This window comes from Scomber japonicus, chromosome 3 (genome assembly GCF_027409825.1).
Source record: "Scomber japonicus isolate fScoJap1 chromosome 3, fScoJap1.pri, whole genome shotgun sequence".
Taxonomy (NCBI): domain Eukaryota; kingdom Metazoa; phylum Chordata; class Actinopteri; order Scombriformes; family Scombridae; genus Scomber; species Scomber japonicus.
In genome coordinates this window covers 22,626,596-22,865,430 of record NC_070580.1, presented here as the reverse complement: position 1 = coordinate 22,865,430, position 238,835 = coordinate 22,626,596, and the positions used below count along the sequence as shown (strand labels likewise).

Sequence of the window (238,835 nt, the reverse complement as noted above, 5' to 3'; positions counted from 1 at the left end):
CTAGAGTCCCTGCAGACTCCAAAAATAAACTACTGTAAGAAATTAATTAGTTAGTTAATACAGATTGCAGCTTTGATCCCAAGTATAATCTCTCTACAAAGCCTTCAAAATAACTAACAGAGTGCCCTCTGATAATGTGTGATACTTGAAATTAGGACCCATGGGGAAAATTAACTCTAAATAGTTCCATCTATTAAAACTGCATAGATGCAATTGGTGCAATTGGGTACTTTTGACTTGGCTCCCCCAGGACCCCAGTACATTGATTTTTTTAAAGCATTAATTAAAACAGAAACATAAATCAATGATATGAAGTCATTTGGAACAAATTGACAAAGTCGTTAAAATTGGAATGGTATAATAAAACACCTGTCTGCAGGTGGGGTTGAGGTTAAGAACCATTCAAGTTTTTGTGATATACCATCCTGGGGTTAGGCAATCCTGTGTGTGGCCCTGGACCAAAAATTAGCTTTAGGTATCATTAGGCTCTTCCAGACACGTGTGGTTTCCCCCAACCCATTTTGCAGAGAGACTCAGCAACCAACAAGTATCTCTATACTGGATTTGCCAAAGATTTGCTGTAAATTAGTTTATTTGCCATATGTCAACATAAAATTACCTGAAATTTAAAAGTATTAAAACTAGATTTAGCCAAAAAACCCTTTTTAAGACCAAGCTTTAAGATAAAGTTTTGAATGTGTTTTTGTAAGAACTGTTGCCCAATCATCTTGTAATTAATCAAATTACTACAAAATAATTGCCACACAAACAACATTGTGTGGTCTGATGGTCAGGGGTCAGTTGTCAGTTGCCTGCTCTGCCTGGTTAGTATTTCAGCTTTGTACCAAAATTATAGACAACTAAAACTATTTGGTAATGGTTTTTGTTAACAGTTGTTTAGGGATCTCAGGCGTTCTTGGTTACAAGTCTGGATTACCAACTGGGCAACTTTGCCAACTGACTTCAGGACCCCAAAAGTATCAGGTTCCCTGTCTGTCAATTGGATTATAGGTAATTTATTTGGGAATTTGCACGAGAAATAGCACAATGGTCACATTTTTAAGACCTAATTTTAGTTCATGTATATGTTGTTACGGCATTTTAATATTTAATATTATTAACATGTGCAATATACTGTACATAAATGTTACTTTTTGATGTATGATTGTCAGTAGTCTGCTGTGTGTGTAAGGGCTGATGGGAACTTGGAGATGACAGGGAGACAATTACAGGGGGCAGTAGTCAAGGGTGGAGGGTCAGTATAAAGGCCCAAAAGCAGATTTCTGCCCTGGGATGGCTTTCAGACAGGTCAATACAACCATGCTTGGATGTATGTGTATCAGGACCCCAGATATAAACATAAACAGATGAAGACTAGCTTTGGTTGTTTCACAGAAAGACTCACTTGTTCAAGTTCTCACTAGATGATCTCTGATATGTCTGAGAGCCCCTGAGGTAATTAAGACAACATGCTGTAGTTGATGGTACCCTCGAAGGTTGCACGGACAGCAGTGACCCGGGACTCTTTTTGGGTCATGAACACACACATGCGTGTAATGAAAGCTTTGTTTAGAGAGCAGCAGTGGTCGGTCCTGGCGGCTGACCCTTTGACCGCACCATCAGCTGTTTGCCCTGTGCAGTGACCACTAAGCTGCTCCAGACCACTTCCTCCCTCCCCTGGCCCTGCCTCAACCCCCAAACATCCTATGTTGCTGTAAGTGGGAGATGGCCATACGTTTACTATGAGTGGTTTAGGCTACATCTGCGCTTAATTCCTATACCTCTGCGCGCGCCGTTTTCACGCACTAACAAACGCAACATTGGTCATGAATACTGGCATGTATATTACCACATCATACAAGGCATTAAGTCTCAAATTATTTTTTGCCTAAGAAGAACTTTGCTCGTAATTAATTCCTGACCTGAGGAAAACTTTTCAAATCTCTCAGTTTGTGAGTGCGGGCTGTAGGGTGCCTTTCGTGTGTGTGTGTGTTTTTTTTTCAGGGGCTACTGAAGCTCCGAATAATAGCACCGTGTGCGTGCCCCCCCCCCCCCCCCCCCTAAAAAAAAAAAAAATCCTGCCATCATTACCAAGTCAATGGAGGGAGGCAGAAGGCGCTCAGCCTCCACCAGTCTCTGCCCGTCAGTCCAACATCTGCAGTGAAGAAGTGTAGGTGAGCTGCAGTTTTAGTGTCAGTGTCACAAACACGCAGAGAGACATAACCCCGCTTGTAATGGCTCTGTCATTTTTGGAAAGTTTCGTTCATTTCCACGCGGAAGATCCCTCGCGCGCCTTTTAACTTTCTTTATCGCTCGGAGTTTTTTTAGTTGGTTTTATTAATAAGGTTGCACTTTTTGTTCCTGGGTAAACCGCTGACTTATACTGATGAACGAGTCTGCGGATTCACATTTTTTTAAACTGTAACCCGAGAAGCGGAAAATGGATTGTGTTATTTTATATTTTTTCCTAATATTTATTAAAGGGACTCATGCCTTCCGGTATAGCATCGCCAACAATCTTCAAGCATATATGTGAGTAATGCACTTCCCTGTGTTCTGTTGCTTATATTTGACTTACTTGGCACACATACTCATGAGGATGATGTTTACTCTTCATCCTTTCTAAAATGGTTTTACAGCTTCTTTGAACTTGGAGCTGCTCGATCACCTGCGCATGTATTATGTCAAAGATTCAACCAGAGGGAGGAAACAGAGGGTTGTGAGATATTTTTCCTCCTGTTTCAGAGTTTGTAAACAACAGCTGGATGACTAATCTATTTTATAGAAGCTGTTATGCTCTCATATGATGGTCTTTTCATTTTCATTCATAGTATAACTGTAGTTTACTTGATAAGCTACACTCTCCTTGTGGATGGTCCTGCCTGCATACCTAACTCTGTCAGATGCTGTTTGTTTTAAGCCCCTCAATGTGAAGAGCCAGTCATCACGACAGCTATTTTAAACCACCAAAATAATAAAAAATGAGCTTAAATTAGGTGAGAGAAGACTCTCTGCTATTACCGGCCACTAACAATAAAGGCTTTCATATGCAATGATGTGTACAGATAGATGGAGGTGATAGTGATTGCTATTGCTTACAAGATGAGCAGCTGGATGTTTTCTGAAGAATCCCACTGATCTCCATATGCCAAGCCTTCCTGTCTGTCCTTGGAGAGTTACCAAAGAAGTAAATGTTTCAAAGATCAGGTTGCACTTGTGCAGGGTATGGTGTCAAGACAGTCAGTGGCACCTCTCTCTGTTAACCCAGACAGGCTTTGTGACAAAGGAGAAAAAACATAATTGTTAAAGGCTTACATTATTTTACCTGGGGGTGAAAATGTTAACTGTCTCCTCTTACTGCTCATACAAGTTAAAACATATGTTCTACCATATCTCCAGTGAAAACACTATAAATTATTTGTGTGATTTCTCTGGAAAAGACAGGCATGTTTTTGTTTTGAAAATATTATGCAGTTAAGTGGTAACTGGTGACAGAGATTGTACATCATATGCTTTTGTTTCCCAGCAAACCTGACTTGGATCTAAAACACTTTGATCCTGTCTTCTTTTCCTTTTTACATTTGGAGTCAAATCAAATGAAGCAGATAATGTCTGCCACTTTCATGTCCACCCTACCCTCTAGATGACTTTTAGGGAACCCATTTCAGGTGAATATTAAGTTTAAGTTTAACTGCAGGTGGTATCTTGTGCTTTGCAACTCAGTACTCTGAGGTGAGGTATGAGGAATTCCCCCTAAGTCTTTAAAAATACCAATCCCAGACATCATAAGAAGCCTTGCACAGGTAATGCCCTCAGAGGCATTTTGTTGTTGACAACTAGAAAATGAGAGCATTGTCCATCTATCTTTGCTGCTGCATTTCTTACAGCGCTCATAAATTGCCCTGCTGCCATCTGTACATCTGTTAAACATTGCAGAGCATTTGGACACCTTAAGTATTTTCACCATTTTTTTTTTCTTCTAGGCCCAATGTGTGTATGGAGAGAGAGGTGACGCTCGTCGCCCAGAGGCAGCCGTGTGTGCAGGCCTTCACACGCATGGTTAAAGTGTGGAAGCAAGGCTGTGTGGGACAGTCATGGTGCATGGGATACGAGAGAAGGTGAGTAATACACCTCATTTGTTGTCTGTCGTCTCATGAGCCTTCCCCCTTCCCTTTATGTCAAAACCTCTGGCTCCCAGACAAAACCCCCGACTTCACCTGCAGGGGATGTAACATTTTGCTGATTAAGTTCTGGCTTGAGTAAGCCTTAATTAATGGTTTTGTGTAGTCTGCATGAGTCATGCAAAGTTTTATCAGATAGTCTGATCCTTCACTTAATTCCATCTCCAAACAGTGTCTTGAAGGACAAGATTTATCTCCCTGATCTTTCTCCCTCCCCTTACCTCTTCATCTCTCTTGCTCTTGTTCTGTAATCACAGCTTTGAGCCTCTCATACAGTTAAGTGCAAGGTGTAGCCCCACTTCACTGGGGTTACTAGCTATTTAACACACAGGCGTCTCAACAGCCAACATTCCTTTGAAGGAGAGTCCTAATGCTAACATCTTAGCATGTGACTGAGAGTCAGTTTCAGGAGTTTCTCACTGTGTCGCTTACACTCGCTTTCTCCACATTATTTATCGTGTTGCAGAGTCAAAGGATGCTTTGAAGGCATCCAAAGCCACAATTATTCGCCGTAAACAAAACATGTTTCCACAGTGCGTAATGACTGTGGTGGTGTGGCAATGAGAGGGGTCCTAAAGTACAGGGATAGGCACTGTTCTCTGAAGTAGAGTCTGCCAGTCTCACACCTTAAAATGATGCCTTAAAGCTCTGGGAAATGTTTGCTGAACAGTGTACTGCATGTTACATAAAGTGCTGGAAGTCACTGGATTAGATTGCCACACGTATTTGTTGGTTTTTTATTTATTTATCAGCATTCGAACACCTGAAGCATTAAAATATACAAGTGCCGGATATTGAATCAAATAATCTTACAACTGGGAACTGATAGAAGAACGTTTCTGTATGTTTTCAGTCCTTGTAATGCCCTATTAATCTTTCACAATCTTTTATTACTGTTATTGCAACAGGTTTCATTTAATGTTTTTAACTTTGTGTTTGGCATGTTGACAGGACAGCATACTACACAGCATACAGACAAGTGTACAGACAGGATTATCAGACTGTGTACAAGTGTTGCCCTGGATGGTCTCAACTTAATGGAGAGGCTGGTTGTCTCTATCGTAAGTATCTTTATTACTTTTATTTTTGTATTCTCTAACCTTTTTAAAACAGAAAAATCTACAAACATGTCTTTTGTGTAAAACAGATACACTATGTGGATAGGTATGTTTACTTACTGACTCAGCAGAAGAAAGGGTACTTTAAACATCACCTCACACTTGGAACAGACCTGAATGAAAGGTTTTAGACAAAGGTCAAAAGGGTCAAGAGGTGCTCTGCCCATCGAGACTCCTCAACAGATGTTATTAGTCAGTACAATGTCCACAGTACTTGTGTTGTCATAACAGTCCCTCAATGTTTAAATGTGCAAGGTGGGAAAAAAGTCAAGCGTTGAAAGAGTAAAGTGTTGACATCCACTCCAATCTCATCAGATTTGCACCATTGTTCCGTGCCCAGGGAAAAAAAACCTTTATGATCTCAGAGTTGTTTAAGTGCTCAGTGACATCATAGGTCCACAGTGCTCCTGTAGTTTAAGATAGATAGTCTGTCTGGCAGTTAGCGTTTTCTTGGCTGGGTAGCTACCTAACAGAATACAGTAGAGCTCCAAATGTCCACATTGCCTGCCCAGCTGTATTCCCATGTTTTATTCTTGGTTCTCATCAACAATGTCATGCCATAACTTCTCATTCAGAGGTATGACATGGCAGTGCAGATCAGAGGATTGCAAACAGACAAGTCTCTGTAGTGTTTACTCTAACCAATCACAGCTCAGACCCACAAAACAAACCCATCAACTCATAGTGGAGAGAGCAACTGCTGATGTGCAAAAAGAACAAAAAAACACAAATGTCAATCTCCCCACCGTAATTCAAATCCACAGGTCCATGTATGGAAAAGTTGTTCTGTTGGTCACACTGGGGGTGCCAACAGCTCATCTCCTTGTGAAGAAGCTTAGCTTCACACCGCTGAGACCAAGAAGCCCCCTTTGATGGGATTTTACAGCCAGTGATCAAGATCACATAGCCTGCATACCATAGACAGACCCTTGGCAAAGTCTTCCTGTAAGTAGTTTGTCCCCTGTCCAGTAGACTGACAAGAAAGTCCCCACTTTCCTATTCTCTGTAACCTGCTTGGAAACACCCTGTGTGCTTAATGCCCAGTACAGCATATTAGTCTTTAGGATAGCCCTCTGATGGGAAATGGAGAGATGGAGACGATCTGGATGTGACTGTCATCAGTGTCTTATTATGGCATCTATTGGAGCTTTTCCACTATACAGTTCTAGCACTACTCAGCTCGACTTGGTTCCAGGAACGACCTTTTCCATTACAAAAAAGTACCTACTCAACGGGGGCGGGGTTGTCATAGCACGGCTCGGGGAAACTGCCGTGACTTTGTTTTATACGCGACACAAACACATAAACAATGGAGGACATCAAGGCAGTGGTGTACTTGCTGCTGTATGTGGCTTTTGTCACACACAGAGCAAGAAAATTGAGCCATATAGCTGTAACGCTGTTGACGGTATTTAAAAATGACGGCTCATGACTCTTCCAGTGACGACTCTCTGACCAATCAGTGGCTGGCAGTCTGTTGACGTCACATTTAGTATCGGCTCGGCTCGCTTGGAACCTCACCAGAGCAGGTACTAACAAAGTACCAGGTACCAGGTACTATCCCTAATGGAAACGCAAAAAAACGAGTCGAGTCGAGTCGATTGCTAGAACTGTATAGTGGAAAAGCGCCATATGTTCTCTTCTGAGATCCTTGTTTCCAGGGACAAGGTTACAGTATTAAATTATACAAGGAAGCATTACACTGCCTGCTCTTCAATGAGTCTGGTTTGTTTTAAAACACTCATAAACAAATGTCTTAAAGAGACATTCCTCAGGACTGCCCAGTGTCTCCCCTCACTTAAGTCGACGGAGGTTTTGTTTCTTTTTTTCGCGTGACAATGGCTGCTCTTTTTGACGTGAGGTAGGGCTTTTATCTCTGTAACCAAAGACGTGGCAGCACTTTGAGATGGGACAAACTAATCACCCTTTTCTCTGTGCCATTGAACCAGGATAAAAGGAAGCTCACACCACAATCCTCCCTCTCCCTCTCCTGCGCACTTTGCTATGCACTATCTCTACTGTACCTCAGTCAGCACAATGTAATCTGTGGGGCTTTTTTCAACAGCACCTTCAACATCCAAAAGGAAAAATCTGTTTTGTAAAATGTACAGCTTTAGCAAATCCTCTAAAAACTCCCCAAAACAGAGAAATACGGGAATGCTTTGTGTTGAGATAGTGATTTAGTGTGTCTGGCACTTTTGAGGTTTTTTTCTGTTTGGTGTTGTCCCTCTCCTTCCCTCTTTCATTCTCCCTGTGTGTTCCCTAATAAAATGTCAGTGTTAGGTAATTAGTCTAATGACCTGTGGTTATTGTTAGGCAGTTGAGCGGAATTGAGGGTATAATCATGTTGTAGATACAGCACACAGTGACTTGGAAGTTGAAGAGTTTGTTGATTGAGCCCCCTGTCCCTTCATTAGTTCACCTGTGTTTCTTCTCTTCCTTTATTCCAATTATATTGTACTTGTCCAAATTTAGACTTTTTATCACATAATGGCAATTCACAGCCTCAATTATTGTGCTCTCCAGCATTCTTTGCTTTGCATAATGAGTCACATATTTGGAGAAAGAATATACCACAGCACAGCAAACGTCTGGTTATTTTCACATTTTATTCCACTATTTTCTACCCCCCACCCCCCTTCTTATTTTCCATATCTTTCTGTTTCAGGCTACTATTGTCTAATTATAAAGATTTATGAGTTTTCTATTGACACAGAAACATGAATTCAGAGAGAGAGGGTGCAAAGAATATTTGAGATTTTAAGTTTTTATTTTCCAAATTGTGATGTTTTCCAGTATTATAAAGAATGCTTCATGAGAAGAGTCAAACTGAATGTTGTTTTAAAGGCAGGTCTTTAGCCATTTGTTTTCTTTATTAATCAGTTAATTGTAGGTCTAATGCATATATTCTCTACTTAAAATCTTAGAGCCACATCTGTTCTAAGTTTTAACAGTTCATCTAATTCAGGTAATGTTAGAGGTGACTTTTGTGTGTTTTGAAAAGACTCCAATTGGCTCAACGACTATCTCCTGAAATTGAAGAGCTCTTGACTTTGTGGTGGCGACTTCCTCCACTTAAACGTTTGGAGGGCCACTCAGTCAATGAGTTAAACCTTTTTACCTCAGCGTGCAGCCACGGGCCAGGTCAGGATGGACGGGGTCAGTCGGGAGTGGAAGCAAGCAGTTATGTTGATTGACGGCGACAATAAGCTTTGTGACAGGGGCTGAGGAGCAAGGACAATGGCTCCTCCAGTTTGTCGTCCTCGTTAACTGCTGAATAGGAACTGGCCTCCTTTTGTGGTGGGACCAGGCTGGGGAAGGTAGCTACATGTGAAATAGGCCCAGTAGCCAGAAGAGAGGAAATTGTCTTCTGTCTATCCATGGGTGGTCTGTATATGTGTGTTTGTGTGTGTCATGGAACACAGCAACAACTATGTCAGCGGTCATGGGGACCACATCATGCATAGCTGAACACAAATACACACAGACCCAGACTCATACAGGGGAACAGAGAGAAATCATCAGCTTAGGCATAACATGCTGTGTTATACGCCTAAACAGTGGTGTAAATTAGATCATTTGGTCCATAAAATATGGTCTCAGAGTACTCTGAGTTATTCCTTTTGGTATAATGAGTAACATACAGATAAACGCTGTTGTAAGCAGTATTTTCTCAACAACTCAATGATGTTCTTGCTAGGTGGAGGAACTTGCATCTTTGTAGAATTATACTTATTCTGGTATCTCGGTCTGGCAAGCAGTCATGACTCAAGGATATTAGACAAGAAGTAGACACAGACCAAAAGCAATCTCGTGACATTGCTGGCCAGTTACAGATGTGGGTGTATTAAGAGACTGTGAATGTGGAGATGTGGAAATACGTCTGGCTGGCCAGTTTGTTCAAAGTACAAACTGATGCTTGTTGCTCAGGTTAATGTGTTTTCCATTGCAGTTGCTGTTGAATGCTCTGCATTCAATGCCAGTCTCTTCCTCTTCTCACCATTGCATCCTTGCCAGAGCTGAATGTCAAACTGCAGGCATGAACTGCCACTGCAGATACAACATGACCAGAATCAAATTTATACAGTTGTATACAGGACTTTCTAATTAAAAAACAATGTATAGACTCATACAAAAATAATCTATCTCAATCATCACTCTTGACCCACTATAAATGTGGCAGTGTGTGTATCTTCAGAGACCCTGCCCTCTGCCTGTATTTTCTTATTAGTTTGCTGTGTTTGGAAGGCTTCTGGATGTTAACTCTTGGGCCGTGGGTATATATACCCCCCCCCCCAATAACAGCACACAGAGTGTGAGGTCTGAACTTGTAGTGTAGCCACCAGGTTACATCACTGTTACCATCTCTCTCCTCTGGTCATGGATGTATAAAGATATCCGGTCTCTGTGTCTGTTTGAACGAGAACTGGTCTGAGATACGCACACTGTTGCTGCATCTGAAAAGTCCGATTTTCAAGTTAGGTGACAAAGGTAATCAAATACCCGAGACACAGCCCCAAAGCCTTTAATAAATCCTCAAATTGTATATATGTAAGGGTTCCCTGAGCTCCGCAGCAAGAGGAACCACTTGAACAGTTAAGACAAATGCTTTCATACTCCCCCAAACACAACTGTGAACACAAGCACTCTGTGTGCAGTCACACTTCTCTCTCTGGAGTAACCTGTTTCCTGCTAAATTATTAATCATAATTCCATATTTGTGTAATGCCTGTCTCTTACAGTGACCAGTTCTTGCATTTTGTTCCCCTTTTCCAACAATCACTTCTTTAGAAATGCGGTTACAGCATATAAAAGGTCATAGATAAGCATCATGTTCTTTTAAAAGCAAATTTGGGTTAGGGTTAGGGTTGAATACACTTATACTCAATTATCATTAGTGTTAATACAATAATATAATATATTTCGTATATTATTTTTCATCAACAACACACACACACATGTACACACATATACACATACAGAGCAGAGAGGCCCAGCAGACAGGATGAAGCCTGCACTTCGACTGTATTGACACCAAATTCAGCAATGTGGCAGCTTCCCACAGGCTTGTATGGATGCATGGGCGTGTTTATTTGTGCCTTAGGATGTAACTGCCATGAAACAATCAGAAAATAATGTTTTATTTATTATTTATTCACCCTTTATTAATTTACTGCTTTGGTCTCAGTAAAACCACTCCCTCTTTTTTAAGCAGGGCAAGTTTATTTGTATTGCACATTTCAACAACACCATTTAAAAGTACTTTACAGAGAATATACAAGGTATCAAGAGAGAGTGTAAAAGCAACACAAGGCAACACAGAAAGACATTTAAATACAATTAAAAAGTTATTTGATTGGAAATAAAACATAAGTTTAAATAGAATAAGACAGATAAAACAGGAGGATAAAAGTTACAGTGTGAGATATTAACCCTCTAATCTGGTTTAATAAAAGGCAGGGGCAAACAGAAAAGTCTTCAGCCTTGATTTAAAAGACACAAAACTTGCAGCAGACCTGCAGTTTTCTGGGAGTTTGTTCCAGATGTCGTGCATAAAAACTAAACAGTGTTTAGTTTTGACTCTGGGGAAAGCAGACTTGTGCCAGATGACCCGAGAGGTCTGGATGAGAGGTCTAGTTCACTTGACCACCGCAGCTCTCTCTCTTTCTCTCTTTTGCTCAAGCTTTCCACTCACTGTGGTGTCATTGGCCCTGTTTTCACCGGACATTACCAGTGGACAGCGCCAAAAACAAATGTAAATGACCTCTAAGACGTGTTGTGATTCGATCACTCAAACCACTTGCTGAGGTGGTCTGGGACACATTTGACTACATATTTTTTGTAGTGTAAATGCTAATCTGGCCTGATGCATAACCAGCAAGGATTTAACAGGAAAATATGTCATCAAGGCATGACTGTTTGGTAAACGGTTGAAATAATGGAGATGAACACAGATATAGGTGGCTGGAGTAATTTTCATGTGTTTTAGTCCTTGAAACATTTTTCTTTGCTCTTAGCTCTTTAGTCCTCACCATAACAAATCCGGCGCTTCTCTGACTGATGTAATAACTGTGAGTTGGGTCGTTTGACCTTCTTGTAGAAATGATGTAGGCAGCAACAAAATCTAGACACAAGTGGTCAACTCGAGGCGCATTATAGAGACGGGTGTGAATGGCAGTGTGCCTCGACTGTTCACTTGTGATTGGATAACCCGAGGCGTGTGTTAATGACAGGTGTAAACAGGGTCATTGAGTCATGGAGGAGGAGCCAACTTAACTGAGAAATCCTGCATTATATGCCTTTAAGGTGACAATGTTAAAGTACAGTACCTAAGTACAGTATGTGGTTAGTAATTGTAATTGGTATTTATGATAGGCACATGATTAAAATGTCTTTTATTCTGTCGCTGCACGCAATGAACAAGGCTGCATTTAAGTCACAGTATGTTTAAATGGCTTGTGCCCCATTTAGCTTTGCTTGCAATATAGTACCACTGTACATCTCCTAGGTGGTATGATTGACATGCATATCATCACCTTGTCTAATCGATATCTCTGAAACATTAGTGGGTAGGAGTTTTTTTTTTTTTTATGATGTTTTCTCTTTGTGATGTGACTCAATGTCAATAATCTCATATGTGATTATTCATTAATCCACATACTTGGAAGAAACGATGAGAGTGTATTTCACTCACAGGAATAGGTATAATATTAATGTAGACACACAGTGTGTGATTTGGGTGCTGCAAATGCTCCAGATATTGTAATTACAGGTCTTTCATGCAAAGAACATTTTTTGCTACGCGTTATTATGCCTACTTTGTCAAACTGACCTTGTGTCAAGCTCAATTGGTATTTAAAGTCTTTCAAAGAGACTTGTCAAAGATCATCTGATATAGCTGGCCCCAGTTTTCACAAGAACTCTTTGAAATGGCACATTCCTCTGTATAGCAAAATATGATTTGTTGCTTTAAAATACAGTGCTAGGCGCCGTGCGTACCAATTATGGCACCAAACAGAGCCCTGTGCATATGCCTTTGTGTCTGTGAATTGCCCTAAATGTGGTCTCCCTCTGGGTCGCACTCTAGGGGTTAAACAGATCGACGGAGCCTAAACAAACACAGGGCGGCCTCTGTGTTGAGGTGGTCATCCCCTTCAGAAGCTGTAAGTGTGACACCTGCTCGTTGGCTTTCAGTTTCTCGGTGTGAGTAGCTGACCCCTGCTCTGTCTGTCGCTTCTTTTTGTGGAAGCCGCTAATCCCCTCAGAGAAGGTGTCTTTGTAATAGAGTGCAGGCATTCACTACGACAGATGAGAGTGAGTTTTATGCTACGCTGCATGCCACATTAAGGAATTATTCCAGGGAAGATTAAGCAGCGTAAGGGGCTCAGGATGGGGGCGGCCCAAAAATGCCCTGGTTAGCTGCCAACAATCCTGTGTGTCTCACATCTCAGAAGGCGGAGTGTACATTCCCTGTGTTTGTCGCCTACTCGTGCTACCCTGAAATGACTCTGAGAGACATCTGACCTTTTGCTGTGTTGCTGGTCATTTAATTGATTTAAAGCTTGTTCACCACAATTCAGGAATGTTTCATTAATTTGATCTCTCACAGCTGGTGGTAATATCATTGTCCTGAAGAATTTGGATTTAGTTTAAACCGTGCAGTTAATACAGACCACTCAGTAAAAGGTTTTTTTTCCTGCTCATCTATCGTCTGTTGCTTTCAACACCCAAAAATTCCATTACATTAGATAATCATAGAGGTGGAGATAGTTATGTTACTATATGTCCAAGTACTACAGTGTATCACAGCTCCTGTAGCCACACTGTCTTGGGCAACTGGAAGTCATCATGGGAAGATTAGCAGTGGTGAGATGGTCTTCCTGTTGGAGTAGGATTTCACCGGCTTCACAAATTGAGCAAAATGTTGGATTATTATATACAAGCACAAGGACATGGATGTGTTTGACAATGTGCATCTGTTTAGCAAACCTCTGATGTTTGCTGCTGGGATATTTTATGTTATGTGTGGGAGACAGTAGAGAGATATTCTTGATGTTTGTTGTGGGTTGTGTGTTTGTGCAGTATTGTGTTTGTGTGTATGTGTGGGTTGTAGACTCCCTGGATGGTCCAACTGTTGAGCAGGTGTCTGAATATGGGGCCAAATGACAGGCGGATGTTTAGGCTAAGTACCGGTCTCCAAGGAGTCCTCTGAAGCTGCTGAGAGACATGGACGAAATTACTCTGGCTCCTCTTCATGCCCGTGTCCTTTGTTTGGAGATGTTATGTTATTCACCGTGGCTGATATGATACAATGGAAGCCTGATTGTAGAAACACATTAGCCAACTTATGTTTTCACACCCTTTCATTTTTTCATTCCTTTCATTCCTTTGCAGTTACACTATGCATGTCTACTTAAATCATCTGGAAATAAATAGCCTGGGTATAATTATGGAAGCTTAAAAAAATGTTTCTATTATCCAATAATCAATCAATTATTTATTTTGATTCATTGTGCTGTCCATGAAATGTCAGAACCAATAGTCAAACATTCAAAGATGTTCAGTTTACAGTGATATGAAACAGAGATAAACAGCAAATTGTCACATTTGAGAAGCTGGAGATGAATGTTTTGCATTATTTCTTGATAATTTACTTCAATATTTAGTCATGTTATATAATGATGTTTTGAACAATGTTTTGTCAAATGAGTAAATCATTGATCAACCAATTATTTCAGTACTAGATGAAACTAGAAGATACATATTTACAGCCTACCCATTCATTTCTGTGTATGAGGGCAAACAGAGGTCAGACTGATGTTGAGCAGTCCCGGGCACATTGATATCATTATTATGGCCAATTAAGGCCAATAAATGGCACCAGATTTGGGCGTGATGATTGGTCATGCCATCTCCAGTTGGATTAGATGGGCAGAAAAATGCATATCTGGCAAAAGATGATGTTAAACTGGCTTTCAAGTTGACTGACCTCTTCACATCATCCTAGGAAGGATTGGCTTTTAAATTCCTCTCGTGATTAGCTGGACCATGTTTTTTTCACTTGGTGTCCACATGTTGCCAGTCGAGAAGAGCAATGATAGACATCAATCCTCCGTACCTATCATCACTAAGAACTGTACTCTGCTCAGGACAGTGCAAACAACAGGCCTGCCTGGTTTAAACAGCTGTGTCTTACTCAACAACACATAAGATAAGAATATAGGCTGGCAGATTTCAGCACATCTGTGCTGTACCTGCACACACACACACACACACACACACACACACACACACACACACACATACACACACACACACATCTTTAGGTGAAGGCCCATCATGATTAATGTGAGGGTTGTGTGAGTGTATGGAATGTGATGGTACACCTCTGAGGTGGATTCACATCTTCCGGGCTACCTAGTGGCTCTCACTGTTAATACGTCCTGGATTCTTTGAATTTCACGTCTTAACGAGCGAGAGCAGTTTGACTCACAGGGATTTATGGACACAGGGCCGCTGGCTCCAAGAGATGAATGAGACACACTTGCCTCAACTATCTCTGATTTTTCCCATGACTCACTCAGGCACATCTGTATGATCACTGTTTGTAACAATGATATCAAAAGTTCGCTTAATCAATCAAGATCTTTCTCTGGTAACATTTTCAAACATAAAAGAGGCCACTTTCCCTTAAAAGTCATACAAGCTGCCACTCATGTTTTACAGTCATAATTCTGATTATGTGAAAATGAAGATTAGACATTTCTTTCCCTTGGCTGAAAGCCTGCTCCTCTACACAAAGAAAGCCTAGTGTTGGATTCCTCCTACATTGCTTCGTGTTAATGGAGGAGAATCAAGGTTCCTCTTTAGTCAGGAGGTAATAGGCCGATGATAAGGCTTCAATAGAAAGAGGTCAGTGTTTGAAACTGCAGATGTTAACATGACAACAGCCAGGTGTCTCTGCTGGGCTAACCTTTTTTTTGTCTTGTCTTACCACCTCATCTGTCCGCATGTACACACACAGCGGTATGTAGCTATGGTGTGTGCTTCAATGGGGGCCAGTGTCGAGAGGGATCCACCCAACTCTGTGACTGTCCTGCAGGGTTCAACGGGCCCAGCTGCCAGTATGGTGAGTAGAAACATATTTGCAATGTTTCAGTTTCATTATCTATTCTTTCTTCTCTTCTTTATATCTCTGTGTTAGTTTCTCCTTTAACATTCTGCTCAATTATTTAGTTTCCCCCTTTATTTGTCCTGTGTTTTTGTATCTGCCACTTGAGCCATTTTTCAGTATTAAAGTGTGAGAATGAAACTATCAAGCTTCTGTTTTTAATAAGGGAATGATGTGACTGCATTCAGCTTCTACAAATTAATGCCATGAGTTATATGAAGCTATTTTCTGCATTTTACCCATACAAGTCTCTGTGATTAGAAGTTAGGAATAGAAAATTGAAAAAATAAAAAGAATTAGCTACAGTAAAAGTAAGAATCATAAAAAGTCTTCCCATACAATTAACTGATTGAAACTGATAGCAGCTTGCCGTTCGATTAAAAACACCTTTTTGGCTCGTTGCTGTAGCCAACAATTCTGATCCATTTCAGTCAGCACTCCAAGCCTCCCCAATGAACTCGTATGCGAGTGATCATCTTTCTCTACATGTGAATGGGAATCTCCTCACATCAGCAGTTGACTTCTTTACGAGCAGGCCAAGTATTTTATCAGCGACTCCATTGTTGAATTTGAGCTGTTGAAGTAAAACAGCGGAGGATTCTGTTGTTTTTCCGATAACACCACACGACAGGAAATTCCTCTTAGTGTCAACTGTTTACCAGAATCATCCATGTCTTGCTGAAATTAGGCTGCCTTAGACACTGTAGACTGTGTTGCATAAGTCCAAAGTTCAAACCGTACAATTGGGCTCTTGGGCCAACATCCAGGATCTCCCAGTCTCTTTCTAACATACCTGATTCTTCTTCAACAAGATTGTCTCAAAAGTTGTCTGAGGTGGCAGATGTAGCTTCATGACACCTTTTAGCATACTATGCATTCACTTCATCTTTGGTTTATTATATGATCATGATCAAACCCTTCTATATGATCTCTGTGGTCACTGAGCTGAGCTGGTATACTTGTAATTACTTCATGGTTGAATGAAAGACTTAATCATTAGGACAGAGGAGCCACCAACACACATGCCCAGTGAGGTGCTGCTGAGCTCAGCTTAAGGCCATTGGGTGCCTTATTCTGGCTGATGGGTCTACTTTGAGAAGATTGAAGCTGTTTGTTGAGCATGATATTTGCTAATCACAGTTACATAGTGAGGGCCCATTATCTGATTGGCTGTTATGGCTGAATGACTGAATGATGTCATATACAGTATGTGTGTTGTGTACAGTATCAGCAAATACATGCCTGCCGTCCATGATCTCCACAGTAGCAGCTCATACTTCACTCTGATCAGATCTCTGACAATACAAAGCAGCCCTGTAGTGCAGTAGCATATTTGTCTGGCACATAATGATGTATCATGGTATGAAGGGGTGAAGCAGGGGCTAGTGCACACTTTGGGATATGATGCCTCTCCCTCTTAACTTTTCAAACAATATAAAGATATGACAATAATGAAAAATGAGACCGAAGTTCAACCTTAACCCTAAAATCCTGCATAAACCCTGCATACATTATTCTGAGCTCTTGACAAGAATAAATATTGAGTTTTATTGCATTTCGTACAAGAGATTTTTCTATTCTGAAGACAAAGGAATCCCTCCCCACATTTAGATGTAAAATATATTTGTAAAATAGAACAACATCTGTGATTCTCAGTCTGTTAAATGACACAAGACAGCCGGGGCACAAGCAAGGAAATGTCACAGGTGTTGATATGGATGCTCAGTTTATCAGGAAACTGTCAAATGATTTATAATTACAAAAAGGAATAGTAAAGAAATAAAAATGTGACGTAGGATTTTAATCCACAGTGTTCTTGTTGTGTAGAATTTCAGTTTCTGACTCCAAAAAGACACCGGAGCATTTACAAGTAAAACATCTCAAATGGAAGAATATACTTTAATCTGGTCCAAAATTAATAATCAGATCTGATCAAATGAAAACACTTCTCCTCTTTTCTCTTGTCTTCACATTTGGCTTTAAAAAGTATACAATGCTGTTAAATCTCTGAACAGTTGCCACATTTTGATACCAGTATTGATGTTCTCATTTTGAAATATCAAATAAAACATAAATATCAGATGATACACACTTTGTCTTGACACCTGAGAATTCTGTCATGTTTTCAGTACAAGAAGTTCAGCAGAGATCTGGCACAACTTCATTCAAAGTGCATGAAGAAGGGATGGGATCCAAACTCCACCACAGCATTTAGTATTGAGAGTACAGCTTTACTGTATAATGACACAAGATAGTTTGAAATCCAATAAGCAGACTTTTTAAAAAATCTTTCTTTTTCAATTGTCATTGCTCATTGTATGGTCAGTAACCGTAGTAGTTTTAGCCTACTAGCAACATGACTTTTCAATCATTTCAGGTAACTTAAAACAATATTCAGTTGCTGTAAAACTACTTTGAAAGCGATGGTGTGCCAGCTATGGCAAAGTAAGTCTTAACTTTTAGAAAAATCAACAACTTTAGTCAATATAATATCCAAGCATGGACTTTTCTTTCTCCGTGCCGCCAAATACATTAGGAATTTCAAAATGATTAAACCATATTTCTTTAAAATGAGTAGAATTCACCAGTTTACTTCATCTTAAAGATTGAGACAAATTGCTTAGAATTAAATCATTTATATATGTTGAATCCAACTTAAAATGTTTCAAACAACTTGAAGCCATTTTCATTTAGTTAATGTTACTTATCTAATTTGCATTCAACTATCTTTGTATCTCATCACAATATTGGTTCTCGGTTTTCAGTCTCATTTGGCTTCCAGCCAGCCTCTGAGCTACACCGTTTGATATCAGCACAGACATCAACTACCCCCTTTACCCTTCCACACATTGAGATCCGCCAGCATTGTTCTGCAGTGTGAATGATAGCTGTCATCAATGGGAACCTAGGGGCCCTAGCTTGTTGAGAGCTATGCAATGGACCCCCACACCCTGATCCTCCCTCTATTTGAGGCTATCAGTCCGTAAACACTGTGGCAGTTATATTGCTCTGTGATTGTCACTGAATGGGCTGCTGGACGATGGGTGTGGGGCTGCCAGTGACTCCGGTTGACCACTGGCGAGACTAGGAATGAGTTAGACACAGCTCAAAGCTCACAGCTCACAGCTGTCCTTTTTTTGAGGTCCCGCATGTGCCAAATACAGGTCACTTCAGTGTCAAGAGTCCTGAGGGCAGAGGGAATGGCTGCTGGCTAAAGTTGGCTCAAGAGCAGTAACATCACTCCTAATGAATGACTCTGTTCATGAAGTGACAGCTCTGAGATATTTTTCGGCCATTATGAAGAATACTATAGTGGTCAGGCACATACTGTTTTGTTGCCACATTCTTTAGGCCTGGATAAATAATCTTGGTGTTTGCGTGGATGAGCACACACTGCTCACACAAGTTGCTCTTATAATCCACTTACTGCTGCAGTCCACATGCTTCACACAACTGTCAGTCAGTGGTTGTTCTGTCTGGTCACGTTATGACTTGTTTACGCAAAAAGCCAAAGCCACAGCAGAGGAAGTGACCGCAGACGGATGCGTAGAGCCCCATTCCACTCAAAGATTCACTCATCATTTAATCACTTTAGACGCGTCTCAGCAGTGTAAGCATTCCTATGCAATCGCATGTGGTGATATCCCCTCAAAGTGCTTTTGATGTGGTTCGTCCTTGTTTGTATATGGCAGTTGGTGTGTGTGTGTGTGTTTATGTCGTTCAAAGGGGTCAATTAGTACCTTGCTCTCAATAGTTGCATGAAGGTGTCATCTGTTTTGCTTTTTTATAGCCTTTTTGTCTCACTAATGTGTCGGACAGTAATTACTATTATTTTGTATTTGTACCTTGACTTCATGATGAAGCGCAGACTGGTGCTCAGATGCTTTACTAGATAAAAAAATAAATCTCATTTATTTGAATGCCTCGCCTGCCTCAGCTTCATACCTTCCAAGCCATGATACTATCATGCTGTTAGCAGTTGCATAATTTGACGTGACTGATGGAGACTTGTGATTATATGTCAATTAAGTTTGTGTATATTACTGTCCTGATTGCAGCAGTTTTAATAAAGACAGTGAACATTTTGTCACAGGTGATGACATCACCTGTCATTCATCATTCAACTATATTTTAGGATATTCTGAGCCTCACCTTGATGAAAGAATGCATTTCTGCAGCATGAACTTCTTGTTTTAGTTACCATTTAATTACCCATGAATATATTGATCTTGTTACAGAACAGGCACTTTAATGAATTGAAATCCTTTTCTAATGCAGAATGCAGCTGTTTCTGTTCTGAAGTCCTTCTGAAGTTCTGAAGTCCTTCAAAACTCTGCTCTGTCTAAATCCAATGGGATTTAGTCACTTGATGCCTGATGTACTTTGTATCCAGCCTGTCATCAGTAGACAAGTGGTATCCTTTGGGATCAACAGTTTCCAAGGCTTTTAGACCTCTGGCAGGGCAGATGTCTTCATACCAGCTGACATCTGGGCTCAGTCACAGACAAACAGTCAGACAGACAGAAAGGAAGGAAGACACTGTAACATGAAACTTTATCATCTCGGTTTAAGAATCTTTGAATATCTTTTCATGTGACCTCATGTGACTTATTCTCAGGGGAAATTAAAGTTATCTAAAAAAAAACAAAAAAAAACGGAAAGTTAATGGGTTCTGTGAAGAGTTATTTGACACAAATATGAGGAGTCAGTGATACACTCTGTGGCTCCTTAATAGCAGAGGTAAAAAAAAAATCCAAATGGATATAACCTGATCAAATGCCACAAGTTTAACCCATCCACAACGCAATTATGTTACAAATACACACACACACAAAAAAAATGGAATGGTGGATTTCTACTCTAAATGCAAAAAAAAGATGAAATACTGTATTAATTGTTAATTTTTCTGTCCTTTCCAATGCATGGGGAATCAGAACGTGAGAAACCACTTAATAGTGGCATTTTATAGCCCTAAGAGACCTTTTTTTAACAAAAAACATAAATATATTTATTGTTCATGAATAGTTAGCTCATAAATAAATAAAGTGATGCTTTAAAAACACACTGCTTATATAATTTGTAGTATTTTAACAGAAGTTACAAATCTTTCATATGATATTTTTACGTTAAATAATAGAACATCTCACATTTACTTTAAATACAGTTTAAATACAAATTATGTACAATTTGATTAATAGAGTCAAATGCATCTTACACTGCCTCCTTGCCTGAGGCTGAAAAAGGGTGTGTGGCTCTATTGCATTCCACTTTAGATGATGTGGAACACTGTAATTAGCTTATTGACATCCAGTGTTTATGCATTAGGGTGGAGTGAGATGACAGTAATAATACATCTAGATATCCCAGAAAAGTTATGTCTGTCACCATAGCTGGGGGATATCAACAGTTTAACATGTGTTTCTTAGGCTTTTGTTTGTTGAAAATATCCACTGAAGAATCCCAATATGTGAAATGCTTCGCTGAAAGAGTTCTTTCTCTTTTACAGTAATTACATTTCTTTTTTGGCCTGTGCAACTGATATCTGAATTATAAGCTGTCTTGGCTGGGTTTGGGCTCTTTGCGATGCCAGGAGGACCAGCTTGTTCTACCCATCACTCAAGACAGACCCTCTACTGATGACTATCATTGTTATCGCCATTCTGTAATGTTTGCTTCAAAGCATGCTCCCAGGCGTGCTTTCTCATCCACGGTCATGTTATCTTTGAAGCTTTCAGCCAGTGAAAATGTTAGTATATCATTTCACATTACTTCGATTTACTCAGCCAGATTATGGTTGACTGAATAAATCCCCTTAGTCTGATTTATATATCCCTTCTGTACAGCAAATATCTCGTAAAATACGTGTTGCTGATATGTTACTGGAAATTGGATATTTTAATGGAAAGGTTGCATTCCTGGTGTAAGGAGGCCTTTCAACTTTGCCTTTGGAAACAGATATGAAGAAATTAAATTGCAAAATTGTTGTTTAATTTGTCATTTGTACATTTAAAAAAACATAATCAGAAACATGAAAAAGGGCAATTAGTCTCTCAGTTATTTAGGAGTATCCTATTAAAGTAGTGAATATAATCTCTTTAGTTTTAGTTAAGCTTATAAACATGAACTGAAGTTCTAAATAATGAGGTCAGTTTTTTCTGTGAAGCCTGTTGGTGCATGATGCGAGTCCTCCACAGTCTAGTGGCCGAGCTGCTGAGAAAAGACACACTGAGGTTTCACACCATCAGAAATGCTACTCTATGTCTGCAGAACATGTTTGAATTTATTTTACAGAACTTTTCTAAGGTTTTGGTTAATATTTTCTATGTGGTATTTTACTGTTACTACACTGAGTATAACGTGGTTCTATTTTGGAGCTGTGTGATGAAGTTGAATGCTTGTTAGCGTGGTTGCAAGGTCAGGACAACAACCCCGGGGCTATTGTGGGAATTGTTGTGTTAAATGACACTTGTTGAGTACACAGACTTGAACCGGGGTCATCTGGTCAAAGGAATGACTGTTGAAAATGTCTCAGGTATCTTTATGCAATGGGACATTAGAAAGAAAGAGCTGTAGAAAATAATCATCAAAGTGTCAGTGATCCTCATATGGTATATTTCACGGTACCATGTCTGTTTAGGGGGATGATGGAAGAACAATGAAGTTGAGACAATGAAACAGGTTTATTAACATTTTTTATGATGATAGCTTCTAGCTGAAACACATTAGTTATTGTCTACAATAAGTGTCAGTGTTCTGTTTGTTTTGCTTCTGTCAATTTCTCTAAATGTTTGTTCATTTAGTGAAGGTTTGATAAATGAAAGTGCAGACTTTACAGACATATTTTACAACAGGGATGAGTTTGCGTGTATAACCGTAGTCAGCAAAGTTCACTTCAGATGTTCCTTCTGTAGCGATCCTACTCTGCAATTACATAAAGTACAATAATGGTCTTTCCCCAGACTAAAAGTCCAGTAGCCTGTTGTAACCTGCCTTTTTGTCACCCCTTCTCTCACTTGACTCTGTGTAGACATAGTAACTTGTCTTAAAACAGGTCATCTGGTAGTTCTCTAACTGGTCCATGTTTGTTGAATTTTGATGAATGTGTAAACTCCGACTCCCAGGCATGTGATGTTTTTTTTTCCATTTCACATCTTTTTCTTGCATGCAAGGTTTATTCTTGCTTAGTCCTGGTAACCACTGTAGCACATTAAGACCAAATGTGACCAAAAATGTGCATGTTTTTATCCTCCCAGATGTCAAATCCCAGTTAACACATTAATAGAAACCTTTTCTGGATTTTACAGTTGCTGACAGTAAATTTATTTAGGCACAAAAAGGCAATTAAATGGTGTTTGCTCATCTTTCTTAGCCTTGAAAAGTGAAAGGTTAGCAGTCATTAGAGCATTATTAGTATAACCGTATGCTGAGTTAGGCCGATTTGTGGTAGATTGCTCTGTAGATTGCAGGGTAGCACAGAGGTCGAAGGCCAAGCCAGCATGTGGACCCAGTCTGTGTCTTTTAGAGCGGGCCGGAACTTACATAACTGGACTCACTGGTAATGAGCAGCAGGAATGCTTCACGGTATCTTATTGAAAATGTGAGGTAAATCATTACTGTTGCTCACCATTTAGGATGCTTTAACACCTGTAGTTAGTTCAAGGGCAAAAAATGATATGTTCTTTCCTTTTGGTCTTGTTCATGTTCATAAAGATTTTTATAAACAAAGAGGAGAAAGCACAAAGTCACATGGACTGATAAATTTATTGGGCAGTTTTGGCGACCAACATCCTGCATCATGTGGAAATCATATTCTGCTGACAAACAGCAGGTCATGCTGAAGTTAACTGCCTTATTTATCTTTTCTAGAGTCAAAGGTCCCACAAAAAAAGGACTGATTATGAGCATTATTAGTTTAGTCTGCAACTCACCCTCACTCTATGAATAGTGGTGATCAGGTACAAATAAGATGAACAGGTAGAAGATAGTTACTATGCTGTTGCTATGTTTCACTTACTTCTTTATGAAGAACTGCCAAAAAACATGGAGTAGATCACAAGAACTGACACCTCTGATTTAAAACCTTTTCATTTTCTCATCAAGTTGTAATTCCTGCACTTGTGCACATTGTGTTACAGTGTTATGAAAAAATGTACATAAAACGCTCATAAGACACTTAAAACATCACTTCCTCTGCAGTTCATGATCAGCAGATGGGTTTATTAGTAGTTTAGCTTTTGAATTCACTGTGAAATCTATTAGTTGGTTCCTTTTATGTTCATTCCACAAACAAACTGCACCAGAGTCCATTTGGAACTGGACTGAGATTTCCCTTTTATGTGGTACTGGTCTGATTGATTAGGTCAATTGACAGCTTTCATGTCAGCTTAAACAAATGGCACTAAATGGGCAAACATCAGTTCATTCATCATTTCATTTTGATTGAAAGAAATATGAGGTGTTAAAGCACCCTCGGAGGCTGACAGTGATGGGAGGCAGCAGCAGTGGCACAGATGGTATCTGTCATGTTCAGGGGATGAAGGTCCATGTGGGGTCATGTCGTAAAAGAGAAAATCCTAGCACCATATTGTGAAACTATTTCACACTTGCTGCTCACTCTGGCAAGGGTACAAATCTTACTTCACTGATCATTAGTAAGAAAAAACACTTCTCCTTCTCTCATGCTAAACATATAGCGTGTCTGCTCCTTTCATGTTCAGCACTGAGGAATGTAATGAGAGGGGTGCTTTTAGTATGCCGGCCTTGGGACCGTCCTCATTGTAAAAATAAATCCCTGAACTTTGAGTCCCATTGAAAGGTTTTTACTTGGGATCAAGAAAAACATTTGTAAAACCTCCATGCTGAGCTTGCAGAGCACTTCAGTGAGGAATCTGACGTCCTCCATAATGAAACCCACATGCATGCCTTGGTCCTCGTGGCTTGAGAGGACAGTTTCCTTGCATCATCACTGATTTATGATTTTATTCCATCGTAATTCCATTGTGATGATTAGCCAGATTAGCAAGACCCTCTTTGACCAAAGAAAAGTGAAAGTAGGTATAATTCTTTGCTTATTACAAGCCTGTTGGCGCTCGAGGAGGAGAAGGAGGTGGAATTGATCCAAACATGTATTTGTTCATGATATGATAAAGAGAATGTGAGATTTACAGTAATGTGCTACAGATTGACAAATGTAATATCATGATTTTGACCATTTGAAATGCATTAATAACAATTTGATTACAAAGTAGCTGTGACCAGACACCACTTTTGATGAAGTTTTGATTCCAGGAATATGGGAATATTATCATATTTTCTAAAACTACTGTACATCAGAATGGGGACTGAAGGCTTGGTTGAAAGACTTAAACACTTGCCCAAAATTCACATGAACATCTTTCATTTTGGTCAGCTATATGTGAGCATGCTAGACTGCAAAGCCAGGAGATTGTATAGCTGTGAGATGCCCAGCTGCAGCAGTTTGTCATTCATGATTAGTGTGTCCATCCTTCACTGAGGGGTCAATAGGTGCTGCGCATCAGAGCATTAAGTTATATAACGCTCATATAACAATTACAACATTTGTGTTATCTACTTAAAATCTGGCCTTTATTCTTTTAAAGTCAAATGTCTGATAATGGGATAGTAAATGTCTGGCAAGATCACAAGCCGTCTAAATCATTCTCTGGGTTTCCCTTTTCCTCTCTGATGGGTTTAACAGGCTACAGCTGAAATGGCTGTGAACAGGTTGAAGTCTGCTTTACTACTTGGAGAGAATTACGACATTTTAGGTTTTTACCTTAAAAAGACAAAACAGAAGGTGAAAAAAATGGCAATGAGAACTGTTTTAGGACCAGTGAACGCGGTCTGCTGGTGGCTTAATCTTGCTATTCACAAATACTGATGTTCTTGAGCTTTCTTTTAGTTACAACACAATTTCTCCCATCAGCTGTAAACTGGAGTTTAAATGGACCATTCCCAGAGTCACTGACATGTCCTCACCATTTGAAGGTTTAATCCTTCTTTGAGTATTGTTAGTAGCCACCATAGCGTGACTTGCAGAGCAGCTGAAATGAAGGAGGTTATGGAGATGTAGGCGCTGCCAGGAGAACCAGACACTCCTTTTGCTAATATTTTCTCACACATTCTTCATCTCTTTGTCCTGAACTCTTCTGATTCTTTGTCTCATTACCTCTTTACATCCTTCTCATTTCCCTTTTCTTATCCCAGAAACTAAATAATAGGAATCTATCTCATTGTAATTTAGTAAGTTTCTACAGTATCTAAGAATGCAACTATGGGCTTTTAAAGTTAATTAATCTATTTCTTTTTTATTATTGTTGGGTTTGTAAGATGTTGTAAAATAGTGATAAATCACAGTATCCCAGACCACAAGATAACTGCTCTAAATTTATTGTATTTGTTTCCATCCAGCAGTCCAAAACCCAGAGATGATACAATGATAATGATAAAAACAAACCAGAAAAGAATGAAGAATGGTTTTCATTGAAAAACCAAATTTGTTGTTGATTTTTTTTGTCAGTCGACTAATTGATGAATTGACTACTTGATAATTTGAGGACTAGTTCTGTCAAAAGTTTTCTAAAGATAAAGACAAATCTGACATTTTTGAAAACCAGAAAATGAATGAAATGAAACACATGAGAAAGCTGTAAATTACACTTTTCCTTCAAGATGAAAGCATGGATCCTTTACTTCATTTTTGCTTTCCCCATCCTGAAACATTTGGTCTTAACCACAGAAGAGAGCCGCCTTGTTCCTGTGAAGTAAAGACATCTGTAATGAGAGGGAGTGAAGTGCATCCTTACCCACCCTACCTGCCATTGCATCCTGCACAGCACCCTAATCTCCCACAATTGTGTTGAGTCTGGGCTCCCACCCTGTCTCATTAGGCACTTTACAGCATTCCTAATGAAAGGTCGCTCCTGGTCATGATGGAGGTGAGGGCACAGAGTTTGTGTAAATCAGGAGTGACAAGGGTTTGCAAAATACAATTAGAGGAATAACCAGCAAGGGCTGATCCCTTCATCTGCAGTGGTTGCTTTGATTCTCTGATTCTCTCCTACCTATTACGTCACATAAACATCCATATCTAATTTACAATCTGTGTTACTTTTGTTTTTCTCATTAGCTCATTGGTTATTCCACTGAGCCAAACACATCACTTTTAATCTCTGTTTTATCTCCATTTACAGCATTACCTCTGTTGTGTATTATCTCCATATGGAAGCCACTTCGCTTTGGTTAACATTCACCCGCGAGTCTCTCAATGAACAGCCAGCATCCTACTGATGTTTGGTGAGGTGTGAAAAGCAGATGCTAATCTGAAAGAAATGTAATGAGACAGGCCTGCTCCCCTCTCACATGTCTAGGATGTTTTTATGGAATTAGACTGAAAGTTGAATCTCATTACTGTCAGCTTGGCTTTGATTTACCCTAATCTTTGTCTCACTACAGACTACTTTACTGGCATTCTAGTTAAATGTTGAATTAGTAGTCAAATTAAACTTGTTTTCAGAGACACTTGCATCAAGGAATTATCCATTTATATTTTCAAACCCCCAAACCGAGACCCTTAAGTGTATTGCACATTCATGCTTAAGCCCCTGTTTGCGCTTATTCATGTATCACACATAGTTTTCTTCAGGGTGGGGGACAATTATTTCAGCACTTAGCACACCTAATAGTGCACCTTTGAACACCATGGACAGTACCTCAGCAGACAAACAATTTAGTTTTGTCTCCCAAAATCCATCAAGATATTTAAGCGCAGGTTGCTGGCTAAATGACTTACAGTGACACATTCTTTGCTACCAAGACTTTTAATTTTATTTTAAACAAAATGTACAAATCTGTTTGTGGCCTTTAAATAGCTCTATAGGCTATAATAGAAAAATAATTTTAATTTACATCTTCACAACGCTATGCCACGAGCTGGTCGCAAATTTACAAAGATTAAAATATCAAAACATTAAGTCACAATTGTACGTTGTTAATAACAAAAATAGCGAAAGAGCCATTGCAGAAAATAATCTGTAGTTGTCGCAAAATGCAGAGCCAAATGCAGAGATAGCAGGATGATAGGGACTGAAAAAAGGCAAAAAAAAACTGGCAGGGTAAACCACACAGAACAAACTGAACCAAAACAGAGGAGCCAACAGAGACTGAACAGTAAACCCAGATTTACATAAACAAGGGGTTATTACAAACAGGACACAGGTGAGTGAAACAAGGAGAAAAACATTTCAATATAAAACAGAAACTAAAACACAAACAGAAGGTTCAGTCAGGATGGGACATCAGCAATAGATTTGGTACAAAAGCCTCAGTTTTTTGAAAGAGTTCTCAAAGGATGAGAAATCTTCTGGGAGAATTAATCACACTTAATTAACACATAAATGAGTTGTCAGCTTGTAAAACAGTTTTATCTTTCTTATGTGTGAGAAGATGACACTGAGTTATGTTGAGTTACGTTGAGTATGTTTGAGAAATCTGTATTATTAACTTTCGGGGCATAGTGTTTGGAGGATGAGGACGTTACAGGAGGTAATGAATAAAGATACTCAGTTGCACAATGGGAATTGATTTTGAAGCTTGACCCATTTTAGGGACTAACATTTGCTGCAGACATTTATCACTTTATTTGATTTTTTACAAAATCTGTCACTACCAAGTCCCGCCGACTTCAAGGATGGTCAGTGTTAAATTGCTTGCTGAACGAAGTCTGTGTTTATGGTTTGTTGATCTAAGTGCATATTCTGCCTGGAGCTTGTTGAAAGCTGTATAATTACATTATTTAATAGTATTCTGTAGTTGCTGTGAATTTCTACCAAGTGTGTATAGTTTTGCTTTCTGGTGTGATTACCTCAGCTGAAAACAGGCCTTGTCTTTGGATATCTGGCTTTGCACTGCCCCTCTGCAGAGAATTCCCAACTTTGTGCCACTCTGGGCATCAAAAACACTAAAGACATGGGCAAAGCTTATTTCAAGGTCAGGAAAACATTATCATGTCATGTAATAGCACTGCCTGAGCTAGTCCTTTGCCTCTGAAAGAGACATACCGGGGGGGTTATACATTTGACTGCTGTTCCTTTCAATTCTGAACAATTGTAAACATGCTTAATGTCACACTTGAGCATGTGAAGCAATAATCAGACCTTCAATGTTTATTCCTCCTGTACACCTTGAGCATGACAGTCTGTCATGTATCTGCCATCTCTTGCCCTGTAGGTAAATGTCTCTGGGCAACATTCTGTGCCTTAAGGCCCTGCACATACCACTGCAGCATATCTCACACATGTGACCGAGGCAGGTTGGAAACCACAACAAGTAATTTTCAGATTCCTGCTGGCCTCCATGTGTTGTCACAGGCACTCCAAACTCCTGGGTCAGAGTTGAAAACAACAGGTCTTAACAGGTATAGTACAGATACAGCACACGCAAAGGGTCAGAGGACAATCCCCTGAGGTCAGAGAGGTATTTGTTCCTGCTGTTCGTCCGTGTAGATCATAAAATGTTATTCTGGAGACATGCATAGGTGCACGTAGTTGGCCTACTTTTTTCAGGGTTGCAGTCTTTAACTTTTACTGATAGTAAAAATGAGCAACAGAAGTCAGAAACCTTTGACTGTCTGCAGATTTTTGAGAGGTTATTTTTTAGAGCTTATTACTGTCAGACACACTCCATCATAAGGTGGTCAAAACACTGCCGCCAAAGAACTTTATGTTCAACTTCACAAGCAAAACTTTTTTTTGTAATTTGTGACCGACTTACTAAGGTGATTTGTGCTGCCTGTGTTGTAGTTACGATGGCCGCACTCAGCTGTACTGAGAAAGAGAGAGAAAAAATGAAAGCTTACAGGAGTAAGAGGCAGCTGTCTCCTTAAAAGGGGATATCCCATGGTACATAAACATTTGTGAGTACCTGCACGCTCAAACGTGTACACAGGTGCAATACACACACACACACACACACACACTTGCACGCTTACCTTGCAGTGCAGTGAAATGGATCATCAAAACTAGGATTAAGGGAGTATAGGACTAAGTGGAGCAGAATGTTCACTAAACAAACTCAAACACTGGATTTTAGTGTCTTTGATGTCGCACATAATTCCCTTGTGGTCAAACAGAAATAAATAATAAAATGTAAGGCTCAGTGGTCTGGCTAATATGCTGCACATAGCCTACTGAGTTGCTTGATTGATATTTTTACCCAAGAGTCAGACGGCTTCACTCATCATAACAGAGCACAGTCTGCTGCTTGTCTGTGGTTTCTTGTCAACACATGCCTTGGGAAGAAGAGTTATATCAAAAACAAAATCCAGTGGTTTAAATAAGCAGATAAGCAGAGAATTTAGATAGTGCTCATATGCATATTCACGTGAGAAAGATACAAATAAAGAGGAGCAACACACACCTGTCAAGAAAGGAAAAAGCTGTAATATTTCCTTCATGTAGCAATGATTCCCAGAACTTTAGACCTGCATACGAGCATAACCTTTTGTTGTGACTTAGTATTTGAAGTAAGAAGTTGACGTATTTTTGTTGTCTGCAGTACAGTTTGGGTTTATTTGGAGTAATTAGAGCATTCACCACTTCTGCTTTGGCCCTCACCATCGAGCTGTGTGGTTGCTTTTTAAAAAGAAAATAGGAACACTTTACAAAGCCTGTACTGTAGTACTCTTTGCTCTGTGGTAGGGCTCACAACTTAAGATAGATTGTTAACGACTTCATGGAAACATTAGAGGTTTCTGATCGGAGATAAAGACGTCTTAAACATCAGTGGATACACATCATAGAGGCCTGTGCATGGTTGGGCCTTTGTCATTAAGGGGACATTTTTTAACTTCTCTGGTTCCAGGAAAGCCACAGCAAGTCTGAATGATAGTGCTACTTAACAGCTCAGCGGCCACAGTAGCCATAATTACAGGGCTTCAGGATAAAAAAAATAGTCCCATAACCAGCACTAAGAATGCATCGAATAAGACTGGGGGTTGGAAATGATTGGATACTCAAATCGGCATGCATAGTTTTCTGGTGTAAGTCAGTACAGTGAACCAGAGTGACAGATGTGAAAGTGTGGTCTGGTTAAACTTGAACTGTTATATTGTTATTATATTGTGGCAGCTGTGTTTTAGTTCCATGATGAATGAGAGCAGAGTATTATCACATAGTGTCAATCCTTACTGAAGCATCCAGCAGCACATCTGTGCTATTTGTGATGCAGCAGCAGGGGGCAATGTTGAACTTGAGCTGATTTCTTAAGGAGCATAGAGAGGGAAAGAAATGCATGCTGTCTTCATGACATAAAAAACACAACCCATCAAATTATTGGCCTTATTCATTTCAGTCATCTCTCGTTATTACACAAACGTTTCTGAAATAATTTGCAAAAATGATAAAGAACAAAGTAAAGATTTGCAATAGAGATAAACATTTGTGTATATTTGATTTATTTACTTTTTAGCTGGAGCTGAGGAAGAATACCAAACATTAAAAATGATACTCTTGGTGTATAAAGTGTGCAGTCTTCTTGACCTCTGCTCTTGATTGCTTGTAGTCTGCTGTACCTGTAAATGTTATATAGCACATAGACAGCAGTCTGACGCATTAGAAGGAGGAAACCTTAGAACAAAAGTACTTAAACAATGTAGACAGACCGACCCGAACCGAGTTATGCTCAGATAAAACATTTTAAGTGTATCTTTGTATTCTCGTGATATTTGACTCCAGGAGCTGATGTGAAATCCATGAGGAGTTATGGAGTCAATGAAATAATTTTTTATGATAACTTTTGTGAGTTTGGGTGAGCATATTTCACAAGTTCATCTGTTTTATTTGAGCCTCTGCCAGGTACTTGTGGCGCTGGCTGTTGGTTGGGTAAAGGAAACATGTCCTCTACAATAAACATTTTAAGGCTCAGTTATATTGGAGGTCAAAGGTGAGGATGACTTTCCTGTGGAGGAGTGTCAAATGAATTATCAGTTCCAGTTCACGGACAGACGGTCAGACATGATGTTGTCATGATCCGTCCTGCTGCCACATGTACAGGTCAGTCACAGACAAATCCTCTCCCGAGTCATCATCTATGTTGAACCTCTGACTCAAATACGTCTTTTTGAGCTTCTAGCCAATTTCCCTCTTTATAGCACCTGGTAAATGAAAGCAGCTGTGAGCACTGCAGGGAATGCAACCAGGAATGAACACTAGCAAAGCACATTATTACACCAGCAGGCTTTTAGATCAGAACCCTGAAGGGAAACAGGTTAGGCGATCAACGACGTCCCCCCCTCCTGATCCTTGATGAATGCTGCAATTTTCCAGCTCATGACCCCCTGAGATAATATCAGAGGTCTGGTGGTTTTCGTTGGCCCAGTCTTACCCCCTTACAGTCTACTGAGACATTAGCATCAACCTCCTGGGAGCAGTGGCGGTCGTCCTTATCGCAGGAAGTCACACAATACAGCAGTGGAATGTAAATCCCGTGCTTTGCTGCAGCTGAACTGAAACACAATCAAAAGTTTTCATGAAACTTTTTTTATTTTTCATTCTTTTCCAGATTGCTTTGGAACAGAGTGTCTACAACAGGGGAATGCAGATTATTTTACCCATGTTACAAATGTGTTTGCTTTATGTTTCACTTACAAGAAGACATAACAGCACTGTGCAGTTTGGCTCATACTCATAATGATGTAGTTGAAATGTTGTTATCCTCCCAGAACAATGCACAGAAACCCCACCTTCATACAGATATGACCAGGACAGAGTATTAGAAACATTGTTTTAGCCAAGGTGGTAAAACATCCAAAACATGATGGCATCTGGTTTTATGATTCATTTGGCTAGTTATATTGCCTAAACAATAGTTGCACACACCATACTGTATGGTGTACTGTGTGAAATAGTGCGTCTGCTTGTTTCCCCTTAGTACTACTGTTTTGTTTCATTAAAAAGGTTTTTTAAATGTTAGCAGAGGTGGTTTTGGTTTCGGGTGAGATGCTGTAAGACACTTTTGCAATACAAAACTGATAACAGCATTCCCCAAAATGAGTGTTACGTTCAACAAAACTTCTCATTATAAACTTCTAGTGCAGAAACAAATCAAATCATTTGATTATTTAATAGATTAATTGATCGACAGAGCAATGAGATTACTCATTTATCAAGCACAGGGTACAATGATTTGAATTTTTTGTATTTCTCTTTTTCTTTGCCATTGTAAGTAAATATTTTTTGAGCTGCACAAGCAAATTGAAAAGTCTGAGAAACAGGCCTTTGTCAACATTTTCTGACATTTTATAGACTAAAATATTTCTTGATTAATATAAAATGTGATTGCCAGAATACAGTAATCATTAATGAAAATAATAGCTACTTACAGATCGGATGTAGTGTTGAATTACATCAGACTGCATAAGTTTTGGTAATAAATGGCTTGAAGGGATCTTTAGTTGGTTAACCACTCTCCAAGAGGACTCTTGTGCCACATATATTACATATCTGAACATCCACCACATGGTGAAACAGTCTAGTGCAATTCACTCTGCATGTGTTCGACCCTGAGCCTTGGCCTTTGGCCCTGACCAGGGGCATAAAGATGGACGCAGACACACTACTTTGTTTTAGGCATCTGATCTCTTTTTGAAAAACTTGCACACCGACCTCCCAGAGGCTCAGGTCAGGGAGAAGAAACCTTAGTGATCTGATGCTCATGGAAAAGGGGCTGATCTTTTAACATTCTTCTTTTTTAAAAGAGACTACAGCTCCTGTTTTGCTCCCTTAGATGTCTCTAGATGCATCTGTCTTTTGACAGATTGCCAATTAAATGTCTGGTGATAGATTGATGGATGATTGGTGAGGATGATGTAAAGTGAACAAAAAGAAAATATTTATCTCCATTGCCCCCTGGAGTCAAGTGAGGGTGTAGCCTCTGTCACAAACCCAAGACTCACCCACACCTTTAGAGGTCATTGAGTTTAACATTCAGAGAAAATGACTTCCATAGCTGGGAATATTTCTCTGATCAAACTTACGTTAGTGTAAACAGCAGTGTACCGTAGAGCTGGAATAAAGTAAGATTTCCATGTCGCAGCCACACATTAACAGTAATTTTGTCCTTTTTTTAGTTTTTTAGTTTTTGTTTGCAGACTTATGGAACTGTTTATTGATTTCCAATGTGGGCCTCATCGTAAAAGCAGACAAAAAATAAGACATTGCAATGGATTGGGTTATTCTGCCCTCTAAGAGTTTTGGAACTCATTTAACTCAATAACTGATGAAAAAATAAAAATAAATTCCTTGTAATAATAAAAACATGCTTCTTTATCGATCCAGACATCCAGTTTTTACCCCCGCTTTGCATTTTCTCCTGCTGAGCTACAGCAGTTCAACATTCCTGCTTGCTTATTGGGCAGAAAGAGAGTGATGAGCGTGACACTGACCCTGGGCAGACCCCTGCTCAAGCTGCCACACAGGTGTGTGGCCTCAGGGGGGAGAAGAGGGGAAGAGGGGGAGATAGACCTCCTCTCACACACAGTCAACACAAACAGACACAGGAGAGATCTTAGTGCAGGATCCCTCAGGGTGTTTAATCCTGCTGTGACTTCAGGGCACACTCTGCTCTGTAACCATCACTTGTCTGCTTTGGATCAGTCTGGATTTTCTTCAAACCTGCCTCTGTACTTATTTTTCCAAGCTAAGTGAACTATACTAAAACAGGCACTCCCTCTCACCCCAGGACCCAGACTGTTTAAATCGTGTGATGTAGTGCCCAGCTGAAAATATGACAGTCCCAAATTGGATCTTTAGCTGTAATCTATCAAGTCTTGCTATGAATGACTAGTGCAATAAACCGATTTGAAATTATGTTTCATAGTATAATAAAATGTTTTCTTGATGTTAAAGGTAACATGTCATTGCATATTGTCTGCTGTTTGTGCTTTTATGGCTATAGAAAGCATTTCTTAAACACATGGCAGTAGAAATAGTTCAGTGTTTTTGGTGTGAACATTTCCAGATGTTGTAAACTGAGAGGGAAATCATTTAATTGGCTGGTTAAACGCTGGCATCGCACTGTACCAAAATCTGCTAGCAGGGGGAAAATGTTCTATAAAGCAATTTTCTTTGCATTCATACTCTTCCTCTGTAACTCTCCGCTTTTATGGACATGGAGAGAGTTTACAAGCTGATTAGTGCCAAGTGAATGCTGCCTCCTAATTTTCTCCATGGCTTCCAGGTTTCAGGCCAAGATTCCTTCTCCTGGCATGTCAAATAAAACAGCCAATGTCATCAAGTCTAAAACTACTTTCTGAGCATGATCTCTCCTGACAAACTCCCATATGAACAAAATTTACTCTTAATGCAGCCAGTGTGCATCTGCCTCGTGAAACTGCAGCGTAAAAGTGAACAACCTGTAACACATTATTCCTTTCATTTTCAGTTTTAATATCTCCTCATTACTCAGAAGCTCTGCAGCTCAAATTATGGTATATGCTGAACTGTCAGCACCCGAATTTGACCTGAGTCATTATGTGTAGTTTGGGAAGTGGAGGGAAAGATTTTATCTGGTTTAGATGATGACAGCTTTGGCAGGATATTTAGCTGATGAAAATGAAATGGAAAAACTGTGACTTCTTGTGCAAGTGTTTTGGAAGCTCTGCTTGACTGACAAACGCTAGTCCTGGTTGATGTTGGAGAAGGTTAACACGTTACAGGGAGAACATGTTACGGCTGCATATTTCCTTTTCTCCACTCAATTTATCACATTATTTATTTTAGTTCTCTTTTGGATATTTATGTATTTTTCCTTTTTAATTTTCCTTTATGTTTGGACGAAGGAAAGAAGCATGGAAAAAGCAGTTTCCTGTAGTAGTTGTCATGAATTGTAGTTTTCCAGCATTATATCCAAATGTATTCACTGAAGACAGTTGAAACTTCATCAGACTGACATGAAAAGGAAGATACATTTTTTCTCAATCTCAATCAGATGTTCAAAAAAAAGAAGAAGACTGTTTTACAACAACTCTATCCATTCATACAGTCCAGCCATATACTATAAGTTTCAACCTCGTCTTGTTGGTTGTGGTTTTAATGACTGTAGGTTTCACTTTTTTCTTTGTTTCTCCCCATCAGATGTGAATGAATGTGAGGAGACCAACGGAGGCTGCGAGGCTCTATGCTGTAACACCATTGGAAGTTTCTACTGCAGGTGCCCTTCTGGACTAAAACTAAATGAAGATGGCAAAACCTGTCAAGGTAAGTCTTCTGATATATTCATTTCGTTATCAAAGTGGGTTTTATGTGACTATATTAATATCAATATGCTCATTTGATATCACAGATTGGAGTTCTGTTTATCATATGTTCAATGTAAATGTTGTCTGATACAGCCTTTGTCATCTAGTTGTGAAAATGTTAAATGTTTTCAGCGATGGTTGGTGAAATATCTCACTAACTACTATTACTACTAGCATGAAATTTGTACAGACATTCATGGTTTCCAGTCTATGCATCCTAATGACTTTAGTGATCCCCTGACCTTCTGTCTAGCGCCACCATGAGGTTTGCATTTGTGGTTTTGAGGGAAATGCCACAATAGCTACTGTGTCGTCATAGCTACAACTTTTTGTAATTCTTGCAAGATTTACTTTGGTTTAATACCAAATACCTAAAAATCTAAACTTGTCAGCATCTGCTGCACTTTATGTTTAATGCTCGTTAATAAATATTAAAGCCACCAATGCAGCTGCAGACACTTTTAAACATGTTCAGATGACACATCTAACAGTTTATTTTTAAGCATACTGAACTCTGAGAATTTGTGTCCTTACCCAACATCCAAAACACTGTTTTATGTTTTGGTCTTTTATTCTGTATTTATGTTGACATTCATTTATCTTGTGAGGCAGCTGGATTTGCAAGATCATGACATCATGAGATCACGTGAGAATCAAACTTGTCAGACTATGCGCTTGTGTCCAAACCATCAGTAGTTTGGACCAGTCAGTATTGTGGATCGCGCTGCCTCACAAGGTAAGACAGTGATAGACAGTGATGAACAGATGGTTCATCCAATCACCTGCCAAGTATTTATTGAAAGTGCCTGCCCTGTGCAAACTGTTTCCAAGGACGGCTTCTCAGATGTTTCTGTGTAACAAACCAACTGGCGCATCAGGTCAGACATTCATCAATCATCAGTCAAAATTTATGTGTATCGCACCTTTCATGTAGGTTTCATACCGGTTAGTTCAGACGTTATTTATAGTGTTTTGTTTTCATTTTTATTTGTGGCTCAGTTAATGTAGATTCTTCTCCTGGGGAACATCAAAACCAGATCAGATTTAACTCAAGTGAACAACAAGACTTGTTGTTTTATGATTCAAATTATCTTTGGAATAAATAGCAGCTACCAGTCTATCTAAAAAGCCCAGCGTGTCTGAACCACAATTCACCAGAATGGAGCTTATGCTCAACATTTTCCCATAATGCTTTTTTCACTCCATCATAGTTTGATGTTTCTGATTAAGGAATCTCTGCGAGTGGTTGGTTTAATCAGAATAAGGATTCCTCTGTGCATTAGCCAAGCCTAAAAGAGACACTGGAGTGCTCTGCAGTGTGGCTGCCTGCTGGACGAACCAGAGAGAGATCTGATCCAGGTTATGGATATTAGGAGAGTTGATGGGAACGTAGTCACAGCTGTCTTTCATAGCTGTCTGTTCTTTGCCACTGGTATATATTGGAGGAAAACAACTACCGGCAGCATTAATCTTCTAATTATCTGTAATTTCTACGAGTGCGTCCACAGTAAGTGATCAGCTTTCCTTCTGCACGTCAGCCTGTAGCTGGGAGTGTTCACAGAGCAAGGCCTGCGTGAGTCCAAATGAGTGACTGACAACATCCATTCAGTTAGCTGTGAAGAATAAATGATTCTGGGGAGTTGGACGATACACAACCGCATTACTACTTTGGGGAATCCTGTCCTTGGCAACATGCTATAATTTTTCAATGAAAGACATCTGCTGCGGGATGTTAATATGCCGATACCGCTGGCATCAACTAGAAAGGAACAAATACATCTTTTGTTCAGTGCAAAATACAAAAAAAAAACAACAAAATCATGGAATTACACAGTAATCCCTTGTGGAGAGTTCCCCAGATTTAAGCTGCAGGTTGAATTCCGTTTTCTTTATGTATGTATCTATTTATATTTAGTTTTAAATAAGCAGCACTGATACAAATGGCACTGATCAGGGAAGAAGAGTCCAACAGTAACTGCTGCCGTACGGAGTGCAGCGCAGCAGTGTCAACATTTAAGCCGTCATGCCAAATGAACTTTACAGCTCAGACCAATACAACCATGAAGGTGGGAAATATGGTCTGCCAGTGTTTGGCAGCTGAATTAATAGTGAGTTGTAGGCAGGAGATGTGTGTGAGCAAAATATTCAAAAAGCAACAGGTATTGGATGCTCGAGCAGGACAGTTCCCGTAAAGATTTTTCATGAAAAACATCTCTCTGTTGCCGGGTTCTCACCTGGATTATTTTAGTTTTTACTGTGGTTATCTGGCATTTTTTGTACAGTAATGGCTCTAAGCCTATCATCTGTCATCCGTGCTTGAGAGCTGCTTCTCCTCACCTGGCTACCATCACTGTCCACACGATTCAGTGCGCCATGTCTGCACAAATATGCATTTTATGTGCATGGAGTTGTGAAAATTTTGGCATGTCGTGACACAGAAAACGATCTGTATCAGTTTCTGCTGGTCTGTCTGAGCCTGAGCACTCAGATGCTTGCGGCCTGATGTAATAACTGTACAGGTGTATGTTACAGAGGCTTTAAGGTTGCATTAACAAGGAGAAAAGATTACAGTCATTGTATCCTGCAGCGGTCTCTATGGCAAGTTTCTGCTCAGATCCAGGAGTGATGCTGACCGTGACCATGCTTTGCTCTTTATAAGCTCTATAAAGTGCTGTCGTGGTCCTGTAGCTGTGTTTGTGCATATGTGTTGGCAACAGATGAGAGAGAGCACAATGCTTTGCTCCTGAACAGAAGATTTCACTGCAAGGCTCATTCCTTTCTCAGATGTTTGGATTATAAATACTGAATTTGACTTCTGGCACCTATCAAATCTGGCGTTCCTTTTCTTTAATTTAATCTTTTTTTTTTTTTTTGATACACGTCAGTATCGGAAGTATAAAAATAAAGACGGCACATCTGAGACCAGCACCTGAGTGAGATGCCCTAATGAATCTCACATTTTATCACATAATATTCTTTGGAGAGATGATAAATGTGTTGAGTGGTAAAATGTAATAAATCATTGTTGGAAAGAAAGCACTTACAGTTGGTATGAAGCAAAATTATTTGTAGTTTATGGAGTACTGGATGTACCTTTGTTTTAGGAGAGAGTTTAGGGTGGGGGTGAGGGGTAAAACTGGGGAGGGAAGAGGAGAGAGAGGAGGATCTTTAATGTGATGGACATTTAGCTTTGGTAAATGGGAGGGTGAAAGTGAGAGAGAGAGAGAGAGAAAAAAATCAGGAGGCAGAAGGAATAAAAAGTAGTTACCATGTTACACCAAACCAGGATTCTTTACTGTGGAACTGGTCATTCGTTATAATTTTTCATATTGAATGTGCCTAACAAAAAATAATATTTGGATCGTTGTTTTTTTATAGTAGATTTTTTTAACATTTTATAAGTAAAATTCTTTGAATATTTTTTTCCTCTGTGAGAGGTTACACTCCAACCATGGTTTTGTCATCAGGATTGTGGATTTTCCTCTTGGTGTTTATTGAGGCATCTCTGACATCTGCTGCAAACTATCCACAGAGTTACTACAGAAGAATTTGCTATAGGCCACATTGTTTCCATGGATACCAAGGCCACAACTTAGGTTACATGGCAGCAGGTAAGTGATGATTTTACAGCCAAAATGCAGATGAAGCGGTGGTAGCAGTATTTGTTTGTGCCTGTCTGCAGCCAGACTTTGGCTCTGCCAGACTAGTTAATCAGTCCTGCTGATATGTGTCCGCTTGGTCTGGCGCTGCAGATAACTTTGTCTCTGATCAGAGCAGGGGAGGCTTGCTTTTATCAACAGAGATTAGTGCACATGAAAACATGAAGCATGAATCATGAGAGACTCTTTGTAATGCTAATACAAGCACGGCTAGATACCAGATACACTCTCTCAACAGAGTATGTCAATATTATTATGACTGAATTTTTTCTTTTTTCCCTCTTTTTTTTCATTTTTGGCATGACTGTAGTGCTCCAGGATAAATGTAAGATGAAACATGTTTTACATTGACCATATTTCTGATAATCCTTCTCATCTACTGTGTAACTGAGATATTGTTGGAGAAATGTCAAGATGGTTAATAATAATAATTTATCATCTGCACACAATAAACAAATCACCTATCAGAAACTGACCAAAACAGTTTTCCATGAAGACGACACTGTGCTGTAGGTGGCTGCGGGCAGATAATTTATTTGCCTTCTGTAAAGCCAAAGGCTGTTGAGGCTTTGGCTCCGAGCTCGGAGGGGGATCATGTTCTGGACGTGGAAACCAGGCTGGAGGGGATTCTCTGACTGTGTGCTGCAGTCTACAGAGCTCCACAGCGCTGGAACCAGTTCATGAAAAACCAAACCAAAGGACGGCATGGAGCATGCCTGGAAAAACGAGAGGAGGGCTCCTGCCAGCTTATGAAGTGAAGCTGAAATTTGGCAACACAGAGACGAGGAAGAGGAAAGTTTAGAGGCTTGTTTCTGCCCCAAATACTATATTTGAAGATGTCATGGGATATTATTGGGAGTAGATGGGTTCAGCCCAAGGATATTTCTATAATTCAACTGTTTGGGGCAGGTTTTACTGGAAACATTAAGCAAGTAGATTTCAGTCCCTTTATGCTCTTACACTGCATTTTTGTTCTTATCCTAATCCTGTCTTTGTTTTTATTGTAAAGGGTGAATCAGTGTTTCAGGTGTCACAATGTAAAACACAGTGTTTCCTCCAGCATGCAGTGTAGCCTCAGGGAGAGGGGTTTTGGGTTTTGCAAAGACCTGATTTAGGGGTAAATTGTAGGTCACATACTGTTTGTGTGTACTTCTGTGTACTGTGGTAACATGAAGACAGTGATGCGGTGGCATTTAATGTGCCCAATGAGGCTCCGGCACTCTTGTTCAGCTGCCACAATGTCTCTTTGCCACACAGCGTGACTGTGCTGGCCAGTGATGTGGAGGCCAGATTCTTTCCCTCTGTTACAGAGACCAACGATTCATATTTATCACCAGTGCCTGAAAAATACCAGTTCATAGCTGCTATCATCAATATTTTATATTAAAAAAGGATCAAATAACTGCTTGTAATGTGACAGGGGTCACATTACAAGGGGTCACATTCAGTTTTTCAGGTTATTGTTTTGGTTTTGTGGTTCACAGTTTTATTATTTTGGTCCACTCTCACTGCTTACATCACCATGGTTTCCAGTCACAGCAGGCAGCTGCCTATCATCAAACGACAGACGAGCTGTTGAACAGAGAGGAGCATTTAGCAACTGAAAAGCCAGCATTACCTCTGACATTACCTACAAAAAACAGAGCTAACAGGAGAGTAATTATTAGACTTAAATTCACAAGGTCAACCTAAACACTCCAAATGAATGCTAATGTTGCTTCCTGCATGCTCTAAATAAGCAAATGTTTTCTGAGTGAGCCACTTTATAGGGTGATAATGTGTCAATGTTGTATTTACAGCTTGTTTCCACTGCCCCTGAGTGGCCAAAAAAATCACTTGCTGCTGGTTATTCTTCACAGGAACACTGTCTGTATCATATCACATCTATGGGGAATTTAGACTTTCCAGGTCACCTGACCTGCTTGTCTTTAGACGGTCGGAGAAAACTGGAGTGTGAGGCAAACAGGGCTTAATGTACTGCTTTTAATGTTTTTATGTGGACATTTTTATTACTATTTAGGGTGCAAGACTATTGTTTTGTATTGCACTGTATTAAATATTAAATAATTTATGAGATTTTATTTTTTTATCATGAACTGTTGCATGCATTGTTCCCGAAGTCAAAGTGTGTGGTCTGTGGTGTGACTGTCATGTTTTCAACTATTAGTACTGATTAAGTTAGAGAACATTTTTATATCAAAGTAATCACTCAGAAGTTTATAAAACTAGCTCTTTTCACAGAGATTCCTTTGAATTCTTGAAATAGTTTCTTTGCTTAAAATAGCTGCCTGGAGTGAGGTCTGTACAGAACAGCACATTTCTCAACCATGCACTTTAACTTGGCACTGACTAATACTCTTTTATAGTGTGTTAGCTGTTTTTACAGACATGAACCAGCCAAAAGCCATTTCCTTTTACCTTTTTAATGTGTCACATCACTCAGCAACATTTCCAGTAAGTCCACTGTGATGATTTTAGTAACATTAGTGCAAGAAGCAAAAGGTAACTTGTCACTGGCCTGGAGACGAGGTGGGTTTGACTTCATGTCCTAATTTTGCTGATGATGATCGTGGCAGACGGGCTGCTAGCAGTAGTCCAAACAGAGCAGGGCTTCATAAATCAGCTCAGATCTCACAGGGGGTCTGCTGTGGAACTCAGAAAACAATTTATTAGTCTATGACCCCTAAAATGAGAAGTGTTTAGGGACACTGCTTGTTTCAGTTGAAGTCTGGTCACACAGTGAGGCAGTCATGTTTCCCCACCACTACTTTCTCAGATGAAGAACCTCCTCCTTGTATTTGTTTATAATGTCCACGCTTGGCTTAGAGGAATGTGTATGTTTCGTATCCTCCAATTTAAGTTTCCATATGCACGCTGTACCCGAGGGACTTTGACAAGAAGCAAAGGAATTTCAATTTGGTTTTAAATGTTCAGTAGTTGTTACCACATGGGGGATTTGTTTGTTTAAGCTTCAATGTACTTGTAAAATACTTTCCCTTCTCATCCATCATCTCATTTCTACTTGGAGTACATCTTTATGCTAAAGCCTGTCTTAAAGTCCTCTTGGAAGCTCATCTGGGCTTTTTTCTTGTGACCAATTTTTTTCTCATAATGATAGGATTTAGTCAAATTGCACTCATTTCTCTCCTGTCTCTCTCCCCTTCTGCCTTTTTCTGTCCTTCTATCCCCCCCCCCCTTCCCTACAGATATTGATGAATGCCAGGTCCATAATGGAGGCTGCCAGCACAGATGTGTTAACACCAGGGGCTCCTACTACTGTGAATGCCATCAGGGCTCTCGCTTGCATGTGGACGGCCGCACCTGCCTCTGTAAGTAACTTTATGGCAGTGCTTACATTGTACAAGTGGGAAAAGTGGACATTAGTGTCTAGGCTGAAATAATACTGCTACTAGTATATTTGAATCCAATCATATCAGTGAAATCACAATTAGAAAAAGATGTCAAAACATGAAAGTGATGCACACTTTTTAAAAGTATAAAATCAAGTTATATAAATGATTAAAACACGTGGATAGGGATGATTAAAGGTCTCGTCCTTCATTGAATCTAATTATAAACAGTAGTATGAAGGCCTCTTATTAATGTGGTCTCATTGTTCATATGTCACATAAACAATGAAACACTGTTCTGGAGAAACTGGGCTACTGGAAGACATTTAAAGTCTTTAAAGTGCAAGTATTACTTTTGATGATCATTTCTTTGAACTTTACCCACATATTTTTTTACATGGGTATTAAATCATCTAAACCACAGTTTTTAATTTGTGGTTTTGGAGAAGATGACCCCTTCTATTTTGACAAAAAGTCCTGTTACAAGATGATTGAAATTAAATGAGTAAAGCCACATTAAGTGTAGCTGATGCATTGGTAACTCACATCAATAGATATCTTGTTGAAAGTGGTTTATGAGGTAGTTTTTATGTGTGAGAATTTGCTCCGGTGGTCATGTGCTGGAGAGCATTTGTACAATATATACTGCAGTATCTATCAACATCTTGACTGATCTTTTCCATCTATTATGATGTTATTAAGTTCTCTGTAGACCTCGCTGTCCGGGCTTAGACATTTCCTTTGGGTAATATGTTTGAATTTGTCCCAAGAGGCATTGGTTCCCTCTACTGTTTAATCTCTCTCCATAAATATAAACATACATGTAGATACTGTATCGAAATCTGTCAACGGATCGCATAGTTGCTGTAAATTATACCAGATTGCAGCTATAGGCTCTTAAAATCAGTATCTATGTGACTGTAACATTCAAGAAACAGACTGAAACCTTCATTCTCAACTTTTAAGGCAACATGGTCAAAAAATCCTTAGTGCTCAGAAAAATAAAGACCTTTTTGAGCATGAAATGGACTTTATGGTGAGAGTGTATTATCAATGCCTCTTTCCAAGATCAAGAATGAACTTTCAATCTATCCAAGAAATACACTTTTGGTTGAGTTGAAGCTCGTAATGAAGGTAGGGGTTTGCTCTGATTTTTGGCAAAGATTAATGAAGAATAATACATGATCTGAAATCTGTCCATTGTATGAGTAATTGCAATAAAACACAACTATTTGGGAGAAGATTGAAAACTGCGGTCTCTAGTTATAAATCCAGCCCTTTTCCTATATTAAATGCAGCTTGTGTGTCATTTCAAAGCTCACATAAGCTTCATTCCTTAAATCACTGTGTTAATTTCGTCACTCCTGACCTCTGCAGTACCTGTATGTTGTTTCTGAGATGCCAGATACATTAGCTTTTGGTTTTTTAGAAATAGCTGATAGAGAAAAAGAGTATAAACCTGGAACTGGTTTTTGCAGTCAGGAATGTATACAGAATGTCCTGTCTGACTTTTAGAGTGGAAATCATCATGTGTTTCTTGGCTTCATAAAGCGAGGTCGTTTCATTGTCTTCTAGAGCGGATACTGTAGCTGGGACCCAACTGTCCCTGAGAGACTCTTGTGTGACAGCTGCTGCATGAAAAAATGACTGATTGCACTAATAATCACGGTGCACATGACAAGACTCACTTTCAGGTGAAGCTTATCTGTGTGTGAGGCTGCAGGCAACTTAAAACTGACTGTGCAGATACCCTGCAGAAAAAGACAAATAAATTGAGCACATTATGTAGTGTATGTATGAGGGGACATGTGGCTGTGACATGATGACATGATGAATGAACATGATGACATGAGAATGAACTCATGAGGAGAAGAAAGAGAGCAGATGTCCTCAAATCAATTCAATATCAGCTCTTGATCTACCAGCAGAGGTCACATGTATCCCACACACTTAGTGTGTGCCTGCATAATATTTGAGCTGGAAAGCACTTTGTGGTTTGACATGTACTTGTGATGGATGGATTTTGACTTCAGCCTTTGAGAATGAAAAACCTCATCTTCAAGAACACCAGGCTGTCCTGCGCCTACCTGTTGTTTTCACTGAAGAGATTGAGTCCAGGCTGTCGACCGAGGTTACACATGTTGCTATTAGGAGGGGGAACACAGACAGGGAAGATGATTGAACTGGCTCTGCCGTCAACCTCATCAGCGTACGGGTGCTCTCCACCACAGAGGGTCTGCCATTCAAATCCCTCTGTGATTTTTGGCTTAGTGCATAGCAAAACTCTGAGGCATTCTCTGAATGTCTTATACGAATGTCAGTCCAGCAGTCATATTCTTGCTGAGAGAGATTCCTGAGGATGTGATGTTGCAGTCAAATCAAAATTCAGAAAGACTAATCTGAAACAGCAGTTTGGATTGATGGAAACTGATTTATTGCTACAAAGAAGCATGGTTTTCTCATTCTCTGTGACCGTATCTCTTCCTGTCCTAGTGTGTCTGTCCTTTTCGTCATGTCACTCAGGTTTTTTTTTCTTGTTTTTTTCCTTTTAGCTGTCCATTCCTGCGCCATCAGCAACGGGGGATGTGAACACTACTGTGTGCAGCAGTCTGCTGCTCATTTCCGCTGCCGCTGCAAGCCAAGTTATGAACTGGCAGAGGATGGCAAGCATTGTAAATGTGAGTGCCCAAGTTTCCAATTTTTGTAAGAAAACACTTAATGCACATCAACACTTGACACAAGACACAAAGGAGGGATAATTCATGTATATATAAAGAAGGAGTGCCAATAAATATGAGAATATTTGGAAGGTTATGAAGGTGTGATTCTGAAGATTTGATTGTAAAATCACATTAACTGCATCTACTGCCAATTGTAATTATCTGACAGGATGTCTGTGCTGGAACAGGATTAACTGTCATAGTCTGGGTTTGACATGAAATTGGAATGAATAAAAGCAGTTTTCTTAATAGTGTTTTTCTTCAAATTAGTGTTTTGATGTTCTTCATACTTTTAATCTCTCTGGTCTCTGAGGCCATGCAGTTCAGTTCTCTGGGAGTGTGAAATTATACATATACAGTATGTATTTTAAATTACTGTCTTTTAAATGTGTTTACTTTGTAATTGTTGGCTGTGAGCAGCTTCCTCTAATTTTTGCAGAGCTGGAGGTTCTCATTCCAGATGGCGGACAGGCTTAAACACAGTCAGAACTATGCAAAGAGAACAATAAAAAGATGAGGTGGAGGTTCAGGTTGGCAGTGCGGATTTAAAGCTTTTTACATGCTCTGCATAAAATGGAGAACAATTCGTTTTTACAGTCTTCTCCGCCGCTATGCCAGAGCGTTCCTCACTTGACTGACACCATGTAGAGTTACAGTATGTTTATGAGCGTGTGCTTTTTGTGTTACAGTGCAAAACCCCTGTGCAGATCAGAATGGAGGCTGCATGCACGAGTGTCACGCTGATGGCGGCAGGGCACACTGTGATTGTAGAGCTGGTTACATCCTGGCTGAAGACGGGAAAACCTGCAAAGGTAAAGTCACCATTCACAATAATATTGGAGAAAGTCAGCACAAAATCTGATTTTGTAGTTGCTTGGGAGCTTTTCATTATATCACATGATTCTCCAAAGCAGATGAAGATTACCCAGTTACCATTGAATTGTAGATTTTCAAATATGTTTGAGCACTCATCTCATATTCACTCAAAAGTCAAGTTGAGGTGTTAGTTCTTGGCCTTGAAAAGACTGGAAAATTTGAACATTGACATTTCCATGGCAACTGGGAAAACTAGAATTTAAAGTTCCAGAAAGGCTATGAAATGGTCACTGTGTTAAAATTGTTTCCCAAGAGAAATGTAGACAGAAATGCAAACACATTGCACCAAAACCTAGAAACAATCAAAAGTAATACAGTTTTTAAATGAAAAAAGCAATACAGAGTTAAAAGTGTGTGAAAGTTGCAATAAGGGATTTGATTTGTGAACAGCATATAAGGCACAGTAGTGGATGTAAATACAACGGTGCAAACCAGATGCATTTGTCTGTTTTATTCAGTGTTTTTTGTCATGTCATCATAGATATTGATGAGTGTGAGATAGAACAAGGCAACTGCTCTCATGGCTGCCACAACACTCTGGGCTCTTTCGTGTGTGTTTGTAACACAGCCTATGAGCTTGGATCTGATGGAAAACAGTGCTACAGTGAGTTTAAGCCAATTCAGTACTATCACATTGCATTGAGACCTTATATTTAGTTTAAGATATTTTAGTCCTTTCATTAATACATGGTCTGATCTCACTTTGAAAGGAATTGAGATGGAGATTGTGAACAGCTGTGAGAACAACAACGGTGGCTGTTCGCACCATTGCCAGCATTCAACCAGTGGCCCAGTTTGCTCCTGTAACCATGGTTACATACTGGATGACGACCTTAAAACTTGTGTTGGTAAGAGATTTTACTGCACTCACGCTGACCTATAAACATGCTTATGACAAGATATAAGGCAAACTGATGCATTACATCAGTGCTCATAATACTTCACAGAAACATCTTAACTGAAAGTGAATTATTATTGTTACTGGGTGTGTTTATGAGTTTTTATGACTAGTGGTGGGTTCCCATAGCTCGTTCATTTTTTTTATTTAGTTCTCAGTTGGTAAAATACGCAAATGTTCGTAAAGCTCAGAGTAACAATTTTTTAATCAAATCTTTTGTCCTCTTTCTCTTTATTAGTAAATGTCATTTAATCTGTTTATCAAAGCTAGTTTTAGATCTTTGAATGTCAATCTTTGAGTTTTTAATAGTGTTAAAGATAACATTGAGAGAAATGAGCTTCATAACTCCTTGTGATTCCCCTTATTATAAACTATGATTATAGATACATACATAATAGAAGATGTGTCATAGTAGTAGTGTTGAACTCTTCAGGAGTGAATATTTATTGATACAAGCCAAAGTTTGTAAAAAATCAGTCTGAGTCCAGTGCTACAATTCTTTATGTGTAACTTTGACCTTAATTGGCTGTTAAACCTGTACGTTTTACATTATGTCATAAAAAAGTCTCTCTGTGAGCAGGAAAGCATATCATTGGGTCATAATTTTTGTCATCTTGCTTGTTTTGTTTGGCAGACATCGATGAATGTGGAGAGCAGAGCTCCTGCTGTGAGCAGGACTGCACCAACTATCCCGGGGGTTATGAATGCTACTGCTCAGCGGGGTACAGACTCAACTCAGATGGATGTAGCTGCGATGGTATGTTTAACCCTCAGACAAAAAGTGGATACTACATTTTTATGGGACTGATATTTATTTATTTTGAACCTGTTCCAGTTTGAGTTTGAACATGTAAACACAAACATGAACACTGGTGTCTTTGTCTTAGTGTAAAGTGAGAGCAGCTCGGTTAAAAAAAAAACAAAAAAAACTTTTGGCTTTTCTCCTCACAGTTTGCGTGATGTAGTCTGTGTTGTGTCTGTTGTTTAGATGTAGATGAGTGTCTGGCAGCTAATGGCGGTTGTGATCACACATGCCAGAACAACGCGGGTTCCTTTCAGTGTTTCTGCCGACGGGGTTTCCGTCTGGATGAGGACCGGCTCTCCTGCATCCGTGAGTATCAGCAATCAGGCTAAAGAGTGTTAAAGAACCAAAAACATGCCAATGGAAAACCTGGCAAACAGTTTCCATCGTACTGCAATAAACATCCTGTCTTACAAAGTCACTTAGTGTTGGTTTTGGGGAAGTTTATGGAAAGCAAGAACTGTCTAAACTCGAGGTGGATTTTACAGTGACGGCTGAGGTGGTACTTTTACCAACTTATTGATGTCATTCTGAGCCAACCCAAGTTTGATGTCACAACTGTACAAACAAAGAGGGAGGATACACATGATATTATTGCCAGCCAATCACAGTGGCAGTAGGTTTTAAATAATAACAAATACCTTACCTTAACTTATCTTACCTTACCTTACCTTACCTAACCTAATCAGATGGATAGTGGTTCGTTTCCTGGCTCCTCCAGTCCACATATTGAAGTGTAATTGAGTGACTGAACCCCAAATTGTGAGTGTGTTTATATTTATAAGATTAGATCCTGATGGTCGGAAACTAGAAAGGTGCTATACAGTATTAATGCAATCCATATCACTGATATGATTAATCAATGAATCAATCAACTTTTATTTATATATGTATTTTATAGTAGTTGTACACATCTGTCATAAACACAAGTACATTTGTCATTCTGTCACACTTGTTCCAAGAAAATTCTCAAAATAGATGTAAAGTACACTTGTAATGTATTGTCATATGCATAAAAATGGCACTAGTGCGTTTCAATAAAATGAAAAACTTGCCCTGGGTGCACTCTACTAAACATGTACACAGCATACATTTGTGCTATTAAATGCAGTTTTCTGATTGAAGACAGTACGTTTGATTGTTTTGAAGATTAATTATGAGACACAGATATGGTCATCAGAAGATGTATATATTGTCAGTGTGTGTAACTTACTTTTTTCTCTCCCTTTGCAGCACTAGAAGAAACAGTTGAGGCCCTCTCCAGTGGAGGTGCCTTTGAGTTGCCTCTTATTCGTCCCCAGCTCACCTTACTGCAGGACTACAGCCAACCCCTGGAACGCTATGACGACTATGAGGACGATGAGGGGGAGCTGAGAGCCGAGAGTAACCTGGCAGAGAAATTCGGTGAGTTTGCCTCAAACCATTAACTACTCATTGTCATTAACAGGAGCCTGTATCTAATTACCTGAGTGTGACTCCGGGGAGGTGAAGCTGTCTGACAGCCTCATTTACTGCAGGCAGGAACAGACCACACGGTGAGGGTTAATTGCTGTGCTTCATGCTCCCAGACTGTTTGTACATACTGTAACACCACAGCTTCTTTGCCAGGAATGTTGAGGGTTATATATCCTGGCAGCTGGTCGAGGCCTGTCACAGGAAGTCCAACAGTCTGTTTTGTGTCGCCCGAACAGCAGTAGTTGGACATTAAATGTTGCTACACTGAATGTCAACATCAGCACATTCATAACTATCTGACATCTGATGACAATATACTGGGCCAGCAGAAGTACCTAAATCTTGTCTTTTTTGGGGCCGAATATCATTATTAGAGAGGAGAAATGATGACAAAGAAGGATTATTCTGTTGTTTCCAGTGTGTTTGGACGACACTTTTGGCAACGACTGCAGTTTGACGTGTGACGACTGTTCTAATGGAGGAAAATGTAATCCATGGAAAAATGGCTGTGATTGTCCTGACGGATGGACCGGCATCGTTTGCAACCAGAGTGAGGACAGGCTCAAAACACACAAACACTCCTGACACACACATATCTCCGATCATGGTCATTTTTGGGGACATTATATCAACTTACATTCATTTCCTGGAGACTTACCCTCACCTTAACTGTCATCACTACTTGCACAACCTTTACTCTAATCTTAACCACTGACCCAAGAATCAGCTTCTTCCCAATTGGGGACATGGCCAATCAATTGGTCCTGAGTATGAAATTTGTCCCCAAAAGTAGCCTATGACAGACCACATGCACAAACACAGACACTGTCACTATCAGATTGTTACCAGCCTCAAGAGTTTAGCAGTGATTGACTCTGTTATTTTTCAATTTCACAGCTTGTCCCGAGGGATATTTTGGTCAGAATTGTTCCTTCCCCTGTAAGTGTAAAAACGGTGCCAGCTGTGATCCTGTCTCTGGGAGTTGTCGCTGCCCGCCTGGAGTCAGTGGAGACTTGTGCCAGGATGGTTAGTTGTCTTCCATTGTCCCAGATGAAACACTATTTGTTCCTTAATTTTTCCCTAACTGCAATGTGATCTCACTCTCAATTGTTTTCAGGCTGTCCAAAGGGATTCTATGGGAAGCAGTGCAACAAGAAGTGTAACTGTGCGAATAACGGTCGCTGCCACCGGACCTACGGTGCATGTCTGTGTGATCCTGGTCTCTATGGGCGCTTCTGCCACCTGCGTAAGTCCCACAGTTCACACATCACAAGTTTTCCACCTCTCCCCCACAAATTCCAACATATCAAAACATCAAGATTATTTTCCTGCAAGAATCCACAGGCAGTAAAATGAGCTTCTAAACACTGTTATCGTGGCTACAATCTAAGTGTGGTATGATTATCTTATTCGTCTACCCGTGCATCATTCTTAATCGGTGTGAAATATAGTCTTGCTGCAGCTAATTTCTTTCAAATGTTCTCATTCAGCTTGTCCTAAGTGGACCTTCGGACCTGGCTGCTCTGAGGAGTGTCAGTGCCTCCAGCAGAACACTTTGGAGTGTCACCGTCGTCACGGCACCTGCGTCTGTAAACCCGGTTACCAGGGCAACACCTGCAAGGAAGGTGAGCATTTACCTTGTATTTATTGTAAGTTGTTTTCTACTCTGTCTTTACTCTGTTACACGTCAACATCTTGTTTTGTCCTGCTCCGTCTCCAGAATGCAACCCAGGTACTTTCGGAGCCGGCTGTGAGAAGAAGTGCACCTGCCCGCCAGGAGTGTCATGTGATCATGTGACTGGGGAGTGCCAGCGAAAGTGCCCACCTGGTCGTCATGGGGAGAACTGTGATCAAGGTACATGGTTGTATGGAGGAATTGCTTTGAATTTACTTCAGTTTTTGTCCACCGGTTTTGAGACAAGTCCCTCCTGTGTGTCCTGTGTCAGACTGTCCAGAGGGAAGGTTTGGAACAGGCTGTGTCCATCCTTGTAACTGCACTGGCGCCCCATGTAACAAAGTGACTGGACAATGCAAATGTCCGCCGGGGACATCAGGAGAGCACTGTGAGAACTGTGAGTGAAAACAGATTTTTCTACAGCTTAGCACCAAATGTTTGCATGATAAAATTCTCATCAATTATCAATCTTTTACAGTATGTCCGGAGGGCTTCTGGGGTCCCGGCTGCACTGAAACCTGCCCTGCTTGTGAGAATGGTGGTGTTTGTGATAAACACAACGGATCGTGCAACTGTCCTCCAGGGTTCATGGGCAGAATCTGTCAGAACTGTGAGTATCAGTAGTGATTTCAGCATCATACATTAAACAATGAACTAGCTGAGATGGATCATTGAAATCATACATGAAGGTCTTTTGGACAAGAAATAAAGGGGCATGTTAGAAGACAGGAGTTTCTCTCCAAGATCATTTGAATAGATACTTCCACAATTTGGAAAACCACCTTGGATGTGTTTTCAGTGGGAAGAAAAAATAACCACAGAGTCTTGGAAAAAGGCTAACTTGATGGCTGAATTACCAAAACTGTCATGGGAACTTGCTGCGCTTTCATGCAGTATGGTGGAGTTGGTTATGGTAGATTAGTCTTGATGCTTTAGATATTTTTTTCCCCCTGTGCAGCATGCCCGAGTGGACGTTTCGGTCAGGGGTGCCAAATGAAGTGTGTGTGTGAAAACAACGCTCGCTGCGACCCAGTGAGCGGGCGGTGTACCTGCGCTCCTGGCTGGACCGGACACAATTGCAGGAAAGGTAACAACACTGGAAAACCTTTATCACTCTGTCACTTTGTTATCACTTTGTCTTTGATGTGTCTGAACGTGATATTTGTGCTGCAGCGTGTGATGCAGGCCACTGGGGAGTGGACTGTGCAGAAAGCTGCGACTGCAGAAATGGAGATGGCAGCTGTGACGCCGTGACGGGCCAATGCAACTGTGAGGCGGGTTACACTGGAACACACTGCCATCAGAGTATGTTGCTTGTTTGTGCTAACTCAGTGTTAATTCCCTTTTGATTAAAATGTTTAGAACTTTTATGCAAGTTTTTGTTTGTTAAAAAAAGTGATTGCAATGTTCATGTATATCAGAATGTGTTTTAATTGTTTAAAGGGATACACATGATCAACAGTGTACATAATTTATGGCACATTCAAAGTTTGTAGAAAAATGATTAGCATTGTGTTGCTGTCATTCTTCAAAGCATTGTTCTTTATTCTACCACCAGTCACTCAGTTACAGTTTTGTCTCTGTAATATAATTTGTTGCCTATTTAACAATTGTGCTATTGTGACATTTTATAACCAACATTTATAAAATATGACACTGAGCATGATATGTCTGTAAATGATTTGCCTGTTAGAGTAAGATGTGTGTGTTTGTGATATTCCCTCAGAGTGCCCAGCAGGTTTGTTTGGTCTTGGTTGTCGCCATCGATGTCAGTGTGACAACAAGGCCTTGTGCGACCACGTGAGTGGAGCTTGTACCTGCCAGGTGGGCTGGACTGGAACCTTTTGCGAAAAGCGTAAGAGAAGATCTGTAATAACAAAGCCAAGTTCAACTACTTAATACTTATATAGGCTAATTTAAGGTTGTCTTTACGTGTATGTGTTACAGCATGTCCTCAAGGTTTCTATGGGCTGGACTGTCAGAAGAAGTGTGTGTGTCTTAACGGCGGGAGCTGTAACCACGTCAGTGGGGTTTGTTCCTGTCCTTCTGGCTGGATCGGTCCTCTCTGCAACATGAGTGAGTGACAGGTGCACCACACAAGTTATAAAGTTAAACAAATTACAGGTGCTGACATTACTCCAGTGTTATGAAAAAAAGATGGACAGAGGGAACATCCTTGTAATGCTGAATCACAGTGGAACAAAACCATGCTTGGTTTCAGAGTTATTTGGGAAAACCCAGCCCGGTCACGCATGAGAAAGTACCGACTTGACGTTCCCCATGCTATGGCCTGTAGAGTATCACTTACCAAACACTGGAATTTCCACGTTTGATCAGGAGAGTTCATCAGGAGGTAATGATATTGTTGTCCTTCCCCTGGCAGCATGCCCAACCCATTTCTATGGAGAAGGATGTAACCAAACCTGTAGCTGCCGTAACGGTGGCATCTGCCACCCGGCCAGCGGGCAGTGTGTCTGTACGCCAGGCTGGACCGGACCCAACTGCACAGAAGGTGAGTGTACACAACGCAGAGCAAACTCATCGTCTATACAACAGATAAATAAAAGGTCACAAGATGACTTTTTGTGTGTTTTTCCCTCCCAGAATGCCCTGCTGGATTTTATGGAGCAGACTGTAGGCAGCGCTGCTTGTGTCAGAATGGAGCCACCTGCAACAAAACCAACGGAAAATGCACATGTGCCAGTGGATGGATGGGCACAGCCTGTGAACTGGGTAAGGCTCAAAGATGCTGTGAGTAAGAGTTGCCACAAAATACATCTTCATTACCATCATTTAAATTCATATCCCCGTTTATTACAATTGATGGTTTTGAACACCATTTATAATAACATCGTATTCCAACCCAACCAACTGCTGAGATCTGGGAACATGTCAACATCACTATGGCGAAATCCAACAAGGAAAGAGACACAGGTTGATCATGACCTAAATTTACTCATATCTCACTCCAGTAAATGTCTACAAACTGACAATAGCTACAACAACTAAGAACATTTAACCAAATAATCAGCCAACCAATCTGCCAACAGGTGAACATTTAATTCATATATAGAGGATAATTTTTGCTACATTTATTATCAAAGTAAATCCCTACAAATTTGAATCCAATAATGCTGAATGCAGCTTCTTGTTTAAAACTATGCTGTAAAACCACCAGGACTTTTGATATTGCGAAGCCATAATGATTGTTTGGTTAGTCTGGACAGAATGTAGAACAATAACATCACCTGAACCCTGAAGTAAACATTAAAACAGTGGCCTGCGGTTGTTTTACTGTGCTCAGGAAATACATCAGTCTGACTTTAATTTGCTGCCTGAGCTCATTTGTTTTTGCCTGAAGTCTGGTTATTTGCTGGCAGAATGTGTTTCTCCACCACAGAAGAGACTACTCTGTAAAAGTCTCTGTCGACCCAGTGATGACATTCCAGCTTGTTCTCCCTCTGAGCTCCACATCACACACTATCCTCCCTCTGTGCCTGTTACAACCTTTCCCTGACAAACTGTGCCAGGCCCTTCTTGCTCAGGAAACCTCTAATCCTGTCACTGGAGTGTCTTTACGCTCTCAACTCTGTGGCTACTGCCCCTCATTGCCAACTCCATACTCTGTCCAACTATAAATTATTGGAAAAAACCTTTTGCAGCCCTCAGCAGAAATGTGACAGTACAGGTTATTGCAGACCCATTTGTTCTCTCATCATGAAGTCTCTGTTTTCTTTCCCCTGTCTTGTCCTGCATGTGCGTTTCTGCTTGTGCATGCTGCTTTATGTTTACTCAGAGTGTGTGGCGGGCCGATTTGGGGCGGAATGCCAGCAGCGGTGTGAATGTGAGAACGGCGGCCAGTGTGACAGACAAACTGGAAGGTGCAGCTGCAGCAGCGGCTGGATTGGAGAGCACTGTGAGAAAGGTGAGCCAGTGAGTCTCTACTGAAGCAGCGCTAATGAACCTACAGAAACTTTGACTTCATGGGAAATGCTGCACTATGGAAACTGTGAAATTTTTCTTAATTATAACCTTTAATTTGCAATTTACTCCACTCAGCCTGTGAACCGGGCCTGTTTGGCACCGACTGTAAGGAACGATGTCAGTGTGTGCACGGAACGTCCTGTCACCATGTCACTGGAGAGTGTCAGTGTCTACCAGGGTGGAGAGGAAAGCTCTGTGACAAAGGTACAAACCTGCAGTAAAAGAGACACTTGTGCTCCTGCAACTCCTTATTTAGTTTAAAGGACAAGTTCACCATATTTTATGCCCATCTAAAAACAATAGTCAAGTGCTTATAAACTCTAGTGATGGCAAGAATTATTGTAAAATCAAGTAAAGCCTGCAAAATCTGCAGGCAATTTTGAAAAATTACTCCGATAGTCCAGTAGCAGTAATAAAGACATTGAACTTAAAAGTAGGCAGGAAAGGTCGTTACGCACTGTGGAAGTCCTGAAGACTCTTACAGATAATCTATAAGAAAGCTTGAGTATACGACAGCGAGCACACATAATGGCTCTCCACTGAGATGACTGTGTGTGTGTAACGTGCCCTGAGCTGACATTTTGTCAGTGGTTATCTAAAACCTATGATTGTATGTATCAGCATCAGCACTGATGTTCTGTTTGTTGTCCAAAGTTGGCTGTGTGTCACAGCTGGTTGCAGCATCACACAGCAGCTGAAACAATAAGTGTGTCTCCAAGCTGAGAAAGAGGCTGTGCACACTCATGCAGCGGCACAGCAATGGTAGCTTCATTATACCGGATTAGTCAGAGTCTATAATGTTCTGTGTTCCTCTACAAATCTACACATGTTGCATGTTTATAATAAAGCAGCCCTTATGGATGAATCCTGAGGTGCTTAGGAATTTTTGAGAAAACCCACTGCAAAATCTAACATTTTTACTTGCAACAATCACAAAAAAACAGGCTCAGCAGTCTGAGATAGTCAAATAAAATAGATTTCTTCCATGATTACAGCCTTTAATAAAAATATTCCGCTTGTTTTGACAGACTGTGTTCTTCTGTTCAGCTGCAAAAGAAGAATAGTATTGAAAACAGAGAATTTGGCACTAAAAAGACAGTAACCTCAAAAAGTACTGACTTGATTTGACTGTATTGGACTTCTTAAGCTTATTATATTCATATTTTAGCTTTTAATACATTTTAAATACATTTTAGTACAGATGGAGTCTTGTGGATTTTGTCCATCATCAACTTACATTGTAAGTACATTATGAAGGATCTTCTAATGCTCAGTATGAACAGGATGAATTATCACAGAGAAAAAACATGTTTTAGTGTTCATTTAGGCACCTGACTGTTTTGGGGCGTACTTGAAAAATTGGGAACCTGCCCTTCAATAATGATCCTGTGACATTTTAAACGCATAGAAAACATTTAACTTTTTCCAGAAATTCTCTTGCACCTAATATTTTTAATATATGTTATGTTCTTTATTCACTAAATATTATCATTCCTTATCTTCATTTTGTAGTTCTACCACTGCTACCTACTGTGTAGATATCTATTGCATGTCTGTCTGTCCTGGGAGACTGATCTCTCCTCTGTTTTGCCTTTTTTTTCCTTATCAAGGACCTCAGGGTAGAGGGTGATGTATGTTGAGTGAATGTGTGTATTTAGGCTTCCTGGATGAACTTTAATTGAAAGGGAAAAGTATAACATTTGAGGAATAAACACCACCAAACAAAAAGTAAACAAAGTAAAAACAACAAATATAATTGCATTATATTACAACATAACATTTTTAGGAAAAATTGAGTGTTTTGATATATGCAAGCTTGATTGGAGACAGGAAGTGAAATAAAGTTAGCTCTTTTGAGGGATTTTTTTCTAGGTTAATTGTTAGGAACTATTGATCTGTGATGTGAGGCATAGATAGAGGAGATGTGCAGAGTGAAATATCCTTCTGACTTGTAGCTTCAAACATCTGATATTGTTTTATTCTTATTTCCTTTCAGCATGTTTGCCAGGTTCATACGGGATTGGTTGCATGCAGCGCTGCAGCTGCAGTCAGGGCACGTCTTGCCACCACGTCTCTGGAGAGTGTGGCTGTCCTCCTGGATTCACTGGAAACGGCTGTGAACAGAGTGAGCAACGTCTGCCTCTGTTGCTTCTCAAGCTCTTCTGAACATGTAGAAAATTAGCTGGTTTATTTATTGATAAAACACACTGAATGAAGAACATCTCAAACGCACTTTACATGTGAACCTCTCTCTGTTAGTTTGTCTTCCAGGAACATTTGGGCAGAACTGCAACCAGGTCTGTCAGTGTTCAGAGACAAACCAGCTCTGCCACCCGGTGTCTGGATCATGTTACTGCGCTCCAGGTTTCCAGGGCCCCAAATGTGACCAAAGTATGTACATTTAGGACATTTATACCTCTTAGACATATTATATTACACCAAGAACGTGAGTAGAAGTACTAACTCTCATCTGTTTGATTTAAATGTGTGTTTTTAGTCTGCGCAGAAGGTCATTATGGTCCAAACTGTGAACAAGAGTGCCAGTGTGAAAATGGAGGGAAGTGTGTCGCCTCCACTGGAGCCTGTGAATGTCCAGCAGGATTTATAGGAGCATGCTGCAACATCAGTGAGTTCATGTGAAACTAAGATGGCGACAGTGAATATATGCATGAGTAATAAATATGACAAGTGCCTGGTCTGTGTCTCTGTGATGACAGCTTGTCCTGCCGGGCGTTACGGAGTTGACTGTGCTCGGGTGGCACTCTGTGGAGACGGAGCCCAGAATGACCCGATCACCGGTCGGTGTGTGTGCATACCTGGACGGAGAGGAGAGGACTGTGGACACGGTGAGCTTTCAGGACTGTGTGGTTATAGTTTCTACATGTTTAATTATTGTTATTTGGAATTACTAAAGGAGAAAAACAGCTTTTTTGTCATCTTGTATTGTCTTTTTTTTTAATATTCTGATATTGAAGCTGTTTCTAAAATCTGTAGTGAAGCAGGATGTTTTCTGCCTTATAATTTAGAGCTTGATCAATAAATTGGTCAGCCCATATTGGCTCATCATAGAAATAATGGTATTGGTATATACAGTACTGTATATTGTCTGATATGTGCCAATATATATCTATTTATTTTTTTACATTATATAGGCAGCATTTTATGTATATTTGATTGTTTTTCTTTTTTAATTCAAATTACCTTTTTAAATTTGTTGTTATTTATAATTATTACATTTCCATTTAAGTTTACAGTGTCAGTGCACTGATGTCATTATAAATAGTGAAATGTATTGTTAAACTGTAAAATACAAAAGAAAAAGTGTTGTGTAAATTATCGGATATTATTGATATTAGAATAACCTAATATTGGTATTGGCATCAGCCTCAAAAATCCAGCCCTGGTTTAATTTGAGTGTGTGTGTGTGTGTGTGTGTATTTGGCGTCAGGCTGCCCTCCAGGCTGGTTTGGGGAGGACTGTGCTCAACGCTGCAGCTGCAATAATGGAGGAGTGTGTGACTCTGCAAGTGGTAACTGTACATGCAGTCTGGGCTGGAGCGGTGAACACTGCGACAAAGGTGACAGCACTTTGATTGTTTGTCTGCTGCCAAGCTTTTTTTTTTTTAAACATCTGCTTCTGCCTGTGATTACATATATGACATCTTGTAGCATGCTAAGTCTAAATGGAGTGACACATGTCAAGTTTTTTTTTTTTTGTCTGTGCCCCAGAATGTCCTGTGGGCAGATTCGGTGCCAACTGCCAGCTGAATTGTAAGTGTCAAAATAACGGCACTTGTGACAGAGTGACAGGGATGTGTCAGTGTGGTCCAGGATACTATGGACATTTGTGTGAACACGGTGAGAACTGCACACATAAACACACACAAAGAGAGATACGATAAAGGATGAATCTGGTTATTATACATATTTTCCTAATTCAACAAATTAAAGACTAAAACCAACAATGAATTTATCTTACCTATTTTGTCTGTGTGGCCAAAGCCTGATATAACCATTATTAACATAAACTGTAGTTTATTTTTAGTCAATCCCATATATAAAGTCCTAACTAGTTAATACCTGTCATATATATTTTATTGTAGTATTGATACAGTATTGGTTGTTACAGCTTTATGCTTCATTTTTCTATAATACACCAGAACACGATGAAGCCACAAGAACACAGATTGAAGAGTGTAAAATAAGGAAAAGCAAAAAAGCAACAACTCAGCCCTAGAACTAGATTTTGCTCGCACTGTCTTGATGAAGAATAACTGGACTTAATCTAGAAAAGCTATAAGGGGACAAAATTCTCCTCAGAAATCCTCAAGTTGTCCTTCAAAGCAAATCAGATTCATTAAAGGTGGAGGATACCTGACAAAACATTTCTGCAGCTGTAAATAATCTGTAAAGCATCAAATCAGTGGCTGAAAAGTCCTCAACAAAAACACAGTTTACTCCTGACTGAGGAAAGAAAGAACAGCTGTTTTAGTAAATTACTGAGCTTCTTTCTTTAAATGAGAGAATATCTTTGTGGCACATTTTTAAAGATTTATGTATTCAGTCGAAACAAATTTTCTAACAGCTGGGAACCAGAGACAGTGGAAAGTTTTAAGAGACACGTTGCTGGTTTTAGTGTTTTCTTGGGATTTGTTGACAAAAACAAAACAATTGAATATCACTTGAATTATTCTTTTAAAAAAATGAAATATTGCAGCTAAAAACTGAAAAAAAGATCTGTGTGACTGTACTGAAGTGAGGTGTCAGTTGAAATTAATACCAAAACAATACTTTTTTGGATTCCTTACTGTAAGAAATACAGTATAAATGTGTTTTTTCTACTCAAATCATTTTTTATTTAACAAAAGAAGCCTATGTCTTCATGTTAATACTTAAACATGTGCAGCCATACAATAACTTTGTCTTAAAAAAGTGGTTTAAATTAGAAACTTTCATTATTTGAGTCTGATTAGACACTCAGTACCATATTTCAGTTGGTACCAAAAACGTATTGAGGTTCAATGCCAAGCAAATGTCAAAAGTCCTCATCAAAGCAGCAGGAAAGCTCAGAAAACTGCACCATCCTGACATAATTAATCTTTTAAGTATTCTCTTCTGAGGTTTACACAAATTGAATAATTCAGTGAGAACATTTTAAAGCACGAAAGTCGACATTAAATCTGGTGGCATGAACTCGTCCTCAGCTTGTCCTCCTGGTCTCCACGGCCCGCTGTGCCAGCTGCAGTGTGACTGTATGAACGGAGTCTCCTGTCACCCTGCGTCCGGCCAGTGTATCTGTCCTCCGGGACGCCACGGAGCTCGCTGCCACAGAGGTCAGTCAAAACACAGCAAATCACTGATGAGATAATAGGATTACTGACATTTCTTTGAGGTCTAATTAATCCTCTTATTAAAAATGTTCTCCCCTCAGTGTGTGAGCAGGGCACCTACGGTCAGGGCTGTGCCGAGGTGTGTGACTGTGACGATGATAGTCCGTGTGATCCTGTGACGGGACGATGCCTCTGCTCGTCAGGGAAGACTGGACCCAGATGTGACATTGGTGAACTTCTATTCTTTCTCTAACTTTGAGAGTGCACACACAGCACGATTCAGACAAACACGTAGCACAGCTCTTCTCCTTTATTCCCCCGTTTTTAGCTAACTTGCCTTCACCAGAGAAGTACAAGGTTGTTTCCAGTGAAACGACTTTTTGTTGAATTTGCTGCTTTGTGTTGAAAGATTCCAATTTTTTACCCACTGATGGGTAAACATCAAAGGTTTTACATCCTAAAGAATATTTTGAAAAGTTGGTTTTAGTAGTATATGTTTTGTATTCACGTCTATATCTACTTTGAGTAAATACTGTAAAAACAACTATCATCTGTGGTGATCTGTACATCACATGATGATTAATGAACTGTGGAAAGATACTGGAATTGTCAGATGCCACCCTGATGAATCCTAATTAGCCAAAAACATTTGATGAATAAATCCTGGTGTACTGGAGAAGAGTGGAAGGACAAATCTTTAGCTTTTTTATTAGTGCATCAACCTGGGTGTCATCTAATTAAACTGTGTTCATTTGTGTTTTCATGTCAGAATGCAAAGTGAATCGTTACGGGCCAGACTGCACAGAGACCTGCGAGTGTGACAACGGGGCGCAGTGCGACCGTCGTAACGGCCGCTGCAGCTGCCTGCACAGCTGGATTGGACTCTACTGTCAGGAAGGTACAGTAATGACTAACCAGCACGGCCGACACATATGCACCCCTACTGTCGCTTCATTACTACATCCACGGGTGACAGCTCGGCTGACTTTTGAGTCAGAAGTGACATTTTAGCTGACTGGGTGAAATAAAAGTAAATAAGGAGCTGAAGTGCTGACAGCCTTAAGGTACTCGCAGTATTTGGAGCAGAACTGCAGAGGCTGCACTTTCTTTTTGCCGTCTATGTTCTGAATGAATATGAATGTTGAGTGTTTGCTCAGCGGGATTCAGCTCTTTGTGTTTCCTTAGGTGGACCTCTACGCCTCACCTCCGAAAGCAGCGGAGGAGACTCGCATCACAACAACTCATTATAGCACCAACACCAAGCTGGAAGAACAAACTGGGACAGATCAGCTGTTTTTTACTGAAGTGACTCAAGTGAGTGGAAGCGTGTGACAGGAAGTTGTAGCACGCAGCTGGAAGACCTTTACAGAAAAAGACTCTGATGAGAGCTGCAATTCCACATGTGGACCAGAGCTGAGACTTTTTGTGCGTGTGCCAAAAACTCCTTTGAACTGACTCATCACTGGTACACTGAGATTTTTTTGCAAAGTGGAACAACAAACACCTTTAGTCTTCAGGATCAGAATTGCTCCTCAAAAACTGTCTCACAGTGTCAGGAGATGATGGTTGTGTTTTTACAGCACTCTGTGTATTTTGTGTTGAATATTTTGTCCTTGAAATACCTTTTCGCAGGTACTGTATATAAAATAATCTCTAATTTTGTAAGGAAATGGGTGGTATTGCCAGATATGATGCAACCTCTTTTTGAAACTTATTTCATTGCTTTGTACTACTATGAAGTTTTTCTTCCATCTATACAATATGAAGTACTACCTGAAGTTCAATGGTGCTATGGTGCTTTACTGTACAGTGCAACAAAGGCTATAATGATCTTCATACGTTGTGCACAGTAAAGCACATTCCTGCCTTAATGGACAGCTGCAGTGTTACAGTTCATTATGACCCACTGAAGATTACACATCTACCATCCATGTGCACCTTCTCCAAGGTTGACTGCCTAGATATTTTCTTTAGAATTGAGTGTGTACAAATGACTTCATATTTATACAGTTGAATATAATGCAAGTTTAAAACTCTGACAGATCTACAGTCCAGTTACCAACCCTGAATGAGGTTTTGCACATGAACGCCAATAAAGACAGACACACACAGGTTTTGTGTTTATCATTCTTAATTTTACCATTATTTCATTTTTCATTGAAGATCGAAGCTGTACATCCTGTCTAAATTTCAGATTCAAGCACAGTGCAGATAGCAATGCCTGCAAAAGAAAATTAAAAAAGAAAAAGAGAAAAGGCAGAGGTGATCACAACCATAAATATATACAAAGGTCAACTATGTACAGGAAATCTCTACGTCTCTCACTATGTCGTTTACAGAGTGAATTCAGTCCGCCGTTGCATTCACTTCAGATCATTCCTCAACGCACACACAATACAAAGAAATTGCTTCTTTTGTCGGTCTTAAAGTTGATACAGTGCTGACAGAAAAAAAATGCAGCATGATGACAAAATAAAAAATAAAAAAAAACTTTTATCTCTACTGCACTAAAGGCTAAAACATAAAAAATATATTCTCTGTAGGACCTTCTGTTAAAAGCTCTATCCATCTGCAGGTCTGGTTTCATGTCTGAACTTGTTATTAATATTAGAACAGCAAAATGATGAAACTAGGACCTCTTAAAGCACAAATTCTCCTACACAGGTGAGGGCATCAGATATAATAACACTTCAAGCATTAAAACTTAAAGAATTATTTCATCAGTGTGCACAAACCCTTTAACAGCACATGATCTTTGTTGGGCACGCTTTGAAAAAACATTGATCGAAACAAAACACACAGCGATACAGTTTAAGTATCAAACTTTGTCTCCACTCCCTGCTGATGAAACATTTAGGACATGTGAACTTCACAGACTAATGAACTAAAATGTTTCTGAATTATTATTTTTTTCTTTTCCTGATAAAACGCCTGTTTTATTCACTCAGAAGTACTAGACACAGCAAATCAAATGAATACAGGGATCAACTAATACAACAGGCTAAAGCAAGGGATTAGTCTCCACCCTCCCCTACACACACACACACACACACACACACACACACACAGGTTAAACAGCTGAGACATTAAATCAGTTTGCTGTTGTTACAAATCACCTTAGAGACAAAGGAGACTGTAAACCTCATCCGCACAAATCCCTCATGCTGACGTTCATTTTGATTCTCCAACTATCTCCTCCTCTTTTAACACACATCTCACTCACATCATCATTCACACCTACATGACGGTTTTCTTAATCTTTATTTTTTTTTCTCTGCTCAGAATCAATAGTTTATCAGCTGTTAGTAAAGACTTTTTATCTACATGTGTTAGTAAGCTGAGTAATTGCTTGTCTGTAGGCTGGATGAAAAGGGTCCATGCTTTGAGAATGTGTCACATGCTATCCACTTGTGCTTTAATCACAGTAAGAGAGCACCCAGAGGAGACAGAATGATACAGGGTGGTGTCAAATTTTTTTGCAATAATACTTCTGACACGTCTCAGGTCATCTGCCGCCTGACACGAAACTTACTGCTCCTAAAGCATTTAGCTGTACTATGCATTCTGTATATGAAGGATGTTATTTGTTAACTAGTATAACAGCATGGTCAAGTAAAGATATATATGGAAGTAAAGTCCATACTACTGTATAGATAGATAAGCTGGACAGCACATGCGTCAAGATGATTTCTAGAATCTTGCAGGAAGTGAGAGTGAAACACTTGGGTGTGTTTGTCAAAAAAGAGATGAAGAAGATCTTTGGCTCAAGCCACACTAAAATGTCACTGGTCCTCCCCAGTGGCCACTCATGAAAGAAAGACAGACAAGTAAATACCACCTCCTGACCAATGTGCACACCGACACGCCACTGCAACAACCTACTCCATTCCCTGAGCTGCTGCCATGAACTGATTAATTACACATACGGCTCTTTGCTCCAGATAAGGGACAACAAACACCTCTTCCACCGTATATACTGGGGACATGAGCCAAGGGGCAGCTTTCTGGCTGCTTGTTTACACCAAAGCCCATAGCACAACTGTAAATAAGGCATAATACTTGAACAAAATTTGATCAAGGAGAAATTTCCATGAGATGTTAAGCCAGCACTGATATGACCACTTCCTGTACAGTAACAGCTTTAAAAACAGAGATTAGAGGCTGGGTAACACAGTGAAGTAGGACACTACATTTGATTAAACATGGTCTGCAGTTCCTACAATTAGGGATGAATAAATAGCTAATCTCTTCCGTGGCAGACGAGTTGTCCTGACACATCGGCCCACGCTCCTGACTTGTCATTGCAGATGGTTCACTGGGCAGGACAAGGAATGAGCCTCAGTCCTCTTACTCCTGGCGAATGCAGGACTTCACCGTTGCACTTTGACAGCGGGAGTGACGGAGCATCAGGCTGGACAAATGCACTGCCAGTGAAGACAGAGGGAGGATGCAAGGATGAGGAGAGGGAATTATCAGGAGGCGATGCGTTTCTATAGTGCAATGGCTGTGAGATGAGACTACTGTAATACCTATCCCCTCCCCTCCTTAAAACTACCCTCTAACACCTATACTGACAATACTAAAGTGCTGATTGTTAAAGCCTGCGAGAAGGCTTATACACTGATAATGTAGACAACACAAACAGTTTTTCTTTCAGAGAAACCTTGACGGACTTATACAGTACACAGGTGTTTGTAAACAGAACATCCAAGAAATGCATGGCTATGGTACATGTGCAACAGAGTAGTTCTTGTATATTCATACAATATGAACTTAATCTTCCTTTTAGTTGCATTCAGTTTTAGAAAAAAGCAAACCAAAAAAAAAAAAAGAAAAAGAAAAAAAATAAGAAATCTGGCTGCCAAGCAAGCGTGTGCTTTTTTTTTTTAAAAAGGTATTTTTCTCTAAGGTTTTAAAATACGTTCAGCTGAATTGAATGAATAACTGATTTAAGTATGAGCACATATCCCTAACCCCTCTTCCACTGTCTTTCTTTCTGAATCCCTTCATTTCCTGTGGAGGTGACTATTTTTTCCCCCTTCTCTTATCTTATCCCTGTAACTCTAAATGAGATGCCCTGGGTGGCCTTGGTGTGGCCAGACTCATGCGCCAGGGTCTCACTCAGTAAAAGCTCAAGCAAACAGAGGATCAGGCAAAGGTGGGGCGCTGCAGCTGCAGCCCAGGTGCAGCCCTGCCGGGCGGGGCCGTGCTGCACGTTAGGAGCGGTAGTCCTTTTTACTGTACGGCTTGTTCCCCAGGATGCTGTCCACCTCGTGTGTGATGGACGATGACAACTTTGGAAGAACCTGTGACACAGGAAAGACACAAACAATGAAAATGTTCTCCTCATTCACATACTGTGAAAGCTTGTGGTTTTTGTGTAACAGTCCAGAGAAAATGACGAAAAGCTGCAATTGCTTGCTACTGCCTTTAGGAAACACTTTTCTTTTTGTTGTGTATCTTGTGGATTCCAGCCTGCAACTTTGCAATCAAAACAGCAATCAATCATAACCAGGGAAAACTATTGAGTGTAACAGTAGGTAGTTTTATATTTATTGATATGCAGTGAATCAAATCTGTTTTGTTAGTGATTTATTACTAATTAGTGATTTATTTACAGTATAATGAATGGTAAATTAAATAGCGGTAGCCAAAGTATTCAAATGCTTTAACTTAACCAGAAAGTTAAAACATTACATTACAAGTAAAATTCAAATCAGAAGGTAATTCAATAATTGTATATATAGTTTTTACTTTTTAGTTAATATATACACTTATGTTATGTGAGGATAATTTATTTAAAATACATTTATTGAAACAAATAAAAGATCAAAAGAAATATGTAAATTCACATGTTCCGTATTAAAATTATAACCATGTTTATAAATGTCAAAGTAAAGTCTGGCTGACCTCCAGGATCCTTTACAAGCATCCAAGAAAGTACTTTTAATTAAATGGAACTATTCCCATGTAGGGAAGATAAAAGACTATTTGCTCTTATTGTAAGTTTTCTTTCCCCAAAATATAAACATTAAATTGAATAGTTTATGTGGACTTTCTTTCTAGATGAGGGTCTGCGTGTCTATTTTAGGCTACGTGATGGAAAATTTCCAGTTAAAGGAAAGTCACAGAGCCCTCAGGAAATGTGAGCATAGCATTTCAAAAGCGGAAATATCAAATGCTTTAAAGGAGACATATAGTGTGCACTCATGTAGTATACTAATGTGTGTACCGGGTACACTGTACCCATATACACACATATACACACATATACATACAGTAGCATAGACAAAGCATGTGAATAGAGGAGAGTGCTAGTCTTCACAGGCCAGTCATAATGTGAGAAGAGGACACAAACCCCCACCGGTCTGAAAACCCCATTAAATGAATGCATCTTATCAGGAGAGGAAGAAGTGACTGTAAGCTTGTCTCCAATCCCCCTGGCAACTAATACTCCGCTGACCTTATTAACTTGGTAAAGTAAAGCACCCAGGCGTGCAGCGGCAAACTGCCCGAGAGGCCAAGCTGTACCCAGGAGAGGGGGCTGCTGTTACGGACTGTAAGGCACGAATACGTGGACCTGATGAAACAGGTCAGGTCACATTTTCACAAGTGAAGCCACTGATTTGTTCTGTAGAACACACACACATACACACACACGCACACACACGTTTTGGCCTCACCTGTATCGCTCCGATGTTCTCCATCAGCTGGTCGGTGTTGGACGCCCCTAAAAGGACAGAGCTCACTCCCTCGTTCCGTAGGCACCACGCTGTAGGAGACCAGTACACAACAATGACACCCCCACTACCACTAAATACACACACACACACACACACACCACTACCTCTAATTCAAGCAAAAACACACACCACACATCATCCCTCCAGCCCTTCACAAACACATGTCAAATGACTAGAAATCGCTCTGCAACTCAAAACTCCTGATAAACTATGAAAGCTACTGAATATGGCACAATTATTGCTCCTTAAAACTCCTTAAAACAGTGACATAATGTCCTGCCAGTGGTGGAAGAAGTATCACAACACTATAACAAATACTCTACAACTAGTTAACAGGGTTTACCAAGTTATATTTAAGACTTCTTAAGATCTTTTTAAATACCACAAATAATACATTATTATTATTATCATTAAATTATTATCAAAATCATAACAGAATGGAAAACTAGAGCATGCAATATAACCTATCATTATTATTATTATGATTATTATACAATATTTTTGATTGTACTGCCCTGCAATATATAACAATAATACTTAATAATAAAATTAAATCAATAAACATGACCTAGACTCAGATAAATGGAAGAAAATTCATGGATGGACTAACCAAAGCAATTAAATAATTGATTTTTTTCTTAAAACCACATACAAAAAATGATGTTACTGAAGAAGAAATATTGAAGTGTGTAAATAAAAGTCCCTTTTTTCAATTTCAAATCTTATTAAGAATTTGAAACCTGCAGAAGTATAGAAATATTATCAGAAAAATATACTTTATCTATTTATTCTATAAAATGTACTTATTATTTTCATTATTATAATGGAACGGAATGGGACAAAATGGATATGAGTAAATGCACTTTATTACAGTATATACTGCAATCTACTAATAATACGCAGGAAACTCGTTTTTGTAATCTCTTTGAACAGACTAGCACAAAAAACCCAACTCTATTTGGTGTGGTATTATAATTGTGAGTGGTATTATGCAATGCAAATACTGTACATGCTTTTGCAATTGAGGAAAATACACTTGTAAGAAGGTTACGTTGTGAAGGGATGGAGAATTTGGCTGTAAAATAGTGGGATTATGATTCTACACCAATCTCCCACCAACAGGAGAATATGGCCAAAAATGACACCAGCTGAGGGTCTGACGCAAGAGTAGACCTCCCCTCAGGTCACTGAGATATCCGCAACATCTATTGGCTCGGTTCTCCCGCTCATGACCACAGTATATTTCCTGGATTTATCATTTGCTACAGGAGCACCTGGCCTCAAAATCAAGCCACAGGCAGGAGGGAGGACGTACGCTATGTCATTATATAGTTTTTATTCAATACTGGAGTGCCACAGTGATGTAGATGACTACATGGTAGACATAAATTGCCCGTGCTGCCATCCGGAGTGCTGGAAGGATTTATGGTAATTGGGAGAGATGAGGGTGTCCACTAATAGGCCGTGAAAACTAATCTATGACACTGCATTACTGTGAGAGTGAAAAATATAAGCAGAGATAGGAGATGGAGTCCCAGATTTACTTGGTGTGTCCCTCATGTTTGACGCTTTAATGGCCCTCACAGGAGAGCGTGTGTTTGCACATTCTCACTTTCCTTTCAATCGATATGGGTCACTCCTGGATTTATGTCCAGGATGCTATTTTAATGCTGACACTGGAAACTGTTAAATACATGTTAAGACCAAGGGAAACTGCAGGGCTGCATATATAAACACATACTGTGAACATGTTTGCATTCCATATATTTGTATTTACAACATTACTGTCTTAATGTATTCAGAGGACTGTGCCAGAGCCATGTCTAGAAGATACTGGATATCTTGTTAATGTTGCTGTTATTCCTACTGGTCCCTGACACACAAAGAGAAAAGTTGTAGATGAGTTTATATCCGTTTAACATGCATTATTTATCTTCCAGTTTCGTGTTTCCTATTCTTTCTTATTCTCAGTATTCTCTTTTTAGAAACCACAGTAGACAGACACACACGAGACAATACAACATAACACCAGTCAAACCAAACAGCTGCAAGAGCGATGTTGACCTCGGCCTGTCCGAGGCAGAGGGACGGACAGACAGACAGAAAGAGAGAGAGCGGCAGAATGTATCTGCGTACCGATGGCGAGTTGGGGCAGAGTGCAGCCCAGCCGCTCCGCGATTGCCTGCAGCTCTTTCAACTTCGCCTGCTGACGCCGGCCCTCCTCGCTCAAGATCTTGTCCTTCAACCACTGGTAACCCTGTCGAAAACACAGCACACCTGCTCAAAAACACAGCCCTGCTCACACCGCTGCGCTGCAGCTCCTGTGTCACCAGGGCCTGTTTTTAAACATGTGACTCTGTCTCCTGCTGTCTACACCACAGCCAGGGAAACATAGCTCAAGCTATGCTTTGTATGCTGATTACTTTGTTTTTTATTAGAATTACAAAGTTACAATTATTAGAGAAATATATATTCTATACTGAAATTATACTGTCTTTAGTCAAAACTGTAATCTTTATATTGTATCAAGGATCATGAATTACATCATAGGACTATGAGTAAGAAATAAGAACCAGTAACAGAGCCAAAAATACCACAAACATCCACAGGCAACAATGAACGAAGCAGGAAGCAGCACATTCCACACATGTTGTCAAAAAGTACTGCACAACACCAAAATGGAGAGCTAGATTCATGAACCAGGAGAGGTCTAATCGACAGTCACTGACACACGATCCACAGACACACAACATGCCACTCTATCACAAAAGGACAGATCATTGCATTAAGTAACGGCTTGACTTCTGTGAAATGTAGAGGTGGAGTTTTTGGTTTAATGACTGGATGAGAAATGTCAAAATCTTGTTTTCAGTAACACAAACATGATTTGACATGAAGGGTCATGTGTGGTTTCTGTGTTATAAATTCATATGTTGCTTCAAATTGAAATATTCCTCTGGGTTTCTGAATTCCCACTGAATCAACTTGCCTGCTCATTAATGTTGAAGATAATATGAACGATATGTTGCCTAATGCTTAGCAAAAAACAATACTGTTTCAAATGATTCCAAGGTACAAATGTGTTGCTAGAATAACATAAAATCACTTCAGTATTGTATTCAGTATTTTAATCTGGTTCCAAGTTGACAATGTATTTAAATAATTACATGCTGTCCTGTTATCATCCTGCGAGATGTATTTTTCTGCATATCTTGTGTGTATTCATGTGCATGTTGTAAATGTGTGAAGAAAATGAATTAAAGCTGACACCAGCTGGAAAACAGTGTCAAGCAGCGCTGCTTGTGACAAGGTACACAGTGCATGGCGTCAACATGGCACTGAAAACACAAACATATACAGTATGTGAGTTAAGGAACCTGAAAAACACAAACACACGATAAATAACAAACCAACAAAGTGTGACAACCAGTAACCAGTAGGGAAACAGACAACAGTTACACCAGCACAGATGATCAGAGCGAGGATTAAGATGGAAAACAGCGAGCGAGGTTTGTCTACCTTCAGAGAGGCCCGAGAGTAGGGAGGCACCCTGCCATCATATTTCCCTGAAATGATCCCGCAGGCTAGTGGTGACCACGTCATGGCCCCCACACCTGTAAACATAAACATGTGATGATCAAAATTGTCTCTGACAGACAGATGGCTCTTTCCCGCAAACAAAAACAAACAAAAACAGGAACTGAGCATTTAAAAAAACAAAAAAAAACCTTGATATTTTAACACAAAGTGAGTAAAATGATGGTCTGTTTAAGAACCCAACAACATAAAAAATCATCAAAGCTTTGTTCCCAAACGTAGCAGGTTTGTGTGGGTGTAATTACAGAAATCTTCCAAAGTCTGTTGGTCAGACTTTGCGTCCAAAACATCTCTAACATGACCATAAAGGAGACCTCCATCACTGCTCACCTATCTTATGGAAGAGCTCAGGTAGTTGTACCTCCACCTTCTCTCTCTGAAACATGTGGTACTCAGCCTGCTCACAGATAGGAGGAATCTGGTTGAACTGTCGTGCCACAGAATAGGCTTCCTACAGGGAAACATGGAATAAACAGGATTAGGCTGATATATAGTATGATATCATGTATTTAATAAGACGAACATTACTGAACATCAAGAACAGAAGCAGGTAGAATACAGCAGATCAAACATAAATGAATGGAAATAGAAAAAACTGCTCTCTCTTTTAGTGGCAATTCATATTTCCCAAAAAATGTTTGATGTATGATGTTTTTCATCTACACTGAATCTCACCATTATCTCCATTGGGCTCCAGCGGGATGTCCCCCAGTACATGGCCATGCCTTGATTTATCACATGGGTCATTGCTCGCACCGTTTCTGTGAATACAAATACACACAAAAAAAAAATTAAAGACACCTTCAGTTCAGACATGACCTTGTAGTATTTTCACAATTTCCACAACAATCTCACAATGTCTAGTCTATTGTACTGTATCTAAACCACTTAGTCTCATAAAAGGTGTATTTGTTAACATCCCCAATCTGAATGGACCGGACTACTCAGGACAAAGGTGGAAAAGCTGATTATGTTAATTAGGGTGGAAGAGTAATTCATTCTGATGACATCTATTCAAATCAAGGCAGATGACATTAATGTTAAAATCCACAAGCGTTGGCAAGATGCTACAAGAGAGCAGAGAAGAGCCCAGTGAATGAATTAAAGAGATGACACATGTTTGTATCAGCTCACATCTTTAATCATGGACTACTTATCTACAGAAACGGCACAACAGTGAAACAATGAAAGTAATAAAAATAGATTCAGCTATATAAAATGAAAAATATATCAAGGACGATGTTATTTTCCATTAATGGGGTGACTTCAGGTTGACTGTATGTGACACAGAGATTAGTGTTGTGTTATTCTGTACATTTCTGTATTTTATTTGGAGGCTTAAGATAGGCATTTCATTTTACAGCCCTATCTTATCTTGTGTGTGACGGCGAATGAAATCTCATATTACCCAGCTGTATTTTCTGTCACAGAGCACTGGCCTTAATATCAAACACGTTAGATAACAATCGGGGTCCAAGACAACATCAGGAGCACAGGAGCGCAATAAAACAATCCATCCATCCATCTATTCACCTTTCTGACATGCTCGTCTGGGACTACCAACTCAGGCGCTCTGTCGTCTAGTGGGTGCTTGGCTTAAAAGGGTTTCTCTGTAAACTGACAGAACAGCAGTTTACCTCCTTTTCAACCCGTAGACTGCACTTTGGCTACTGCCAGAATAAAATATACCAGATGGTCTAAACTACTGTAATTTTGAACACGTAGGCTCAAAGCCGTCCGTGCGAACCGAGTGCAAACATTACAGAACAGATGGGCAAAAGAATTGCCTCTACTTTTCCATCAAATTGCTCCGGCTTCTTCAGGCCAACGTGACATTAAGATTTTGTGAAAGGGCCAGGGCTAGTGAAGCATCAAACTGAAGGCAGGAAGATGACCTCTGACCGAACTCTACCCCAAACAGGAACTCTGACATGGGAGCAGATGGATACTGTGTGACCAGCTGCGCCCACACACAGTTAGCACTCTGCCATTTAAAGGTCTCCAGCATCAGTATCTATCCTCATTCTGACTGTGGAGGTGGAAGTGCCAAGACAACACGCAGCATTTAAAAATAGATATTTCAGTTACAAGAGGTTTGTACATATCTGAATCTCCACATTACAGTAGTCATAGAGACAGAAAATATATTTTTGAATGTGCACTGTAACAAAACATGAGAGTTTAAGAGTACGTGAGAGGGAGAAAGAGAAGTGATCACTTAAAAAGAAATAAAGGCTAAAGCAGATGCTATAGAAATATTACCTTCCATAGGTGTATTAGGGTCCGGTCTGTTCGCAAAAACCACATCAACGTAGTCTAACTGCAGTCTTTCTAGAGATGCTTTTAAACCTGGACATAAGAAATACAGATAACACACAGTTAGTCTACATTATCATGTTCTTCATAAATACCTCATCTAAAAATAACAACCCGTACAGAGAATTATCTTAACAGGTTAATACATTTCACCAAAAGTTTTCTTAGCAACTCCAATAACCCCAAGAGTACGTCAATTATTAAAATGCAGCCTTGATTCCCGTGAGCCAAAGAATCTAATTAGGAAGTATTTTGTTGTTGCAGTGGCAGTGTTTAATCCACTAATCTGCAGGCTGCTACTTACCTTCTATAATGTGTTTTCGGGATAAACCTCTTTCAGTTTCCGCTCTATGAGGAATAACAAAAACAGGAAAACAGTTAGAAAAATGACAAGAAATATGAATCGACCTGTCCCTCTGAGGTAATATAATATCATATATCCTCGATGAAATATGATCTAATGACTGGTTCCGTTTTATTGAAAATGCCTGACAACAGATCCGTTTGGATGACACATGATCCCATTACAGGGAGCATCATAAACAAGTCGAGAAAAATTATTATTGTTTCTCATTTGGACACACAGGCTGAATCAAAGAAGCATCCAGATGAAACTTACTTTCCGCCCCAGAAGATTTTCGTTGTTATCACCAGACTTGAACGTCTGAAAATGGAAAATGAAAGCACGTCTGTTAAAACATCTGCTAAATTATAGTCGGATGTATCTGAGCTGATGTTATCCAAAAGGTTCAGGCTACATGCTTGAACAGCTATGACGGAAAGCTTGGACACAAGCTCTGTGTAATCATACATCTCTACTTTATTGTTTCAATGTCATGCTCATCCATGTCCCATAATAGGTGTGACTGTGCCAGAACTCAGCCAGCGCCAATGTATTGACTGTTGTAGCTGTATAAACTGACAGGGCTATAGAAATGCCAATCCGGGCCAACAAAGTAAAAGACAAGGCACCAGAAGTTCATCTATTATTCAGCATCTTTGAGGAGGGACACAGGAGTGTGGGCATGGCACGGCTGCCAGCATTAATCTTTCATCTGCCTACCTTACCGTTCCAGTTAACAACACACAGCCTCCCAATATGTGCAAGGAAGGAGATGATACAAGATTACTGAGGACAGTGGGACGGAAATTAAAAAACACCAAACTCAATTAAAGTGTTCTCATACCTCCATCCTTTCTTCTTTATGATGTTCCCAAGCACCACCTCTGCCCTGTGAAGCAGATAAAGAGAAGGCATGATTAAATGAAGATTCTTAAAATGATACACCTCACTGAGATACGATTTCAAGCCTTAAATTAAAAAATGCAGCTCTGCACACATCATATACAATACACCTGTAAGTCTCTATTGGAAATGGCACCTGCTAAGGACTAGTAAGTGTGAAAGCTGCCAGGTCAGAGTCAGCGGTGCCTGAGCCCAGCTGAGCTGTGGAGCCACCACTCATTAACGGCCACAGGGGTGCTAATGAGTGACTTTACATACAACACAGGGCTCATTAAGGCTTGGCAAAAACCTGTCACTTGATATGTCTCCAGTGCTTTCACCAACCCGCAAATAATGAAACACTTCCTTGTAACAACATTTTTCTCAAAATGTACTTTAGTGGTTGTGACAGGTAAAAAAATCAAAACAGCATCTACGTTTTGGAGACATTTTGGGAGCACAGATGAAAAAAGTACCTCCTCTAATCAGTGCAGTTTTAAAATGAATGATTTTGTGTCCCTGTGTCAAAAGTGTGTTACTTAACAACAAAAACAAGTCTGTGTCAACACTGATTGGAGAGACAGTTTGACATGCAGATGTGGTAATCAGACGGAAGTTAATCAGTCATCTAAACTAGAAATACCACTAGCTTGTACCAGACTGAGACTTTAGGGTGTGTGCAAATGAAACACTGGAAGTAAACCCCTGAGGCTTTGGATGCATGAAGGAGAGGGAGTGGAGGGACCTGAAACTGTGGAGCCATCATCAACCACCTGCACTGGACTGCAGCTTCCACTCCTAAAGGAGATCGAGATTTAATGGAGGCTCAGTGGCAAAGCAAGGTGAACCATATTCAGGACATCCATGAACTCAACACACCTGCATTTCCCTGCTACACACATCCACCTCTGGAGAAAGAAGCATTAAACAAAGGAGGGGCCAAAACCAGGTACAAGATGCTGTGTACAATATGAGGCTAAAAATGATTAGAGGTCTAGTCTTCAGAGGTGCTGGTTGGTTTTTTATTTATACTGGTTCCAATGTGCTCCAAAAATAAAATAATGTGCTGAGGAAAGTTCTTAATTATCAATATACAACTTAGACTGTGCAATGAATAACTTTTATTATGATTTATTAAGACAGCAAAGTTATATTATTATGCCAGAGCTGGTATTGAAGTTCATCACTCACTGCAGTTCCATCATGTAAAAATAGTATTTGTCAATAAATCTTATAAAATATTTCTTTATGCAGGATTTATAGAAGCTATTAAACTGGAGAGCGTAGCTGCTAGAACAGCTTCAGTGAATGATGTTGGGCTGTTGTACGCACAGCATCAGAGTTTCTCACTAGAAGCGTTTCACTCCTCCATCCTCCACCTAGCACTAAAGCATGCTGGTCTCTCCTCTCTGAGGATGTACAGCAGGTTTGTGTGATCTTGTAAGAATTAGTGCCTCTAAACTTAATCCAAACTAATAAAGCAACCCTGCCCTCATTCATATACATAGGGTGAACAAAATATTAGAAACACCTCTCAGTATTCAATAGCACAACAAACTACAGTCTCCAAATAAAGCAGAACACTTTCAATAAAACTGAAAGTCATGGAAATAGGATTTCTTACAGGGCTGTTGGATGAGACAGAATTATCTTTGGCTAGGTGTAACTAATACTAAGTGTATTCATATATTCCTTTCTGACAACCTCCAAAATCCACAATTTAATGACAGTGTGATTGATTAGCCTCAGCACTCTGCACATCAAAGGAAAGTTTGCTATACAAGGTTCTGCAAAGGTCCATGGTTAGCTTTTTATTTGAATCAGTGCATGTATTACATATCATGTCACTGAATGTGATCTATGTGTTTTTATTTGATGGTGGGATTAAACATTGGTTTACATTTGCATTAAATAATGTGCTTTACTTTAATAGAAATATTACAACGCACTAATAGTTTTTATTTATGTAGGCTCGTTATTAATGTTAGTTTCTGATGCCTGCAGGTTGAGCCATTAATGCAGCATCTGTTTAATAATTATGAAGCTGCTCTTGACTGCCTCAAACATTTTAATACATCCAAACACTTTCCAAACACCGCATCTAACATCCTTGCTGAATTTCTGGATGATATATTATTTGTCTTAATCCTTGTTTGTTTTTGTGATAACTTCTATTCATTGTCATCCAAATTACCCCATTGAACCTCTTTGTAACTTTCTCTATAGTCCTGTTAAAAAAGTTAAATTAGAAACACATCTCTTTCTTTATCTGCCTCTCTTGTGTGGAGTTACATCAGACACTGTGACGTGTAATTGACTTAACAAGCTGATCTTTGTGCTTTAGTTTCTGTTGTGATTAAGTATCTTGCCAGCAGACAATCACCACTAATCCTGGTACTGCTTGACATGTGATAGCAAATGTTACAACATTGTGAGGTGAAATAACACCGCATTACGAGCCACTAGCAGCACATCTGCCTGGTTCCCCACTAGATCTAACATCCTAGCTGAATTTCTGGATGATATATTATTTGTCTTAATCCTTGTTTGTTTCTGATCATTTGGACATTTGGACTCCTTTGCATCAATATTATCATCATTATTATTTTGTGAGGTTGCATCATTTTCCACTCATTAGTTCATTGAGGTCGGCAACCTGCAAGTTGCTCTTTAAACAACGAACAGTCAAGCACTCCCCCGAGAGCAATAGTGTGTGTATGTTTGTGTGCATAATAGTGTGTGAATGTGTCTCTGGCAAGCATCCACGCAGTGCACTGTGTTGGCCTTCTGAAATGTGTGTAATTTGAGAGCCCAAACATAAGGTACAGTGTGCCTTGAGCAGGTTGACTTTCTTCATTCATCCATTAATTAGGTTTTTATTCCTGTGCCGAGTCTATGTTATGACTTACAGCAGCAGCCATGACATAACACTGCATTATTCATGGATTTATAATATTTTATGTCTTCCAGATTTCTCTGTAATTATGCAACCAATTTGTTACTGGTTTCACACAATACCATGCAATTACTATGCATCTAGAGCAAAATGTCTAAGCCTGAAATAAAATGAAGACGGAAATTCAGTTCTGCCAATTACTGGCATACTTTTGAACGCTGTGACGCCATATGTGTTGGCTGATAACAGCAGCTACATGAGATAAGCAGAACATGTTTATTTGTGCAATTACACATTTATTTATATTTCTCAGAAACAGTAGCCTGCGTATTGGGATGGATACGCTGGTTAAGAATCACAATCAATATTTAATTAAATATCTCTGTGTACTGAATGTTTGTTTCATGACTATTTCTGTGTTTTGTAGGGCTAAACCAGGACAAACATGCCAAACTAACAGTCAACAACTGTGAAAAGCTGAGAAGGGAGTGAGTGAGCGTGAGTGTGAGCACAGCTTACAAATCTCGTTTATCTGTCTGTGTTCTCAGCACAGAATCAACATTACAGCCGTCGACTGTACAACCACCAGCACCGCTTCACGTTCTCCGAGTCTGCCTGATGAAGGCATTGCAGCAAGCCTGAACCACACACTTCACTTGAAAGCTTTTTCCATTCTGATGTGATAAGTGTGTAGTTTGTTCTACTCCTGTGTGTGTGTGTGTGTGTGTGTGTAATATAAGCTCCTCTGTGCTGCTTTGCAATGGAAGCTGTCAGGATTAACACCTGTGCAAAACATACTAAGCTGTGTGACACACTGTCACAAACACATCCCTCACAGACTTGTCCTTTCTGTCAAACTGTAGTTTGTTTTATGGTAGCATAATGATCAAAGTTAACTGGTAATGACTCAAAGATCAACGTTGTGGCTGTTTCTCTGGCCCCCATCATAAAACAACAAGGCAAACAGATTGTTGAAAGCTCTCCAGAAACAATGAAATGTGTGGTGATGACGTTTAGCAGATAACAGCAGCTCATGAACTCGGGGAGAAATGAGGAAAACTACTAAGAGAATCTGCATGTTTCTTGTCTTTTAGCTTTCTTTTGATTTTCTTTTGTGAGAAGCTGACACTCTGAAGCTTCTCTCCAAATATAATAGCAAAGCTAGAATATTCTTGGGAGGATTTAAAAAAAAAAGGACTTGGTGCTGTTAATCAGAGATACTGTTTGCAAAGGATAATCCCTTAGATTATTTCAAAGCACCCAAGTTACTACAAAGCCAGATTAATCCACGCTAGAATTTAAACCATCACTACATACAGCGATATGGTAGTACAGGGCTGCGTTCTGGGGTTAAAAATATCCCCACTGCCTGACTTATAAATTTAGACCAAGACTATGTATATCTAAACCCTGATGAATGTTACTGCAACAATGACGGGGTGCTGATCAAAAAGACAATCCTAATTCCAGGTCTGTGTTTAAAACGAGACAATGGAACTATTCTCTGCCAAAAAATAGTCCCAGTGACAAGAGTTAACCGTGAGGTCAACGGATTACAAAGTCCATTAACTTTTTTTTCCTGGCAAGATACTTCACTGTTTATTTTTAGTAAAGTAATTTTTATTACTGGAGTGCATTGACCTTTAAAGCATCAGGGATTGTCTTGAGTAGAAATAATATGCAAGCAGCTTCACTTCTTTACAGCACAGGCCTGGGCGTAGCATTTTAGTACTTATATCCTTTCTAAAGCAGTGAACATGTGCTTGTGCACTCCCACTGAGGCAGCCTTAACTATAGTTTATGATCTTTACCCGGTGACTTTGTAATCAATCACATGTCAGCAGCTTGGTAATATTTGGTCTTGCTGCTCACTGATATATGACCTGCGGCACAGGATACACTCACTTTCCAGCAGCGTAGACCTCCGCTGTGTCAAACAGATTGATACCATTTTCATAGGCCAGAGTCATCAGCTGCTCTGCCATCTGTTGAGAGAGCAGGGGAGACAGAAACAGAGAGGGGTAAGGATGGGGTGAGAGATCACTGATGTGAGGTGTTAAGGTTTTTCCAATTATTAAACTTCCATCACAAGACAAAAGCAGCTTTGCTTTATATAGCAAATATTTACTCTGGCAGTATGTTTTCACCATAAGTTCAAATAGGATGTGACATACTGTATGGAGGGTTTCTATTCCCAAACTTTGAGGAAAGATGACAAAAACCATCTGCTCTCACCTCATCTGTTATCTGTCCACCGAACGTCACCCATGTTCCTACAGAGAGGGAGAGAGGGATCAGGGTATAAGTAAACTAACACACATGTGCTCGCAAATAAGCAAATGAGCAGTGATGCTATATATATTGCATAAGTGATACTCCACAAACTGTAGAAGATACATCACTGAAAGATGATATAAGCTATAACATTAGTTTCTCCCTATTTGAAGAGGAAGTACTGCAGGGTTATCAGTTCCCCTTATGCTTATATAAGTCTTTGGGATACAGCAAACTTCTCAGTGTGTTTCGTGATCCAAGAGACTCTTACCTAATCCGAGGCAGGACACCCGCAGGCCTGACTTCCCAAGGTTTCTGTCAAAACAGAGAGAATTACATTAACGTTAATGTAGCATTGAGGTGGCAGTGATTTGTTTTGCACCCTGGTGGTGGTTATGGCCATTAGAGTAGGACTTGAAGTCTCATTTTAACATTGACTGATTGAAAAATAAGCAATCCTTCGGCAATGTTAGCTTTAATTCTGTAAGAAGTAAAGTATGTTCATAGGGTTTTTTTTACTGCAGTGGAGGATTACAGTCATGGGCACTGAGAAGAACAGGGTTTCATATGGATTTGAAGCCAGCCTGCATCTATTGCAACACTGACACATGTAGATTGGATGTCTAAGGAGAGTCAGTTAACACGTGTGCCAACAATGAGAATGTGTGTGCAGAGAAATAGCAGGGCAAAGTCAGAGGGAAAGAGAGAGGCAGTGGGTCTTAAGCAGGCCCACCATGACATCCAGTGAAATTTCTTGCAGCACACCAGGATCCCTCAGCCGCCATATGACTCACATCCTCTACAACAACGAAGAAGCTTGACTACTCAGTACTTCCTCCTAAAGCTGGCATCTCTGAGCCTATCACAGTCCAGACAGACCTGCTCTGCTGACAATCACAGCTTTGGTTCTGTCTTTGATTCTTTTGTGCCAGCTATTAAACTTTTCTCTGGTTCCTAGTAAAAAGTCAACATCATAAGGAATTTATTTTAAATGCCGAAATAACTTTTCTGTTTCAATTTGTTGTTTTTTCTTTTTTTTTCCATGAGGGATTTAGAGTGTATAGTCAGACCGACAAACCTTGAAAGCTTAATAATTCTATTTCTTTGGATATCTCAGATCTAAGAAATGATTAAAACACATAAAATGAAGTGTGCTACTTCTGGCCAACCTCTTTCAAAAGATAAGCGGGCGATATGAAAAGATTAAAAAAAAAGGGGGCATCAGAGATGATGTAACATGTGCAGGAGTCAAAGTGAGTGTGTGGGAGGATATGTACTATATATTGTTTTTAATTTATATTTAGACTGCCTGTATGGACATACGGCTGAAATGAAAAGCAGTAGTGGGGAGGGGGCAGAGGATAGGTGTGCTGTGTGTGTCTGTGAGTGTTTGTGCCTGAATGTGTGAGCGGGATTGTGTGTGAGTGTGTGTGTGGGTGTTTTGTGAAGCCATGACAAGATTACTGAATTGCTGCAGTGACTAACAACACCTATTTTAATGTGGTCAGAACACCAAGTCCAAAAAACACTGAATAAAGCATTTAAAATAAATATGGAAATCTGTAATCAGTAACATATCCTCTTTAAGTGGGCTACATATGTGTTGTAATGCAAAAAACAAACAAAACAAAAAAACAAGCTCTTAAAATGCTTTAAGTTTCTTTTTGATGTATCTCCATATGCTTTCTATTTTGGAAGAGTTAATCCAGTTAAATGTTCACTATATCATCCAAGATCATTAGTTCCACCCCTACTGAACCACCCTGAATGCTAATGAAGTCTCTCAGTTTGTTTAGATGCTGATCTTTGCTTGTCTAAAGCAACAAAAAATTTCACAAAAGGTATTTCAGAGCGAAGAATCGACCGTGTTCTGACCCATAAGAGGTTCCACTGAGGTCAAGTGACATTAAAGAAACAACAACAGCAACAAAAAAACTCATTCTATTCTTGTTTTTGCTTTTAAAGCATTTGTGTCAAACCTTCTCCAAAGAGCCTCATTAAAAAGATCTGATTTGGTCAGTGAGGTCTGTAATCGTGTTACAGTCTGATGACGTCACGTATAGGAGCACATTAACTTACAAGTAAACACAGTCAGTCATCCCAGAGAAGCGAAAGAGATAAAGATAATCTAGAGGGACCACATGCCCTTATGGTGCACTGTGGTGACAAGGTTAACACAAGTCCCCTCTGGCAAACCACTGCAGCTAATCTACAATTAACTGCTTCTTAATTGTATGAGTAAAATACCCCCTCAGGGCGAGACTGCTGTTAAGCCTCACAAACAAAGATAACTGAAAACAAAGGCAGTTACTAACCAAAATTGTTAGTGGACCGTGTTTGCTGGAGTGTTTTTAATGATGAACATTGGTCCAGTGGTAGAGCAAAATTCCTTCAAGTTTCTGCTTGACTGTGTCCTACTTTAAATCGGTCATGAACACTGTAGAGTTTGTCTCTTAGCACTGTTGTGCACGAGATCACTATTTTACAATTCTACGTTTAGATAGACAGATAGATACTTTATTGTCCTCATGGGGGAAATTTGTCTTGGACTTTACAAAGCTAGACCCATCAACAGATATGGGCATAACACCAGCACACATAATACATTGAGTACACAAAGGCACAATACAAAATAATTTAGTGCAAATAGTGCAGGGTATAAGTCAGTTAAGATTTACACTAAGTCTTTAGTATCACCAAAACGGAAATGCCCAAACAGTGTTCCCTCATCTCATTCCATGAAGGTTATCAGATAAAACCTGTCATCATCAATTTAGACTACAGAAATGACAGAAATGTGTCACAGAACAAAAAACATCATGCCATGACTCTGCCTGGAAGGCAACAAACAACATTGTCCTGATGCTAACTGTTGCCGTAACCTCCACTTATTTAAGGCTATTATTTAATATTCCAGCTAATAAAAGGAACAAAGGAATTTTTTAAACGATGCAGCACACACCTCTGAGCTCTGTATCTACTGCCTGATGGTGACAGCTTATACTCTGAGTACAGAAAATGGAATGGATCGCAAAGGATACTCTTTACCTGTCTGAGTACGCACTAGTCAAAGAGAGATTGCATAAGTGTTGTATAAGTATGCTTTAAGTGTGAAAACTACACATACTGTACAGCACCAGTGCATTTAAGCACTTTACCAAAACCTAAAAATAAGTAACAAGGATATCAGAATACACAGCTATACCCTTGCCATTGTTCTCTGTGTAAGGATGTCCTTTTGTCAGCACATCGTTGCGTTCAATATTTTACTAGACTGGCCTTGAATACTGTGCGTTGCTGCAATAACCCGCTGCCAGGGCCTGGAAGCAGACTGGGGTCAGGTTCCTGCTGAGCCTCAGCAGACATGAACCACAACAGTAAAGTCACATCCTCCTCAATAATGAAGGAGAAGGTACAGTACAGGAGAGCAACACCACACCGAACATGGAGACAAAGCCAGATGGGACTCAGTGAACAGCGACCATGATTTCCACTACACTTGTTTACTTTGAATTACCAGGTAATCTTTCTCCGAGGTTTCCATTAACATCAGTGTTGTGATCCAATCAGCACAAAGACTGAATACAACAGGCGGGGGGGCGGGGTGTTGTTGTGTTCAGCTTGACACAAAGGATCCTGTCAATCATTCAGAAACCCTCAAAGGAATACAAACTGTGGAAAGCAGCTGAACTGCAATATGTTTTCTTTTAGTAAAGGTCAACAACAGTCAGGGAATATCAGAGGTCACCTCAGAGTTTCTTTCAGTCATTTATTTCTAATTATTGGATTATTGATTATTGGAATAATCTGGTGTACCACTGGTGGAATAGCGTGCAGTAACAGTGTTCAGCTACCACTGTGCCTGCAGACCTTACCTCTATAATGTTTCCTTTCGTTAATAACATTACAGCTCAGCTAATTGCATCTACTCACACAATTCCCCCAACCTTGAAATAACATGTGGAACAGGAGAAAAATGTATGTTTTATTAACCAAACAGATGTATCAATCTTTGATAACACTTACAGGTCACTGCAGCAGGAGAACTGAAGTATCAACACTGAATAGATAGCTACCCACCCAAAAGAAACTGTGTATATTGTTTGAATAAATACTCCCATGAACAGAGTTATTAAGATGGGGGGGGGGGGGGGGCTGCTTCCTGACATCCCTTTATCCATTCACTGACAATTTTGAAAATGCTGAACCAGAGCCATGACACCCATATCATGTTATAATCTTGGTCCAAAGTCAAAAATAACATAATCTGTTCCAAATTTGTCTGTACACTAATAGAAATGATGCCGTGATGATTATCCTAACAGTATACTTATTCTCATCCCCCACCACTATGAACACATAGTTGGATTTCATTGTTATGATGTTACTTAAAAGAGGTCAAATGTAAGTTAAACTACTACTCATTCATTTTAGTCAATATAATTAGATTAGAAAGGCAGGACATTCAAACATCCAAAACAACAATTCTTAACCAAGTTTCAGGATGTGAATTGGTGATGAACTCAGTCTATTAGGTATTACAGGTATTAGTAATATTTTATACTAGGCATCAAGTGAATGCCTATTGTGTAAAATTTGCTATAATTGCATGTTTTAAAACTATGCTTAAGAGGTTGACAGTGACTGATCTGTAACAATTGTTTGCCAATTATCAGTCATATACTACCATAAATCATATCTGTAAAGTTTAAATTATTAAGTAAAGTTATTGAATGAGGTATGAGTATAGAGTGAAAGGATACACTGAAGGCGTAGGCAGACTGGGAGGCAGAGAGGATTTAAAATCAGGTTGAAGTCAGCAGACAGGACAGGACAGGTGATGAATGAGGAAACAAGGTCACAGAGCTGTAAAGAGGAACGTGTTGAGAGATATGTTCACCGAGCAGAACTATTAATACAACCTCACCCGTGGCTTCCACAGAAAAATGCACACACCCTGAATGCCACCAGCTCGTGATGGCTGCAGGTGGCTTTTTCCTCCATTAAAGGTTCATGTAATGTCCGTTCCACTTAAAGGGGGGGACAGAGCGACAGTTGGGATATTGGATATTGGATAAAAGCTGTCTTAACTAGGAAGAAAGGAAGACAAAGGAATAAGGTGACCCAATTTGCCCCAAAAAGCTGCTTACACACATTAATGATGATAAAAAGAACTATTCATCCCAAAGTTACAATTTCATCATCATCATGTTAGCCCCTGTTATCCAATTACCTCCAGTATTCACCTCATCGGTTTAAAAGATGAATGGTTGTGCTCTTTGTTGTGAACATCCTACAGCATTTAGCCATGAGGCGTTCACTCGCTGCCAGCTGAATGACCTTATTTTCTAACTCAAAAAAAAAAAAAAAAAGAGACTTCATTCTTGTTTCAGATAAAACCCAATGTGGAATTGTGGGGGTGGCTTCAAACGGAAGGTGAGTGGATAAAGACAGATTTTGCTTCTTTTGGGAACTGAACTCTTTCCTTTGAAGATCCCATCTCAACACAGAGCTTTAACTTTACAGTAGGGAACACAGTACATGAAAATGGCTGGAGACCATTACAAAGATGTTCATCCTATCTTGGTTCAATAAAGGTACCATCTATATTATAAAGAGAGTCCCAAACACCCTCTGAAACCTGAGCTCTACCTCACACACGCAACATCTTTCAATATCTTTCGACAAGTCATTTGTGGTACATACACACTTATGCATTTGAAACAAAGTAATTAAAAATCTGAAATGGTTGGAAACATGGATTTGGCTAGCTAATGGTAAGAAATCTTTATGAACTTCACAGGAAAGATTATTTTTGTTATTGGGGAATATTCCTTTGAGTGTCATAAGAAGCAAATTTAGGGTAAGTGTGGGTCAGATCAAGACAGTAAAAGAAACTCAACTAATTGTATTATCACAGCCAAAATATTGTATATTAATTCAATGTTTCCTGTCAACAACAGAGCTGAAACAACTAAATTTGATAGCTGGCTTATGATTTTTTTTTTAAAGATTTTTTCCGGCATAGATGCCTGGGGGGGGGTTGACATGCAGCAAAGGTCCTCCAGCCGGGCATGCGCTTTAACCACTCGACCACCAGCGCGCCCCAATAGCTGGCTAATGATTTAAGCTATTTTTCCCAACAAAAGGGCCAAACATGTTTTAAAATCCAGCTTCTCTCCTCTTCATCTTATGTGATAATAAACTGAATGGCTTTTGGGTTTGGACTGTTGGCTGGATAATAACAATTTAAACACATCACACTGACTGTTAGAAAACTGTATTTTCTGACTTTTTATAGACCAAATAATTACTAAATCAATCAAGAAAATATTAAGCAGATTAATCAATAATTTAAATATTTGCTGTTGAATCCCTAGTCTATTATGTAACTCCTTATTTCAAGCAACCTTCTGGCCATTTCTATTCATGCCGTGACTCCCAAGATCCCGCTGTCCCTTGTGGAAGCCATTAAATGAACACACACACACGGTTTTGCACTGTATACTGTTATTTGCTTGCAGTGCAATATTTGACATTAGCCTGTAAACACGTCAAATGTTATTTGGAGTATGCAACAAACGTCATACACAAAGCAGTCAGAAACAAAGAGCCACTGGCATAGAAGGACTTCAAGACAGTTGTCAATCGTTGTTTATTTTGTTTCACATAAACAGATTGCCAGCTCGAAGGGTTTTCCTGAGGGTGCATTTTGCATTTTTCTTTTAACTCGGGCATTTTCAGAGGCTCTTGTCTGGGTTAAATCTGCCAGTACCCACAGGGATGGAAAAATCTTCTGCTATATTCTGAAGTGGAGAGAGGAGGGAAAACTTACTAGAACCTGTAGGGGATTTCAAGTCTTGGCAAATCTTCTTATGCTGCATCTTCAGTATCATACTAAGCTGTACATTAACTTCCTGACATGCTTGTAAATTGAGTGAAGTAGCCAAAGGAAACTGATATTTTATGCCAGGAGACTGAATATATTCTACAGTAAAAATGAGTAAAATCATTTAAAACTGTACTTGAAAAGAAAATGCCAAACAAAAAGATATTTAGTGAGGCAAAAATTGAAGTTACTGTTCTGTCTCCAAACAAAACAGCTCAAGTCTTCAAACAAGCATGGAGCATCTTACTGATAAAAAAAAAAGCTTTCATTGAGCACTGTATGGATTCTGAGCAAATTGGTGCCATCTGCCCAATTAAAAAAAATGTTGAGGTTAAATATTCATAATACACATGACTAAGCATGATGCTTTGGGGGAGATGGGATTTTTTCCCCCTGCTGGCTTCTTTTCTGCTATTTTCTAAGTCAGCTAAAGCTCTGGCCTCCTGCTACAGTTCAGCTTCACTCCTTTTTTGTGCTACAGTTTTTCTTCCATCGCTGTCTTCCACATTACGTAAGACATGGTTCAAATGCTTGTCAAGCAGAAATAAAGGCTACAAATTTCAATGTCAAAACAAGTCTGTTGATTCTCTGTTCATTTATAAATCGAATTATAAATGAATACAAGTCGAACTGTTTATCCAGCATTAGGCTCTTGTGTGGCAACTTTTAATATACAGAATATTTGAATAGGATAACACACAGCTGTGCTAAACTAAACTTTGGGCAAAATTTATGTTTTTGCGTGCTACAGTTAGCATATCAATCACGTGTAACCCTGAAGGAAAACAAACTGCAATTCAAACAGCCCAGCACACAAATGAAATAGAATAAAATGCTTGACTGACTACAAGAGAGATACTGAGTGAATAAAAAGACTTGCCTCTTCTTGGCAGTGTACAACAGAATTAATAAATCTAGGCTATTTCTAGAGTATTTAAGAAAATAACATGCAGAGAGAAATGAGTGGTGCTAAGACACACAAGCACGCACACACACAAGTGCATACACGCAGAGGCTCTAATTAAACTCTATCAGTGAGGCAAAGAAAGAACAGCTGTCTTCATCTTCTCCTTCAACATTACACAAGTGTGTCTCTCACATGCAGACATGCTTAAAGACGCATAGGCAAAATATTTCACAACCTGCCCGCCCCCCCCTTTTCTCACTCACTCCTCTATACACCAACATAGACAAAAATCTTAGTCCATACAGTGAAACACAAATGAACCATCCCACCATTTGGCAATTCCTCTCCACAGGACCAAAGCAAACAGATGGTGAATGTTCTGTACACATTTAGGATGGTACCTACTGTAAGTGGCTACTGTGGCCTGAAACGTGCTGCGGTTGAGTCTTAGTATTTACATCAGAGTGGCCAAAGTATGCTGCTGTATGTGTTCTGTTCAACTCCCATGGTCTATTTATGATTCATATTTCAAGGGGGAGTGCAGGCTGTGAAGAGCTGGCTCCCTGATGAAGAGAAATGCAGGAAAACGTCCCAGCGTGCACCCACACTCATGACGCCCCAAATCTCACACCCACAGCTTTTGTCACCCAAGCCGATGCATGCTGAATTTGTGTAACCAAATACTGGGAAAAAAAACTATGCTTAGTTTCATAGAAATTCCCTTACAAGGACAAAAACATTCCCATAGTGACAGCACCATTAATTCAGTTTTCATTTAGCAATTCCAGCTAATGTATACAGTAACATGCATGATTAACATGAACCTTTGACATATTCTTGCATTATTGTTTTTGCCCTTTTATTTCCACTATTAACATAACATAACTCGAGGACAGAGTATTATAAGCAAAGTCTTCTCCTCGTCATTGATAATGATACATTGTAACTTCACACAGTACAGTGGGGGGATTTAAATGCCATCCACTTACACAACACTGCCAGTGGCTATTTACTGTAGCTGACTGTGATTCACTGTCAGCTTTACAACCAAAAGTGGACCTCCAGAGATGCGAGGAATCTTACTGACAGTCTGGGCAAAAGCGAGTTACTTGTAGATTTACACCAGGGGAGAAGGTGAGTCAGCTCTGATTTACATGGTCACTGCAGTAAATGATACTGAGTGCAACACAGCAGAAGTGCTGTGCAGCTGATACGAACTGTAGGAAAGAACAATACCCTGCTTTGACAAAAAAAATGTCCTCCTAAAGCACAAACTCTATGCGCAGCAGTACATAGCGAACTCTAAGATGTCTGTGCAAAGCACAAAAATGGCAGTCCAACTGAAAAATGATACTAAAACTTATTCAACTCAGCATTACTTTGCAGCAGTTTATTTGCACCGCCTACTGAAATAAAACCTGTTCTTTTAAAAGTGAGTCATTCCCGCAAGACCTTTTCCAGGATTTGGTTGATTGAGAGAAGAGCTGATTCCAGACTATGAAAAGCAGAAGCCTTATGGGATTGACTCCCTACCTGCACTGCCTGCCCAATCTAACAGATATTCTTCCATTCTCTGAGCAAGACTACTTTACATAATCATAAGCCATTTTGTGTGCATCATTAATTCAGTCCTGACTGAGGCCATTTAATCATTCCTAGGAGGTGGTGCAGGCTCTCACAGCCAAGCTTGATGATTTTAACCAGTCATGTCATGCAGACCCAGTGTCACATTACAGACTGGCTCAGTTTGTGGTGAGGCAGCCCACTAAAGCTGCAATCACTCCATACCTTGAAAAGACATTGACTTTGATGGTTTCCTCGTCCTTGTGGGGGAGGTCACTTCAACCCTAACCTGCATCCTTGCCCGTAAATGTAGTCTGACGGTCTTGATTCAAACTCAAGGCTGTCATTCAAGGAAAGAAGAGAGGACCTTAATGCAAATTAGGCTGATCTGAATTTCACACTGCTATTCTGCAGTGTGGATATATGGTGGAAAGTTTTGTTGGTTGGATAAGAGAGCTTTACAGTAACTGTGTTCGTTAGTGGAACAGTTATAAAACCACTAACCTCTTCATCTGTCAATGCCAAAATGAAAAACTCAAACAGAATTTGACAGAGAAAAAAATCTTGTGCTCAAGGATAAAAGCACAAATGCAAGGCCATGATAAAGGGCTTGCAAGCTTCAACTCCGAGAGGCACGATACACACTGACATGAGCACAGATCACTCCATCCTACTGTACTTCCTCTTGGGCATAGTGCCTTCACTAGCATTAACCTTACCACTCTCCCTTTCTTTCTTTCACTCTCTCCTTCCTTCCCTTTCATCCCTGTCTCTTCAGAACCACAAACACAATGTTGTACCCTCAGTGAATACATCTCCAAGCCTCATTCTGTATTTAGGCCTGCATTACCTTCGGTTTACATCAGATACAACCCTGGTTCACAAACACAGAGCCCGTTATGCACTTTGGACTACACTGCGGAAGCGAAGAACACAAACAGCCGCTGGCCCCTGAGCTGAAAATGATTTTACTCATTCAATATCATTAGCCTCAATAATGACAGTGTACCAACATGGTGAAGATGCCGCTAGCAAATCAGATGCAAAGGATTGTGATGCGCCTTCAGACAACAGAACTCTAGATGGGTAATGTGTTTCCTCAAATCAACACCCATTGTTAATTTCTCAGTCATTGCACCACTCATTTTTCAACTAAAACATATTCTGCTTTAAGGGCACAACATCACCTTGCAGTCTTTCTTCTTTGGGTTTGAGAGTTTGAAAAACATTATTTTCATCATAATAGAGAAAAGAACACAGTATCCAGAGCAGAAGATAAAATTATTAAAAAGGAGAAAACAGCTTACACGCTTTTGATTGAGGCTCATAGATAACAGACACAGCTTGCTGCAGACCATACTGTACTGTACCTTACTATAATGAAAAGTACTGTGAACTAATTTTCTCACAGATGCTGCATGCAGATTTTTGTCCTCCACAACTCTTTAATTTGCCATTCACTACCCTCCACTACCCTTAGGTGCTTAAATATGCATTTAAAGATATTCCACAGTGATCATGCTTCACCTCCTTTTCAACCCTTGTGCAAAAGTTTAAATAATTCAAATAATTCAAATTGTTGTAAATGCTTGTTTGGAAGTCAACTTCAGCCTGAATGTTTTTGTGTACAGGGTATGGGGTGTTGTATGGGGTAATTGTGGGGAATAGTATATAAAAACAATCACTGGTCTTCATGATCTGCAGGGTTTCTACACACAAACAGGATAAATAATTTCCCTGAAATAAAGCTTGAAATCCTTGATCCAGCATGTCAGAAAAAAAAACAACAGAATTTTAAATTCTCCAATGGAGCAGTAATCAGTAATAAACAGAATGAACAGGGTGGGTAAAATTCATTCAGCATTATATCAAGATACAATGTTGTGGGTAAAAGCTATCATTATGTAAAGTGTCAATGTCGTTTTCCTGTATAAGATTTTTATCCAATTGATTTTAATATTTCTGCTTCAAGTTCAAATAATCTTCATAAACTCACATTGTAAGAAATGGAAGTGTTTATCATTGTAAGGTAAACAAACACTAATATATTTTAGAATATTCTTGTACTTAGGAAACTAATCTGAGAAAATACTAATTGGCTCTCCCTTTGAGGCTGAATAAATACAGCTTACTGTACATTGTTTGTCGTGATGGTTTGTCACTCCTGCACAGGACAGATTAGACATCAATGGCCACTAAATTAAAACTGTATGCCAACCACTTAATTATAACACTTCAGTACAAAATAAGATCAGATATAATTCCTTTTCAAATCCTTCCTTCCAAAATCTTGCTGTCTTTGTGGTCACACTCGATAACTTAATTAGTTGTTGTTATTATGCAGCATGCTTGTCATCCTGGAGACAGTAATCAATCCTAAGCAGGTGGGATTTGGCAGTTCTGACAAGAGAGAGTAAGGAAGACAAACTGGCATAGAATAGATAAGTGAAAAAATGTGCTGTCTTCTTTATGATGTATTGCGACCTGTGCCAAAGAATTTCATGGCCATTACTCAAAATATACTTCAACAGTAGGTGGCAAATTCTACAGTTTAAGATCCCTATAAATACTTTACATAGGTGTCTGAAACTTTTGGGGCCAAATTTATAGTTTCCAGTTACCAGTTTAGACATGCCGTACCTATACTTCATGCCAGTCTTCATGCTTTGCTCACTGGAGGAAGGCACACTCTGAACAGAGAGTTGTCCAAGACTGCGAGCCACCATTGCCACTGCTCTGAACTTGCTGCGGGTGCCTGTGCTGGGGCTGTTGGCATTTTGGCGGTTTAGCCGGTCCTCTGTGGTGCGGCTCACCCCCCCACGATGGTCCGTGCACACTAATGACACCTGCATCCTGGCTATCGGCCAGCTGTCCCAATTGTAGATACTGTAATTAAATACTCCTCTTGTCAAACCAGGCTGACAAACTCCCAGAGGTGGAAAGTCTGGAGGTCCTCTTGAGAGTGAGGCTGTTCAGTCAGTAAATGGCAGTTACCATGAATTGAGCCTCACACTCTGTGCCCGTTAAAAATCACTGTCACGGTTGATGAACTGACCAGCTCACAAAACAGTGAAGGACCACTGACCAGGTGAAAACAAAATCCTTTCAAAGAACGTGCCAGTCCGAGCACAACAATACAGGATCTCTGCCTCAGCTGGTGTGAGAAACAAATTTGCGAACACCGCAGACTTCAGAAACATCAAAGGCAGGTCCAGTGCAAAGATTTAAATGAAAGAAAATTAAAATCGTCAGGGGAAAAAAAAAATTTAAAAAAAAGATTTTCCCTCAGCAAGTTTTTCCTTGATTCATCTGGATATTCCCCTCCTAATTTATCTATTAATCAGAAGCTCATCAGAGACTGAGAGGCAGATTTTCCTTTTAAAGCTGAGCTCAGTTCTAGAGATAACACCTCTCGCTGCCAAGCTTTAAGAGTGAAAACGCATAGATCCACACAAAGAAATGGAGGGAATAAAATACAACACACAGTTCCAGGAGGTTTTCATCTCCCCTTCTAAGTCTGCCTTGACAGCTGCACTGGCTGCTGAATATTTTACTAAAAACTACTGCATTTTAGCAAAAGGACTACCTCATATTTACTTCCCAGCTCTGACCGTTGCCTGGATTAAACTTACATCTGTATGCCTTGTGCTCAGCATAAAGCGGCACGGTGCACACAGGCGAGAGATGGGAGGAGAGTGAGAGAGACAGAGAGAGAGACAGAGAGAGAGACAGAAAGGGAAAGAGAGAGAGAGAGAGAGAGAGAGAGAGAGAGAGAGAGAGAGAGAGAGAGAGAGAGAGAGAGGAGAGAGAGAGAGAGAGAGAGAGAGAGAGAGACAGAGAGAGAGAGAGAGAGAGAGAGAGAGAGAGAGAGAGAGAGAGAGAGAGAGAGAGAATGTGGTGGGAGGGATATGTAGAGAAGCAATGAGGAGGAATATTCAGAGAGCTACAGCAGCGTGAGAGTAAAGCATTGAAAGCTGTTATGTTTACAAGAGCTCTCTTAAGGAAGGGTAGTGCATTTTGTGCTCTTCTTTGTCCGTCTGTTGCCCTGCAGTGTGATTTAATATAGTTTATTCTGTCAGGAGAAAAGTGGGAAGATGAATGCTCACTGATCAGGACTTTGCAATAGCCTATGGCCCCAGAAAAGGGGGCTCTCACGTGGGTCTGCTCAACTGCCCATGAAATATTCATTATGTAACTTTATCTGAGACAATATATGTCAACGGCAGGAGTTTCAGATATTAAAGAGATGCTGTGTTTTTGTCTATTTTACTTTATTCCTTGTCCCTTGACTAAAATATTATAAATGATTTAAAAAAATGTTTTAATCTTTCACATTTATACTAAAGTGTTTCATCAAAAACAGCTCCAGCTGCCAACTACTCTATAACAATACTAAGAAAATATTATAATAGAATAGGAAAAATATGACAATGTTTGGAAGCTGAAAGTAAACACCGTGGTAATTACTGGAATGTAAGAGTGGCTGCAGATTGAAGAGACAGTAGATGAGACACCACATGCTCCCAGTAATATAATACTGAAGCTTATCTGAGTGGACCAGCTAGTGTGGCAAGGAGATAATTAAAAGAGATGCCATCAGCAACAGACGTGTGTAGTAAAGCAGTCAAAGAAGCGACCTCCATCACAAGAATCCAGCAAACAGTCGGCTGCTAACTGACAGCCCTATTCTTAGATCTATGACCTTTTGGTCTCCTGGACTTAAATATAACCCTGAGGGTAAAGGTGGTTTAATTCAATGGAAATCTGATTTAAATTTCACACTGTGTGCAGAGAACAGACAAGCTAAAGAGAGCGTTTCAAATGTTCCTCTGTGTTACAGACAGAGTGAGGAGTTCAAAGAGATGCCTCGAACCAACTTCACATTGAATGACTCAACAGAGGGAGCAGAAGCAACATTTAGGCAAGGCCAGTGGGGTCTTGACATATTAGCAGGGTTATGTCCTGTTATGTCCTGCACCTAGGGGTCAGGGTGATGGGGAACAGATTTGGGGATGATGACATTTGCTCTCTGCTCATTTGACATGGCTGTTGAGCATGAATGCAGCAGTCTGACCTGGCGTCCCTTTACCACAGGGTTCAGTGCCTTAACTCACTCCACTCTGCTGCTCTATGGGCCCCCAGGAGCTGTGACAAGGGGAAGGTAGTGAGAGGTGGGAGAGGCCAGGGACATGAGCTCAGGCTGAACAGATACAGTGTCAGTCTTGTGATCTACACCAAGCCCACATAACACAAAAATCCCACAGCCCCAGCTAGATATGAGAAAATAGCACAACATCCAGCCTAAGGCATGCATAACAGTATTCAAGTGCTGCAGTGAAATAAAATACATTTATTAACATTATTTACTACCCTGCTGTATCTTTTCATGGATACCAAAACCATGAGACGACAGCTTTCTTGTCATTTCTATATCTTATGAGTCCTTTGTTGACTCTTGATTTATCTGCGCCTGAATATCTACACATTTATTGACTCGTGTGCAATGGAAGGTACAGTAATCAATACAAGCATGCATCATCGGACTGACTAGTGATCCATCACCTAAATGAATCGATACAACAACCATTTTTTTACGTTTTGTTTCTTCTGGCATTTTATCTGGCTGACTGATTCCCACAAGCAGACGCAAACCACACTGCAACAATCTGCATTTTAATATTTATTCGCTTTAGCGGTCCAATAAAAATAAAAATTACAGGGCACTACAAGCAACAGTCTTGTAATTGATAAATCCACTAGGGGCTATAAACTGCTACAAAAATATGCCAACAGAGGAAGCAACAAATATGCTTAATCCAATAAACTACGCCTGTCACACATACTATGATTTAATAATTCGCAACAGGCACATCTGCCAACTTTCTTCAGATTGACAGCGTGCATTTCATTCCCTCTGACTATGTCTGAAAAACAAAATAGGACCAGAAGACCAGATAAACAGAAGAGACTATCATTAAAGATGACTGACACCTTATCACTGTATGACATATACGGTTCTCTGAAAGAAATCACAATGTTGCTGTGAGCATGCCTGACAGACATTGTGAGGCTACACCTAAAGCTGTCAAGTGAAAAGATGATCAGTGAAACCTTCTTTATGTCTTGTGACCTCGCTCCCCATGTGACCACTCGTCAACATGTAGTACTTCTGCATTGCAGTCATGACATTGCTGAAAGGGAGGAGGTTTTTTTAGTTTGTGTGCCATTCATGCTGCACAGACTACCTCGGTTTATTTAATTACTTGATGTTTTCACTTACATGACACATCAAATTGCACTGCGGAGGACAAATTGCTTGTTAATGAACCCAACAGTCAAAGTCAGAATAAACAAATGGTTACACTGTTATCATCTCATTCATTCTTTCATGCACACTTTAATCAGGATTTCTATTATCAAACGAATATTGGCCTGATTTATGAGCCGCTTTGTGTTCATTCATCAGCGTGTGCTTGGAGCAAAATCAGGAATGAACTTCTATTCACTGTTACACATAAGATGAATCAGTCATAAAGGAGGCTGAACTAAAAATAAGAAACTCTGATCTTTACATAATGCCTCAGAGTGCTGCTGTTAAATTGCTAATTAGTGATATTGGGTGCAACACAGTCGAATGACTCAGAATACGCTAAAGTCAATGCACAACTGCTCTTTTACGAGAAAAGGTCATTTCTATATCAGTGCAGGTGGAAACAATTGAACAATACCTGAAAATCACATACTATCAGTTCCCATTGTTAGTGCAGATTGTTAAGACAGCAGTGCTGAACAGATCTCACAGTACAGAAAAGAAATCCATCTCCTCCCACTCGGCACATTATCACAATGTCCTCCCTTGTGTCGTGGCTTTCTCCTCCTTGCTTTGATTAAGTGCCTGATTTGTAGTTATCCAAAAAAATCTACTGAGCTGCTAAAATCCCTCTCAGACACTCAATCACTCTGAGTGAATGCAGAGTGCTGATAGGACCCTTCACTTCATTCAAAATGCGGAGGAAGAAGAGGAGAGAAAAGCTGTATATATATATATATATATATATATATATATATATATATACATATATACACACACACACACACACACACACATACACACACACACAGAATATTCATGTTTTTCTGATCACGACTACAGCTGAGTAAAATTCACCAATACCACCAACAGCACTCGTTTTCAGCAGAAGGAAAACACACTGGAGGACAGCAATATTTAGATTCAAACACCCAGCACCCATTCAGCACCCAGACCGACGTCTGTAAACACATACCAACAAGCTGCACACATGTATTGATAATCCTACATCCCTTATTAGAAGAAAAGAAAGTTGCAGAACACACATACAGAAACACACACACAAACACACACACAATGAAAATTATTGGTTTTGTCCTGTTCATCTTTGCAGCCTTGATTGGCAGGAAGCTTTGGCAATCAATGATGCCATACTGTAATGAAGGCTCACGAGTCCGTCCTGGTTGTACAGGAGGTACAGCTCAGGGACGTGACCTCTCCCAAACTGCTGCACACACACTGCAGCAAAGAAGTGCAGTGGCAGAGAGAGGGGACAAGACGACTACTGTAATCAACAGAGCGTTAGAAACTACTCTGACCACAGAGGTACTGTAGGGTACTGTCATAAGCAGAGATCCTTCACCACAACAGCAGCATTAGATCTAAAAATAGGCACAGGCTCACTGAATCAATTCTTCACAGTAAGCCTGTATGAAATACATTAAAAGACTTCTTAAAAGGTGGAAAGGACTCCCAAATTTGACTTTCGTCCATGCAGTGAGTGTCATGTATACTTTCACTAATTTGCTCTCAGAGGCAGCCTAGGTACATCTATCGAGTAGGGATTGGCTCAGAGTTGCTGCAGGGTGCTAAGCCTGATATGCCCAAGACAGTTTAGCTAGCACTGGCTTTTTGCAGCCCTCTGTAGGGACTACTGGAGAGATCCTCTGATAAGGATTCCTTTGAAATCTGTAATTAAACATGGGTATTACATCTTAAAGAAGAGTCCTTCACGCTGGGCAAACAGAAAAACCTATAATCATGAATATTAAGTCACAGGCAGTTCAACTGTGTCATCTGATTCTCGCTTAACCTTCATCTCTGTATATCTCTCACTGGTAACTTGAGCAAATTTATCCAGGGATGTCCGGCCAAGACAATCTAATTTGTGGCAGGCGGTGAGTATTAGCGTGGTGCATACCCAGGCACAGAGAATGTGTATCATGTATAACTGTCGGCCAGCTGTCCAATGGAGGTTTAAGTTACACTTATGGAGGGTTTAATTGAACAGCATTAGTGAGGATTTAAGTAACCAAGTGAAAAGGATAGAATCCCTGACTTGGGGGTCGGGGTAGAAAGAAGAGGTGTGCGTGTACATGCGTGTGTGTGTGTGTGTGTGTGTGTGTGTGTGTGTGTGTGTGTGTGTGTGTGTGTGTACGGGCTTAAGAGAGTTAATGGAAAGCCATGTGAGGTCAGACAGTTTGACAGTGTTGATCGACAGATGTGGTAATGCTTTTCCAGCAGCTTAATGCATCCTGAGGCTGTGTCTAAATATTTCTAATGGCTGACAGTTTCATCGCTGTAATGAGGACATAATTAACTAAAGCAAAAAATATTTGAATATTGGTCTTCATAGGTTCTCTTAGCATTAATATTCTGTTATGTATTTCATTATGCAAGTCAAATTATTCTACTAACTGCTGATTTGAATGTATCTTAAATGTAACAAAGAGTTGATGTATTTTTTAAACTGTAACAATAATTTGGTTTAGCTAAGATTAAACAATATTTCAGTGATTCTGGGAATTCCTGAGAAAATAGAGAAGTGAGAGAGACACCTAGGTCACATCTGTGAGCAGCGAGTGCCGTAATTCTTAATTCTCCCGTGAACATGACAGATTCCCTGCAGACAGCAGGGCTCAGGAGGAGCTGTCATTTCAACTGTCCCCACTGACACATCTAACACAGCAAGAGAGCTGAGACAATCAAAAAATAGAGGACAGGGAACCCCTGTTCTTATGTAAGATCACAGTCATAAACATGCCTTTTGGCTTTAGGTGAAGAGGCTCTTTAATTAAACAAATCTAAAATGTTATTTTAGATATATAGTACCAGTCAAATGTTTAGACACACTCTTATTCACGTGAATGGGAAGGTGTGTTCAAATGTTTCACTGGTACTGTAGGAAAATGAGGAAAATTAAAATTAAACAGCACATTGGTAATATTTATCATACTGTATATGTACGCTGGATTACAATAGCACATATAAATAACTACCCATCTATCTAACAAAAATATGTATACAATATGTGATGTGGTAAATGCATTTTTAGTAAATGTGTTGACTAGGCAGAGATTTCAGCATCAAGGATTGTATAACAAGGTACACACACACACACACACACACACACACACACACACACACACACACACAGGGCTGAGTTATGCAGTCCCAGGGAGCACGCTCAGTAATCTGAAGAAAAGAGAGAGTGAGTGGAGAGAGCGGAATAATCTGTCCTGTTCAGTGAAAGATCCTCCCGCCTGCCTGTGCACATTTGTCATACCTAAGGGAACGTTCACACAGAGAAGCGTTGCTAGGCAGAAATGCTTGAACGGCACGCATTTCAGTGGAAAGATGTGGCTGCTTCCTCTCGGTGCCCTGGCATCTTGTGTCCAGACTGTTTTAAGAAACTTGAGATAAAATACTGGTGAAGGGACACAGCCTCGAATCTACATCCCTAAAACAAACTCAAGACGAAAAGACTCACAATTTCAAAAATATCAAGTACCATTACAACATCTTTTAGAAATAATAAACAGCCATGACAGTGTAACTTTCAGCCTGGTTTTATTGATGTAAACAGAGCTGAAAATGTGTTCATATATTTATGGCTGCCAGTCTGCAACAACGTTTTGTGTTAGTATTGATCAACACGCATCTTTTCACATCAACATTTTTAAGTACAGAACGAAAGCTAGCATTTCCTCCCTGGATTGTTTCTCTCCCAATTTGTCCAATGGAATATTTGGATATCAAACAAATAACACTAAACTAACATCTACCTCTAAACTTTGGGTTTTATTTTTCAGGCGATGTTGAAGCTCTCCAATAGTCAATTATCACACATGTTAATGAAAAAACTGTGTGTATTCATTAATATTTTAATTAACATCTCATTCTGATATCCATTTACAAGCCAAGGTAGAGTGGCAAACATCTAAAATTGGTACATTTATTATATTTGGATATTCTTAATAATCACAAAATGACTGCTTATCTGGTTGAACCTAGCCTGTTTTCTACAGTAATAATATAATATTGCATTCAAATCATATAATTGCCAAATGTATCTTAATTCAGAGATATAGTATAGTATATGTAGAACAGTTTGCAAGTGAACAATCAACTGGATCACTTTATCAAAATCTACTGGTCCTTGACAATCAATAGCCCTGAAGGCCAACACAGATCTCTAATAGGAAGTGACCCATAATTTTATAACCTTTTTGCCTGGTCATCTTGCCTGAGGTCTACACCAACACTGTTTTAACACCGTATAAAAACAAAAGGAACAAGCTGACAGGAAGTAGCAGTTATAAGAGATCACAATAAACAAATGCTACACTTTAAACTTTACCAACATACATATGGAAAGAATGAAGGAAAGAAAGAAGGAAAAATCTAAGTTTGTTTTAACAACAGTTTGATATATTTCTGAAAGATCGGTCAAGTGTGAAACAGAATATTTCTGTTGCATTTAATCTGCAAGAGCGATCACAGCACTTCAGAAATGTACTAAAAGCTTCAGTGAGGTTTCCTTCCTCAGCAAGAGAGCCATAGACTTCTGTAGAGTAGTCCCCCAACACAGACTCTTAAGAAGTTTAAAACTGCTAAAAGACTTACATCCATCACATTTTCTGTTTCCTGAGGACCCATTGTAATTAATTAATGTATTAATTATTAATTATGAAAAAAACTCAAGAGACAAAGACAAATACCAAAAATCAAGTAGGATTTCAGACTGATGCAGCACATTCTGGTGTTCAACAAAAAGTTCAAGACAGAAGGAACGCAGCAGACATGGCCTTAAGTGAACTTTTAAAGAAACCAAACTTCACATTTTATTCAGAGTTGAAACTTGACAGTTTAGGAAATATGTCCTGAATGTTGTTGAGTAACAACTTTTAATGGGATGCAAAGTGACAAGAGCACAATTTTAAAGCCGCAGTGTCTAAGAGGCGGTGGACAGTGGAGGGAGCCTCCTACCTCCTGTCACTATTGGGTATTCATAAAGTACAGAGCGATGCCCCTGCAGCCTCCAGTGACACACACAGACACATACACACACACACACACACACACACACACACACACACACACACTTCAAAACACATACACTTCTTTTCTTTTTCTTTTTTTACAGAAAAGCTTTAAAAGTACATGTCTGATGTTAACATAGATGTACAGTTATGCATGATCAATAAAAAATAGTCAACACTTGTTGAACAGGGAGGCAGGATTATTTCTAAATAAAAAAAGATTTTTATCCTATGATGTAGTCACCATTTGAGCCATCATTCAACATATATTCCTCACAATTTTCATTACTTTCAACTATAGAAATCTCATTACTGGAAAAACCTTGAGAGACCGTCTATTTTCCAAAGAAAATATTTATTTGTATTCTGTTAGATAAAAGCAACAATCACTACATATGTGACAAGGCTACACCCCTGTGAAGTTCAAGGCTGCACTACTTGACATAAAGCAGATGCTGAGGTCAAATCTATTGTGTAACGCAACCAAATACAAAGGGTAAGAAATAAGACTGTAGCAACATTATAAGTCAGTAGTAACCAATCATGACAATGACAAATGACATTGATAATGATGATAAAGAATGATAATGACTATTTCATGAAACCTTGTGGCATAAATGTGACAAATTGTGCTGTATTACCTACAAATAGCATTAAAAACTTCTGGTTGAGCTATCATATGTAAGACTATTAAATTGAAATACAACAACATCAAACCAAAACAGGATTGTGTGATCCCTGGAAATTCCCACCTCTTGTGCCCACACTATGTTTCAGACTAGGACATTTCGCTGTCTAACTAGGCCAGCCAGTGAAAACTCAAAGAGAAACCGCACAGGTCACAGGTACCTAAACATCATCTCCCACTCTTGTGACAAAGATTAAAGGTCACATGAAACAGTAGTTAAAGAGCATTCCGCTTCTGTACCGTAACATATTTCCCAATGAAACAAATACTTTGCATTCGATTGATTTGATTCACTCAAGAGTGGGTGGGGCTTAGAGCTTACCATGGTATGGAGCTGCAGAGAAAAACAGAACTACTAAAGGACTGTTGAATCCACACCCACCCAAACCTGTTGTTAGATTATGAGGAGGACGAGATAGAGATGGATGAATTAGACCTCCGCAGCTTCATGGTTTTGGAAATTGGGAAAACAAAGTTTTGCTCACTGACATCCAAACATACATCTCCTCATATCTTTTTCTATATTGCTCTGTTAGCTACTATGACACACAACGGTGAAGTGTGTCTTAATATGACCAGTCACCAGTGTCGCTAGCAACTCACCCAAAGTGACATTTGCTTGGATGAACTTTTGTAAATAGCCACTGAGTATAAGATGAATCATCAAACATGTACAAACTATTTTACCAGAAAAGATGAGATATGGATTTTGATGTAAAATACTCTAATACTGACATATATTTGGCATTTAACAAAAGATGACTGAACAGTTAACACAGTGTGTGTGTGTGTGTGTGTGTGTGTGTGTGTGTGTGTGTGTGTGTGTGTGTGTGTGTGTGTGTGTGTGTGTGTGTGTGACAGTGGATTAAAACTGGGAAAATATATTTTTCATTTCATGGGGCCTTTCAGCACAGCCACTTCTGCAGCACACATTAGTGCAGCAAGACCGAGAGGCAGCTTTAGGTAAAATAGTGGATGAACAGGTTAGACTGCAGCCCATTCAGCTGTATCCAACTACAGCTGTGGATATGAGTCTGCTGCTAAATTTAGCCTTTGAGTAGGGGATAGCCTGAAGAAAAACATCACATTTGCCCAGGCGGACACACATGAGGCAGTGAAGCTGAGATTGAGAAAAAAAAAAGAAAAAATGATTACTCTTTGGAGTGGCTCAGTGCAGATTTATGTCCTGACCAAATGGTTTGCGTGTCTGTATCAGAAAGAAACTACAAAAGTGAAAGAAATTGTGTGTGTGTGTGTGTGTGTGTGTGTGTGTGTCTGAGAGAGAGCGAGAAACAACTGTTTGGACATTAAGAAAACATGTTTGAATAATGCTTTGAAGCAGAAACAAAGAACTTAAAAGAAGACGCATTCCTCTGTGCATGCATCTTGTGACAAGCTGCTATTTTAAATGTCTTCAATCACCTTTCGCTAAAGTTTCAGTATCAAGCTCAGCCTAATAGAAACTGACAAATATTGCAAGCTTAGTGGAACGGGATGTTCAGCAGAATAGGAGTGCAAAGAGTGATGCACATATTATGTTCAGTGACTGCATTATAGCACTGAGGGCAGTGGGAGGCATTTGGGATGTGTGACACTCTCCATCAACTTAGTTGCTTAAGTGGAACCTCTGCACCATCTAGTGGTGATCTGCTAATAACAGGACAGCTCAAAGAGGAGCAGCTGCTATGATCACATTATGACTGGGTCAGTGAAACCTGCTGTTCATATTACATGTGTATTGTTCTCTGACTGAAGCTATAACAAATGAAATCAAAAACAAAGTTATACAAACTGACTATTCAACTGATGCAAGCAGAAAAGGTTTACTGTAGATAGAGGAACTGTTATGGTAAAACATATCTCCAGTTTACATGTACAGTATGAATGACTAAGTGGAGGTCATTACCATGTCCATTAGTGTAAAGTCATAACAGATCTATACTTGACAGGCAACTTCCATATAACTATAACAGGAGACACACGGTTTCCTGTCTGGCCTCACTGAACTCAAGCTGGCTCCTTTACCCGTCGCCTGGCTCATGGACACTAGGGAAAGTTTTCCGGTGTCCAAATGGGCATGCTGAGTGGTAGTGTTTTGTTTCACGGACGACATGATGAAAATAGAGTAAACCCTCTCCTTAATTTCTAGACAATATTTTTCATTTTAGGTCTGAGATAAAAGACCATTCATTGAGTCTTAATACTACTAATCTATTCAGTTAATTTAAAACTAGGAAAATGAATCCTGTGCTTTTTTAGTGATGTAACACAATGGCTTCCCTAACAGCATTGAGTGTTTCAAACCCTTTAAAGTAGGTCAACAAACAAACAAACAACACATTTTAAGTGTATGTGTGGAGTTGTGAGCAAGCTAAAAAGTTAAAAAGGGAGAAAAAAAAGATACAATACAATGCCACCTTTTTTCCCATGTTTGTTGGAAAAAGTGATTGTACTGAAAGCACAGTTAAATGGAGCCTAGTAGCCTGCCTTCCTGACCACACACCTGAAATAATGATGAGTTTGAGATAGAGGTTGCATATACTTGCTGACCCAATTACGGCACTAATTACAGAATTGGTGGCGATCACCATACAAGCAACAGCGGATACTGGCAGGACTTCCTGTGTTAGATGAGCTAATGCTCCAGTGGTAAGCCGATACCAGTGGTTAAATACAACACAGCAAAGAAATAAAACAAATCAGATTTAGATTTATTACTAGATCCTTTAAACAGATTAAACAAAACGGTCTGATTAAAGACCAATATTTAAAGATACTGTATGAGGCTCTCTAAGGTTTGTAGGATAAGAACTACACATAAACGTTGCAATATTAAACTCCCTTTCTACACAAAGGTCCACCCAAGACCGTCATGGGCCAGTGACTGAGCTTTACACAAGGTAACATACCAGCGGTGGTGACATACAACACTGCCTGCCGACGACAGTACAACTTGGTCACCCCAGACATGGTAACAGCAGCCAAGCATGCTTGCGTTCTAGTGACTGATCTCGGTCAAAAACAACAGCAGCCAAGCCTGTGTGTGACGAAAGCTATCCATGTCCACGACAAAAACAACATCAGCTAAACAAGCCTTACTAGCCAACATGACAGCCGCTAAGCCTGCTCAATCCTTTGAACAACAACTGCAATAGCCTGTTTGGTTTCTTGCCGTTGTGTTGACAGCACAGAAATAATGAGCAGATGTTACAATTCTGAAGATGTGACAATAATTTGCGTATGATGGTGAAAATCATCAATCTCCAAAATATTAACTTCTTATGAGCCAAGAAAAATAGACCTACCTCTACCTATAAAGGAAAACTTCCTATCGTCATTTCCTTTATGTTTTGCATGATCATTCAGTTTATATGAAAAATTCATATATCATATATCACCAAATCTGGATAGATGTGATTTTCGCTGGCCAAATAGGCATTCAGTGTTAATTATTACTCAGTTATAACTAACTTATAACTCAGTTATAAATAAGCTCATATATTACATATATACATTACATATATTGCAATAAAATGACTAAATCATACACAATATCTAATCTAATATGAACATATGTAGTATATCATCTCTCTCAGCTCTACTTTAAAACACACAGAAAGTTGTTATTTCAGTGTGTCTTTGTAGCACAGAATTCTCTATGAAATAAAAAGGAAATCATGGCAAGAAGGGAGAGTATCTACATGATCAAGGGGAAAAGGGAAAGAATGTCTGAGTGAGATTTTAAGGGGCCACGTTACTCCTTACGGAACAGTCTGTCCTTCCCATGTAGTTGGGCAAATATGCCAACGACCTAGATGATTAAAATAAAACCTGAGCCCCAGTACCTTTTGCATGAGAGCAATCTGACCAGAGGACAGAGTGAAACTGTGCAGACATTAACAAAGAGGAGACCGATAAACAAGTTCCTCACTGTGTGGTGACATTAGTCTGAATTAAATCAACAGCAAGGTAAAAAAAAAAAAAAAGAGAGAGAAGGAGAGAAAAAGTGTTTTTTGAGGCCAACCAAATAACACTAATAACACGTATAAGACAACGCACACCTGTTCAGTAGACCCTAAAGCATCTGACCACAAAGCCGCTCTCATCTGCTGGTTCCCAGCCCCATCACTCTGAACTATCGGAGTCTCTGTCAAGCTTCACCTCTCTCTTACCTGTACTTCATGCCTGTCTGATAGGACACACACTCTTCCATGGCAAGACCATTCATCTTCATGAAGTCTTCCATGTTCTTAATCTGAGCAGCAACTCTCTGTTCCCGGAGTTTCTGCAGCTCAGCATGGTCGGTGGTCCGAGGTTGTGGCTGATTCAGCCCCTGGTCCGAGTGGTAGCGGTTGATCCCACTCCGGATGCTCTCGCTGTATGACATAGACAGCATCTTGCCACTGCCACTGCTGCTGCTCTTCCGAACGGTGCTGCTTGGCGCTGCCGATTTAGGTATCTGCAGGTTTTCAGGAGGACAGTAATTGGACTTGTGCCTGCCGGGAAACCCCCGGGGTCCACCAGCGTACCCTCCCGCAAACATGCCCCCCCCCCCACCCCTTCTCCTTCTCCTCCTCGTGATGCTGAGGCGACCCGTGCAGTAAAGAGCCAGAACAAAGTAGGGACACGGATGGAGCGAGGAGCCGGCAGGGCACAGCCACCTCCTTAAATAGCACCTGCTCCCATAAAAAAAGAGCTCTCCTGCTTGGGGCAGCACACGGCCATGCATCCTGTAATCAGAGTCGCACAACATAGCCCAGCACCACCCTCCCCTGACAGGTACACAATGCCAGGGTTACACTGATAGGGCGCATTCAGGTGACTTGCTGGTGATTAAGGAGCAGAACCAAAGAGGGCGCATGCTGTCTAGGGAGGGGAGAAGCATTTGAACATGCACCAAGCAACAGGAGGGGACATGTTTCAGGTCTCACTGATTCTGATTGGACAAAGAGTCAAGAAAGACATTTTCTGAGTAAAGTCCAGGACATAATTTGCATGTGTCCTACCACAAAACTACAAAGCTACAACACAATAGGCACAACATGCCCATCTGAACTGAAAAAAGACAATAACAACAAGAACTAAAGAATCACTGAACAGAGCACACTACATAACACACACTTGCCATGGATCTTTCACTTACAAGAAGGCTATATTTCATGCTCTGGAGCTCAGGGAGCCCAAAGCACCCATGTTTTCCATTTCAAAAAGTGTTTGTTTAAAATATGAAGTATTCTTCCTTCTATTTAATTCACACTTACTTTTTGCTGAAGTTACAGGATTCCTGTATGATCCAAAACGTCAAAGAGTGTTGTACTGAACTGAATCAATGGAGGGCAGCACTGTGTTAGTTTCACCACCACTACAATGCTGAATGCAATTGTGAACACTAACAAGTTACCACTACTCAGTTAAAAGAAATGTATAACATTTAAACAGAAATGTATACATTAAACAAAAAACTTTATAACTAATATAAATCTAGGAATACTATAAGTATAGCTTCAGCAATTAAAACTGTAAGAGGACAGTTGTTGAAAATCTTTGTTGTAAAATGAAAAGTCATGAAAACCATTAAAACATAAAATTATACCACATTCTACATTCTATATCTATACCTATACCTCATCAAAGCATAATTAATACACGTCATCACTTTGAGAATCAACAGTATGGGAATATAGCCAATAAATGTTAAAGATACAATGAAAACATTTTGGCCTGATACAACGGATCAATGTGAAATCATTTAAAATTAGATTTAGCATGTCAATAAAGTCCATATTAAAGAATAGAAAAATAATTGATTAATCTTAAGTCACTGTCCATGCACAGTGGTTCTTTTCACCAGCTGAGAACAAGGAAAAGATATTCTACTGCAGGACTGAAATATGCTACAAGCTCTAAACTGTATTGATCCTTTAAAAGTCTATTGACTGCTACAACACTTGAACAGCACTTTCTCTGCCTCTGGACAAAACAGCTCAACAGAGCTAACCCTATCACTTACATCACACAGCCATTTCAACTTTAAATGATAATAAACTAACATTAAATCTCACACATCTTGTTTCTATGGAGAAAATCTGTTTGAAATTCTGATACAGGATAAAAAATAAGCCCAAACCGACTTTTGTCCCTCTTACAAATTCTCTTAATTTCAAATCTCATCAAAATTCACCAAAACAGCTGATATCCCTGTGTAGAGACCGAAGAGATAAATGAAGTAGACTCCAAGCAAGGCAGCATGCATTCACACAAACACACTCTCCTCATCACTCAGCCAACCCCTCACACACAAAACACACGCAAACAAACACACTCCTTAAGTGGTCATGAGTGGCAAAAATCCTTAAACTCACCCGATTTCTTGGGGGTCGGCTCATGAGCGAGGTTGTGGGTGCCAGTCCGCTCTTATAAACACACACTGCAGACAGTGATGAAGCAGGTCCACCCAAACTGGGAGTGTCTTACTAGGAAATGTCTAAACCAATTAGTGAATAAGAGAGTGCATCCCTCCCCTCACCACTTGGATAATACTCTGTAGCCACAACCAACACCTCTCCTCCTCCCCTCTGTGCAAGATCTCATAGAAGAAATCCATTTATGTTGTTTAGTGGCCGGCCGTGTTTCTGCTAACAGCAGCAAAATAATATCAGCCCTGAATTATTCACCAAAGCTTTTGCGCTAAAAGCCTCTGATTGTTGTTCCACAGGAAAGAATACTAAGAGCTGGACAATAATGAGCGCATGAGTGTTGTGAGCACATGACACACACAAACACACATAAAGCACTGTACACATACACATACAGAAAAAGACTAGCCACCAAGAATGTTCAAGTACTCTCTAACCAAAGCATTATGGAAACCACACTGGTTAAGCACAGGTTAAGCTAGCATCAGCTGTCTGTCAGTAAGTTCTGTGCTCAGGTCAAGGTCAGATGCAGAGTGTATCACATAATAATGACAACTCTGACTACAAACACACAACTGTACAGTAGCTGCTCTGTTTTGTCCTTAATAATCATACAAATTAAACCATCCAATGTACTTAAATGAAAATTCATCATCTCTTACAGTTACTTAAACACTAGTAGACACTTGAAATGTGTATAAATTAGATACATGCACATAACTACAGTACAGTATAAAAGTTGCAGAGTTCAGATATATTTGGAAATATTATGTAATCAATTCCAATACATTAAATAACTGAAAGCATAATAGCACATCATCTGCTTTTGGCTGCATATTTTTGGCGCTCTGTATTCACACACTGCATCTCTGAACCACCCAGCCAATCTGCAACCTCTTTATCTGCAGAGCTACTTTGGCACAGCTGTTTAAAAGATATGAGACCCGTGATGACACTGAGAAGACAATGATTAATCATAATTGCTTTGAGTTGGTCTACATGATAACCGAGTCTCACAATTTAATTTACATCCCACACGGATACTACAGATGTTTCTTAGCAACAGAATTACTAATCATTTTATAAGCTGAAAAATCCATTCAGCACAATCACAGTTGTCTTGAAACCATTTGCTCTTAAGAACCGTGGATGAACTTCACGCATAAACTTATACACATAGAGACTCATGGTGGTCAACAATCTTCAGTGTCGGAAAGCACTCACTCTCCCCCTGAAACCTATAAAACGGTTTAACGATAGCCAGAGCTGAGAGCCTTTACTAAAAGCATTGTTAGTACAGAACCAAAAAACATACACACATACATACATTACATATATACTCTGTACTGATCTAGTCACAGATCTACAGCAACTCATACTGGAGAAAAAAACAATATAAAACAAAATTTTGGCTTAATATATAATGAGCACTGTAATGACAAAACAGAGTGAAGACAAAGCAGCAGCAGAACTAAATATTGTCAGCTGACTGTAAACTCATAGTAATTAAGAGTTCATTAGCATCCCAGTAAATGGTCTGTTTTTTGGTCTGGCCGTTTTAAAATGTTGAGATGATGGAAAAAGCATAAAAATTCCCTTCCCAGCATTAGTCTGCTAGACTGTCAGAGTGATACAGAAAAAGATAAGGCTTAATCGATCCTCCTCACGTAAGTCAGAGGAGCAGCTAGTGGGACAGATTGCACTTTATAAAGGACAGAAATGTGCAAGGCGCCAAGATAAAAATCCGATAGTGAGCTCATTACAAGCACATCTACAGAGTCAGGGGTTTTTAGAACTGCATCAGCAGAATAAGGTCTGATATAAGTCCATAAAACACGATCCTACTGTAAGAAAGACTGACCATCTAAAAGCACACCACTAAATGAGTGAGTACCAGCTACTCTTCTCAAAGAGAACATCATCACATCCTCAAAACACTCAAAATAGTGTAGAACAAGACAGATCAGGTTGAACTCCCACGTGGACAAAAAAGCTGCTGTTTCATACAGAAATTATATATATGTGGAAATAGGCTTAATTGTGACAAAGTAAAAGAATGTGTCTATCACATTATATCATCATGGATGATGGACGAAATCATTCATCATAATTATACAATTCCACTGAGTCAGTATGCTGTTGGTTTATGGTGAAGTCTGTGATGGTCTTGGGATTCATGGGGGGTTGGGAGGAATGCGTTTTGTTTTTGTTTTTTTAAATTCCTCTCTTTTCTTTTCATTTTTCCATTTCTTGTTAAGTACACTGCTTTGGCTCATCAAGTCAGGGTTTAAGGGGGGGGGCTGGTCAGAAGGGAAACTAGGGATATTGGGGGGCAAAAGAAATGGAGATTTTTCACTTTGCTTTATGTCACTTATATGACTATAATGGTGGCTCTTCTCCCCTCTTGTAAATTATAAATAAATAAATGAAAAATTGACTTCAGCAAAAAACAGCTCAAATTGCACTGGTAAAAAAAATCATTTGAACTCAGACAGTTGATTCAAAGGTTTTGTGAGCAACCTTGCGACAAAATCCATCATCACCCCTATCATATTTAAGCTGCATAGTGCATTGCCAGCTAAATAGTAGATGATAAGTGTGATGTATGCTGCAGAGGTTTACTAATGGATAAATGGTTTTAAATGACAGAACAGACAGTATCTGCAGCAAGGTTATCACAGTGAAATAAAACATATTATGTAGTAAGACAAATACAAAAAGTCATTCTGTAAATATGTACTGTATACATATATACAGGCTTTAAAAATACTAACATGAAAGAAAATGTTATTAATTCTGCTCAGCAACAACAAACAGTGACAGGCAGACACAGAGAAACACAGGTACCTGTAGAACTGCAGCTGTCGTTTGGGGCTCCCATAACGAGCGCTGAAGGCATCAAGGGGAAAGAGGAGAAAGGAAAGTTTTAATTAATGTAAGCAGGAAAAGGAAGAAGTTAGTAGTTGTGAAAAACAAACAAGAGCCAAAGACAAAGAACAGTATGAGGGTGAGTAAAGTAGGAGAGAATAGAATAGAAAATACAGCCTCAACAGTGAAAACAGCACCTTGAAGAGTGCCACTGCAGACAGTCCTAACTACTGTATGAAAGGTTAACGCGATTAAAACAGTTTATGAACAATAACAAAACACATATTATTGAGATGACATGGATCAGGTTTCCATACTTTCAACAATTAAAATCCTGCTGAGTTTACCTGTTACTCCGTGACCATTTTTTAAAGAGAACCAAAATTGTAATCAAATGATAAATAAATTAAAATAAAGCACCACGATAAAGCATGCACAGTGACCTGACAGGAGGAGATGTGAAAATATGCAGCACAGAGTGTTGATGTTCTTGTGTAGAATGGGTCTCAGAACCACGCCTGCTTCTGGAGGAAAGATGCTCCGCTGCCACTTAGTGATTTTATCAACAAGAAAATCATCTGAACATATGTGGTTAAAACATCTGTATTAATCTGTTAATGAACGTGGGCAATTCTTACAGTGCCTCTTATCCACAGCTGTTAATACTATAGGACTGATATGGTGATAATTCTGCAGCCTCTGAGATGCTGCACAGAGTGCAGCGCCATTACGCACAGCCACTCACTGTTTATTTAATCAGCTAATGACACCAGACTGCTGCACACCTCTACACTCATCAGACTGGTTGGTTATATCTCCATATTGTTCCTTTATATGGATTAAATGTACGGTTAGCAGCTCATCAGTCAACTTTCCTTTCAGCAAAAGTAACTCATGTTTTATTATTGAAACACATTGCTGGGTAAATGCGCTGTTATAATAGCAATTCGCCAATGTGACAGCACTCCTGGATATTAAAGGGAATGGGAGACACTCTGATTGGTTCACCGCGTGTTACGCCCATAACACACCTATGATTCATGAGGAGACTTAAGTCCAACCCTTTTAGGCCATGCACCTGGTGCAGTAACCATTTTTCCGCCATTAAAATAGCAAAAGTGGATTTGGACACGCCCCAAAAGCACTTGCGCCACGCGCTTCACACCATGCGCTATAAAATAGGGCCCATAGTGTCAGAGATGTAACACCTCCTTAATGGTTCATTATTTCATGTTTTGTTTCTTTGAATGTTGGATACTGTATATCTGAGCAATATGACATGTCAGCAGACCATAGCTGTTGTCTGTACTAAAACTACAGCACCAATACTGAAGAGGAGTTATTTGCATGTTCTTCCAGATGTGTCTGCACAAATCCTTTTTAAGATCTTAGAATAAAAACAATTCACGTTCAGTTGGAAAGTGCTGACTTACAAATGGATGTGCAAATATGCATCTCAATTACATCCTTCCTGATTTCAACCTGTCCAGACACAGTATATGTTATTCTACGAGGTAATCAAATCAAACTAAGAGGAAGAAATATTGATTTTTGAAGAATTTTTAAGATATTGCTATTATTTACATATGCACTACAAGTATTTGTATTTTCTTTACCTCACCAGGACGTCTGTGCAGTACAGAGAATGTACCTTATAACAAAAGTACTAATCTTGGAGGAGCAACATGGAGCAAATGACCTTTGTGCTATAGAAGTAAATAAAAAAGGAGTATTGTAAATTATATAATTAGTAGTAGCCAGTAGGGTTGTGACAATACTCTCAGCTCACGAGACGAGACGAGACACGATATTGGGTTCACGAGATCGAGACGAGATTTTAACTATATTTTAAAGAAAAGTTCAACGAGGAAATATATGACCGTTCTTTTATTTGAAATTCACAAAATGGTAATTGAATTGAAATGTTTTAACTAATCATCTTGTAATGAATCACTTTAGTTCTACTTTCTAAATATATAATTATCATATGCAATATGCAGCACTGTAAAAGGTTTCCCTATATAGATATTTTATAGATTTAGGTATTTATGGAAATAACAACCATAAATACAAAAGTTAGATACAATCAAAAATACTAAAAAGTAAATTGTAATATATAAATTAAATAAAAAATCCAATAATCACAAATTATAACATATTGCTAATAAAAAACACTGAAATAAAAGTAAATTGCACAAATCCTATATCACATAAATACACAAGTAGAATAATATAAATAGTGTTATACAGTAATTTGGTAGTTTGACTCATTTTACGTTTTGCATCATTAGGCTCCCATAGTTGCGCTAGATTCCCTGCTCCTCCTGACCTGAGGTCAACCCTACCACTGCTCCTCTCCTCATCTCATCTCATACTTCTGCCTGAGATCTTCTCAACAGGTACAAGCTGCAACAAGGTTAATGATCCACACGTGACATTATAAAAAGAAGACATGAAGTGCGAATGAGCGATAGAAAATCGTCTTTTTTTTTCTTTTTTCTTTTGGTGTGCCCCTTAATTATAGCTTTGCGAGACAAAATTCACTTCGACGAAGGTGTGGGGGTAGCCAGTGTTGTTAACAATTTGATATATTATGCCTAAATCTCCCAGATCCTCTTTCGAAGGTGCATCTTGCCAAAATCTTGACCACTTTGATTGTTGTCTTAGAGTTACTATGAAGACAAGGGTGCCTGAAAACTTTAGTGACATATAACAACTCCATTCAGCCGCTGAACCTCATCTGCCCATAATGGAGGCAATGCTAAACAATTCAGCTGCTTTAGAAGAAGAGTGGCACAGATGCTTCTCAATGATACAAGCAGATGAGTCTCTGGCGCCACGTGCTGGTGAAGCATCAGAGTGCAGGATAATCTAAGCATGGTTATCTTTACTGCTGTTCCCACTGTGTTAATACAACACACAATCAGGCAAGTGACATTAAAACCTTTGGTGTCTTCAAACTTACCTGTATATCATGCCAGGTGAGCCAGTCTGTCGGAGGGAGAGGCGGGCAGGGGAGTCTGTAGTAGATTCAGGATACATGGAGGCAGGAGGGAGGGGATGAGGCCAGCCTGCCGGGGTGGTGTTCTTTCAGTGGGACCACAGGGTACAGTCTATCACGAATCAGGGCCTGTGGAAGGGAAAGAGAGGATATGTGTGAGTCAGTGGTGTTTCAGTGTGTCAGTTTTTATTTCCACAACAATATGACCTTAGTATTTTCCTTAATTTAGTGCAGTGTTTCCCACACATTCAATTCCGGGGCAGTAGGTGGCGGCAATAAAACCAAAGAAGACGCACTTAATTCACCTGGTCGGCCAGAAGAAGAAGAAGAAGATAGACATATGTCTTTGCTAGAGGCTATCTGCTGGTGTGTAGTGTGTATGAAACAGGAGGAGTTCACGGACGTAAACAAAACAGTCACGTGTCCCACAGATGCACGTGTAGGTCAGGAAGTGACGTGAAAGGGACCGTATATGGTTTGTTCCGTGTCTGTTTCCTTACGTGTTGGACTAAATACATGGACATATTGAGGAAAATATTTCGGTTTTATTGAAACAGATTTCATATTTCACCAGAATGGATACTTGGCGAGCTGCACAGAAAGTCCTGAGTCATAAGATGATCGTCGTGGATAAAGAGAAGACTTTGAAGGTATGTAGCATTATAGCTGTTAGCTTACTTTAGTGGCTAGCCGAGCTAACCGCTAATACTATTACAGCTGTGAGCAACCATATAATTCATGAGTGGTCTTGAATGAATCAGGAGAATCTAAGCTTTCTAACAATGTACGGCATGAATATATATGTTTAAGGGTTGGTGTTTAAAACATTCAGAATAACTTGTCGCTACCTCCCAACTTCCGGTCCGTCCCGTAGGCGGAACAGCGTGTTTTTAAGTGTCTGCAGTTCCGATCCTTCATGTTGGCTGAAACAGACAAGTCACCCTCATATATGCTGAAAACCATGTTGAAGTTTGGCCTGCAGTTAGTCTTCCCTAATGTTTATGTGGCTTTGAGGATGTTCCTTACGTTGCCGGTGACAAACTGTGGGGGGGAGCGATCATTTTCTCATTTGGGGAGAATCAAAAATGAGCTGAGGACCACACCACCACAAATAGATGCCTGTCCTGTGGGAAACACTGTAGTGTATAATTTGGAGCAGCCATATTAATGTGAATTTCATGTTTTATTTACCATTTATGTTGTTTATCAACTTGTACATCATTGTAGTATACACACAATACTAATATATCTGCAATATGCCATACTATACAGGTCTCTAAAGCTCGATCCATTCATATCTAGTTCACACCTGTAGGTTACACTGCACCAGAGTATTTAGAAATCCCCAAGGTACAGTATGATTGCCACAACAATCATAAACACAGACTGCAAGGAAAGGTGGAGTTCACGAGGAGCACATGAAGGCAGCATGTAATCCCCCCCTCTGACCACAAAGCGGGTGGCAATAGCAGAGTGGCGCTGTCCGTATTTCTGCTCGTTTACTCTGAAAACTGCAGAAGAAGTGACTCAAATTCAACTCAAATGTCACTGAAAACTTTCGCCACAATTATTTGGTTATTCGTGTCTTGTTATGTTTGTGGTGAATGAAACTCGCCAGATTTTTCTTTGTTGGAGCTGATATTATTATATATATCTTATGGCCTTCAGAAACTTTGTTCCTGCCATTTAATCAGCTGTTTCTCCCCTGTAGTACCAGATCAACAGATAAGACTGTGTTAAATGTTTTGTCTCTGAAGTTTTGCATTGATCCTCTACCTTAGCGGTCTTACCATAGGTGTATTCATATTAGTATTTTATTTGGTGGTTTGTGGGTCAGATCGGGTCCAGGTGGTTGACTGACATATTTTTGCAGGTCGGGCAGTGCGGATTGGCTTTCATAAGAGGTAGGATGGGTTCGGATATTAATAAGTCCTTATTCGCGCATCACTACGTAGACAATACTACATAATACATGTCAAAATGACTCCCTTAGCCAGCAGCTCGTCCTTTATGTTTGTTTTTTTTAAGCGTAAATACCGTCATATTATGATATACCAGGTAAAATGTCAGGAAGATGTGAATAAACATGCCTACACTGTACCTCCATTAAGATCACAGCAATTAATTTTAACCCAATTAGTTTAACATCATTGTCATTCAGCCATCAGAAGAAAAACTAGGACGTTTTTCAGTTTGTATAGTCAGAGCCAGTCTTGGTCATGATGTGTTTCATGGATTCATGTGACTGATTATTAAGGAAATCTATTGAGTATATGTAGTGATCAGGGTGGGACATTAGCATCAGCCACATGCTGGTCAAATATAAAAGTGGCTGGTAGATTTCTGAAAATAAATCAAAACCCAAAAACACTAACATGCCAAGTAGAGGAGCTGGGGATCAAACCACCAACATTCTTATTGGTGTATGACCCGCTGTACCCCCCAAACCACAGCTGTCCAGTGTGATCATCACAACATGTTATATGACAGAGAACATCTCACATTAACTAACCACAACTTCTACCACAGTCTCGTGTGACCACCTACGTCAAAAGACTGAAAATATCAAACATATTTTATAATGATCAATGCATCCAAATGAAGATCAGGAGCACAAGACAATAATTAAACAATGACTCACCAAACCTTTCTCAGCAGCGATCAAACAGATCCATAACAGCCTTGCCTCAGTTTTATTTGGCTGAAAGTTAGGTGGATTTCAAGCCTTTTTCAAGCAAAACATAGTCCATGTTAGGTGCAGGATGTAGTGATGGTAAATTATAGCAAAGACAGAAAGACTACTGGCGGACTTCATACAGGACTGTTCCTTAACTGCCAAAATTTCAAATGTTGCAAGATTGCAGATTATCCAAAGACTATCTTATAAATGTGTCACTTCTAAGCCACATGTCACTTTTGTTTTTATGTTGGTTTACTTGTAATTTGGAAGTGAACCCAAACATAAGGCTATATTTTGTAAAATAAGAGATAATCTTTGAAAACTGTAGTCAGAGGAGGAGGAGAATTTATTTGACATTGTATCACCTTTTTCAAAAGGACTGCTACATATTTCTACCACTAGATGGAGTCATGTCCTCACTCTGCGGACATGAGCTGAATTAATAAACCATCAGCCCTATGTAACTTCTGTAGTTTCCCACAGCTGTCAGTTACAGATTTATCACCTTAACAGTAAGATGTGAGTAAGAAATAAAGGCTATGGATACCAGGCTGGAATAATCAGAACTACCTATTCAGACACAAGAATATAATCACGTCACAACACAACACAGAAAAACACCTGCTTCTACCTTCAAATGCAGTAAAAGGCCAAGCAGAGACAACAAAGTGTACAATGACACATATAATCCTGATTCTACTTCATTATCTTATGGCTGCAGTGTATTTGCATATTGTATATTGTATATTTTGTGTGTGTGTGTGTGTGTGTGTGTGTGTGTGTGTGTGTGTGTGTGTGTGTGTGTGTGTGTGTGTGTGTGTGTGTGTGTGTGTGTGTGTGTGTGCGTGCTCAAAACAGCAAACCGTGGCTGATGCGCTGCGTTGAGCGACATGATTCTATGAATAATTCAAAGTGCCTGCCCAAGAAACAGGCCACTGCTGTAGAGAGGGTTACATCGAGAGAGCTGGGCATCAGTGAGGGCTGGGTGGGTGGTTAGGTTTACACATATGCCATTAGCATGCATTTAAAATACCCCATCAAACCATTACAAGTCAATACAGGGATCTGGGAGGAAAGGGAGCGGCACTGCTGTTGTAGCCCAGTTAGAGGATAAAATAAAACGAGGGGAACAGCAGAGAGAGTGGCATCTATGTCACCCTGACAAAGCTATGAGCTCAGTGGCTCATGCTACCCTATTTCACCAGTGGCTGCACTCACATGAGTCATGGCTCGTAACCAACATCGTAATGACAACATGAAGGTGACTTTCTCCTCCCATCAATTTCCCAGGCAGCGTATAAGGTGTCCCCATGTTCCCAAGGACTCATTTAACGCTCCCTGGCCATTCATTTCAATCATGCCACAATGGGACACCGGTCATCCCTTCTATCAGGTGATGATGATGCCATGAACCTGTTAGATAAAAGGCACAGTAGTAGATTTACTACACAGCGCAGCAACGTCCTCCTGAATCATCTGCCAGTGATGTGGATCAGAGGGTGCAGTGGGTGTGGTGGTGGGGAGTCCTTTCTGGCTGGTTGCAGGTAGCAGGATTTTTACATTTTAACCTGATGTGTGAATCTAGATTGACTGAAATTGCCAACAGCTAACTGATATGTTGTGCAAATATGTTCTTGTTTCAGTAGGTTTGCTACTGGCAAGGTTAGGACTGTTTTCTAAAAAGCCTATGAAACAGAGTAGATTATATTTCAAATAAACTTGCAGAAATTTAAGTTGCTCAGTGATACATAGGGTAAGTATCACACATTTTTTACCATTCAGCTCAGCAATATAAAATTGTACTTCATACTAATGTACAAGTACGTAAGCATGAATGGGGACAGTGATATAAAACTTAGAAACAACTGTTTTAGCCTTTCAGCTATCAACTGCACTGATTTCCAGAACAACCATAGGTGAGCAAGCTAATGCTCAAGATACACATGAGCAGGGACAACAACTACATCTGTTTGGAAGTACATTTTAAATAGAACAATAAATATGGATTCATTTTCTGCAAATTGTGCAGAAAGTAAAGTAACTGCTGTAATTTGTTTAATCACAATAACCCAGTCACTGCGATCTTAGTGCAGTGCCGGTCCCAAGTCTGGATAAAAGAGGAGGATCCAGGGAAAAACATAGGTCAGATCAAATATGTGAGTCCTAAATTAGATTTCCACACTGCACTGGTTGAGACCCAGCCGGGTTACCAATAGCCACTACTGGTCCTGTTGACCAGCAGGGTGCCAGTGGAAACTATGCTATTGCTGAATGAAGGAGGAGAGGGAGGAAGCGGGAGCTGAGAGAGAGTAGGAGTGTGGTGCAAGAGTCAGAACTTTGAATGTCAACAAGTCGGCTGATATGATGCAGTGAAAGAAAGGAGATACAGTGGAGGAAATAATTATTTGATCCCCTGTTGATTTTGTAAGTTTACCCCCTTACAAAGATATGAACAGTCCATAATTTGTATGGCAGGTTTTAACAGAGAGAGACAGAATATCAACAAAAAATCCAGAAAAAAACATTAAATAAAGGTTATAAATTAAGTTGTATTTGATTGAGTGAAACAAGTATTTGATCCCCTACCAAACAGCAAGAATTCTGACCCCCACAGACCGGTTATGTGCCCATGAGGCACTCAAATTAGTCCTGTCCCTTTAGGAAAGTTCTCCTAATCTCAACTCATTATGTGTATAAAAGAAACCTGTCACAGAATCAATCTCTTCCATTCAAACCTCTCCACCACCATGGGCAAGACCAAAGAGCTGTCAAAGGACATCAGGGACAAGACTGTAGACTTGCACAAGGCTGGAATGGGCTACAAGACCATCAGCAAGAAGCTTGAAGAATTCAAAAATAGAAGAAATACAGTCAATCACCCTCGCTCTGGAGCTCCATGGAAGATGTCACCTCGTGGGGTAAGGATGATTCTGAGAAAGGTGAGGGATCAGCCCAGAATTACACGGGAGGATCTTGTTAATGAACTTAAGGGAGCTGGGACCACAGTCACCAAGAAAACCATTGGTAACACACTTCGCCATAATGGATTGAGATCCTGCAGATGGGCGGACTTCAATATTGCTGTTGGTGAAGAGGACAGAGGTGATGAAGAAGTGACGGGCAGATTTGGTGTCAAAGAGGAATGTGGAAAGACAGATGGATAGCTGGATTTCTCAAAAAGAATGAAAATGACTGTGGTGAATACATATTTCAAGAAGAGGGAGGAGTAAAGGGTGACGTACAAGAGGGGAGGCAGGTTCAAATTTGTGGACTGTGTCTTATGCAGGAGGTGCAAGGTGGTGGCAGGGGAGAACGTAGCTAGGTAGCATCAGATGGTGGTCTGCATGATGACATTGGAGACCAAGAAGAGAAGGAAAATGAAGACCGAAATGGTGAAAGTTAAAGAAGGAAGACTGTTGTGTGGAGTTCAGGGAGGAGTTAAGACAGGCATGACATAGCGGTGGAATGTGGAAGTACAGGAAAGTATACAGAGGAAGTGGTTGGTGAGGAAGAAGTGGGATAGCCAGAGAGGAGAGTTGAAGAAAGAAGACAGGAGTACAAGGAGATGCAGAGTAAGGTGAAGAGAAAGGTGGCAAAAGTTGAGGAGGCATATAGTGAGTTGTATGAGAGGTTGGGACACTAAAGAAGGAGAAAAGGACTTGTACTGATCGGCTAGCTAGACAGAGTGACCAAGCTAGGAAGGATGTGCAGCAGGTTAGATGATGAAGGACAGCAATGGAAATGTGCTGACTAGCGTGTGCTGAAAAGGTACTGGTACTGATTTTCAAGAATAAGAGTGATGTGCATTGTGCAGAGCTGTAGTAACTAGGGTTGCAAAATTCTGGGAATTTTCAAAGTTGGAAACTTTCCATGGGAATGAATGGGAAAATATGGGAATTAACATGAATAAACTGGAAATGTACATTGCATGTTCGCCTTTAACAGGAAACTCTAATGTCGTTAGGAAAAAAACATCTTGTAGCATAATCTTGGTTAATACAACCATATTTAAAGCAAATACAGTTGAATATCTCCCCTGTTCCTCAATCACATGCAGATAGCACTACTATTACTTATTGCAGGGCCACACCCCCTACATGCACTGTGCATTCCACTTTTTTTGGAGCGAAGGGGGTTCCTTTCATTTCACATTTTGTATGGGACTCATAGGGAATATGTTTATTTTACACAACATTCATGTTTTTGTTGTTCAATGAAAGAATAAATCAGTCAAAATGTTGTTTAAAAAAAAAAATTAGTTTGCATGCATGTCTGCTTATGACAAAACTAAATGGTTACATTTATGTTTGTATCGAATTGATACAGTTTGTACAAATTACCCCAAATTTCCAGTTCATTCCCATAATTCCCATGGAAAGTTTGCAATCCTGGTAGTAACTACAGAGGTATAAAGTTGATCAGCACAGCGTCAAGTTACAGGAAAGAGTAAGCTAGGTTACGAGGAGAGGTGATGATGAAGTAACAGCAGTTATGGTTTCATGCCAGAAAAGAGCAATACAGAGCACTGATGTAGTATAGAGGAGGTCAGAAAGAGTTTGTGGTGTCTTTGTGGATGGAGAGAAAAGATATGAGCGGGTGCCAAGAGAGGAGGTGTGGTATTGTATGTGAAGAGTTGTAGGGCAAGTATGTAAGAGTGTTGCAGGATATGTATGAGGGCAGTGTGACAGCGGTGATGTGTGCACTTGGACTGACAGATGGGATGGGTGCAGCGTGGAGGTGGGATAACATCAAGGATCCGTCTCCGATGCCTTTCCTTGTTTGCAATGGTGACAGGTTGACAGACAAGATCAGGCAGGAGTCTCAATCGACGTTGATGTTCGCAGATGACATCGTGATCTTCAGTGAGAGTAGGGAGCAGGTAGTGAGACAGAGAGCAGACAGGGTGGAGTGGGTGGAGAAAAGTGTCAGGAGTGATCTGCGACAGAAGGGTACCAGCAAGAGTGAAAAAGAAGGTTTACAAATGTTGGTGAGACCAACTAGGTTGTATGGTTTAGTGGCGGAGCTTGAAGTGGCGTTTTTGAAGTTTCTAAGATTTTCAATGGGTGTGACAAAGATGGACAGGTTTAAGAAATGACTCATGTTTGTCCCTATACAGCAGAGGTCACTAATAGGCGAGATGCCTATACAGACCTGGACCTATAGCTGATGAAATACTGAGGATTGTTATATTTTTTCCAAGCGTTTCTATTTCAGCGGGCGCAGCTTCTCCAGCTAATACGGTAAAAATGCAGCCCTCAGAAACTCACAGACCACTGACTGTACATAGCCAATCTTCTTAGTTGATGCTTATTAGCCAATCAAATCCGTGCATTTGGACACATGGAGAGACTCGACTGTCAGTGAGATACACACAAAGAAAAGAGTTCATGTGTGTTGAGATGTATTGTTATAAAGTTGTTAGATGTGAAATTAAGTTTATGGTTTAAGTTTGAGTTAAAAAGTAAGGATTCTTTTTTATTTTTCTAAAACTAAGCACTTTATTTAAGATGCACAATCAAAAGCTTTTAATAATGCACTTTATTTTAAAATGGCCACAGATCATATCAGGCACTCCTAGTTACAAACAGGAAATTAACAGGAAAATAACATAAAATCCATCTGCATTTGGTGCTTGGTAGGTAATACCTTATTAAATGTGACACAAAAACTAGTATTTTGGCCAGTAAAAAATACAGTCCAACTAACGTTAAGTGAAGCCAAATACCAGCAAGTTATTCACACAACCATTGCTTTATCATTTGGCAGCATCACAACTTGCACACAAAAAAGGAACTCTGAAGGAAAATTACAGAAACATTGAGCACACAAAGAACATAATATCCAAACTAAAGACACCAGTGATATCAACAACTCAGCTACAGTGACACTAAACTTCACCACAACAACATACAGCTCATACATATTTGTTTTTCTCAACGATTATTAATCATGAAAGATTCTTTAATATTAGGTAGCCTATAAATAGCACTGATTGGCCAACATCTGGATTTTTAGGTCAAACACTAGCCCTGTTACACCATAAAAACAAAATCCTACAGTGAAGCTATTTTTACAGTGTAGTGGAACCTGACCTCTATAATTAGTGTGTGGTTTCATACATAAGGAAAATCAACCACATGGGGCCTCTCTCAAGGCTCCAGTGCTCACTTTTGCCCTCTTTGTAGTTTAATGTAATAGGTTATCATCTGTTTTAGCCTATTCAGATCCTGCACAAAACATTTGGTGCTAACACCTGATCACTGTCTGTAGACCATCGTAGAGCAATGCACCACTCTCTCGGAGTCGCCTGTAGTGAGCTGCATTTGGAAAGGATGCTGCTGCTGACTGCAGCAATGCGGTACACACTACAGACTCGTCCTGGCTCAAGTTAGAGGGCTCAGATTTACTGCACTAATGGGCCAAGGTGCACTTTGCGGATTAAAAACTGCAGACAGAGAGAGAGAGACAGGAAGGAAGGACAAAGAAAAATGGGGGGCAAAAAGGAGTGGATATAGGAATACAGCTGCTTCTTTTTTTCTGTGTGTATCCAACCATTCAGATCTTGTTTTAAAAATTCATAGATATGGAGGATAAAAAAAGAAGATAACAGTGGCTGTGATTAAAAAATGTACTAAGAGCTACTGTTACATTCAAGACCGAGAATTATAAAAGAGATTCTCAGGACTATCACCAGCTGTAGTTTATTTTTTATTATTATGCTAAAAAATATAAGATTTCAAGCCCAAATTGCTCTTTGTCTCTTTGTCAGGTACACAGAAATCAATCAGCTCCAAGCACCTGATTTATATTATTTTAAAATGGACTTCCTGGTTTATACTTTATCTTCATACCGGTGCCCTGTGGCAAGTAGCAACACGCCCACACCAATGCAGCCCCTTGAGTTTTTTGATGCAGTGTTGTTGTTGTTGATTTGAACACAGCTTAAAGCATCGAGACTTATGTATTCTCAAAACGTTTTTACAATTTATTTTAAATGGTTTCACTGCAATACAGCAACACAGGTGTTTTCTGGAATTGAAACTGAATTAATCAGAATACACATTTGGTACACTATGTTCTATATTTTTCACATGAGCACAAAGATAAGGCTTATATGGCTGCAGGTTTATAATAAGTTATAATCAGAATGATTTTATTTGACACTAATCAGGATCACATAATTAATATTTTGCCATTTCCATGATCTAATTTATAGCACTTTTGCACTTTATTTCTTGTGATAGCAATGCCTAATTAGTACTTTATCACACATAAAATATGTTAACAATCTGTCATCTGGTTTATACAGATGCTTCTCCAAAGAACATATGATAATATTATTTTAAGTGAAAACATTTGCATAGCGAAACTTGGGAAAAGAAGCTTCCTGGTTTTGTTTCCATTAGTAGAATAATGATTAGTCAAAACTCTCTACACTCGTACGTACACAACGTATTTCTTTGTGTTATATAACATAAATAATTCATATCTGAAAAATGTATTAGTTATTTTAACTGTAACATATTTATATCTGTATCTGCTATAATACAACTATTGGCTATTACTTTAAAGATGGATAAGGGCATTGATCAAAGAGGAATGATTGAGGAGAATGGGGGAGATGGTGCCATTTAGTACCAGACAAGCTACTGACATGAGAAACATGCATATCCACAGCATCATCTCATACACAAGTTTCTTCCAAACAAAATGCAAAATTGAGTGAAAAAAGGCTGCTCTTCATGCTTTCCATCCATAACTCCACCTACACCCAGCCTGAGTGAATTCCCTCTTGAGACAGGGCTTACGTGAGCGAAGCAGGCAGGCAGGCAGGCAGGCAGGCAGTGCTGGCCTGGAAAGCACATCACTGTGTTGTGTAGTATGTTGGCAGCTGCAGAAAACACACAGACCCAAGCAGATGGCTGCGGAAGAGGGAGGCAAGCTAACAGACGAGAACTGTCGGGGATATCCTACACAGGAGCTCAGTCAGGCAGAGAGAGCGAGAAAAGCTAACCTAACGTCGTTCTCAAATCAGTCCATAAAGAGGATTTAGACGGAATCTCCCCTCCTTCTTCTTCTACTTCTTCAGTGACATTCATTAAAAGGATCAAAGTCAAAATTGTATAAAAAGATGTGAATCCATGTCAGTTCCTCATCTTTACTCTCTCATCATCAGACAGCTTGCGGTTTTAAAAACGTTGCTTCTCTGTTAAACTGTGGAGGGCCCTTGATTTCAGAAACAGTGCAGGTCACTGGATGCCAACAGAGAAAAAAAGCAGACAGCAATTTGCATAAATAGCCTATTAATACAATAAACTTCTGATACGAATCCTCCACCCCCAAGTTAAAAGAGCAACTGAGAGCTCTGCTGTCAGGAATCATTAAATTCTAAGACAGCTGCAGCTGTTTTACACTTAGAGGTTTACTACATATTATGGTCAAACCTTAAGCTGTGCTCATAAGTCTGGACCCATTGAGATTAGAGTTCAGCTGCAAGGGACATCATTTGTTGAATTTACAATCCTTAAGATTTTCAATATATGAACCCCCCCCACACACACACACACACACCAGCCTCTCAGTATAGTAGGTTTCCATTGTTACTAGCAGAGTGTGCTTCTCTCATAATAGGTTTAAATTGTGTACTCATGCAGAAGGGATTCAAAGGAAGCAATGCATGCAGGTACTAAACATGCAGAAGACAACAGCTGGCGTCAGTGACTTTTCTAGATTGTCTCCTTTGGTCTTTTTTTAGTTTAAATAACCCAATCATGGTATGTTTGAGTGCACTGTAAACACATTCAATTTCTCATTCCTCAATCTGCTTGAACCCCTCATTCATTGAGTAAGACAAGTCAAGTAGATTTTATTTATACAGGGCCAAATCAAAACAAAGGTTATCATTGGGCACTTATCAAATAGAGCAGGTCTGTGAATGTGGGACCCAACATTGCCCCACAATCAAGCACAGCTGCAATGAAAACCTCTCCTTCAACAAGAAGAAACCTCAAGCTGAACCAGGCTCTAAGATGGGCGGCCATCTTTCTTGACTGGTCGAGTTGAGAGAGAAAGAGCAAGGGAGGGGATGAGTTGAGGTAGTGACACAGACAACCACAAGTATCCCTGCATTCATGGGGAACAGTGGTCCAGTGGGGTTATACGGTACTACTGTATGAGCTCTTATGAGCTGATATGATGGTGTCTGACCATTAAGAGCTTTGTGGGTGAAAAGCTAAAATGGAAGAAACATGATCTCTTTTCCTAGTTCTTGTCGGTACACATGTAGCTGTATTCTGGACCAGCTGGAGAGTTTTTAGAGACTTCATAAGCAATAACAATGATCCAGCCTAGAAGTAACACATGCATAGATTAGATAGATTCGTTTTTTCTGGATCTTTTTGAAACAACACTGAATGTGCTTAATTTTTGCAATATGATGTATTATTCCAATAAACTGTTGTCATGTATCAATTCACACAACTGATTGCTGACTGCTTTCTCGAGGATCTCAGAGAGAAAGAGGAGGTTGGATAGAGGTCTACAGTTTGCTAAAACACCTAAATCAAGAGTAGGATTTTTAAGAAGAGATTTAATTATAGCTACTTCAAAAGGACATGACCTGTTGATAAAGACAGATTGATTATATCTAGTGAAGAAGTGCTAACTAAGACCTCCTCAAAGGAGATCTATTGAGCTTTTTGTTGTTGATACATAGGCAGCATTTTATGTACATCTTATCCATCCATCCATCCATCCATCTTCTTGCCGCTTATCCGGGGTCGGGTCGCGGGGGCAGCAGCCTAAGCAGGGAAGCCCAGACTTCCCTCTCCCCAGCCACTTCGTCCAGCTCTTCCAGGGGGACCCCGAGGCGTTCCCAGGCCAGCCGAGAGACATAGTCTCTCCAGCGTGTCCTGGGTCTTCCCCGGGGTCTCCTACCGGTGGGACGTGCCCTGAACACCTCACCAGGGAGGCGTCCGGGAGGCATCCTGATTAGATGCCCGAACCACCTCATCTGGCTCCTCTCGACGTGGAGGAGCAGCGGGTCTACTCCGAGCTCCCTCCGGATAACTGAGCTTCTCACCCTATCTCTAAGGGAGAGCCCAGCCACCCTACGGAGGAAGCTCATTTCGGCCGCTTGTACCCGCGATCTTGTTCTTTCGGTCACTACCCAAAGCTCATGACCATAGGTGAGGGTAGGAACGAAGATCGACTGGTAAATCGAGAGCTTCGCCTTTCGGCTCAGCTCTCTCTTCACCACGACGGATCTGTGCAGAGTCCGCATTACTGCAGACGCCGCACCGATCCGCCTGTCGATCTCCCGTTCCATCCTTCCCTCACTCGTGAACAAGACCCCGAGGTACTTGAACTCCTCCACTTGAGGCAGAATCTCATCCCCGACCCGAAGAGTGCACTCCACCCTTTTCCGGTTGAGGACCATGGCCTCGGATTTGGAGGTGCTGATTCTCATCCCGGCCGCTTCACACTCGGCTGCGAACCGATCCAATGAGAGTTGGAGGTCACGGTCTGATGAAGCCAACAGGACCACATCATCTGCAAAAAGCAGTGACCCAATCCTGAGGTCACCAAACCGGACCCCCTCTACACCCTGGCTGCGCCTAGAAATCCTGTCCATAAAAATTATGAACAGGATCGGTGACAAAGGGCAGCCCTGGCGGAGTCCAACTCTCACTGGAAACAAGTCCGACTTATTGCCGGAAATGCGGACCAAGCTCTGACACCGGTCATACAGGGAACGGACGGCCCTTATCAGGGAGTCCGATACCCCATACTCCCGGAGAACCCCCCACAGGATCCCCCGAGGGACACGGTCGAATGCCTTCTCCAAGTCCACAAAACACATGTGGACTGGTTGGGCAAACTCCCATGCACCCTCAAGGATCCTGTAGAGGGTGTAGAGCTGGTCCACTGTTCCACGGCCCGGACGAAAACCACACTGCTCCTCCTGAATCCGAGATTCGACTATCCGACGGACCCTCCTCTCCAGCACCCCCGAATAGACCTTACCAGGGAGGCTGAGGAGTGCGATTCCCCTGTAATTGGAACACACCCTCCGGTCCCCCTTCTTAAAAAGAGGGACCACCACCCCAGTCTGCCAATCCAGAGGCACTGCCCCCGATGTCCACGCGATGCTGCAGAGTCGTGTCAACCATGACAGCCCCACAGCATCCAGGGCCTTGAGGAACTCGGGGCGGATCTCATCCACCCCCGGGGCCCTGCCACCGAGGAGCTTTTTAACCACCTCGGCGACCTCCACCCCAGAGATAGGAGAGCCCACACCCAAGCCCCCAGGCCCTGCTTCCTTACCAGAAGGCGTGTTGGTGGGATTGAGGAGGTCTTCGAAGTATTCCTTCCACCGATCCACAACGTCCCGAGTCGAGGTCAGCAGCACACCGTCCCCACCGTACACAGTGTTTACGGTGCACTGCTTCCCCCTCCTGAGACGCCGGATGGTGGTCCAGAATCTCTTCGAAGCCGTCCGGAAGTCTTTTTCCATGGCCTCACCGAACTCCTCCCATGTCCGGGTTTTTGCCTCAGAGACCATGTACATCTTATCCTTTTCCTTAATTCAAGTTTAATATACATGTAAATGTTTTTTGTTATTTTCTTCCTTTATGGTTGTTTTTTGTTTTTAGTTATTTATAATTATTAAATTCCCAGTGAAGTTTACTGTTTCACTGCAGTGTTTATTGTTAAACTGTTAAATATCATCATCCATTATATATTTCCATGACATCTTTATGTTTATATATAGTGTTTATATTAAATGTGTTTATGTACATATTCCAAGGCTGATAGTGGAAAAAAATGAACTTTTTTCCGTGCCCCGGGAGGTTGGGAGGGGTGGGGGGTGCTATGTATGCGGCACCATTTTAACACATAACATATATATAACATTATATGAAAATAACCCTTTTAACTATCTCGCCACTTATCTACCATATTGTCACATTGCTCTTAGCATACTCAGAATACAGATTATACAGTATACAGTTTTGAAACAGTTACAGTGCAACAGTGATCTGTAGTCACGATGTGACGGACAATAAAGTTTTTTGAATCTTGAATCATTAGCTGTTGTATTTAAACAAACATGTCAGTGGTGTGGGCAGACCATGGGACAGACAGATAAAACACAAGCTATTTGCAATCTGTGCAACACTGAAGTACCTCGTGGGGGAGCATCTTCAAAATGTTTCAACACCACAAATTTACCTGGATAGGGAACATGAGGAGGAGCATGCAGAGTTTAAGAAACGGAGTGTGGACAAAGAAGATGTGATCGGATCAGTGATCGGTTTATTTAAATTCACTAATCGGTGATCAGCCCTGATCGTAAAATGAAATCCTGATCGTGTAAAGCCTACTGGCATGTGCTCTTAACCACTCGATCACCTGCACGCCTAATAGGGATCACTTTCGAATGTCAAAACCCAAGTCCCGCCCCCGCCCTACTTCTGAATGGCTATTGGGCTATTGTTAGTGTGGTTAAGAGTGAAAGCTATGCTTCTCTTGGATCCAAGTCTGTTAGATCTGGGCGAACCCCCTTCTTTTTTTTTGCAGTCACGCCGGTACGCTGGAGATCCGGCACGGCTCCGGAATACTATCAGCCATGATATTTTGAAGAAATAAGATTATCAGACAATGCTAATATCGGTATTGGCACCAGCCCCAAAAATCCAGCATCGGTCGGGCACTAGTCACGACCTACTTCAAGGAACACAGCAAAAGTCTTTTCATTGGATCAGAGCCTCGGTGCATTAATAAACCATGAAGTATCCCCATGAAGTGCAGTACTGTACATACCTCTCACACTGCTTGGTTGTTATAATGTATGAAATGTACAGTCCCATGTTGCCTATATCACTGACAGCATGAAGATGAATCAGCACTCTGTATGACCTTGCTCAACATTTCCTTTATGCTCTTGTATAAAGTGAAAGTCAATCCTTAACATTAAAACATGGTGTATGTATAAGACACTCCAACATTCCACCCAATACACACACAAGTCAGAAAAAACACAAGTACAAAAAGAATGAGAGTATTACAAGTTAGCAGGCACACATCTGCATACCTAACTTTGGGCCTGTGAATCTGAAAGCCTTTTCTAGCACTGCAGGGAGAGAACATGCTGCAGTGAACCAGGAGCACAGAGCAGCACACTGCAGTAGAAATATGAAACCATCTTTCTCTTGTGCTCAGTCTATCCCACTTCTCTCCCTTCCAAAATTTAGGCCTGCAGAAACAAGTGTGATATTAGGAAGTATTTCTGTTTTGTGCCAGCTTCACACCCCTGCACCTGACACATGGTATTTGAACTGTAAACGTCCACAGAGACTGGACAAATACCGAGGAGCTTTAGGTTGAATTGTGGTGTGAGACTGACCTTTTTACATTTCCCTTGTCAAACTAGATAGGTTGTGCTTTCACACCAATCCCACCACACACTTCAAGGTGCTAGTATGTTGAGAACAATTGTGTCCTTGCCTTTCTGGTAAGTTCTCATGCCTGTTTATTAAACCATGACTGTAAGCAGCCATACAGAAATGTAGGATCAACAATACATTTAGCTTTTTTTGGCAACCAAATCCCTCTAGTACCCTTATCATTTTCACCATACTTCACATCCCAGAGTCCATTAAGTTCCTCACATCCTTTCACAGTGCATAGTTTGCTGCCCTGTTTTTTGTATGTTATGTTTTGTTTTTTTTTATCCTTGTTCAAGCACTAAATATCAGTGCTATCTGCGCATCAATGCACATGTAATGACACATGGATATGAGTGGGCTGTACAGAGGAGTTCAACATTTAGTTTTGCATAGGTAAGCTGAAAGCATTAAGCTGATACCAAAACAGAGCTGGGCAGAGGCAATCAATACATCTAAATTGAGAGTGTCACTAGGGAGGATCAAGAGGACATCAGTAAAAACTATATTAATGCTAGTAGTTTTATTCTGCACAGCACATACAGTAACTGCATGCAGTATGTCTGCAGCAGACACTCAACAACAAACCTAATAGTCTAGCTTTTAACTGCTGTAGTGGTAAATAAGTAAATAAGCAGCTCAAATATTTATACACACACAGAGTAAAGTTTGAAATATTTGTGGATATGACCGCAGGTTCTGGCAGTGCTGTACTGGCCTCTGAAAAAATATGCTCCCAGAGACATTTTGATACTCTTAACAGCCTTACTCAAATACAAAACCAGAGAGAGTAGCCAAGTCTACCCAGCCTCCCATTAGAAGGAAAGGGGAGTATGTTTGTCAGAGAGGTTACTGAGTTGGTGCAACAATAACCATAAACACAAACATTATAGCCAGCGGTGGTATTTATGTTGTCTGCTGGATTTAGCTCTTGTGTAGTCAGCCAAACACTCCATGGAGTCTAAGCAGATAACAAAGAACTACTGCATATAAAACTCATTCAGTACTCAGTTTCTGTTGCTAGTTTTCTATTTATACAATTCATTTAATATCATTTAAATCGAGTGTTCAATAATTCACAAGGTTTTTGTTTTTTTTAATGCATCGCCCTAATGCTTTCACAAATAGAAGTACTTGATCCATCTATTCCATCTTACAGTCTTACAGGATTCAGTCGTCCCCCCTCAGGGTGCTACCATGCCACTCAGATGGATGCTGTTTCTAACTAATAGTGAAAACAGAGAGTATGGTCCAGAGTTCCTAATGAAATCTGGCGCAAATGCAGCAAGTGGCTGGCGGCTCTTTGAACAGACTCTGAGTGGCCCCAGGAGAAGCAACCCACAGCAACTAACAAGCAACACACACACACCTTCAGAGAAAAGGAAAAGAAATAACACTGCCTGGAAATAAGGAATGAGGAAAAATAGGAGGGGAGGGGGGAAGAGAAAACTGCAGTTGAGAAGACATTGTAAAGGAAAAGGCTGAGTAGGCACTAGAGAGCAGGTCGGGTCTCTAGTGGAGGGCCTGTGCTGCAAAACAGCAGCACTATGCATCACTCGCTCTCGCCACTGTGATCTCTCTCCATCTCAGACCTTTCTCCCTCCTGTCATGTCTTGTGGAAATGCTTGACCCTAGAGTGACAACAAGCACCTTTATCGTTCACAAAGCTTTAATGAAATAAACTAATAAGTAATAGTAAGTCAGTATTGTTGTATGTCGTAAATGAGATGTTATGACAACAACTTCTGTTCCCTGAAGGAGAGGAACCAGATATATCACATAGGCTGTAGTATGGGATATCACCAGCTGTGCTGAAGAATGTGTCTCAAGAATAAAACATGAGACTATTTTTGCTGAAAAGAAAGTCGTAAAAAGAGGCTGATGAGTTGCTAACCTAATGTCTCCTTCATCAAAAAATATTGGGTTATAATTAGGGTTGCAAAATTCTGGGAATTTTCAAACTTGGAAACTTTCCATGGGAATTAACGGGAATAAACCGGGACTTTACTAAACTGAAGGTATGTTCTTATTAGGGAACTTAAATATAGTTGTGTAAAATAATATTTTAGCATAATCCTGACTAAAACAACCAGATATCATACAGTACAGTTGAATATCTATGCTATCTGAGACCACGCCCCCTACATGCACTGTGCATTCCTCCATCACATGCACAGATCCCGTCAGGGATGTGTAGCTTCACAGACACATTGTTGTATTTTTTCAGAGTTGTCTGCGAAACCATTAAGAATAATAACATTTAGTTTTTAATTTTTTTTAATTTTTTTAATATTAAATTATAAATAATTTTATAATTTAATGTAACTTCAACAGCTCAGGGACATCAAGCGACATTGTGCACCTTTTTTCATTGTCAACTTAAATGTTCTGTTTTTTAATAAAGGGGTGGACTTTTTTTATCCAATTAATCAATCAAATGATGATACCTTTCCACTAAATTACCCTATGTTGCCATAAATTCCCATAAATTCCCACTTAATTCCCATAAATTCCCATAATTCCCTTAATTCCCATGGAAAGTTTCCAATTTCGAATATTTCCAAAATTCCCCAGCTTAACTTCCCATGGAAATTTACCGGAAATTTTCCACCCCTTTGCAACCCTAGTTATAATTCAGTAGTTTTATGAAAAAAAACAGAGACATGCACTAGCAGAGGAGCAGAGGAGTTGAGAGACAAAAGTTTGAAGAAGCACCGGCTTCATTCAAATCTCCGGTGTGGGTTAATTTTGGTTTCACCGTTGAATACATGCGGGAGGCAAAGTTGTTCTCATTGCACGTACCGCAACCAAACCAAAACCGTGGCCCAAAAACCGAGGTACGGACCGTACCGTGGGTTACCTGTACCGTTGCACCCCTAGTAAATATCACTTTTGCTACCTATTTGCGCATCTCCTACCGGCAGTACCCTGTGCCTGCAGCGCTGGGAACCAGCATACTACACAGGGGGGCAAAGCTAATTCCATGTTAAGGAAAATACCAAACTGTCCATGTGCTGCTTTCACTGGTTGTTGCTCTATCATAAAAAATTAAGCTCAATGTTGTGTTTGGGGGTCAAATTACTGAAACCAGTCTGAACTGGCAGCCATAATAGGCTACTCATAGTCCTCTGTGTTATGTGATTACGATTGGATTTAAAGGTCCAACATCTTAGAGTAGACTCAGACATTATCCCTATGACTGTAATATCTGGCTAAGACGTTACCACTTTATTTCCAGAATACCTGAAAGTGGGGGGAAATATAGCATATGATGCTATTGGGCCCAAATAGACTTTTTCTCATAAACCTATATTCTGTAAATCAGTGGATACATTTTTCTGAGCATCACAATCTCCCACAAAATGACTCATTTTACTATCAGAATTTGATCTGTTCAGTCCGATCACACGTTGAAAGTCCAGAAGAGCTGCATGATAAGATTGTTTTATCCCCATTCAAGTTAGCCAGCTAAAGTTGCTATAATGTGCTTGCTCCATGGGCCCAATGATGCAGAAGCAAAGTGGAAGAGGAGCAGCTTTCATAGGAATGAACCGGGCCCCGCCTCTGACGCTGTATACAGTTCTTTTTATACATCCATAGTACGAACTGAAGGATGACTGTGGTGATGGATGTATATATGTGCAGGCGGAGCCTCACATACGTTATCACAGATCATTTGCCTTAAAGGCATGAATAGAGGGTTAAGGTTAGAGTTATCCTAATATGTTGTACCAAGTGAATAAACTGAAAGGGAACTAAGACTAGATGCAAATAATAAAAGACCTGTTTAGCTTGCTGCAGGGAACATGGGCAGGCGACATGACTGTGGCAACAATCAACCCTGTGACCTTTGAGTGATGCAATGGTAAAGCATCATGCTGCCATTTACTGGAAGAAAACATGCGCTTCCCTATTCCTCTATGTGTCACACTAACGAGTGTATGGTCATTTATAAAGAAGATATGAAGAACTGAGAAACTGAAAGACTGAGGTGATGTTGCTGTGGTATCATCTTACTAATCTTACATTTGCTTAAATGTACGTTCACACATTTTAAGTCCTGGTTTGGTGTGAAGTGAACAGGAAGGAAAGCCCCCACATCTTAACTGTGCTATCTTCTGTTCAGTATATTGAAGCTCAGCATTGGCAGCATCTTTGTGCTTTAGCTATGAAGTTACGGTTAAAATAAGTGGGTCATGTAAACAAGTCATCAATAACTCAGATATGATATGATGGTATCATAAAATGATATTTCACTCAAATTATAACAAGCACTGTCATATTTATGAAAAATCAGCAATATATTTAACAACTGAGTGTTTCAAGAATGTGATCAACTGTGCTTAGTTTACTTTGTACCACTGTCACTAACATTTTTATTTTTTTATCATATTATTATGGGGTTCAATACAGTCACCAAAAACGTATTGCTGTTCATTCATTCTCTATAAGACTGTTAAAAGAGAAAGTAGAAAAATCAACACAGGAGATAATCACAGCTGTGTTTAATTCCAATCCAATAATCACCAACTTCTTCCCTGCACTGTTCAACAGCATCACATACAGAGACTGGCAGTGTGTCACAGTATTAAATGGATGTGACAAACTGACAAATGACACATACAATATAACCTCCCACTACCACAATCCTCACTCACACAGTCCATGCTACTTTGCCCACTCAATGTGGCAATCTTGACAAGGAAGGCCGATACACTAAGTCACAAACAGAACATACTGTACACTGGACAAAGTGTGTAGACAGTCAAAACAACAAGAAAAGTTTCTATTATACTGCTTGTATTTATATTTATATTTATGAAGTCTGTGACAGTAAATTAACATCCTCACAGGAACACTTATGTCTTGGATTTACACACTAACTTACCTGTTTATTAGTACACTTAACACAAATGTAGTTAATATAACCCTGCAATAAATCCTACTTTCATGAAAGTTATTATGTTGAATTTTTATTTAAACTTTTTTAAAGAGATCTAGTTTATGGTCATTTTGGAGGTGACATTTTGTGGTTTTGAAATATGCATAAGCATTTACATTTTTGTCTTAAACATGTCAGGAAGGGATCATCTACTTAAAATAGATTTGAAAAAGAAAGCAACAGAAGGACATCAACATAGACATATGCAAAAAAACAGTTGGCTGATAGACCATTAAGACTACTCATGTCCAGCTGGGATCCACACTGTGCCTCTGAAGATTTGTGGAGCACAGACAATCTGCCTGTCTGACACAGAACTTGTGATTCATGCCGTCTTTAAATGCCGACCAAGGGAGGTTGTGGCCTTTACTGTAGTTACCAGCTGTGAGACAGGGACAGCCTGCAACATCTTCACATCCCTCCTTTAAACATCATACTATGATTACAAATGATGATTTTTTTTTTTTAAAAAGAGGCAATCTGCGTTTGGTCAGACCCGAGGATCAGATGCAGACTATAGATAAACTCTGTAGTCTGTATATGAGCATCCATCCTTCTGATCACATACATGTGTGCAGATCTTACTAACTCATGGATGACTTGGCAAAAGAGTTACCGCAGTAACTGTATTACTGCAGTAATGCAATCACATCATGCTCACCGCAAAATCAAGCTGATCACTTCACCGTTAAGTGAGCAGTTCAAGAAATGAAACTCAGGTAACTTAACACAACTCTGATGTGGAAGCCCCTCGGCAGGCTTCTGCAAGGTGGCCAATCAGAACAAAGTGGGCTCATGTGGATGGGGGCCTTAAAAAGACACAAGACTGCTTGTTGGCTTAACTAAGTGTCTGCATTAAGGACCAGTGTAAGACAAGTAAGGAGTTTTTTGAACTGTCAATCATGCAGAATAAAATATAAACTGGAAATTAGCATAGTAGATCAAATTTAAATTATATTTTTCATGGCAGTTACCAGTAAAGATAAAAAATTCATACTACAGCAGCTATTTGGCAGGGTCACTTTTCACACACACACACACCACATCAGGACACATGCAGCTGCTCTTTTATAACAAAACGCTCGTACTTAATGGCTCCAGAGTGAAAACACCATTCACTTGTCTTTGTGACTCTAGTATTTGTATTCCAGAGGGCACTGCAAATAACTGCTTAATAAAGTTACTTTCCACGCGGTATTACTGAATAGACCTTTTGTAAACACACAACTCCTATCTCTATCTCAAACAGCTGGTAACTAGCTGTTTTTTCTGTGTGTAATCAAAGTGGGGATTGCCTTCAAAAAGAATCCACGTACCAACAGGGAGCTGCAGTGCAGCAAGCATATGAAAAACACAGAGCCTTCCATTGAAAGTAGGACGAACTTAATGGCCACATGCAAGTGCCCACACAATGACTGTATATGGTAGTATATGGTGTATGGATCTATCTAAGCATGCTATAACATAGTGGCCATGCGAGTTTCTATAGGGAAACAGAAGGAAGGTTGACACTCATTGTCCATCTCTTGCTCTCTTTTTCTATGCAAACAAAAACACACACTTGGATTACATCAGACACAACCCCTTTGTACTTGTGCGGTCAAGATTGAGAATAGCACCAGGTTTCCTGAAACATAAATGGTTAACGTCATGCTTTTTATGTATAGCCACATATATGCTGATGGCCTGCCCGTAATCTGTGTCAGAGACAATCATTGTGGAAGTTCAAGGGTTTGTTTCCTGATTTCTGTGTGCCTGAGGCAACAACTGCTACACTCAAATAGAGGGCTTCTATGTGTGTTAAGGTAATAGTACTTGTCCTGATCCCGTATGTCAGTGCAATGTCCAGGTGTTACGGTGAATGAACGTGCCATCTGTACTGTTACATTAACCTTGAAAAACTCAGAGGCTAACAGCAGCCAACGTGTAGGACTGAGAAGCCGTGAAACACTGCTCGCAGCAGTGTTGTAACACTGAATGTGTACATTTATCTAAGGTCAAATGTTATCCTATTACTGTAATACTTATTCTATTACTATAACATTTTCTCAGGGGTCGTAAGTGTGACTATTTTAATCAAGACATTTAACATCTGCCCATTGCTAAACATTTTTGTTTTTCATTGTCACTCAGTTTATCTGGCCTGTTCAACATTTTATTTACAGTAGGGTCCAAATGTCTGACACCAATCAAGATTCACACTATTGAACCCTGCTGTATGTCTGTGCTGTGCAAGCCACAGAGCTGCTGTTCCCATACTGTTGTTGTGCAGTCACCAGTCTTTATGTTTTTTGGGGCATTTTTTCCCTATTTGATAGTGACAGTAGATGTAATGCGTCTTAACCAAATCTAGACTGCCCAATGATGACAGCTTTTATCATGATTTTAAGTGGTACTGCAAATATGTGATGCAAGGGGTTTTTCTATGTTTCATATGACTGTATGTTGACCACTTTTAGGTTTTTGGACTGTTGACCAGACTAGATAAAGTAGTTTGTAGACATGACCTTGACTATGGAAACCTTGGACAGGTATTTAGTCATTATTAAACAAAACAATAAATCTTTTCATAGAAAAAATAACTAGCACAATACATGAATTGTTAAGAAAAATAAATTATTACTTTGCTCTCCTTTCTTGACATACAGTAAGAATGTATGAGTTCCTGGTAGTTAAATGGGTGGATATTACCTGAGAGTGAAGCTCTGGGGTGAGGCTCAAGACGAGTCTTCAGCACATTCATGTGCAACGACCTTAACAGACCTCCACCAAACATCTTGTCTATTTCGGTTTGAAAATAACGTCTCATGTGAACCCTTTACCTCACTTCACTTATCTCAATGTTGGTATGTGCCTCCAGTAGACCGTCTCTCTGCCTCCTACAGTTTTATCCATCTGTCTCTCAATCTGTTTTAAGTAGCCCTTCCCTGTACATATCACCATAACTCTGCCACAACACGTTCTTTACTGAATAATGTACCTTCTTAATACAGTATTTATTCAATTATTCTCTAAAAATATCTGCTTCATCTCTCTCATTAGTGAATATTCAAATTTCCTTTTTAAGTATTTCTCTGTTACACTCAAAGATGATAAGAGGCAGAGTTTGTGACCACATGATTATACAAAGCACAAATTACCATTTATGCAAATAACATTGATAATACACACAATGGTTACATATGAATAAGTTTAAATATAGGAAGAAAACCCTGCCTGTCTGTGCAACACATTTTTATGATTCAATTATGTGATGTATCAAACTGTTCCAGCTGCACTTGAGTCTATAAAGACCCTCTGAAAATGGTTTGGCATTTTCAAACAAATGAAAATTCCCAATATGTATCCTAAAATGTCTTGTTTTGTCCCAACCAACATATCAAAACCCAAACACATTGAGTTTACTGTAGAGCTGGGCGATATTGGCAGAATCACATGTCACAATATTTTTGACCAAATACTTCAATGTCAATATTTTGACAATACTATAGGGATGATTATCTGTTTTTTCACAAAATATTTACACAATAAGATTTTTGATAAACAATCATCAGTACTGTGGATATAATGTATAATTGGATAAAACAAGATTTTAGAACTCGGAAAATTACTCGGATGTTAAACTCGGAAAATTACTCTTTTACTGTAATGCAGCCTTTAAAAGCAGGAAAAGACAACACTTATTCCATATCACCATATTACGATATTCAAAACACGATATCTATAAAATATCACAATATGAATATAATATCAATTTATTGCCCAGCCCTAGTTTACCGTCATAAAATACATTTTCTATTAATCGACTAATCAATTAATCGACATTGCTGTTCTACACTGCATCATATAACAGTGACATCTCAAAAACTGAAGAAATTGGGACTCAGTGGCAATGACCATGCTGGGCTTCACTCCTGTCAGCTAACAGTGTTACAGGAGGCCATGTCACCACCAAAGCCTGCATGACAAAAAAGTGGAAAAACGTCAACCTGTCCAACAGTCTTGCAGGTTGTGGTGTGACATTTTGATGACACACAGTTTGGCATCAACAGCGTGTATCCGCTAAGCCTGGTGTCATGAGCCCAGGCTGATATGGGGGCTGAGAATATATTCTTGGCAAGAATTAGGCCGCTTAGTATCAAATGTTGTTTGAACACAACAGCTTACATAAATATCCTTGCTGAATGGGTTCACCACTCCTTGGCTACTTTCTGCAGGATAAAGTGTCCTGAAACATGACAGTGACTTCAGTTTTGAGCCAAATTTCCTCACATTTCCTAAATTACACATTTGAGATGAGATGAACATGTTAGCAATGTCAATGTACCATCACAAAATCATTTGAACTGGATGGAAACCACCTGAATGAATCCATACCTCAAAAAAGAGATCTCTGATTCAAATCATCTGCCTCAAAGCTTTGTGTATCACACAGCAGCTTAGCACTTTTGTTGTGACAAAAATCAATGTCACAACAAGAACCAACCATTGAAGTTTTGGGAGCATTTCAGTTCAAAAGTAACTGTTGTGCTACCTAAAGAGCTAGTGTAAAGGTACAGACATCCAACATGAATTGGAGCTGAATGATTACTGCGCATCACACATGGCCACAATGTCCCTGGTTCAATTCCAGCAAGAGACCTTTGATGTATGTCATATCTCTCTTCCCTTTTTCCTGTCTCCCTCTTCACTGACCCACTGTCCAATTAAGGCAAAAATGCCAATCCTGGACAAATAAGTTGTTAAAGTGCCCATTAGCAGGTTTGTCTACCCTCCTAGTGTATTATTTGCTGTTCTGCTTTTCCATCAAGCCCCCCGCACGAGAGTTTTGTGCGAGGTCAGCCAGCCCTTCACTCTCACTGTGGCACAGACACACACTAGGACTGTCAGATCTCCAACAGTGGGATATGATTTCATTTATCTGCGTTCAAGATTTGTTTATACCAATAATGCAACTTTGCTAATGTGTGCTTGATCTTATTCCGTATAATTTGTGCCCACTCATGTTCTGTCATCTTGTCTCGTGTGATTATAATTAAAAACAGCCTTAGATTCCTTTCAGCTCATTTTCCTGAACCATTTACTCAATCTATTTTGAAGGTACCTAATAGAGATAGGCTGAAGCCATTTATAGTCAGTAGCAGGCCCATCCCTCATGTGCTGCGGCCAACTGGAGGACCCTGGGGCAAAACAGGCATTGCCTGGCTGGGTCTGGGTGAGGGATGCACGTACAGAAAAAAGAGCAGGCAATGACACCATCCAAGGCATCTGTTCTCCTAACACTTCCAGTAATGTCTCACAGACTGGGACACAGAGCGCACACACGCACACACACACACCATTATTTTGTGAATATCACACTGAACTAAAGAAAAGTGAGTTAGCCTAAGGTGCATCATGTTGTTCTGAAATGAACAATTAGCACATTTTGGGTGCAAGTCAGTGAGTGTGCTAAACAGGCAAGATAATACTGGGTTTTTACTAATGTAGCACAAAAAAATCCCACACAGTACTAAAGCTTCAGACTGAGGCGGTCTAATCAATGTTAAGTAATGCTGCAAATACAGTAATGACTCATGTAACTCATCAGTCAGCAACACCACAACGTGTCATAAGTCACATACACCCGTCAACCACAACAGTATATTCTTATCCACATCTGTAGCGTGTTTGTCGTAATTCACAGGGGCTGTTGACACTGTGTTGGTTGTTATGACAGTTTGGACACGTACTACACTCACAAATCACCTCTGACACATGCACATTAGATGGGAAACATTACTTACACAGAGACCCCGAAAAAATGAACCTAGCACGATGTATCATGATGATCGCAATGAATCTGTGTACGATCAGAGATCACAGGACACAGAGAGGTGCTCCTGAGAAGTAGTCTTCTATCAATGATATAAATGGGGAAGGCAAAATTAGAATAAACATTGCACTGTTGGGTAAAAACATAAAACCACGTGAACGTTTCCCAGCTGGGAAATGTTTCAATGGCAGCAAACACTCAGGTGAGAGGTGGTGCAGAAAAAGAGAGGATTTTTTTTTTTTTTTCGAAATCAGAGCACACAGTTCAAACAGATATTTCAAACAAAACGAAAAGATTACTAGGGCTGCCAAAAAAACGAAGATTTTTCTAGTTGACTAGTCATTAGTTCAAGCCACTCGGCCTGGCTGGTCCAGTACTAGTCCTCCTAGTGCAGACACTGAATCCAGTACTTCAGCACAGAGAAGTAAACAGTGACACCAGATTCTATTCAAAATACGGCTCTTAATTTGTTCCTCATTCCTTAGTTCAATCTTAACTTGCATCGAGTGGCTCGACTTCTTCGACTACAACTCTTCTCACAGACTCAACAGTTTGGTCAACATTAGGGGCAGCCCTAAAGATTACACACAAATACACAACGGTTGATGCGTACGCTTCAAAATTTTAAATTGACTTTGATGTATTATTGTTGCTTATATAGACATGTGTTACCACTGAAACTAATGGAGGAGGGGTGACATTGCAGTAATTGTACCATCTCACTATTGATATGTTATCATATTTATTAAGTACTCCAAATCATATGGTCAAATTCAACTCGTGCCCATCAAACTTGAACAAGTCAAAGAACTGTGCTTGAACTAAGAGCATGGTGATTTTAATCACACTAAAGGCTGTAGGTCAAGGTTTTTATTGGTCGATAAAGACTGTTATTATCATTATCCAGCATTGTATGGGAATATTTCTGGAGTCATTTTCTTTCATTATAGTGATTTATTAAGTTCTGAGGACACGCAATAGGCTACCTGCCATGGAGCAATAGCGTGGTAATCACAGTAGACAGGATTGGTCACTAAAGACTTGTGAATCTAACATCACTATCCTGTGTAAATGTCTTAAGACAACCTTAACATCACAACACAAGGATATAGAGATCATGAGAGCAAAACTTCACCCTCGTAAAAAAGGGTCTGCTCTGATGGAGCGTTACATCTCATGGGAATGACCAATTGTAAAGCAGAAGAGCCCGTCTTCCTCTGTAATCACATTAGGTTGATCCACCACAACTGGAACTAAGCTACAGCTGTCCGTCTTATCTGAGACACTAAGAGCATGACTGTAAATGACAACAGTGCCATAGCTGCAGGGAAAGTGGTCAAACTGGAAAAAATACACAGTAAATCATCTTCATTGAGATCCAAGGAGTCACCGAAATTCCAGCCAAGTAAAACTAATACAAAATGTGCTTAAAAGTTTGCAACTGCTGTTCACTGGTGCAAATGTATTCACCTCATAACCACTAAGAAAGCTGAGTTTCCTGTCTGTGACCAGCTGGATTGTTAATGTACATTTCAAACATCAAAATGATGTGTCATTACAGGAGAAAAGCTCTTGGACAGAGTTGAAATAATGTGGACACAACATGCAAACAGTATATTAACCATACATCCTGCCCAGTTTAACCCAGTGAGAAAAGCACAGACAAAATAGCACTGATCGAAACATTACGTTAAACAACCAAAACTACTTTAGCAGAAAACTGTGTTGATGTTTGACTCGTTTGTACAAAGGATGCTGATAGAGGAAATATGTTTCCAAGGTCTTTAATAATGTACGTTAGAATTAAAGTGCAACCCGACAATTAGAAAACTTTCAGCCCAGTGTAGCACTTGCTATAAATAATAGAGGCTTTCCCATACATTCATTTATTTGTAATAAAACTTTGCCCGCCACAAATAGATGTTCTATTTTTGACACTGCGCACCCCGCTCTCCCTCACTCTCTCCAACATACTCCTAAACGGACGCAGATGCACCTGCACTGACTCGTTCTCCCCCCGCTGCACACACAAAACGCTTGCTCTGAGTTTTTACCCTGCAGTCATATCACACCATCCGCACTTTAGAGGTGTGGTCACGGTATCTTCACTTAAAAACATGAACACTTAAAGATCGACTGTGCATCTACATCGCTTTGTAAAGCGCCGAACATAGACTGTGAAAACGAGGTGCATTTCATGGTGTATTCAGGTACACCTTGTAAACTCTGAAAGCTTGCTTTATACGGCAATGCATGTGAACGTTTTTTCTTTACTGCAGCATTCTTAAATAATTGGACATTATCATCATAACAGCAACATCTCATTCAATTCAATAAGGAGGAGGAAAATGCACCTGCTGAACAAATATACGCTAGATTCACAGAATTCCTATGTGTTCAGCAGCTGAGTATGCCTATGTGCCTGTTGGGATTTCCAAAACACGGCTAATGAAGTTAGACAAGCTGCTAAATCTCAACTGCAGAATGATTACTGAGCTCAGATCAGGAAACACCCCCACTGAAGCAGCCAGCAGACCAAGCTGTAAAAACCGCAGCAAGTCACGACCTATGTTAGTGATAGGGCTCAGTGACATGTCAAAATGATGCCAGTGGCCGGTGTCAGCCTTTCAACTATCCACTGCAGATCTTGAGCATTAAGCAGCAGCTGATGCGTTTCAGTTACGCTTGTCAGTCGTTCATTTGACAGAGCCGTCTACACTGGCTGCAACACAGCTTGTGCTTCAGCTGGGCCTTATGTTTGTACATTAAGTGCATATTTAATGTGTGAGCTCTGACAAAGGCTTCTGAACGCAAACAAATCCAGATATTGACAGATAAAGCCACACATCATGCTTGACATGCACAGCCAGTATACAGAAACTGTTACAACTTTTACTGATATACCACCCAGAAAGTTGAATGTTATAAATAATGCTTTGTGTGTCATGCCCTTTCCATCAATGTCATAAACTATACCGAGCAAGCACACAGAAATCAATTTATCTGAGTGCTATCCTATTATAAGCTTTTGTTATAGTTATAGCCCACAAAATGTCTCTATGGTCCACTTTAAAATCAGTAGGACCAACAGAATTGCAACATCAGAAAAGCAGTATCTCCTTTGTTTCTAGCATAACAAGTATTAGGGATAACACTTAAAAGCATGGTCATTCCTGCTGCCATAGGATGTCAAGTAGTTCTTTAAAGGCATTTTCTTTGAAATATTGTTAGTAGTATTGTTTGTTGGTGCTTTTCTGTAAAATACAAAATAGCATACATGATAATGAGGGACCTTATTACTAATCTAACTAATAAGCTTATTTGCCCCTTGGGGACAAATAAAGTGTTTTGAATTGAATTAAATTTGTTGAAAATACAAGTTATAGGTAAGTACAAACAACAGCAAGCAAAATGTGTTAAGGTATACAAGGACACACTCAGAGGGAGACATTAGAGAAAAAGACATACTGTTCTGAAATATAGATGCAGCCCAGCGAGAGGAGACACCAGCGCACGAATCTGCCTTTTTTCTGCTTGTTATAGAGCATTCAACAGCTTACTGCACCAAACTGAACCCCTGCAGCCTGCTGCCTCTCCACTGCTTTCTCTTTGGACCAGAGCCCATGGGCGGCTACACACACATACTGTATACAACAGTGCACATGAACACACACATGTAGAAACACACACAGGCATGTGGAGATGCTGGCCCACAACAATCAGCCCCAGCATGGTCCCTGACACGTAAACACATTTAAATTACATGGGTAACACATTCGGCCCGGCACAGATGACTGTCGCAACCTCTCAGCAACACACATCACAACAGTTAAAGCCTCGCTTCAGGGTGCTGCTGGCTGTGGAAACTGCAACAGATGGATCTGCAGCAGCAGCAGTGGGGCAGGTAAGGTGAATGCGTAAATGGAAGTATGGGTGTTTTTGTGCAAGCCTGAACCCATCCTGGCTATTTTAGTGGTTAGGGCAAGAATTTAGAGAGACAGGGCATGCATAAAACATGAAAGACATCCCGACAGAGGAGAGTAATGGAGCAGAGACAGAATAGAGAGAGAGAGAGAGCAGAACACAGCATAATAAGGTATGCAAAGACAGTTTTCAATGCAGCAGCAGCTAGAGACAGAGCGATCTCAAGAGGTAGATATGCTACCTCGCTAGCATAGTGTGACAATTTTAAATGCTGCAGCATACAGATTGCATGGCATTCCCTCTCCCGATCACCCGGACTCTCACTGACAGAACAAAGTGAGAGGAGAAGCAGGAAGAGAGAGGTGTGAGAGAGGGAGAGAGAGAGAGAGATGAAGAGTCTCAGACCTAGCAATGATGCTCTTGAAACACCCACCTCAGTCTGCAGCTGATTCCTGACGCAGTGAACAGAACCGGGGAGTAAATGGAAAACACAGTGCCTATGATGGAGGAGCAGCAGCCAAAAATCCAAAAAGACTGAGCAGGAAAAATGGAGAGAGGAGGAGAGGGAGGAGAGGGAGGAGGAATGATACAACTCTAGTGAACGTATGATCTTGTGTGATTATGTGCCAGAGTTAGATGAGGATGTACGTCTGACATGAGAAACGACAGAAATACGGAAAGACGAGAAAAAGAAAGTGACACAAGACAGACAGAACAAGGACAAGGAATGACGAGAAAGAAAGAACGAGACAGAGAGAAGAGACAGAATAAATGTGTGAGCTTGAGAGTCACTGAGGAGAGGAGATGCATTAAAAGGAAATGCCCCTCCCTCTTCTCTTTATACACACACACACAAAAACATGCGCACACGTGCACACACCCACCTCCCTTTGCACTGTCAGCATTCAAGAAAGCATGCATCCAGTGAATCAGAGTGTGCTGTAAATGGTGAAACAGAAGAAGGGTGGGCCAGGGGAAAACAAGCAAGGAGCATATGTGTTCATTTTAAAAGTTGATTGGCTGCAAAGCGAGTGAACACGACTCAGCGAGCCAGCCAGCTATAGCCAGGGGTGGAAGACGTGATGTTACCAAGCACTATGCAAATCCTGGAGGAAAAACACCCTAAATCTGATGCCTCTGATGGTGAGGAATCTAGCCTGCAACTAGGGCAAAACCTTGTTCAAGGCTCCAGTAAATTATACTGCACGCTGAAGTGTCTTTGAGCAAGCCATAAACCCCTATGAGGGACCACTGGCACTCTCACCTTGATGCTTGGAGGGGGAGTAGTTTCCTTATAGGGAAAAGAAGCTATTACAACTGTACATCAAAGTTAATGCTCCGTTGTATACTTAAGGTGCCCAAACCACTCACTAAACACAGTTTGAATACAGGATTTAAAGCAATCACGTTGCCCTCTGACCAATGACTTAATATATCCATGAAACTGACCCCACCTTACTGATTGAATTTGAAAGTAATCCTAGCAAAAATCAATGTGCTATTAAAAACCACTGCTCCTTAAAAAAGCAGGGATAGAAATGTCACTTAATGTTATTGATGTTAAACAAAAGACCTACTCACTACTCACGAGAAAAGAGAAAGAGTGAGAGCAAGTCAAAGGCAAAGTGAATGGAGAAGGAAGAAGAAGTACAATAATTTTTTTTGGTATTTGTGTCAGTTATTACTACTAAGTTAAGCCCAACTGATATATTGGTCAACCGACATTATCAGCAAATATTGGCCTATCACAGATATATCAATATCAGTGACTATGCTGTCCGATATGTGCTTTTTTTTAAAGATATAATAGCAGCATTTTCTATACATTTTCTAAATTTAAGGTTAACTTTACTTTCACTTTAAACAATAAAGTTTATTCTTAAACTGTAAATATTACATATCTTTGTCACAAGTGTTTGATAGCCACATTTAAGGGATCACTGCAAATAATCAGTGCTTATCAATATTGGCATTTTTTTACTCCTTAATATCGGTACTGCATTGCCCCAGTATCGGTCGGCCTACTACTACCTTCCTGTTTGTAGGCGGTTGATGATGAGTGCAAGGACATCCAGATTTGGCCAAATAGTTTTTTCGGTACATGTTGCTCTGGGCATCAGGTAACTGAACAGGTGGTTGAGCAGGTAGTTGGGCTCTGCGATGATGCCTAGTGAGTGGGACAGAGCCCAAGTCCCACCATGCATTTCTAACTAGACAAAGCCAAGAAAATACTCATCTAGTATCAGTGTATCAAAGAGTTAGTGTTTGAATTCACATTTAAACTATATGTAGCACAGTTTTTGTTTTTCATAACGGTTTCAGTTTCAGTCAGTTTCAAATTGTATCATTAGACAGACAGGAATAGAGCTGCAACAACAAATCAATAAATCAATAAAAATCAATTATTAAAAGTGGTGGCAGGGCCGGCCCGTGGCATAAAAGGTCTATGCGGTTGTTTAGGTCCACAACTGCTTGGGGGGGCCACATGACTTTCTGTGTTACCTGCTCTTCACACTGCAGTGTTGGACTTTTACATATAAATGAACCTCCGTTACATTTAAGCCCTTGTCAAATGAGTTCACACAACGTTGATTAAGCCTATCACTAAATCTATGTGTAGTTCACATAAGGAGATTTTAAATCTTGAGAATCTGCCGACTGTCCAGTACGTCTGCAGGTTGGGAAGCTAACTTCCGGTTAGCTGCTTGCTAACTTAGACTGGGATAAAGTAATGTAATTGTGTGGCTCTTCTATCTCGACTGTCCAAATATCATGATATGACAGTTGAATGAAGCCATGGCAGTGAAACGAGTTGTTTCGCGGGGTTACATGATCACATCAACTTATCCACCGTTTCATAACCACAACAGTTGCAACCAGAGGTCTATATGGCTCTGGGTGCAGCGTGTTGCCATGGTTATGTAGATGCATTCTGTGTGAGTATTAGTGTTCATATTCATTTGTCATTGTCTTTACTTTTAGACCTTGTTTTGTACAAATTGCTTTCTTTTTTAGCCCCTCAAATTTTAAGATTTTTGAATATTTTGCACTCATATTGATTGCAGGGCCTGAATTTCAGCACGGGATTGTGGGTATTGTGCACAATTTCCCGCAAATCCAACACTTATAATGTGGGAAATTCCCGCACACATTTACAACGATGTATATTAATGTTGAACCAACAGACGGAAGTCCTTTTGACACCAAAACGTTCGCCCCCTGGTGGCCTTTTGCTAGAAAGCAGTTCTAAGTTACTTCCGCGTTGGCCTCATTTCAGAGGACCGAAACTCCCCGCCTGGTTGCAACCCTATTTCGGAGCATTTTTGACTTCCAAGAAGCAATACTCTTAGATGTGCTCTACCTCCTTAGTTAATGTTTGTTGTCAGTGTGGTGTTCAGATCAGTTTCCTTTATATTTGTGTTAATGGATTTGCCTCACCCTGCACGTGTACGTGTTTGTGTGTGTGGTGCCCCGAGCCTGAGGGGACAGCTATTGCTTCACTGTTGCGCACCACTGTCTCTCTGGCCTTTCTCTCGGAGCTTAAGCCCAGTCACGGCATCTCCAACTTATTCTTCCAGCCAAGCTTGCTCCTCTCCAATATGACACCGAGCGTAGCAGGGTGTTTGCCAGACAGTCTGATGGAGCCACAGCAGGAAAGTGTAACCAACACCCAAACAATAATGTACACCTTCCAAGAACTCTCTGAGAGTTGGAAGGCAAACCTCATGGAGTCAATTCAATGCTCCCGGACAATAATAAACCTAAAGCATTTAAAATGTTGCCTTTTATGAAATGGATAAAATAAATCACTGACTCTGAACCATCTGCAACTGAGGGACAACAAAGGAAACTGTTACATGATCATGAACTGCTACAGTAGCCAATGTTTAATCCACAGACTTCCATAAATATATTCCCAAACATGGCCCTCAAAACTGTTACAGCTGTACAGTAACTCCATGTTTATAAAGACAGCTGCACAAAGGAAAGGTGATCATGCCTGGAGCTTTAGTGACTACCAGCTAGGGTAGTTTAAAAAACTATTGATCCATTTATGTTAACCCATAATTTACTGCTGCCATAGAGAAGTAAGGGTTGGGGCTGCAGAAACTGTCTACAAAGAGACCTCCATACTTTTTTTCTCAACTATTTATAAATTCTAGTGTATTTTGTGTTACAGCTGTGTGCAGCAGGTTTTTTCATTACTGCACCTCTGCATTGTCACTTATGTATTATTTTAACTATGTATTGTATTGTCATGTTTTGCTTGACTGCAGCTCTGTGTAGCACTTTTGCCCAAGACAAATTTCCCTTGGGATATTAAAGTTTATCTTTATCTATCTTATCTATGCCTGCTCAAGGTCATGAGTTAGATGGCGAGATAATCAACACAAATTAAAGTGGGCCAATACACTCATTGGGTCATTATCCGGGCTGATTCAGTTACTTTTAAAAGGATGAGTATCAGCAACGTAAACCCTGATTAATTTCTGTTACTGTTAATTGTAACCCACAGTGCTCCAGGTCCACCTACTGTATCAACAGAAGCCAGTAGTTAAGGCCCAAGCACTAAACAGTGCGAAGGCCCTATTGTAATTGTACTGATTATCATCATCATTCTGTCAAAACAAACGCCTTTTTGACAGCCTAAATGTGCCCCAAAACTCATGAAAATTTGCACGCACATCAGACCCGGTGAAAAATGTGATATTTTATGGTTCGCCAAAATGGCTGTCGCAAAATGGCTCAATAGCGTCCCCTAACAAATATAAAAATGTTAAAAATTGACGTACTTGAACGAAATTTGTATCATGTCCAGATGCACAAAAATGTCTACTCCAACAGGAAGTTGGCCATTTTGAAAAATATGTGCGATTTTGGTGATTTCCTCGTACTTTAACAAACTTGTCCTGGGGATTTAATCCGGCCGACTTCAAATTCACTCAGAAACATCTTGAGACATTGGAGGTGAAAAGTTATCAAAAACTTTCTGATTAGGGATTAGGTTTGGGCATGACGGTGCCGACAATTTCCTTCGCCAAAAAGCAGGAAGTCCTTATAACTCCCACAGACATCGTCCGATCTACATCAAATTAATCACGCATGTAGAGGGTCCCGCCCTAAACACGTCTATGCATCAATACTGTGTCAGCTCCATAGCGCCACCTACTGGATGCAATAGCGCCCCATAGAAAAAAAAGAATTGAGCCCCTCGACTCAGATTGACATAGACAAGTGAAATTCGGTACACATATGTATCGTGGAAAGACGCAAAAAAAAGTCTCTTGGACCCATACCCTAACTCCAACAGGAAGTCAGCCATTTTGAAATGTATTTGCGATTTTGGCATCGTATTTGAACAAACTCCTCCTAGAGATTTAATCTGACCAGCTTCAAGACAGACCACCTTTATTTCTAATACTTTCTTTAGTTTGATGAGTATAATTGGTCATATTTGATATGTTTTTGAGTTAGAGACAGGAAGCATTGAGTTTATATTAACAGCAAACTGCTGTCTATTTATAAAAACAACTGCACTACACAGTTTATACAAACTAAACACTTCTTGTATCCATTTCAAATTAAAAGCCTTTCTAGCATGTGAGAGGACAGACACCCTTCATATCTTAAGCTTTTTATTATGAAACTTTGGATGAACGTGTTGTGGAAAACTCATTCACTTGCAAGGTTACAATATTTAGGTATCCAAAATCTATGACTGTGGGGCCCTATTTGCTACATAACACAAAACTACACTAACTAATAACATGAAGATAAAAGCTCGGAGGCAGACTATATTTTGAAATATGATTATGCAATATTAAGACTTTCAAACATATATAAAACTAATTCATGGGCCAACTAAAATACTGTAATCAGTGCAACTTGCCCATCAATAGTTGATGATTGGCACAACATGATGCTGACAACGAAAAAACAAAACAAAACACTGCTCTATCGATTCCCCTATATATTGATTTATTGATGAACATTTAGTGCATTGGTCCTACAACGAACATCCCTGTAAGATGCTGACCCTCACACTTTTCCTTCAAGTACAGATCTTTTTGTAAATCAAAAGATATATACTCGTTTTATTCATCCTGTTTTTAGAACTATTAAGAACTTTTTTTCATATTAACTTTATTTAAAACTGCCTAGTAATTGTTTTAGTAATTGGTTTTTTGAATACTTCAAAATACACACTTACACACAATTAACAAATGAATCATCATCATATTAAATCAGTGTGATGGAATAGCCATCATTAAGATTGAGAGTTGACTAATATTTTGTATGTTACTTGTGCAACCTTTGGTGGAAATAATCACTGTCTAAGCTTCAGTTTGATTAGAGATTTTCTTGGGGTCATTAAAGAAAAGTATAATATGTCCAATATATGGGTCTAAATAGAGATGGCACACTATTTTACTGCTACAAATTTTACCTCTTCAAACAAAAACACCACAAATAATACCAAAATTACAAACCTGGTCTGCAAAATTGTCGTCACTCTATTTACTAGACTTAATACTTGCTAACAGTTATTCTTGCAGCCCCATGCTGATCTGACTCTCGGGTCCTTTGGGTATTGCTCAAGGGATGGCCATTAGGCTTTTAGTACTCCAGTCACTGTCAATCCTCACTGGAATTACCACACAGTGAACAGAGAAAGTGACGGCTAATAAGTAAACAAAATTACAGCCTCTGAGGAATTGACCTGTAACTTCTTGTTCAGCCCAGAAAGCCTCACAATCCTTACTGAGATGCTGATGAGACTGTAAAAAGGTGCAGTATTGATTACTCACACTGACAACACTAGGGATGGGCATTTGAATACATTTTCTTGATCGATCATCGGGAAAATTATCGATCAATTATCGATTAATCATTATTTTTTATCTTAAAAATGCCATGATACGGGACACTTGTAAAAGCAGCTGAGCCCAAACCTCTTCACATATCAATCAATACAGCGCTCTTAAACACAATTGAGTCTCTTTTAGAAACACTTCCAAAAAAACAATCAAATCTAATAACACTACACAAAACAACTTCTTTTTTTCTTCTTAAAAAGCACAGTACATAAATTATGTGATACCAGTTATTCAAGGACTGCAGGAGCATCAGTGGTAGCAAACAGTGGATGTGGCACAGCTAGCAGGTCATCATGGGACTGCGTGACATTGGCTACTGTATTTGCTCACCTCGACTAACGTGGAGCAGACAAACAAATACAGTTATTTCATATAAACAGACAAGCTGAATACGGGAATACTCTACCTGTTTTGATTTAGGATCCTGTTTTATAGGTTAGTCCTGCTTACTTCTGCAAATTCTACTTGACCTAATGACAAACAATGCAGAGAGCAGCCAATGTTTAACGTGTATCAATCAAATCTGGAAGTTGCCAAATTAAATTGAATGAAGCCAATATGCATGAAGATTTAGATTTACAGATGGTGCTTGTCTTCACATAGCCCTGAGGGCCACTTTGTTTATGGAAATACTAATTACGAGAACAGTGCTGCTGACAACCTCATAACAGAGTGATAAGTGTAACTCTGAACAGCCGAGTTCAGCATTTCTCATTAACCTTTACATTTGAAAATGCTCTAGATAAAAGTCTGAATTCATTTTTCATATTCTTTTCTACTAGTAAACTCAAACCAATTCAAATTGTACTTTGCATTAGTAGATGCCTTCAGAGCATTTTTCCCCAAAACATACTTCTGGAAAACAAAGTCCCAAAGAGAAGAGTTGCACACTCCTACTGATCACTTTAATTTAAAGCATACATAGACCAAATAATCTACAACTTTAGAAGCAATACCAAAATAGTTCAATACACACAAAGTTATATATCTTTGATATCCTGGCAACGGTTTAGTATAAGTGTGTGTGTTGTGATTTTGTTTCATCATGCTTAAGAGTACATTTAAATATGCTTAGAGTTCACAGCTTTTCTACAGCTATTCAGCACTAGGTGAGATGCCAAGATCGAAAAAATGCATCCATTTGTTACTGATGACACAAAAAGACGTTGATGTTTGATGAAATCTCAACTGCTTGCAAATTGTCCATTACCTTTTGAAATCCATCTGCTGGAGCAACTCAGGCAAGCAAATTCAGCTTTCGTTGTCTGCAGGCCAGTGAAAGTAGAGGATCTAATCAGGAGATGCAAAGTGAAGCACTCTAATTGCATCATTAGCTAAACCAATGACTCAGTCACAGTGACTTCAGCCTCACCCTCCCCCAACCCCTCCTTCTTCTGCCCCATCCAGAAATAGGGAGTCAGGCCTCAAGCTCTTTACTGTACAGCTGCTCAAGCAGAATAATTCTAACATGTTATGTGCAACAGCGCAAAATGTTAACGTTCCAGAAATAACCATCTGAAAAACATAGCATTAATGAGACTGTGCTATACAAACGGTCATCAACACACCATTTAAAGCGCTCATGTTTATTGTTTTCCAGAGGGTGGTAATTAGGTCTTTACTTTCAAACTCTGAAGTAAAAAAACATATTAGCTCAGACACACAATGTAAGTGATGTTGCCTCAACATGACAGGCACAACCCCCTCTAAAATGGTGAAGACGGTCACAGGGCAAACAACTAGCTTGAACCTTTCTGCAGTGTATCCACAACTAACAGTCATATACAGGTGCATTGCACACTCATTATTTTGATTACACAGATTTTGATTTGATGTGAACCTAACAGGAAACAATGCTCTCTTGATGGGCTGTAGTGGTGGCTGAGCCTTCCAGTCTTTCTTTTTTTAAGCTTTATTTTGTTGGGCAAACAATGATGAATGAAAAAAAAAAAAAACACTTGAGTTGGCCTCCTCTTTGGATGACCCCTGACTGCTGAGTTTCTCTATGCTTTGCTGAGAATGACTAAGAGATGGTTTCCAAGCAATGCAGCCTACCAGAGGAAAACTTTATGTGTTGTGTGTTTCCTGTCTGTTCAAAGTGAAAGAAGTGTAAATAACACATCTGGTTCTTCCTGTTTTAAGTGCTCTAACGACAACCAGAGCATCATTTTAACGGGCATTGTGTCGATGAGGATATCTCTAGAGTGAAGCCAGCAATGTACAGTATGCAAAATGCTGTTATGCTCTGGTACTTTTTTTAATTTAATTGAAAACACGACTGCCAATGTCTTATAAAAAAGAAGTTATTCTAATAGTGATAGCTTCACCGTGGTGAGATGGTGACATTTTGATTATTTCAATCACAAAGCCAGTACCAAATCTCTCTCTGGGTTTATTATGTGTGTTAGTTGAAAGTGTTTGGCTTTTTTCTCGTTGTCACGGTGATGTCTCGGGCTGATGGAGGGATCAACCTGGCCTCTGCCGCACTGTGTTAGCTACAGCGAGTGTATTGCAGCACAGTCTGACTGCGGCTGCTGAAGATGATGGGGAGCTGCTGGAGCTGACGTCTCCATGTCGGGTCACATCTGCAGACCGTGATCATCTCAAGATTAAGATACGATCTTCCCAGTAACCTCAAAGTGCACTCAGCATCTCTGCCTTGTGAACGTGTGGTGAATGTTACCCAACATTACTCTGTCTGCCCGTCCGATTCCAGACGCTGATGTCAATCTATTAATCCATGAATGCAGCCAACTTGAAGCTCAGTCACCACTCGGCTCACTCAGCAAGCTAATCACGGCTAACGAAACGAGTCCTGGTAACAAACACCCACTCTGCTAATGATATAACTCGTGTCCGTGTTGGCGGAGTATTAATTCAGCCTATGGTAACGTTACAGTGTCATGTCAATTTCGATGCGTTAGTCGCTGTTTGCCGTGATTAACGTTGCGTTAACTGTTTTGCCGACATTAAAAAGCAGATATGACAATATCTGAATGTTTCTGTGCCAATTTCGAAGGGACCTTAGCGTTGATAACACTCACAATCACTGGAGAATAACCCAAAAATGCTCCTACCTTTGGCGAAAACCTTCTCTTTCTTTCTGACTGTGTGCAGACCCTCTCTGAATTTTGTTGCTCTGACACAACTACCACGCGCTGCACCAGAGCCCCGCCCTGCTGGCTGTGGGCGAGCTGCCATTGGCCAGTAAGAATACAACTGCAGCCAGGCTGGGGCTTCTCATTAGCCAGGTCACCTGTCAATCTATTCGGATTCTGCTTCCCGCGTTGTAAGTAGTGCCCGCACAATACATTACTTTATGCAGCCTATATTTAGGTGTCAACAGCCACTGCAGGCATGTGAAACTCAAGTAAGTCACAGTGACCTCCAGTATTATTATACCATAGAGTAAGACAAACAGAGTTTCTTCACATTGTTTTAATAACTAGCGAAACAATAATGAACAAGCAATTTGTGTGTGTGGGGGGGGGGGGGGGGGGTGTGGACTACAATGAAACAATTTATTACAACTCATTTGGAAAGTCTGTGCAGTGATTATCTATGTTGTTGGGTGTGAAAGGAAAACCATGGGTGGCTTTCCTTACCCATGCAAGATAAAAAAAAAAAACCTGTCAAAACAGAAAAGGCCTTATGTCCTCTGGGGAGGATGCTTTGTCACTAGTGGCTTTGACTCCTTGTGCCAGCTACATTGAATTAGTTGTCTCAGTTACATTGAATTAGTTGTCTCATTAGTGCTAGACTTATACAGTGGGCAGTGCTGCTTGCAGGATGTAAGGGAACATGGCTACAGTTAGTCTTTCAACACAAGAGGAGCCTTGACTTGAGCTGCAACCTCAGCTCCCATAAGTTCCTCAACAATCGTCAGGGCAAACTCGAAACTGGTTCCTGGCCCACGGCTGGTGATGTAATGTCCATCCTTCTGTACTCGAGCCTCTGAATATTTATAGTGGCCTAAAAAAAGACAAAGAGCAATACCATAAGGATAATCACATCATGAGAGCTTCAAGCTCCAGGCTGAAATTCACACACACACACACGCATTAGAAACTACACTGTACAATAGACGCTTACACATAGATTATCTATCACCATCGCAACTGACCCAGTTCTAGTATGTTCTGTCAAATTCCTGCATCCGCTTTCACCTCTGAGTGGTGTGCTCTCTTTCACTGCATACTGGCATTATTCTCTAAAGGGAAGCAAGAGCTATGACAGCACCATCTGCTGCTCTTCAGAAATAATTACAATTCTTCAAGTTCTTGTAGCCACTAGCTATACATTTCAACAAATTTCCACTGTTTTACTGGCATGTAGTCTTTTTCTCTTTTTTTTACCTCCAGCCATCATCTTCTCCTTCATACCAGGATGTGTGGTGACTGTGCTGCCGTAGCCGATGCCATGTGCCAAAAGAGCAGTGGGACCTGCAGAAGGGCAAAGCTGTTTAGGGCTCATTTAACAGCTTCCTGTTGGAAAGCGACACTTAAAAATGTATTCTGTGTCAGTCCAGGTTTTCATCTTTATGCAGTTTAAAAAAGGTTAGAGTGAAGGGTGAAATTAGGTAAAATACTGTGTGCTCCAATATATTCCACCAAGCTTAACACAAAATGTGACATTCTAAAGAAAAACCCAAACCCAAATAAAATCAACATACAGAAAATTGTGTATTTTTAACATGTGAGATTGCTGTTAGTACTATATCATAAATGAATGACCTAGGCACAAAATATTTGATGATAAGACTATGACCTAAAGGTGTCCTGAACTGTAACATGTAGTATCTTGTTTCAGCCTCTCTGCAAAGACTCTGCACCACATTGAAATGAGAGGGGAAAAGGAGGCTGAAGACATTGACTGCTGCTGCATTAACTTTGGCAATGTCCTAGCACTGCAGTGAGCTCATCCAAAAACTGTTAATAAATAGAAAGTTATTGATTATGCTCCTTGGCTGTCTTCCCATGCAGTCTAAAGATTACACTTTCCCCTGGCAGAACAGCAGACTGCCAGTTAAAACCAAGCTACTCGTGTTACAGCTAGTCCCCACCCAGAGGACACCAGACTAGGAGAGTGAGAAAAAGGAACAGAAAGACAGAAAGAAAGAGACCTTCTGAGAACCAGAGTCAGACAGCAAGGCAGACACTAGAGAGAAGGGTTGTGATGAACATCCTTCTATCAGTGTTTTGTGGATATGTGCTTCTGTGATCATTGATGTTTTTTATGACCTTGCATGCATGTAACACATAGTAGTACAGAAAGAGGGAGCAATGTCTGGGAAATAATTTTTATATTAGGGAAGTCTTGCATCTGGCCCTCTTGCTGGCAGGTTAATTAAACTGTGTATTCCTTTGAGTGTTTCAGTCATTTTCTAGGACACCCTTCAATCCACTTTGCTGCACTGGTCCCCTGTTCCTATTCAAATGTCCTTCCCGTGTCCTTTCTCTACATAAGGGGGCTGTCAAATAAAATGTTCAGGGACAGTTATTAATCAAATCCTCACCCTTTTATTTCAAAAGTCAAAAAAGGGGTCACAAATCACCATAAATTAATGAAGCATGTCACTGTCTAACAGTGTGCAGGTTACTAACTCTTTTCAGGACACATCCAGCTCTAAAATACCAAAAAAAAAACACTGCAAGGTGCTCATGAAAATGGGACATATTTTTCTAGTTCTTTAATTCTAGTTGTGAACAAACCCAAATCCCATTTACTGGCACAGCATTATCTTTGTGTGTTTAAAATAGGAATCATACCTTTTAGTGTTGTTTCTTGTTAAAATGCTTAAAAGGCACATGGTGGCATTGTACATGGCTTATTACTTATATCAGTGGATTGTCATACTGACTTGTTTTGATGTAGAAAATTAGTGGGAGTATATTTAATGCTCAATTACTTAGAAAAATGCCATTGTTCACCCCAATCACCAGAATAAACTGCAGTATGTAGATTGAGTAATTTGCCTCTATTTGATTAACAGCAACAGTATGAACATTAAATTTTGAGGTCATATTTAATCCTTAACCCATAAAAAAGGAATCATTATTAGATGTTAATGCTGTGTAATTATGTCTTTAGGCTGTTTTTGCAAACTGTACCTGCACAGATGGCTGCAATTAGGCCTTTCCTGCCATCTTGATCTTTGAGCACATCCTTCACAGCAGGAGACTGCAAGAGAGCATGGAAACCAGATGCACAGTGAGTCACTTGTAGGCCAACTTATTGCTCTGTATATGCTGAATCATTCAAATCAAACTTTAGATGTTTTAATTGCCACAATTGTCACTGTTTCATTACAGCAACTAATCTATTAAAGAAAAAACGTAAAAATAATGTTTAAACTAAACATTTGACACTCTGCTAGATAATTTTGACTGAAATATTAAATGTTATTAAATTAAATAAGTTTTACATTTTTAATATACTAGAACAGTGGGCAGACACACTATAAATTGACAATATTGCCTTTCTTATGGAGTCAGTAATTTTTCCACTTCAGTGTTGAACAAAAAAATCTCACATGCAGATCTAATTCTCGAGCCCCATCTGCAATTGCATTTTTTTCCTCATGATACTGTGACATGATAATACGAAAAAAGAAAACTATGGATAATGATGATGACACATTCTTAAGATTGCTGAATAGTGTCATTTACTTTCTATATTGTCATCCAATTAATATAAACATTTCTCCTTCTTGAGGTCACAGAGGAGCTAGAGCATTCCCATAGACTGTATAGGAGCATTCCCCAGCATACATGTGCAATAAGCAGTTAATTTGAAGTAGAATAAAATGGCACCAAATCACATTCCATCTAAATGTAATGCAAAATATGAATGCTGGCCACTCATCCCATAGACAATTGTGCATTCACCATGAAATACTGCAGTTATTAATGCTATAAATGACTAATATAAATACAACATATCTGGAGCATCAAATCAAATGATTATCACTGACACATCATTGAGTTTTTGCAGGAACACTCACAGAAACTGGCCTATCCAGTGGTTCTCAAGCGCTGTAGGAAAGGTGCAATTGACTGTGCTTTTATGCAAATAAGGCAATGATTTAGATTAGCAGGATTTACGTACAAGACAAAAAGGTTTTTGACAAATAAAGTAAAAAAAACAGGAGATTCTCATCAGGAAAACATGTCAGAAAAAATCAAATACGACAGAGCCCATCCTGCCAATGGGATCACTCTCTACAGAACAGCCTTCTGTCTTTTTGTGTAAACACTAATGTTGGGGCAAAATGTAACTTGTGTTTTTCATTTGTACATTAGCAATTATGTTAAGGATGAAAATAATTTAAAGCAATACACGTTTTTGATAATGTCATCTCATTAAAATAACATTCAGATTGCCTTAATTGTAATTTCTGCAGTTTTATTAACTGTTTGTAAAACAAATATTGGTTTACAGGGATGTGCAGGTTGTGAGAACCACTGGGCTGGTCTATGAAATAAGAACCCTACTATATCAAAACAACTGTAAAAAACTGGGCCTTTTTCATGAACATGGGTCTTTATTTCTTACCTCTGCCAGATTCTGGGCCCCTGGCATTCCTCCTGGCAGAAGAACAACATCATAGGGGCCCTGAGAGACAAAGACCGTGATAGATTTAGACTGACGTGGTTTGAAATGTGGTTTGATTGATGGAGCTTATCAAACTGAAAATATGAACCATACATAACACTGAATATAGCTTTGAAACCTAGAATGGCTTTAAACGCCTGTTTTTGGGTTACCGTTAGTAGATGCTGAGCCCAACCTGTTTGCTGGCTTCTTCCAGGCTGGCATCAGGAACTAGCATGACGTTTCTGCTGCACTGGACTGGCTCTTTGCCCGTCAGTCCTGCAAGCGTCACTGCAATCTACAGGTTTGTGTAGTTATTAGAAAAGGTTGAGTATTAGCATAATGACATAACATGGCATCCTGTCTGAAATCAAGACTCAAATGGCGATGAGGTGACGCTGGACTTTGACATTTAACTTGGCCCCTGCACTGCACTCACTTTATAAGGCTAAGAAGAGTGTCAGGACGAGCATGCAACCCAAATAACTTACTCCTGTCGGTGGTATTAGCAAAAAAAACCAAACAAACAAAATCACCAAATCATCTAGCTAGGTAAAGTTAGTAGGTTAAGTACTGTCAATGTTAGCATTAGCATGTTACAAATGACTGTACATAACCAGTGCATTATTTACATCATTATCACTCTGTGACAGTAAGCTGTTGTGACGAAATAAAATGTTAAAATCATGGAAATGCTGCTGACTGAATGAATGGTTAGCTAACAACTAAGTTATAATGCTGCGTATTATTTTTTTTGCTTGCTAGCTGCTAACAAACAAACAGCAATAGGAGATACAAACCCCAGCTCTCCGCATCACGTCCACAGGAATAACAGTTTCCATCTCCTCTGCACCTTTAGACACGATTACCAATGCCCTCTTTCCTGCCATGATTTAGTTTGTAGTTACACCACTAACAGGCGCAAACACGCTAACTTCTGAGAGCAACTTCCAGCACAAAGTTACTGGCAGGTGCCGCAATGAGGGCTTGACAGGCGTATTTTTCCCCTCCCTAAGACCCGCCCTACTCTGTCTATGATTGGCTGGTACTCACTGCGTTAGTTAGTTGTATTGGTCGGTGGTCGGTGTTGGAGTGTCAAAGCCAATCAGAGATAGAGAAGGGGCGGGTCTTCTACAATGTTGGTGGGAATAAAACAACGCGTTTTGAGGTTTTGACAGGAGTAGATAGGGTTGCCAGCTTGTGTTACTGTATCCCCCTTTCAAAGACGTTGCATATAGTCCTCTACCCCTACAATAAGCAGGGTTGGGAAGGTTATGGTTTTGGAAATGTAATAAATTACAGATTACTAGTTATCCCATTTAAAATGTAAGAAATAATGTAACTTTAAATAACTTAATCAAAGTAATGTAACTTACTACATTTGATTAATCTTTGATTACTTTTTAAATTTGTTAACTTAACTGTTAGGGTAAGTGTACCCTTAAATCCAACAAAATTCATTGTCAGGTGTTTTTCATGGATACTGACATGATTTATAAGGGAGGTCATTTCGTATATATTTCATTTATTTTACTCTCATTTGAAAATGTATTCATTAGTTAATGTAGATTTTGGAATATAAAATAAAGATATTTTATGAAAAGAGTCTGGCATAAGCTTAATTGGTACTGTAACACCATATAAACCCATGTACAAATAAGTAATGATTTATTTACAAAATAAAACAAACAGTATATGTATTCAGTAACATATTAAATATTTTTAAAATGAGGGGGGAAAAACCCTGAGCAAAATCTTAAAGGTCTGATTTCAGATGTGACCCTCTTTGTAATCATCAACATTTTCATAAGTAACTGTAATGGATTACAGTTACATTTATTTTGTAATTAAATTACATAACGCTGTTATATGTAACTAGTTACTCCCCAACATTGATAATAAATACATGTTAATGCGGTTTACTCCTGAACTGAAGAGGAATGGACAACAAAATAAATACAAATGACATACATCTGCATTTAATCCAGTGTATGCTTCTGCACTCTGTAGGGCAACAATAAAGCTAGACATTACAGCTCAGATGGCGCACTTGCAGCCATAAACTGTATATAATGGTTATTGTTACTAATTTGTTTTGGTTTTAAATGTGCTGTGTTGCTCACTAAGGTAGGTTATATTTTGCAAACACATGTATTTTGATCAAAACCGTACTTTATGAATTTTAAATGATAATGTATGGCCATCAGTCTAGTCAGTCGACCCCTGCAGTCCCAGATATTGCATTTACAACACCAGGCACTTTAATGGAGGGTAGACGTGTTGAGAGAATGACACGGAAGCTGATTTCTCAATCACTGCAAACCCAGCTCATTGATAAGAATTTGAGTGATAAGACTGAGTATTATGTTGCATGACAATGTCCCTTTATTACTGTCACAAAGTTATATACATTTTCATTTAAGATCACCATAAGCATTTAAATGTTACATTACAACAGTGTCAACACAAGCACACATTTTGAAAAGAATCAGTGTAATAGTTAAAGACTAGTAAGTAGTTTTGGTCTGAAATAAGACTTAGGCCTACTCTTGGTTCTATTAAACACACCCTCATAAAGTAATAGAATAATATTTACTATGTGATATACTCTAGAAATGCAAGTGATAGCTGAGGTGCAAGCACACATGAATACATGGTGCTTATTATGGTCCATAACAGCATGCAGTACATCCTTTTTTCAGCAGATGGAGACATTGACCAAAGATTCAGAAAGGGATGTAATGGGAAGCTTGAAAAAGAAGTTAGGGCTAGGGTTGAAATTAATGTCCACCACAGTCTTAAAGTAAAAGGATAAGAAAAACTGTAACTTTGACACTCTGGAGACAAGACCAAACAAAGAACCATTTACCCTCCTAGTTGATCTCTGGTTTATCATCTAACCCACCTAACCCTAACCCTAACCCATCAACTGTATGGGGTAATTAAAAGAGCTAATTCAGTAACACAATTAATGTAGTTTTAAAAACACACAGCTGGCAGCAGGTCAGGAGGTCATGAAGTTCTTCAATATCTTTCTGAGAAGTTCTCCACCTGAACTCTTAAGACAGTTAGGGAATCATATTACAGTGTAAATCCTAGATTTAATGTCTGGGGCTTTAGTGTGCAGGCACCCATCCTAGTTAATGTGCTTCTGTGCATTCTGCTGCTGAGACTCACTTTCATATTTGTGCGACAAACTAGAGCCCAGTGAAACGGCAGATTAGACAAAAGCGTAGGGGGTGCTGGCAGCAGGTTGTTTATTGCGTGCCTGTGAGTGAATCCAAGAGGCAGCGGTGATTACCAGCATATGCAGCTGGGGATCAACCGGACCAGACCCGCAGTGGCTAATTTCCATACATTAATTCACTTATGTACATTTACTAATTCCTTTCAGTATGTTATCATAAAGTGTATGATCACACTGAGGAAATGTTTCAAAGTGATTTATGACACAGTAGTGAGAATGACAATGAATATCTTAGACACTGGAAACAAGGGGTCTCTCTAACAACTGACAAATAAATTATATAACTCTTCGCACAGGGTTTTATCTTCTCATCTCAAGCATTGGTCAAGTCTTTATAAGTATTAGCCCAATATAAAAAATACAAAAAGAATAAAAACAAAACTTGAAAAACAATGAAAACACAAGGATGATATGTATAATGTTCTATAATTTTGTATAGTGAACAAATCCCATTAAAAATCATCAATGAATTGATCTTACTATCAAGTATTATAGCCAGCCAGATGTATCTCATTCCACTGTTATTGAAACACTAAACACATAGAGTCATACTGAATGACGCGTTCTCCAATAAAGTTAAGACTTGAGATTGATTCCCAGAAGGGAAATTCCCAACATAAACCAATGCAGGAACAAGGAAACAGATATGAACTAGGAATTATAAATGCAAACACAACTTAAAAAGTCAAACAGCCTAATGGACTTCAATCACTCTTTGATAATAAATAGGCTTGACTTTTACCTGGATTGATTGTATAAACTTGTGCAAAACATGTACAGAAGTAATGGTTTTGGCAGATATAGCTTTAGTTATGTACAGTATGTATTTATATACACAGCTGAAAATAGTCCCCCAAAATACACTATTTGCCTTTGTTTTAAGTAACATTTGCTTCAAACTACAGTGCCCCGTTGTTTTAGAAAATGACTTTAAAATAAAGTTTTTTATTTATGACGGATTTATGATAAGATTTGCATTTCCAGTAACAACCACTGTGCTTGGGCCTGAGAGCCACAGACAGGGTAGGGAAGTCTGACGGTATTGTGAAACAAACTAACATCTACTAAACTAGAATAACAGCATTTATCCTTTCAAAAGTCTTTGCTTTGCAAAAAGTGATCTATAATGTACAACATGCATGTTTTGTAGTTAATGAGAGAAAATATTCGTGTGACTTGCCTGATACATCAGTGTGGCATGGCAGCAGATGATCACTCTGTGTGTATATGTACATACAGTATGTGCTATTTCTTGGAATATGTGAGACTGGCCCGTGGAGTAAAAGGGTGCTCATCAGTGGATTCCTTGATGTATTATTATTTCTCTCGTTCTCTCTCATGCCTACAACACCAGGCCTTGCTTTGCTTTATCTGGCCCTTTACAGAGGTCTGCTCATAAACCTGAAGGGCTTCTGGAATCAAACCTCCGGGGAGACGAGAATACAGAAACATTTTTTTTAATAAGACGGGGACAGAGGAAATAGAAAATCCTCAAACTGAAATGAGGGAATTCCACAAATTACCGTTTGTCACAAAGTAATCCTGTTACTATTGCAAAGAATATGAAACGGTGTAAACATGGAAATAAACTGCTAATATGGATGTAGCTTACAAGCAGAGGCTCTGTTCAGTTGAGATATACGGCAGCAAACCCTGTTTCAGATCCCCAGTACAGAAGAGTACCACAAAATTCAAAGTGGATACAGAAAATTTGCTTCTACAGGAAGAGATTAAAATTTTCAGATGTGTTTCTTTATTTATTCTTTGCATTGCATTTCAACTCATTTTGGTCCAACCCTTTGTTAAACAGTTGCTCTTCCCAGTGATCTAATGTTAGCGTTCAGGGCTTACATTGCTGCAGTCAGAAAACCGATGAATATTTAGAAGCATTTTATCTTCCCATCTGTGCACAGGCTTTATCTTGTGTCTGTTTCACACACTGTACGCCACTGAGTGCATGGAATGAGTGACAAGCATATAATCTGGATTGCATCTTGATGCTAATACCTTATGCTGCCAAGCGCTCAGGTGACAGCTGGGGGACAGTGAGGAGATCTGGGGGAAAAGGTGACATTGAATTTTATGCACCTGTGCTGGCAGTCAACAGCCTCATACAGACAGAAGATGGCGCCAGTTGAGTGAGTTCTACAGTGAACAGGATCAATGACTAGCAAGGCCAACTATGTGAGAATATTTTCAGTGACAATCAGTGAAAATAATAATAATAAATAATAAAGGAAATAATACAAAACAAAAAAGGACTTTGTAAGGAAACAACAAAGACAATGAGTTGTCCTTTGTGTGGGATCAAAAGTTTTTGGTTATATAACTAAATAGATAAACCAAAGAAAGATATGTTTGGATGTATGTTTCAACATTCATTAAACAATTTGTTTTATATGCTTTAGAATGATCCAAAATGACATTCCTACAAATCCAACGCATGACAAATTGTTTTCAACCACAGAGGCAGTATTACAAATTAAGGCAGCACATTAATGTGTTGTTTAGATTATTGAGTATGTGTAACAACATGAACCAGAATTGCCTCACAGTCATTTCTGGTTGCAATAATCTGCCTATCCTCAAATTATGTCCCCACCCGTTCTATTTTACGGGGGGGCAAAAGTGACTGTCCTGTTTCTTTATTCTCCCTCTCTGTCTCAGTGAGTATCATTCTGTTTTGCTCTCAGCTTGCCTCTATTAGATGCTTTAATGCTGTACAGCGTGGCCTATCTTCAAACAGGAATGCTGATGATACTGGCCCTGCAGCGGTGCTTCCCCCAAGTCCCAGCCCCGGCCTGCTCCTCTACACAGAGGGCAATAAAGACACAAGGAGGATTAGTGTTGTGTGCCTAACAAAGTGGTTGCCAGAGAGGGAGAAGGCCATGCCCATGGGCTCAACCACAACCCTGCTCAACTCCACTCTGCTCTGTTGAGGTCCCCCCCCTCCCCCCTAACCGCTTGGGCTTCCCTAAGGTCCGCTCTCTCTGAGGGAGCTCTGTGGATGTGTGATAGACTCTGAGTGGGTGAATTCATGTTGATGCTAAAGAGGCAGAGGACGCAGACAGATAATCCATGGCTTAAGCAGTGCTGTAGTAACTTTCCCCCTTAAACAAGGGAACATATGTGAAAACAGTTAAATTTAATTCAATCACATACTTGCGCTGTGCATATATTTGCTAAAAACATTCCCACAGTGAACTCAGACAAAAAGTTCCAACTCTTTACTAGTAGGAGCTTAAAAAATACCATCAATAAACCCACAATTATTATGTAGTTTAGTCTACACAGCAACCTGGTGGTCCAATACAAGACTAGTACATTGTCTTCCTGTCCTGATTTATCCTGTTCACTGTCCGGTGGAAAAACATGGTTTGATATAGAGTACCAGCTAAAGGCCCTACAGTATATTTATGGATATCTCTGTTGCTATAGCCAGTGTGCTTATACAAATAGAACACCATATAATTGTACAAGTCTGATAAACAGAGGGGCTGTGGTCTTGTAAGTGTTGTCACATTTAATAGGAGTGTTACATCTGAGATCACTGTGGAAGAACATGTCTGTTGGGTGCAGGTCTGAGAGGACAGTAGCCTCTGGTTTTGATGGAGAGCCGTGTACAGGACAGGACAGGTGAACCAAACAGCTGCTACCCCCGTTTTTCCTTAAAAACCCCAGCGTGACAGATCAGGCCATGGCTCTCACACATAACGGCCCACTTTTCACACGGTAGCTGTCTCAGGCCACGTTACACACGTCTTTTAGATGGTCCATTTTGTGCGTTGGGTAATGAAATTTACGCTGGGGACCCCAGAATATGCAGACATATGGTGGCTATTAATGCTCCTTTCTCCCTTTTCAGCCACAGCCCTATGCCCAACAGTATGGTCTGTTCCTGCCTGTCTGTTTTGGGTCCTCTTCACTCCTCAAGCTGTTTGCCTTTTACCTCTGTCACGCCAACCAAGATTCAAACAGCAGCATGAACTGCTGTGTGTGGAAGAAAGGCCAAGTTCTGTTAATACTTGGCTAAGTTTACATGTTCATTCACACTTGATTATGGGGGAAGCCCTGAGTTCTGAATGGTTTCAGTATGTCAGAGAGGCACAATAAGGAAAGGGCTATCCCTTTAACAGTAGATACACAATGGAAATATAGAACAAAAATATAACATTATTTCCAAACTTGAAATTAGCATTGCTCAAGGATTTAAATTGCTGACATATCAGAGTAGAACAACATCATGTGCATATGATTTTTAGTTAAAACAATGTAAACACAAAATTTAGTTAAGCTCTGTACATTGAAGCCATTTTTATGAATGTAATGTAATTTAATGTATTTAGAGCTGCTTTATTTCGATGTCGTATTATTTCATACGTGCATTTGCAACTCAGCATAATTCATTTGAAACAAATTGTGCAAAAAAAAAAGAAGTGATTGTGTTCAGTTTTTTCCCCATGCAGGCCTCTGAATTAATGGCAGCTGTATGCTTCTTTTTCTTTCTTTCTTTTTTTTTCTCAATGTACCGAAGCCACTCGAAACTGATGGTAAAATATCCTTTTTCCATTCCTTGGTAATGGAAACGGATGCTCAATAGTTTCCCTCTGCAATGTATTATGGAGGTAAAAAGGCATGCAGGTGTCGTCTATTTTTACCTGCCTAAGCCTTTATAGATTAACACAGTTTACCAGGCCCTGCTCAGCTTTCGGTACACAATCCTAACTCTGAAATTAACTGGATTGCACTCACTTAATCCCCTACTTTTTATATAAATGCATACTGCATTATCTGAGTTAATGTCTGCGACATTTCCAAACCATTTTCTTTCAAAACTTCTTCGAATTGGTATGAAAACATTCCCACGAAAATGATGGCTTCTTTATTGTTGTCGTTGGGGATATTTGCAGCTTGGAGTGTAATTTTTCCGGGTTTTGGAGGAGACAAACTACCTATAAATAAATCCTGTGCAATCTCAATCATGTCTGTTTTTTTCCTCACTATTCCCACACTTTTGATTTCCACTTAAAAAGGAGAGTGATATATCCCTATGATTGGAAATGTTCAATGCACTTCTGGAAGTGGTTGCACTGTCCTGTGCAGATAAGGTTGCGAATGCAAGATCTGTCTCTCTGAAATAGAACCCTGACAAACAGTGCTGTCTCTTCCAGACACAGTGGGAGAGGAGTGTGCTCGGATGGAAGCCTTTGAGACCAGCCTTTTTAATATCGGCGCCGCTGTAACATCAGTAAGGTGACATTTCGGCAGCACCATCAAGATCCAACAGTGGCCATGCTGCTTCGACAATCAATTATCCATGCATAACATCCCACCAGTGTGTGCGACATGAATCAGTCCTGGACCAGGCTTCTCCTCTGCCTTGATTCTCAAGAAAAGAGAGACCTTTCATTCGACCCTTAAGAAAAAGAGAAATGCTCTGTGTGCTGATAAGGGAGTGAAGAGAGGAAAGTTATGAAAAAAACAGGCAAATCAGGGCTGATATTTATTTGCATTATCTTGAAAGGAGCTCAAATTGGTTTCATTCCAGTGACTGTGAATTGTGATCCAGAGAGCACAATGATCATCTCCAAGCAGAAGGCAACGTTATGATTGAATAGGCAGAATATATTCTTTGTATTCCTCTGGTGGACTACAGGGAAGAATGCATACTATTTGTTGCCCAAGGAGAAGGAAGTACATTTCACAGCACATATTGCTCATATCAGTCTTTGAGACCAGTTTAGTTGTTATATGATTGTTATCAACAGAGTGGCTCTACTATTTACTTCCACAAATAACTGACATGAGTGGCATGTCCTCAGCAGACTGTGAGTTCTTCCTGTATTCATGTTCTTCTTCGCCTCAGAAGAGGTTGTTCAGAATAAGAAGATTGGGAGAAAATAAATTACTGGGCATACATGAGCAGGCCCTTATGATCAAAAACCACCGACAAGGAAACATTATGCTTATACTGAATTGCTTCACATGTGTATAGTGTTAAACAGTACATATCACAGATCTTTGGATATAGGAAAACTGAACGATAAGTTTGTGATAAAATGTGAGATTTATTCTATGACTCTGATACCTATATAACACATACTTTGCCCTAATCAGTCAAATTGAGTTTTAAGTTCAGCCTACATATAACATGTATGATAACTGTGTTGAGCATTTCGGGTGCTGAAACCTCATAGCAAGAGAAGTCAGAGTCAGAGGACCCAGTTTGGCACAGCAGTCTACTCCTTGAACCCAGAAGCTTTCTCCAGTGTTTGACAAACAGCACCATTCCCCCGCTCGCCTTCATTTCCATCTGTATGCTATCACTTGGCTGTCAGTGTCCGGATTGGCCTGTAGTTCGCAGGATGAAAGGGAGAGAGATCCTGTTGAGTGAATAATCTTGCCAGTTTACAGAAGAGAGTGGATGTCAACTTGACAGACTGTGAGTAGCACACAGATTTGGGATTCATGGGCAATCCCATAGTCCCTTTAAGTCTGGACGTGTGAATGTGAAATCAATAGTACATCCATACAACAGTTTGTTTGCTGGACCCTGGAACGCTTTGTTATGAAAATAGGAGTTGTGGATCTTCACCTTAAGGATTGAGGACACAGAAAAGGGGACTATAAACATGGGATTTCAGCATGAAAATCCAGATTTTTTTTTTTTAGATTTTTTTTTTTACTGTAAATGAAAGCCTGCTCAATTCAAATACATTTATTTATCAACACAATGCAATTTAAAAACATGAAAATTGTATGAATGATCAGGTGCAACATAGATGGTATTATGAAATCTCTCTTGTGTAAAATTCTTGATTATATTCTCTGTGAATGTGGTTGTTTTAATTACCATATTCACCTGTGATGCTTCAAATCAAGAGTGTCATATCCTGAAGGTAAAGCTCACCATTTGAATCATCTCCTCGGGACTCTATACAAACCACTTCAACCTCAGATACTGTGTCACTATGATCTGTATCACAGGAGATATTCAGTTGGCTTCAATGGCACCTTTATAGACATATGCATGTGCATCACTGTGTACATATAACATAGCTGTCTGGGTTGGCACCGCCATCATGCCCTGCTGTTTATTTGATATGCAAAGGAGTGCTGTGGAGCAGCTCCACGGTCTCTGCTAAAGTACTTTACTCCTCACATAACCCAAAGTGGCAGCAGCAGCATCAGGATGAGCTCCAAGAGCGAGGTGGCTCCCTCTCAGTAATTTATAATGCACTTAACTCCTCTACCCTGTTGATTGTCTGCATTACCAAGAATCAAACATGAGGCAAAACAAATAAAAATGCCACTTTTTATTCTGGTTTAACACAGTCGAAAGCACAAGTCTTTCATTGCGTTCCCACTCATTCACATCAGGGTCTGTGTGGAGCAGAAACAGGGATTACGGTGGCAAAGGAAAACCACTTCAAACTGCCTCCATAAACACCATTAAAGAATAGCGCCTTAAAATGCCTGGGTGAAAAAGAATGAAGAGGGGAAAAATAAACCTAAAATGTGTCAGTTCAAGTGTGCCTAAATTAAATAAAGTTTATAAAAATGCGGTAAATATCATTACTGAAAACACTATGGCCCTGTTAGATTTGTGTAACAGAGACTGCAGCGACCCTAACCACACCCTTCATGCCACTACGATGAGCCTCAGCCTTCCCAGAATACTTTGCTGGAGCCTGCAATCCATACGACTGCCCATCGTTCAGGCTGGACACCATTATTAAATATGCTCTGTGGAGGGCCTGCAGGTAGCTCCCAGGATCAGACACAGGGAGAGCAAAATGGGACTGTTTGGCTTAAGTGTTTTTTATTAGGATAGATGGAGACTTAAGCTCCATAACAGAGCTACAGCCCTTTCTCCCAGACAGGGGCCCACTTTCCCTTCTGACTCCGCACAGGCTCATATCAAAACACTGGCCCCTCTCAGACATGGCGCTCAAAATGGCATGTTCTCTTTTTTCACTCGGCTCAGGTTTCTCACTGTCAAAATACAAATACTCTATGACAGAATTCTGCAAATCATCTACAACAAGCCCATTTCTCGACTGTTAAACTCATAATTATCTTCACTTAAAACAAAAGTGAACATGGAGGATTGACAGGGAGACCGTGTGTGTGTGCATGCATGTGTACGCAGTGTAAAATTAGAGACATATTTCTGAGAACTTGTAAAACTCTGGATGCCTACTGTCTGTCTGCACTCTGAAAAGATACTGAGGACAGCCAAATTTGAGTTTTGGCTCCACCCCTGCTGTATATTTTTCACTCAGTGCTACAGCACATATTAGAGCCAGCTGGCCTGATGACATAACTTCCTCCTTCTGTTGTAACGATATGGTGACATGAACATGTGTAAGCCTGCTTTTACACTGCCCATCACTGACACTAAAACACCCTAAACATCTGCTCAGAACAAGGACAGTAAGTCGTGGAAGGCTGCTCACGAATGCCTCCATCCCTTAATTTGATCACCAGGACCAGTTGTTAAAAATCTCTTAGATGGAGGAACTTTATGTGAACTTTATAATATTTTACAGACAGCACATGTGGTTATGCTACTTATATTTTCTTTGTGTCAGAAGAAAAATAATTTCTTTCTTTATCTATAAAGTGTAATCAAAGGTATGATGAAATATTTTATAGAGGACTTTACCTTGTCTTGACCCTGCTGTTGTCATCAGTGGAATGCTGTGAACCCAGAAAAAAAAGAGAGAAAGGAAAAAAAAAACCTTTCCCATCTGGCTTGCCATCACTCCAACTGCTGCTCTTCTACTTGTGGGAACTACAATGGTTTCGCACTGGGCATAGAGAAGGAAGAAAACAAGGAGGAATAGTAGGAGAGAAGGATGGATTCAGTTGAAAGATCCAGCTGTTAGGCCATCTGAACCCTGGGAAAGTCTGATACTGTTTTTAATGTATGGGTGATCACCTCGCCAGCACATCAGCCTGACTTTTAAAGCCTCCTAAAAAATGTAGGGAACAGGTGGAGGGGGAAAATTTGGCAAAGGGTGAAAAAGGCTGAATGCCAGGTCAGTTCTCACTGCCAACATTATGTGTTTGCTTTGAACCCCCTCCCCCCTCCCCCTTTTTTTTAGAACCTCATGTAATGCAGTAAATCACTATTATTATAATAATTTCTCCACATTCTTTTTTTCATACATATGTTAAGCCACATTTTCTTTACACATTTTACCTTCAATGCTTGCTGTAGATTTCTCTACATTTATCACTATGTTGTATACAATGGTTTGTGATAGTATAGGCAGGTAGATATGAAAAAAAGAAGAAAAGAAAAAAACTTGCTGCAAAGCTTTAATGTGGTGCATTGCGGGTGAGGACTGTACACCAGTGTGTATATTGACTTCTCTGTTCTGTAATGTTTCATTGAATAAAACAAACAGCCAGCCCCTCAATCCACTTTTATCCATAACCTCTGAAATGAGACTTTATGTTTCATACAAACGGCATCTTGGTTACATCAATAATCCTGCAAATGAAATCGATTTCCCCTCCCGCTCTTCCAATTCTGATCACAGCTGGGTTCCCCATATGGAGTATTAATGGGGTGGAGCACCCTGAGCCTGATCTAAAGCTGGAGAATTCTGGGCACACCACAACATCAAATCCCACTGTAATTACCTTCATGCAAACACAGGGGCCCTCTCCAACACAATATGGGTTGAAGAAATGGGATTTGTGTTCATTGTTTTTGATGCTGGAATTGATCTTGAAAATTGTTTGGTGCAATTTACCAAGATGCTTAAGAAAATTGAAGAGCACTGACTGTGCATCATACAAATGCCTTGTTGTGATGAACACAATATACCAGCTCTGGGTGGCTCATCTACATATTTGACAGCAATGACTTTGTGGTGCAAGAAAACAATAGCCAATCATTGTGTTTCCTATAAATTCAAATTATAGAGATCATCGATCTTGACAATCGTCACTCATCTTCTTACTTAACGAGAAATTCTCCAAATCGAAAATGAAACCAATTTTACCCATGCAGATGGCTAAGCAGCTGGTTTTTCTCAATTAGCTTACACATGTATTTGAGCCCAATTTTGGCAAAGCAAAGAAAATGCCATTTTGTCACTAGATTATGCTATCTGACATAAGGCTATTGTCTTAATTCCCTTAGGCTGCAGTGGAGAAAAATCACTAAACATACAGAGGACCAGGCTATATCCTGTCTTACAGACATCCCTATCCCATCATGCACACCCCAGCCTTCCCTCTCCAGCAGGTGGGGGTGGTCATGCACCATGCAACACGGTTATGGGTTTAAGTCTGAAATCTACATACTGAAATGACTTCAGCTCTCTCGCACAATGCCAAACTTGCTGGAAGTCTGATAAGTTTATTTCATCAATTCCAGAAATGCTGCAGAGAGAGAGGGAGAGAGGGGGAGAGAGATGGACAGACGGAGAAAGAGAGATGGACAGAGTGAGAGGAGAGAGTCTATTTCTACATACAATAGCCTGTGTCCATCATCCTCTGAGTATGTGTGTGTGTGCATGCATGTATGTGCACATATATCCCCTCTGCATACATAGATGTGTGGAGAGAAGTTTGATGTGGATCCTCTCTGCCCTCTGAGTAGCACAGTGACTGCTGTCCATCTGCTCCAGGGTCTCAGGTGTGTGTTATCTCTTCGCATGCCCCTGGGAACTTTCAACAGATATGCCAGTCAGCCTGGGCTGAACTGCTCTTGTAAATTACTCACTAAACAGCCCTGCCCTGGATTCTGCATTCGGGGGGAAATCAATTATTTGACCCCCCCTTACATTTCACAGTCCATTTTCAGCATGCTGGGGCCAATTACACCCAGCAGAAAGACTACTCTTTATGTCATTCCAACGATGACCTCCATCTTGCAGCTCCACACGGAGCACTGTTAATGCACCAACTACAAGCACTTGTGCCACGAAGGAGCGTGCTAATGCACTGGTTACCCACACTTTAGCCACACCAAGCACACAAATACAGCAGCTGAGAGGCAGTACCACAGCCGCACACAGCCAGCTGTAGTGTCTCTCAACTGGGAGGTGATCATCCCGTGTCCAGTGCACTGAGCGAACGCCACTGACGGTTTGACAGCCCTAATGAAAGCTGATTACCAGGAGGCATCTATTAATTTGTCCTTAATCATGACAAAGAGAGTCTGTGGCTAACAGCTGTGAAATGGCAGCCGCCGCGCGGAAATGAGGCTCAGGGAAAGGCCGGGGACAAGGGGTTAGGCCCTGCACTGTCATTAACTGTCTGCCATTGTGTGTGCTCGCTCAGAGCTTAGCTACAGGTAACTCAATAAGATAACACGGAGCGCGCTCTGCCCTGGTCTTTGTGAAAAGCTATTGCTGTGAATCCTGGGCGGCTGAGCAAAGAATAGGAGGATATTGGTTTGCATGCTCCGAGCAGGAGTTCTTATGATCCAGGTGAGAAGCTGACAGTAACAGGTTTAAGCTCTGTTCCTTCTTCTGCTGGAGGGGTGCGGAGGGAAAAGTCAATCACTGGCTGAACAGGTTGCTGAATAAGGAAGTGAGCTGCCTTTTCAAAGAGACACAGTGCAACAAATGCATGCTCAATCAAGCCCTAATTTTGTAATTTTAGAAAATGAAGACCTAAATCACAAATCTGTTTGTGTTGGAAATTTACCAAAAAATAAGGCAAAAACAAATGCTAACTCCAATATGCACAGATTTCATGCAGCAAGTGCACATTATAATGAAATGATCATATTTGAATATGTACAGCTGTGTCAAATTCTGGATGTAGCTGCTTTGGCGGACTGGTGTAGTGATGTTCAGAGGAGGCACCTCATATAAGTCTAAATGATCTGCCTGCTAGAGTGGCTAATGTGGTTTATAGGACCCTTGGGAAGCGTTGGGAGGGGAGATAATTACTGTGGCTGTCACAAGGTCTGTGATATTACAACACCACTGAGTATTTAGTCAACAAAAAGATTTATCATGAGGGTAATGATCTTTGAATTTCTGTTCTTCTGGTAAGAAGAATAACATATGCTGTTGGATGTAAAACAACTCTGTGCCATGCCCACAAACACACATATACATACATGCAGCCAGTAATAGCTGACAGGAGAGTATTTCAGAAGCTGATTAAACCTCATCACCAAAAATATCCAACATCTGAACGCCTGCTGCCTCATCCTCTACCTGTAGCTTCTCATAGTGGATTCGCTCTGAAAGGACCTGAGACAGATGAAGAAAAGATATTGCAAACTGTACCTTTCTCCCTTTCATCCAAAATCGGGGTTAAAATTCTTGTTTTGTGACTCTGTCTGTATAATCTTAATCAGATTGAAGTTTCATCACTGGCCCTTATTTGACAAAAACAAATCAAAATGGACTTGGCTCGATTTGTCTTTTCTTTTCATCCTGCTGTTAGCTAACGCCTTCGACCACTGGAAACTGGCTTGACCAAATATTCATGCATCACTAATGTTATATTATCTGAACAATCCCTTTAATTACAACTACACTGCAATCAAATTTGTGCTCTGTTGTTGAATCTGTTCTGCTTTGGTAAAGGTTTGTTCTTACATTGTTACCATCTTTGATTATTTTTGCCTCTTGTTGCTGTTCATGTCTAATCACAACTAGTCAAACAGGTTTTGGTCAGTGTGATGCACTAAGGAAAACGTATTTCCTGTGTTTCAGCTTGAAAACAGAATAGATTTGACAACAGTGCACAAATGTGTAGAGAAATAATTGTGAAATTTTGCTCAAGTTAGAGTGGCCAAGGAAAAGTCTCATGGGTGTCTGTCTACACCTTTTCAAATCGAATGGCAATGAATGGTGTTTAGTTAAAAAACAGCAACAACCCAGCAGGTGAACCAATCCATTTCTTAAGATCCATTCATTTGTAATGCATTTTTACATTGGAGAATGATATACATTTGTGGTGTGGACATGCTGCTACTGTAAACCCACAAACTGTGTTGAATATCTCTTTCTGCCAAGATTTAATACTTATATATAGAGATATAGATATGATATACTTGCAAATAATTAGTAAATCACTGAATATGCAGTAACTATTGGTAAAATCAATATATGATTTGTATTTTATGGGAAAGAAAAATCTATCAATCTACCTGTATTCTGATATGATTTTGTATATTTCTTGATGTCCCAGTGGTTCTCTTCAAGTCTAAAAGCATTCATCCTGACAGGGGAAAGACTGCAAGGCTCCAATGTAACATGACAAACAAGGCAGAACATTTCGTTTGGCTTCATATGAATTAATCAGTGGAAATGGGCAGACATGTTGAGCAAACAGTCATTTAAGACTCTGCTGAGACACTGATGGAGCCCATCATTCAATTAGATACCGAGCTCTTAAAGATGCAACAAGTCTTTTAGCTCAGGAGGCTGAACAACAACCACAGCTGGCTTCAACAAAAACCCACAGCTGACTACTGGATTTTTAATATTTTAACTGTCAGTTGTTTTTGAGTGGTGATACAGTAACAGCTTAAAAACAACAACTGAATAATAAGGAGAAACACTTTGTATTCAGGTTAGACTGATATTTTATGCAAATTCACATTTTTGGCAACTAGCGATTACACGCTCCTGGATATCTTGGCCCACGTATGTTAAATACATCTCCAGTAGTAAGACAGCATCTTGTTAACATTTATCTCACTTTTTAAAATGTCTTGTACATTACTACAGTTTACATTTCACATTTGATAAAAAAGTAAGAACACTGCCCACTGTCATAAGAAAGTTGCCAATTACACATTAAATGTTTATAATTATATTTAACAAACGTTTATGTGAAATGTTTCAATAACCCACGTTCATCCAGTTGTTGATTGGTTAGGTGACTAGCTAGTTTACTAGGATTGCATATTTCCAAAAGGTTTAAATTACAAAATCAGAATCAGAATCAGAATCAATTTTATTGTCATTATGCAGTAAACAGCACAACGAGATTTGCTTGTGCAGTCTCTAAAAAACAATGCCCACACTCGCACACACACTCACACACTCACACATAATTAAGTGCATCAGAAACACATGATTAGAGCAACAGTAATGTAATATTGCACAACCCTTATTGCCCCGCCTAATCCTGCTACATGTAAATAATGTAATTTACAATTTGATTTAACTTATCAATAGAGTCTACAAAACATGTACAATATATCAATATATTTACAATATCTAATCACAATAATCAAGTTTGATAAGGAAATTTTGGGTTAATTACTCATAACTTAAAGTGAAAAGCCTTTAAACAGTTTGGTTGCTTGATTAGAAAATATGGTAGTCTGCTCTAAATTTTCTGACTGACCAATCTTTTTATGCAAAACCCTCCAAAATCCAATAATCTTTAAGATTTTATAAGCTATGAATAAAATAAAATAAAAAAGATAATATAAATTACAATTGTGGCAAAATAATAAAACAGCCATTATGTTTACATGCTAAGACACATACACAATATGCATCGAAATTAAACAGTATAACATCTTTATAAAAAATTAGGGATTTCAGAAAAATGTATGTTAAGCCCTGTTCCATTGGGAGATGGAAAAGCTTTTTCATTCAGCCCCTTTTCAAGTAAACTTTGTGGATTTGGCTATATTAACCAGACTATTACAAAAGCATGCTTACTGCACAAGTGCTTATTTGCATATGTACATGAATAAGTGTCACATTTTAGTGGTAAAAGAGAACTCATATCTCAAGTGAAACAAAACAAACACTCAAAGAAGACATTCAGTATTTTCATAAGATGTCTTTTAAATTGTCGGTTAATGTTTTATCATCAACTGAATGGAAGAGACTGAATGATGGAATTCAGCATGGCAAGTTTTTCTGGGTTTTTGTTTGGCATTTGATGGGTGTTGTCAGTTTAGGGTTGGGGCAGCAGGGAGTTGAGAGGCACCGCGTGCCTCATGCTGAGTCCCCTGGTGCTGCCCCCTCTCATCTGTGAGAAGAGTCTCTTCTCCCCTGCTAAGTTTGCAAAGTCCAATTTTCAGCTAATATGGAGGTCGCAACAGCAGGCGCAGAGGGCGTAGTAGGACATAATGGCTATGGGATTGTAAATATTGGTTTTAGAGAGACACAATTGGAGGGCAAGCGGAGAGAAATTTCCATAGAGTATGTGCTAGCACCATTGGAGGCCTTGGCGCTGCAGAATAGATTTTCCATTCTAGTGTGTCACATTAGATTTTCGGAGGTGCTCAGTGGCAGGTACATGTCATTAGTAACACTTTAGCACAGTAATGAACCTTTTTATTTATCCAGTGCTTCTCTCATGAATGAATAAGGAGCTGCTCCCCAACTGTGCCCAGCCGTGAGGAGCAGACAGAGGAGGCAGAGAGAGAGAGAGAGAGAGAGAGAGAGAGACAGACAGAGAGAGAGAGAGAGAGGGAGAGAGAGAGAGAGAGAGAGAGAGAGAGAGAGAGAGAGAAAGAGAGAGAGAGAGAGCCTAGAGCACTGCAGAGTCGAAAGGAGAGCGTGGAGCCCTGGGGAATGCTGAGGAGGGTTAAATGATCATTATTGTGACACTCACATGCACACACACAGTAACACACACATGCGCCTACATATGCATCAGTGAACAAAAGAGCATGCGCATGTGCACACAAGCACACACACACACACACACATGCACGCTCCCCACCTCCGCTCCCTGGGGTCCTGATCTGACACTCTATTTACACACACATTTACACAGTCTACTCCCTCCTTTATAAAGCTGACAGGTACTTAAGCGGTACATTACTCTGAGGAGCTCAAGCCTCACGGCGGTGTAACCAAACTGTCCATTCACTGCTAGCCTTGTCTCAGTGTTCATTCAATAATGGCCGCAGAGAAATGCACCAGTAGCAGGCGGTTGTAACTGGGTAGGCCAGCCATGAGTCTGACACTAAGCATCAGGAGACTTTTAAGATCGTCCAGGCTGATTGGTGGAAAAGACAAATCTGTCAGGGTCCACTAGCTAGTGGAGAGCGTGATACAGAGAGTCTCTGTGTTTCAGTCACATTGGGGTTCAGTTCTCTCTAATAGTAGACCTGCTTGATGTGTATGTGCCTGGATTTGTTTTCATATTGCCTGTGTTGCAACAGAAATCAGTAGTGCAAGTAGATTTATCAGAAATTAAACATCACAGAAAACCAATTAGTGCATAATTGTCTTACAGTACCAATCAAAAGTTTGGACACCTTCCCATCTTATTAAAAATTAGAAAGTCTGTTCAAACTTTTGATTGGTACTTTAGGTCAGTGATTTTAACTATTGCTATACAGGTGGCAAAACCCCAATCTTAACACCTCCTCCTTGGCTCATCTCAGATCCCAGCCTGGTGCAGTGAAGCGGTTAGAGTGGCAATGGCTAGTGTGGTCAGGGCCCCATGTCACCCCCAGCATCCTCAGTGTTCATTTCCCTTTCATCTTGAGTGTGAAATCGCTGCCGGTGCAGCACTGACCTCAGCATTAAGAGGTCAACTATTGAAATCTGATGTGCGCCTTTCTGGCTGAGGGACTTCAACAGATGGAGGGAAAGAGTGGGAAGGTAAAAAAAATGGAAGGGGAAAGGAGGCACTTAAAAATAATCATCTCAACAAGTCGTCTATCATGTATTACTGACAATCAAAACGTAACTTTGCTCAAAATATTTGGAATAATCTCTTAGCAAGGTAAAATAATTTAACTACTTTCCAATTTTTGGGCCAAGAATTGTTTTGTGGACAACAGAGAGAGCTTCTTTATTGTGCTTTGTTTTAAGTTTATTTGTATTTGTAAAATTTGGAGGGGCTTTTCAGATGGAAATCAACATTTTATGATGAAACATGAGAATAGAAGATGTCAAGATCAGTGTTAAGCTTTCAAAAACATTGCTCTCTTATTTTTATTAGACTCAAGTAAACATAAAGGAAAGAAGTGACACTGTGACCATGCATTTTAATATTATAATGAAGATTTCAGTCAGTGTATTCAGTATTGTATTCACTATTTTCCTGCTCATGTTAATGAAGTAGCTTGTAATAGTTAATTTTACAAGCCCATTAATTAGCTAGAAACATTATGTTTCATTTTTCTCTGTTTCCTCACAGTTAAGGACACTAATATCTAAGTAGAGAAACTCTAACCCAAAACTTTTCCGCTTTTGGCAGCTTTCTACCAAATATATTCCAGAACTTCCTGTCTCCATGTGTTTCAAACATAAAGTTCTGCATTTAAAGTCAATTCGACACCTCATCTCAGTATGAATCCCCTCCGAAAGCATGTGTGATATGAAGCGTCAGAGAAGTTTGAGGTCTTGTCTCATATTTCCCATCGGCTACACTTTCATCCTTCTCTCTGCAGCAGACCACCCCCAGCAACCCTGCCCAAATAAGGTGTTCTGCCTTCAATACTCTCCTCTCTGAAGAATCTGAAGAGTTCAGAATCTGCCGAAACTTTGGATCTCAAACACAAACATCTTTTATTCAAAGGGTGTCTGTAATCACAAATAAATAGCATTTCTGGCGATGAGCACAAGGCACAAGAGAGAGAGGAGCCTATCTCAGGAGCAGATAACTAGTAGATATGATTCCTTAGATAAGAAGCAGTAATTTGGCTTTTAGAGATAGCTCCGGGGGCCGCTGTGCTGAGCTGCGCTGATTTACTGTGTGTATGGGAGGTTGTTTTTTTCCCATATTTTTATCTCTCCTGTTGAAGAGCTTTTCATCTCTGATGATTTTCTCTCTTTTTTATGTATTTTCCCCAGAAGGTGAGATCACAAACCCACAGAAGGCAGAGTGGCATGTTTTAAAGCGATGGACAAAATACAAATATTTGAAAATGTATTTCATGGTAATTATGTCAGGTTTCATGGCCTTGGCACAGTACTGAGGCACAGCCTGGATGCCTTAATTTGTATAGAAATTGTAATCATTTGTTCATTTCAAGGTGAAAATTGCATTTTTTAATTTAAATTGTATCCTGCGTGATAGGCTATTATCTAGAAAAATTGTCTCTGTGTATGGCGGTCTATGCCCTGCCGTCACGCCTGTTTAGAGCACTTCTCCTGAGAAAGGGCTTATATATGAATCTCCTGACTGAATGCACCCAGCTTGTTCTTCACTTAGGGCCGCCACTGCACTCATTTCCATTTTTGTTATTAATATTAATTAGTTTGAGAGCACAGCTCAGATTTTAAATGTAAATCAAGCTTGGCTTCACAGTGATTTTTATCTTGCTCTGATTTCTTAGATTTACAACTTTACTTTGACTTTTTTCTCCTTTTGTTTTTGTTTTTTTCAAACTACTTTAAGGGAGGTGTCAAATTATGTGTGTGTATATACAGTATGTATTTGTTTTATTTCAAGCCAAGATTGAGCTTATGACATATTAGTTAGCTGATCAAATGAAACACAGGTGAAAGATTTTATAATTGGGATACAGCTTCTGGTAAATTATATGAGTTTAAGCTACGACAATACCTTATTTGAGCTCTTGCTTTTTACTTATACATGACAGATTATCTATCTATAATACCTGAGAGGGGTAACCGTGAAATTCAAAATACCTAAAATGTTCTGAAAATAAGATTTTCTCCCTATGCAAAACACACAGTTGGGAAGGAGATATATGCATACCAAGCTGTGTGTCTGTGTCAGTGGGCTCCTGGAGGTGACGAGCGCAAAGCTGAGGCTCAGGTACACGGCGTATGCTGGCATAATTACAGGATTTGGAGGATTATTATACTGTAAGTGCTTTCATGGCGACAGCTGGGAGCTTTTTACTCCCTGTGACACATAATCTCGAAGAATAAAACCAAGACCCCCAGAGCATCTCTTAATCATTTCTTAGCATACCTGCACACGGCTCTGAACTCTCTTTCTAAAGACAGATTTGTAAAATTAGAATATAATTATCATATCTGGTATAAATCGTCCTAAAGTCATGTTTTTCAAACACAAACACATTTTCTTTAAAATAGAGACATTTTTGGCCTGTTTTTGCTTCTGAAAAGAGAGGGCCCTTCTTTTTTTTTCTTCATGGCTTTCCTGACTCTTCAGCAGCAGGTTATTTATCACAGCATGGCCAGGTTCAGGAGCCTGGTCCTAAATTAGATCTGAATCACAGCCTCTATTCCATGGCTCATTCTGAAAGTGAGTATGACCAGGCTAGGTCTATGACTTCCCTATCACTACTTCCTGAGCGATAGGGCCTCCTGGTCTCTACAGCGAGGCTCAGGAGTTTTCATTTCCATCCCTGTGATCTAAACAAACCCATTACCGCCAGCCATTTATGCACAGGGGCAGTACGCAAGCCCTGGGCCTGAGGACACAGCCCACAGCTAAGCTACCGTGGCACAGAGCCACCTTCAATGGTCGCATGTCCATATAGAGAGGGGAGAGGAGGAACGAAGAGCTCGGGCCTCTGCACTTTATCTAAACCACTCCAGAAAGGCGAGTGGAATCGGCTCTTGTGGGCTCTGTTTATCCTCTGCTCCTGTAGTCAATCAATTAGGGGATCAAAGGAGGAGATGAGGGAAGTGTCACAAAGCTCTCCCACACACCACTGCCTGAGCTGCCACCTCGTCCAGTCTGAGTGACAGCAGACCAGAGAGACAAAACTCTTGGGCCGGCACCTCAGTAGACAAGCTGGAGCAAAAGGGACAACCATAGCACATGCCAAGGTCTAATCTGGACAACCAGAACACAAACTTTTAGAGGAATATATGAGGGTTGACACAAGCAGGCAAAGAGCCACCTAACAGTGCATATTAAATATGTCAAGAGGATGCACAGAAATCCTCAAATTGAATGAACTGATACTGAAAATTCCCTTTGGGGCTAGCACCCTGATAGGGGAATTGTTACTGTGCATGCCACATGACATCCCTGGTTTGATTCCAGCCAGTGACCTTTGTTGCATGTCATATCCATCTCTCCCTCCCCTACCTGCCCACCAGCAAAAAAAATATCTTAAAAACGAAAAATTGGCTATATTTCTGCCTCATTGACGTTCTTTTCCAGAACCAAGAAGGCCCCTGTTAAAAAAAAGTGTTTTGTAATTAGACACTGAAGATAATTTTCATTTGCATCAAATCTAACTGAGCCTTGATGATATAATGTGGTGATAACACTACAGTTTGTAGCTGATTTGAATCTGTAAATCTAAAGGGAATACTAAATATTTTTGCATCTATTTATACTCGCTGAGCTGTTCAACTCAGACAAACTATGAAATATGAATGATAGCTACCTCATGATAACACCATCTAAATAGAAGTTATTCAGATCAGTACTTACTTTATTTAGCATCAAATGTATCACATAATACAATTTGATGTTAATGATGTTAATACTTGTGATTAGTGATGCCTTCAATTAGTTTCATATAATTGCAAATGAACAGTAAAGTATTGGCATTATTTTGTGGTATATAAAATGTAAATACGTCTCTCACACAGCAACTTGGCATGATTTGCTGTCTTTACTAATTTACACCAGATTATGTGACAATTTATAGCTACAAAGACTGCAGACATATCAAACATGTTTGAAATGAGTTGAAAATCAGTCTTTACCACTGGAACATACTTAAGACATGTTTGACATACCTCCAGCAGTGCTAACGGTAAACACTGAATGAATCCAACTGTTTTGACGTGTAACATAAAGCACAGTGGTGTGCTTCCACAGTTCCCCTGTATTCACACCATGCCGCAGAGATTTGCAGACATCATTCCCCGGCTAGCAGCGGAGTGAAGAGTGCTGCTGGTCAACGGGCAGAAAGAATGACTTCCAGCTGCAACCAGACACACTCTGAGTCTGTCTCTCTGAGTGTAGGACATCTGAGCTCTCATCACTCCCTAATCACATCACCAGCACTGGAACAGTCACTGGTGGCCCGCTGACTCCACACATGGAGGACACACACATGCATGCATACATACATATATACACAGGCTATGTACATATGATTATGTGTGCATACATACAATATGTGCACACATCTGGCTGCAAGCAGCCTTTATTTTCATTTATTAATCTGCAGATAGTTTTGTGATTAATCAATATATTTTTAGTCTGTTAAATGTTAAAAAATATATTTTTTAAATGGCTACAGTTTCTCAGAACTCAAGTTGATGTCTTTAGTGTGTGTGTTTTAAATTGTTTAAATTGTTTTGTTTTAAATTCATAGTGATACACAATAGTGCAATTAGCAAATTCTCACATTTGAGAAGAGGAACCAGAGGAATTCTGGCATTCTTGCTTCATGATATAACTTAAGAGATCAATACATTCACAGGTGAATGTGTAAAAAAAGAAACAATTCAAACAACAAAAAAAGAGACAAATGGCAGAATCAGTTTTGTATCTTTAATTGATAACAGTTACGCCAGTGTTACAGTAAACACACCAACAGGCTGAAGGTAGTAAATACCAATACAAGTTTCCCACTACTCTAATACTTCATACAGCAGAATAAATTATACCATGATAATATACACACATGCGGAACAGAAGAAGGAGTAAAGCAAAGCACAGATGTCAGAAAGCAACTAAACAGGTTAAGGTTCAAACAGACGGGAGGGAGGGGGGGGGTTAGGGAGTTGTATGCTTTAAATATCCAAATGTTTATTGACGCAAGTGTTAGAAATGGGTTTGATACACTAAAGACGATTCTAAAATTCTTCCTTTTTAAAATATACACGAGTGAGGCTTCTAAGCGGAGCAGTTGTAACTGCTGCGATTCAGTGCGGAGTCAGCATTTTACTTTGAGCAAGACTTTTCCTCCTGAAGTCTTATTGGTCCACAAATCAAATGTGACTCGATTCAGTTTTCCCAGAGCAGAGAGGCTGTCTTCACTAGCCTTGTTGTCATGCTGCACCGTTGACATCAAAAAGTCCAGGTCCACGGTCCAGGCATGGTCTGGTCTGCGCTAATAATCAGTCTGTAAGATCAGGTGGTCAAAAACACCCTCAAAATGCTCTGACGCATGAAGTTTCATCCTGCCACCTTCCAAATATACAGCGGTCCTGTGGTCCAGGGAGTCTATCTGTGTCAGCTTTCATTTTCCATTGAGCTCAGTTTGATCCTCTTTTATACAATTTTCATTATTTGAACAATTTCAATGGAATCAACATTTTTTTTCTAATTTATACAAATTTTCCATTTGTACCTGGGCCTAAAACAGAAACAAAACTTTTGGTCAAAACAAGTAAACCAATTAAATACAATTTAAAACAAAACCAACAGAAAACAAGCCAGTTAAGGAAACTCAAATCAAACATTTACTTCCACAGATCCCTTGCTTACCTACCACTCAACATAGTTTTGTTTTAGTATAAAACATACTCTTTATAAACAAACAATACACAATCTGCTCCGGCTACTGTACAGGTTTCAGTTTTAAAGGCGACTGAGGACCAGATCCTGTTTTAAAGTTAACAATTCTGTGTACATCATTACACTGATGCTAGTGGGGGAAAAAACACATTTTGAGGGAACCGCTGGTCCTGGATCATGTCAGAAGTCAACTATGAGCACTACACAAATGTCTCAGATCCACTATTCTTTAATTTTTTCTTCTTTTTTGTACATTTGAGTGAGTACGTCAAAGCGGAGGATTATAAGGGGCTCCAGTCAGAACCGGGGGGGGGGGGGGCAAATCAGCGGTGTTACCTGTGCCCTTTCACAACTGACTGGATTAAATGATTTTCCAGAGTGCATGTGAATGGCACAGCTTGTGTACTTTTTAATCTCGTAACAGAAAGCGTTGGAATGCTTATATATTTGTAGATGGAGCCTTTGGAATGTTTCGAAGGAATGCTTATTTAGTCTGAAAGTGGAAACCAACTGAAGGTGCATTTACAAAATGTGCTAATGACTCTATAAAAACAGAAATACTGGCTAGTGAGGGGAAGGGTCACTGTGAATTAGCTTTGACATTATATTTGTGTGATTTAATCTGCTTTACACTGTTTAAATTACACAGGATTTCCTGGCAGATGGGATTTGGGAAGGGTTGAAGGGGGTGGGGGGAGATTGAGTTAGCCCTCCTTGGCAAGGTCCATATTTCTAAACAAAATACATTAATTTCTCCAATCCTGTTTTTACAAACAATGCCCCCTCCCCATGGACCGCGGCTAAGGATGGGATGGAGGTTAGAAGGGGAAAGCTATTGGCCGCCAAAACGCTGCTTTAATTCCCTGCAGAATCCCTCCAGCCAGACTTCCCACAGAGTGGCCAAGTTCTTTAGGAATGTCAAGATGAATATGAAAGTGGGAAGGTCAAATCGCTCACGAACATTAGAGCTCAGAGAACAGGCAGAGGAACAGCAGCTTGGAAAACAATCATCCTCTCTCTGTGTGTGACTGTGCCAACACGCAAACATGCATACGCAACAGACACTCACTCCCAAATCATGTCAGTCATCCACTGTGTTTTACAAACCAACATCTAACAGAGAAAAAAGAGATACGAATGGAATCAAAGAACAACATAAATCACATTAACCATAATCATATAACAGCAACAATAATCTTAACAATATCAAAAAGGAACAAGAATAAGAGTCGCTCAAATGATATTGGCTTTGTTAACTACTATGAACAGCAAGGTCAAAGTACATGTTGTTGATGGCTCTAAATGTGTGCCGGACTGCAGCCATGACAAAGAGCGGCATCCTCGGCTCATCTGGGGTCCTGTCTGGCCCTCTGAAAACAAAACAGTGTTTGGGGCAGGGGTAGGAGGACAAGGAGCAGGCAGCAACACCCAGAGATTGAGAAGAGAGGGTACATAACCGCCTGGTGGTTGACAGAGGCGTGAAAAGTTTAGTTCCATTCCCCGAAAGAACCTTGTCACACCCACAAGCGTCAGTTTCTCTGGTGCACAGAGAGCGCTGATGTCATGGCCGGGCTACTGAGGGAGCAGCAGAGAGGCGAGCTGGAGTCCAGACTTGATGGAGCATGGAGGAGGGTGGCAAAGGGCAAGGAGAGGTGCAGGGTGTGTCCCCAGGGCTTTAGTAGGCCTGTCCCGTCTCCACCTGCAGCAGTCCTAGCACGGCTGAGTGGTCTCCAAGTTTCATCCTCCTCTGGGTGGACAAGCTTACGTTCTTAGCCAGGTAGTCTACAGCAGCTACACAGGAACACATAGGAAGAAAAAAAATGTTAGTCTACACACAGACAGGTGGTAGATTCCTGAGACATATGTCCTATTCACTTTCATTTCATTCCTCTGATTAAGGCTGAAATAAGTTGTGGCAGAAGTGAGTGAGTCAAATGAAAAACAATTCACAGAGAGAGAGAGAAAGATAAAAACCCCTCCCCTGTTCCTTGTCTGAGGTTGGCATGCTGCTGGCACGGAGCATGTGCATCCTGGTAAAGTCTCCATGCTGTCACTCAGACGGGTCCCTGTGTGTGTTCTATGTGCCAGTCTTCATTACACTTGGCATCTCTGATTTCATGCTCTCCATACTCCACATGGCCGATCATTTTCATCCTCAGACAGCAGCTCTCTCCTCTCTCCTCCATTCATTACCCATCTACTGTGCTCAATCACCATCTTAATTAACCTCACATCAGCTCACATCCGCACTGCCATCAGTTTCTAGTTGCTGACAAAACACTGGTGAGCACACGCAAAACGTGACAGATAGGCACGCATACTCTCACCAGCGCACGCTCACATGCGTTGGCACACCACAACAAAAACACATCTAAAAAATTTTAAAAAACCTAGCAGATGCACAATACATCAGTTCATCACAAGATCCTGCAAATAAATACAAACAAATGTCGTCTAGCTGGCGCTGGCTGGCTTCTTAGGGAAGTGTGCTTCATTTTACCTCTCATGAATGGCTGTGACAGCATCAGTCAATTATGCTAATCTAATAAAGCAACTCTTTCCTGCCCTGAGGGTGTGTGTATGTGTGTGTGATGGAGACTGAAGAAAGAGGGAGAGAAAGAGAGGTGGGCAAGAGGACACTGTGGCCCCTGAGGGTGTGCCGCTCTTTGAAGTGGCCCTCTCCTCTTTCCCATCCAAGTGGAGTGGGGTGTGACTAAGGCAGCTCTCTTGAAGGATGGTGGTGGTGTTGGTGGGGTGAAGGGGGTCTTTATCAAGAGCACGTGTCTGCCTCCACCAACTAGGGTGCAAAGGTCAGGAGGCTCTCTCAACTGGGAGTTGGGCATCATTTCATAGGCTTTTTAAATTTGGATATTATATATATATAAATGGAGGATATTAACAAATGATGTGCATTTGTTTCTACAAATAAAACGGAAAAAAAACTTGATTATGCAACATTCGAGCTAAACACACACAGACAAACATGAACACAGGGTTTACTTACTCTGACCATACTGGCTGTACTGGTAGCCTGCAGTGACGGGGTCCACGCTGTAGCTGGTGGCGCTGTAGGTGGGGGGGCAGTATGACTGGGAGGAAGCCAGGCTGTCCACACCCTTGATGGTGTCAGAGCGCTGGCTGCAGCTGGCTGAGATGGGGTTGGAGCTCTCCAGGCTGCTGTGCAGGGGGGAAATGGAAAAGTCGTGCTGGGGCTGGGAGGGTACGGCGCTGGGGTTACTCAGGATACTCATCACCTGGGGGGAAGGGGGAACGGAGGATGTTAGAAATTTGGAAAATTGAGGATCAAAGCATTGACAGAGTTGAGGGAAACTACTTTTTTCCTGCAAATATAGTGCCATCCTAGCACTTCACGGTAAAGATACCAATAGAAATATACCATTTCAACTTTGAAATAGGGAATGGGAAAAACTTCCACTTTTTTTTAAAGAGCAGGGGTAAGGATACAAGGAGGGTGATGAGGTTAAAAAAAGGAGAAAGGGAACAAGAGAGACTGTTTCCATTAACTGGCACTGCCAGTAAGTATTCTGCTGTGGGACAGAAGGGTCCCAGGGTGATAATAGACCCACCATCCGTGCCAGACAGCCCCTGTCCCGGAGCCTAAGGCCTGAGCCCGAGCCTACAGCACAACAAGCACCAAGGGAGTCCCTAATCCCTCGCCCCTAGCCTACCCATCTCATGAATAGTAATGGAGTTGGAACTGGTAAATGATCCCCTCAGATCCCCACACAAAGTAGGCTCCACAAACCTTACTGAGAGGCCCGCTGATACTGCAGGTTGGGGCTCGCTTGAATATTACAGTGTGTATATTATTCATAGTGTATAAAAGCTTTCAATTCAATATTTTAGATTAATGTAATAGCATGTGACACTCGTCAGAAGAAGGTCTCAAAATATGTTAAAATTGAAGAGATTACCTCTAGTGTTACTACAGTCTGAAGCACAGCAGCCCAGAATACTGTGAAGAATTTTGTTTTCTTATGCTGTGAGTTTCTTTAAGTGAAAAAGGAAAGCGGAGTGTGTGTGTGTGTGTGTGTGAGTGTGTGTGTGTGTGTGTGTGGGAGGGGGGGTGGTAAAAAGGGAATTGTCCCACACATGCTTCCCTCCTATAGCAGGGAAGCCTTCCTTTCAACATCGGGTTCATGTTGAGTTTCGCTATGCTGCAGTGGCCTTTGGCCCCTTGGCTGCTAAACCAATTAGCCCATCATGGAGGTGGTTACCCAGGGGTGATACACACGCAGACATACAGTATGTTTGCATACATGCACACACGAACACACACTCATGCGTGCACACACTCACACACACACACACACACACACACTACAACCATAGAGGTAAAGCAGGGGCAAGCTCAATAGTCCACAAATGATGCACTAACAATACTCAGACAGGACTATCCCACAGAGGGAAAATTAACTATATTCTGCAAATTAATCATATCTCTAGAAAAGGCCTCCCAGGAAATATGAAGCACTCGAAGCACATCAGAAACATAAAGGCTGGTTAGTCATTTCCACATGTTAATTCTATCAGTATGGAAACCCCCACCGTCCCATCCACATCTGCACACAAAGCATGTGACATCTATCCATAAGAGGGAGATTCATGGCTCTCTTCATGCTGGACACATGTGATGCTCCCTCCCATATGGAGCTGAACTGCGCATTCTGAAGAGAATGAGAGAAGAACGTACTGATAGTTTGCGATGGCTGAAGTGGAGAGCTTGTTAAGTGTCCTGAGAGAGACAGCTGGAGGGCATGAGTCCATTTTAGTCATTGCTTAATTGAAGCTTGATTACATCGCTTCCTTATGAAATAGAATAGCCAACAATTTGCCCGATTATTATTCATGCTTATAAAAGTTCTTCAAAAGAAAATGACTTCTTATCATAGACATTGTTGCAGCTGTGCTATTTTAGCAAATTAGGATGGGTCCGCCACTTCAGAGTCTGACAAGTGTTGTCATCTGTGAGGATGTAGCTATCCTTCAGTTGTCCATCCCACAAGAGGATTTTGTCTTAATGATTGAATCTTTGTTGGAAGGGGGAAGGTAAATTATTCTGTCAGGATCTCATTAACTTTGAATCAGTAATATTTTGTTTACTATATTAAAAAAAAAATCTGTTTCACCAAACTGTGATGAAAGTGCTCCGGTTGTCAGACCAGACAAAGCTCGAGTCACTTTAGACTCTCAGCACAAGTCCTTGCAAGTTCTTCCACCCACATTTACAGTATGTTTTATGTTATCCATATAGGCCATTTTCCATTGCAGGGCTTTGCTACTTTTCTGTCCCCATAAAGTTATTTCAACCCACATTCAGGTGTTAAATGGCATTCAGTCACACAAGCTTGTAAAAACCAGTTGTAGCTGGAAATCTCAACATATTTCTGTTACTTAATATTTAAAACAAAACTTTATAGTGAATTCTGGCAGCGTTGATTGAAACTCCTAGCCAGTGAATTTCCTCTGAGAGAGCAATGGAAAGCTTTTTGATGCAGCATTTGATGAGGTTTCACTTAAAGAGCTCCAGTACAGCAGGAGGATACTCAAATGTGAAATGATGCATCTCAGACTTGTGGAGTGTGAATTGCTTAAAATGTTAGAGCTGAGAAAAAAAACACATTATTTTTCCTAACATTCACTTTACACCCTCACAGAGAAGACTTCCATCCCTCCCTCCCTCTCTCTCTCTCTCTCCCTCTCCCCCCACTTCCCTCCTTTTCCTTGCATACAGCGTCCTTAGCAGCTCAGAGTTCGTTTGTTGTTTGACGTTGTGTGAGTGCTGGTTTGGGAGATAATATGAGCCAGGACCTAGTTTAAAGGACAATGCTCCAGGGCGTTCCCTGCCTCCCTCACCCCCCACACCCACACATCCTCACCCCCTACACCCACCCATCCTCACCCTCTCCCTCTCCTTTTTCCGCTCCCTCTCTACAGATAGATTACTTACTTACTTACTAATAATAATAAAAAAGTAATTAATTCTCTCAACTTCTGAGCCCTCCAGCCTGTGGCGAAGTGAATGGGGAATTGTAAATTGATACAATGTGCATCCTTTCAGATAAATAAATAGCGCACTTGAGACACAAAAAGAGCCCCTTTCATACCTCCCTAATTTCTTCAACAGCCAAATTACATTTTTTTTTGTCTGCGTGAATGTTTGACGAGTTGTTCTTTGTTGAATTTCTTTCCAGAGTAAAACAACGTGACAAAGACAGAGCTGAAGAACAAGAAAAAATAAAAACAAAAAGTCAATTGAGAAAGAAAATGCAGATGCACTGCTCACCATCAATTTTTAAATTTAAATTTGTCAGGGGTATTGCCCTATTTTTGATGAGAAACTATTTTATATTGAAATGTGCAGCATTTATATGTTTTTATAGTTAGCAGTATAGATTTTCCTCCAATCTATAAGTATATACCCTATTGCAACTGCTTGTCTTCTATTGACACACCTGACGATAATAGGTGGGCAAATGAACTCTTGTGACAGACTAAAACAACACAAATTCACAAGTGTAAAGAGAGGAAATGGAGCAGTGAAAATACGATAGCCTATAGAAAGAGGACGAGGGGGGCAGAAGAGAGAAGAGAAAGTGATATAGAGTGAGTGAGAGGAAAGTGGAGGCTTTGGGAAGTACAAAGACTCCTGTAGGACTGTGCTGGCCTGAGGGCTAGCCTGCCTGGAGAGCTGATAGGAGCCCCTTCTGTTCCATTCCCGGCGCCAGCGCCAACACACCCCACTCCACAAATACTCTTAATCTGCGCAAGACTGGATTAGTTCCTCTGTCACCGATAGCTCCCCGTTCTGCCCAAATCAAATGCCCCCAAGATGTACCTTTAAGTTAGGCAGAGGTCACCGGGGCAGACAGGGAAAAATGAGCACTCCAAATGTCTGTAAGTTATCTGAGTGGTGCAGAATAGCATCTTGCACCTTAGCAGATCTGCCCGGCTGATACCCGCTTCAGCAGAGAATGATGAAAGATCCACAGTGATGACACTGAATTTCAGATCAATATTTGAAGGCCAGTCCTGAGGGTGTGATTACAGGAAGAGAACACTGCTTAATTCTGTGACCCGGGAGTCACACAGATCCAGTGTCTGGAAACTGTCTGACTTTGAGAGGAGCCAAAAAAATGAAATAAAGAATATTAAAAAATGTATACATTGAAAGAAATGTTTAAATATTAAATTTCCTTTAGTGACTTTATTAAATAAACCCTTTATTCCCATTGCCCTAAATACTGAAAATTAAATATGAATCAAGCATATAATAATGTGACACAAAACAAAAGTGAAGGAAATAAATAGTAAATGAAAATATCAGGGACCCCCCCCCCCCCCTACTCCCCCACTCCCCAAGTCAGTCGACTCCTGCTCCCACAACGTCCCACCCTTCCCCCATCCCTCACATGAGAGGGCCGGCCCAGCGGGCAGTAAGGCCCCTCATCTGAGCAGACAAAATGACTATTTAAAAATAACAGTGATTGCATAAATTGAATTAAAGCGTTTTGGTCACGGTGGAGGTGGCGCGAGGGGTGGCGTGGGGCCGCAGCAGACAGCCGGGATGGTGGCAGGCAGCAGATGACGTGCTCTGGCCTGCATGCCACTGTGTTAATTGGCCGAGGCACATTAATAAAAACTGAAAAGTGTCTTCCACCAGCGCCATAGGATGAAGAGACAGAAGCAGAATGAGAGGTAGAATGGGAGGAAGGGTGGGGGGTTGGTGCCGGAGGCAGAGAAATGGGCCTTTGAAGAATGTGGTGCGTATAGGGGGTTGGGTTGGGGTGTTAATTGTGTTCAATTAAGTGGCTGATTGGCAATGACAGAATCTGGGCATTGACAAGTCAGGCACAGATGAGGACGATTAGCGGGCACTGGAACAAGCTGTCACTCCTCACAACATGTTAGCCATCCTGTGCCTGTGTCTCTTCTCCCTCTATAAAACTGCTCATGCATAAGGAAACTAAAACAAGCAGAAGTGGAATATAATTCATATTTATTTTAGGGTTGTCCACACCTCAACCCTCTCTCTCTTTTCAAATTTTAATTACGTTAAATCCTCTCTAGGCCACGTTCACTAATGCTAGTGTTAGCGTTCAAGAAAGCACAGCTGCTCAAGCTGGAGGAAGCCCCCCCCCTTCGTCCCCCTAAACACCCCACAGTATAAGCTATAAACTTGGCCCTGCACTAACCAGAGGTTAATATGCCGTCTATTGGACTGCAATTGGAGAACGTGTGGGGAGCAATCCTCTATTCTTTGCTAGTGATATGCTTGAGTAACTATGGGATGGATTCAGCCACTGGGAACAAGAGAGGCCCCTTCAAAGCGCGCACACACACAGACTCCGACTCTCCGCACCTTGCACCGACGCCTCTTCTAAATTAAACGGCAGATTTTCTGATTCCAGGAGAGTGGTTTCAGCGAGGCAGGGCCTGTGTGTGTGCGAGGGAGCAGCTCCAGGAGCAAAGCGAGGCGGATTGAGGGAGAGAAGGAGAAAAGAGGGGGGGGTGGGGGTTGTTTGCTAGAAACAGCAGGGGCCAGGTCTAGTGAAAAATGTCAGGTCAAATTGTTCTTGACAGTGTTAATATCTGCACCTCATAGCCATAATTACATGTAAATAAATAGTGAAATAGCTCTCAGCTGGAGACTGAGAGGGGAAAGCTGCTGCATGAGACAACCAGCTGAGGACCCAACCAACTCCCATAGTCTCATCTTATTGTCAGAAGGAAGACAGGAGGAGAGAGAAAGAGACACGTGCAATGAACCATGCTGGCAATAGATACTCATATTTTTGTAGCCTTTTAACAAAGGCTAGAAAAACTGTGAGTGTTAAATAAACTTTGCAAAGGGGTCGCGAGCATGAGTTCCCAGTGGGAAAGGCAGGTGAAGGGAATCGGGACCGAAAAACCAATGAGGGACATGCAGACAGAGACAGAGGGAGGGGGACAGAGTGAGAAAACGTGGGTGAGAGAAAAAGTCAGAGAGAGTATTAATCACAGCTATGCACCTGTCAGAGTGGCATCTGGAACTAACAGGAACCACATGCAGCTAGACAACATCCCGAACCTCCGGCTAGCGGGGCAGGTTCACAGCAAAACCAGCTCTTCTTCTCCCCAGTCATCCCATAACCCCCCTGCACCCTGACCCTTGACCCCAGAGTGATAGGTCAACAAACGTATGCCCCACAGATACTTCACCTGCCCAGCAGCCTGCTATTACAAGTGGATATTATTATTATTTTTTAATATTCTCAATATTATTTCAGCGCAAGTCACCTTCAAATTGTACGCGTACAAGGCTGGAAATCTCCACAGATGAGCGTGTGACACAGTGTATGCCTGTGTGTAATAGGTATTTTAGATAGGATCGATGTCTGTGCCTATACTTTAATAAAGGCAGTATCACTCTCCACCTTATAGACATTTCAACTGCGTGGGACACACAGCATGTGAATCAGTCTCAGTCATTTTCTACTTAAATCCCCATCTTCTAGGATTTACTGAAATTCATATTGGCTGCTTCTGCAAGATAAATGTAAATCACATTCCCTTATATTTACTATTTATCAGGATGCAGCAGCTCACTTTCAGCAGGAAATATCTCTCACCCGCACACAAACACCCTTGCATTTAAATAGCATTTTTATTGTCCGCCATAGCCTTTCATCTGGGCGTAGGGAGAAGAGCTGCCTCTCCAGGGGAGAGAGTTGGAGCAAGAGAAGAAGGTGGGGAGAGAGAGAAAGAGAGAGAGAGAGAGAGAGAGAGAGAGAGAGAGTGAGAGCGAGAGAGAGCAAAGCACCATTGGCAAGGCATCATGGGATGACAAAAAGCCAAATGTAGGGAAGGAAAGGTGGTAGGTGAAAAATAGATTATGAATACACAAAGCTCCGACCAAAATATTTTGGAATGAAAAGAGAATGGCTTCACTTGGATGCTCGAGAGACATAAAAGATGGAGTGAGCAACAAATGGCTCAGGTAAAGACACAGTACACTAAAATACTGTCTCAGCTACTATCACATGAGGTCTGCATGTAAAGCAGCAGGTATGTCCATGATGAGGCTCTCTCATAGCTCAAATTGATATTAAAGTTGTGAGTTTAGACTGAGAAACAATGCTATTAGTTATGTCATACTTCATATAAGCTGCCGTCCATGCGGAGAAGTCTTTGCAAGCGGCAAAAACAAACCGAGACATGTTATCATGCAGGAGACGTAAGCCAAATGCAATGCGACCCCGGCATGTGTACATACACGTTTTTGGTGTCACAGACAGAGAATCTTTCCTCAGAGTTCAAAAGTGTTGCAAAACAACAGCAAACACTAATAATCTGTGCAGAAGCAGTATAGCCAGTGGATATGATTTACAGTCCCTGGATTTTCTTGGCAGCTGCCAACAGCAGGTCTCTTTTTTCTGAAAGCCTCTTACATCTTTTTTTATACTTGCCAAATTGAAACAGTATTTGTTTTAATGGGAGTTCTAATTAACCAGTATGTATTCCCCCTCTTGCTCTGCGAGTGGCTGAGCTATGAATGCAGGCTATGTGCTCATCCCCTTTGATTTGTTGTCAGTGGAGCCTGCCAGCTGACACAGTGCCCGGTGAGCGGCTTAATGCCCAAGTTTTAATAATGTGGGGGACTACATGAATCTCCCCCTCTCATTGGTATTCAGGTGCAGAATGTCTTGTTAGAAGTCAGGGAGGGAGGCGGAATGAAGCCAGAGCTCCAGATTGTTCCGTACATTTTCCCCTCTCCATTTTTTTTTGGCAACGGCAGAGCTTGCTTCTTAAAAATAATTCATCCCGTTTTTAAAAGAAGCGTCTGCGCTAGCTAATGGAAGAGCAGCAGCACAGTTTGGAGTCTCCCCTGGCTTATCTCTCTCAGACAGTTGTGGGGAGTCGCTGGTGAGCATGGTGTCAGCGTGCGTGGTACGGTGCAGCGCCGCGCGGGCAGGCAGGCCTGGGGACACAGATCAAAGGGAGGCAGGGGTGAGAGCCGCTCTGCCTCTGATCCCGTGTATGTGTGTGTGTATGTGTGTGCGCGTGTGTTTGTGCGTGTCTGTGTGTGTGGAGGCCCAGCCCACTCACACAGCCCAAAGGCCCTCCACAGATATACACACACATCCTTGTCATTCCAAAACACACAACACTTTCATAAAACTGCAAAACAGAAAAAAAAGTTCCTCACAAAACTTTGTGAACTTCCTTCATCAAGACAGCAATAACATCTCTTTCCACAGCACCTATAGATTTTACTGAACTCTCCCTATCCACATCTCTCCATCATAAGAAAATACCTGCAAACACCATGCAGCATCGCTGCAAACATGCATGACACAGTCAACAGTGCACTTTTATTCTGCAAAAGAAATGCCTTTTCATTGTTTTTATTCCTCAGTGCCATTATTTCTAGAAATTTCTCTGAACAGTGAAACCCAAGCCCTGCCACTGAGCTGCTTGCATGTGCAGTTGTTTTCTTTCCTCTCCCAGCAGGTGTCCCTGTCATGCAATAATGAGGAATTTAGCCCAAATGTCTCCACGCAAATGTAATGCCCATGAACACTGCTTCAAAGAATTGTTATGAAAAGTGTCTAAGAAGCTCTTTAGAGTTTCATGTGACCAGGTTTTGTTGAAAATATATTTTTGTGAGAGGACTGTATTTTGGTTGTAAAAGCATGAGCTCTTTAGTTAAAGGAAAGCTTTATGTTCTTTTGTTTTCTCAGAGTATACAAAATATGAATTTTCAGTATCATGATAGCCATTTAAAAGGTCAAAAAAGGAAAGTTCCTAATGAATATTAAAAATGAAAAAGACTAGGATGAAGCAGACATAAGCTTGCATCATCAAGTAAAGATAGCTGAAAAATACTGGAATACCTGTCCTCTGTGCCCTTGCCTTCCCCTCTCTCCAGCACCTGCTGTGCCTCTAAATGAAACAAGACCAACAACAAAACACACTTCTGGTTTCATACCTTTTGCCCAGCCATGCACAGCTTCACTCTCACCACCCCTAATATACTGCCTCCCTCAACCAGCCAAACATGTTGTATATCCCACAATGACAGCAACCGGTTTCAGTGTGGATGGCTTTTCCACCGCCTGTAATGGGAAAATGTGTGCTGTCGGGATAGGTTATGGGATTGGGATGGACGCGAGCTCCTGTCGGGACTGCTGAACGCTGCAGGATTCCATTACAGACTTGGCACCTCGCCACCACAGCCCATTTACTGGGAATCACTGAATTTTTGTCAATCTTTACAGCAACCGCTAGGCCATCAATGCCAGACACTTGAAGAAATAGCTCACACATACCAATGCACAAGCATATCTCCTGCAAACAGATGCTGTCTGTAACTTACAATATCAAATTCTCATTTCCATTTCGATAGAGTCCCTTTGTGCTGCTTTTTTCCATTTATGGGGAAGGGAAAACAGGAGAGTGAAAACATGCTGTAAATCATGAAAAATAAACTGTGAGGTGTCGTATGTGTGTCAATAATTTTCCAAAGCGGAGACTTATTTGCCGTTTGAGGAGAATTTGTTTAAATGCAAGCAAAGACAAAGCAAGGTCCGACTCGGACGAAGTAAACTTGGATGTTTATTGTGCAAGTTTTCTGTGTTTCCTGTGGATAGCTGCATGCTAGTGGAGTGAGAGGGACAGATAGGGGCAGCCCAGCCCAGCAGGACACTGCACCACCGACTGAACTCTGATTCTGCTGTCAGTGGGAACATTCATCTCCATGCTGAGAGACTGATAGGAATGCCACACAGCATTCTACATGTATTCAATACATTTCAATCCTGTGCAGTACAAACATGGTGTGACGCCTCAAAATATCCACACAACATGCATATATCTGCCCAAAAATTGAAAATATAAAATCCACAATTTAATTTTAAAATATATAAATTCTTGAAAAAACAAATAAACTGCATTTTAGGTGGGTTTTTTTTAAATGACTTTCGTCAAACCCACTTGACAGAGTAATTGAATACTGAAAATCCATGCTGTACAGTTGCCCAAAGGCTCCTATCCTAATCCTCACTATGACAGGAAATGTTTAATATCCCAACACATTCTTGCATTCCTGTGAAGAGATGGAGAGAAAACGACAGTGCACCCCATGCCAGTATTAGAGAGAGCCATTAATGAAAAAAAAATGACTCCATGTTCCTGGTGTTTTTCTGCAGGTTTGCAGTGAGAGCATTAGCAGTTAAAGCCCCTGTGCCACGATTAACAATCAAACACGCTGTGAGCCTCCATGTTATCCTCCGTCGCTCCAGCAGGAGAGAAAATCTCTTTTTTGTCACAAAATCCTTAATTCTTTCTTCTTTGAAGAAAGAGGGTAATACCAAGAATGTTTCCAATCTGCTTTGAGAAATATTTGAAGAAAAAAAAAACTCCCAATAAAACACGTGTGAACGACGGGGTAATTGTGGACAAATGCAGCATTGAAATTCATTTTCAACTCTTTACACACCATTTCAATCTTATTTTCTGCCTGTTAACCACATCTTGTTGGTGAGGGTGGGCAAGACTGGCCAGTATTGATGGGTAATTGTGTATAATTCACTCCGTACACACGATTTGCATCAATACAAATCATTTTTCATTCTGTGCTACTTAAAGCTCAACCCTTACCATAGAGTCGCATTTAAATGCTCATTAATGGAGGTGTCCAAAGAGGTTAACGTGAGAAATCCGGCGTTTTTTTCAGAAAGGGAAGCAAACACACCTGCACATACAGTATTATACATTAAAATGGCAAAAAGGAGGATGGATAGAGTAGATATTATTGGTTCTTTATAGTTTTAAAGTGCTATTAGGAAACCCAACAACATAAGTAGCATGGGTAAATTTCTCCATATCATGACAGGAGCAGGGATAAAAGCTGCTTAACTGACCAGCAGGATGAACTAACAGGAAAACCTCACATGTAGAGAGCACATCCCCTCTGTCACTCTGTACAATCATGCAGTAAAGTGATGAACCAATTCACACATAGCACTGGAGTCTTCCAGCTGCAGACAATTACGTGAAGAAGATTATGGGTCTACATTTATAAGCTTCAGCTAATTATTTCATCTGCATGTGTTCTCACTGCGCCGTGCAGGATTTAGACGTCCCAGGAAAGTCGAAACCGCTGTTTGGAGCAGCTTGAGTACTTGCGGTACTATCAAGATGAATTTTAATTTGTTGATGTTAATCCAATTGTTTTACAAATGTAGCAATTTAGAGTAGCTAAAATAAATCCAGGGCTTTGGAAGGCGAACATAAAAGCCCACACTGGCAGTTATTTTGCTGAACATGCTTTTCCTGAATTTTAATTTCACTCAAATACAATTACATATTCTGAACAGTGAGAAGAGGGGGAGGGGAGGTGAAAGACATTGTAGATGAAGAATGTTAACACTTCATATAATGGAGCATTATATATAGTTCGTATAGACGTCTCTAGGTAAAGTTTGCAGGACTGACCTGTGGGGAGAGCCCGTTGCCGACAGGGTTCATGTGGTTGCTGGATGCTGAGGGGCTCATGAAAGTATCAGAGTAGCTGGAGAAGCTGTGGCGATTGGTCGACAGGCCATAAGCAGAGCTGGTGTCAGCACTCAGACCTCCCTGGTGCATGGAGGATGGAGGCAGGGGCTGGGGTCTGTGCAATGTACTGCTGCCCTCTGACATCGAAAACAACATAAACCGTGCACAGGTAAGACAGGATTCAAAGGGAATACAAATTGCAAGCTGAAGCTACCCAGGAATCATAAAACAGTAGCATCAATATTTAAGAATAAGATTTAACTCAGTCATAGGCATAGACCATTAAGTGTCCTTCCACTAAATTCTTTACCAAGTTAAAACATCTCTGCATTAAATGTGTCCTAATAGACGGAAATGACCTGTTCTTTTAGCCCGCAAGAAATTAGATGAAAGCTTGTTTCTGTTCCACTGTGACAAAGATGTGATTGTAAAGATAACTACTTGCTGCATGGTTCTTATATGCTGCACATGGTTCATATATAACTTAAAATGTTGTTAACGTAATCATAAAATATGGAAGGCATACCACAAATAAATAGGACTAATGTAATCTTTACTAAAATTAGATTAAAGTCAGTACAGAGCATCGTTTCGAACGGAAATATTTTGTGAGAGTGGGTGCAGAAGTGTCTGTCTCACCCTGTGATAGTGTGGTGCTGGGGTAGCTGGACTCTGGTAGCTGGTATGTGGGTAAAGTTGGCATCCCTGTAGGTGGGAATCCTCCGGGAAGCAGGTGGTTGAAGGCCGCTAGCTGATTGGCACCGGCCTGTTTACGCCACCGAGCCCGCCTGTTGCTGAACCACACCTGCATGAGAAGGTTTTTAAGCAAAAAAGAAAAAGATTAATACTTACACCTTCAAAACAAAGCCTTATAAAAAGCAACAACTCTATTTTTAGCTTTAAATGTTAAGTTCCTGCAGGGTACAAGTTGTTTTTATCTTTTTTAACTTCATTTAAGCTTGTGCAGTGAATAATTGACTGCAGTAAACTCTCACTAGAGTCTGCTTTCTCCTGCCACCTGTGATTAATCTGCCGGTTAATGTGAGTAGTAGTGCTGGTGGTAGCTGAGAGTCTGGAGTCCCTGTGGGAGCTGTCATAGAGGCTCAGTGGTCCGTCCCTGTTGTTCTTAAGTGGCTGAAGCTGTGATCTGTGTAAACAGGCTGCCCTAAGCCCCCTTCAGAGGAAAGAAGTCATTTAAAGGTCAGAGGTAGGCCACTAGCCTCTACATCACACACCTCAAGTATGTTTGTGAAGCTATAAGATGCTTTGAGAGAGGCCATCACTATGCTGTGGATTCGTGGAAAAACGCTAACTGATACGCTATTACTGCACTATTTTAATGTGGTCGTTTTTAAAGCTTAAGAAGTCATTTTAAAAAAAGACAGAAAATGTTTTAACTTTAGAGTCTAGACACACCATTCTATATGGCTACGAATAGGAAAATGCACACAAAATGAGCAGCACCAAAGCGCAGACACACAATGTCAATTCCCTGAATGAAAAGGGTAAAAAATAGGACTCTTTTGAACCGCAAAGATTTACACATTTTAAAAAGGCTTCTGCTTCAACAAAACATGAATATAATCAGGCCTTTTGAAAAGAGCCAGCAACCTGTTCCATTTAACCAAGACAAGGCCCGGACTTCACTGTGTGCTAAGGGTTGAAGGACATTGATCTATGCCTCGCATAGGCAATTCATCAGAGTTTAATACACTGTCAGCGCAGTTCATCTACTGTTGTGTTTCAAACGGCCCGGGCTATTGTGAGTGCACATGAAAGAGGGGGACAAAAGCCCCTCCATACGCCACAGAGAACAGTGGACACAAAGAGGGGGCGTCCCTTTTAAACAGGTCTTAAAGAGGGACACTTTCAAGGGGACTTACACAGCGACATACTCACTGCTTTTTGGGGCTGCCTCTTTTTGTACACACAAACATACATATAAACTCGTATAGGCCTACAAGGGATCTCAGCCCAACAGAGATCTTAATTTGAATGTGGCTCTTTCCCCACACAGACACTGCCTCTGTAAAGACCCGCTGATTTTTGCCTATAGCTCAGTTTAGTTGTGAGCGCTAACTAGGAAGAAAATGGGATGCAACAGGCGATGACTGTGTCGTCACTTGAGAAAAGGGCAAACCTCAATTATGCAAGTTGAAAACCAACAGGAAATCTTTATCTCAAGCTCGATTGCTCCTAAAGACACTGTTTGAATCCCTCAATCAATTCCAAAACAAATGCAGTGTGTGGCTCCAGTGAAATTTCTGCTATTGGGATGAAGTGGAGCGTGGTCCAAGGTCTGAACTAAGCTCCTACTGGGCCAGACAAGCAGCTGCCTGGCTCAGGGGAGGGGCACGGGGGGCACACCCCTTCCTTCCACACACTCCCCATCACCCCACCCCGCAGTGCCACTTCACCTCCGACCTCATCCACTCACCCCACCCCTCTTTTATGTTCACTTTAACTTCCTTCCCCCTTTGTTATCGAAGCTTAGGAAGGAGGTGTTCCATCATGGCAGACACAAAACAGTTTAACGTTTGCTTTTACTATTTCTTTTTGCTCTTTTGCATTTTAGCATCTTGTCATGCAATCTCCTACTCCAAACTTTACTAAAAATATTTCATGTACATATTTATTTGTGTCTTCTCCACAACATAGCATTTTCTGTGATTTTCACAACTTCAGATTTGATGTAAATTTACGTCATAATAAAAATCGAACATACACCTAAATAGGTTTGCACTTTCATTAAATTCAAATTTCTTGTGAAAAGGGAATTTATGGGACCAGGCATTATAAACATTCATCATTAGTTCTTATAATGCCACTCATTTCAGCTGCCAGAAAAGCTTATCCACTTTAGGTGAAAGACTTCTCTCTTTATTTGAGCAAACAAGCTTGTTGCTGTTAATACGCTAAACCTAACTACCAAATAGGCAGCAGATATGTTGAGTTAGCATGCACAAACATGCAGTGTGTCCACTTTAATATATCCTGTGTAAATGGTACACGAGAGGAGGATGTGTCGCTGACTGAGTGACTTATACTCCAACTATCATCAGGCTCTTAGCACAGACTGGGATAAACATGTACACAAGTGGCAATGCACATGCGCACAACTGCCCATGAATGCAATCGCACACATGCATACATTACAGGCGCACACTTATACATACACACATTCACTCTCACACAGACTAACACACAGCCTGAAGCTGAGGATTTGAGGCTGCGCTCTGGAACCTGATCACAAAGTCACCTTGGACCACATTTTCTCCTCTGCTCTGCCCAATCCAGTTTAATTCTCTGCAGCACAGAGAGTTGCAGCGCTCCTCCATGTCTCCCTATCTACCTACAAGTGTGCAGCTGAATTCATGTGGCTCACTTCTGTTTCCTTTTCACGGACTAAAAGGTTTCCCTGCATTCCCTGCAGTCTTGTCCAAATATACTTGGACAAGACTGCACTGCTTCTCTGAATGGTTGTGGAGGAAGTTTTTGGGAGGAGGGGGTTTCTTATAAGCTTGACTTATAGAAGCTTGTGAAACAAAAGCTCTGGAATACGTAAATGAGGAGGACAAAGGGTGAAGGTTGTTGTACAGCATGACCAGAAGAGGGTCTAGATGCAAACCTCAAACCCGCAATCGGATAACAAACCTTCAGCAGCCATGGCATTCAGTACAGTGACACAGATTTAGTCTACAGCTCAAGTTTGGCTGCTTGCATCGCTTCATTGCCCTTAATCTTACATTCACACTCAGCCAAAAGAATCGATTCCTCGCAATCAAGTGGCATTTTGCATTTTCTTATTGCTGATCAGTGATAATACGCACGCCAAACGTTGTAAACGCGTGACACTGCACTGCAGTAAAACGTCTCTGTGTTGTTTCTCTTAAATAGGATCACTCATATTTCAGAATTCCCCGTTCAGACAATCCTCCATGAATCATTTTGTCAAAGGGAAGTACTGAATATGTGACGCCTTTCAGGAGTCAATTTGCAACATTCGGTAGATGAATACCAAGAGCCGAGATAATGACAAAACAAAATGTGCTGCTGACTTCATATCCACAAAAACACAGAGGGGTGATGCAACCAGCCTCAACATACAAATCCTCTTCTGTCTCATACCACGCAATACCCCTCCCCTCCTCCTCCTCTCTCCTTTCCCTCTTCTTTCCCTCTCGCTCTCTCTCTCTCTCTGATTCCCTCCCTGCTTGCCTTCCAGACTGGCACTATGCTAATTAAAGTAGCTAGGAGTGTGAATTTGAGAGGAGAGTGGGATTAGCTTGATAAGTATCAGGAGTACAGAAGCACTGTACCAAAGTCATTTAAATTCTAATAATAAGAAACTGTTAGAACATTCACACTGATGCATTGCAACAATTTCTCCCCTACAATCTACATAAATCCTATTTATTCCTTTATGAAACATAAACCCATACTGGCGGGAATACAGTTGCCTGTTGGGTTTGGTTGTCATCACTCAGCTCCATTGTGATATTCTCTCCTGCCGCTGGTACTTGACTGATATTATAACAATCAGGAAAATTGTGTATTACCTTGTGGTATATACCTATGGGATTATATTTTCACTAGCTATGTTGAAAAATTGTTTAAAAGCATAAGCACGAGTTTACGTATGCAGGTAATGGTATAGTCTGGCACACGGGGGCCCCATGAGATGGTCTCCATATAGGTCTTTTTTCCTCTCTTCATTCCATGCATCAACAGGCCAGCACAAGCCACAGATAAAGAGAGAAACTTTTTACCAAATTGATTTGCACGCTTCGTAAAAAGCAATGCTTATACCTTATTAGATTCCACTAACTATAATAGCTACATGCAGAATGTTTATTGGTAATGAAAGACGATCTATGTGACAGATTTGGTAAAGCGAGCCGGCGGCAGCATGCTGAGATGATGAGCCCCAGCCGAGACTCAGGAGTCAGTCTCTTAAAAACTTCAGTCTAAATAGAAGAGAATGTAATTTGCTTCATCTGTGAGCGTTGATTTACAGCGGTCTGCAGCCTATTGCTTGCACCCCCCCCTCAGTGCTGTGTTCTGGCGACAGCTACCCCCACCTGATCCACTCCTCCGAGGACACATATGATGCTCTCTTCTCTAATAGCTCATGGAATGGCTTTGCCGCCTGCTCCTGTTAAAACTGTGGGTTATCAGATGGAAAGTGGCAGCACACACTGCATCAGCAGAGGAAATACTGAAGGTAGACTTGGCAGTATCCCCTCCCACTGAGACAGCCTGGAACTAATTGGTGAGAGATATGGATCATATCCCACAATTTGTCAGTTTGGGTGATAAAACCATTGCGGGGCTCGTGGTGGTAAAGGAGCACTGGTAGCTCCGCTGAAAGGGACAGTGGCGCTGATAAAGATGGATGGTGAAAGGATCTTAAAATGGCAGGCCAGGGCAGACACAAGGGAGTTAGCTGTGTTTATGAGGCGGTGAGTTTAGGTTGTGAGTCAGCGCTAAGCCAAACACTCATCACTTTCACAAGAATCTAGCGGTTCAATTTACAACACAGCTTTGGGCTCTGTTAGTTTAGTGCCAGTGCAGCCATGTTTGCAGAGGGGCCTCATGAGTAGCATTTACCTCTGACTGCACCCAACCTGAGAGAAAACTGGTTTCCAGATTATCACCATGTTTAATGACAAACGGATAACAGTGAACCATGACTGCGGACATAAATTTGAGTTAAAATATGAGTCTGTGAGACCCCTCCAACACCCCCTACCTTTCTTTCTCAACCCCAAACACCGATTAGTCTCTGCACAACATCTGGAAGATGCGTCATTGCAGCTGTGCTGGAGAAGCTTGCTCTCAGGCCAAAGGGTCTCCTCTCTCCTGCCCTGTGATGGGCCATTTGGGCACCTATGTGAAAGCCCAGCTGGTGGACATTTTCAGAATGCTGTGATATGTGATAACATACACATGTACACACAAAGTTCATTTATAAACCAAACTGTTCCAGATTTAGTTTATATTTATCATCTATTAGTTTATTAAGAGTTTGAAATGTTGACATTTTTCAGAATTAGTTTAAAAATTAATCTGTGGAGATTAATTTGTGTATATGTCAAAACTATTATAAAACTGCAGCAAAGCTTTTGGCGTTATTTATTTGGGCTACCAGAGCCCCTTTCTCTGTAACCTTCCTAGAAAATTAAGTTTGAGTTGACCTTTTTAGACTTTCAAAGCCTTTTAAGAATTAGATTATGAGGAAAACTGCATTAACAAATTATAGCCATGACTCAAATTCCTCAGGTTTTCACATGACATCATTTAAATCTATTATCTAACAGCAAAGAGGCAGCAGTCACTTTGTTTTCTCTCTTCTATTGCTTTCATGTTTAGATATTTTTGTCAGGCTCCATAAATACACAGGTGCTAATACATGCATGGATTTTATCCTCAAATTCAAGATGTTAGTCCTCCATGATGTCTTTGACTTGCAGTGTTATGTTCAAATGCAGAATTTCATACAAGCTGTTTTTGTGTTGTTGTTGTTTACAATTGTTGTGGCTAAATCTGAAGCTCAGTCTCTAAAATGCCACATCGAATTTTCTTTCTAAATACCACTAGAATGTCTTTACAAAAATTACTTTCAATTAAAATAGCTACTTGCTTTTCTTGTTCACATTTACTGCACACACACACACACACACACACACACACACACACACACACACACACACACACACACACACACACACACACACACACAAAGCTTATATATTGTTTTATAATAGCCATGAGATAAATTTCTCCTCCCTTGAGTGAGGCATTAAACACTCAGACATATAGGACATCCTTGCATGTTGGGGGGTTTCAAGATGGACAAAGACATGTGTGGAATCAGTTACCCCAACTGCATGTTTGTAGTGTGATGAACACTTAGTGCGGTGTGGAGTTTGGGGGGTTCAGAGGGAGTGTGAACGACTGTGGTAAAATGAGAGGGGTGCCCCAGACCTCTTTTTTTCTTTTTTTTTTTTTACTAGCGGCTGATTGATTAATGTTGTTGTCGGGGCATTGGGTCCCAGGAGAGGATGAGGAACCCTGTGTGATATGTGGAGGGTTTTACAAGCAGCGGCAAGCTTGAAAGTGATGGGATGAGATCCTGGCCAAAGGCCGAAATGAGAAATCCATCAGGAATGCATTCCCTTTCTCTCCTCTTCTCTTTTTTCCCCTCCTTCTCTCTGTCTTTGGAAGAACAGCTGCTGCTATAACTCTACTGTACACAGTGGCGCAAAAAGTGGGTATGCACTATATGCGGCGCATAGGGGCGCCACAATTGAGGGGGCGCCAAAGCGATGGGGGTAAAATTATTTCGAGTCTGCATTTTCTGTATTTAACAGCGTTTGTGCATGTATAGTAAATGATATGATCAATAACAGAGGCACGTCACTGATTAGGCGCCCCTCCGCCTCCCTCCCCTGCCCCTCCGATAATCGCCTCCCCTCCGGGGAGAGAGGTGAAAGCACCGGAGCGCCTCTCCACACTATAGGCGCGCCGGTGCGCGCCCCCTCGTGCACGCGCCAGAGCAGGAGTGTTTTCATTTTAATCGTGTTGTCATTTGATGACAGGGACCTAATGACATGGAGAGACAGAAAATAAAGCTCTCGGGGGCACAAAACAGAAAACGGAAGAGGGAGAAAGAGAAAGATTTTGCAGGGATGAAAAAAAGCTTTTCAAAGTGGTTGAAAGACAGTAGGTAAGTTATGTCAGTGTATCAAGAGGAGGCTTATAAACATTCAGGTTAGCTAAAGCTACTACTAGTAAAACAACAGGTTACTGTGTACTGATCAGTATTTACAATATAACAGATCATGACAAGAAAAATAAAGGAACTGGTTTGTGGTTATTTTGTTGTTCAGACAGTTATCTTTTTTTTTTAACTAGATGGTGAATCATAAAACAGATAAATTATAGAACTTGGGAGTGATACACTTGAGTTTAATGTCTTCACTCGGATATAACACTACAGTGCTGTTGTGATGTATCTGATAAGTCAGATCAGATGCAGCGTCCAATCAGTAACTGATATCCAATAAGGACAGGGTTAGGGTTAGGTCCATGTGGTTTGACTGCTTGCTGTATTTTTGAAACCTCCTTAACACAAAGTTCATGTCATTCAGGTGTGAGGATGGAGAGAAAGAATCAGGACACACATCTGAGCTCGCGATGCTCACTAGGGCACTATCGTAAATCTCATGACTGTCTTAAAACTGTCATAATGTGATGTCGTCTTAACCCTAAATAAATAATTCAAACACAAATAATACTAATACAATAACATATAGTGACTGAAATTACAGCTGGGTTACATAACCATTAAAAAAAAATTCAGGGGGGGGGGGGGGGGGCGCCTGCAATGTATCTGCATACCCCTCAGAAAGTAGGTAGTTGCGCCCCTGACTGTACATATCTTCCTTCAATCTTACACATAACTGTATGGCACCCGGGCTCTTAGACAGGTTGCAGGGTCTGAAGTGTGAAAATGGGAAGCAGTTCTGTCAAACCGCTCGAACATGCAAACTCCCTTACACGCACAGTGCAATATGATAATAAAAAGGGCTGTGTCTACCTGACAGATGGATACATCATTGCCGTGAGTAAAAGAAGGGCGTTATTGTTATGTTTTCAATAGTTTAATAAGTGAGTGTGAGCTCAGTCACATGTGATGATTTGCAGTGTGTTTAGGGGAATTTTGGTAGTTGCTGCTCAGGCAGTGCAGAGCCCAGTACAGCCTGCAGAAAGTGAAAACTATGTGAACTTCTACTACTGGCTGCATACTAGAAGATCAAATATTTGTCCAGATGATTGTCAGCACTGAGCTACCTCAGCACATTGATGTTGTCAGGTGGAGTCTTTGGATTTAGCATAGCAAACTCCTACTAAACATGAATTAAAAGGAGCAGTGCACTGATATTACAAAAAAAAACAAATCAAAACAAACCTTTATTTCCTCACTCAGCATATTGTACAGTATTCAGCCATGCAGATAGTTATTTTGATTGTCAAGGTTCTGAGAAAGCCATATATGCTTTTTCCACCAATTCAATGGTGGTGAATGGAATACTTTTCAATTTCAAAAGCAACATCTTTATCCCAAGTAAGTCACAGTTACTTTGAATAACCTAAAGAGCTCACAGTGAACAGTCCTTGTAACTACTTTCTGCTGAAGTAATACTACCTTTTAAGCATTTGAGTAAGTGTGGAAGACACTGTTTTTGGAAAGGGATGTTTTAGTTAGATTTTTAAAATGTTACTTCCCTCTGTACTGCGGTGAATGCAGTTTTTCAAAAGAGATTTTCAAACATCCAATTATCTCAGATGCAGGTGCACTGAAAGGTATTACTTTGGTCTTGAGAAAAGAAGATCTGCACTCTGCTCATGCTCAGCATCACAATTAGAGGTGAGTGCAGAAATCTGAAGGATGGATGTCTCAAAACTTGAACAAATTCTGAATGTCCTGATCCCACGATAGGTGAAAAAATATGTATGTCCACAATTTGGTTTAACCAACATGCAGGGTTATTACAGAGCAATGAGTCTAACCTGTACTCTCGCCTCTGTGAGTTTTGTCCTCTGGGCCAGCTCCTCTCTGGTGTAGATGTCTGGGTAATGTGTCCTTTCAAAGGCCTTCTCCAGCTCTTCCAGCTGCTCGGCGGTGAAGGTGGTGCGACTGCGCCTCTGCTTCCTCTTCAAAGGCAAGTCGGGCTCCGAATCTACATCTGAGCCTTCATCTGTGCGGTTACCTGATGTGAAAAGAAGAGGACAGAGGGCCATCTTTGTGATCATGGAACAAAAAGCAAGCTAAGAAGTCTGTGAATAAACTGAATGCATGTTTATAGAAAATATCATCAAATGTGAACTGAAACTGATCAAGTGCATTATCTGCACTCTCAAGAGAGCCAGACAGGCAACACAGAGGATTCAAATGACAGCTACTTCTCTCTCAACATACAACTGGGAGAATATTATCTTAATCTGTGGATATTTATTTAATATAGAGGAGGCCCTGATACACAATCCTTCCTCTGAGAGGGGCCCCAGAGGCAGTTAAGGCAGAGGGCTGAGGGGGAGCGGGGGTGTTGATGGGTAGAGGGGTTAATCTGCACAGGCCACCTTGCTGCTCCTCACCCTGCTTTTCTCTCTCATTGGCCCAGGGCACACTGCTCATACACAGCGCAGCCAAAGTGTATAAAATAGAACACAATATCAAACCAAAACCATTCAGTCCCGTGTGTTTCCATCTGCTGTCATTAAATGAATTAGAACATATTTTACATTACTTTTTAGGCATTCAACTAAGCTGAATTTTTGCTCGAGGAATATAGATACAGCACAAAGCTGTACAATCCAGGCCGACAGGGAAATTTTTGACAGCAAATACGCATTACCATTGCACATTACCATTATAACTGAATTTAGAAAATTGCATCATTTTCACCTCCTCTGCATGTCTATTCAAACTACATGGCCCTTTTCATTTCATGTCATAAAATTCATATTTTCATAATTTCCTCATTGAGACATTGACAAGGCGGCATGATGTGCCAGTGTTGCTCCAGGGCTAGTTGGATTGCATCATGCACAGTCCAGAAAGTGTGGGAGAGGGAAAATAAAGGGAGATATTGAAGAAGAGGGTGTATGAGGAGATTTCTGTTTCTGACAGAGGCCCTTCACTATTCAGCTAAAATGAAAACTATAATGCTCACCTGAATGTCTCGCCTGAGTGAGTTCCTACCGTCTAATTCATTGTTTCCAGCTCTGATCTCTGTTTATAGCTCACTCCAGTGAAATCTTTCAACATAAGAGGACAAAAGAATACTCAAACCTAGCCTCCAAATAACAACTGTGAGAACAAAAGAGCAACAGAGCTGGCGGAGTCTCAAGGCCAGCTCCAGAGTTTAATTAAACAAGGAATTATGGGATTATATGGAGACTATCATTACAGGCCACTCTATGAGTCTTCTACGAACATTTTTTGTCCCCCTGAGCTCATGCTCAATGATTCTCTGCGGATTACATGTGGCCGCAGGACATGAGGCCGCATTCATTAAATCAATTCTTCAGTCTTATCCTTTTTAATAAAGATTGATTCTTGAAGCACGGGCTCACTCTGCTGCAGAACACCCTTGAACATACAAAGTTGAATATGTACATACACCACATATCCCTTTGTTGGTTTTCATGAGGATGCGTATATCCATTTGCCCAGTAACTTGCCATGACGACACTTGAGACCAGCCCGGCAATGTGCAGATCACTTTCCAAAGTCACCTCTGTGTCCTATAGGGAGACGTGGGGGCCAGCGTAGACACATACTCAAGGGGCTCTGAGAAAGACACCAAAGTCTTCTCCTCCTCGAATTATTTTCTTTTCCCTGTCACTGTCTCTTCACCCGTTGTTTGAGGTGCTTTCACAGACATTGGTTTTGCGAGTAAACCGCTGTGGCAATCAGTGTCACATTTAGCATGCTATCAGGCTAATGACTGATAAACCTCAGCAGACAATGGCGTGTACTGCTGCTCTCCATTAAACCCTCCAGAGCCAACACATCTGCTCTTACATGAAACAGAAGCACAAGGTCAGCAGCCCTGCCCGTAATGAGTAAGGGAAAATGGAAAATGGCACACGCTGCATGGGGCCAACTGGGATTGCAGTTCCAATGTGAAACTCATCTATATGCTGACTACATTTGGTGCGTAGAATACAGAAAATAGCTAAAAACACATGACTGCACTCCATTCTGATGTAAGAGAGAGCCTGATATTGTTATTGGAAGAGTCTTGTCCTTCCATAGACAACAGATGATTTAAAAATTGGCTTGGGTACATGTCAGTGAGCATGAACGGGAACAAAGAAAGAAAAAGACAATTTTTCAGTCTGTTTGCTGGATAACAACACTTAAAAATGTAAACATCATGCCTATTTTATCCCCTGGCACATGTACCTATGTTAATAATCAAAGACAACATTAAGAGCAAGCAGACAAAGTCCCTGCAGGGGTGTCGAGGTCAATTCCTTAATGGTCCGCTCTGCACAAAAAGGTACATTCTGATTAGACCTTTGTATAATACGACTGCATAATTCCATTCAACGGGTTCATGGGATATTGATAAACCACCCATGCCTTGTCTCATTAGTTATTGTCCAATTAGAATCTCATTATGTGCCATCCAGTGGGCATGATTACTGTCTTGTACTCTCCTCCAGGGGCTCTCTGAGGTTTTTCCACCGATATTGATTTAAAATCACAGTCAGTATAAATAGAAATTAATCAAGATTGCCAGTTGCTAAGAATAACAGCAATCTTAATGAATGTCATGACTTAAGAAAGGGATTGTTTCAATACAGGCAATATTTAAAAGATTCAGTTGACTGGAATACATCACTGACCCACTCTGTGATATAAATGTTTTACATAAAATTGATATACAAATATAAAGGCCACTTTGCGTGGGCAAAACGTGATAAATAATGTTGCAAATTCACATTATCAAACGTAAACAGTAAAATATAGTACTAATCCTTAAGAAATAAATATTTTAACTGTTTTATACTAACAGGAAATGATTCAATATATCATCAGATATCAAAAGCTGCAATTTTAAAATTCAATGGCCAATTATACTTAATAAAGAGATAGCTTAATGTTTTGTATAATAACTTGAACAGGCTGACTCAATTTTTGTTATTGTTTACTGAGGTGCTTTCCGGAGCTCTTTGACTACCATTCACAAATAGTTTGAAGTATTTTCCAGTTGTGAGCAGCTCCGCTATTTCCTCTGTGCATGGCATTGTGGGAGAAGAGTGTTCATCAACAGCACACTCAGAAATCAAGGTATTTTCTTGTCTGCATACCAACTGAGACATTGTATTTAGTAACTTTTCTGCCTATCCATATTTATCAAATTTAACATGGAATACTATGTCAAAACTGCAAAAATGAAGTCTCTTTTTAATGTTTTCGCACAGGAAAGCTCACTAGAACTTAAACTAATTATGGTTGCATGATTGGTGATTGTTATGTTGCAGTGATTAACAATGATGTGGAGAGCTGAGAACATCTTCTCACACTGGTGTGCCTTTGCTTTAATGACATTTTAATTCCAGCCAGGCCTTTTAGATAAAGCAAAGTTCTTTCTCTTCAAGGACTCATGCTGCTAGTTAATACTTTTAAGGTTACTGTGAGGTTTAAAGCCTGCTCTCTTCCCTAATGCTCTTCTGCTGACCCCTCAGACAGACTTCTCAGACTACAGATGGGATCCTCATCACCCCGATTCCTCAAACCCCTCCTCCCCTCCTCATGCTGCACCCCTTCCCCACCGACTCCTCCAAACCCTTCTTGTCTTCTCCCTCCAACCACTCAGACTCCTCCAGTCCAGTTCTCCACCTTTACCCTCGAGACGCTGAGGTAATGCTGATTAAACAGACAGCTGTCCGCTCAATACCAGCAATTAACCAAGTGATATGTAAGTTATATATATATATAAGTAAGCAATAAGCTTCATGTTAGGACATCTGATACTATGAGGTAGTTTTTTTTTGGGGGGGGGGACTAAAACAAATGTAGCACAAAAGAACAATTAACAGAATGACAAATGTGTTATACCATCTGAAAAGCAATAACCAGTAATACATTATGCTAAAAAACATATAGGCTTTATAAATACAAATATTAAAGTGGGTAAACTAATCCATATCTACAGTATACGTCTAGTCAAATGTTTTCTAATATGAAGACAAAACATGAGCAAAATGTACTAGGAAAGCAAACTCACTTATTATCTTTTTGCACAGGTGTGTCATGTAATAATCATCAGAAAATAAACATTATAAGGAAAAATATAAAAAGAAACATGTTCTTGCAGTGAGGTGGGTGTCAGGTGCTTTATTCCTCATCTCTAACTCACCTGTGAGCAGTATTAGCCTAAATAAAAAAAATAAAAAAATAAAAAAAGGAGCGCTCATCCTTGTCAAACTGTCTCTGACATCATAACCCATGGCCTCAATATCAGCCGTACCTTTGCAAACTATCCAAGACAGAGGGACAAAAACAGACAGGGCTTTGGCAGTGCAGCATTAGCTCATAATGGCTCATTTTGAAAAGCATATTAGTTCCAGCATAATTACAATCAGGCCTCACGCTCTGTGTTTTGCAGGCATTCACAGGACCAGCCTCTGAGCACCGAGTCACACCAGTTGACTGTGACTGACAGCAGATTTAGTTAAAAATGCTGTTTTTTCCTCCCTCTTTTTTCCCCACGGGACAAAAATAACACCACATCTTTTCTCCCTATTTATGTTGACTTGTTTATTTTGTGCCTACCTTTTGTCGTAGTTGATACTTCAATTATACTTTTTGTCAGTCAGAGGGGGTGAATATCAAAAGGCCTAATTATGCAAACAGGCCTGTGATAAGAGGCATCTGCCTGAGATGGGATCTGCTATCTCTGACATGCATCTGTCTCTGTGCTGTCTTTGCTGCTCCAGGCCTGCATATAAACAGCCCTGCCTGTCCCCAGGACTGCATGCGATTCAACCACCAACATTGGAGTGGAGGGATGTTTCGGGGGCGGGGGGGGATCGTGCAGCAACATCAAATAACTAACAACTTCCCAATTTGCATTTTTCTGAGAATGGTGCGGCATCTCTGTTTAATGCACTTGCCTGTTCATCCCAAAGGGGTTGCCAAGTTAAAGGAGGCATGTGATTCAAGGCATTTACCAAAGGATGTATCTGAGATAGGAACCTTATGTGAATACAAGATAGACTACAGCGATAACCAGAATGCTTTAAAGACAAATTCTCTATGAATAATCTTTTCCTGTAGTTATCTCCCTGCGAGTGGAAAACAAAACAAAACTCTCAAAGTGAGCCTAGCCTCAGTATGAATGCATGTATATATACAGTATATTAGATTAAAATATTCAGATCAATATGCTAAACAATTTGTAAAAAAATGTGGCAGAATCAAGTTAACTGTTGATAACATGCCAAAATGCATCATAAATTTCCTCTGGTTGTCAGTGACCTTCTCTGGACCATAATTTGACATTTAGCTGAAATTGAATCTGGATGAGATGTGTAACTATACATAAGGATATTAAAAATCCACCGTCTATCTAAAATAAAATCATTTTCAGCTCACCTTTATGGACAGATGTCATTGAATTCAGCTTTGTCTCATGCCTATCATGTCAATTACTGGTTTATAGCAGGTGCCTGAGGGCCAAGGGCACTTGTCCCAAACTCTATTCGGATTCAAGTGGTGAGACATGACGAGTCAGGAGGGATATAGAGAGAGATATAACATTTTCACACAACTTCAGCCGCAATTACACACATTTTTTAAAACTTTTCAGTATGAGATGTAGTTTTTAAAAACTTCAAACAGGCTCAACAACTACCTGATGAAACTAGAGAAGTCCGTCTTGCTTCTGCTACCAAATACACAACCTCTCACCACCAGTGTCAGAGTTTAGGCTCTTTTACATCAACATTCCTCAGGAAAATTCCAATACTTTTTCTTCCCTTGTCTCTCGGACAGAATCACATTCTTTAGAAAAGGAGTAGGGCCTTGAAAAAGAGGAGAAAAAGGCAGGGGAGGAAGAAAGATGGGAGGCTCTATAATCTTTGGCTCTCACAACAAACAATTAGCCCCCTTTTCTCTGTTTGAGGTGGGGAGAAAGTGGGAGAGGGGGAGACGCAAGAGAGAAAAGCAGAGGAGACAGAGAGGGAGAAGCAGTGAGAGCGATGCTCTTTTATGGCTCTTGTCATATGGATGAAGGCACGGCGCGTCCATGAGAGCGCACGCTCACCTTCAACAACAGGGCGTCCACTGGGCCTCCCGGCCTTTTCAGTCCAGAGAGACGAGCTCCTCAGGGGGCCATTAGAGCATGAATAGGGGCCTGACAGCCCTGTGCAGCTCTGCAGGGCATCCATAAACGCTGACATATTGACTCCCCATGCCTCTGCACTGCCTGAGTGTGAAAGCGTGAAGGGCTTGAAGGGTGGGATTCTTTTTCTTTAATATGCTACTGACTAAAAGTAGGATATTACTGACAATATGATTGTTTGCTTTTGACTCTAAGATATTTATTCATGATTTTTAAATACATTTATATGTACAATACAAATGGCCAGTTTTATTATTTTTTCATATTTAAATACTTGTTCTGACAGATTTCTTTTGATATAAATATGAGGGAAATGCACCTCAAACATTGTGTAAATATTTCTGTCCATCATTCATACAATACAAAATGCTACATTTTGTAAGCACAGATGAATTTACCTTCTAAATTATCATATCCATTCCTGTCCTACTGTGGCGGTTTTTAGAACAAAGCTGATTACAGAGGATCTAACAGAGCCACATGGACTTCAGAGGATACAAAATGTGAACCTTGTTAGAAAGAGCCACCTCTCACTTCCCCAGTAAGACTGAGCTTTACACCAGGTTTGTTCTTCTGTCGCGCAGAATGTCACCGCCTGAGCTCAAGTCTTTGCTAATTGAGGTCACAGCGAAAGTAATGAAATTAACAGAGAGCACAAGAAAGTAAAAAGGAGCCCATGGGGGTCTCTGCCAAATGGCACTGGAGCCAGAGCTGCGGTCCCCCAGCAAAAAGCTCTAAAAACCTACGCAGGAAATCAAACAGTAACGTCTCAGGGCTATGAGCCGAGGTCTCCTGGAGGAACAAATCATTTTCTCAACAAAGCCAAAGAGAGATTACTGGGCACAGTATAGGAATGCACAGCGGACATTTTTATGTGCCCAAGGGAAGTTTCCTAATTTTCTGGACAAAGCTGGGCAGCAAATATTGTGGAAAAGTTCGTGTGATATAGAGGACACTGGCAAAGAAGAGTTGTGAAGAATGGTAGAAACTTTAATTAAAAAAAACCCCTCAGGATTGATGTAAACAAACCCCATAAAACTATTTAATGTTTTATTATTGGGCAGTAAAGTAAGGGTTGTATCTTTGCAGAAAACACTACATTTACAGTTGATGTATTTAGTGCTAAAATTGCTTTTTTAGGTTTAATTATTACTTTATTCCTGGGCATCCTGATATTGAGTAGTCTCTGTAATTGGAAGAAATAAAAACATGATAGTGTGAAATCATCTGACATATTTTTTATAACAGACTTACTATAGTACACTGACATTTATGGGATTGTAAGTAACCAAATTGTTACCAAAGAGTTCCTTTATATTTAACAATAATCTAATGAATATTTCCTGTAAATAGCTTTTTTTTCTGGGCATAGTGAAGCATTACAGTGTTTGGCATTAATTTCTGAGATCCCTCCATATTGAGGGGTTGTAATGTGGCACAGTAGCAAAGCTTTTTATACTGAGACTACATATTCCCCAAGGAGAGAATGAGTGACGATGCAGAAATAAGCCCATTAGTTGAAAATAGGGGACAACATTTGAAGTTGTTATTTTGTCGGCTAGGACAGGAGCTCCACCCCACTGTTTGGACAACCGCTTTCACATTTTAACTTGGTGGGGAAAAAAACACATTTCTGATTTGCAACACTCAGGGAACATGTTTATTGTCTTTGTGGTTATGAACAAAAACATGCACAATTAAAACAAATGAATATTTCAGTGGTGAAGCAGATCAAGAGCATAAAATGTGAAATGTTCTGGCCCTAAGTAGCATAGGCTAATGGCGATTTTTAAACTAGCAGACCATGGTCAATGTTTCTCATTCATCACTGAGGGAGAGCATGGGTGCACTGTGCTAAACGTAATTACTGTTGCACATTATGTGGGCTATTCCTGTATTGTAATAAAATTAGCCAGAAATGCTTTTTGTCTTTTCTAATGCAGCTCCATGGTAACCAGTGGATGGACATAATGCAACACACTGTCCCGATCAGTGCCAGCTGTCAGAGTTTGACAACCCTAGCTGGCAAAGCGAATTGGAGGAAACTACATGTCTTTCAATAAATTATGTGGTTGTGACCTGATCATCTGCTGCACAATTTAACATGGACATAATAAAGCTTGATATGTCCTGATGTAGTGTGTACTCATTTTTGCAGTCCTTCAGTTTTATTGTTTGGCAGAATAACAATTGCTTAATCACCAAGACAGATCCATTTCTGCCAAAGGTCGTGGTTATTATTTCACTGTCCATCTTAAAAATTTCCTAAGATTACCACAGACAGGCAAGAAATTTCAATTGGACCATACAGTATATTTTATGTTCATCAAACTACGTACGAAATCATAAAATTTAAATCATCATAATTAGCCAAAACATATCTTTGAAATAAAAGGAGTGATCTAAATTAATCAATTAATGCATCTAAAATTCAGGAAGTAAATACTTGCAAAACTATTTTTAATGTGATCCTGTATATCATGTATATTTTTTGGAATACCTGCCAAAGATTTACCACAGAAGAAGAGACTGTGTTTGGTCCATTTGAGCCACAGATAGCAACAAAGGGCCACTGGTGTATCTGCTGTGAGATTGTATTTGGCTGAAATCAAAGAGGCAACTACAGCAAAGACTTGTGTCCCACATAAATACACAAAAGAATTACTGGTAGATTTCCATAATTTCACAAGGCTAGGCATTTTTTTGGCATTATCTGTCGGCCGGCAACAACATTTATGTTGTCTGGTAGATAACTTATTAGGCAAAATGACTGTGATTTATGGAATTACATGGTTAATTAGATACTGCTTACCGCCAAAATTACTCTGTAAACTGTTTGTCCCCTTTGGTAATTCACCCACTCCAGACAAAATGAAAAGATGGAAACTTTATGTTTTTACCTGCCGTCTTCACCTCATGACGACAACAACAGGGAAAGTACAGTATATAACATCACGAGTCTCTGTTTGTGGCTTGATTTCTATGTTCTGTGATGCAATGAATGCTCAGATTCATTTTATTGCTCGTTGACATTGTTATTGGTACTTTCTGACAAAAGGAACCATTGTCTGCAAAGGTCATGAGGTCACTTAATTACACTTGTTTACTGAGGCAAAAGGATGGGAGCTTCTGTAATGATATGGGTCCAGCTACTGCACCAGGAGGTGTGCTTTAGTGGATGTTACCTGAATTGAACAGGTTATTTTTGGGGGAGACCAGGAGGAAAGACGCCAAGAAAGCATCTCAAACCAATTAAATGAGATTTCTGTCCGATAACAACTACTATAGGTTTTTCCGTTAAAACCTTTTGAAACTAATCTCCCCCGCTGAGAACACTTGTCTCTCCTTGTGGCATGGCTAGGAATCAGCAGTGATAGATAAATAAATGGCCTTTAAAAAACATTGGCCCTCATGTCAAGACACATACCCACTCGAGAACAGCAACAGTCCACATGTCAACTCATTCTCTCCCCATTTCCTCTTCTCTCTTTGGTAAGACACTCCTGTCTAATGAAGAAGACGGACTGCAATCCCAGAGGGCTAAGCAGAGCTCTGTCAACCCTGAGTGTTGTTTTCCCTCCGGACAGCCCAGTCATTGTCCACTATCGAAGGTAATACTCACCAATCAGGATTCATTACAACACCAAATGAACTGCCCACTGCAAGCAAACCCGCAACTAACACAGAACTGCCCGTGAAAAGAAATAGGCCTCCCAGGGACCCCCTCCAAACTAAATTGGATTGCCAATACGGCCCACAGACGTTTGAGAAGTCGAGAAAAACAATGGAGCAGAAAATAAATACTCCAAAGCCACAATGATGACTCCACTTGGTAAACTAACACAGTATTGATCGTCTTCTTTTTTTTGTTTGTTTAGAAAAGCCTCATCCCTGCTAATAGCTGTCTGAGAGTGTAATCTCTCCCTTGTCCTCCCCCTCCTCTCCTCCCCTCCACATTCCCTATTATGTGGCTCCTTTCAGCGCGCCTCAAATAGTTTAGGTTCAGTGTCGCACTGGGGTACGGGGCATGGGACTGGGGACCAATTGTTTGCTAATGTTGACACCTGCCAGAGCAGGCTTGGTCTATTTGGGGCCCGCCAAGCTGCAAACTGGATGCTCCCCCTCTTTAGCGAGATTAAGTGTGGGTTGCTGGGGTCACAAATCACTGGACTCCCTCTGATGTTGTGAGGCACAGAGCCAGAGACTGAGAGGACTAAAGAGAAAGCTGGAGAGGGAGGGACAGAGGAGGGAAGAGGGATAAAGAGTGACAGTCTATTGTTTACTGAAAAGGAGGGGAATAATGTATCTTCTTGAGTGCGCGTAACCAGTGTGCCCCATTCAAGAAATATATCAACAGTGAAGCCACGTCGCTCTGCTAAAGCACACAACAGATTTCTGCCTTTTGGGTGCATAAATGATCAGCGAGATTTAAGAAGCTTTTTTTGTTTGAAATTCAGCTTTAACAGGAGAAGGCCAATTGTCACACTCTGCTCGTGGTCTCCATATACCAGCTTGTGCAATTTCCACACCCAAAATATAGCATTAGTGGTAAGAAATAAATATGATGCAGTGCATTACACCATCTGCTTTCTTGATGATTCACAGGGAAGACTTTATGGGCTTCCAGGTTGGGTGCTGTGATTCTACATAATATTTAACTTCAGAGAACAGTCTAAGAAAGTGTTTATTTTTCAAAGTTGTTAAAAGCACATATATAGTGTAAAGCATGCGGGAAAACCAGCGTGGCCATGACAGAGTGCCCAGCACCTCCTCCCCCTTCCTTTGCAGATGTACATTAATGCAAAAAAAAAAAAAAAACAGATCTGAGCTGCAGCAGAAGCACCCTCTCTCCCTTTAAAACTGCTGCTGTCCAGCCTGATCGTGTCAGTTTGAAGGCCCCTATTCAAAAGTATTCATGCATCTGCCTTTGAGGCACAATAGCAGCTAGTTTATAAACTGTCTGCCCAGGCACCCAAAGGCTTTAGTTCTTATTGTTTTCAGCCCCTTAATAAACTTTTTGGAGGAGTTCATCAACTTGCCTGAATAGCCTATGCAGCAAGTCTCAAGACAGAAAATAACAGAAGGGCCTTTTCGCCTCCCTCTTCTTTCTCTCTTCCTTTTCTAGTGCTGTTCATCTAACAATGGTGAGAGTAGGCTGTCAGACATCACAGAGCTTTTTTGTACCAATACAAGAAAAAAAGTATTCAATAAAAAGAGAATGCGGCCTCTTAAAATGGGAATCGAAGACAATTGTATTTTTGCATTTGCACAGAAAGCACAACGCAAGCAGCAGTAAGTTAAAAACAAATTGTATACAAAAATGAAAACTATCTATATAAAGACAAAGTTTGTTTTGTAAGGTTGTGGAGCTATTACAGTAAAATGATGCTGACATTTTGTAGATGTTGTTTGTTAAAATACAAATATGTCTGACTTTTTACATTTAAAAAAACTTAAAGGTGAGAAAACATGTAACTTTTTCTCTATCTGAGATTGTCTGACACCTGTTAGACAAGCAGCACAAATGATGGGATGCAATAAAATGTAATTTTGGCTGTAAGCCATTAATCCACTGTTATACCTTTAAACTCTGTGGAGAAAAATTTGAAAAACTTAAAAGTCTTTAATAGATGTCTGCTCTAATTAATTTCATACCTAATTAAAACAAGGCTACAGTCCACGCAGGCTGGCCTGTTTAGCCCGCTGGATGGCCATAATTGAAGTAATAGCGGAAAAAACCCTGCTTAGAAATAAAAGCCCGCAGCGGTCCAATTCAACAACATCACCATCCAACCACGCTGACCCCCCCTCCCCAACCCCCTCCACCCCCCCACCCCGCCCGCTAAACCCCCCCCCCCCCTCCATCCTCCTCCACCACCTGACCCAAAAAGGCCTTATTGGCTGCCCCGGACCAACCACCTACTGTTTCCCACCGATGCACTCGATGCATTTTAACACCCTAATTAGATGTGACAAGTTTAACGAGCTGGTTTCAGAGGAGGAAAAGCTGGTCAGGTTATGATTTCCGAGTCAGACTCACAGGGGAATCTCTGGACAGCTGATTCCTGTCAGTCTCATTCATCTTCTTCCAGCCAATTAAACATTACTGCTAACAAAGCGGTGGCAATTTGGGAAACACATTAAACGCCTGAAGTGGAAATGTAAAAGTCTGAGGCGATGCCAGGAGGCTGGTAACGACACCAGTGATGTAATGACAATAATAATAATACTACTACTACCACTACTACTACTACTGCTAATAATAATAATAATAATAATAATAATAATAATAATAATAATAATAATAATAATAATAAAAATAATAATATATTTGTAACTAAATATTAGAATAATGGGTTAATACTTAAAAGCAACATTTCCCAGAATAATTGCTATATACGCTGGAAATTATATAAAAATATATGTTTACCTTATTTCAGCACAAACACAACACTTCTAGTACCACGAAATTGATTCACTTATACGGGCTTGATTGCAAAATTATTGAATAAACTGCATTTTTAAAATAAATTAACTATTAAAAATAACTCCCATCCCTTTGAGAAAAATGACACCAAGAAAAAGTCAAACAAACAAGCAATTAAAAAAATGAAGTTACACACTGCTAACATTTGGATGAAGAAATTTAAGCAAGGAAAGGACAAAGTTTTATTACTAATACACCCCCACCTGTTGACATGCATGTGTGATGCACATGTGTTGGCTGTGTGTGTGTGTGTGTGTGTGTGTGTGTGTGTGTGTGTGTGTGTGTGTGTACTAGTGTGCGTGGGGGAAGTCAAACTTGAGCAAAGAAGGAAGATGAAAAATTGAGATTTTCTATTTATTTTGGCCTGCAGCCCTGCAGGCACAGCGCAGGAGCCCCCATAGTGAAAATTGGCGGAATAAAACACAGACAGAAATGAGAGACGCACTGAAGCACCCTACTGTTGTGACAGGATACCTGGAGGGCAACGCTTCCTCTTTAATTTGTCTCGTATGGTTTGAGACCCCCAACCAGACATCCAATCCTCAGAGTCTGCATAAGCCTACTGAATTTAATTCTCGATGGTGAAATTATATGCTATAATTAAATATCATATCATTGAAAAATGCTCAGTGGCATAGAGCATCTTATCGACTTGGTCTTTCCTCGGCTTCTTCGTTGTTATCACATTAATAGTAACAACATCTAAAATGGGCCTATCAGCATTTGTGGGGGGAACTGCAGGCTAAACAAAGGGCACCTATGGGCTTACAGCTTAAATTCTGATATTTTCGAGCAGGAAATGTTAACCTTGAAATGCTACTATCTGCGTCTAACAATGTGTGATCATAACCCCTTAAATGAGGGGAGAAATTGAATCCTTTTAAGTTATTAAGCAGGAAAGGATTATAAACTCGTCTTTATAAATGAGCTAGAAATCCCCATGTCTTCCTATGTACACTTTTAAATTTCCCACAAGAAGCTGGAGAGGGAAGATTGCCCCTTTTTTTCAAGAGCCCCACAAGAGATGGAAAAACCATTTTTGTGCCCAGATAGGGAGTCGTCCCACATGGTAAGCGCCACTTTAATTAATAGACAGCCTTGAGAGGTATCACTGTCAGCCTGGATAATGGTGGCAGAGCCAGTTGTTTGTGCTTCCATGAATATTTCTGATGTGATCAAAGTCAAATGCCAGCACAGAATGAATTTAAGCCTACTCCATTTTTTTTATATATTCAGCCTAATTCAGCCGACACTTAAAGCTCCTGACAGTGAAATGTCTCTGCGGTTTGGTAGGCCTACAAGCTTAAACTGCACTCCTTAAAATTGATGCCTTACTCATTACTCACATAAGCAATGAGTTTCATGTTATTATGTTGCACGGTACGCTCCTGTTACCTTGCTGGAACTAATTTGTTACACTGGTTGAAGCTGGTGTCATTAAATATCGCGATATGTCATCAGCAGCACGTTATTTTTAACTAGACAAAATATTTTGAGTTTAAATAAATGTCCGGTGGAAATGCTAAGGCTGACATTTTTTTATATTTCTCACATTTTCTACTTACACCTGCTGACAAAATGAGTATATGGAGAGAAAACACATGAACAGACCTGCAATTTAACTTTTGTCCAGAGTAAACAACAAAAACGCCGATTTTATCCTAATCGACAATAAAATGTGGATTTGTTACACAATTTCAGGACTACTGACTGAGTCGTTACCAGGCAACAAATCTCACACTCAAAGACCTAACAGCTATTAAAACGTCACCTACATGATAATAACTCACTGTTTATTCATTTGACTGTTATTACTGCGCAGTTGTTGAGGCTATAAGCTACTTATAAATCCTCTCAGAGACGTGTCATCCTGCTACAAATCACAAGACAAAGACGACAGGTAGCTGTGGTCACGTTTCCACACAAATCATAATTGTTTCGCGAAGAAGAAGAAGAAGAAGAAGAAAAAAAGAAACAGAACATTCAAAGACATAGAAGGACACCCAATTGTGCATAAATTATATGGGCCTAAATTAAAAGGCTTATAGGCTGCTGTAACTCATTTGGCTCTATTAACATCTTTATTTTGGACGTAAAAACGTTCAAAATTAGCCCATTAAATTAACATTGTTTACTGTTTAGAGGCCAACTTTTTTTTTTTAAAGAAAAAAGAAAAATATAAATCTATGCTGTAAACAAAATCGATTTCTGTGCACCTAGTTGTTTAGTGAAAAATATGATTAGTGTTTCAATATTGAATTATCCCTATTTCTAAATATGAATTATTTTCTAGTTTTATTCCTTTAGGACAAATCGCCCAGAAAATATTATTATTATTATTATTATTATTATTATTATTATTATTATTATTATTATTATTATTATTATTATTATTATTATCATTAATATCATTAATATCATTATTATTTTTATTATTATTATTGCTATATCGATCGTGCGTCTTTCAGCTCCTGCCCTCTTTATAAGAAATGTAGGCCTACCGATGTAAATTCCAGTGAAATGTGGCTTGAGTGGCTGCGGGGACAGGGGAGGTTAATCCGAGTTTAATGCAGTGAAGCACAGCGCAGGGTCTGGGCTATGATGGGTATGTTATCTCTGCCCAACATTTGGGTCTCCCTCAATTTCCACCCAGCCAAATAGCTGCGAGAAAGTGCAGATGGAGTCACTCTCAATGCCTGAGGAAAAAACGTTATTAATAGCTAAATAACTTCCCCATACTTTCACTGAATCTCTCTCACACACTGTTCCAGATGGATTTGTTTGAAGTGGTCTCTCGCTTCATTCCCCTGTCCTTCTCATTCAGCACGGCTTTAGACCCGAAATATAGCTACATTATATTACCATACACTTAGAGACTGGGTGTGAGTGAGCGCGTACGTGTGAGTGTGTGCGTTGCGCGCGCGCGTGTGTGTGTGTTTGTGACGTGGGAAGCACGGAGGGGGTAGCTCTGCACACTTTTCATCAGTGTATGCCGTATTTATCATTAATAACAGCAGGAATGATTGTGTTTGTTTATCTTTGTTAATGTGGTTGTGTTTGAAAGAAGCAAACTCAGCTGGCCTCCATTTTTGCGTAATTGGTTGGAATAAACCTTTACAGGCACCTTTGCACACACTGACAGGAATGGAAAAGGAGAACAATAATTATTTTCTCGAAATATGTTTTAACTGCATCACAAATGGTATTTCACTGGATACTAGCTCAACCAATCCTAACCTTGATCTTTGGTTCGTCTGACTTCCTCACGCCTCTGCGCTGCTCTGTCACTTTCCCTCTCTGACGCAGGGAAATAATCCCACCTGGCATCTGTTTAATTAGATGGAGGACCTCAGGTAATCCTGCGATTTGCTGAAGTGTCCATCGCCTGTCGCTCCTCTGACGGTCAGGCAGGAGCACCAGTGTGGCAGATGGACGCCGCACAGCTGATTCACCTTCCCTCTCTCTGACCAGTGTGGCGCAAAAACAAAAGGATGGCCAAGTTTGCGCAGATGTGGTGCAACCTTTCCCCTAATTTCTTGCGCCTAAATAAACTTTGGCACATCATTTAACAGCCGTGCATGAGCATTAAAGTGCGCACCTTAGATGAGAAACATGTTTCTGAACAGACAGACTGCAACGAAACTCCTCTAGACAAACAATTACCAGAATTAAAAAGGACTAATGCTGCAGCGTGAATAGGTGGAACTATTTTCGGTGCACACACAGTTTTTGGATGGTTTACCTTCCACTACATCCCTCTGAGCATGCAGCAAAATACATTTTACAATATTGTAATGTGGTTAGCAGTTTAAATACACATTTAATAAAGCTAGATTAGTGCAGGGATAAATCCGTGATGTAACCTCTGAGAAAATCAAATACACAAGCCTAATAAACAAATAGATAAATAAATAAAGTCTTAAAATCTGGATAAGTAAACGAAAAAAAATCTCATGAATTTTGTGCCCAGGGCGAGCCACTGTGAGCTCCGCTCTGAGATGAAAGTGAAAAGAAATAAAAGGCTCTATTTAATCTGCTTTAAAACCCCTCTCCACATAAGGGCTGTGCTTCAAACTCGGAGAGTGAGAGGCTGATTGGGGATAAATACATTTCTTACCATGCCTGCGAGCTATTACACCCGGCACGAACACAGCCACCTATTCAGCAACCATCGTTTCCAGTGCTTACTCTAATAAGTATTAACATTATTAAATGCCATCCGGATGCCGGTAGTCTAAACTGCATTACGCAGAGGGTGCGTCTCTTTTTATAGCAACGTAATTTACCCCCAATTTAAAACACAAGCAGCGCCAAGAAAAACATAGAAGCAGGAACATTGTGGCATCTTGGATATTTTGCACCAATAGAAGAAAGTCGATAATAATGCAGTGATTCTTACACTTTACAAGTCAAACTATCACATTATCCAGCAAATGTGTTCTCAGTTTTACGCCGCTGAGTCGTGCGTAACGACCAGACTTCTCAAAAATGTTGGTCATTTACAGCCAGCAGGGTTTACAAACCATCTATATGGACACTGGGCATATTTGCAACAAAGTGACATTTTTCTTATAACATTAATGCGTGGTGTGACAGAAAAAAAGAGACCGTTTTCACGCTATCAACTGATTCTGCTCCAACGGGTCATTATATTAAATTACAAAACTATCTACCAGCGGGGCGTACTGAATAATTCATCTCCTTTTATGTCTCTCCTTTCCCTTTGTCCAAACTTTTCTCTCTCTTTTAGCAGATTTTTGAATGAGAATGGACGGGCCTATCCTCTGCTTTTCGTTGCCCTGCTTTCCAGGATTTGCTTTTGTACCTCGGACTCCTCACTTTAGAAAAGCATCAATGGAGGAGGGGAGGTGTTTTTTCTTTTTTTCTCTCTCTCGCTTTTTTTTTTTTTTTTTTTTTTTTTTTTTTTGCTCGTGAAGTTCATCTTCAAGTTTGGAAAATTTTTGGCAGTGTCTTTTTCAAAAGGAAAAAAAATCAGGGGGACTGAGCTTTTGCAGGACTTTTATCTAAACCCCATTCACACATGTTTGATTATGAAAAAGTCCAACCTTGATGTCGTTTGGAGGCATTTTTCACTCTATGGCTAAAGACAACGGTGAAGCACCAAGCTCAAAAAATTACAATAAAATAACTTGTCTTGTAAAATGCAAAAAAAGAAAATTGAAATAACCTAGAATAAAAATAATCTCAAATTTCCATTCTAAATTAAAATATTATGTCGCCTTCTGTCTTATTATAATTATATTTATCTTACATAGAACATAAAATATGCCACATTGATACCACATATAACTGGAGATAATACATTTTAAGGTTATTATAAGCTTGTAAACAACACTATTGACAAATCCTGACAGCGCATACCTGCATCTAAAGCTTTATTTTTTGTCTCCCCTTCTTTGCAGCATTACTAATAGAGCAAATAATAATATGAACATTGATTTCCACTTTAACTGACAAGTGGTGAAATGTCACTGAACTGACATCGATTGTGAAATGGGTCAACTGTCAGCTGTCGTTTTAGAGGTCGTTAAAAGGAGTGAATGGATGAGGAGGAATTCGCTACACAAATTAATTTTCTGCAGCTAAATACCTTCTGCCAAGGCTCTCATAAATAATTGAGTGAAGGAACAACTGCTGGCTCGGAGTTGAAAGCAGGAACACATTCTCTGCGTTTAGCTGCAGCTCCTCGGATGTGGGACAATTTCCCAAGAGGACGTCAAGTGGGAAGTCTATTTAAAACATTTGCTTCCTGCTTACAAGGCTGTAATTTACTCTGCATAACACTAACCACTAATAATAATAATAATAATAATAATAATAATAATAATAATAATAATAATGATAATAAATCGTTTGATATTTCAGACATGTACAAGTTATTATCGACAAAAGGAGTTACAGGGCCATATATATATTGTCTGCTGTTAACTTACATTTATCACCGAGGATGCCATCGATGCTATGCTTTGTTTTCTTTTCTCCATCTTCATCCTTCTTATCACAGTCATCCTCGTCATCTTTTTTGCCAAATCGGGCCCTCAAAACGCGGCTGATGGAGCTCACTAATGGCAACAAAAAGGTAAATGGGTGATTAGCTCTAAAACCCATAAAAGAACCATAGTAATCCTATAATGCAATTTTTTTTCTTAAAGAAGGATACCATAAAAAAAATAGCATAGTAAAAAAAAAAAAAGTTTTACATGAAGCAGCTGCGTTGAAAAATGTTTAAAATAAAATAAAATAAAACTCTGTATGGGCCAAATTAGACTTTAAATACAATAATGTGAATTCACTTTTGAGCACCACAGGCACATTTTCCCAACAAGAAAATTATAGGATGATTTTCTTTTTCTTTTCTTTCTGGGTCAAACATCTGTAGGTGTTCTTCCTGCTATACTGGGACATTTTTACTATCAGTAAAAACGTGTTGGATTCAAAGTGATGATCAGAAGTGATGCTGCAGTGTTCGCTCGTAATAAGTAAAAAAAAAAGTACAGCTTACCAGATGAAGCCTCACCTGAAGGAACTGTGCTTCTGTCGCACACCCCGTCCTTCAGCAGCTTATCCCGGATCTCCCAGCTGAACATACCGGGGTTCTCCCTCTTGTACTCCTCGATCCTCTTCTCCACGTCAGGAGTTGCCACCTGCTTTAGGTTTGAAATGGTGTGAATCGAAGGAAAAAAAGGGGGGAAAGAGACAAAAAAAAAAAAAAAAAAAGACGGAGAAAGAGTAAATTTCAGACAGTTTTAATTAAGAGAAAGTTTTAAAGATGAACCCAACTGTGATCATGTTGTATACAAATACAGAACATATACAAACCATTTAAAACCAGGCTATATATAGGATATATATATATAGCCTATAATATTCAGCACCTGTCACACACTATTTTTTTTTATTATTATAGAGTGTAATAAAATACTATAGTAGAAAAAAAAGATAAATATGCCTACCGTTTAGTTCTATAGTCAAAAATACTGATTTATCAATCACTATAAAGAACAGACAATGTTTTTAATCTAGTTTGTTAGATAAATATTTTCATTAAATTAGATTTTGGCAATTCGTTTTTTTTTATTGATTATTGGCTGTTTGTAGGGAGAATAAAACATCAGCTGGGATGTTACAGGTGGTCCTAAATGAGGCGTGATGACTAAATAGACGTCATGACACATCAGTTACACGAGGGGGCATTTAATGATAATAATAATGATGACGATGACTATTGTTATTTTTTGCAGACATTTCTTCAAAACGTGGATCAAACATAAGTTGTTTTTGTCTCCATCACTCTACGCTCATGACCCAACATCTGATTTAGGCTCACTCAAATGTCACGCGCTTCGGGGCCCCTCCACCGCCTATCACGGTGCTGCCCTGACCCGCAAACCCATTCACGGATTCCACTCACCCTGGGCTTGCTGCCTCCTATGGCCCCGGGACGAATCGAACCGGTCTCTTGGTACCGGCAGAGGATCTTGGAGACACAACCGTGAGAAACTCGCAGTTGTCGCGAGATTACACAGGGTCGGATGCCGTGGTGGGCCATCTCCACAATCTTGTGTCGGATGTGATTTGGCAGGGGCCTCCCGTTGATGAACACTCCGCCAAGCTGGTTCACCCTACCCTGGCCCAGAGGGGTGGATACTGCACCACAATAAACAACACAAGTCTCAACAAATACACAACAACAACAACAACACTGCACCCTGCTCTGTCAAGAAAATGTTCCCTTCAAGGTAGATGAAGCTACAATTTAGCCTGTGATGAAGTCAAACAGAGGCATGTTTGCAATGTTACTGACTTTTAATGGGACGCAATTTACGGACATTATCATATTAGACATTTTCAAGAGAGCGTCGTGCCAAATTCATCTAGCGTCAGTCTGGCTGACAGGATGTATCCGAGGCACTTCAGGATCCAATTTCACATTCAAGAGACACTAAAGAGGGTGACACTTCCCACCTTGATTATTCCTAGTCATGCTGTACAAATATTGATGTGATCCTTTGAGCCATCTCTTTGCTGTGTGTATTATTGCCATTTCCAGCAGCAGGACACTTGAACAAATCCCGGAGCTCGAGTAACTTGCAAGCTACGTGGTTTTTGTACATTTCAGTTCAGAGCACTTGAGCACGAACTGGGCGTAATGGGAAAACTGTTTCCATAAATGCATGCAAATACAAAGTGATCTTTTTTCCGCCCATATGTTCAGACAACTTGAGGGTGGGCATTGAAGTAGAGAAGTTATAGGGGAAAAAATTAACAATTAGATTGCTTTTTTTTTTTTTGGATGTGTAAGAGTCATAGTTGGACAAGTAAAATGTAAATAATGTTCTCAAAAACATTTGCTTTCACTGCCATCTGATTTATTATAAATGTAAATTATTGCTTCAATTTCAGTACAAAGGATAGTTTAAAAAACTATATTTTTCTGGGCCTTTATCATTAATCTTGGTATTGTGAAAATTAAATGATGAAAAACATGAAATATACACACAACGAAAATAAAGTCATAACATAAATATTTAAGGTAACTGCTGTTAAATAAGGAGGAATTAATTAGAGTGAATTTGTCTGAATGCAAATAAACTAAAACAGGTTATAAATAAATACAAATTGAACACATAAATTAATAGAACATATAATAATGTCAAGCAGAAATAAAACACATTACATATTCCAAAAGGCTGTGAGTTGATTTTCAAAGCGCGAGCTGCTGATTTTCTGACACCATAATTGAGTTTTGATCAGACTGGAGCTTGTTAACTTTAATCGTCACTGACTGGAGGTCGTTTGTGTTCACCCACCTTTTTTATTTCCCAGCACGTCGCCGGCAACAAACTGTGCTCTCTGTGTGACTATAGTGCTACGAGCTGACAGAGTGGAGCACTGATGAGTTTTGTCACAGCACAAGTTCAAACACATGTTGTCATTTTTCTTACCTTCCAGGGGGAAGCCGGTTCGGGGGTAGTTCTGGCCTGGCGCAGGACGCACCATCCGAGGCATCGTTCCGGGCAAAGTAGCCATCATTTAGCTACTCGGACAATAAGAAAACGGACTCTGCTCGAGCCTGTTTCTCTCACAAAGTCCAAGTCAATAAACGAAATGTCTTCAAAACGCTCAAAAAGATGCGCAATCTGCTGTCAAATCCCAATCCCAGGCGGAGAAACTGGACTAGCCCTTCTTCCACCGGGGGAAAAACAAAAATGATGCTCTCCTCTGGTGCGAAGAATTTACCAGAACAAAAAATAGAAATAACGGCAGCAATACAAATACAATAAAAACAACCTTTGATAAGAGAAGTCTGCAAAAATGGAGTAGATGCACTCAAAGTTATGGATGTGAGTTAGAAAAAAATGCACTGTTATTCTTTTTCCTTGGTGTAGTTTGGGTTCAGTATAATGTCTGCTGGCGGGTTGGAAGTAGTTTAAGTGGCCAACTTTCGTGCATGTCGTAGGAGGAGACAGCCGAGCGCTCCCATAGGCTCCCTGGCCTTTCTTTTATGGATGAAAGAGAGTGGGTTTAGCCAGGAGCCAGCCGACCAATCAGAGCCACACTTTCCACTTTTAATTCACTGCTGCCTCCTTCATAAGACCCAACACGCCAGGACCGCTTCAAAAAATGTGTCTGCTTCCACAACATTGAGAGGTTCAAAACTACAGAAAAACTATGGTTTTAAAATGATGCCTCCTTTCTTTCTTTCTTTCTTTCTTTCTTTCCTTCCTTCCTTCTTTCACCAGGAACAACTCAAAGAAAGTGAGAATGATATAAAAACTGCACGTGTAGCCACAACAGAAAAGCCAGAAATCCAAATCCAATATTTTCGTTTATTTAAAAAAAAAAAGAAAAAAGTGCAAGTTAATTCTATATTCTTCACATTGGCTGCAAGAAAAGAATCAAATACAGAATGAAATATTACATTTGAAAAGTAATGTCTGAATTAATTGATTGAAATAAAAAATAAATTGGAAATGAAACTCTACATTCCAAAGTTCCTCGTTCACAAATGCTCCGTTTGTTCTCACGGCGCTTCATGTAAATAAAATCACGGCCCAAAATAATTGAGTGAGGAACTGATGACGTGCTGTATGAGTGGACCAAGCTGCGCAAAAGCTGCGCTGCTCAGCGAAGGTTAGACCACAGTATGCTTTTGGCTTGTTAACCTTTCAATTAACTAAATGTGCGCAGCATGAACATCTAAATCGCTTCTATAGCTTTTTGTGGTAATTACAACATTTGGATCGACCCGCTGTTGATGACAACAGGTTGACTTGCCCTGGAGTACGCGCAAGAGTAATTGCTTAAAGGTAATTGTTAAAAAAATAATACGCTACTATTAAACTCAAATAAAAAGAGCACATATGGCAGAAAAGAAGAGGTGCATGTGTCAACTCTGTGGGCCCACCGTGCATATAAAATTGTGTGACAATTGCCGTGGAAAACACTCCTGGTGGAAGGCAATTTCACAAATAATTCTAGCAACAATTAGGGAGTGTGGAGGGGTGAAATGGCGATTTCACATGCAGATGTGCCGGTGGGAAGGATCTGGTACCCTGCCGAATAGCTATGACCCTCACTCTCCCGCTTTGGTTTGCTTCACATGGGACAGAGAAGCACAAAGAGACCGCCTCACCCTCCTGGGAAGGCGCAAAGAGCACTGGATTAAGTCAAGCATCAATCATGTGAAATCAAAACAATGGCAAATTTCTCTTATGGAAAATATGTTATTTCACAAATATTTTCACCACTCCGTCTGAAGTCAACAGGCTGTGTTTTTTGAAATCACACAGACACGCAAATAAAGCTAATAATCATGTATTCCTGCAAGTACCATTGCTTCAACACCATCAGGTCGTGCCTCTGTCATCCAAATGATTATTAGCCTGGTATCCATTTGTTATGCAGCTGTTGATAATTACATCCAAAAGAAAAGAGTTAGCTGTGTGCAGAGAAATTTGAATCATTTACATTAGTATGGGTATTAATGTGATTTTATTCAGTTTATAATTTTTTTTAATTTTTTGCAAAGATTAAGAAACAGGTGTTTTTTCACCTGTAGGTTATTACATTGTGGCTGAAAGATGTCCACTACTGACCAATGCTTTTTAGTTTTAGTTTGTGACACATTTTCATCCAACAAGTCTAGGCTATCCTGGTCCAGATTTTCATTCAGGTTTTTTTGTTTGTTTGTTTTTTCAGGCAGACATGCAGTAAGTTGACACAAGAACATGAAAATCAGCTCAGGCATAATTCAATCTAAAATGTTTTTTTTAAATGTAAAAATAAAACTACAATTTTAGAGCTGAATGAAAGCAGTCACACTCAAGAACAATCTTGAAAAAGGCACTATACTGCAGATCTGGAACTGCACTATATTGTACAGTTTGTGTTGATATTTTTGGTGATGACAAAAATATTGAGGAACATTTTCAAACACAGGAATACATTTCAAATCATAATGTCATGAGGCCAGATTTCAGCTTTCAGTGAGCAGAATGTAATGATTAGAAAGTGCATAAAAACAGCTCATCACAGCCTCCTTATTAAAAGTTGTCACAGTTTATTTGCTACTTTTACTCTAACTAAACCTTTGGAACAAAACAAAAAACCCCAAAAAGCTCAAGAATTCTCAAAGCATTGTTGGGATAAAGAGTTGGCACCATGTCCACTAGTGGGCGACTACCATTTTACCTCTTCTATCAATATAAAAGAGAAAAAAGCCACATTGCTGTGAGCTTTATGTTCCACAGTCTTAATGTATGTACATTTTATCTATCCGACCACGAATGGCTTCTAAATAACACTCGTCCTCTTCACACCCTAAACTCCATTTATCCTGGTCAGTTCTGCAGGGTTCAGCTCAGCGTCTGGCTCATATAAGTAACTCTGTCACTTAAGTTTCCCCTCAGCAGCAGCAGACAGAAAAACACTTCCTCTCTCGTGATACTGTCTCCAATCTTATCTTGATCAGGGCCGCTCTTCAAACACTTTCCTACATCGCCTCTCATTATTTGTGTCATGGCAATTAACAAAGTTTCTTTTTTGCTTGTAGGTGAACACTTTTTTCCCTCTCTCTCCTACATGTATTTTCTCTATACACAGTGTTTAGCTATTCACATTGAGGAGCACAAAGAGAAAACACCTTTGAAGAGAGGCATCGCCAATTTAGGCTTTATCTTTTTCTGAGCTGAACAAAGGCGAGATGTGCAGGAATTAAGTGTATAGAAACATTATTTTTATTTAAATCTGAGCAGTGTTTTTATCTTTCATGCAACCGAACAACACGTTTTGTCTTCAGTGAATGGTTTGTAGAATATATTTTGATTAGATTTTACTTTTGCATCAGATAACACGATAGACAATTTGCCATTTGAGAAGTGTTTGTCACAACCGGTACATTTCTCTGGTGCATTGTAAATGCTGACTTTATCTTATATCAATAAACAAAATACACTCCAAAAACAAAAATCAAATTCCATTAATGGAGCCAAATGTACATGAGCATACATTTTTATCTGGGCCCTCTTTAAAAGGAAAGGGATAGACAGTGAAATATATAAAACATTAAACATGTATTGCGCAGTTTAGATCTTAAACAAACACCAAATCACAGCGAGCATTCAGTCAAATACTCCGTCTTGTGCAGTCATCCAATCCCTGCTGGCCTTAACTGTAAAAAATCAAAGCATTCATTAATCTAATTCAATACTTTTTTCTTTTTTTACTTTAAAAAAAAAAAAGCTTTTTCCCATTTCACGGGCATATTAATGCTAAAGGCAAGTTCTGTTCCTTGCTGACAAGAAGACAGATGTTTATAAATAATAATACATCTGCACCAGTGCTCAATAGATGAACCCATAAGCTGCTTCTTGATCATGATGCCTGGCCTCACTTCTGTTAACATTTGAAAGTGGGCAAATTCTGTCCACATGTAATAAAACAATGGTCACTATAACAAGCCGCCACCCAAAAATTTCATGGAGTGCACAGAAACTTCATTGTTTGACGGGCCAAACATATAGGAGACTACAAGTGACCTCTTTTTGTCATTATCCAGATTTAGAGGGTGTTATGTCCATTCATAGTTTACCTCCACAATGACAAGGTCTGCACTTCCACTGCAGCCTTGTTAACTTGTTGAGACATTTTCACATCTGCTCAGAATTATCCAAATGTGTAATCACTTCCTTATGGGAATTATCCTATCACGATAGAGAGAGCGTATAAAATGTGCTCATAGGAGGAGACTGGTGAAAAGCTTACTTTGCGTTGTAACTTTAATTAAAGAAAGCTGATTTGAGATATTCATCTCATTATGTGTGGCACAGGGAGGAGCTCTGAACAGGCATGTAGGGCCTGACAAGGTGATGTTTGGTTAATAAGGAGAGCAGAGATACAGGCATTCCTCACACTCATTTGGAACAAGTTAGCCTACGTTTGAACCCTGCTTGAACTCCCACTGTTCAGTTTCCACCTATCTGACTATATACAATACATATATGTAAGAAACACAGAGGTATAATAAAATTGTCGGGCAATTGCAAGACAGTTGATTTGTATATTTGTATGTATTCTCAAAAGAACAACAGATATCCCAGTGTCATACCACCATAAAGACTCTACAGCATGAAGAACCATTTCAGTATTTTTGAAATGGTCCTTTACGTCAGTGGCCCCAAGCCAAATATCTTGAAAATCACAGTTTGAGACACAAGACATTCCATAATCTTTCCTATATAATAAAGTGTTGTATTCACACACAATGTGTTGTAGGGGAGAGGGAAAACAACATATGTTATGTTGATATATGCGTCTGCTGTCTCAGTTATAAGTCATGGAGACGTCTATAACTCAGCCAGCGATCAAACACAGCCAAAGGCCACTTAGAGAGGGCAGCTCTCCCTGGATTTCCAAGAAGATCAGATGTATCAGTGGGTGGACAAAATGGTCAAGGACACCTGAGAAAAAAAACACAAAATGTGGTGAAGTTGTGGTTAAAAAAAGAGGAAAATACAGTAACACCAGGATGAAGTGAGGAGAAGTGAGAATGAATGTTGCCTCCTTGTTGCAACACCATCAACATGACCGATCGGTTCTACAGAAAGCACAACTCTGTGGAAATGAGCGGGGTGTGTGGGTGACATCACGCAAACAGGCAGACTCAGCTGGATCGGTGCAGGTGGGTGCAGGGGTGGATGGAGCAGGCAGAGGATTGATCTATGGCAGAGTGGGTGACATCCTGTCACTGCTCATTATAGTGTGAATTCTGTGGATCTTCAATACCAGCTTCACTTGGCACGAGCAGTACCAACCAACTAGTGATGTGACACGAGAGATAGAAGTCTGAGGAGGAAAGAAAGAGAGAGAGAATGTTGTTTGACCAATATAGGGGCCAGCTGTAAGACAGTAGAGAGGAGGACAATGTTCTGCACAAATACAGACAATCTGAACTCCGTAAATGAGAGTGATCTCACATTTTGAAGACAGGAAGTAACTGGTAACTAATAAGTAGAAAACACAAGGCACATGACAAAGCACTGATGATGGCTGTTGTCTCCTTAGTGTCTGGGGAAGAGAAACAGTGCTCCTTTATCCTCACTGAACAATGTGCTAAGAAACCTGTTGTCTGCATATCCCGAGGCTCTTATCACCTCACAGCAGAGCTCACCTGTCCTCTTCCATTAAACGCAACAGAAAACCAATAAAGCAGTCCTTTCTATTTTACTGTCACATTAAAATCACGTACTCACTTCCACTTCAAATGCAACACCAGTTTGCTTAACATTTGTTTATGTAAGGATGGCGTTGGACGGTCGTGAGAGTTTAATTCGATGCCTGCTACTCTGAGTTGTGCATAAACAAGGTACCATGTCATAGTCAACCGCTCATCTCGTGTCTTTGATGATTCGCCTCAGACCGGCACAAACGCAATGAGATAATGCAACATTTTAAATGGTGTATAACAAGTCATGGCCGCCTACGATGTCCCTAAGATAAGGCAGCTCTTTGGTTTAGTGTCAGTTTCCTCAAAAAAGGGCATCATTACAGTTACACAAGGGGTAATCTCTGTGTTGCTACTGGGTGTTCAACAAGCAGGTTACATTAACACCTAAATGTGAAAGATCACAGATGAACAGATTTCCCTGAAGCATGCATGAACATGTCTGAGACTAAATGAGTGAACGAGCATATTGGAAGAATTTGTCCTTGATGATATTTGCCAATCTGTGCGAAATCCCTTCAAAAGGTTTCACTAGAACGTAACCTGGAGGGTTTTTCTAATAATCTGATTTTTGTTCCCCCGTCTGCAGCCTAAACAAAAAATTGAGAGATTATTTAGAATGTGAAAAAAATACGGTTGTTAAAACTCAGTTTATGCTGTAGCAACAATACTGGACACTGAAAGTACATTGAAACCTTTACTGAGTCTGGCTGTAAAGGAATACTGTGGGTTGCTGGCATCTTTTCATTACAGTGGCCAGTGTTACAATCCATTTTACACGACCAAGAATGTTCTGTGTGTGTATGTTGTACTTGATTGTGTGAGTGTGTGTGTGTGTGTGTGTGTGTGTGTGTGTGTGTGTGGCATGTGATAGGACCAAAATGCTTGGGTATCACGCTCTGATGTGCATGCCAAATCCACTTGTCCTCTCACACAACCTACCAGTGTGGCTCTGCCGTTTCAGCTCTGCCAGCAGAGGTCTGGGGAGAGTGAAGCAGGTCACGACCCCCAATAGCAGAGACCACAATGTGATGTGCTGACTGAATCTGACCAAATATTACCTTCAACCAGCTATGATTACCCTGTCTGCTTCTACTGGCTGTTTATTGTTTTATTATGTGCCTGTTGAAGAAATAATGGTTTTTCATACAGTACATTTTTTTCATTGATATTCAAAAATAATTCTTAAAGGAAAGGTTTACAGTTTTTAAACCCATTTCTATTTTCTTTAAGAATTGGGTTGCACATCCATATAAAAATAGTACATTTTTGCACATGGACAAGGCATAGTTGAAATGTCTGTACATTTTACTCCCCTGTGTTGAACAGAGACATTTCCAAAACAGAAAGAAGACACAATCGAATTAAAGGACAATTCTGAGTAAAGTAGACGTAGCAATATCACAGAGTAAAAATATTCAGTTACAACTACAATTCCTGCATTTGAAAGTAAAAGTGCACATTTTGCAGTCAACTGGTCCCTTCTAGATGGATTATTATATATCATACTACTAAATTAGCATTACTTGCAATAATGTGTCATATCCTATACTCCAGTGTTATGTTTTGCATGTAAAATCATAATCTGTAAAGTAATTAGTTACTACAGCTTGTTATATAAGTACATTACTTTATCAAATACATCCCACCATTATTAACGTACAACTCAGATCCCTTTTACTATCCTTTTATCTTTTATTGAGCACAGTGTTTTTTCTTCTTCAAACCAGATACAATTAAAATGTTGTTTCCCTTCATTTCTAATCTTGCACTGGACAACTTTCCAATAGCTTTAGTGTAAAGCAACTCATCAGTGGTTTTAAAGACAAGTTAAATGGCCTAATTGTTTTGACTTTTAATAAAAAAGTAATTTCCCGATTGAACTCACATTTAATGTGACATGTATATATATATATAACATCTACTGGTAAAAATCTGGTCACAAACATTAACTTTTATAAAGTTTAAGTGAGTGCATTTTTATACTGCCTCCTGCTTTCCGTGCCGATGGATAAATAAAGTCAACAAAACCCAATAAAGATCATTTACAATGCCACTTTAATGAGTTGATTATGCAAACTTTACATACTTTATATGACTATGCTGTGAGTTGCCTTTTTTTCTTAAATGCAGGTTTATCCTGGTCTCTGAAGACCTAAACGATTTCCCATTAAGCCCCCCAAGTGGTTCCTTAGTTTTTCTTTAACTTGTTTTAGATTGTAAATGATTGAAAACAACATTTTACAGTAAGATGGTCCAAGCTGCAGCATTCACTAAGTGTAGCTGTGTGAAAAGGCAGCCTGAGCACCATTTTGACAACACCACAGTTTGATTTATTAAAATAACCCTAACCATAACCGTAATCCTAACCCTTACTACATAATTAGTGAGCAATACATGCCTTTCAAAATAACTAAGCCAATTAAACCTGAGCTCAGAACACAGTATTAGGACTTCAGCGTGTTAGTCGAATGAGAGTTTACCCATAACATTCACAACTTTGTGGACTGAGACTAGCAACCACATGCTTCTCGAGTCCAAAGAACACAGAGCATTTTTGCTTTAATCAGCGGCCGCAAGAGTAGACAAATCTTAGGAAAAAAGTAGCAGAAAAAGAAAAAGTCTCTTTGTTAATGAACATAAAAGTAATGCCTCCATTTTGCATGCTATCACAATTAGTCTCACCACAACCATCTGAAAGATCCTTCCAGAGAAGGGAGATCACTTGACGCCCCATCTGTGACCAAATCCTGTCTTTCCATTAGGTGCTCTCTGCAACCATAACGTCTATCTCTGCTGAAGCTGGACACAGATACTTAAAAAAGCAGAGGGCATCACAAAGAGCTCACAGACTAGAAGTCACATGGTGCCTGTGATTGAAAAGATCCATTATTCCAAGTAACCAGGCTGAGGAATCTTATGCATATGCTGTTTCTTTAAAAAAGACAACAACAACAAAAAAACACAGAAAACAACATA

General features: G+C 40.1%; 4 protein-coding genes across 12 annotated transcripts; 1 reads left to right on the top strand and 3 right to left on the bottom strand.

Annotated features, from left to right (window-relative positions):
* The first annotated feature begins 2,411 nt into the window (after positions 1–2,411).
* On the top strand, positions 2,412–61,851 carry megf6b (multiple EGF-like-domains 6b). The gene is made up of 38 exons (XM_053315221.1): positions 2,412–2,532; positions 3,984–4,118; positions 5,133–5,242; positions 15,324–15,428; positions 35,621–35,743; positions 42,650–42,772; positions 45,346–45,471; positions 46,203–46,325; positions 46,871–46,993; positions 47,100–47,237; positions 47,922–48,044; positions 48,276–48,398; positions 49,323–49,493; positions 49,963–50,094; positions 50,442–50,570; positions 50,662–50,790; positions 51,035–51,169; positions 51,265–51,399; positions 51,491–51,616; positions 51,698–51,829; positions 52,178–52,306; positions 52,393–52,524; positions 52,946–53,074; positions 53,167–53,295; positions 53,603–53,731; positions 53,824–53,952; positions 55,016–55,144; positions 55,279–55,407; positions 57,200–57,328; positions 57,463–57,594; positions 57,701–57,829; positions 57,921–58,049; positions 58,652–58,780; positions 58,932–59,060; positions 60,407–60,535; positions 60,634–60,762; positions 61,302–61,430; positions 61,718–61,851. Exons 1-38 carry the CDS (start codon positions 2,441–2,443, stop codon positions 61,780–61,782), a joined length of 4,797 nt encoding a protein of 1,598 aa, XP_053171196.1. The 5' UTR covers positions 2,412–2,440; the 3' UTR covers positions 61,783–61,851.
* A 3,294-nt stretch (positions 61,852–65,145) lies between these two features.
* On the bottom strand, positions 65,146–154,079 carry kcnab2a (potassium voltage-gated channel subfamily A regulatory beta subunit 2a). Of its 6 annotated transcripts, XM_053316446.1 has the most exons (16): positions 154,032–154,079; positions 113,232–113,396; positions 110,246–110,287; positions 79,855–79,898; positions 79,545–79,582; positions 79,215–79,294; positions 74,376–74,420; positions 73,808–73,852; positions 73,493–73,536; positions 73,135–73,221; positions 71,548–71,633; positions 71,203–71,323; positions 70,795–70,889; positions 69,412–69,532; positions 67,216–67,304; positions 65,151–65,838 (listed from the first exon to the last, which is right to left on the bottom strand). In XM_053316446.1, the coding sequence occupies exons 2-16, from the start codon at positions 113,306–113,308 to the stop codon at positions 65,749–65,751; spliced, it is 1,104 nt and encodes a 367-aa protein (XP_053172421.1). In that variant the 5' UTR covers positions 113,309–113,396; positions 154,032–154,079; the 3' UTR covers positions 65,151–65,748. The 6 variants fall into 6 exon arrangements, with proteins under 6 accessions (XP_053172418.1, XP_053172422.1, XP_053172416.1 ...); XM_053316442.1 differs by lacking the exons at positions 110,246–110,287; positions 113,232–113,396; positions 154,032–154,079 and adding exons at positions 105,155–105,441; positions 107,345–107,368 and having other exon boundaries at positions 65,148–65,838; XM_053316443.1 differs by lacking the exons at positions 110,246–110,287; positions 113,232–113,396; positions 154,032–154,079 and adding an exon at positions 91,583–91,794 and having other exon boundaries at positions 65,146–65,838; positions 71,548–71,673; positions 73,115–73,221.
* A 371-nt stretch (positions 154,080–154,450) lies between these two features.
* On the bottom strand, positions 154,451–159,526 carry park7 (parkinson protein 7). Its single transcript, XM_053316451.1, has 6 exons — positions 159,348–159,526; positions 158,744–158,845; positions 158,509–158,568; positions 157,065–157,134; positions 155,310–155,396; positions 154,451–154,926 (listed from the first exon to the last, which is right to left on the bottom strand). The coding sequence occupies exons 1-6, from the start codon at positions 159,435–159,437 to the stop codon at positions 154,766–154,768; spliced, it is 570 nt and encodes a 189-aa protein (XP_053172426.1). The 5' UTR covers positions 159,438–159,526; the 3' UTR covers positions 154,451–154,765.
* A 26,287-nt stretch (positions 159,527–185,813) lies between these two features.
* pax7a (paired box 7a) lies at positions 185,814–230,164 on the bottom strand. Of its 4 annotated transcripts, none has more exons than XM_053316434.1 (9): positions 230,077–230,164; positions 228,543–228,778; positions 227,634–227,778; positions 227,065–227,193; positions 208,274–208,473; positions 199,337–199,502; positions 198,638–198,834; positions 187,143–187,392; positions 185,814–185,929 (listed from the first exon to the last, which is right to left on the bottom strand). In XM_053316434.1, the coding sequence occupies exons 1-9, from the start codon at positions 230,162–230,164 to the stop codon at positions 185,814–185,816; spliced, it is 1,527 nt and encodes a 508-aa protein (XP_053172409.1). The 4 variants fall into 4 exon arrangements, with proteins under 4 accessions (XP_053172409.1, XP_053172411.1, XP_053172413.1 ...); XM_053316436.1 differs by having other exon boundaries at positions 227,649–227,778; positions 230,077–230,161; XM_053316438.1 differs by having other exon boundaries at positions 208,274–208,461; positions 227,649–227,778; positions 230,077–230,161.
* Positions 230,165–238,835: the final 8,671 nt, after the last annotated feature.

What these genes read in the sequence shown, in the direction of transcription:
- megf6b (XM_053315221.1), top strand. Translation starts at nt 2,441, where the DNA reads ATGGATTGTGTTATTTTATATTTTTTCCTAATATTTATTAAAGGGACT. An exon ending in GGATGGCAAGCATTGTAAAT is followed by an intron (nt 45,472 to 46,202) that starts GTGAGTGCCCAA and finishes TTTGTGTTACAG; the next exon opens with TGCAAAACCCCTGTGCAGAT. An exon ending in TGGAGAGCACTGTGAGAAAG is followed by an intron (nt 55,145 to 55,278) that starts GTGAGCCAGTGA and finishes TACTCCACTCAG; the next exon opens with CCTGTGAACCGGGCCTGTTT.
- park7 (XM_053316451.1), bottom strand. Translation starts at nt 159,437, where the DNA reads ATGGCAGGAAAGAGGGCATTGGTAATCGTGTCTAAAGGTGCAGAGGAG. An exon ending in ACGTGATGCGGAGAGCTGGG is followed by an intron (nt 158,846 to 159,347) that starts GTTTGTATCTCC and finishes ACAAACCTGTAG; the next exon opens with ATTGCAGTGACGCTTGCAGG. An exon ending in TGGAAGAAGCCAGCAAACAG is followed by an intron (nt 158,569 to 158,743) that starts GTTGGGCTCAGC and finishes TTTGTCTCTCAG; the next exon opens with GGCCCCTATGATGTTGTTCT.
- kcnab2a (XM_053316441.1), bottom strand. Translation starts at nt 105,525, where the DNA reads ATGTTTGCGGGAGGGTACGCTGGTGGACCCCGGGGGTTTCCCGGCAGG. An exon ending in CCCTAATACACCTATGGAAG is followed by an intron (nt 71,634 to 73,134) that starts GTAATATTTCTA and finishes TTGTATTCACAG; the next exon opens with AAACGGTGCGAGCAATGACC. An exon ending in ACTCTCGGGCCTCTCTGAAG is followed by an intron (nt 69,533 to 70,794) that starts GTAGACAAACCT and finishes TGTTTTCGACAG; the next exon opens with GGTTACCAGTGGTTGAAGGA.
- pax7a (XM_053316434.1), bottom strand. Translation starts at nt 230,164, where the DNA reads ATGATGGCTACTTTGCCCGGAACGATGCCTCGGATGGTGCGTCCTGCG. An exon ending in CAGCACCACACTATCACAGG is followed by an intron (nt 198,835 to 199,336) that starts GTGAGACAGACA and finishes TTTCGATGTCAG; the next exon opens with AGGGCAGCAGTACATTGCAC. An exon ending in GTACAGCCAGTATGGTCAGA is followed by an intron (nt 185,930 to 187,142) that starts GTAAGTAAACCC and finishes GTTCCTGTGTAG; the next exon opens with CTGCTGTAGACTACCTGGCT.